Source organism: Sminthopsis crassicaudata, chromosome 3 (genome assembly GCF_048593235.1).
Source record: "Sminthopsis crassicaudata isolate SCR6 chromosome 3, ASM4859323v1, whole genome shotgun sequence".
NCBI classification, from domain to species: domain Eukaryota; kingdom Metazoa; phylum Chordata; class Mammalia; order Dasyuromorphia; family Dasyuridae; genus Sminthopsis; species Sminthopsis crassicaudata.
The window spans coordinates 118,959,321-119,209,756 of NC_133619.1; the positions used below are offsets into that span (position 1 = coordinate 118,959,321).

General features: G+C 34.1%; 1 protein-coding gene across 3 annotated transcripts; it reads right to left on the minus strand.

The window, feature by feature from the left end:
- Window positions 1–28,977: 28,977 nt before the first annotated feature.
- TBC1D4 (TBC1 domain family member 4) lies at window positions 28,978–241,361 on the minus strand. Of its 3 annotated transcripts, none has more exons than XM_074299264.1 (20): window positions 240,037–241,361; window positions 119,730–120,320; window positions 117,990–118,079; window positions 112,277–112,381; window positions 106,339–106,471; window positions 101,628–101,719; window positions 101,136–101,246; window positions 95,465–95,584; window positions 87,313–87,387; window positions 85,744–85,970; window positions 83,686–83,853; window positions 72,753–72,913; window positions 71,441–71,650; window positions 67,707–67,865; window positions 65,170–65,328; window positions 63,240–63,484; window positions 58,470–58,629; window positions 39,651–39,820; window positions 37,212–37,388; window positions 28,978–31,314 (listed from the first exon to the last, which is right to left on the minus strand). In XM_074299264.1, the coding sequence occupies exons 1-20, from the start codon at window positions 240,547–240,549 to the stop codon at window positions 31,081–31,083; spliced, it is 3,900 nt and encodes a 1,299-aa protein (XP_074155365.1). In that variant the 5' UTR covers window positions 240,550–241,361; the 3' UTR covers window positions 28,978–31,080. The 3 variants fall into 3 exon arrangements, with proteins under 3 accessions (XP_074155365.1, XP_074155366.1, XP_074155367.1); XM_074299265.1 differs by lacking the exon at window positions 83,686–83,853 and adding an exon at window positions 79,434–79,460 and having other exon boundaries at window positions 240,037–241,346; XM_074299266.1 differs by lacking the exon at window positions 83,686–83,853 and having other exon boundaries at window positions 240,037–241,339.
- Between the last annotated feature and the right edge of the window lie 9,075 nt (window positions 241,362–250,436).

Below are 250,436 nucleotides of genomic sequence, written 5' to 3' on the forward strand. Positions count from 1 at the left end.
CATCTTTTTTTTTTTAATATTTTACATTTGGCCAATTGAACTTTTAAATGAGTTGTTTTGTTCACTGGATTTTTTTTTCCATTTCACAAATTCTGTTTTTCGATCTGGTTTCTTTTTCAAATCTATTTTGTAAGGAATTGTATGCTTAATAATAATAAAAAAGAAGTTATATGATTTTTCCATTTCATTAAATCTATTTTCTAAGGAATTGTCTTCAGATAATTTCTGGGTTTTCTTTTCCAAACTCTCCTGCAAAGTTCTCATTTCCTTTTCCCATTTTTCTTCTAACTCTCTTTTAAGATCTTTTTTTAAAAGAGAGAGAGCTTTGTGAGATGGGTACCAGCTCATATCACCCTTTGGGGTTTCATCTGGAGCTGATTTTCCTTTAGTGTCCTCAGAGTTTGAGGTCTGTTCTTCTCTATCTCCATAAAAGCTATCTATAGTCAGAATCTTTTTTGCTTTTTTGTTCATTTTTTAGTCTGTTTTTAGGGCAAAGGGGAGCTTTCCTCTATAGCTTTTTCTACAGGAAACAGTTGCACTGGGCTGGTCCTGCTGACTTTCTGTGCTATATGGACATAGCTAAGTCCCATGTTATTCAGAGGTTCAGAGACTCAGTATTTGCATTTTGTATTTGTCTTGGATGTCTCACAGCTAATCTGCTGATCCACTGCCTTCTGAACCAGGACAGAGTAGCCAATGCTAAAGTGTTTTGGCTAAGAGCAGTAGATTCCCCAGCATGTGGACACCACACCGCCCTGGGTCCCTGCACTGAGCCTGCGCTTGGCTACCTCTCTCTTTACTGGATTGAAACACATCTTTTTTTGAAAATCTTCCAAAATATCTCCCTCTGGAAATATATTACACTTTAAATATTTGTGTGTTCTGTCACATCAAAACCAGTTCTGAGGCTTGCTTTGGTGTTGACCTGAGGGACATCAGGGAGAGCTCAGAGAGAGAAATGTCTACTCTCTGTCCATCAGTGTCCCCCCAACTACAAAAGGCATTTTATAGAAGGTGGGATTTGAGCTGAGTCTTAAGGAAGTCAGACAAGGAAGCCAAGAGGTAGAAGGTAAGGAGGAAATTCTTCTTTTTTTTTTTTTTTCCCGCTGAACTAATTGGGGTTAAGTGACTTGCCTAGGAAGTGTTAAGTGTCTGAGACCAGATTTGAACTCAGGTCCTAGTTACTTCAGGGCTGGTGCTCTAACCACTGGGCAACCTAGCTGCCCCAGGAGGAAATTATTCTGTCACAGTCAGCAAAAAGAAGCCGAGGAGAGAGCTGGAGTGACATGGATAAGCAAATAAGCCAGTGTTGTTGAATCAGAGTTTGTGGAGGAAGGTAAAGTGTAAGAAGACTTCAAAGATTGGAAGAACACAGGTTATAAAGGATGCATATATGTAACACATATGATAAGACTCTGCCGTTATCTTCCTATTATCTTTAATAAGTGTCCTCACTTGGGAGAAGAAAAGGAAAACCATAAAAAAGACTATGTGTCCAAAAGAAATTTATTAAAGAATATCCTTTGTAACCAGTAGATACTAAAGTGGAATATTATATAGCTCCAAATCTGGTTCCAGATTGGGGTGGTAGGAGGAATCTCCAGTTTAAGATGGCATAGCATTTCCAAAAAAGATTTCCCAGATTTCCATATTTTACGTATGAAAAAGTCTCATTTCTGATAGGAACTAAGAGACGCCCTCTCCTTTTAGAATTTTGGATAGTGATTGAGAGCAAAATTGGCTATCTAATACTAGATCTGTGATTTGAAATCTTTGAGCTCAACAAATGGTGGAATAGTGTGGGAGGAAAATATTCCCTGATTTACTTAAGGTTAGCTAACCAGAGGAAACTGTGGAGTTGGAGAGGGAGTACTGGGACTTTCTCAATTCAGAGAAGTAGTTTATCTTTGAAGTTATTGAATAAAGGAGGTAAACCTTGTCTGGTTCTGGAACTGAAAACAAAAATAAGGGGTTAACAATGTTTTGTGGAAGGGAGGGAAGCAACAAACATTTATTAGGCATCTACAATGTAAGTTTACAATGTGTAAGCACTTTACAAATTTTATCTCATTTGATCCTCACCTTGTATCCAGGGAGATAGTTACTATCACTATCCCCAATTTACAGTTGGGGAAACTGAGGCAGTGGTTAAATGACTTGCTTTGTGTCACACAGTTATTATCTGAGTCTGGATTTAAATGCAGGTCTTCTTCACTCCAGGCCCTATCCAGATACCAAATGAGCCACTTAGTTGTCCTAGGTCAATTATCTAGCAAGTGACAAGAAAATGACACTGGGTTGTTCCCTGTAGCAAGAGATCCAAGGCTTGACAGAGAAGCTTACATGTTCCTGCCTCCTACCCTTGTTTAAAATGGAGGTTCAATTGTCATAATGAAGAGAGGAATAAATTATCCATTTGGAAAAGAATCTAAAAAGATTGTTCTTACTAATAAGAATTAATTAATATAACTTTATATAAATGTGTATATGAATCTATTTATTTTATAGAAAGTAATAGTAATTCATCTAATTTTCCCTGGGAATAAGGCTAGTACTATCAATTATAAAATACTCAGAAACAAAACCATATCCTTAGTCATGTCTAACTCTTTGTCACTCCATTTGGGGTTTTCTTGACAAAGATACCAGAGTGGTTTGCCACTTGCTTCTTCACTTCATTTTTTACAGATAAGGAAACTGAGGCAAACAAAGTTCAGTGACTTGCCTAGAGTCACACAGCTAATAAGTGTCTGAGGCTGGATTTTAATTCACAAATATGAATCTTCTTGACTTCAGGTCTAGCACGCTATTCACTATGTCACCTAGCTGTCTATATATATATATATATACATATATATATATATACACATATATAAATGATTATGTAATATATATAATATTACTATATATATACTATATATTACTATATATACTATATATATTACTATAATATATATAATATGTACTAATATGTAGTATAACTAATCTTATACTAATAACTAAAATATCTATATTATAATTATGCATATATATATATATATGAAATAAGGAAAAAGTCACAGAAACTAAAGAGACCAGACATTATAGAAAGCATCTACAACATTACATCTTATTGACTGTGTTATAATATCTACAACTGCAAAAATTCATTCTCAGGATTTCTATCTCTGATATGTACTCAGAAAAGATAAAAATGGCAAAAAATGACATCCAGGAAGTCAAAACCCAATAATCTCCCACTCAGGCTTACCTGGCCCACTTGTTATATGTTTTTCCTAGAAGTCAACAGTTAAAAGTAGGGTTGGATCCCCTTTTTGCCCTTCCTCCACATCCCTCCCTTATTGCAATCTGGTCTAAAAGCCAAAGTAGGGAAAGCAAAGAAAAATAAAGAGTAAGCTGTTTCACACCTGATCTTTATAGGCCATAGAGGGGAGATTAGCTCCTCTGAAACAGAGTCTGTTCATCTGAATCTCAATTTTCAATCATCTTGGAAAGAATACAAGTCACTAATGATCAATCATAAAAGCTATGTCCTCTCAGCAAGGACATATGTCTATATTCATGACATGTTTCCTTCCCTTCCTTCAAAAGTTCACACCCTGTAATCTCATCAAGTGGATTATGGAGCTCATCAAACTGATAAGAGCTCTCCTGATTAACTTTCATTACATATATAATATTTTACAATTGAGAAAGTACTTTCAGATACACTAATTTATTTGATCCTTACAATAATACTGTGAATTAAGAGGTCAAGAGTTACAATCTTTGTTATAGCTGATCAAACTTATGTTCAAAGGCTTAAATCAACATTACAGTATCACATATTTAGGGATGGAAAGGACCTAAAATGTTATCAAATCCAATTTACAATTTACAGACCAGGTTCTAAGTGACTTACCCAATGTCATACAATCAGGATATGTATGAGGCAAGATCTGACCCCAAATCTTCTTCCAAAACCAACTCTTATAGTCACTATATGCAGTGGTATGCTGAAAAAATATTTTAACCATTGGATTTCTAGAAAACTGCAATGTACATGTGATCTAGTTTTAAGTTCAATCTATGTTTTTTAAAAAAAGTCTATTTGTTTTCAATCTGAGATAGGTTATACATCTATAACTGTATTATACACATTTCCACATTAATCATGTTGTGAGAAAAAAATCAGAACAAAAGGGAAAAATCAAGAGAAAGAAAAAAAAACAATAAAATGAAAATAGTTTCCATTGATTTGCCATTCAGATTCTTTGATTCTTTCTCTAAATGTGGATAGCATTTTCCATCATGAGTCTTTTGGAATCAATCTACATTTTTAATCTACATTTTTTCCAACATTTTCTTAAATCTAGACAATTGACAAAATAATAAATCAAGCCCTGATTTGTAGATTTCCAAATGCAAATTGAACACAGAAAATTAATAATCAGCTCTCTTGAACCAGTTTGCCTAGCTCCAGCATACTGCTTCTCCATGTTACATGACTAGTACATTGGCAAACCTAATTTCTGATCAAGTTATATAGCAGTAAAAGTGAAAATGGAAAGGGATAAATAATTAGGGAACAAGATTATGACAACAACGGACAAAATTTGGATACAGATTACATGTGGTAGGGGAAGTTTTTGTGTTTGCTTTGCTTAACAGAAATAAAGACATCAGGAAGAATATCTTACTCGGGATGAAAATGGCAAGTTCAATTTTAGATATCCAAATCTCAAGGATAGAAGAAATTGTAAAAGATATAGATAGGTCACTTGTGGTGGGAGGAAAAAAAGAAATGAGAATTAACCCTGAGGTCTGTAAAAAGTTAAAGTGGTAGGTACTATCATACTAGTGTTCCTCCCCATTTTTATTCTGGGTTCACCTTCAGAAAAAAAAAAAGTCCTACATTGTGAGAAGGACAACACCAATAATGAAGAAAATATTATACTGTTTTTCAAAGTTAAAGAAAAAATGGGAAAATAAAAAAAAGGCACAAAGAAAAGGTTTGGTTTTGGAAATGGGATGGAGGGGAGGCAAGATAGAAGGGAAAGGAACAAAGATAATGAAAAGAGAATAAAAAAGGAAATTTTTCTTCAAAATAGGAAAATATAACAATATGTAAATAAATACATTTTAAAGTTTTCTCTTTGTACTTTAATTTTTAAGGTTATATTTCCTTATTTTTACTTCTAAAAATGATCCTAAACTACAAGTAAGGGGGAGGTAGAAAAGAGAGTTTTAAAAATTGCATGCTTCAGGCTCGTGGAAATCTATTGTCTGCCAACATCAGACATGGTATTTACTTCAGGCCATATTCAGTCATGTACAGTATTTCAAAACTGCCACCTAGTAATTTAAAATGACAAGAAAAATAATATAATAGATGCATGTCTGATTTCTTCTTCTCCCATCTCACAATAAAGGTGTGGAGTCTGGACATTTTTGATTATTCCCTCATCAGAAATGGCAAAGACTCTGAAAATGCAAAAGTTTAGTATGATGACAATTCCATAAATGATGTAAGAGATAATTAGAGTTAAAAAATTGCCTATGGAGAGGTAACATGAGACATATTAATTATCCATCCTTCTCCAACCTCAATCTCTTCCTCCCCCTCCTCCTTCAATCCTGTGGCTCCAAGAAAGACAGATCTTCCTGATCATATTCTGACCTTCCCTAACTATGGGATAGTTTGTGCTAATTCTAGAATCTGAAATAACTGCCTTTAAACCCAGCCTCAGACAACTACTAACTATGTAACCTTAGGCAATTCATTTTTGGGCTGTTTGCCTCAGTTTCCTTAACTGTAAAATGGGGATAATAATAGCAGTTACCTTGCAAGGTCGTTGTGAGGATAAAATGAGATAATAATGAACAACACTTAGCAAACCGTCAAAGTTCCATATAAATGCTAACTGTTATTGTTATTGTTGATGATGCTATTATTATTATATCATCTCATTCCTCTTCCTTAACAAACTTTTAGGCAAGTAAGTGTTACAGTGGATAGAGTTTCTGCACCTGAAATCAGGAAAACCTGAGTTAAAATTCCTTCAGATGTGTTAGCTAAATAATCTTGGACATGCTGTTTGCCTCAGTTTCATCATCTGTAAAATGGGAATAATGATGATACCTTCCTCCCAGGATTGTTGCGAAGATATGACTTATAAGTCTTAAAGAACTATACAAATGCTTGCTACTGTAATAATCAGTCTACACTACTTCTCTACTTATTGTCTACTCATTCTCAAAAAAAAAAAAAGAAAAAGAAAAAAAAAAACCTTGCTTCTGACTGACCTGTCTAAATTACAGAGCACTCACTTCAACTAAAAGCTTTCTACATAAGTTCCTACATATATCAGCAAAGGTCCCTCCAAATGAGTGATTATACAGCTACTCAGAATCTGCCCAGGGGGAAAGGAAAAAGACCTGTGTCCACTAAGAGATTTATTAAAGAGCAATGTATCCCCTTTCAAATAAAAAAAAAATACTTGGGAAGAAACAAAGACAGTGAGAGAATTTGAGAAAAAATAACCTTGAGAGAAAAAAATACTGAAAGTAAATATAGCCATTGTCACTTTCCAACAACTAATTTATATGTGACTCTTATGAGATCCTTGAGGTAGATAACTAAGAAACCCTGATATTAATTATCAATATTATAAATCCCAAACTTAGAGGGATTTTTTTTTAACCAAAAGAGCAGTTTATGCAGAAAAGGCAGAAAGGAAGAGAAGATGCTCAAGTAACCTTTGGTACAGATTTTTTCTAAGTCTATCAAGTCCAGAGCTATGAACTGTTTCATGCATGAGGGTTTCCTCATCACAAGCCTTCCTGCTAAGTTTCTATAAATTTGTTCCCATTGTTCCTTCACACATATTATATGTATTGGTGGGAAAGTGTGGCTAGGTAAATTATTTTTGCTTTTTATTCCATTTAGTAAATGCTTCATGATTAAGAGTGAATGGTGTCTTCTTCAATGATTTATGAATGGGAAGCCTACTGGTGGGGACTCAAGATCTGCAGTTATGAGTTGATATGCAGCTTCTTCAAATCTAGGACTCTGAGATTGAGTTGTAGCTTCATGGCCACTCAGTGTGGATACGGGCTAGAGTCAACAGTCCAAAGTGAGAGAAGGAAGAAGTGTTGGATGCTCTGGATGCTCACCCCCAGGCCCAGACCTTATACAGGTTTATTCAGAATAACCAGGGAGGACTTCACCAAAGAGCTGAAGACAAAAGCCAGATTATTCTTGTTTTCTAAATCCACAACTGGATTGAGATGTTAATAGGACAGCTCCAAAGGCGCCTCTCCAGCTTTCTTATCTCTGACATGTTAGAGATGCTTCTGATTTTCAGGGGTTCCAAGATGAGGAATCCAAGTATACGCACTACTTCTTCCAAGATCGATAGTGATCCACCTTGGGGATCTTTGAGCACATTAACTGGGTTGAAGGGGATACAAGGATGAAAATAAAATGTTCCCTGTGAAAAGTCTTAGGGTGTCAAGTGGCATAGGTCTGTCTGATCCCAAATGGACACTTTATTAATGGAGTTATTATTGGGAAAACAAGGTGGTTTCAGAGGCAAAAACCAAAAAAAAAAAAAAAAAAGCATGAACAATTAATACACATAGGAAAGACATCAAATAATATAAGCATAAATCTTTCCAGGGAAATCTGTCCCTTCAGTTATCTGGTAAATGCCAGATAATCTTGACATAGGCTTGATTTATTCTTCCAATTGAGAGCCTTATTGAGGAGCTTGTAGATTTTTTTCCTTAAGATTTTCCACATGAAAAGCTATTAGAGGGAGAATAAATTTCTAAAATATAAAAATCTCAATAAAAATTAGTAAAAGGTTTATTAATTAAGATAGTTATATACGTAAATGTGAATATATATGTAATGATGATTGTTTACATTTCTCAAAATGTACAAAATTCTAAAAGAAAGCAAAATCTTAGACAAATAACAAGCAGATGTCATAGGGACTACAAGTCAACCAATTATTCATGACAGAGTGCATGCAACAAGCCCTGTAATGCTCCCTAAAATGAGGGGAGAATGGGAGTGTCAGACTTATCTTTTTTGTATTTCCCCATTTCTTCCTTATTCTAAGGAGGAATCCCCTTTACTTTCCCAACTCCATCTTCAGCTCCATTTGTTGAAACCCTACTTATCCTTTGAGGCCCAACTCAGATATGTCACCTCATGCATGAAGCATTCCCTGGGTCAACCCTCCTTCCCTGCCAGAAATAATTTCTCTTCAGATCTTTCATAGTATTTTATCTGCACTTCTCTCGCTACTTGTCATATTCAATTTTGAATTACAGTTGTTTACACAAGTACTAGCTTGTAGGTCCTCAAGGGCATGAACTATGTCTTACATACTCATCTCACTAACTCAAACATAATAGGCACTTAATAAATGTTGACCTAAGTGGAATTGAACTGGTGCTGGCTATGTTCCCTTTCTCTTATACCTCCTTTGGGATTGAGTATCCAGGGCTATCTGTGGTACTGTAATCAGGCAAACACCTGGTACACATTCTTGGGGAAAGGGGAAAGAGTTGAGACAAATATCCATTCTCTCATATTTCTCCAGCATCAATCAATCAAAAACTTGATTAAACACCTACTATGTGCCAGACACTATGTGCCAGAGTCTATATGTCAGACATTATGTGCCAGACACTAGGGATAACACAATCACACTCTGTAAATTCCATCTAGTATTTATACAAGCAGAGCATCAGGTTAGAGAAGAAGAAGGTGTTTTATTTTGCTTTGTTTTGTTTTCAAAGGGATTAAATAGGAAAACACTGTGCTGTTGGATGATATTATCTCAGCTATCCTAACTCTCCTTAGGATCCAAAAGGCATTCTTATTCCCATTTTACAGGCAAGCTAATGTAAACATATGCAAAACAGGTGATTTGTAAAAGATTTATGATGAGTAAGAGATTTAGTGATAAAAACTAGAAACTGGCCTTTCTGAATCACAGTTCAAAACTCTTCCCACGGAATAAACCATATGGCATAAAGCATGAAAGATAAAAAGGGCCAAAGAACAGGATAGAGAGAATATTTGATGAGGAGAATGGTGGTTTAATTATGGTGGATAAGGAACAATTTGTTTAGATGTATTTTTTAAACTACTTTTTTAAGAGTCAAAATGTGAAAATAAAAATCACTTGGAGAATAAGGGTCTTAAGTCAAAGATCCCAAATAAGTCTCACTTTTCCTTTGACTGATTTTAAAAAATGTGAATAGTGGAGAAAAATTACAATTGTTTCCTAACCCCAGCATCTCTTGATGTCACCTTGGAAACAATAATTGCATTTAGGGATAAGATATGTCTCTGTAAATAAAGATGCTTGTTATATTATTTGTTCTTTTATTGTTGAATATATGGATTTTGAGTCAGTGCTGGAATCCTTATATGCACATAATAGGAACTTGATATTTATTGGTTTGGTATACAAGAATTTATAATAGCTAACCTTTACCTAGCATTTTTACATGGATCAGTGGATTATGTATATAGACATATGTGTGTATAGGGGTGTGTGTATGTGAATATAACACTTTAAGGTTTGCAAAATACTTTACATGTTTTCTTTTATTTGATCTTCAGTCCTGTGAGAGGTGTTTCCAGTGTTGTTATTCCCATTTTACAGATATAGAAACTGAGAGAGACTAAATGACGTACCTATGGTCACATAACTAACAAGGGCCATAAGCAAGATCTGAACAGCTTTTACTGACTCCAAATCCAAATCTAGCATTTTTTACACCATAGCATGGTATCTTTCTCAATAATAGATCTATTTATGAAACAGGCAAAAGCTCCCAATACTTTTTCATGGATGATCTACATTCACATTTTACAAAAGGAACAGAGATAGACTAGAAATATTAAATGCCATCATTTTTTTAAGTAGAAAGTTCAAATAGAGAAAGAAATCATTCCCATGCTATGCTATACTCTCTGATTTAAAGTAATCTCACTCTTACAAAAGACAAGGAAACGAAAGGATACTTCTTATCTGAGGCTATCATACCATTTACAAGCAGCTAGGTAGCACTGAGTTTGCCATCAGGAGCACTCATACCTTCATAATTCAAATCCAGCCTCAGACATTTACTAGTTGTGTGACTCTGAACAAGTCACTTAACTCTGCCTATTTTCTAATCTAGAAACTGAGCTGGAAAAGGAAACGGCAAACCCAGTCCAGTCTCCTTGCCAAGAAAATGAGTGAAAAACAACTGAACCACCATGACAATATACCATTTCGTACCTCTTACTTCTGTAAAATTTATAACAATGGACTGTATCGTGGTAACACATACTCATTGGTTTAGACAAGTTATCTGTGTAAAACTTTGGGTGACCTTTGCTATAAAAGGCACTTTTCAGTTCTTTCATGTACTTACCCAATCTCCACTAGATATGAGCTGGGGAACAATTGGGCTGCTTTGACAATTCCTGGAAATAAGTCTATTGGAAGGGAGGAAGGTAGTTTTAATAGAGTTATTCAGAATTATTCACTTGAATAGCTCACTATCAAGTGATTGGTTTCTAAAATACTTTCTTTAAAGGTAAATAGATACTATTTCCAATTTCTTAAAGGAAAAGACATCTGGTCCTATTTGAGGTCAGAATGGTACAACAAGATTGGGATGTGGGCTTAATCAGCCTACTGAAAATGATTCCTAAGGAGCCTTAATGGGAGCATAGGGCTGTGTGTAGGGCCTGAAGACTACAGCTGAGAGTACACAAAGGGAGTTAGTCTGAAGGTAAATTCAGTATATATTTCAAATTCTTGAAGGGCCAAAAGCGAGAAACAAGTTCCATTAAACAGGATGACATGCTTAAGGAGTGTTGATCATGTTCAGTCTCTGTTTCCGTAGAGAGAAAATGACACTTCTAGTGTCTTAATCAATCCACTTTGTGGGGTACCTCTCTTTCATCCTCTTTCATAAGACGGTTCCAGTGTTATTGGCTTTTTTCTGCTGATGTAGCCCAATTCTTATACTAGGAGAGCAGGATTTCTGCCTTCCTTTTACCTGCCACCATTCCTTCCTTGCTCTCCCTTGATTGAGGACTCCAATTTGCTATAGTCAGATCAGGGATAATTAGGTAATAATTTTTTCCCTCTCTATGACGCATGTCTTTTTTTTTTTTGCATGGTTCAAATTATATTACCTAACTCTAAAGTTCTATTTAGCAAAAACAAGGAAGAAAAAAGAAGTCCAAATTATTAAAATATAAATCCATTGTTTCTAGCTCTTATAAATCTATAAATCATCTTCAAGAAGATAACTAAATCTAGATATTTAGAAATATGGGACCTACAGGTAGAAAGAACACTTAGATCATCTTAATTTAGTCTCTTCACTTTCTAGCTTAGTAAAATGATATTTAGACTAAAGGGAAGTGATTTGACCAAGATCTCTCTCTCTGTCTCTCCATCTCTCTCTGTTTCCGTTTGTCTGTCTCTCTGTCTGTCTCAGTCTCTCTCTGTCTCTCTCTGTCTCTCTCTCTCTCTCTCTCTTTCTTACTCTCCTTTTTCTTCTTTCTTTCCTATCTTTTCTGTGAGTAAGGAGAAAGGAAGAACAAAACAAAAGTTTGATAACTGCAAATAAAATAATACAATTTTTTAAAAAAAGTCATAATCTATGATCAAATTAATAAAAAAAAGGCTGGTAAGTATGAAGTACAAGGAAACTAAGAACCTAAGTAGAAGCAGTGTTTGGGATTAAAAAAAAAACAAGGTTTTCAAATAGGGATCAATGAAACATAAATGCCAAGCTTGAGCTCAACAACTCAACAAAACCTGAGTTTTGAACAAAGAAAGTTTATATATAACTTTACAAAGAAGAACTGTTTTGCCCAGTTATACAGTTAATTATTAACAGAAGTAGTACTTAACCCCAGGTCTCCTGACTCATAGAAGAGGGCTTCTTAACTACACTATTGCCTCTTGCCCAAAGAGGATATTAATGGGGGCAGCTTACCAACCCAGTTTTCTAAGTGATGACTCCAGTCAAAAGTGAAAAATGATGTTCTTCCTGCTGTTTGTACCTTTGATAATTAAAAATTTCAACTAACTTTTGGCAACCACTATTTCTTGCTGGGCCAGCCAGGCTTCCCAATTCTATTATTATTCAGCATGATTCTCTGTACTTAACAAGCCACAGGAAACAATAAATGTTTGTATATCCATGCTAGAAGAAGAGGGCAAAGGATAATAATAGCTCACATTTCCATAGTACTTAGTCATTTCCACATGTTTTTCTCTATAACTGAGGTGGGTAGCATTGTGGTATCACTGCTCTGATTTGAAGGTGAAATTGGTTTACACATTTGCCCAATGTCTAGTAAATAAGTAAGGCAATACTTAAACATGTATAACTTCCAGTCCAATGCTCCTTCCACAACACTTTAGCATATGTGCACACTCTGGACAAGTGTGAGAAGACAGGATTCTATAGTCCGGCCTTACCAATTCCTCTAACACCCCTAAGTCTTCATTTAGGGATTTCTCTATCTAGCTTTGAAAAAATACAGAAAAGCATCTTCTTTGTGAGATGCTCAACAAATAAAACCACTTTTCTTCGTGTCAAGACAAAATTAAAAGACAATCTTTTCTTTCTTTTCTTTTTTAGTTTTTAAAATTTATTTAGTATTTTTCCAATTATATGTAAAAACCATTTTTAACATTCATTTCTAAAGTTTTGAATTCCCAATTCTTTTCTTTCCTCACTCTCTATGTTTCCTCATTGAGAAGGCAAACAATTCAATACATACATGTGTAGTAATGCAAAACATTTCCATATTAGTCAAAAGAAAGAAAAATAAAGAAAGCTTTTAAAAAGTATGCTTTACTCTGTTTTTGGATAGCATCAGTTCTTTCTCTGGGGATGATAGCATTTTTCATCATAAATCCTTCAGAGCTATCTTGGATCATTGTATTGTTAAGAATAGCTAAGTAATTCACAGCTGATCATCTTAAATATTACTGTTGCTTTGCACACAGTACGTTGCTATAAGACAATTTAAGAAATAAACATAAAGGAAAGGTTTTTCTCCCTTCTTGCCTAGTTATTCTATAAATCCCTTACGACCTAGGAATCAGAGGATCAACTGGCTTATTTTACAGATGAGGAACCTGAAACCTAAGGGACTTGTCAACAGTTTCAAAGTCATCAGAGGTAAAATTTGAAACCAGATATTCCCACTCAAAAGACTAGGTTCCTTCCACTGTATCATAATGATGCTTCACTAGATCAGTAATCTCCAAACTTTTTTGTAGCATAACCTAGCAATTTAAAAAGTGTTGAGTACATATGATAGCTACTTATGTATAAATTACATACATGTACAGTAGGACAGGATTACAAATCAAGAAAATAACTTTGACAACTTTATGGAGGATGGATTAGAATACAGAGACATTTGAGACATGGAAACCAGTTAGGATATTATAGCAATAACTTTGGCAAGAGGACCTGAACCATAGGATGAGGTTAAGTGGGTAATGTTAACAGATAGGACAGGTACAGACATAGAACTGATAACATTTGACAACTGATTGGATAAATGATGTGAAGCAAGTGAGAATTAGAAGATGGCACCTTTATAGCTAGAAAAGGTTCTAAAAAATAATGATGGCTAATTGTATATCTACTGTCTATTGCATTTTATGTCTATTATCTTTGGATTAGGCTAGCTAAGTATGGGAGGCTCATCACCAAGTGATGAATTTTTCACCTCAGAGAGAAGACCATTTCAGAAGATTCTAGAAGACAACCTATTAAGTCCCAGATTGTTTAGTGATTGCTTATGGTGATGATCTTACAAATATTGAAATAAGAATAAAGTGTTTTTAAAAATAAAAATAAAATAAAACTTTAAAAAAGAATAAAGTGTTTTCATGTACATCTTTTAGCTTTGGGAGGGCAAATATTTTTATTCTCATTTCACTGAAGAATCCAAAGATAAGAAAAGTCAAATGGCCTCTCCATGGCAAGCTATAGAGTAACATCCCAAAAGATTAGGAAGTGGAGGAAAGATTGTCTCTTTCTTATTTTTCCTAATTTCAAGATATTTCTTATGATTCCTTTCAGCTTCTCCTCATTTTCCATAGAGATGTTTTAGTGACTTAAAAGCAGGAAGAGAGGCTTCCTGACTTAGGTCTAGACATGCTCACAATCTCAAAAATTACTTGATGGACATTTTCACTCATCGAAATTTACCTGGGCATAATGGCAGCTGCCCACTCAATTCTCCTTTAAAAATTATGAATGTGTGCAATAATTGTACGTCTGCTGGCAGCTCATCCATTTTTACAAAGTGCAGGAATAGTCATCTAAAACCTATAAAGTGTCACAGCCTGTCATCACTGCAAAGATGCTGCCATTATTTAAATTAGTCCATGAGTGATTTTTTTTTTCATCAGCATGACTTTTTAGATGGGATATGCTGCCAGCAAGCCACAATAAACTGGCTTTAAGCATCCTCAACCCATTAGTCCCATCCCTAATTTGGTGCTTTCAGGAAAGCAAACAGATAATAAAAAAAGATGTTCTCTTTGTTTATGTCCACAAGAAGCCCTTGGGGAAACATTTATGCCCTAATTACCTGAATATGAGTTGAGCATTATGGCTTCAGCAGGTAGATGAAATAAATTGTCTTCTTTCATTGTCCAGATCCAAGAATACCCTTGGTCAGAGGTTTTTTGTTTTGTTTTGTTTTGTTTTTTTTTTCCTGAATCAGAAAGACTGATTTTAAATCTTTTCTAACTGGAGGTCTTTATCTGCGGCTGCTTGCACAACATCTACTTATCCAGGCTGAATTTATATTCAGGTATTTCAAAGAGATGTAACATTCAGAGTGAAAGGCCACTTGGAGCTGTGGGGAAAACTAGCAAAAAAGATCCAAGTCAATTCAATTCTACAAACATTTATTAAGTGCCTGCTACATGCAAAGCACTTTGCTAGAGGCTGATGAATAAGATCTGTCTCTATGCTCAGGGTAAAGTGGAAATGGCTAGCAAAATGCAATGCACAGAAATTAAAGCTGCAAAGCACCTTTCAGTCAGTGAGGCAGAACCATCTAGATAGTGGTATCACTAAGGCAGAAAACCCAGAAACCTTTGATTCTCAAATCAGTCCTCCACAGGGAAATTGTACCTTCCATTTCTTCCTTCTCTACAGAGATTATAGCTTTCAGAAGTGCAATTCCCAGGTGTCTTGGTAATTTCAGTTGACCACCCATTCAAATGCTGTCCTTGGTCTCTCCTTAAGAAAGAAATCAAACTGTCAAGCAATTTGGCTCTCCTCTCTCCTCTAACAATCACATTCCTCAAAATCTAGATCCATCCATAACTTAACCCCATCTTGAAAGCAGAGTTCACTTACCAACCCCAAGTTAGCTTAATTAATAATTTTTGTGCTATGTACAACACTTTTAAGAGTTGAATTCCACTGCCAATAATATTGCTAGGACCATGGAGAAGGAAAAAAAGCTGCCAGACAATCTGATAGTAGAATTTAACTCTTAATGTCAGAATTGGTGGAGATCTGTGCATTTCATTGCCTATTATCAACAAAATAAAGCAGAGTAGTATAATTAGACTAATTATCTTTGCTATTGCTTATGCAACTCTATTAAAACCTGATCCAGTACATCACTGTGGTGCAGAGCTGACTATAGGTTGTTAAAGGCAGGCTATAACATCAGAAGATCATAAGTAAATCCAATCAAGCTAGAAAGGCTTTGAATATGGGCCCCACAATGAGCTATATATCTGTCAACCTAAGAACAATCAAGTTAACTGCTGAAGAAGTGCAACACTTGATGGTTGGTCACCAAATGATTTTTTAAAAAATTTTTACATCATAAAGACCCATGAAGACTATCTACTAAGATAATGAGGGAATGCTAAGATACCTAATGGCTGAAATCTGCTGAACTGATGCTTCATATACTTCTTTATGATATTAAAATACTTTATGCAGCTTGTTTGAGGACACAGAAAGTACTTCAATGCAATCAATGCTGTTGATAGTCCTAGAAATTCTTCCAAGACTACAACATGAAAAAATTGTATGTTAGAAATCTAAAGGATCTCAATAAATTGAAAAGAAGTAATAATTACTGCAATAATAAAAACTGACATCTACATACTACTCTGTTGTTAAATATCCTTTACATTCATGGTCTCATTTTAGCTTCTCAAAAATCCTGTGAAGTAATGTATTATGATCCCCATTTTTAAAAACAGGGAAAGAGAGATATGAAAAGTGAAGTAACTTGCCTGAAGCCATACCTAGTTAATAGTGAGCCTGAGACTCAAATTCAGTTTCAATTTTAGTACTCCAATGCCTCCAAGAGTTCATAAATTAAACAGAATAAAGTTCATAAAATCTCATTTTAAAGGTGAAAAGCCATGTATGTATATAGTCCAGTCCTCTCATTTTATAGATCAAGAAATCAAGATGGTTAATCTACTCAAGGTCAGAATGGCAGTAAGTAGCAGTATAAGAATTTGAACCCAGTTCAGTAGGCTCAAAATCAAATGTTCTTTGCCACCCTATCTCTCAATATTCCTGAAAGGCAATAAAGATGAATAAATAATTGACAAGAAAGAACATGAAGAAAAACTAAAAAAAAAAAAATCTAATCCAATTTTGCTATAAGAAGAATTAAATTAAATCTAAGATTTATTTATAAAACACCTAGGATCAGGAAATAAAAATACAAAAAGTAAACTTCTTTTCCTTAAGAAACTTTACATTGCATTGGAGAGGCAACCATAAAACAAATATTGGACAAGAAAAACTGAGAAGGAAAAAAAAACAACATTAAAAACTGAGGCAATCAGGGAAGGCTTCACAGAGAAGGTGGTACCTGAAAAATTCTGAGAGGTGGACATGAGGAGGAAGTCCTTTCAGACATGACAATAGACTGTGTAAATACATTAAATGTAGATCTTCAAATCTGGGGAATGGTTAGTAAACAGTTTAATGGAAGGGTAGTAATACAAAGGAATATGGGAGTCAGATAATACAAGGCCTCAATAGCCAGACAAGGCAGTTATATTTTATCGCAAAGGCAGTGGAGGGAAGTAAAAACATTTTGGAACAAAGGAATGACATGTAGGACCTGGGTCTCAGAAAAGATTATTCTGGCAGCTTTGTGGAGAATGGATCAGAGAAAGAAGTAATTGAAAGTAGAAAGTCCAATTAGGAGACTATTTTAGTAATCTGGGTGAAAGGATTGATAAGGGCCTAAACTAGAGGGCAGAAATACAACTGGGAAAATAATAACTTATAGATAACATAGAATCAAAAGGACTTGTAAACTGATCAGATTGATAGAAGAGAAGAGAATCAGGGATGACTCTGAGATGACAAACCTAGGTGACTGAAAATATGGTGATACTCTCAATACAAATAGAGAAGTTTGCAAGAGTTAGAGGTTTATGGTGGAAGATAATAAATTCTATTCTGGACCTTCTAAGTTTGAAATGTTGAAAGGACATCCAGTAGAAAATATACTGCCGTGGGGGCAGTTGACAATATATGCTTGGAAATCATCAGAGATATTAAGGCTAGATATATAGATTTGGGAATTATTTGCATAGAGATGATTAGACTAATGGGAATCATAATAATATCCAAGAAAGCTTATGAAAAAGGTGAGAGAAGAAGAGATAGCACAAATCAGTGCATTCAAAAATATTCACACTAAGGAGGCAGGAGAGGATTCTGCTAAAGAAATTGGACAGGATTAGTCAGATCAAGAGAAAGCCCTGTCCAAGAAGCCAAGGAAATGCAGAAGGAAAGAGTTGTCAACATCATTAAAGGCTAAAGAGAAGTGGAGGAAATATGAGAAAAGAAAAACAGATTTCACAGTTAAGAACTGATTAGTAATTTGAAGAGATGAGTTTAGTTGAGTGGTGGAACCAGAAGCAAGATTGCAATGGCTGGTAGAATGAGTGGATGGTGAAGGGAAAGGGGAAAAGTTACAAACGATTATTTTTTAATGTTTGTCTATTAAAGAAAGTAAAAACTTAATTATTGAGAGAAAGGCAGGATCAAATGAAGTTTTCAACATTAAGTAGAACTAAGAAAACTTGCAGGAAATGGGTAAAGAACCAGAAAAGAGGGAGAGAATAAAGATAGTAAACGAAGGAGCAGAATGAAGGAAAAATAAGGTAAGCTCGTAGAGGAGATAGATAGAAATAAATGGATGGGATCAGAGGCATAAGTAGAAGGATTGGGCATGGCTAGGAGAAAGGCAACATCTTCCTCAGTATCAAAAAGTTTAAAAAAAACAGATAACAGAAAACAGGCAATTTGTATGATGGGACAGGGAAGAAAAAAGAGCTCTTTTTTGGCTTTTTTTAGGTAAGGACATCTGCTATGGGGAAGGGAAAATAGAAGAAACATTAGAAACTTGAGAAGAGAAGAGGTTTGATGACTGAGGGTAATGTGATAGTCTACAAAGGAAAAATAAAAACTTTTCCATGAAGCTGTGAGGACCCCGTTAAGATGGGACAATATAAATCTATATTTAAACATCTTCTATCAGCACTCAGAAATGAATGGAAAAGGCATATGAGGAAGAAAGGAATCCATGACTGAAGATCTGATTTAGAATATGAAAAAGTCAACAGGGCAAAGAAGGAGGGAAGCCATGTAATTGAATAGTGGAGATGAACTGAGCAACCACAGAGTCAAGACGTTTATGAAGAAACCAAAATCAAATCAGTAGAAGTCTACCTTGATTTCAGCAAAGAATTTGTCTACGAATTTTGTAATATACTTAAATAAAAAGAGTTGGCTGATAGTACATTTAGGTGTATAATGGATTATTATCAACCTCTAAGGAAGTTTTTAGTCCCTTGTCCTCAGTCTTAGTTTTCGGGCCCTATTCTACTTAACACTTCTATCAGTGACTTGTAATGAAGGTATTCACCTGATAATCTAATTAAAATGATTAAATTAGAGTGACTTGAGCTAACGATCAAATTAGTGATGATAAAATTAAATTAGAATTACTTTGTTTCTTCATCTTTCTCTGTGACTAAGGTAACATCAAGCCATAAGTCACTGAAGAAGTTAATAAATTAGGAGGGCATAATTAGGGGCAGCATCTCAAACTTATAAATCCTGAACTCCTTGTATACAGAGAATTCTTAGAGAGGAAATATTAATGGTTCATTGTTTTCTCTGAATTTACTGAAAAGAGAAAGAAAAGTGAGCTCAAACTTCAGTACCAAAGACTTAGATTTAATACAGGGAAAAGTTTCCTAAGAGTGAATCTTGTTAAATTGTAAAGAAGCTAACAACTGATTCTTTCTCCAGAGGCATTTATAAATTGACTAAATTCTCATCTATGTATCACAGTTGAGCTATACTCCTCTGCCGGGAAGCCAAAAATGAACTACAACATCTCTTTAGTGCCATATGATTTTTTATTCTATCATTTCAAAGAAAGACATCATTGACAAATACAAATAAATTGAAACAACAGTGACATCTAGTGTAAGGATTCACAAATAACAACCGACCCTGCCAACACAGAAACTGAATAAATTCCTACACACTTTAGTCAGATTAAAACTAATTAATTTTTTTAAACCTAGATGCAAAGTTGTTACAAGATTCCTCCCCCCCCCCACCATACACATCCGTGTTATGTATACTTAAGGGAAAAGGAATCCCAGAATCATCAAGCTGACTGATCACTGAGCCCACTAGAGGGAACTACAAGATTACAATTTAAGTACTTGGATAGTCACAGTTTAAAGGCTAAAACCCTGCAGAATTAGCAGCTGCTTAATTAAATTTGTAACAGCCGCATTGCTTATGAGTGTCTTAGGTTTTTCAGAAACTGACATTAGGTACAAAGTGCAATAGCCAAGAGAAAGTCCATCAGTTGACCTTGGCAATAAGTTGGATCATTTGAAAAGCAAATAAAGTTTATCTTTGACAGTCTTCCTCCTGGTACCTTGCTCTTTATGCTAGATTCCCAGGCTCCTGAGGTTGAGCATCTCTCTTGTCTCTTTGCACTTTCAAAGAAAGCCAATTATTTGCTCCAGATCTTTCCTAACCTCCATATGCTAGGACAAATTTTACCCAGCCACCGGAGACAAGTGCTTAGTAACTGACTTACTAATCTGATCGAAATTGGTTTTAAAGCATAAAAAGGGTCATTCTTCTCAGACTTGCACTATAACAGGGACCAGATCTTTAATGCCTTCATTAGGAATAAATGATAATAGTGAACATTTCAGGCACCAAAGGAGATGATTGAATTTAAGAAGTCCATTTCGCTACTACTCATAATATGCCATGAAAAATAGTTCAAAGATACGGCTCTTACTTGGGAAGGGTGACTATTTGGAGCTTTATAATTACTTTATTTGGTTCCTAATTAGAGATATGAAAAATCACAGGGCTACTAAATGGCACATTGGTTGGAACATTGGCTTGGAGTTGAAATCAGCTTCAGACACCTAATAGTTATGGGACCCTGGGTAAATCACTTAGTTTGTTTGCCTCATTCTCTTAAACTGTAAAATGGGTATAATATTAGTACCTCCCTCTCCAGATTATTATGACGATCAAATAAGGTAATTATTAATTGCTTAGAACAGTACATAGTACACAGTAAGTGTTCTATAAAAGTTATTGTTAATACAAAAAGCCATGTTATACCACAAAATTAATCAATGTATCAAACCTTTATGAAGTCCTAGGTGAAAATTTTAAATATTATCAAAAGGCCTGAGATTTACAGATTTTAATAAGTGAATATCAGAAAATCCAAACTGAGAGCAAAAAACTCTTGCCAGTGGTCACTGTTCAATGTTTATTTTTTGTTTTTGTTTTTTAGTCACCAATGAATCTCTAATTACCTTATATCTACCTAATAATCCATTTCTCTCTCAACTTCATTCACACTTCTTTTTTAAAGGGCTACTTTTTAAGCTGTCCATGAAATGGTTAAGCAAATTATAGTAATGGAATAAAACTGCCCAAAAAAATAATGAATTTGAAAATTTCAGGGACACATGAAAAAACATATAAAGTGATGCAGAGTAAAATAAACAGAAACACAAAAAATGCACAATGACCACAACAAAGTAAGTGAAAATAAATAAAATTGGACTGAACAGTGTAATTATAATGACTAAGCTTGGTCTCAAAAAGAAATGAGAAAAATGTACCTCACTCCTTTACAGAAGAATATGAAACTTTGCATATCATGAGTCTAAGTTTATGTGAGAACAGTTTATTCTCCTCTGTCATTTTTATTTCTTTAAATAAGAAATGGCTCACTGTGTATCAGAAAGGAAAAATATACTCAGAAATAAAGGAGATATAAAAAAAGAAAAGATATCAATAAAAATTTGAAAATGAAAACAAAAAGATAGCATTTTAGTTAGTGAATATATCATCATCTTTAAAAAAGGCAATCATTAATTCTCCAAATTTATTCAATACTTTCAATTTTCTTTTTAAAAAGGAAATAGAAAATGTATAAATCTGGACCTTCCTTAACAGAAATACTCTTAATTTCTAACATTAATACTTTATTAGCTTATCAGAAAGTCATTGCCCTAACAAAGACTGTATTTAATTGCACATCCAACTGGTACTCTATAAATATCATACTCTCCTAAAGTCATGTTTTACTAAATCTTTTTCAAAAAAAAGAGGCCTACAAATACGCATTTTGAACATCTTTTTGGATTCTCCTGAAAGTACTAATTGGCTTAATATTGACAAACAGCCAAATATTCTTACAAATAAATCACCTTGACTTTAAAAAAAATTAAATGCCTACTATGTACAAGAATTGTTAAGTGATAGTAAATATTTATTTCTGCATACTAATCATAATTATAAGAAGAGATTTTAGCCTCTGCTAGAATGAATACCTTTAGGATGTTTTGGAGTTTTCACCACTTCCTCCCTACAATTCTAAGCTAGATTCCCTTTCCCTGAAGTAAACACATTTCCAACCAGTACTGTGGAGACAGAATTGAGAAATGTCATAGAAAACATGAGGCCCCAAGAATTGAATCACAATATAGTCAATTTTGCAATTCCAAGCAAGTCTATAATAACTTATATAGGAAAGATATGTACAGAAGTACTCCCCTCATTTTTTTTTCAATTTTTATAGCCATTGGGATTAGTTCCCTGGTTAAATTGGATTTATGCCATTTTCAAATAGTCCTTTTGGAAAAATAGCAAACAGTATAAAAAGTTTTATCTAATTATAATCTAGGTCTAATAATTCCTTTGCTCTAATTTTAGAAATTTTTCTGAACTGTATTTCAAGTCAATGGCAGCATTTCCTTTTTCTTTTTCAAAAAATCATGGAACCATGTACAGTAAGTATTCATTAAAAAAAAAAAAAAAAAAAAACCTCTGGCATACTGATTTCTACAAGGTGTAAGTGAAAGCCAGGAATAACATTAAGATAAAGCATTTTGTACTTATAATTACTTTTAATAAAGTTGTAGTTATGACTAGTACACTATATCATTTTGGGAGATGGAAGAGGCCATTTTTCAAGGCAATATTATATAGGAAATAAATAGTATTTAAATATAATTTAAATTTAAAAACTAGAAAGAACTCAAGAGACAATCTAGTCTGATTACTTCTTTATTTTTAAATAGATGTTGAGTTTATGAATCAGAATGGATTGAAATAAGACTAGAAATATAGATTGCAGCCTGTGTCAGGCTTTAACTCCAAACTAAGAAGTTTTTCACTGGCAATAGAAAGCCATTGAAGATTTTTGAAGAAGGGAGCAATATTGTCAGGACTTTGGAATTAAATCCCACCTCAAATACTTTCTACTGTGACTGTAGGCAAACCAGGATATTGATTTCATCTGTAAAAGGAAGATGCTACAAATAAAACTTTCCAAAACTCAAAGGACTTTAAAGATATGAGTGGCCACTAATTGTGCATTAAAGAGTATTCTATCCTATTTTTTTTTACGTTTTCATTTAAAGTTGTAAGTTCCAAATTTCTATTCTTCCCTTCCTTCCCTGCACCCTAAGAGGATAATTAATGATATAGAGACTATATGTATGCAATTATGCAAAATATTTTCATATTGGTCATTTTGTACAAGAAGACTGAAACAAAAAAAAAAACTGAAAGTGCAAAATAGCATGCTTCTGTCTATATTCAATCTATATCGATTCTTTCTCTGGAAACAGATAATATGCTTCAGCATTAGTCATTTAGGATTGTCTTGGATCATTATATTGCTAAGTCTAGCTAAGTCATTCTCAGTTCTTGACTGAACAATATAGCTGTTACTGTGTATAACACTCTCCTAGATCTATTCATTTCACTATGCATCAGTTCATGTAAGTCAAAAAGACTATTTTTGAAGAAGGGTGGCAAGAAGAGCAGTTTGGAATCTATGACAATAACCCAGGTGAGAATCAATAAGGATACAATCAAGGATATTGATAATATGAAAGGTGATGGCAGAAAGTATGGTTTTTAACTCTAATAATAAATCTGCCCATTTGAGGGCTTCAGTTCTTCTTCCCCTTACTCAGATTCTGATGGATCCATCACCTCATCCATATGAGTATTCCTTCCTGGTAAAGACTGATAACGCTATTGTGTGGATTCTAGTCCACAACTTTCCCAAAGTTTTCAATTCATGCCCTGCCTAAAGCCTTGGAGGCCTGAAGCCTTGCCTTTTCCCACCAAAATACAGCAAGAATATCATAGACTTAGAGCTACAAGAGACCTTAGAAATAACCTACTCTAACTTCCTTTTTTTATTTTTACAATAGCTCTTTATTTTTCAAAATACATGCAAAGATAGTTTTCAACATTCACCCCTGCAAAACCTTGTGTTCCATATTTTCCCCTCCTTTCTCTTCTCCTACCTTCCTTGGACAGCAAGTAATTCAATATAGTTAAACATGTGGAATTCTTATAAATATATTTCCACATTTATCATATTGTACAAGAAAAATCAGATCAAAAAGGGAAAAAATGAGAGAGAAAAAATAAGCAAGCAAACAACAATAATAACAAAAAAGTGAAAATATTATGCTTTGATCCACATTCAGTCTCCATATTTCTCTTTCTAAATGTGGATGGCTCTCTCCATCCCAAGTCTATTGGAATTGATCTGAATCATCTCAAGTTGAAAAGAGCCATATCATCAGAATTGATCATCTTATAATTCTGTTGTTTCTGTGTATAATGTTCTTTTGCTTCTGCTCACTTCACTTAGCATCAGTTCATGTAGGTCTCACCAGGCCTCTCTGAAATCAAGCTGCTGACTGTTTCTTACAGAACAATAGTATTGCATAGCATTCATCTACCATAGCTTAATCAGCCATTCCCCAACTTATGGGCATCCACTCAGTTTCCAGTTCTTTTCCATTACAAAAGAGCTGCAACAAACATTTTTGTACATGTGTCCTTTTTTCCTTTTTATTATCTCTTTGGGATACAGACCCAGTGGAGACATTGCTAGGTCAAAGGGTATACACAGTTTGACAGCCCTTTGGGCATAGCAGAAACTTTGTTATTTTTAGCATTTTAATAATATTTAATGGTATTTTATTTTTTCAAATACATGAATTTTCCAAATATATTTACCTTTGCAAAATTTTGTGTTCTAAATTTTATCTCTCCTTCCCAAGATAGTAAGCAATCCTATGTGTTAAATATGTGTGGTCTTTTAGACATATTTCCATATTTCTCATGCTGTGAAAGAAAAATCAGACCAAGAAAGAAAAACTCTTGAGAAAGGGGAAAAAAGCAAACAAACAGCAACATTGGAAAAAAAGTTGAAAATATTCTGCTTTGATCCACATTCAGTCTCCATTGTTCTCTTTCTGGATGCAGATGATGCTTTCCAACACAAGTCTATACCTTGAACCACCTCACTGTTGAAAAGTCCATCACAATGATCATCACATAATCTTGTTGCTCTGTACAAGGTTCTCTTGGTTCTACTCACTTCATTCAGTTCATGTAAGTTTTTCCAAGCTTTTCTGAAATCAGCCAGCTTATCATTTCTTTCTTTTTTTTATCATAGCTTTTTATTTACAAGATATATGCATGGGTAATTTTTCAGCATTAACAATTGCAAAATCTTTTGTTCCAATTTTTCCTTTCCTTCCCCCATCCCCTCTCCCAGATATATGTGTGTGTGTATATAGATAGATAGATAGATAGATAGATAGATAGATAGATAGATAGATAGATAGATAGTTATTTTGCTGCACAAGAAGAATCAGACTTTGAAATAAGGTAAAATTAACCTGAGAAGGAAATCAAAAATTCAAGCGGATAAAAACAGAGGGATTGGAAATGCTATGTAGTAGTTCACACTCATTTCCCAAAGTTCTTTTGCTGCGTGTAGCTGGTTCTATTCATTATTGAACAAATGTAACTGATTTGGTCATCTCATTGTTGAAGAGAATCACATCCATCAGAATTGATCATCATATGGTATTGTTGTTGAAGTATATGATGGTCTCCTGGACCTGCTCATTTCACTCAGCATCAGTTCATATAAGTCTCACCAGGCCTTTCTGAAATCATCCTGCTGGTCATTTCTTACAGAACAATAATATTCCATAATATTCATATAATATAAAACTTATTCAACCATTCTCCAACTGATGGGCATCCACTCAGTTTCCAGTTTCTGGCCATTACAAAGAGGGCTGCCACAAACATTCTTGCACATACATGTCCCTTTCCCTTCTTTAAAATCTCTTTGGGATACAAACCCAGTAGCAGCGCTGCTGGATCAAAGGGTATGCAGTTTGATAACTTTTTGAGAATAGTTCCAAATTGCTCTCCAGAATGGCTGTATATATTCACAATTCCCAATTTTCCCACATCCCTGCCAACATTCAGCATTATTTTTTCCTGTCATCCTACCAATCTGAGAGGTGTGTAGTGGTATCTCAGAGTCATGTTAATTTGCATTTTTCTGATTAATAATGACTTGGAGCATATTTTCATATGCTAGAAAGTTTCAATTTCTTTTTCTGAAAATTGTTCGTATGCTTTGACCATTTATCAATTGCAGAATGGCTTGATTTCTTATAAATTAGAGTCAATTCTCTATATATTTTGGAGATGAGGCCTTTATTAGAACCTTTGACTATAAAAATGTTCTCCCAGTTTATTGTATCCCTTCTAACCTTATCTGCATTAGTTTTGTTTATACAAAAGCTTTTTAATTTGATATAATCAAAATTTTCTATTTTGTGATCAATAATGATCTCTAGTTCTTCTTTGGTCACAAATTCTTTCCTCCTCCACAGGTCTAAGAGGTAAACTATGGTCTAACTTCCTTTTAAAGGTAAGGAAACTGAGGCACAAAGAGATGAAAATGAAATCCTCTCAAAATCACATTTTTAAAAAATCTTCCCCAAATGAACATTTATCAAACCATCTTCTAGTTTTTCATAACTGTGCAGAGATAACTTCTTGCATGGTTCCTTCACTCACACTAAAACAACTCTTTTACATTTGTTTCTGCCTTAATAATATCTTGACTTAAGGTCTAGATAAAGATATATAGATAAAAAGTTAGACATGGTCCTAAGACCTGAAAGGGACCTGAGAGATCACTTATCTTAATTCTATAATTTTACAGGATGAGGAAGGTGAAAGTCAGAGAGATCAAGTGATGTGTCCAGTCACAGATAGTGGTGGATGGAAGACTAGAATCAGTTTTCTGATCTCCAGTTCAATTAAACAAGCATTTGTTAAGCCTGCTACATATCCAGACATCAAAAATATGAAATAGTGTCCTCAAAAAGTTGAGTCTACATTTTTACTATATCGAGTCAATACTTTCAAAATGTATATATACTTATACTATCTTTTTAAAAAGAATCATATGCAAGATATTTGAAGTAAGATTGCCTTTCTCTAAATAATTTCCTAAAAATAAGTAAGGCATTTGGGGAATAAAGTATGGAAAATATTACTTCTTTTAAGCTATTAAAATATCATTTACTGCTCTGTGATATTATATTAAAAGTTGGTGCTTATTATAAATAGAGTTAATGGGACCTCATGAATATTCTAAGCACCTAACTTAGTAATAGCAGTAATTAGGTAGAGATATGCTAGGAGAAACAGTACAAAAATGTGTTGAGAAAATTTAATAATAATGTGCATAAGTCAAAATATAAATTGCCCCTATTTCATTTTGCATAAACCTCTCGAGAGTTCTCCATGAACAGAGTAGAAGTTGTATGTTTAATTGAAATTATATTTCTGAATAACAACATGAATAATATTTATAAATGCACAATTCTTATTAAATCAAAAAGAAAAAACAACATTGGAGTTCATAAAACAAATTTTATATAGGAATGAACAATATTTTGAACAATGTAATCAGAAACATAACTTTTGTGTGTTCACTAAAAATAGCATGAATTTTTAAGACAGGTACCGGACCTGTGACTTCAGCAGTATAGGATGCTCTCTGAATGAAGACATTCCCACTACTCTGTGATTTACAGTTGTCTAAAGGATTAAAAGATTAATTGGTTTGCCATTGGTCACAGAGCCAAAGTATGTCAAAGGTTTTCCTTTCTCTTTATTATGTTATGTTCCCCATGTATTTTTTAAGAAAAGCATTTTAAGTAGTAATTTCAGATCTTTTTCCTATAGAGGCTCTGTTCTAAAAACCAGGAGCACCCAGAACCTATCTGCTCCATTAATTTCAGTACTCAAATAACTTCCCCAAATAACTATATGATTTGTTTAGTTTTGAAATATGATTATCAGCCACAAAACAAGTTGGTTTTGACCCAATTCTGGTTTACCTACCACATAGAAATATAATAGTAGCCGACATTTGTTTATAAATTCTCGGTAAAGCAAAATGCTTTAGGTTAAGTTGATCTTTGAAACTCTGAAGGAATAAAGCTAAGGGTATTATTCTCATTTTAGAGGAGTGAAATGGACCTTAAAGAAATATTAAGGCTTTCCTGAGATCACATAGCCCAAAGGTGTCAGAGTTCTTGAACCCAGATCATCTTATTCTAAATCCACTGTTTTTTTTCTCCAACATATTCCAAGTGCCCGAGTCCAAGAATCTGTTTTTAGAGAAAGAAAAAAAATTATCCTAATTTTTTTATGCTTTCACAAAGAATTTTCAAATTTTCAGAATTAGCAGTCTTCACAGGAAAAATGAAAAGTACATGTCAAATATGTTGGGTTTTGTACATGGTTTAATATATAAGGCTATATACACCAAATGAAATGTTCAGCCTCTAAAACTACCAATAGGAAAAGAAAGGAAGGCTGCCAATTATAAAATAGGTTGGAACAAGAGTCTAAACCAGGTATTGTAACTTCCAGTACAACACATTCCTGGCTGTTATTCAAACTCCCATCATGGGTTTATTCCCACTCCAATTGCTTCATTACTGGATATAATATTACACAGTTAAAAGCCTTTAGTCCCAGAATTAAGTGAAAAGGAATTACACATTTTTATTAAAATGAGGAATATGTTTGATAATTTTCTGAAAGAGACATATTACAAAAACATACTACATATTATTGTTAACAGCAGGCTTTGACATTCAAGTCTTGATTACACAGAAGCTGATTTGAGAATAGTCTTCCCCACCCTGCTCCTTTTCTGCTGCTCTGCAAATTTGATCAATTCATCCTTCTCCTTTGTATCTCAATATAGAGGTTTAGGAAAACTGAAAAAGTTAAGCCTGAACCAGTTCAAGTGGTGACCTTTTAAAACTTTTTTTTTTCTTTTTTGAACTGCTATGCTTCAGCCTGAATTATGATGGATAACCAATAATGAACTATGTTGATTTTAAGTAGCAAATTCCTTTGGAGATTTTCAGAAAGGATTTATTTAATCATGAACTCTGCCATCACAAAATGAAAAACAGATCCACAGGGCATGGAAAGAAACTGCAGCAATGCATTTATTGGAAATTAATCAAACATTACATTAACTTGATGGAGATAAAACAAAAGGCAAAGCACAATTGGTGCAACCTAAACATCACAAACCAAAAAACCATTCATTTTCATAGAATATCTGAGTCACTTTAATCTCTAAACACTATATTGACCGCAGATTCCCAGGACTGTCTCCCTTATGTTAGCTAAAATTGATTTTAAGCAAAACTGCATAGTAGCCTTCTCCTTAGCTAGTTTAGGTGTAAATCAGCAGTCAAAATATGTTCCATGTCTTTACACATTAGATAAATACTGGTATTAGATCATAATAGAAATACATGTAATCTACCAATGCATTTATTGAAATCAAGGTTGGAAGAAAACCTCTCCTGCCAGTGAAATAAAATAAATTTCTGCTCCAATAAAATATTCTATAGGAACCAATCAGTTGGTTGTCCAGATTTCATAAGGTACCTAGACTTTCCATCTAATGAAAGAGAACTTTAACTTATATAACTTTATTAATAAGACTTTTTCTTCAGAAACAAAAACAAGCAACGTAATAAGATTCATGACAATACTGCACAAACAAGTTTCAGAGATGGTTGAGTTTCAGCACTTTTCTCTCAGTATTATTCTACTGTCTGTTGCAAGATAAAATTCTCACTAAAAGAGATAGTTTAGGCAATGAGTTAGCAATTATATAAAAGTACTTTTAAAAATAGGGATGCTAAGTACTGCTGAAAAGCAAAGATGGTTTCATCATTTATTTTATTGAGTCTCCTTTTATAGATGCTATTTAAGAATTTATTTATATGTGGACAAATGTGTGTATTGTAATTGAAGACTAATTTCCTTCCAAACATACTGTATGACTGAAGTTCTAAGTACTTTATATGTTCATGGATAAAATGTTGGGAGTCAATTTAGAACCTGGGTTGGACATGAGGCTGCATTCTCCATTCCCCATCAGGATATTAAAAAAAAAAAAGAAGTCTCTCCTAATTTAGTTCACAGTTCTTAAAATTTACTTGAAAAAGGAAGAAGACCATAGTCTATTTAATTTTGTCAACTACAATAAGAAATATATTATTATAACATGGCACTTGTAGAAAGCCAAAATTTGCTGGCAGAGAAAATCTGAGTTTCTTCTTCTCAGACTTTCTTCAAAGCAATTAGAACAAAAACTGGGATTCTGAAATGTGTTTGGAGAGGAAGAAAGTAAATCCTTATTACTGACTGTGTTTACATAGCACCAAGTAAAGGGGAAGTTCACAATTACTGGGTTACTTTGAGTAACAAATGTAGACAGGCTAGACAGTTAAGGTTCCACAGTGTATGCTATTTTGTGGCCCAAATGATCCAATTTGGATGTTAACACTGGTCCAGTTAACCATGTAATTACAAATTCCTCCCCTTACCTTGGACATTCCAGGCACAGCATCTTTGTATTCTATTTAGCCACATTGTTAAAAAAAAGATGCCTACCCCAAATGAACATGCATGTGGAAGCAACATGCTAAAGATGGCACATAACAGGCTGGGATGGATATGTACCATATTCCCTGAAAAGTCACATGAAAGTGACTGTCAGTCACAGTCATGATCCTCCCATAAACAAGTCAGTAGAATTTATGACAGGCACATTTACACAGATTTTTCAAAAAAAAAAATTGAAACATGCTGTTCTTTGGAGAAAAAAATACATTCATTTCTTCAAGTATTTTTCAATATATAGACACAACATTTTTATTTCACTACAAAGACAAAAAAAATTTCACATGTGTGGTGGGAAGTTTTTTTTTTCTTCCCCTAGATGAAGTTTATGTTTTTTAACATTTGTTCTAAACATATATCTACTAGTCTTATTTGAAAGCATGAAATTTCCTTTTATGTACACAATCAATAACAGCAACAAAAAGTTCAGCATGAATGCTTTTAAATAGTTTGGGATTAAAGGCCCATTTGATATTACTGGAGATTCCAAACTAGTTTTTGATGATTCCATTCCAGTGAGTCTCCCAACACTGTCCAGCAGCATGCATATGACTCCATTCCTTCAGTATCTAAACTGCATTGCCTGTTGAGGTGGCACTTTTAAAATTATGGCTTATTTCCTATTCTTCCTTTATTATTTGGGTTACAGTTTATTTCCCTCAATAGCAGTTCACAGTCAGCCAAGGCATCTGCTGGCAAATGCTTCCTGATTTGTTCCACAGTCTTTTGGTAGGTCAATTTCTCCTGTTCCAGAGATCGGATTAAGGACTTCATTTTGGTCTCTCGAGTCAAAAGATTTTCAAGGCTGGATTCTAAGCTCTGGATCTTAGCATGAGCCACCTGTTTTAAAATTTTTAAAAAATACACATAAATATTATATAATTTTTTTGAAATAGGCACATGGTTTTTTTTTAATTTATATTCTACATGATACTGACACCTGGCATCACAGAAAGCTAAAACTGGAAAAAGATCAACTTTGTAGGATATCTGATGATTCTTATTTTGCAAAAGGGATTTGAACAGTTTGATTTGTCATGCAAACCTTCTGTTGAATGCACTTTGAGATTTCATAAATGATACTTAAAGCTTTTTTTAATTTCATTTTTAATGTAATTGCACCCTTGTGTGGAAGAATCTAACCAGATCCATTTTCAGGGTGCCGATTTTATCATTTTAATTGTACTTGGGTGTAGGACTAATGTATTCATGGATATACTACCTGGGTTACATTATTTACAGAACTGTACAATAACAATTCTAGAAAAGGCAGCACATTTATACTGATGCTTGTCTGGTAATCACTTCTTATAATAGAAGGTTTTGGGTGAAAAATGAAACTTGTGGTGGTTTTGTATGCAAATGAGTACAATTTAGATTAATGTTGTGGTAATATCTGTTTTCAACTATAAATAGTCAACTATGGCACAGAAACAAATTTTAAGACTGTCTTCTTTGTTTCTATTTGAACTAAGTTGACTGGGTCCACTGTAAATTTATGTTAATTACAAATGAGTCAGCACAATTTCAAGGCAATCTTTTTGCTCTTTACTGACATATTTTCTATTATTCTCTCCACAGAAACTGTTCAAAACTTTTTCTTCTCTCCTCTCTTCTTTCAAGCCTCCCACATGACTCTCTTCCTCTCACCTCCACTTCTTTTTTACTGAGAAAACTAAGGCAATCTTGCCACAACTGTTCTACCGCTAGCCATTTTTACCACCTTGATTCCCAAATCACAGAGCATCACCTTTAACCCCATCATCTCCAGAGTTTCTACCTTCTGGCTTCACTGGTGACTACCTACAGGTCAGCCATTTCAGGAAGGTCCCATTTATATTTCCCTCTCTACTCCATGACCATCTTCTCCACACTCAGTACCAGAAACCAAATGCTACCTACAAGACAGGCAAGCCATCCTAAATAGAGCAGCAAGGCAACTGCCAGAGATAGGAAACAATACGTGCCAGGAAGAACAAAGAAAGCACAACCACCAAGACTTTCTCTCAGGTACTGATATAGTTACCCCAGGTCCTTATCAACAGCAGCATCCCTCAGACCACTGTTTTTGCTTCCATTCCAGGCCATCAGTCATCACTGAGGGGAATAATAACTGTAAAAAATAGGTCCCTTGCTTCACCACCACTATATTAACTACTGATCAACTGTCAACACATGACAAGACCAAGAAGCCCAGGAACTACAGAATCTCCAGACTAGTACTCCTGCCTCTAGACAGTCCAATATATTAAAATAATATAAAGCAAATTTCAAGTTGGAACTACTTTTGCAGGATACGCCTTCCCTATAGGAACCACAATTCCAGAAGATACACACAGAAAAAAAAAAGGTTTTGACACAAAAATCTTGGCAATGCAAAATGTTTAAACTTCAGAAGAAGATATATGATAGGATCAAGAGAAATAGCATCAAAAATGCTTTATCATCTATTTGTCTATTACAGCTAAATATCTTCCCATCTGACTTGCAGTTGAAACTTCCTCTATGTTTTCCCCTGAGGAAGCTCCTTGGGGAAGAGACTGTCTTGATTTTTCTATTTGTATGTCCAGTGCTTAGCACAGTGCTTTCTATACCATAAATACTTTTTTTCATTCATCCATTCATTTCTATTTCCATTGCATATGTACCTTTCCAACCACATGCCTTCCCCATCCTCTCCCTCTATTTCTGGAATCATGTTGAAATGAATTTTGATCAATCTCTCTCTGTTCTTAAGCAAGTCTAATTTGTGTTAAAAACTGCTTTGGTATTTAGCACAGTGAGATTCTCTTCATTCCCATTTCTTTTATATTTATTATCTCCCCTGCCATGTGATTTTATTATTATTTTTTCTAATTCTATAGATTCCTTCTTAGGGCAGCTAGGTGGCACAGTGGGTAGGGTGCTTGACCTGGAATTAGAAAGACTCATCATCATGAGTTCAAATCTAGCCTCCAATACTTATTAGCTTTATGACTCTGAGTAAGCCACTTAATCCTGTTTACCTATTCCCTCATCTATAAAATGATAGAAGAGGAAATGGAAAACTATTCCAAGTATCTTTGCCAAGAAAAGCCTAACTGGGGACACAAAGAGTCAGGCATGACTGAAAAACATTTGAACAACAACAAAATTCTGTGGTAGTATAATTGGTTGTGATTTTGAATAAGTAAATTAATTTAGGTAATTTTATTATTTAATGTTATTTTTATTATACTGGCTAACCCTAGCCATGAGTAATTTATATTTTCCCAATTATTTAGGTTTATTACTACTGGGTCATTGCATGTATTTACATATATACATACCTATATATCAATACACATACACATATACACATACATCTCAGAAGGTAGATTCTCAATTATTTAATATATATTTATAAGATTTTAACAGCATTTCTTTTTATTTCTTTTGGGCTTCAACACAGATTATGTGTGTTGCTGATTTTTGTGGATTTATTTCATATCTTGTAAATTTGCAAAGTTATTATTCCAATTAATTTTAGTTGACTCTTAAAAGTTAAGTTTAACAGCTACAAAAGTAGTCAATTTGTTTCTTCTTTTATCTATCTTAGTTGTTTCTTTTTCTTACCCCATTGACTTAGCAAGCATTTTTAGTTCTATGATAAAAAGAAATGATGACAGTGAATATCTTTATTTCACTCCTCATTTAATTGGGAAGTTTATTATATTACATATAATAGTAGCAGATAAAGAATAAGGATGCAAAATGCTGGAGAAGGTAGGAGGTAATAAGATCAAGTATGTATACAAAGGAGTTTGACTTAGCAAGCACAATGGTCATCTCTATGTCAGAGACAGGGGGGAAAAATCTTATCTTTAGGTTTCCATGATATTACTCTTTTTTACCTGCCTGACTCTTCTTTCTCAGTCTCTCTTTTTAGAACTTCATCTAGGACAAGACTCGATATCCAGAGCTTTGTCCTTCGGCCACTATAGTATTTTATTTGGTGATAACCATCTATAATCATGGGCTGAATTATCATCTCTATGCTGATGATTCTCAGTCCAATTATACACCCTTAACCTCTCTTCTAACCTCCAGATTCACTCTCCAATTGCCTAAGAGACATCTAAAAGTGGGATGTCCCATAAGCATCTTAACTCAACATGCCCAGAACTGATCTCATTATCTTTTTCTTCATGAACCATTCCCTCTTTGAAACTTGTTAATTACTGTTGAAGGTACCACCATTCTCTTCATCATTCACATTTGTAACCTAGATGTCATCCTCAACTCCTCAACTCTTGGTTAGCATTTAGAAGAAATGAAGAGAGAGAGATTTCCAGGGAAAATGCCCAGAACTTGGAGATGGGAGTATCTTGTTCAAGGAACTACATGAAAATAAGTATTCCTGGATTGCAGAATACATGAGAAAGGGATCAAGTATGGTAAAGAAGCCTAGAGAGATAAAAAAAAGGTCCAGGCTATAGGAGGCTTTAAAAGACAAGACGATTTTATATCTGATTTGTGTTTTAGGAAGATCAATTTGATAACTGAGGGAAAGGGACTATAGTGGGGAGAGACAAGAGGCAGAGAGACTTATCAGCAAACTACTTGTGAAATAATCTAGGTATAAGATGATGAGGATGTGCATCAGGGGCATACACAGAAGATGAAAAGAAATGATAGGACTTAAACTTATTGAGTATGGGGAGTTAGTGAGGAGATAAGTATGATATCAAGGTTGCAAATCTAGGTGACTATGAATATGATGATACCTTGGATAGTAATAGGGAAGTTAGGAAAGAGATACTTTTTTGGGGGAAATGAATTTAGTTTTAGATATGCTGAGTTTAAGGTGTCTGTAGAACTTCCAGTTTGAGATATCTATCCCCCCCAACCCCGAGGCTGGGGTTAAGTGACTTGCCCAGGGTCACACAGCTAGGAAGTGTTAAGTATCTGAGACCAGATTTGAACTCGGGGTCCTCCTGAATTCAGGGCTGGTGCTCTATCCACTGCACCTTCTAGCTGCCCCCTGAGATATCTATTAACAGTTGTAGATAAGGATACAGAAGTCAGCAAAGAGGCTGGGGCTGGACAAATCTGAGAATCAACTATGCAGGAATCTATGGAAGCTAGTGAGATCCCCAAGGGAAATAGCCTAGCTGAAGAAGAGAAGATAGCTAAGGGCTAATCCCTGAAGGATATGCACAGTTAACAGACATGACCTGGATAAAGATCCAGCAAAAACCAAAAGGAAAGAGATTATCAAGAAGAGACAGTGATCTGCCGTGCCAATAGCTGCAGAGAGGTCAAGAAAGAAGAAGATTGGGGAAAGGCCATTAGATTTGGTGATTAATATATCATTGGTCACTTTGAACAAAGCAGATTCAATTGAACAATGAGGTCATGAGTCAGACTGAAGAGAGTTAAGGGGGAAGAGGAAAAGAAGCAAAGACATCAATTGAGAGCTTTTTTCAAAATTTTTAAAAAGAGAAGGGAGAAAAGATATAGGACAATACCTAGGTGAGAAGACTAGATCAAGTGAGTGTCTTTTGAAGTTGGGGAGACCTAGGAGTGTTTGTAAGCAGTAGAGAAGCAGCCAATAGACCAAGAGAGATTATCTACAGAATAGGAAATCAATATTGAAAGATTTCAGACTTACACGAACTGATGCTGAGGGAAATGAGCAGAACCAGAAGACCATTATATACTTCAACAACAATACTATATGATGATCAATTCTGATGGACATGGCTCTCTTCAACAATGAGATGAACCAAATCAGTTCCAATTGTTCAGTAATGAACTGAACCAGCTACACCCAGTGAAATAAATCTGGGAGAAGACTATGAACCACTACATAGAAATCCCAATCCCTCTATTTTTGTCCACCTGCATTTTTTATTTCCTTCACAGGCTAATTGTACGATATTTCAAAGTCCGATTCTTTTTGTACAGCAAAATAACTGTTTGGGCATGTATACATATGTTGTATTTAATTTATACTTTAACATATTTAACATGTGTTGGTCAACCTGCCATCTGGGGGAAGGGGTGGGGAGAAGGAGGAGAAAAGCTGGAAAACAAACAAACAAATAAATAAATTATCATGGGGAAAAAAAAAAAGATTTCAGGAATCTGATCAATGTGGTGATTAAACGCCCCTCATTCTTTCCCTTTAGCTACATCCTAAGTCATGTTCAACATCTATTTCTTTTCCAAATGTTTTCCAGTCAACATTGAGTTCTACCTCTTCTAAATTCTTATAGTACTTCATGTCATTATTCAAGCTCTTAATCATATATTGCCTTGTAGTCTTATTTAACTGGTATGCCTGGATATACCTTTTTCACTAAAGAGAGATGAGGCCCCCAAAGAACAGAGATCACTTATACCAAAGCTTCTTAAATTGTGGTTTGCAACTCCATATGGGATTGTGTGACTGAATTTGGGGATTGAAAAATTATGATTTATCAGTAAATGCTGATTTGTATACCTATTTTATATACCTATATACTTAGGGTCACATAAAAATTTCTCAAATGAAAAGGAATCGCAAACGGAAAAAGTTTAAGAAGCCCTGATTTATACCTCATTAGCTTCTTTGTATTCTCCAGAATTTAGTTAAGTCCTGAGCACATGAATAGAAGGCACTTAATAAATATTTGTTGAAATGAATTCATTTGTATCTTTCCTAAGTACTCATAGAGCTATGCATAAAGGAGGCTTTAAGTAAATGACTGCTAAATTAATCTTTATCTATTTACCTGTAATTTTTCCAACAAGTCCATGTTCTGTCTCTTCAACTGGTTATTAGCCTTCTCTAGCTTTTCCAGAGGCTCACTCTCATCACAGGAATGGGCGGATTCCTGTAATTCATCTTGCAGCACATGGTACTCAACCTCATATGCATGAAGCTGCTTAGAAATTTCCATCTCAAAAACCTGTGATAAAAATACTGTCATGTTAACATTTGTTGATCGTTATGGACTTCACATAAGGCATAAGATTGAGAGATCATAGTATAAAGTATCTAGGAATCAATCTATCTAGGAACACTCAAGACTTTTAGAAATACAATTACAAATTGCAATTAAAATGTAATTTGTAACTTTCTTTTCAATTACAACTAAAGCAATTAAAATGCAAATGATTGGAGGAACATTAATTGTTCATGATTTGAGCATTTCTAAAATAATTTTAATTTAGTTCTACGCCACTCACATTATCAAAAGGGCAGATTATAGAGTGAAACAAAAAAATAACAAAATTCATTTGGAAGAATAGGACATATGAAATCTCAAAGAGAAATTGACAAAGTCGGAATACAAAGTAGGAATTATCTTCCTCCCAACTGTTAGCTGTCTCAGCCCATGGTTCACTTCTTTTCCAGGACTCTGTTCTTCCATAGCCAGACTATAGTCATAGTGCTGCCATCACCTCATGGTCTTTGTTGACAGGGACTGTCATGATTCCTCCCCTTCTAGAGGAAAACAGTTTTTGCAAGCACTGCCATTGTCAAAACTCATTATCATTTTGTTCCCAGACCCAAAACACAGGAGATCAAGCTTTTTTTTTTTTTTTTTTCCTGTAGAGGAGTTCACCATAATTTAGTTATTAACACTGCTGGATTCCATATTCAGTTAGGGTAACCTATACCTTTCTTCTGTCTAGCTATTCTTTATTTCTAATTGGGTAAACTTTAAGATGTCCTTCCCAAAAGGACCATCCTTCTGCTTTCTTAACCATTTTAACTGGGCCTTATGGTTCAATCTTATGAAGTACATTATGCAAACTAAATATCTGCAGAAAAATTATCCCCATTTTTAACCACAAAATTCTCTAGGTCCCACAAATTAAATTATCATGGTCTTTTAATGCAAATGGGATATATAAAATTCCATATCATGATCTATTAACCTTTAATACAACTATGTATGATCCATTTGCATTTTTTCCTCCAGGATGCAGTCATGGATATTTGGGGCTTCTGAATCCATGAAAGCCAGTCATTTCCTAGAGTTCTCAATGTTGTAGAAAGAGCACTGTATAACTTTAAGAATCATTTCAAGGACCAGGAAATCATTGTGTACTTCAACAACAATACAATATGATGATCAATTCTGATGGACGTGGCCATTTTCAACAATTAGATGAACCAAATCAGTTCCAATAGAGCAGTAAAGAATTGAACCAGCTACATCCAGCGAAAGAACTCTGGGAGATAACTATGAACCACTACATAGAATTCCCAATCCCTCTAATTTTGTCCGCCTGCATTTTGGATTTCCTTCACAGGCTAATTGTACACTATTTCAAAGTCCGATTCTTTTTGTACAGCAAAACAACTGTTTGGTCGTGTATACATATATTGTATTTAATTTATACTTTAACATATTTAACATGTATTGGTCAACCGGCCATCTGGGGGGGGAAGGGGAAAAATTAGAACAAAAGGTTTGGCAATTGTCAATGTTGTAAAATTACCCATGCATATATCTGGTAAATAAAAACTATTAATTAAAAAAAAGAATCATTTCAAGCTCTAAAACTATAGTTCTTTTATAATACAGGTTGAGGAATTCCACTGGACCTGACTTTTCTACCACACTTGCTAAAATCCCTGTAACCAAGTTGATAATTAGGAGAGCTCAAGGGAAAGATTTATAGGGACTGGTGATTGGGAAGGTGGAGGAAGAAAGAGTTCTTCCAAGAATCAACAGTATATTGTTTCAAGAAAAGCAAAAATTCAACAGAATAGTTCTCTTGTGCCTTGAATGGGTAAACACAGATATATGTGCTCCCTAGAATTATTCTGACTTCAGATTAAAGCTTAGACTTGTGATGCAATTATTTTAAGAAGCCTGTTTAAATATTAAATATCTAGGTTCTACAATCTTACATATCATCAACAGGGAACCCTTTATACAAATTACTAACTTGTATTTTTCTAGAGTGAGGAAGACACTTGTTCAAGTGCAATCAGAAACATCCTGCTTATGTGACTCTGGAGAAATCACTTCTATTAACGCTCCAGTCAACTTTTTTAAAGCTCTAAGTTATAAAGGAGTTGCTGATCCATAATGATGCACTGATAATAGGATTAGCTAACTTCCTTATTGGCAGTTTCCAAGATCAATGAAATCACAGGGTCTAATTTAAAAAGAAAATCCTGAAGTCAGTTTAAAAAAAAAATTACATTTTACCTGAGTAATTATTTTCTCCATTTCAGATATATTCATATCTGGTATTGTGTTTTTAAGAAATTCCACTATGTTTTCAAAATTTTCACATTCCATTATAAGGGCTTCTTGGGTGCTTAGGAGACTAAGTGCCACCTTAAATATAACATCAGTTCCCTGAAGAAAAATGATATCTAAAAAAAAGAAAATCATTTAATTAGATCTTTAATGATGATAAGACTAATACTTTCTAGTAAAATACTAATTGATAATTATCATAGCAGATAGGCCAAAGAACACTTCAGAAGTTTGATTTTTTTCAAAATGACTTAAGCTTACTTACTTCTGGAATTAACTCTAGAAACCAAATATTTTCATTTTAATCTGGTCTAGTAAAAACTGCTGATTAAGTCACAATGAAAATCCAAATTATAAACACATTTGCATGTATCTATATCTGTGCCTATACATATTTATTTATAAATTCATTACATATTTCAAAAACATAAATCCCTAAAATCAATGCAATATAAAGGGAAAAAGGAAAAGCACTTACCAACATGTGAAGATATTTTTCCTTCATAGGAGGAAAAGTACAAAGTGATATGACTAGTTACAACTAAACTACTCTCACCATTCTTAATAAATAAATAAATAAAACACACAATTTACTACACTTACATCTCTGTAGGAAATTAAAAATGGAAATTCTCCCTCCTATTAATCAGGATAAAGACACATGCTAAATAGGAAAGTAAAGAAAAGTAAATATCATCTAGTATAATACAGGAAACATAATAAAGGAAAAAACAGCCAGTATATCATTTAATATGGTATTCTTCAATATAACAACTCAAATTCATGCAGTGTTTTAAGATTTACAAAAAGCTTTTTCCACAAAGCCCTAATGTCACAGGCAATACAGACATTATTATTTATGATTTACAAATGAGTCAGTGAAAGTGACTTGCTAAAAAGTCATATAACTAGCTAATGAAAAAGCCAGGATTCTAATTCACTTCACAGTCATAATTTTTCCTTTCATTAACTTATAATTATATTATTATCTCTTAATAATAACTGAGTAAATTTTATACTTGCACCAATCTATAACTCTGCCCTTATGTACAAATCTAACCCATGTCATTACGTTGTTCAAAAAACTTTTCTTTATTGCCTGGAAGATAAAATGCAGTTTTCTTAGCCTAGCATTGAAGAGCTAAGTATAGATGCTCTGGCTCTACTTCCCTTTCTAGTCTTATTTCATATCAGGCTATGTTCCCAGCAAACTAGAGTATTAGCCATCTCCTCCCTGTAAACATTAGGACAAGCTGCCCTCCACACCTAAAATATTTTCCTTCATCTTCACCCTGCAAATTAATTTTCTTCTTTAAAGGATTACTTTGGGTGCTGTATTGTCATTAAAAAAAACCTATACAAGTTTTGGATCTGAAAAATTCCTTAGAAATCATTTAATTCATTTTACAAATAAGAAAAGGGAGACCTAGAGAGAGATAATCTGTCATGCCAGAGATTAAATAGAGTCTCCTCCATTAAGTCCTATTCACCCACTCAACTGAGCTCTCTTTCTCTCCCCTCAAATTGCATGGTTCTTTCCTTTGCACCTATCAAAAGAGCCTGATACATTTTCATCGAATTGAGTGAAAATAACTGAAACTTATATACTATTTAATACTTTGCAAAACTTTGCATAGATCCTCACAAAAATCCTGCAAATTAAGCAGCAAAGTTAACATGTCCATTTTACAATAGAAAAAATCAAGGTAGTACAACTTGAACCTAATGTATTCTGACTCCAAATGCAGTATTCCACTTTACCAAAGAAGATCACCACTTGGGCTGATATAATTAACTTATTCAACATTCCAGAACCCATTATACTTTTTTTTTAATTTTTTTTATTCATTTTTCCAAATTATCCCCTCCCTCCTTCCACTCCCTCCCCCCGATGGCAGGTAATCCCATACATTTTACATGTGTTACAATATAACCTAGATACAATATATGTGTGTAAATACCATTTTCTTATTGCACATTAATTATTAGCTTCCGAAGGTATAAGTAACCTGGGTACATAGACAGTAGTGCTAACAATTTACATTCAATTCCCAGTGTTCCTTCTCTGGGTATAGTTATTTCTGTCCATCATTGATCAACTGGAAGTGAGTTGGATCTTCTTTATGTTGAAGATTTCCACTTCCATCAGAATACATCCTCATACAGTATTGTTGTTGAAGTGTATAGTGATCTTCTGGTTCTGCTCATTTCACTCAGCAACAGTTGATTTAAGTCTCTCCAGGCCTCTCTGTATTCCTCCTTCTGGTCATTTCTTACAGAGCAATAATATTCCATAACCTTCATATACCACAATTTACCCAACCATTCTCCAATTGATGGACATCCATTCAACTTCCAGTTTCTAGCTACAACAAAAAGAGCTGCCACAAACATTTTGGCACAAACAGGTCCCTTTCCACTCTTTAGTATTTCTTTGGGATATAATCCCAATAGCAGCAATGCTGGGTCAAAGGGTATGCACAGTTTGACAACTTTTTGGGCATAGTTCCAAATTGCTCTCCAGAATGGTTGGACTTTCACAACTCCACCAACAATGTATCAGTGTCCCAGTTTTCCCACATCCCCTCCAACATTCATCATTATTTGCAGAACCCATTATACTTTACACATATGTGTGCTGCCACCATCAGTGAAGCTCATAATCCCTCCAATCTTTTAATAGGCTGGGGTCCTTATTAATTTCCTGAGCCAAAAGAAACTTCAACCTTTCAGTAATCATGATCCCTAAATTTACCTGGGCTGTTCCTCAGACAATCGGCACAAAAGTCTCCATTGTTCAATAGTATTTCGAACCTTTCCAGTTTGTAAGGAATAACCCATTAAAACTAATGCTCTGACAAAACTTCCAGGATACTTTCCATGATATAATGAGAATAAGAATTCAATGGAAAATGACTACTAAAAATAGTTACCCTTATATCCAGATCTCTCCATTTAAAACAAGGAATTAAAAACTTCCAGCTAATCTGAAACCTGTATTTGTCAGAGAACTAAAAAGAGTTTTTACACTTTTAAAATTTTATTGCACTTAAAAACATAAAAAATTATTCTTGACTCATAGGCCATATAAAAAAGAGATGGTGAATGTCTGCCCTGGTCTTTGTTCTAAATAAATATGGAAGAGAAGGGAAAGCAGTAAGAAGAAAAAAATTACTCCAGACTTTGATTTTACCTAGGAAATTACCTAGAATCAAAACCTCCTCTAATAATACAGATAAGTAACAATGAGTCAACCAAAAGGCCATAACTTAATATTGCATGACCCAGATTAAGAATTAGAATGTGTCACAAGGAAGACTTGAACTCAGGTTTTCCAGATTCCAAGAATAATTCACTATCTACTATGTGATGTGTTTCTAGATATTTCAATGTTCCATGACAAACCACATAGCCTCAGATAAGAATAAGCAATGACATAATCAGTGGTAACTTCCCATCCTGAGCTCCTACAGCTTATTAGAATTGAAAGAAGGAAAAAGTAACCGATATAAGAAAGCTCACAGAGACATTTATGGCATATGGCAAGAGACCATCTTCCAGACTTTCAAAGCAAGAAGTGATAGAAAGCGTTCTTTGCTAAACTCAGCCTTTTGAGGTGAGCCATAAGACATTTACCCAATGATACATCACCTTGATCTAAGTGAAATCTTTCTGAAATGAGACAGACAAGATTTTCTTTGAGGAAAGGAGAGGTGAAAAATGAAAGAATTCACAGAGAGGAAATTTCTTTAGAGGAAAAGCTATGTCAATGAAAGAAAAAAAAATAAAAATAAAATGTCTTCCAGGAAAGCCTGATTCAGTGATTATCAGCTTGAGTCTATGAATTTTATTTTCTTCTGATGACAATCTCCAGTCTTTGAAAAAGAAAGATAAAAATACTGTCTTTACTAATTACCAATATGAATAACTAAGTATAAGAAAAAAAGTGAGTCTTTTCTGAAACCAGTGAGAAATAATAACTATACTTTAAATTCAGCAAAAATGTATCAAGCACCTCTAGTGTATAAAAACATGAGGAGAAATGAAGAATTTAAGCAAGACAGTCTCTGACTTCACAGAGCTTACAATTTAATAGAAGGAAAAGTTCTGCCCATAAAGAACTATAATTTATAATAATACATGATATATGCATTAAGGAGACTGACAAAGAGCCTGGGAGCAAAAGTTATTGCCAACAGGGAGAATAAGGTGGTGTTTCATGGAGGCAAATATTTCGGAGCAAAAAAAGCCCCTTGGAGTCTTGGAGTTAGAAGACAGCCTTGAGCCCTAGCTCCAACACTGGCTAATTGTGAGGGTCATGGATAGTCACTAGATAACTTGGAGGTTCAGTTTCCTCACGGACAAAATGGAATTAATAATAACCATGCTGCTTATTATCAATAGTTTTTGTGTAGAAAGAACTTGGCTAAATCTGTTATACAGAGATTGGTGAGGTTTGGCTCTAAGTGTATTTAGATGAATTATGGGGAGGCAGCATATTAGAATTCAACAGTAAAATAAAGGGAGGAAAAACATTTAAAGTTCATAATGTTATTTACATATTATTATATCACTTGATCTTCATAAAAATCTTCTCATAAAATCATTATAAGATTTTTTTTGGTAGCCAAAATGGACAATAAAATATAGAAGTCATTGGATGCAGTAACAATATGTCAACAGTTTGGGGAAAACTAAAAGGGTAAATAAACCATATAATCATCCCTGGAAGGGAAACTAGAATATGTATAAATGTGAGTAGTACATTCCTCTTAGCTCACTATTTTTTCTTAGGATTTGGTGTTATATTAAGTATTTGAATATAAAACCATATATGAAATTTCATCTGTGTATTATTTATTAAATAAAGGACTTAAAGTGATTAAATACTTAAAAAGAGAGTGTGCCTACCTCCTCTATTTCTCCCGAAACAGAGAACAACTTCCTCCTCAGAGGGGTGCATCCTGACTCCTGACCTTAGTCCCTTTTGTGACTTTCAACAAGCCATCTTAATCTTCCTGGGCTTCAATGTACTCAAAGGTTTAAAAAAAAAAAAAAAGGTTACTTCCAGTTCTACTCATGATCATAGGATCCTGCCCTTGATCCTTTCCAAAGAAGACAGTACAAGGTGAGCAGTTCTACAAATAAAACAACTCCTTCCATGGAATCCAAATTCACTGTTTGGCTGATTCCATTCAATTCCTTAACTCCAAAGAAATCTAAGGCTAGAATGGAAAAGAAAAGATGAAAAAGCTTTGCTTGAGTTGGATTTTTGAACAGCACTGGCCCTGGAGTCAGAGAACCCAGATTGTTTTTTGTTTTTTTGGCGGGGGGGGGAAGAGGGGGAGCCAAGGCAATTGTACTGAGTGTACCAAGTGTCTGGGGTTACATTTGAACTCCCATCCTCTTGCCTCAAGGGCCCACGCGCTCGCTGTCCACGCCACCTGACTACTCCAGTTTTGACTTTTACTATCTTGGGCAATGTTAGACAAGTCTCTAAACCTTTTCCATCTCAGTTTTTTCATCTATAAATTGATATGTGACCTCTGAGATCTTTCCAACTATAGATCTAAGATATCATGCATGTTTAATTTGTTATATCCAATCTCAAACAGAATTCCAGAAACACGTAAGTACTGAGAATCATCAACCAGACAAAGCTTACCCACATATACACATATATAAATTCATATCTAATTTGTCCAGATCCTCAGAAGACAAAGTGCTATTCTTACTATGCAGTTGATGAAACAACTTTATCAAAGCATAGGAGAAATAAATGTGTTTGCTGACAAGGACAGAAAACAATGAGAGAAAGCCCTGCTTCATGAGGGAGGGAGTAAGGAACTCAGATTCTGACTGATATCCAAAGTCTTGACAATAACCATCTGGATTTCCCCTAAAAATTTTCTTCTCTCCCTGTATTGTGGGAATCCTGTTAAAGGTTCCTCATTCAAAGGCAAATACATTCCTCAGTTCCTTCCTCCCTTGAGCAGCACCCTGGGCCTACCTCTCAGGCAGGCACCTAGCAAATATTGGCTGAATTTGAGAGTTCTGGTTCTCTTAGGCCACTTTTGTTCTCTTTGCATCTGATTAAAACTCTCTGGCTAAAAAGGTGAATCTTGGAAAAGACAAATCTTTTTTTTTTTTTTTTAAATACTGACAAATAATCCAGAGGACAAGTGGTTCTTGGCAACAGACACAAAACAAAATGCTAGTGCTGACCAAATAACATTGAGCTGTAATATGACTCTCTAGGAAGTGGTCTGAGTTGCTTGAAACTGCCACAAACAAATACCTGAATCTCTTCAAAATGACACTTGAAAAATAAGTAACTGGAGAACACCCTGCTCTCAGGTAGGAACTTCGAGACATGAGGAAGTATCTTTTTAACACCCTCCTAGACCAAGGAGACACATGGCCGTTTTAGGGACCCCACCCCTCTTGGGGGTCCCAGGCCACCACTCTCTTTGATCTGTTCTGGGGAGATACCCTGAGAAACTTAAGAGGACATGAGTTTGGGCCCTTCTCCCACTCCCAATGGAGTCTCTAATGGCCAGGCTTGTATCCACGAGAAGAAAGGTCACTCAATTGGGATGAGCTTGGAGATATGTCTCTACCCAGGGCTGCTACTCTCTGAAGGCTGTCTCCTTCAGGTCTTGCTCTCCCAGCAAGATTTGAGGAGCTTGGACAAGCTACTCCACCCTCAAGTTCTTGCATGAGCCCTCACCATTCGGGATGCACTGGGTAAGATAACATCTCTTTCTCCCCCATCTCAGACCTCTCTCATATGGCTTGGCAACCTGCCATTTCAATGTTCCTCTCCTGTCCCCTTCTTGGGGTACTGTACAGTGAGGAGATTGGGGACTCAATCTTAATCTTCTCAAATCTCCAGAAAAGTTTTCCACCAACTCTTAAAGCAAAACTTTGTCGGCAATCTGGATAAGGCCACGCCCCTCCCAGACTTTTTGCCTGGCCCTTAAATGAGCCGCAGCTTCCAGCCCTCAGGAAGCATGCTTGTCCCATACATTTTTTTTTTTAAAATTTTTTATTTTATTTTATAATTATAACATTTTTTGATAGTACATATGCATGGGTAATTTTTTACAACATTATCCCTTACACTTACTTCTATTCAGATTTTTTCCCTTCCTCCCCCAACCCCCTCCCCCAGATGGCAAGCAGTCTTATATATGTTAAATATATTACAGTATAATTTAGATACAATATATGTGTGTAGAACCGAATTTTTTTGTTGCACAGGAAGAATTGGATTCAGAAGGTAAAAATAACAGTTTACATTCATTTCCCAGTGTTCCTTTTCTGGATGTAGCTGGTTCTGTCCATCATTAATCAATTGGAATTGGATTAGCTCTTCTCTATGTTGAAGAAATCCACTTCCATCAGCATACATCCTCGTACAGTATCATTGTTGAAGTGTATAATGATCTTCTGGTTCTGCTCGTTTCACTCAGCATCAGTTGATGTAAGTCTCTCCAAGCCTCTCTGTATTTCTCCTGTTGGTCATTTCTTATAGAACAATAATATTCCATAACATTCATATACCATAGTTTACCCAACCATTCTCCAATTGATGGACATCCATTCATCTTCCAGCTTCTAGCCACTATGAAAAGGGCTGCCACAAACATTTTGGCACATACAGGACCCTTTCCCTTCTCTAGTAGTTCCTTGGGGTATAAGCCCAGTAGTAGTATGGCTGGGTCAAAGGGTATGCACATTTTGATAACTTTTTGGGCATAATTCCAGATTGCTCTCCAGAATGGTTGGATTCTTTCACAACTCCACCAACAATGCATCAGTGTCCCAGTTTTCCCACAGCCCCTCCAACATTCATCGTTATTTGTTCCTGTCATCTTAGCCAATCTGACAGGTGTGTAATGATACCTCAGAGTTGTCTTAATTTGCATTTCTCTGATCAATAGTGATTTGGAACACTCTTTCATATGAGTGGAAATAGTTTTAATTTCATCATCTGAAAATTGTCTGTTCATATCCTTTGACCATTTATCAATTGGAGAATGGCTTGATTTCTTATAAATTAAAGTCAATTCTCTGTATATTTTGGAAATGAGGCCTTTATCAGAACCTTTAACTGTAAAAATTTTTTCCCAATTTGTTACTTCCCTTCTAATCTTGTTTGTATTAGTTTTGTTTGTGCAGAAACTTTTTAATTTGGTGTAATCAAAATGTTCTATTTTGTGATCAATAATGGTCTCTAGTTCTCCCTTGGACACAAACTCCTTCCTCCTCCACAAGTCTGAGAGGTAAACCATCCCCTGTTCCTCCAATTTATTTATGATTTCGTTCTTTATGCCTAAATCTTGGACCCATTTTGATCTAATCTTAGTATGTGGTGTTAAATGTGGGTCCATGCCTAGTTTCTGCCATACTAATTTCCAGTTTTCCCAGCAGTTTTTGTCAAATAATGAATTCTTATCCCAAAATTTGGGATCTTTGGGTTTGTCAAAGATTAGATTGCTATTTTTATTCACTATCTTGTCCTGTGAACCTAACCTATGCCACTGATCAACTAGTCTATTTCTTAGCCAATACCAAATGGTTTTGGTGACTGTTGCTTTATAATATAGCTTTAAATCAGGTACACTTAGACCACCTTCCTCTGACTTTTTTTTCATTAGTTCCCTTGCAATTCTCGACCTTTTATTCTTCCATATGAATTTTGTTGTTATTTTTTCTAGGTCATTAAAATAGTTTCTTGGGAGTCTGATTGGTATAGCACTAAATAAATAGATTAGTTTGGGGAGTATTGTCATCTTTATTATATTCGCTCGGCCTATCCAAGAACATTGAATGTCTTTCCAATTATTTAAATCTGACTTTATTTTTGTGGCAAGTGTTTTATAATTTTGCTCATATAATTCCTGACTCTCCTTTGGTAGATATATTCCCAAATATTTGATACTATCGACTGTTATTTTGAATGGAATTTCTCTTTGTATCTCTTGCTGTTGGATTGTGTTGTTAATGTATAAAAATGCTGAGGATTTATGTGGATTTATTTTGTATCCTGCGACTTTGCTAAAATTCTGAATTATTTCTAATAGCTTTTTAGCAGAGTCATTGGGGTTCTCTAAGTATACCATCATGTCATCTGCGAAAAGTGACAATTTGATTTCTTCATTTCCTACTCTAATTCCTTGGATCTCTTTCTCGGCTCTTATTGCCAAGGCTAGAGTTTCTAGTACTATATTGAATAGTAATGGTGATAGTGGGCAACCTTGTTTCACTCCTGATCTTACAGGGAAAGGTTCTAGTTTATCACCATTACATATGATGTTTACTGAAGGTTTTAAATATATGCTCCTTATTATTTTAAGGAATAGTCCATTTATTCCTATACTCTCAAGCGTTTTTAGTAGGAATGGATGTTGGATTTTATCAAATGCCTTTTCTGCATCTATTGAGATGATCATATGGTTTTTATTAATTTGATTATTAATATGGTCAATTATACTAATAGTTTTCCTAATATTAAACCAGCCCTGCATTCCTGGTATAAATCCCACTTGGTCATAGTGTATTATCCTGGGGATGATTTTCTGAAGTCTATTTGCTAATATCTTATTTAAGATTTTAGCATCAATATTCATTAAGGAAATTGGTCTATAGTTTTCTTTCTCAGTTTTCGATCTACCTGGTTTAGGTATCAGTACCATGTCTGTGTCATAGAAGGAATTTGGTAGGACTCCTTCAATCCCTATTTTTTAAAATAGTTTACATAGCATTGGAGTTAGTTGTTCTTTAAATGTTTGGTAGAATTCACCTGTAAATCCATCTGGTCCTGGGGATTTTTTCTTAGGAAGTTGGTTAATAGCTTGGTCTATTTCTTTTTCTGAGATGGGACTATTTAAACTACTTACTTCTTCCTCTGTTAATCTGGGCAAGCTATATTTTTGAAGGTATTCTTCCATTTCATTTAAGTTATCGAATTTATCGGCATAAAGTTGAGCAAAGTAGCTCCTAACTATTGTTCTAATTTCCTCTTCATTAGTGGTGAGTTCACCCTTTTCATTTTCAAGACTATCAATTTGCTTTTTCTCTTTCCTTTTTTTAATCAGGTTTACTAAGGGTTTGTCTATTTTGTTGGTTTTTTCATAAAACCAACTCTTAGTTTTATTAATTAATTCAATAGTTTTTTTACTTTCAATTTTATTAATCTCACCTTTTATTTTTTGAATTTCAAGTTTTGTGTTTGTCTGGGGGTTTTTAATTTGTTCCTTTTCTAGCAATTTTAGTTGTAAACCCAATTCGTTGGCCCTCTCTTTCTCTATTTTATGCAGGTAGGCCTGTAGAGATATAAAACTTCCCCTAATTACTGCTTTGGCTGTATCCCACACATTTTGGTATGATGTCTCATTGTTGTCATTTTCTTGGGTGAAGTTATTAATTATGTCTATGATTTGCTGTTTTACCCAGTCATTCTTTAGTATAAGATTATTTATTTTCCAATTATTTTTTGGTCTATTTTCCCCTGGCTTTTTATTAAATGTTATTTTGATTGCATTATGGTCTGAAAAGGATGCATTTACTATTTCTGCCTTACTGCATTTGATTTTGAGATTTTTATGCCCTAGTATATGATCAATTTTTGTATAGGTTCCATGAACTGCTGAGAAGAAAGTATATTCCTTTCTGTCTCCATTTAGCTTTCGCCAAAGATCTATCATATCAAACTTTTCTAGTATTCTATTTACCTCTTTGACTTCTTTCTTATTTATTTTGTGGTTTGATTTATCTAATTCTGATAGTGCAAGGTTGAGATCTCCCGCTATTATAGTTTTGCTATCTATTTCCTCTTGCAGCTCTCTTAATTTCTCTTTTAAGAATTTAGATGCTGCACCACTTGGTGCATACATGTTTAATATTGATACTGCTTCACTATTGATGCTTCCCTTTAGCAGGATATAATGCCCTTCCTTATCTCTTTTAATTAGATCAATTTTTGTTTTTGCTTGATCTGAGATGAGGATGGCTACTCCTGCTTTTTTGGTTTTGCCTGAAGCATAATAGATTCTGCTCCACCCTTTTACTTTTAGTTTGAATGTCTCATCCTGTTTCAGGTGTGTTTCCTGTAAACAACATATAGTAGGATTCTGACTTTTAATCCAGTCTGCTAACTGCTTCCTCTTTATGAGGCAGTTTGCCCCATTCACATTTATGGTTAGAAGGACTAATTCTATTTTGCTTGCCATCCTATTAACCCCTGCTTATGCTTTTCCCCTTTCCTTCCCTTTTACCCTCCTATCCAGTATTAAACTGGTAAACACCACTTGCTTTTCACAGCCCTCCCTTTTTAGGATCCCTCCCCCACCTTAAAGATCCTCCCCTTATTTTACCCCTTTTCCTCGAAATTACTGTATTCCCTTCCCCTTAGCTTACTCCTTCCCTTTCACTTTTCAATGAAGTGGAAGAAGTTTCACCATAAATCGAATATGTCTATTGATACACGCTATGTTCATCTCCCTCCTTTCTTTCTCTCAGATATAATAGGTTACCTTTGCCTCTTCATGAGATGTAGTACCACCACTTTATACTTTTTTATGATATAATCTCCTTTCCACCTCTAGTTTCTAAGACAAATTGTACATATGTTCTTTATATATTTTTTTGACAGAAGTATAGTTCTCAAGATTTCTTTTTACCTTTTTTAGAAGTCTCTTGAGTTCTGTATTTGAAGATCAAACCTCTTATGTAGGTCTGGTTTTTTCATCAAAAATAGATGGAATTCATTTATTTCGTTAAATGTCCATCTTCTTCCCTGGAAAACGATGCTCATTCTTGCTGGGTAAGTTATTCTTGGCTGCATACCAAGTTCCTTAGCCTTTCGGAATATCATGTTCCAGGCCCTGCGTTCTTTTAATGTGGACGCTGCTAGATCCTGTGTTATCCTTATTGTGGATCCTCCATATCTGAATTGTTTTTTTCTAGCAGCTTCCAATATCTTTTCCTTTGTCTGATGGTTCTTGAACTTGGCCACTATATTTCTTGGCGTTTTGATTTTAGGGTCCCTTTCAGTAGGTGATCGATGAATTTTCTCAATGTCTATTTTACCCTCTGTTTCCAAAACGTCTGGGCAGTTCTCTTTGATAATTTCCTCGAAAATGGTGTCCAAGCTCTTTTTTTCCTCCCATTTTTCAGGGAGTCCGATTATTCTCAAATTGTCTCTCCTGGATCTGTTTTCCAGGTCTGTTGTCTTTCTGGTAAGGTACTTGACAGTCTTTTCAATTGTTTCATTTCTCTGGTTTTGCTTGACTCCCTCTTGGTTTCTCCTTGAGTCATTCATTTCTACTTGTTCCAGTCTAATTTTCAATGATGTATTTTCTTCACTCACTTTTTTTATATCTCTTTGTAATTGTCCAATTGAGTTTTTATCTTCTATGGAATTTTTTTCCATTTTATCCATTTTATTTTTTAGAGAGCTGATTTCTTTTTCCAGCTCTCTAATCCTGTTTTCCTTGGAGTTGTTTGCCTTTTCCAGCTCACTAATCCTGTTTTCCTTGGAGTTGTTTACCTTTTCCAGCTCACTAATCTTGTTTCTCAATGATTTGATTTCTTTATCCATTCTTTCTTTGAATGCATGTGATGACTTCTCCAGGCTCTCTTGCCAAGCTTCCCTTTCCTTTTCCCATTTCTCTTCCAGCTCTCTTGTGAGAGCCTTTTTGATTTCCTCTATGAGGTTCTTTTGTATTGAGGAGCAGCTTATATCCCTCCCAGGGGATACATCTGGGGACATTCTGTTCCTAGTCTCCTCAGCATTTGAAGTCTGCTCCCTCTCCACACAGAAGCTGTCAATGGTTAGAGCCCTTTTGAATTTTTTGTTCATTTTGTCAGAGTAGGAATCAAAGAAAACAAACTGACAAGAGAAACAATTGGTCTGTTTTGCGGGGGATGGGGCTGGATGGTATTAATGGGCTTCCTCTACAGACTGGGGGTAGGGCAGCAGAGAGCCACTAACAGAACAGCAATGACTGTACTGAGTCTGCGCTCTGAGGCTCTGAGAACGCACCGAGTCAGTCCAGGTGGGGGTTGGGGGTGGCCGGGCTCTAAGAGACACTGGCTTTCTGGGGTTTTAATCTTCACCTCCGGTGTTTACACCCTCTCTGCTGCTCCTGGCTTGCTGCCAAGACGGAGCATCCACACTGGGGCAAAAGCCCTTTCGCAGAAACTGCAGAGATCACACCCCTCCCCCTCCGGTCTGAGCTGTGTGAGCTGCCTGTCTTGCTCTGGCTGTCTGCCCTCAGTCTGCACCCAGTCTGATTGACCCTCCCCCGAACAAACACAGACCTTTTCTGGCGACTCTCAAGGATGTCTTCTCTTGGTGATAATTTGTGGATTTCTTTCTGGGTCAAGCATTAAGTCAGAGGCTTGTCATGAAGTAAGTTCTGAGAGAAAACGAGGAGCTCAAGCAGCTGTCTGCCTCCACGCCGCCATCTTGGCCGGAAGTCGTCCCATACATTTTTTAAAGCTTGTCCCATATATTTTAAAATGGGGCTCGGTTTCCCTGATTTGGCCATCCTGCCTTAGAGCAATGCCTCCCATCACAGCCTTCTAACTGTAGAAGCCTCAAAATTACGCTTTTGCATGCTCATGGGGCTGTCTACAAAGACTGGGGATTCCAAACTGTCTCAGTTTTTTCTTGGTCTCAGGGCACTTAAACCCTTCCTCACCTGCTCCTGGAGAGATAAATACCCTCGCTATCTCCTAAAACCTGGCTATGTCTCTCTCTCACTGTCTCAATTTCCTACCTAACTTTACAGGTGGGAACTTTTTCACTCCTAATTTTCCTCAGTCCTTAAGACCTTTTGCACTTAGCACACTCTCCTATTTTTCTGGATTGGAATTCTATGCCCCTGCCAACAATTAAACGTTTCTTTTCTAAGCTCCAACCCTGGCCAGGTTACAGCTTCAAGATTGGATTGATGGCTGGGGAATAAAATTTCAAATCAGGACAAATTACATTGTTAAGAGAGTAAAGATAGTTTCTTTCTTTCTTTTCTCTTCTCAATTCCTAACTGCAGCAGGAAATGAGAAATTAGAATAAAAGATTGAACCTATAAAACCTTCTTAACCACTTTAGAAGATCACTGTTCTTTGGACTGACATTGGGGAGTGGGAAAGTGGTTGAATTACTGTGAACATTCTAACTGTATCACTGTGTCTAAATAATTTTACTGTTGCCTTTGCAGGCTAGATTTGGTTATATTTGAATGTAAGATCTTAAGAACTTGTTGGGGTGAATTTCTGTTAACTTATTTGAAAGGGGTCACGTATCTCCAATTAGGATTTGACTTTTCTAAAAGCTTCAACACCCCCACCCCCAACCCACTAAAGGTTGGATGGGATAGGGATCTTTTGTCTTAAATTCATCCACTGCTCTCTGCTAGCACCTAGTTATCCTGGGATGAAGGTTAGCTGCCTTCCCTCCCCCTCTGCCTCTTGGGAAATGGAGTGGGGGGGAAAGGGGGTCATGTGGAATTCCCCCACAGGTACTAAGTGGGTTCCAGCCTCCTTTCTGCAGAGGCTTGGCTTTGGCAAAAAATTTCAAGAGATAGGCCCGCCTTTAAGTTAACTGATCTATTTTTAAGATTTGTTAAAACTGTTTAACTATTGCTGTATGTTTGAGGAAAACTTTTAACTATTGCCGTATGTTTGAGGGATTTTAGGAAATTTACTAGTCTGTTATACACACACACACACACACACATACACACACATATATATATATATGAATTTTGATTCATTCTTGGGATTTATATGTGGAATGGTAATCTGATAATTTTTTTCTGTGAAAAAAATGGAGGAAGGAAACTGATTGAAACTGGTCAGGAAAATGGGAAACTGATGTATTATTCTTAGGCACTTCTACTCTGCCCCCTATTTCATTAGTTCAGATTGAATTGGAAATTATTTTATTCCTTGCTTAAAATTTACTGGACATGATTTACTGGGTTATGTTTTAACTTTGAATTTCCTTATTCTGCTAGAACTGCCGTGGCAGACTCAGTTTTTGTGATTATTTAGAAACAACCAGAAATCAGACACCTGTCCTGGGACTGGCAGTCTCTCTGATCTGTTTCTCTACTCTTGTTACCCCAGTTCCTTAATTACTATTTCAGCATTTTGATATCAGGGCTCTAATAGTTTGGGGTGGCCTGTCTTAGTCTAACTGCATAATTTGCTCAGAAATCTGTTTCCTACTAGCAGCTCCTGTTCCAGAGAAAAGGGGACAGGTGGAGCTACTCCAGGCCCCATTTTTTCCCTCTTTTGGAGTCCCTGACAGACATGGGGTGCCCCTCTTAGGGCAGCAGGACTACCTTGAGCACTGCTACTCAGCAGAGGCTGAGTTTAATGCACAAATGACCACAGACCTTATATTGTCCATCTCTGGCTGAGATGCTCCCCAACTGCAGAGGACCTGAACAGGGAGGCCTCTGTGTCTCCCTAAATGAGGAATGCTGTTTGAGGCTAATAATTCTGGAGTAATCAGGGAGAAACTGGTTCTTGCCACAAGTCCTTGCAGTTTTCTAGTTTTAGTTTGGTTTATTTGGCTTATTGTCCTGATGCAATTTCCCTAATTATCCTGACTCAGCCCTGCCTCGTTTTCCCTGCTTCTCAGTTCTGCAAAACCTCCCCTCCCTCTTTATCAGAATACTTGATAAGCATAAAAGATCTTATGTTTTAGAATATCAGAATGCTTCTCCCTATCCCAAGCTATCAGAATGTCAGATACTGTCTTATCAAGATGCCTCTCCCCATGTCTGGGGCACCTCCCCCTGATTATTTAATCCCTCTCTGAAGGCTCACTCCATCCTGTCAGAATCCCGTTCCAGGTCTCAGTACTCTGACTCCGCTGCTTCCTATTTCAGTCTTTCTGATTTTCTGTTCACAAGGTTTTCTTTTTTTAAACCACCACCCCACCCTTTCTATAGCAAGGTGAGACAGCTCAATGTCCGGGACATAGTTAAGGCTGTCTGGAGCTGCTACGCTCAGCAGAGTTATTTCCCATAGAGATGTCTGAGGTGAAAACTCCTGTGAACTTGCCAAAAATTAAAGGTTTTGTCATATCTTTCTCTCTCTTGGGGACACCCAAAGAGAATGAAAAGCTATAGAATTGGGGTGCTTGGGGCCTGTTATACCATCTCTTAATGCAGAGACACACTTGGCTTGAAAAATGCCTCCATCTCACAATTTGAATATTGGAATAGATTAGCTGAATTCCAATCCCTCTCCACCCACCAACTCTCTGGCAAGTCCATTCTTAAAAGCCTTTCTTTTCTCTTCCAACCTTGGGATTTATACTTTACCTCCGCCTTCAGGCAAAAAGCAATTAGTGAAACACCCAGCACACTTGTCTCTTTCAAGGCTAAAAACTCAACCTGATGAGACCTAGGACCCACCCATCTCCCCAACTTTTTTTTCAGGGGTCCAAAGTCAAGCCAAAACTAGAGGAGCTCATCCTGAGCCCTCAATGTTTCTTCCACTCTGCTGCTAGCACCTGTTGGTTTCCCTTTAACTCTCTAACCTGAGACTCTCAGCTCTCTTCTTCTCAGGGCAAGTTCTGCCTCCTGACACTTGAAAGCAGAGATGCCCTGTTAATGCAAATCTCTTCCAGACTTAGGCCTTAGAAGACCGTATTCTCTGTCCTGAATTCTTGCAGGAGGAACTGCCTTCTTACCACCACAGTGAACACCACAAGGATTGACCTGGCACCCCCAGCATCCTGCTCCTTGGAAGGAATTTGAGGTCTGGCCCTGTTTCCTTTCTTATCCTTTTATGCGAACACTGCAAGGGCCGGTAATCTGGGTAGGTACCCTAATACTTGGCACTCCCTCTGACCCCTTTCGCCCCTCCCCATAAAGAGTGGGGGTAGTAGGAGGGAAGGTTCGGGATCTTTGCTTATTTTTCTGGTAAGATTGAGGAACCAACCCTCTATTATTTTAAAAAGCAGCACAGACAATTAAGTTAAACTGAATTCTTATCTTGATCTGCAGCCCTGACAAGCAGGGATACGCCCATCCCTAGACCCTGCCTCACAAAAATATCAGTGGAAATTAGAGTGAAGGGTCTAAACTCTAGGCTACTTAACATCTTTTACTATAGAAAAACAATCTTTTGCTCCTAGCATTTTCTCCTACTTTTCTTTGATAATTAAATAGGCCACCAGCATTCTTACAAGCAGCCCACAGAAGGGACCTGATACATTTCTTGCTCAAGGCCCCATTCCCCCAAATGTCACTATCTCTATCCTAGATGACACCCCACTTTTAATCTGCTCCTCAGATCTGTTTTCTCTAGGCTTCAAACTTTGGATTCTCAACTGCCCTTCAGTCTGGAGAACATGGGACAATTGAATGGGGATGACTGACCGGGACAAACACCCCTTAGATGCCCTGCTGCCATCCCCAAATGCCACACCTCATCCCTAACCTCCTGGCATGAAACCTCCAAAATCTCTTCGACCCTTGCCAGCTCGAAGCAGTTAAGAAGAGATCTTTGCCTCTTTATCCCACATGCATTTGGAGGTGATTGCTTGAAGAGGAAATGACGGGGGTTTTCCTGAAACTCTGAAAATCCCTGAAGAAGAAAATCTCCTTCAACTCTGCCTCAATAAGAGACACTGCCCCAAGTCTTTTTCCTTTAAATGAATTTAAGTTTTACTGCTTGAGGGGGGAATGATGAGGAAACCCCAAAACTCTGAAAAATCCTTAAAGGAGAAAACCTCCTTCTACTCTGCCTCAGGGAGGCGACTCCACCCCAAGCACAAACAGTTTCATCTTTGTTATCTGGGTGGAGTCAGCTCAGTCCAGAAACCCATTGAATTCAATTCAAATTCTAACCCTGGCTGAAACCCAGCCCGGAGCCAACATGGGACTCCACCTACAAGCCCCCTTCAGGTTGTAGCCAAAGCCCCCTATTGTAAGAGCCAGATTGGAACCCTCTCTTTGAAAAGGGTCTAAACATGCCATCACCATGCCTGACACCAAAGACTCTCTGCCCACTGGAATCCTATTTCCAGTGCCCTCTTTTCTCTACTCATCTTTCACTAACCTTACTTCCAAACCCCATAATAAACCTCTTTTATCAATCTAAAAATAAATAAATAAATAGGTAACTGCCCATCCTTCAGGAACACAGGCAGTTCAGCTCAAGTTATGTTCAGTCATATATCTATAACTCAGACATCTAAACACTGTTAACCTGTCCCTTGTCCAAGACAGGGTTTCGGAAAGAGGAACCAATGGTTAATACCACCAAAGGAGAAGCAAGGATAAGTAACAAAAGGAGTACATCATCAGTACAATAACAATAAAAAAGAGATAATTAAAATAAAAATTAGGTATAAAATCTCACTATGTGTGTATCATGTACTGGTACATGTATACTGGGCAAAAGAAAGTCAGATGAAGTCAGATCTAAAGATTACTTGTTTCAGATTCAGGAAAATAAGAAATGATTTATCTTTCAAGAATATAAAAATAATATCTCTCCTGCTAACTATCCAAAGGCAATAGCTCAACTCTTGGTTGGGGTTTCTCATTTCAACTCTTATTTTAGACTCAAAGGTTTCAAATTTTTATCAATATAACCAGATACAAGGATCAGATTCCAATAATAATTTACCACTGTTAACACAAGATGTAAAAAATATGGTTAAGCAGTAGTGTTTTGTCTCTGTAATAAATAAAAATGTTCAATTGACTACAATTTATGGTCTCTTACCAAAAACTCTGGCTACAAATCCTAGTGGAAATTGGGAGGCAAACAATGTGAGGAACCAAGGGGCAGCATAAAGACTGGGGCTGATTTCATTCTCTTCAAGGTGATTGTAGAGATCTCGATGATAGTCATGAAGGAGCCTTGAGAGCTGATACATCTGAATCTAAAGTTAATTTTAAGAGGAAGAATGTTACATTCCTGTTTTGATGTTTCCAAAGTATACAATTTACACTGCATTAGAAATTTTTTTTACTCTTTAAATTTCATTTAAACTTTCTTAAAACAATCCTATTAGTATTATAAATTTAAGGGTGATTCAGATACTTATTTAGATTACAGAAGGCCATTAGAAAACTTATCCATGAATGTCAAACATGTTCCATACCTTTATTTGTATAAAATAAAGTAGGCATTACACAGTTCACCTTCCAAGATAACTACCTGCTTATTTTTATCCATCCTTCAAGGTCAAATACAACTCTTGACATTTCTATTCCTTAAGCAAACTAGATAAGTAAGATATTTTGTCTTGGAATAGAGGTATTATCTGTATATTAATGTGAAATTCATACACACAATTATGAAATCCAATTTATTTTCTTACTGATCATAATTAGTCTTGCAAACAAAAATTTAAACACCAATTTATGAATTTGCTAACTGTTCTGCCCTGCTGAGACTCTCAGCTAGATAGGTGATCTTCAGGTGTAACATACATTTTTTTATTTTTTTGTTTTTTGATACTGAGAATCCCTATCTCATCCAGGTTAGATGTGAAAGGTCACTTGCTAAGCATATCCAGCTGCTGGCATGGGAACTTTGACCTGCTTTATTTCTAACCCAGGCTGGTTCACTCCTCCCTTAGGCAGCCTGGTGGATCTTCCCTCCCCCACTCTTAGGAGCTCACCATATTATTGCCAACATCCAAGAAATTTAGCACAGTGCAGCTAAAGACTACCTAGCCCAATGATAACAGTCTCCGCCTCCCCAGAAGCAAAGATTATAGGCCATTGCCATTGCCAAACTAAAATACACATTCAGAAGCTTGAGCTGCTGCTAATTCTAATTACTTCTTACCACTGTTTGCCATGATCATGTAAAAGTACAGCTATAAAACAAAGGGGCTTATCATGAGTGAAATATAAAAAGTGAAAAGAATTTTAAAGTATTTTGATAAGTCCTACTGAAAAAAAATATTGTTTTTATGTGTATATCAATAGGTAAATTCTAGTTCTAGAAACTGGAAAATCTAGGTTAAAATCAATATAACAATTAATTGGCATAGTAAAGTTTGCAGGAAGCCAACAGGTAAAATTAAAAGAGGTCATATTTAATTGAGTCACTTCGTCCAAAATATTCTGGTGTTCTTATTCAGGAAGAAGTGGTTATAACACAAAAATTACATTTTTATGATGTTTCTACAACTTAAATCAGGAGTTCAAAGAAAATATATATGTCAGGATTGCATAAAGAAATCAAGTACATTTATTTATTTGACAAAAAAAGATTTTAATATACATAATATAGATAGCACTGATCTGGCTAGTGAGGTAAACAATGCAATCCAAGTCAATTCAATAAATATTTTTCAAATGACTCCTAGATCCTCTGCCTATTTGATATTACGTACTAAGTAAACACAGACAAAAAGAAAAACAGTTCCAGCTCTCAAGAAGATTACCTAGAGAAGGATGCAGAATACAATAGTTAACCAATAAAAGAAAATATACAATAATCCAAGAAAGAAAAAAGAACACTAGCATAGATTCACATCCAAGGCTGAGGAGAGGCAATGGTCCCCAGCAAAGAAGGGATGAAGAAAAGGCAAAGATGCAGAAGAGAAAGTGCTGAGCTCAGGGAATAGCACAGAGCACAGTTTAACTATACACAATGCATGAAGAACAATGTGAAATACATCTGCAAGGAAGGGATTTCTATGCCAAGATGAAGAGTTACATGTTTTGTACAAGCACAGGGAACCAATGAAGCTTCTTGAACTTTTTAATCTTCTCTATGTAACAAATGTGGAATGAAGATGGAGAGCATCAGAGATAAGAAAATTGGTAAATTTGGAGGCAATGGTGTTTAATGTACATTGAATTTTTCATATGCTGAAAGGGCTATGGAGGAAGAGAAGACTAAGACAATGTTGAACTCCATGAAAAAAAAAGGAGACAGACCTAAGAGCCTGGAGGTAATTGCAACAACAATCTGGGTAATATAGGGGAGGGTAAAGTGATTGTACCACAAGAAAAGATTAAAGAAGGATATGAGTACCAAGGGAATATATGCCTACTTCCTTTCTTGTTCTATGTACTGGAGAGGCAAGACAGATACTAAACAAGGTGGTCTCCATGCTTAAAAAGTTTATAGTCTATCAAGGAGACCCAAGATCATAGAAGTAGAATTGGAAATCTATTCCAACACCTTCCCTGGATAAATGAGAAAACTGACACACAATGGACTTGTCCAGGGTCACATAGATATAGGGACAAAGCCAAGATGGGAAACCAGATCCCTTAACCCTAAATGAAACACTCTTACAAAAATGAATGTTGAAAAGTATCTTTACATGTATTTGGAAAAATGAAATACTATTGAAAAAAAATTTAAATAGGTAAAAGGACAAGCTCAGCCTGACTTTACTGGTTGTGAGTTGCAGTTGGGCTAAAGTCAATTAAGTACCAATACAGTAAGTTCCCAGAGTAGAAGTTCATAAAGCTGCCTAAGGTAGGATAAAAGAGATCAGATAGGAAAAATGAAGCAAGTTAAGATTTTTGCCAGCGTTTTTTAATTCCTCTCTAAAAATCTGTACTGAGAGTTCTCTGTTCCTGATTTTCAGGGGAGGAAAATTCTAACTTATCATTCTGTTATGTGGGAAATGTCAAGTCTCACTTATTATTCTAGACTTTTGAAGTTCAGTTATAGTTTCACCCATTCAGGTAAAATGGAACCATTTCTTGTTGATTACCTATCAAATTTTGATTCATGTGCATACACACACACATACATTTAACATAGACAACTAGGTGATTTATTTCTAAGTGAAATTTGTATTAGCTATCTTTAACTATAGAAGGAACACCCTTTTAAGGTTGTTAAGTTTTTTTGGAAGAAACTACACCCTATATAAAAAGATGTTAATTTTTATATCTATAGGGAAATCTATTTGTCACATTAACCACATTTCTTCAAATTTTAAGTAGCCCCTATATATATAGATGTTATCTTCAGAACTATTCAATTCAATTGACCTGCCTGGGGCAAAGATATATGAACTTAATGTAAAACAACATTTGAAGAAATTTTCTACAGTCATTTTGATAACAATATGACATTCTATCTACTACCTCCATCTACTTAATGCATTTCTACTCAGATGTCTCTTAGATCTTGAAAATGGCCATACATTCTCATGTATAATCTATATCAGATTTCTTACATATCAGGGAAGGAAAAGGTACAGAATTTAGAACTGAAAACTTTAAAATAATATAAAAATTGTTTTAACATGAACTGGGGGGAAAATAAAAATTATATATATATGTGTGTGTGTGTGTGTGTGTGTGTGTACACACAATATATATATTTATTTATTTTGCTGCGACAATTGGGGTTAAGTGACTTGCTCAGAGTCACACAGCTAGGAAGTCTTAAGTGTCTGAGGCTAGATTTGAACTCAGGTCCTCCAATTTCAGGGCTGGTGTTCTATCCACTGTGCCACATAAACTATATATATATTTATATTTTAAACAGAGGCAAAGCCTACCAAGCTTTAGTACCTCCAAATATAGGCTCAGGGATAAGATGAGGAGGGGAACATTAGAACATTAGTTCTAAAAAGGCTCATCACTACAAGTTTGTCTAAAGACTGTCTGACAAAGTGAGAAAGGTTAGATTCTTTCCATATTTAGGTAAAGGGAAAATCCACATTGATGATATAACAATTCTTTTGAAGTTCCAAGGGACTGAATTCTTACCCAAAGTCAGAGAACATGTGAAAATTCTGGAAATTGTCTCTTCATGTCACTTTTCTAAGGAAAAAAATTCTAACTTACTATTCATTACCACAGTCACATTCTTCAAGAAACAGACAAGGAAAAAATTAAAAGGAGTATCTCTAATTTTATCCCACATTTTCAAAGACTACATAAAAGAAAATAAATTCCCTATCTCAGAGGAAAAATCTGAGAACCATTTTATTTTTGTTTTGTCTTCTTGTGGTTTTCAATGAAGCTTTCATGTTAAGTTCAAAAAAAGATATATGAATATAGAAAATTGCGATTCAATAACCAAGAGAAAAAAAAAAGCTTAAGAAAGGATCTTTAATCCTACCAAAATATTAAGATGGAAGAAAGTAAGAATTTTCTAAAGATAGTTTTTCTCTATCTAGCTTGTACTTGTATTATCATAGATTTAGAATGTGAAAAGACATTAGAAGTCATCTAATACTGTTTTTAAAGTCAAAGTTTAAGTTAATTTTTGGTAGTATAGTGTCTTTCTAAATGCTTAATTACTTCAATATCTTTGTTTAAAAGATATAGTATAAAAATACAATGTTATCTATAATTATTCCTTAAGACTTGGTACATCACCAAATCCTAAGAAAATCTAGGAAAACAATAGGAATAATGCATTTACCTACATTCCAATACTTATTTTCACTCCAAGATTTTTAAAAGATGTCTCTAATTTATTTAAACCTGCATGGAATTATTACCAAAATATTTAATGTCAAGACCCTATTTTGGTTATTACAAAGGACTGACTCACCTGTAGCGACATCATGTCTGGTCTGTACTGTTTCCGGAAGCCAAGGTCATACATGAGGAACTTGAGCATTTCAAAAGCTTGCTCCTCACTCATATGCAGAAGCAGTACTCCAGCCACAAAACTAATCCCCTGGCAGTAACCTACTTCTTTATCCAGCAAAGAATAGGCTTTCAAAAGGTTAAAGAGGGATAGCTGCCCAGATCCTAGCTGTACAGAAAAGTAAGGATGAGTGGGAAAGGTCCTTCCTGTCAGAGTAAGAGAAAAATAAAGAAGCAAACAAATAAATAAGCAAATATATAAAAATACATGTGTGTATGTGTATATACACATATACATATATACACACATACATATACTACAATGTTTAGATGTAAAAGGAAAACACAGCTATCCAATATCTAGCTAATCCAGATCATTCTGTTTCAAGTTTAATATTACATTCACTAAACAAACTTTTTGGTCCCCACCTACCCAATTCATCTCAGCAAAGATATTAAAACAACTTTCTTCTACAGAAAAGCAGATGACTTTTGGGCCAAAAAAAAAAAAAAAAAAAGGACTGGTGTTTTAAAGTGAAGTCTTGACATAAAGAAACTCAAGGATTTATATTTGTTATTAAGTCAAATAATTCTGGCACAGATCATGTTTTAACTTAAAAGAGCATTCTTAAACAATGTTATAATCATCTAATTTGAAGGGGAAATGCAGTCAGTCATGCATATACTTCACATTTAGGAAATCTTTTCTCCCCAGAATTTCCTCTGGGCTCAATGCTTTTATTTTGGGAAGCCCTTAAAATTTCCTCTTTAAGATCATAGAACTTGTGCTTGAATAACTGTCACAATTCTATAATGCTTTTTTTTTTAAAGGAAGAAAGGAAAGAAAATGAAAAAGAAAAATAGTAAAAATTTAAAGAGGTTTCTCTCCAAAAGTCCACTGTGGAGCATGAAATTATGTATGGTGAAGAAACTTTAGCTAGGGAGCAATGTAGTAAGAAATTTCCCAAAGGGTAACAACTAAGTGCTATAACAAATGCATCTCTACCACCAAAAGTGTAACATTGTTGGCAGGACATTTCTTCATTCAAAAGAAAAGGAGGTCTTATGTTAACTTCCCAGATTTTATGCCTTTACTGAATAATTACTCTCTATCGCAGAGATGGCAATCTAAAAAGCATTTTTTCTTTCTTTCCCACATATGTACAAAAGTAGTTTTTTCAGGAATTGGTAATGATAATGATTATGATGATTAATCTATACTGTAACCAACAGAAAGAAGTGAAAAAATAATGTAAAAAAGCTAAAGGAACACAGATGATTGCAATATAAATTTCCCCCTTTTTTAAGGAAAAGTACAATCTCTACTACATTGTTACTTAAGCTAAAAAATAAAATTAACCAAAATTTTTTTAAAAAATTTAAAATTAAAAAAAAAAATCACCTCTACATGCCCTTTTCTCACTAACCTCTAGTCTTCAAAGATTCCTTTGTCATTATTTCTCAATTTTCCCAAAATTTTCTCTCATCACTTTTCACTCAAGTAGACATGGAATCCACTACCTGGAATATTTATCTTACAAAATCCCTCTCAATCTAATTTACAGTCCTACCCACCATTCTTTCTAGATCTGTTCATAGTTTACTAGATTCATTCAACAAATAATTGCAGAATGCCTACCATAGGATTCTCAAAGAAATCTTCTGTTCTGCTAACCCAATGCAATGGAGAAGAAAGATAAATAAGAACTAAGTTAGACAAATATAACTACCTTCAAAAAATTTTGTCAGAGAACTGTCTAAAAACCAAAAAAAGCAGAATAGAAATGGATTTATGAATATCCTTTCTCCCAAACAGAAAGGGCCATTAATAACTTCAACAAAAGGCCAGAATATGTACATTAGTAAGTGATTTGTCAATATGGCAACCATACCTAAATCTACAAGGATAGCATGTTGCTGTGCTGTGAGCTGCTTCAAAAGCTCTTTATAGGAAATGTCAGGAGGTTGCTGTTTACTTGGTAACCGGTGCCTCAGACGATATTGTAAAGCCAAAAACTGCCAAATTTCTCCTCGGCGACTTTTAGGCACCCCTAAGAACAAAGAGAAAAACCAACAAGAGTTTAAATACTTGAATTAATTTGCACAATTGCATTAGTAGTACTGTATGAAATACTGCAGTAGCAATATTAGGCCATGCCACCCAGTAAGATTAAGTAATGAGGGGGCAGCTAGGTGGCGCAGTGGATAGAGCACCAGCCTTGTGAATTCAGGAGTACCCGAGTTCAAATCTGGTCTCAGACACTTAACACTTCCTAGCTATGTGATCCTGGGCAAGTCACTTAACCGCAGCCTCAAGGGGGAGTGGGGGGGGGGAGATTAAGTAATGAATTAAATAATGACAAAGGCAATTTAAGTAAATTTAATCTTGTAGCTGCCTTTATCTTTTGAACAGAAAACATTCCAAGACAAACACTCACTTTAATCCTACAAAGAAATCCTAAAATTTATAATGCAAAGATTGCATTACACATCAATTTATAGTCCACAGTATGAAGGTAACCCATACAACACCTCCACAGTGTATATCACATAAAATATTCATCTACTGGAAGGAAAAAAAAAGTAAGAAAATAAGAAGTGAACTAAGTCACATACAGTGAAAGTACAACTAGGGGGAAAAAACCAACTCGTATTCTTAGGCCAGCTCAAAATAATGGCATTCAGTCATGAGGGGTCAAGGAGAACCAATGGTTAATATTTTAGGAGCTATTCTTCTTATGAAAAATTTTAATTAACATAATGACTGAAAAAAAAAAAACAATCACTGACTTTTCTCTGTGCAGGGACTGGATCTAATTTGTATATTCTATATGGCAAAACAATTCAATATATTTGTCAAAAAAAACTCCCTAAAGGGTCACACACTTATAAACAACTAAAACTACTGAACTACAGCAAGTGTCTAGCACAATGTACTATATACAGTGGGCATGTAATGTTTGCTGGATTGAATTTATTTTGGGTCACCAAAGAAACAATGTAGTTAATATGACTGCTTCCAGTATTTTTGTAAAGAAGGAATAATGAACTTGTAATTGGTTCCTGAACTCATTTCTGCTTAAGTCAATATAAGAAGTTATTTTATTTCAGTTGGGTGTGGTGCCAGGATAATAAATGTCCTATCCCGAGGTAGGATTAAATTAAAATTAAATGTTAAATGAAATCTTGACACTTGGATTTGTTTTTAAAGTAGTTTTGAAAGTTATTTAAAAATGATGTATTTCAAATCTAAATCTCACCTCCATCTTTTTCAACGTAATTTTTCCTTAAACATTTATTCTACTAATTCTTCCTAAGAAGAAGTATTTGTTATTTTCATTAAAACTTGAAATGTATCATTAATGTAGCCAATACACAAAAGCACCAATTTTCATAGAATTCTAAAATACTTTCAGGCTCTTAATGTTTTAGGAATAGTTTAAAGCATTAAATTAATAGACAACCATTCATTTATTTATTAACCACTTTCAAGAGACTACAAAGGTATAGCTACAAATGAGATGCTATAATTCCTTTTGTCTTGAAGTTTATAATCTAATAGGGGAATAACTAAAATATATTACAGGAAAAGTATATATTTTTTCAAAACAAAGTGCTTTAAAAGACTGAATGGAAATATTAAATTGAGGAGGGAAGATAGAATCAGAAAAACGACTGAATGGAAATATTAAATTGAGGAGGGAAGAGAGTAGAATCAGAAAAACTTCATGAAGGAAAGGGCTAAATTTTGAGGAATAACTAAACAGAATTTATTTACTACAAATTCTGTAGTTTAGGTTCAAAATTTTATAATACATTTTTCAAAAGTTCTGAAAATAATTTAATTTATAGAAAAATTTTTCATATCTCAAAGATAAAAAAAGAATCATACAATTAAGGATAGGTTTATTTGTCAACTGTTCTGTCAACTCTTGAGGCCTCTTCCAACTGCAAGATGCTAAGATTCTATGTGTCATGTGACTAAGGAATATTAACATACATATACTCTCACCACAATCTCCTTAAGTAGGGTGATACAGACAGATAAATAGATATGTGTGTATGTATGTACATATACACATCCATCTATAAAATAACATAAAAAGCTATTATGATCAGATGACAATAATTAATTTTCTTCTGTATTTGTAGGATATCCTACCATCCATCATAAGTACAACTTGTATTCTGAGTTGTTTTTATAAACTTCAATTCTTTTTCTCGTGCCAATACCACCTTCTTGGGAACTGTTAGCTGGGAGTGATAGGGAAGTCCATACCAAAGATGACCAACTCATGCAAAGGTCAAATCTGCCACTTTAGCTTTATTCTCATTGTGCTCTTAGCAACTGCAGAAATGGTCAAAGACAGATAAAAGAAAGCATGACAAATATCAAGAACTAAGTGGGATACTCCTTTGTCCTGAATACCTTCTTTGAGAGTAATATGAATATCTTCCAGATCACATCTGATTTTAGTCCTATAGTTTAATAACTTCTTATCCCACGTTAATAAGGTATCCTTTTGGCATATACCAACTTCATCATAGTCTAATTTAACTTTTCTGGACTGGAGTTCATCTCGGCTTGCTAAAAGGAAACAAAGAGAAAAGTTGTAAGACCAAGTTGATGATTCTATTCTGAAATTTTAAAATTACAGTAAAATTATCACAAATGCCATCAAGACATTGGCCACTGAAAATTTCTCAATAGAAAAGTTATTTAAAAAGAAATTTAAAATTATACACACACACACACACACACACACAAACAGACCCTTTGTTGTAAATATCTAATACCAAAAAAATGTTAAGAATTTCCTAAGCATATTTTATTCTTTATCATATAACAACATGGCTACTGGCACAAATAAAGGCAAATTACTATTATTTATTGTTATTATTATTATACAGAATATTCCAATCCCTGAATCAAAGTGACAAGTCATAAGATATACATCTGGCATTCTTAAAAGCTCCAAAAATCTACATAATTTATATGATATATATTAAAAATATCCCCATCTACTCTGCTATTTCTTCTCTAAATTACAAATATTAACATGAATGTGAGAAATATATACAATCTGACATATTCAACAGCTACTAATGGTCCCTTAACTACTTTTAGAAGAGTTACTTTCTATTCTACTGCAATGCCAATACTAAGAGTGAAAAATACCAAACATCAAATTTGTTTCCACTTTTCAGAGAATATATATATACACACACATAAATCTATAAAATGAGAGGATGTTTTTAGTGAAGTTGTAAAGGGGAAAACCCCCTAAAACTTAAATGAATTTTAGATTATTTTAGGTTTTAAAAAGTTTCAACCTCTCATGTTCACCTCATTTCACCTGACTAAAGAGCACTGAACTGGGAGAGAGAAAGGGTAGGCTTTAGAAAAAGAAGTCTTGAGTTCAAATACACTTCTGACACTAAACTCTGTGTCTTGGACAAGTCACCTCATCTATAAAATAAGGGATGTGTGTTAAATAGTCTCTGAAGTCTTGCTAGCTGTAATATTCCTATGAAATACAAATATCTAATTCAAAATAAAAACTTTCCCATTTTTAAAAAATTAAGCAATCTGTAAACTTTTGCCTCTTTCCTGAATAACTGCTTGATTTTTAAAAAGTAAACAGAAAAAACTTTAAGCTAATTCTTGTTTTTATTTATTAAGATCAGCTGGAAAAAAAACGAGGGAAAGGAACAACTCGGGAAAAATCTGGATTCACTCAAGCACATATTACTTAAATAGCCTTACCTTCTGCAAAACAAATCTCTATCAAAAATAAGAGTCCTCGACAGCATAAAAAAAAAACACAAAAAAAAAACAATAGGACATTTTCATGTTATTTTCATGCCAGCATGTTTAAAATAGGAAACAATAATTATATTGATAACACTGCAAAAAGCTTGTGTCTGCCAACCACTAGATGGCTTTAAAACATAGAATGACTCTCACATTGGTTAATCTTATATTCTAGGTTAATTCTAGATACTTTTTTTTTTTTTTTTTTTTTTTTTTTTAAGGTAAAGAGCACTTTTAAAAAACAATTCCAGTAAATAACTTGTCTCAAGTTACCTTTTTCAGGGAAAGCCTTTAAACAGAATTTGTTTATATTTTCTCCACTAAAAAATATATTTAGAAGAATTGTACTTATTTAACATATACTAGATTGCTTGCAGTCTAGGGAAAAGTGTAGGTAGAGAAGGAAGGAGAAAAATTTGGAATACAAGGTTTTTCAAAGATAAATGATGAAAACTTTCTTTGCTTATATTTTGATAAATAAAAAGCTATTATTATAAAAGAAATTTTTAAAAATTTTCTCCACTAAATCCATAGTTCTTATGTTTTGATTTGTTTTTCTCCCTCTCATTTCTCCTTATCTTTACCAGATAAGAATAAATTAGGAGGTGGCACTTTCATTGGCTAGAATTCTTCCATATTCAACTAGAATGCCATCAACCCTACTGTCCTAACAACCTAATAAGGAATCTGTATTTTATGGAATAATAAATACATTTTTCATGTAATAATGACTCTAGTTAGTAAACAAATGGAATAACGAGAAAAGTGTTAGGTTAAGTGTTAAGAAATCTAGACTCTGCCCCTGGTTTCTGTAATGTTGTAATTCACCCCTCCTTCAAAACCTTAATTTCTTTTCTCCTATAAAATGAAGGTATTGCTTTTTGATTCCATAATGAAAAAGACATTATTATCTGAATTTAGAATTGTTAATAATAAATAACAATAAAAATTGGCATTTACATTGCATTCTGAAGTCCTTTATATATTTTAAATCATTTGAAGCTAATGTGAAATACATGCTAAAGCATTATTATTCCCAATTGAAGTAAATTAAGGTGCAGGAAAATTAAGTGACTTTCCTGTAGTCACCCAGTTAAAGGAGTTGAGTCTGGCCACACTACATCACACTGTTCCTGAGGAAATCACCTCTCCTATTGTTGATGGGATACAATTTCATGACTAGTTATTTCAAGAGAGTTCTATCAATTTTCTTGACTTTTCACAGGTTTATGCTAAACCAAAGTATATTCAAGAACTATGACTTAACGTTTTAAAACATATTTATATTATATGTATTTTAAAAAGTTTTTAAATCATCTTAAATCTCTACAGATTACAATAGTTTTCGTATGTTTCTTCATCTACAAAACCTAGGTAACAAAAAATTTTAATATTCATGCCCTAGGATTGTAGAATACTTTGTAAAGTACTTTGTGAAACAAGTTGCTATATAAAGTGAATTATTATTATTGAAGCTATTTTAGAAGGTTCTTAGAAAAGAAAGAGGATCATTATATGGAGGGAGGCTTGTACTTCTATGTCCATAGAGTCAAATAAGAATCACAATAGTATTTATATTCTTCTTTGAGATTTATAAAGCACTTTACTTGTGCTGTCTCATCTGGAATGTAAATGCTAACATGATCCCCATTTTACAGGGGAAGAAAATGAAGCCCAGGAGGCTTTCCTGGGACCCTCCAGACCTCTCAAGAATCTGAGACAGGATCCCAGAATTCTACCAGGATTACACCTCCTAAATGATTCTATCAGTCAAAGCCAACATGGAAAAAGAAGAAAAGAAAACATATATGGTATTAACAAAGGCAAGAGTGACAAATTGCTTTCATGTTGCCTTTTCTTAATAAACAAATTATCACAAATAGTATAAAGAGGGGAATTTCTAATAGATGCTAAGAAGTTAATGCTCTTACATTATACCCCAAAAGGAATCTACTAAAAATACTCAAATTAATCTTATGTAGATTTTTAATAAATCTGATAATGATGAATCATATTTAAATAGCAAAATTTGCCTCAAAATTAAACTTATTTTGCATCACACTTAAAAATTATTAAAAGCTGAGTTACACTCAATAATACATGAATACTACTTTTATTTATCTTTTCATTTTTTTAAAAAGTTCTATACTTAGAACTGATCTCTTATCACAATTTAAACACAAATCAAACTCTTAAATCACCTCAAGCTAGACTTTTCTTATATATTCACTATCCAAAAATAATATATCACTGAAAAAAAGCAGCAAATCTGTTCAAGGTGAATGTGTAAATGACATCCTTAAATTACAGCATTATCATCTCTGATTCTGGTTCTCTGAGTGGCTAACCTTCCAGTTTCTGATTTTCTTTTTCCATTCGAAGCAACAAAATTTGTTGGTGAATAGCTTTTTTCCACAGACTTCGTAGTTCTTCAGATTTTCTTCTCCCATCAACTTTTTCTGGTTCATCCTCATCAGGCAAGAATAAGACAAGAGGATCCTCTTCCATGGTCGGGGCAAGAGGAGACAAAGGAAGAAGTTCGTTTCTGTCAAGTCCATCTACAAAGAATTAAAATAATGATGTGTACTTCTTACTAACAGAGTGCATTACAGATTTTTTTTCTTCAACTATTGGGAATCTCATGTACCACAAGTGGGTGTTTTCAGAAAAGCTGACTTACTTCTCTGGTAACATTTCAGACTGTTATTTGAATCAATGACTTAGGTAAACTGACTGAATTCCCCTGCTATACTTCCTTATTATAATGAAACAAAAGCACACATAATTATACCACTTCCTCTTTATGCACAGTGTCTTTTTTCACAATACTTTAAAGATAGGTGCTTCCAACTAAATTAGTTTTCTCCTGATAATATAACACTTCTGTGATAAATCTATTTATGTTCAAAAATAACACTGAAGTATTTTAGAAATAAATCATCCCTTAAGACTGAAATTAATATTTTTAAATATTATGTAATATTAATTCTTTTTATTAAATCCATACATAGAGATAATCAAGTCAATAATTAATGTCAAATCAGTCCACCAACTATCATAAATTATACATTTAACTATTTGCTAAGTATTGTACTAAATGTTAAGGATACAAAGGTAAAAACATAATTCGCTGATCTCAAGGAATTCACATTCTAATTAAGAAGATGTGTATGTATTATGTACTACAAGATATAAAGAGGTAATTTCAGAGGGCCATCGCTAGAAGTGGTAGAGACCTCCCAGGAGAAGATGGGATTTGGTCTGGGCCTTTAAGAAAGCCAAGGAAGCCAAGAGGCAAAGGTATATAAGCAGAGAGCATTCTAGACATGGGACACAAATAATGGAAAAAAAAACAGCTGAGAGATGGAGCACTGTGTGCAAGACCAGTATTGCTGAATCAAAATATTAAAAAAAAAAAAACTGGATAGATAAGAAGGGAATCAGGTTGTGAAAGCTTTTAAAATCCAAATATATGATCTTATATTTGTTCTTGAAATAACAAGGTGTTCCTATATTTTATATTCCATATTATATTTGCCTATCCATATAGAGCAAGAATAGATTTTAAAGAATACCATAAACTTCTTTCTATATCAGAATTTTCATTTTATACCCTGAAGAATTATACTCAGAGGAGATTTTCATTAATATCATACAAACCTTGATGCTGCATTGCTGAGGGAGATTTGTTCATAGGAGAAGCAACTCGAAGGAAAATGCGCTGCCTCCAAGAGACACGTCGAGGAGTTACAGGGATCCCTCCAATATTTAAGGAGTCACTGCTACAAGTAGATGAAGTTCTTTTCCTTCCCTCCCCATCACTGTGGGAAGAAATATTCAAAGCAGAAAGGTACTTGAAATTGATCATTAAGGACTTTAAACAAAATAGCAGCCCAAGGCATTCACAGTTTGTATGTCAGGCAAACAAAAATCCAGATATACATGAACCACAGGAAAAATGGAGTAATGCATAACCAGGGATTGTCTTCCCTTTGCTCAAGGACCCTGCACCACTGACCAAATAATGAAGAGAACTAACTAGACCTGTGCTAATAAGCTCAATAATAAAAGGTTCATTTCTGTTTCTACTCATTTCACAGAATACATAAACCTCTATTCAATACTCAAAATTAGAAAAAAAAAATTTAGAAATGGCTATTGACTACTGGCCCTGTGAACCTCTAGAACATGGACTACTGTAATTTAGCAAAGCAATGTGCTAATGATATAAATGAATATCTAAATTCCTTTTAAGATTGCCAGTTCAGAGAAGAGCAAGGATAAGTCTACAGGATAAGTTTTTCCCTCTATTCTCTCACTATCTTGTATGAGGGGAATTACAATGATCATAACATTCTTGCCAATGACTGTTAACATCTCCAAATTGTTAGTCTTTTCGAAAAGAAGATAAGCTAAATCATACCAAATAATAATAAAAAGTGTTAATCAACCTTATACATTCCACTGCACAAGAAAGATTGCCCTATTCTCAGTTTTTATCTCTAGCCCACAAAGTATTGATTGATAAAGTTATACATGAGACCCAACAATAAAATCAAACAATAATATAATGTAATAATCACTACTAGGGACAGAAAAAAAATTGCTCAAGCTTTTTTTCCCCAAAAAGCCTTACTCAATATGCCTAAGAAGATGATGAGAAAAAATACCTCAATTTTTTCAATTTCAGTGAGAAATTGAAGAACAGTCCCTCTCTCTGTCTCTCTCGAATCTTCTCTCTGAATCTCTGTTTCTCTCTCTCTCTCTCTCTCTCTCTCTCTCTCTCTCTCTCTCTCTCTCTCTTTCTCACATACATATGCGGATATATGAATACATATGTAAATACATGTATATACACTCCTGCATGTGTACACATACATATACACACACATGCACACACATGAATATAAGCTCTTTGACAGCATGGAATGGTTTTGTCTTTACTTGCATTCCTAATACCTAGAACTGTGTCTGGCAGAATAGACACTTAATAAAAACTTGCTGACTGACTGTCAACATGCCTCCGGTTTACTGATACTGCATATTTCTCCCCCTGGCATACTCTAAAGTCTAGTCAAACTGGCTGCTCAGAATGTAATCTCCTTGAGAGCAGGAATCATTTCAGCTTTGACTTTCTCTAGACCAAGCATTGTTACTATAAAATAGCAAGTACTTGCTAACTGACTGATTTCCCATCCCAGAATGAACTCCCTCACACTTATCATTTAGAATCCTGACCTTATTCCAAAGCTCAGTTCTCCCTCTTTAAATTATCTTGTATTGGGGCAACTAGGTGGCACAGTGGATAGAGCACCAGCCTTGAAGTCTGGAGGACCTGAGTTCAAATCTGGTCTCAGACACTTAGCACTTCCCTAGCTATGTGATTCTGGGCAAGTCACTTAACCCCAATTGCTTCAGAAAAAAAAAAAATCCTGTATTTATCCAAATGTTTCCTGGTACATCTCAAGAGAATAATAAATTCTCTAGGGTGGGGACAACTGGTCTTTTGGGGGTACATATATCCATAGTACCACCATTTTTTTCCTTTGATTTTTTTTTCCTATTACCTATCACAGTGTCTAGCATATAGGAGTTACTTGTAAATATTTGCTGAAGTGAAATGCTAAAATAAACTGAATGATTGTTGTTCTTTTCTCTAAGTTCTACTTCAAAGATGGCTCATGATATGTAAGTAAAGTAGGGTTGTCAAAAAGATTATGCCAGTTGTAAGAAGCTGAAAAGCTTTAAATTGGTAATGACTAACCTTAAATATATTGTAAAAGGCCTATAAGCCTAATTGCTCCTTGGAAAATATGGGGTTTTTTATTTTGTTTTGTTTTTTTGCCACAGGAATTCACAAAACACCCAGGAGTTGTGATATGCGTCACAGGACAGAAGCCTCACACTGATGTAATCATATATTCTTAAATAACTGATGTAAGTATGTTATTCTTCACTTCCTCTTTTGAGAGCACTGGCACCTATATTCTCCTTTTAGGGATTGCTAAAGTTATCCTTAACTAGGCTGCCTGTGATAGGATTTAAACACCCTACTACTCTGCTACTACTATATTATATTCTATACACATTTAACAAAAGTGTCATGAAAACTATTTCCTGAGATTAACAAGTAAAACAAATAAAAAAGGGCCTGCTTATCTTCTCAATGAATGTGAGAGTAGTGATGTATAAATTCTAAGAATTTATAAGTTTTTAGTTTATTATTCAATTCAATAATTATTAATTAAGCTTTATTATATGAAAGCATTGAATACCAGGAAGTTTAGTAATACATAGTTCCTATCTTCATGAACCTTACTAACTAGAAGAAAACACATAAACAGATAAGTAAAATAAAAATAATAATAGAGGATAAATGCACTTGAAGGTAATTATCAACTGAATGAATTAGGGATGGATTCACTGAGAAGATGGCATTTGAATTGGGCCTTAAAAGATGGGTAGAAATTTAATAGGCAAAAAAGGATATGGAATTGTTCTAAGCAAGGTAATAGAATAAGTAAAAGCATGTAGGGGGAAAAGTATAAGGCATGTTTTGGGTATTTCAGTTTAGATACATTTTATAGTGCATAAGGAGGAGGATGTATTATAAGGATGAAAAAATAGGGCACTTTATTCAGCAACTACTACCTCTCTTTGGGCATGAATCTTTCATTTAAGACAATAAGACTGCAAGACCTGTAATGGGACATTAATACAATGGGTACAATACTATATCTTAGTGTACTTATAAGATTGTTGGATGGTTTCTTTCTTAAATTAAAATATTTTAAAAACAAAGATATCTTGTAAGTGCTTAACAAGCAAAAAGAAAAAGTTTCAATTATGTAACAATTTGATAATTAAGCAACAATTTTGATTATAATGCAAAACAAATATAGTAGAAATGTATTCATTTTATGGCCAATAAGCTAGGATAGTTCAATTGAAAGAATAGGCCTCCTAAAAGTTGTTGAATTACTTCTATATAGCTTCAATTCAAATAAAAATCAAGATAAATTAATTCAAAAATTCAATAAAACTTTGGTAATTTAATAATACTTCAAACTTATTTCCAAGTGATCACTAATTTTCTCTTCGTTATTTGAAATACTAATAAAATGACAGGCTAAACTGGAGTGTGTTGATGTCTTTAAATTACATTTATGAAAAAACAAAATCTTCAGAAAAAAATATCATAAAATAGGTAAATGAAGCACATTTTTATTATCCAACATTTAATTATGGCTCATTTCTGAACATAAGTAGCTTAAAGGAAATCACTGAACTAAAAATTTTCTTCTACTTTCAATACAATTTTTACACTGAGGAGCACAAACAAAAGTTTTGATATTTATTAATTAACTAATTAAACCTACACTCAGAAGCTAATACATAAAATGGCTTAAAACACTCTAATTAAAGGATGAATATGCAAAAGATTCAATGACTTTAAATATTTAAAAATTATATTTTGAAATTATTTTATTTTCCAATTGAAAATTTAAAGACTGCAATTACAGAGTAAGACTGATAACATGGTTTCTTTACCATTTTATTATTTAGTAAATTTTTGTGACTTAGTGTAGCAATTTTTTTTCACATTGATACTTTATATTCAGTCTTCAACTATCTGACATCCTTGCTTCTAAAACCAGAAGCACAAAACATCAATCCTAAGAATCAAAACTATTTGAATTACTCTTGATCCAAATGTGGTTATACTTAAATTCCTTCATTCCAACTCATCCAGGAATAGCTTATCATAAAAAGTATTCTTGCCAAGGCATGTAGAAGTAAGGTTGGGGGTAAGGTTGGAAAGTAGTGGATATTTTTCAAACTCTGATAATGGTTTTCATTTCTCTTTTAATTTCATCAAACCATATTAGGAATTAGATATGCAAAATATCTTGTAAAAACAAAAGATAACATGATTTTAGTAAGTTTTGCACTTCATTTAAGAAATCTTGAATACTTAGATTTACAGAAATACAGATTTACAAATAAAAGATGTCTTTTTTCTATAGCCCTCTAGGCCTAGTTAATGTAAATTCTTTGAGTTATTTTATTTCCTGTCATTCCTTTTTTTTTTTTTTTTTTCTTAAATACTGAAAGACTATCAATCATGTTTCCCTTCCTTCTGGAGCAACAGTATTTTAAAAAGTAATCATGTGATTTCTTATAAGAGGATTAATGTGTTAATATGTCAGAAGTTCCATATGAAGTGCTGAATAACCAAAACAACTAATATTCACTGTACACACACATACACACACACACACACACATATATACACACATCAACTTTTCTTCCTCTATCCTATTTTAGTTTCCAAAAATATAAAACATTTCACCCAGTGAACATATCTATGGAAAATATTCTATGCTAACAGTCTTATCTATCAGAAAGAGGAAAACTAATCAACAGAATAAAACATGAGAAATCCTAATTAAAATGGATTGTGATAATATAATAGTTATCTACAAAACACAAATGCAATTCTTTTTCACAGTCATCTAGAAGGGACAAAAAGAATCTCAGATCCCTTTTCCCATTATAGAAGGTGGGGAAAATCCTTCTCTCTACTTGCAATCAACAAAAAGAGGTATTTCATGCTATGAGTGGGATATGAACTAATTAAGTTCAAAAATAACTTTGAATATACAATAGAGTTAAAAAAAAAAAAGCACAAAATCTCCCAATGTGAGCTACTAAATTAACATGATAAATCCCAAACAAAATGTAATAATGCACCCATTAGATTCAAGATATTTTGTAACCACGCACTAGGAATCAATGGTTACAATATCTCCAATTCTGTAAATTGCTAGCACTATTACGCATCACATTAACTCTTTTTTGAATTTAAGGACCAATAACAAAGTAAAATCTTCAGACTATCACAAATCAACACAGACAAGGTAGAAGCTCTGACAGTACATACTGCTAAAACTGGCTTGAAATGTTTTTGTTATTTACTGAAAATAGCTTCATACGCCATTTTTCTAAAAAAATATTTCAATGGATATTAAAGAATATACCCCATCAGAATGAAACATTTATTGTGACAATTTTGGTAGCTAAGAAAAGATTAAATGAAAGCTATGTGTGAAACTAAAACAACTTAAAAAATACAAAAGGCAAAATTAAATCTGCAGAATATGATGAACAAGAAAAGAACTGTTTACAAAAGGAGCAAATTAAATATTTCTCTTTCAAAATATTTTGAAAGGTTTCATAAATATGCTAAAAAAGATACGATCTCTAAAACATGATAAAGCAATTCATTAAATTATACTTCATCTACATGGACTTTTATCTTCATGCAGTTTTGCTATCCTAAAGAAACTTTTACTGACTAAATAAATGCAGATTTGACCTGCTGTATGGATAAACTAATAGAAAGCACAGAGGTTATATTAAGTCGATGGAACAGTGAAAAACATGAATAACACAAATAACCAAAGTAGTGAACTTCCTTTTCTAAAACCCAGACTAAAAAGAGATTTCTCAGTCTGAGTAAGAAAAACAGATAAATTCACAACCTTCTTACAAAGGTCAAAAAGTAGAATAATAAAGTTGAAAAACTGATTTTACTCTGTTTTCAAAGATCATAATATCTACATAAAATCTAGCAAATAATTCTCAACTATAGTTAATATAACCACAACTTACTGACATTTATCCACCAAACTTATATAAGGGTCAAGAGGAAATGAAGATATTTTCTTCTGAGTTATCAAAGATGCAGAGTCAAACTCTTATCTAAGCGTGAATAAGAAACCAAGATCCAAGACCTGGCCTTACTTTTCTATGAAGTTAGCTTAAAGGGATCTGAAAGTCCTTAGCAGGTCCAGCCTGATCCACTGATGAGTACTGAAATAGTCAGAAATACTTTATTCATCTGATAATCATCATAAAATTAATGAAAAAATGTTATATAGGGATTTTTTTTAGGTAACTATAGGATTAAGATCCACAAAGAAGGATTTTATTATTAATATTACCAATCTTGGGATGAAGGCCATAATACTTTTCTGGAAAGGTCAACATAGAAAAGAGTAGAAACAGACTTCTCATAGGATTACTAAGAAAAAAACTTATAAATTTCTTGAGAACAGGGAACACATCCCCTTAATTATAGAACTCCCACAATATCCAAACTAATGTCATGCACCCAACAGATACCCAACAAATGTTTTAAAAATAAGAAAGATAGAAATATTAAATATAAAAAAACAGATGTGTAAGGAAAGAGGATTAAATGACAATAGGAACTAAATGAAATCAATGAGCCTGCTTCCTTCATGACACATTAGCCTACTTAAAACTTCCAATCACCTTGATTCTGAAGCAGAGTCCTTCATTCTAGTGCAATAAAAAAAAAACAAGGAAGGACATTAGCACAACAGTAAAGATATATGTCTAAAATCATGGTAAAGCATTATAATGCTTTGTTTCAAGATCCTATGATGATTTGTAGATATAATTCAAACAACAATGGCACCAAATCAAAGCTTACACTATTTTTATAAATGAATGTGAGGAAATTATTTCAGAACATCTTGACTAAGATATTTCATTTTTCTAGCAGAGAGTAGTAAAGATGAAGATGAATAATTATTTACTTTGTATTCATGAACTTTGATAGTAATAACTATAAAGTTACTATTCCAAGACATTATTCTAGAACTTTTAGATAAAATTTTAAGAAGCATCACAACAAATTAACATAAAATACATTATATAAACTGATTATCATGCCACCATGTTTCATTTTAGAAATAAGATACATGATATTTATTCTCCTTTACTTTTCACTTCCTATACAGAGTACACCACGTACAATAATTTAAATACCCAAGATTCAAAATAACAGTTCTGAAAAAAGTATTATTTCTTACAGTTATTACACTTATTGTGAGCAACAAAAATTCATAAATTCATCTACTTTATTAGAGCACTGTGCATTATTGTCCTATTGCTTAGTATTTGGGTATCTTGTTTGGTCACAGATACTTAGAAACCCATGTAGTATATTAGGAAACTACTTTCAACTAAAATCAAGATCATTTATTAAAATTTCACTTTTTTACAAAATAAGGTAAAGATTAAGATGAAGCAAACTGTTGTTTGGGGTACAAACTTAAGAAACTGTCCAACCCCAGATTTCTGCAAGTCAATTTAAGTAGAAGATGTCCCAAAAGTCTTAAAACAGTTTTAAAACTTATTAAAACTAAAAACTGCAGGGGCAGCTAGGTGTCTTAGTGAATAGAGCACCAGCCCTGAAGTCAGGAAGACCTGAGTTCAAATCAGATCTCAGAAACTTTACACTTAGTACCTATGTGACTCTGGGCAAGTCACTTAACCCCAATTGCCTCAACCAAAAAAAAAAAGCAAAAAAAAAAAAAAAACCACCTTAAAACTGCACTGGGAATTTTAAGACACCTAGTATATATGATTATCACAATAGCTCTTAGAAAGTCTTCCTAGTGTTTGGTTTGAAAGGTTTAGAGTTCTTTGATTTGGGGTAAAATAAAGCAATTTCACAAAAAATTATTCCAAAACTACTAGAGTACTCCACTATAAACATGGCCTTTGAAGTAAGTCAATAAACAGAATTATAATTTCCAATGAAATTTAGTGTGTACCTCTGGATTCTATATTTTCCATATCAAAACCAGTCTAGAGAGAATATGCAAATGTGAATATCAGAAAATAATTCTAAAGAAAAATAAATATGCCCATACTTTAAAATGACATATAGTAACAAATTTTGAAAGGTAAAATAACTTTTTATCCTCTCCATTCCCCCATCCAAATTTGATCTGCAATATTTTTAACAGATTTTCTTATTTGGAGGCATAATATTTTTGCAAAATGGGATTCTCTTTGCTCTTTTTCTCTTTTCTTCCCACCAAAAAATAAACAAAAAAACCCCTGATTTATCCAATACTGTCCTTGGATGCCTCATAGGCTTTATCTCAAGTCTTTCAATCAATGACTAGAAGTAGGGGTAGATGAGAGACAAGGTACTGTACAAATAGCCCTACATGCTTACATTTAATAGCTATGAACACAAAAAAGATTACTCTAAATTCACTGAATACTTTTCAAGGGTTGTTCTGTTTAAATATTTTTGCCACATTAATCTAACCATCTCCATTCCTTCCCCAATCTCTCTCATTACAAATTAATTCTGTCCCTAATGTACAGCAAGTTCAGATTCAAAACTACACAGGTTGAAAATTATCTTTCCATCCAGTGTGGGGAAAATACATTTGAAAAGCAGATACTTGGTGTAGAGATCTCTAAAAATGGAACTATATATAAGAGCTGATGAAATACTTTATTTTTTGTGACATGTAGTTGTAACATGAAACATACCTGACCAAAATGCCACATGGATCCATTTTAAGTATCATGTAAGTTAGCTATTATTCCCTCTCTTCTGATGAACTATAAACATATGTAAATATATGTGTGTGTGTGTGTATATATATATATATGTATATACAGTTGTCATCCTCAAAACTATAATCACCACAGCTTCTTACAGCCAAGTCAACAAAGAGTTACTACTCCTATTCTCCACACGCTAGAAGAACAGAATATGACAGTGCAGTTTTCAAAGTTGTCAACTCCTATACAAAAAGATCTTTGCTCATTATGAATCAGAAGTTCTCAAAAACCACGGTAATTTATGCTATGTAAGTATAAACAAAAAATTTAGATCATGGCCACCAATGCATGTTTCTAGAATGTCTTGGGCCCTCTTCTCTCTCCAAACTATTTCACTTAGTGATAGCATATGATCCCATAGTTTTATTTATCATCTCTTTGTTGAACATTCTCAAATATACTTATTCTGCCCTAACCTCTCCGTGGACTTCTAGTATAATTTCCAATCATCTATTGGATATCCTGACCTAGAGATCTCATAGAAATTTCAAACTGAACTTATTCTCTTCCCATTTCCAATAGTCCTCTTGTTAAAACTTCCTTATTACTATCCAAGGAGCAATCATTCTTCCAATTACCCAGGCTCAAAACTTAGGTATCATCTTCACCTCCTTACTCTCACCTTCCATACCTGATCTTCCCAAGGCCTGTTGATTTCATCTGTTAACCTTGTAACATCTCTCACATACATCCCCCTTCTCTCCTCTGACATTGCTACTCTTACACTTCAGGCCCTCATCACCACATACCCAGACTATTGAAATGCCCTGCTGATCACTCTACCTGTCTTAAATCTTTCTCCGCTCTACTCAGATGTACTTCTAAAACACAGGTCTGACTATGTCACTTCCCCACTCAAAACTGCAGTGACATTCTATTTCCTCTAAGATCAAAAATCAAGTCTTCTGTTTGAATTCATGCCCTTCATAACCTAGCCCCCTCCTATTCTCCTAGTTGTCTTACATCTTACCTCTCACCTTGTACACCTTAATACAGGAGACACTAGCCCCCTTGATCTTCCCAAAACCATACCTTTACCCCCACCAATCTAGTTATTTTCAATGGCTGTCCCCCATGCATGGAATGTTCTCTCTTCTCTTCTCATTTCCTAGTTCTGCAACAACTCCAGCTAAAATCCAAATTTCTTCAAAGGATCGAAATTTCATTGTTTCCCCCACTGTTACTGTCTACTTTCTGAAACTACCTTTCATTTACATTGTATATATCTTGTCTGTGCATAATAATTTGCATGTTCTCTCTCCCATTAAATTGTAAATTCTTTGAAAGAAGTCTTTTTTTTTAATCTTTTTTTTAAGTATCCTACCATTTAGCACAGTACCTGAAACTTAATAGATTAAAAAATGTTTAGTAAGTGAAATTATCATATACATTGCTTTTAAATGGAACTTCATTGTTTACTCTTCTCATGTACTATAAATTGTGACTGACCATCATAATGAATAAACAATTTTTAAAATTCCCTTTTTTAGAATGAAAAATGACCATCAAACCTCTCCCCTACCCCTTTATTCCTATCCATCCATCTAACTGTTATTTAGAATTGTGGGTTCTGGAAGCCCATATCCATTTAAATGCAAAATACTAGGTCCATACCAAAAAAAATTGTTCAGGTAAATAATTAATTCCTTGAAACCATTCAAAAAATGACTAACATGCATCAATCATCTTTCTTAGGCACAGTCATTTATCAGTAGCTTTCAAACTTTGTTCTAAGGAACTATGGAATTTCAAAAGGCAGATCCAGGGATTCATGAGAAAAAATTATTATTTAATATTATCAGCTCTAGGCCTCAAACAACCTACCACCATACCCACGTTTAAGATTCTAAGGTCTGGAGAGAAAATTAAGATAGGGTCCACACTAGAAAAAAGCATGAAAACTACCGATTTTAAATAAATCTTCACTTTGGTTAATTTTCTACTTTTAAAATTCTCATTAGGATACTCAACCCAGAAACAAATCAAATATTTAGGAAAGCAAATTAGAAATTAGCATAAAGCAGTATATATAGATGTCACTCCAAAATTTATTAATTTTTATTAGCACATCAGTATACCAGAAGCACTCTAGAAAAAAATTTTCTTTGCCAACAGAGGCTACTGCTCTCACCTTATTTCATTTTCATACTGTGGGGACAGTCTACCTGAACTCTGGTAAAAGCTTTTCAGGAAAGAGGGGGCAGAGAAGGAAGGGGCAGAGAAGGAAGTATGAAGACTTGGAAGACTGGAAGAAGAAGATTTACTCTCCTTGTGAATGCGTCGACCTGATAGAAGAATGCTAAGCACAGAAAATACAGCAAATTTGTTTTAATTTATGGTACAACAGTTAAGAATTTTGTTCACTAAAAAGATATATTAAATAGCCTCTTGATATCAATTAATTATCTAAGAAAAGAAAGTATGGAATTGGACCTGACAGAGAAAGCTAACACTCTCTATGTGCAATACCATTGCTTCATAATCTAATGCTATGCTTCCTAATTTATGCCATATCTCTTATATCATGCCTTAGTCTTTAATGCATTCTAAAAAAATTTAGGATAAATTGTTGTTTGTTTTCATATGTAAGCGAAATTTCATGGGAAATAATCACAGGAAATAAATTCCACAAGGAAAAGCAGGTTATCAGTACTTCAAAGGCCTGATTATTTTAAATTAAATAGTAATAAGCTTTTCTGAAAATAAAGGACTAACATTTTTTTTTTTTTTGCTTTTGGAAATTAGCATGTAAATTTCAGTTTACTGTAATACCAATTTCCATTTTCTTTGATTTTGTTTTGTTCATCCAAGGTACTTAATAGATGTAGTCCATGCAGCACTGGAAAAAATTAAATCTGCTAAACTGTACTGCATTGCTATAAACAGCTTAACTCAAAATGTTCCCTTAATCTCATAGTTTTAAAAATATAAGTTGATAATTATTTTAACTGACATTCTGAAGGATATTTTGTCTGATTGTTTGGTAACTAAAGATCCCATTTAGTAGAAGTGTTCCTACTGAATTTTAAATTCCTGAATCCTGGGAAAGAAGAGATTGACTGTCTCAGAATACAAATGTAATTCCTGTTTTATTTTTGTTCATAATATATTTTATATATTAATATTAAAATAATATCATTTATATTTTATAAAAATATTATAAAATATGATGCAAAGAGCTATCTTTACATAGGAAGAAATGGAGGTTTTGCCTTATTTTACTTAATATCCTATAGCATTTCTTTAAAACATTTTTTGCCAACTTTATGTCCTAATGATTTCTGGAAATTAACACTAGAAAAGTTGTTCTATGTGATCAATATGAGATTTAAGAGTCATTATAATGCCTATATCACATATAGTATCTACCATATCATCTAAATGACTTCTCACATATAATGAAGAGAAAAGATATGAGTTCTAGGAAACAAATTTTTATTTCAGTTACATAGTGAGAAGAGAAGAAGATATTAAGTGTGTACATTATTGTAGAAATCCAATACATAATTTTAACACATAGTTTAACACAGTTGAGATAATAAAATAAATTCCGAAATAACATATCACAAATTCTTAGAGTAGCTTTTTCAGGTTGCTATATTTCCTGTCAACTATGGTATGCCTTGCCTTTATTATTAAGGAAAATTATTTTATTCTAGAAGGAAATCCAAAAGAATCATCTCTTATATGTTATTTTGCACTTAACAAAAAGATTATCCCAACTTTAAAATTAATCTAGTATATGCTTTTATCTAATCATGTGATTTTGTGTGAACAGGAAGTTCTAGTAATTAGCTATTTTAAAACTTGCTGACTTCATTTCTTTATAGTTATCTAGAAACCATTGACTAATTTGTGCAGTCAGCAAAATTTCAGTCAAAATAACTGCATGATAACCCCCTTCAATCTTTTCCCTTTATTAAACATAAATAGTTTGTTGATATGTGTTAAACCTCTGCTTAGAGATTTTCTGTTAACTGCGGGGGTTTTGTGATTTCTTCCAAATAATATGCATAATGCATAATTTAGACTACCATCATTTAACATATTGATAGGTCTATAGAGTGCCTTTCTCCTCCCTCTACAGAAAATAGGACATGATTTTTAGTGTAACAGCATTTCCCTCCTAGCACAACTCTCACCAAAATCAACAATGTCAAGTCTAATAGGAAAGAAAGTTCAGACTCACCTGCACTGTTCAATGGAACTCTGTCTCAGGAGAGGAGACTGAACACCCTGAGATCGCCCATCCTGTAAAGCGATCTTTCTCTTTGTACTTGAGGGGGGATGGCTGAAAGTGTGTGCCCGCCTTCGGAACTGAGGGGAGTCCGAGTCCTCTTCAGGGAAGGTCTGCCAGGCCGGGTACAGCGGAGAGGCTGGCGGGGTGCCTGGCGGAGAGTCACCTGGTGAGCAGTCCTGAGAAGAGATCAAAGGGGAGTGAGGCCTTGCCTTCCCACAGAAAGCATGGAAGGCCTGACAAGAGAGAGCTCACAGGAGAGAAGAGGTCTCTTCTTTATCCTTTATCCATGCTGCACGCTAATCAGGAAGAGCATGACCAACTTCTTTGGAGAAGCTTGCTCTGGGACAAAAGCATCCGCAAAAACAGACCAAAAGGAGAAAGTGGGGGTAAGACAAGGTATTCTTTCCTCTGACACTTTGTGGCAATAAAATGCTGTAGTTACTGTACTTCTGCTGTTGGCAGAAAGATGAAAAGGAATCATGACCAAAAGTGGGTGGGGTTTGTGTATATGTATCTGCTAATTTCCTTGACATATCAGTCACATATTTCCTGTAATGTCAAAACAACATACAGTCTGATTGACCAGCTTTAACAGCAGCAGCATCAGGATAATAATAAAATCTGTTAGGCATCCTTGTCCCCTGGGTAGGCTATTGTCCAACTACATGTTGCCTGAGGTAAACTGAAAAACATGAAAAACAGGAAATAAATGAAAAGTGAGCTATGCTGGTATGTGTCTCATATTGCATGGACAAGTCTAATAAATCTTCCAATTCAGATGGGTACATTGTTTATGTGTCACTATATGTTTTTTAAACTCCTAAGACCAATAAAATTTGAAATAAATTCTTAGCTATGGAAACTCCACAAATAAAAAGTTTATTGAAACTAATTTTTATAGGTTTAAAAAGAAATTAGTTTAATAGGCTTCAAATTGTGACATATTTTAAAGAAATTTGCATGAATATCCTTCAATTTTCAGGATTATCAAGAATCAGGAGAAAAAATGAAAAGGATATTTTCTAAAATAAAAATATGAGTATGATGTTGAAATTAAGAAAAAAAGTAAGAGGAAAGAGAAAAAAATCAAAATTAGTTCTAACATTCAGCAAAACTATATATATATATATATATATATATACACATATATATATATATATAAAACAACATTTCATTATTATATGAATTTGTATTACTAAGAATAAAATTGCATCACCAAGAAGAAAAACTCTACATAGCAAAAAATCTTATTGTAACCCAACTAACCAAATAAAAAGAGAAGATATCTATTATCCCAAACATAAATGGAGTCCAAACTGAACTCTTCAAGATCAGTAGTACATGAACATGTTATCAATCCAGTCAACTTTAATAATGTTAAATATATGCTGAAATGTAAAAAACATGATGAAAATTCAAATAGTAATATGTATCTTGTACTTAATGCCACACAAGACACATTATATTAGCTTATATATTACTAAAAACTGAAATAAATATTTAGCCTTCATTTGGTACCTTCTCTGAAGCAAGACTGTTAGACCTTTCAAAGCTGTCCATGCTTCCTAGACGACCTCTCATTCTGTTTGCTCCCTGTGGGAAGAGAAGAATTAAATATTTTACTTGATTCTGTATCTCACTCTAGAATCCTAAAAGCTAGTTTGGGAATGTTATCTTATGCTGCTGCTGAGCTGACAACCTTACATCCATACACCATAAAGACACTTTTGTTGGAAACATTTTTTGTTAGAAATAAAATAGGAATCCATCAATTGGGAGCCATATAAACAAAATGTTTTGATAAATAGATGTAAGCAAATATTGTTGAGTGGTAAAAAAAAAAATGAATATGAAGAATTGAGAGAATCACAGGAAGACTTTATTGAACTGATACCAAGAGAAGCAGGCATGATAAAGAAAACAATATATACAATGACTATAACAGTATATAAAATAAAACCTGATATTATGCCATTATAGTGACCAAGAATGAATCCAAAAGTAGGAAGCTATTGGTATGGAATAATACACATATCATCAAAGAGGTTTGATTAGCTTTGCTAACCTACTTTTTATTTTTTCATTTATCTTGAGATGTGTATGGTATGGAATAATACACATATCATCAAAGAGGTTTGATTAGCTTTGCTAACCTACTTTTTATTTTTTCATTTATCTTGAGATATGTATAGTATGGAATAATACACATATCATCAAAGAGGTTTGATTAGCTTTACTAACCTACTTTTTATTTTTTCATTTATCTTGAGATCATTTGAAAGATAATAAATAAATTTGATTTAACAGAAAAATATATATGATAATAATTTTTCATTGTTGAAACTGGCATGGATGGAATTCTGGGACTGGAGTCAGGAAGTCCTAAGTTCAAAGCTGGCCTCAGACTATTACTAGCTGTTTGACCCTAAGAAAATAGCTTAACTCTGTCTGCCTCAGTTCCCTCAACTTTAAAATAGAAATTATACTTTACAAGGTTGTTGTGAAAACCAAAGAAATAATATGTGTAAAGTTCTTAGCCCATTGCTTGACTCATAGTAGGTACTTAATCAATGCTTGTTCCCTTGATCATCCCTGATTCTATAGGAAAACTTATGTAGTCATTGCTTATCCAACTGGGGTTAAACCCTGGTTCTCTATTTCCCATACTTCAATATTCTTTCTACTTTACCATAATACCTCTATACAAGATGGAAATAAGATGACAATAGAAGAAATTTGGCTTTTGATTTTTTCTCAGAAAGAATAAATATGGATGAGGACAAACAAGACTATCCCAAGAAATCATCTTAGACCAATTCAAATCCTTCCCACTCTGTGGAAAGCATGGCAGGAGGCAGAGAATGAACTCTGAAGCTCTTTGGTAAATTTATGGATGATTTCTACACCCTATACTATGTTAGAATCTTAGGATTTAGAGTTATAAAGAGTCTTAGGGATCATCTAGCTCAATAATCCAATCATATAGATGAGAAAACCAAAGGCCAAATGGGTTAAGAAATCTTGTCCAAGGTCATATAGGCAGCAAGTGGCAAAGGTTTTAATCTATTACCTCCACTCCCAGATTTATGCTTCAAAGTCTTTGGACATTATAATTTGTTGAAAAGAAAAATTGGAAGATAAAAGAGGCATATGAAAAGCCTGGCTCACCCACGGCTCTTAGTGATAGAGGCCTGCTCTTTGGACCTGGTGGGCTGTGAGAAATTTTCTCAGAGCCCAGAAGCTCATCCCTTACACATTAACTCATAGTGGGCCTCCTGTCAAAACAATGAACAAAGGTGCCATTCATTTAGTTTGTACTGATCTGAATTTCTAATTAAACTCCACTCTCCTGGGACAGTATCCAGAATATAAAGCATGCTATAAGTATGATAAATAGGTTAATACTAACTGAGGGCATTCTGCTCTATACTTCATAGAATGAGGTACCAGTTTAGTCTGGAGAAGAAAAGATGCCCTGGGGATAAGTTAGCTGTCTTCAAGTATTGGAAGAGTGGTCCTAGAGGAGAGATTAGATTTGTTCTGTGTGTTCCCTAAGGGTAGAACCAATAAAAATGGAAAGGAATTTCATTATTTAGGCTTGGTGTCAGAGAAAACTTCTTAATAGTTAAAACTGTCCAAATTGGCATGGACTGCCTCCTGAGGTAATGAGGTTTTTCAGCAGAGACTAGAATACTTAAGAGTTATGTTATAGTGCATTCATTTATAGTTTCTATTATATGCCCATTGAGGTCCCTTCTAATTCAGAAATTCTGTGATTATTCATACAAAGCTTCACAAGAGCATATTTAGAATTGATAGAAGGGAAAACATCCTAACAATTAGTATTGCTTCAAAATGGAATAACTTGACCCAGAGGTAGCTAGTTCCCCACCAATGACATCTTCAAGCAGGAATTGGACAGTCACCTTTTTTAGATGATATAGAAGGCATTCTTATTAAATTAGGACTTGAAAAAGGTTGTGTAAGGTCCATTCTAAATCTAAGGTTAGGAATGTTAGTATTTCAAGGAATTAAGAGTAGGAATTAGAGGCAATAATATGGTATGGTAGATGAGACACTGACTCGGATTCAGGAAGACAAATTCAAATCTAGCTCAAATAATCATTAGCTGTGTGACACTGGGCAAGTGTGCTTCAGTTTCTTCATTTGTAAAATGAATATAACAATAACCACCCATCTCCCAGGATTGTTCTGTGGACCAAATGGGTTACATACTATATAAATTTTAGTTGCTATTTGCTAGTCTCCATAACAAGGGTGGTTGTCAACATCTACAAAGAAGAAGTAAAAGCTTGAAATATAGACAACAGAAGTAAAAAATTATTCTAGGAAGTATACGAAAAGTTTTTATAAGCACATATCTGTAATATATATTTTTCAGGGGGCTTCCCATTTTTATCAGTGTGAGGAATTCTCGGTATTTCTCATCCAAGATACTGTCTTCCTTCTCTATGTTTTTTCCCTGGCTCTCTCCATGCTGAGAGACTAACATTCCCTCTCTTCATGTCTACTTCCTTGGCGTCCTTCAAGATTCAACTCAAATTCTAACTTCTGTAAAAGGTCTTTTTGTGATCTCCTCAGTGGTTGGTACCATTCCTTCTGAAATTACCTTTGATCTACAAAGTATAAATCTACTATGTACCTACTTATATGTACCTTGTCTCATTAGAATATAAGATCCTTGAGGGAATTGGGCTGTTTTTCCCTTTCTCTTTATTTCTAGTGCTTATACAGTGCCTAGGACTTAATAAGTACTTTAAAAATGTTTATAGAGCAGCAATTTTTGGCAACGGAGAATCTTAGAGAGTGCCTAGGGCACTGAACTTTTAAGTGACTTAACTCAGGATAACACAGCAAATGGATTTCAGAGACAGGACTTAAACCCAGGACTTTCTATCAAAATAGTACAGTGGATGGAATATCAGGCCAGGAGTCAAAAAGACTCATATTTATGAGTGCAAATCCCACCTCAAAGACAAGTCATTTACCCTGTTTACCTCAGTTTCCTCATTTGTAAAAAGAGCTAGAGAAGGAAACAACAAACTACTACAGTATTTTTACCAAGAAAACCCCAAATGGGGTCACAAAGAGTTGGACATAACTAAAAATAACCCAATACAACTTTCCATCTCTTAGACTGTTGTTTTCACAAATATATAGGCACAAAAATGTAAAATAAACACATATATACATATGTGTATATACATATACACATATGTATATATATACACATATGTATATATATATATATACACATGTGTGTCTAAACATTTTCTTCAAAAAGAGTAGAGTTAATGTTTTCTCCAAGAAAATGAAGAATAAACTCTACATAAATCAAATGTTTAAGTTCCCCAATCTCATGCCCCTACCTTGGGGGTTGGAGGGAAGGAAAGGAAAGAAATAAATATTTATTAAGCACCTAGGATACTGTGTGCTTTTGTTAAGTGCCTAGGCACTGTGATAAGAGCTTTACAAATATTATTATCCTCATTTGGCAGATAAGGAAACTGAGGCAGGCAGAGATTAAATGCCTTGTTCAGGGTCACAAAACTAATAATAGTGTCTGAGCCTGCATATGAACTGAAATCTTTCTGACTCTAAACTTAAAGCTCTACCCATTATATAAGATTGTTTAATTTGAAAAAAAAAATAAAATTACAAACTCTTCTCAACTAAGTTAGGAATGGGTAGGCAGAAAATATAACACTTCCCAAATTCTAAGTACCTATTTCCAATTAGAAAATCCTCAGCAATTTTGCTTTATTGGCAAGTATGTGTATACATATTTATGCATGTGTGTGTGTGTATGTGTGTGTGTGTGTGTGTACACACACACACACACACACACACACACACACACACACACACACACACACTGTCCCCAAATTCAAATGGGACCTTGAATTGGTTAAGGGAAGAAAAGAAAAAAAAGCAACCTTGCACATTTGGGTAAGATTTCTATTTTTTCCTGAATTAGCAATTACCATGTTGTAGTTAAAAATACAAGGATTATACTGGAATGTAACTGAGAAGCAGAGCACATGTGAAATATTGCATCTTCCAATATGCTTATAGCCCTGGGAGGGCCCTTATGAGAATAGTAGAAAATTCACAATTAGAAGGAGTATCAATGAACCTAAACGGGATCCAAAAGAGAGACATGAAGTTGAATAAAGACTAGGCAGATAAAACTTTAATGAAAAGTTTCACTCTTATTTAATTTTATAGCATAACAATGAATGCTTATTACCAAATATATATTTTATTATCCCTAATTCACAGATGAGGAAAATGAATTTCAGAAGAAATGAATGACTTGTTCAAGGTCATATCAAGAAAGCACCATAATCAGGATCCAAATTAGCCTCCTGACTGCTTAGGCAGCACTCTTCCTATTACTAGGTGGTGAAGTAGATAGATCAATGAGCCTAGAGTAGGGAAGATTTAAATTCAAATCCAGCCTCAGACACATTTACTAACTGTGGGACCCTAGGCAAGTCACTGGACCTCTGTCTATCTAAATTTCCTCCACTGTAAAACGAGGATGATAATGTCTATGTTGCAGGGTTCTTGTAAGGGTCAAATGAGATATTATTTGTAAGGTGTTTAGCATAATATCAGGCACCTAGAAGACATTTGATTGTTTATTTTCTTCCTTTCTTCTTTTGTTTATTTTTTTCTTTTCTTTCTTCTTTCCTTTCTTCCTTTCAAGCAATACAACACATAATTATCATCACTACCAGAGAAAAAATAAGCAAAGAGCTTGTTTTCACTGACAGTGGCCTAGCATATTCATGGTTTTTCATGTAATAAAAACTAAAACATTTATTTTCCAATTCTAATTGGACCTGCCCATGAAGCTATCTGTTTTAAGCAGATGAAGTCAATCTTGATACACTAAGGAAAGATATACTTGGAAACCTGCTTTTTTCATTAGATCCTTACTCTGAAATATGCTTATAACTGGATAACTGGAATATACCAAATTACTAATTTGGTAATACATGTATCAATGTTTTCCTTGCCTCATTTTAAATGGCTTGTAAGCTTCTCCACATATATAACAGTGATCCTATTTCACAAATAGCTATAGTTAGCTATACAGTATGTCTTGACATCTAAAAATGGCAGTGATTGTAGGCTAAACCATATGACTAAAACATCAGTGTTATACTAACTACATAACCCAGAGAAGGAAAACTGGCAAGTCTAGATGTTTAAAAAAAAAAAAACAACAACAAACTCTCTTTCACTAAATAAACTAAATACTACACAAACTATTTCCAAATAACAACACAAAAAAAAATCCTATTCTTTTTTGCATGATTTAAGAACTTGTTTAGACTCATAATTTGAAATACCTTGGAACACCATCTTGACCAAAACGAGTCTGCTGTTCTATTACTGGGAATGGTTTATAGGCTATGTCAGTCTTACCAATGGAAGCATGGGAACTGGCGGGATAAAAAGGAAAGATTCAAACCCACTTGAGCATCAAATAAAAGAATATAAAACTATCAAAAGAGCACAGAACACTGGAACTACAAAGGACCTCAGAGAGCATGTAGTCATTTTGCTCTCTATAAAAAGAGTAAGTTGAATAAAGTGCCTCCAAGGTCTCTTCTAGCTCCTTGATCCTCTGATCCTAATGTAATTCTCAAATGAAACATAAAACTACTTCATAATACTCCAGGATAAGTAACTATCTAGTCTAAAGTACCATATACCAATATAAAAAATTAATTATTACCTACAAATGGAATTCCTTTTTTTCTATCACTATTTTCTCCATAGTTCATTAAATTAGGGTGTTTGAATATAAAGAGGACCAGTAAATTTTGCTTAAAATCAATATAATTAGTTTAGAAATGTAACACGAGTATAAATTAGACAGAAGTCTTTATGATATAGTGAAATAAAAGCTTAGCAGGCAATTTCTTTTTGATGAAATACAGAGTTTCTTGATACCAAAAAGTAATAATAATAAATTCCATGTATGATAATATGGAATAAATATAATTTCAAATCATTAAATATTTGATGCTTTGGGGTTTTTTGGAGGAACAATGTAATATGAGTGTACACACACACACACACACACACACACACACACACACACACACACACACACACACTTTCTTGTCCTACCATTAAGGAGTTCTACAAATTACTGAGCAATAAAAATAATTGGCATTTTATGAGAGCATCTCAGTTTAATTCAAACATCATTTGTTTCATTCCACTCTCCTACCAGATACTTTCAAGCCATACCTTTGTCTTTCAGTCTTTTCTAAAGTGGAACTTCTGAGATTCACAGAACACACATTACCACATGCAATAAGGATGGACCTTGAGGAAGGTCACTGAATAGTTTAATTTCCTGCATTCCTCATAAGATCTCTTTAATCATTGACACTCTTCAAGGACTTATTCAAAATATAATTCTCCCACACCATCATACTCTCTTCCTTTAAATGATTATGAATTCCCAGCCATCACTGTACCAAACACCATTCCCTACTACCTGACCTCTTACCCTCACACTCCCTTCAAGTCTACTTTCCAAATAACCCCACTTTGGATTTGCTTACTAATTCTACTATGCTCTCTGAAATTCTATAACAAATTTATTTTCATCTTAAATCTCTCCTTTACCACTCTTTCCATCTTCTAGAAATCTGGCTCTCTTCTGCAACCCTGTTTCCAATACTAACTGACTTCATCAAATTCTCTCCTCTTCCTAACTTTCCTATTATTGTCGAGGGTACCACCATTGTCCTGGTCCTCAGACTTGAAACTTTAGTGTCATCTTTACTCACTAACACTCATACTTCATACCCAATCTATTGTCATGTCTTTTACCTTTATAACACGTCTGATATTTTTCCTTCTCTCCACTCACATAACTACAAGCTCTAAAACACTTAATGTTTGTGGATTCCAATAGACTTGGGATAGAAAATGCCATCCACATCCAGAGAGAGAATCATGAAGTCTAAATATAGATCAAAATATAATATTTTCATTTTTATTTGTTAGTTTTTCTCTTTATCATGGTTTCCCCTTTTGATCTGTTTTTTTTTTTTTTTGCACAACATAATAAATAGGGAAAAATGTTTAAAAGAATTGAGTTGATTTGTTCTAATTAGATATTTAGCCTAATATAACAAATAAAAACAAAAACATGATCACATTGTTGAGTTCTTTATTTTTACTATTAATACTAAAGTATATATAATATTCTAATAAATTTGTTTCTCACAATATGTACTTCTTGACTTTTAAGATTTTCCCTAAGATTCCAGACAAGTACAAAAGAGGAGTTTTATAACAATTTTTTTTTGTAGTAAAATGCACTGAGTTCTTCAAGGATTAAAATTTTAAATATCCTGTTTCCATTTTTTAATGCCTGTGTCTTCATTACTCGAACTCTACAGATAATTCAGGTATGAGAATCAGCATAATAACACCAGACATAAATATTATGTTTGCAATTTTCTTTAAACTAGAGTTTATGTAAAGAAAAGTATTAATTTTGATAATGACAAATAAAGAGTCTGTTTGCCTATTTAGAAAAAAATGAAATGGTGTATATTGATTTACAGTCAATATCACATAGAAAAGTACTTGAGTAGCTTGTAAAACTTACCCTTGAAAAGATATTTTCTAGAGAGCTGGTCAAGGATCTCTTAGCTTTGTTTTTCAAAATGTCAAGTTTGAACCTGCCACTGCTGCCCACATTTTCAGGAACTGCATTATTAGAAAGAGTCTACAAAAGAACAAAAATGAATTTTGATTTTGAAATAGAATCACAGAAACAAATGAAAGACACCTTAGGAGGCCTCTACCCTTGATCCCTTCCTCACCTCTACCCCTGCCACCTGATCCTAACACGATACTAAAATGTGAAATGGTGAAGCAATCAGTGCCAGATAACTTCAAGTAAGGAAGAAATGGGCTTAGAGGCTTGGTGTCCTAACTCTCAACACTTCTTTTCACTACATCATACTATCATATGTAATCATGCTTGCCTGCTTTGGGCTTATTGTACATCTTAGGCAACCTAAAAACCCTGCCATAGCTGAAGAAAGGATATGTTTCAGTAGCACAAATTATTTACAAGTAATATATAAAGAATACAGATTCAAGTGTTCATTGTAAAAATAAAGAAGGCAGTAAGAGAAAACGCTCAAGTTTTTATGGTGCATTTCTTTTAAAGATCATGAGAAATAATTACATTTGATAGGACAAGAGTAACTACAATATGTCATTTTTAATAAACTGCATAATTTTATACCAAGTAAGCAGAGGAAAACAGCAGTAGGACATTCCAATGGACAAAGTACCACTTGGAGAATAAGTAGAGTTATATTCTATTTCTAAAAGTCTTGCACAGGTACATTGAAAGCACACAATTAAAGCATTTAATCAGTCAATTGAATTATCCATGGGAAAGTCCCTTAACCTTCCTATGCATAGGTTTCCTAATCTGTAAACTCTTTAAAATGAAGCTATTGGATGTAATTTCTCAGTTTCTTCATCCACAAAAAGAAGGAACTGAGCACTTCTACCCATACAATAAGAATACCAGCTATGTACAAGATACAATCTATCCTTAATAGTTCAGCCTGTAACTTTTGTGACTTCAAACATTCCTGTGATTTCATTACACAAATAACTTCATTTTCATGTTCATGTTGGCAACCATGCATATTCCTGGCTAGATATCACAGAAAAAAAGAGAGAGAGAGAGAGAGAGAGAGAGAGAGAGAGAGAGAGAGAGAGAGAGAGAGAGAGAGAGAGAGAGAGAGAGAGAGAGAGAGAGAAGTCCAATGAGTATTAGTTTATACCCCAAAAAAGAAGAAAATTATTCATAAAAGAGTTTTTGAAGCTGTCTAGAAATACTAAATTAACTTTTTAAGTACAAAATGTTGGAAATGAAAAAGAAGGTGGTCACCTTGCTTTCCTGTGAATACTAATGTGTCCTGCCTCCTACCCCTGCCTGGGTTGCTCTAAGGGTACAACTCAGAGGAATCGGCCAGACTTCTAAAGGAGTTCTCCCCAAAGCTTGTGCTTTTGATGGAGAACAGTTCAGCCACAGAACAAAAAGGAGATTAGATACATAGGTTGCCTCTTTCCCTTTTTCACCTCCAAGTTCTTCTGACATCACATTGCCCCAGTCCCTCACCCCCTGTCCAGCACTGTCTCTCCTCTCCCCTGTATGTTATGAGATTGTTTTTCATGGTTGCTGTGTTAAGAAAATTAATTAAATTAAATATTTTTTTAAAATAATGCTTTGTTATAAGAAATTGTATGCATAAAAATGTATCTTCAGCCATCTTTAGCAAAAGACCATAATTTTTGGTGACCACATAAGCCCTTTTCCTAAAAGTTCAAATAATCAACAAGCATATTTTTTACTTTCACAATATTTTCTAGGAATATTACCTCCTTAAAAATTGACAATTGACTAATACAGACTATGATACAAAGAGATATAAACTATCTCTTTGCATATTTTACTGGAAGAACTTATAGTTTCACTGGGGAGTTGTGAAATATAGATAAAAAGGCAAAGAGTGGTATAGATCAGTGGTGTCAAACTCACATGAAATAGATTCCTATAGGCCATATATTAAAGCAGAAACTAAGGGCTAACAAGCTTAGCACTTCTGTTATAAGCAATCAATCAAATAACAAGCATTTGTTAACCACCTACTATGCAGCACACATTCTGCTAAGCAGTAGAGATATAACAGAGGCTAAATAGTTCTTGCCCTCAAAAAACTAATTCTAAGAATGCTAAGTCAGAAAAGCATTCATGGAAAACAAGAAAATTAAGGGGTGTCAAAGGATGGATAGAACTCGAAAAGCAAGAGGAAAAAACAGAAAGACAGAAGATATGATCTAAGCTTTAGAAGATACGATCTAAGTTTAAACATGAAAGGAAAGAATGTGCAAAGTATATCCAAAATACAGAAAAAAGATCAGTCTGCCAGAAGATGAACACACAGAAAAGTAAAGAAAAAGACAAGATAAGGGCAGACTACAGAAGATCTCAAGTGCCAAAGAGTTTAGGTTCTACCCTGTAATTGATAAAGAGTCTCTGTAAAAGTTTATATGTCAGAGAATATTATGAAAGGAATGTTCTGGAAAAAAATAATTTTCAGGACAGAAAGGAAAAGATATAAGTAAGGGAGATCAGTTAAGGTGGTTATTGTATGAATCCAGATATCAATCAGCCAAAAAACATTTATTAAATGCCAAACAATATGCTAAGCAGTCCTTTCCCAATCGGAAACCAATCAGTTGTTCCATGTTCAATTCTGTTGCTTCTTGACCTGAATACTGATTCCTTAAGAGACAAGAAAAATGATCTAGTATTTCCATCTTTTTGAGGACTTGTCGGTAGAGAACCAGAACTCTGGAGAAGCATACTTGAAACAAGGAGTTAACTCAGAGGAATTGATAAGATAAAGGTTATCTAGTTTAGCATGGTGATTAATAGTTCTCTAGTTCAGTACATGTACTTAGTACTTAAAATAGTTCTACAAGATTGACTGACACCTAGGGTAATGTAATTATAATAGAGTATATAAGAGCCAACAGGACTGGAAGAGAGACATTCACTCCATCTCCCCTCACCCCCACCCCTGGTGGCTGGCCTGTCCCCCTTCATTTCTTCATTGAGACCAAGGCCCGTCTGAAAGGCCTCCAGAAAGCTAGCCTAAGCTAGCCAGGCAAGGAGACAGGCTGTGAAAGAGACAATAAAGAATTTGGACTTTAGCCCTTTTATTCCTGGCTATTCTCGTGAAGATTACTCAACTAAAAGGAAGGCTGATCCAAAGACCTCCAGAAAGCTGACCAGAACATTACATTTGTCACATTTTGTTGTGATCCACATAGTCAAAGGCTTTAATGTAGTCAATGAAGCAAAAGATCTTTTTCTAGAACAACCTGGCTTTCCCCATAATCTGGCAAACATTGACAAACAGGTAACTAATTCTTCTGCCTCTTCAAAAACCAGTCTGCTCTTCTGGTAATTCTTAGTTCACATACTGCTAAAATCTATTTTGCAAAATCTTAAGCATATTTTTGCTGCCATTAGAAATTAGTGCAACTGTTTAGCAATTTGAACATTCCTTGTCTCTGTCCTTCTTTTATATTAAGTGGAAATTGATCTTTTCCAATCTAGTGGTCAGCACTAAATTTTCCAAATATGCAGGTTTAAGACTGGAAAAGGATTACAACATACTTATAGGTTGTTGTTTTATTTATGCAACTTACATATAAAGTACATCATGGGAAATATTGGTCCAGGAAAACCAAAAGCTGGAATTAAAGTAACAGGGAGAAGTAACAACAATCTCAGATACATAGGCAATACCACTCTGATGGCAGAAAGTGAACAATTATAAAAAGTATCTTGTTAAGAATGAAAGAGAAGAGTGTGAAACCTGGTTTGAAGTTTAACATCAAAAGACTAAGATCTTGGCAAAAGGTCCCATCACTTCCTGGCAAACAAAGAAGAAGAAATGAAAGCAGTATCAGATGATACATTCTTGGGCACAAAATGCAGACAGAAACTACAGCCATGAAAGTAAACAACACTTGCTCCTTGAAAGGAAACCTATGGCACATGTGGATATCATACTAAAAGGGAGAGACATCACCTTACCAACAAAGGTTTATATAATCAAAACTATAAATTTTCCAGAAGTAATATATGGCTATGAGATTTAGAGTATAAAATTGGCCACAGAAGAACCAACAGATTTGAAATGTGATGCTAGGAGAGAATTTTGAGAGTTCCTTGGACATCAAGATCATATCAGTCAATACTTGAAAAAATTAATTCAGACTAATCATCTGAATGTCAATACTGGAGCTCAAACTTAAATACTTGGGCTACATAATGAGAAAACAGAACTCTCTGGAAAAGACCCTGATGTTGGGAAGATTCAAGGGGCTGAAATGCTGTGAACCATGGAAGTCGCAAAAAAAACTCAACACACTTGAATGATTCAACAATAACAACAATGCTAAGCATTGAGAATGCAAAGAAAGACAAAAGAAAGTCCATGCCCTCAAGAAGCTAACCATCTAATTGAGGAGACAAATAAGTATGTACAAACAAGCTATATATAGGAACAAAAAGAAATATTTAACAGAGGGAATTTACTAGAATTAAGGACTGGAAAAGGCTTCTTATGGAGATGAGGAGAGGCGGCATTATATGCATGGGGGACAGCCAAAGAAAATACAAAGTGATAAAGAACTCAGGAAGAAACATAAAAATATCATGATAAAAGAATAAATAGAACCTGGTAACAGAGTAGGAACCATTGATGAAAAAAAAAATTGAACTTAGATTACTGGAATACTGATAATACCATTGGCAGAAATAAAAATGTCAAGAGGGAAAGCTATTTTGGGCATAAATGATAAATTCTGTTAATCCCAATTTAGCTTCTTTCCTACTTCCCTTCAATACAACAATATATTAACAAATTAAGAAATCCTTTGTATTGTAAATTAAGAAAGCATCTATATTTACTTTGCATTTTTTATAACATAGTTTTGTTTAAAGATTATAATATGGCTGTCACTCTCCACCTGAATGAATAAAGTTAAAAGGGCTAAATTGTAATTTAGTTTGTGGCAGAAATTTTCATATATGTAGTACCATATCTCTACTTCCTATCCTGCTGCTTCTGATCAGGGCCCCTAAAATTTTGTTCAAATAACATTAAGAGTACACAATTGTACCTACATGTCAATTTTTAAAAGTTTCCTCATCACAAAACTATGAGATAGCCAGTATAATTTTACAGATAAGATAAAGAAGGCTCAAAAAGATTAAGGGACTTGCTTAAGGTCACAAAGTTACTAATGGACGGACAGAGGGCTTAGACCTAGGATCTATGACTCCAAATCCAGTGATCTTATCACTCTATTAGTCTCCATTAATTTAATCAGAAAACAAAATAATACACCTAAAAGCTCTAGTATCCTTTATTAATTATATGTGATCTACTAATCATATTCCAAAAACATCTTAGTATTTTTTCAATCAATAAAAACAATGTTCTTTAAAATATTTCTTATGCAATTATAATTTCCTTACAATATACAAAAGTATATATAGTTCTTAGGATTTTATTCCAAAGGAATACTAGAATTTAAAGCAAAATAAAATTTCTTTTATCCCTTCTGTTATTTTGGTGAAATCTGAGCAATTTTCAAAAAATCCTTCAACATTACAGTGACAAACTTTATTTAGACACAGACCATCTAAGAAGGGGAAAAAAAATTTTTACCGACTGAGTTTCTCCGATATGAATATGGGTCTTTTGTTTGGTTTCACACAACTGCCTCAAATGCAAAATCACAAGTTCATTTTCTTCTTGGTCATTTACTGGCTTCATTTTCTGATTAAAAAACAAAACAAAACAGAACAAAACAAAACAAAACAAAACAAAACAAAACAAAACAAAACAAAACAAAACAAAACAAAACAGAACAAAAGAAACAAAAAATTATTTTTTGCAATGTAGCTTCTATTATTTCAGCTATCCTCACTCTTAATTTGTCTAGAAAAGGAAATAACAGTAATACTAAACTATTTTTACCAGTAAAATCAAAGTAAAAACTTTAGATATGACTTACTAAGTAATGAGAACTATCCATACATCTATAACTTTAGTTACAGGAGTAAGAGTAAAATAATATTATAAACACAGGGTCAGGTCCTGTCACTTACTATATATAGTGCATATTTCCAACTTTTAATTTTTTTTGGAACTTGTTACCTGAACACGTTCAAAAATGTCAGCCTGTTCATTATCTGTCAATGATGAGAGATGTCTTTGTATTACAAGTTTGGCTCTTGGTGGATAAAGACCTAAAAAATTAGAAGAAATATGAAATATGTCATAGAACAAATTTAATTCCACAAAATTCACTACTACCCATCCTCACAACTATAAATTCAAAATAGTTCTTCTCCACAGGTTAGATAAAACTGCTAATCATGCTTTGATCTGATTCATGAACCTTATTAAGGAAAACAGTGAAAAGTACTAGACCAAAGACAAATCCCTCAGGCATATTCCAATTGGAGCTCTTGCTCAAGGAAAACATCAATTTATTAATTTTATAATTAATATTGTATTATTATGTAATAGTATATAATAACACATGCTATTATCACATTATATTATATGTTAATAATAATTAATATAATAAAATTAATGATGTTTTATACCCACTTATCCAATCAATTCTAAAATCCATTCAATCTACTTCATCCATAAAAATGTTGTGAAAAATCTATCAAACGTCTCACTAAAATCTTTAGCTATATTAAAAAAAGAAATGAGGTTATTTGGAATAAGCTGTTCTTACTCCAAATGTTAACAAACTATCTATTTATTGATTTATTCTAAAAGTTTACCAGGAACCAAAGTCAAGTTCACTAGTTTATGGTGTCAAGATTTCACCCACTTCCTTTTCTTGTTTTTGAGAATTTTTTGGGTCGGGGGTGAGGCACAAGACTAGCTCATCTACCTGTCTTTACTCTTTCCTTTTCTAGAGGACTATTCAACAGACAGGAACTCTTTTTCAATACTCTTAAGATATAGTACTTGTCTAGTTCTGGTAACATAAACTCATTTGGGGGCAGTTATTCTCAACAATCTACTCATTTATTTTAGGTCTCAACTCCTTGTAAGCCAACAATCTGGTACTATATAAAAAAACCTGTGCTCTCCTGAAATGACTTTTGAGAAGGCAAAATCACCTCCAAGCCACAATGAGACTGCCCTTGCATGAGGTAGTCTAGTACACTGCTCCTACAACCGATATTCTCCAGAAAAAACTGAAGGTAAAATCAACTATTCCTTTGAGTCAGCTAATGATTCTAGCTAATTAAGCTAGATTGCACTAAACATTATAATTCTCTTTATTTGTTCCATACCACTAGCAACAAGTCTATCTGTGACCTTGACTACCAAACACCCATGCTGCAGAAGATGAAGGCAGCCTTGTAACACTATGGGCTCTCAGTCTATATCACTATACCCCACAAACTTACCACCTCAGGTTAAAGTCTCCAACCTTAGTCTCAATTATACAACTCCCTGTACTCTCTCCAACAACAAGGAGTCTAACAAATTAGACATTCACCTACTCAAACACATAGTTCTTAATTATGTTTGTGACCATGGACAAATCATTTAGTCTCTCTAAGCCCATTTCCTCCTTTAGAAACTGAAGTGGACAAAATTATCTCAAAAATCCCTTTCATCTTTAAATCTATCACTCTATGACACTCAATCCAACCACTAATTCTCTTGCTTCCCTGCTCCTGAATTCAGTGTCTATGGTAGTTTCCAGTTACCTTAAAGCCATATTTACCTGAACTCTGGCTGGTTCTTGATGCCACTAAACAGTTTCTTCAAAATTACCTTCTCCTCATCTGAGCAAAAAACACTAGTCTCTGTCTTCTGTCTCAAAGAATTTCAAATTCCTGACATTGTGTTATTATTCTTTGATCCTGAGAATATTTTTTCTGGGAATTCTAGGATTTTGTTCTACATATTACCCTTACTTTCTTTCTCTTCAATTATTCCCTCCATTGACTATTTCCTTTTGCCTACAAACATGCTAAAGCCTCTTCTACACCATTTTAAAAAACCGAAAGACTCCCTTTTGATTCTTTGGCCCAGTTACATCTTACCATAGAATTAAAGTATCATATTAAAGTAAATTATATTGGAAATATTCACAGTAGAATTATAGGCTAATGTAGATATTGGTAATGAAGATCTAAAGGAAGTCCCTCACTCTACAAATATCCTCCTCACTAAATAAGCTGTTTAAAATGGAGTTAGGTACAAGAGTGTTTGTACCTGGGATGTGCCTGTCTCAGTCTAGGCCTTTGGTAGTTTAGATCTGAAGATGAAATAAAATGAGACACAAAAAGAGAGACACAAGCCTTAGCAGAAGAAAATCATTAAGCGAGGATGGGCAGTGAGGTCATTGAACACTGACTCAGTCAATCACAGACCCTCTCCCTCTGAATTGCCTATCATCATCAGTCCTGCAAACAGCCCAGAGGGGTTGTGGCGTCTCCACTATGTGTACTCAAGTGACAAGAAAGTGATGTCAACAGCTTGAGCTTTTAGTTCCATGAACCAGTGAATTCTCTAGGACAGTTTCAATAACTTTTGAAGGAAACTTCATATTGAGGGGGAAGGATTTAGGATATTGCTCCCAGTAAAGGATGCCATATATACACTGAATCGGAATCTGAAAGGAGACTGTTCCCCTGCTCTCTGGCCTTTATCCTGGTGTAGTTCATTTCTGCCTCCAGTTGCTTATCTTTTTTCTAGGACAAGAATTCTTAAAATTGCTTCAGTTTTTATCTGTTTACACTATCTCCTATAAATCAACTTCAAGCTGGCTAATAACTATGATCACAGAGTGATGAAAAAATCTTTTGAGCCTCCAGGTGAGAAAGCATTTCTTATTATCTCTCTCAAATGCCTTTTGGTAAAGGATGGCTGCATCTCTCAACTTCCCCAAACTGACCAATATCCCCAGTTTCTATCTACAATGCTAGCATGGATTATGCAATCAGGATTGGTGACCACTAATTTCATTTATATAATGGAGGATGAAGAAAAGAGAGGGAAGGAAGAAGGGAAGAAGGGAAGAAGGGAGGAAAGGAAGGGAGGGAGGGAGGGAGGGAGGGAGGGAGGGAGGAAGGGAGGGAGGGAGGGAGGGAGTGAGGAAGGAAGGAGGGAGGGAGGGAGGAAGGAAGGAGGGAGGGAGGGAGGAAGGAAGGAGGGAGGGAGGGAGGGAGGGAGGGAGGAAAGAAAGGGAGGGAGGAAGGGAGGAAAGGAAGGAAGGAAGGAAGGAAGGAAGGAAGGAAGGAAGGAAGGAAGGAAGGAAGGAAGGAAGGAAGGAAGGAAGGAAGGAAGGAAGGAAGGAAGGAAGGAAGGAAGGAAGGAAGGAAGGAAGGATCAGAGGGAAGGCAGGTATTTATTAAGTACCTTTTCTGTGCCAGGTACTATGCTAAGAGCTTTAGAAATATCTCATCTGATCTTCACAACAACCCTAGAAAGTGCAATTGTTATTCTCATTTTACAGTTGAGGAAACTTGAGGCAGACTAAAATAAATCACTGCACTGTGTCATACTGCTAATAGGTGTAAGAGGCTTGATTCAAATTCAGTTCTTCCTGACTTTAGGCCTAGCCCTCTATCCAATGCTACACCTAGCTAAAAGAAAGGAAGGGGGGGGGACTATCTTTAATTCTGCAGTTCTGCAATAATCCCTTGCCAATTATCCTTATTAGCAGAGCAAATACCCTCACTGGCCTTCAATACTGCAGTTCATATTGCCTTACTGAAGAGAAAAAGGAAGAGGGGAACACGTAGGCCCAACTTGTTCCCTTATTTCACCAAGATGAATGACATTTCCTGAGCTATGAATCTCCTTACTCTCTTCTTTCTGGTACTGTTACCCTAGAATTCTTTGAAAGCCATCTCAGCAATCCCATTTCCAAGACATCACTAGCTGATGGACATTGGAGGGTATCTCCATGGCAACAAAAAGTCTACATATTTTTAACCCAATTCCAACCCATATACCCCAATCAACCTCATCTTTGAATAAGATCTTTAAATACCTTCTAACTAAACTTTATTTGCTAAATCACAAAATCTTATTGTAACACTGTTTGGTCAAGTCATCCACTGATTAAAAGAACTATCTCTATGAAACTCCCCCATCCACTTAACCTGTAATTTTTTGTGTTAAGAATGCTTTACACTTAAATTTTTATTTCCCTTCCCTAAACAGCAGTCCAAATCAACAAGTGATTTAGGAATGTAGTCTGTGAAACCATGACCTTATGAAAGATCAAGTAATTCAAATTTGAATGGTTTTTAACTTGTACCAGGAATCCAACCTTAATCAACAAATGCCTTTAAGAAATTTCACCATATTCAAAGTTACATGAGATAAGAATGTAATCATCTTCAAAAATTAAAGCTTATTCTATATACAAAGATGAGCTACTGAATTTTCATAAAAATCACTTTTCTTTCTTTTCCTCAAACCCTGGCCATGCTTTCTCCCCTAGAGAATGCTTTATCAGTCATTCTTAAAAGTTCTAAATTTTTATTCAGAAAAATAAACATATCAGTAACAAAAATGAAATCATTGACCAGTAACAATATTTTATGATATGAGATTTTAAACAAATATTTGCTCATATTTGGAGCACAGAACTTTGCTAAAAGAAGCTTTCTATATCCTCTTTCTATATCCTCTACCTGAACCTTCAGGGAATACAACATATATTTCAATCAGAAACAAAGAGTCATTAATAAAAGTAGAAATGGTTTTTTTCTGGTTTAGCAAATACAAGTCAAGTCAATGAGTCTTTATTGAATATCTCCTATGTGCCAGGAAGAAATCACACTTCTTTTGTGGAGATCAAGTCAATACATACCTTCAATTCTTTCACAGAGTTTGTGCAAAGAGTGCATTGGACAGGCCTCACACAATTTAATCTGGGTTTTGGCACTCTGAAGGGCAGCTGCTGTGCTGAAGGCTTGTTTCAGGGTGAGCATTACCTCATCAACCTACAAGAGGAAACAAAATGCAAGCCTATAAAAGGTTGTTCATGTGGAACTGAATGAAAAACTTATCCAGCAACATAAGACTGTTCATGAATAGACAAAGCATTGGGAATTTGAGATGAGGATTGATTACTGGTTGCCTGGATGTAGTTTTCTAGTCAGTCTGATTCATCCTTTTTAAACTAAATATTTTTGATAGAAATCTCTGAAAGTTAAAAAGATCATTTGCAACATCCATCAGGAGCAGCTTACTTGCTGGCTATATGTTGTTATGAACAGCTATCAATTGTGGTAGTATCTACTCATGTCATTTTATTTTTAATATAGTTTTGTTGGTGAGAGGGAAGGAATGACTAGGAAATCTGGTCAATTCAGATTAAAAAAAAAATTCTATGGTCAATGGTTTCTCCTCAGAGTATTTAAAACAGTTTCATTCTACTTTTGACCCATGTCAGGTACTGAGGAAGCTCTGGATCCCACCACTGATTTGGGAGCATCTCAGACCAATTCATTTCTTTCTTGTTCTTTCATTTAATAGGATCAAGAGATTTGAATGCAGCCTTCTAAATTTCCTGGCTGCTATTCTTAGGGGCCAAGTAACAGCTCATCTGCAGGCATTGTTCACTTGTTTAGCCTGAGCCCTTGCCTTCTCTGTGACACAACCACAAATACAGAAGTGTGGTTTTCCCACACTCCACCGAAATGAAAAAGGTCATACTTTATAGTTTTCCTGCAGGCAAGTTAGAATAATAACTCCTCACCAGAAGCACTTCATATATTCAAAACTAGAATCATGCTTAGAACACAATATTTGTATTAAAATCTCTCCCCTTTGACCTCTACTCTTTGACCTAATTTAAGGATAAGGTGTTATTTAAAGTAGCAAGTCAACTTCCATATTTGTATGTACATGGCACTGAAAATATAGATTAGATTAAAAGTCAAATTCATTATTTTTGCCACAATGGATCCTTGGGAGAACTTCATGTAAAATGGATTTTACTGATAAACCTTTGGGGTCACATACTTAAGGATATATTTAAAAAAAAAAAACACACACACACACACAATCAAGGGCTCTGAAACTTGTAAAGAGAAAGTGTGATTCACATCCTCTTAAGTTTGTTTTTACTGTGTACTTTTTCAAAAAAACTATTCTGAATGAGTCCTCACTATTATGGGTGTGTTTGGGGAAGGAACTATCTTTTTACTAAATGCACTTAAGGATTAGTCTCCTGATTGATAGTAGTAGCTTCAAAATGCATTTAACTTGTTCAGTTTATTTAGTCTTAATATAAAAAAGATTTGAAGAATTTACTGTACTAAATAAATAGATCTAAGTATAAAATATTCTTAGTCATTTTTATAGTAAACAAAAATAGAACCCTTTCAAAGGGCTCTCAAATTTATTTGAATATTTTTACCAAATTCCAACAAAATATACTGTTTGATTGAAATTATTTTATAATTTTAATCATACTGTTTTATTTTAAATCTACCATAAGGTTCTTTACCTCCCATAAGTGCCAGGCATTGTGCTAAGCACTTAACAATTATTATTTCATTTCATCTTAACAACAATCCTAGGTGCTATTATTATCCCTATTTCCTGATACAAACTTGTTAAATGGCTTATCCAGAGTCATACAGTATTTGAGGCCAAATTTGAATTCAGGTCTTCTTGACTCTACCTCCAGAGTTCTATGCACTACACCATCCAGCTTTTTTAAAGAAATAATTCAGTCTCATTGGGCATAAAAGGATCTCAAGATGTTATTTGGTTCCATCTCTTGCCTTATGCAGTAGGACATATATGTGAGATGAATGGTTATCAATCCCAAATTTATACAACAGGAACAAAATGGCAGTCTTTTTCACTGATTCATTACCATAAGAGTCAAAAATCTTTGAAGGCAAAGGCCTCTGCAGCATTTATCTTTATATCCCAATAGCTAGCACTGTATAAATGCTCCTAGATCAGTAATGGGATTCAGATCAGCACTGTCCTACACACTCTAGGTACTTAACAAATGCCTTTCAAATGAATAAATTGAAGGATGCTTTCTTTTATTTCTTGGAGAGACACAGGAAGAAATGAAAAAAGACCTACTGGATGAAATCCTTGAATCCCCAAATGGTCTAATGACCTAGTTGTATGGCTCTAGTTTGCTGCGTACTAAATCCATTTGCCTTATATGCTTAACAAATCCCTGTAACTATCCTTATTAAGTCATGCCTTTCTCATCTCTTCTTCTAGGCTATATAATCATAGATTTTTACATTTTTCTTGCAATATACTACTGTTACATTCCTTCAAATCAATACAATAAATATTTACCTCTTACCTCCTGAGTGCAAGGCACTAAACTTCATATTAAAAAAAAACACACACACACACACACACACACACACACACACAACAGCAGTGCAGTCTCTGCCTACAAGGAGCCTACATTCTACTCTTGGAGATGAGGAAAGGAAGAGGAAGAGAAGAATCATTTACGAGGAAGTACATTAATAGGCAGGGAAAATAACTAGAGCAAAAGAAAAATAGCTTTAAAAAAACACTATTTCTATCATTTCTCCCCTAGACAGTCACTGGTTTTTCCAAATTTTTAAATATGCAGATCCAAATGAATATAAGATTTTAATCAAGGATCTAACCAATGCTCAGTATAAAAGAATAAGTATCCAAACTTCATATATTGTTGTCCTGTCAATCCCATTTCCAAATTATATTTGCTCAAGTGGTTCATGGTCATATGACCCATTGTGCCCAAATTTCTGTTTCTAAGTAGTTTACCTTTTATTGTCTATCCATTCTATAACCTCTAACTACTCTAATACAATCAGCTGGAAGAAGCTGTAGTGAGGCATTAAGAGACAACATAAGTAAAATTTCCTCCAAAACTAGAACTGTTTAAAAGCAGAAATAGCTGTTTGGGAGACAGTAGAGTCCCTGAGGGTTTTCAATCAGAACATGGATTACCACTTGTGAACAATGTTGGAAAAGCCCTTTTTATTCACATTCAGGAGAAGAATTAGATGCTTCTGAGATCCCTTTTAATTCTGAGGTTCTCTGTGAATTTCATTCACCTTTAGGTAAGGAACATCTGTCAAAAATTTCAGTTACTTTGAATTCTATGGTTTGGCTCATTCAGCTTGTTCTAATCCAGAAGTAAGTCATTGTTGTTTTCTGATAAATACTTTTTTAAATTCAAAGAAATTTCACTGAATGAACTGCATTATGCTGCATAGGAGCAGAAAAAAATGCTTCCTATATTCTTTGTAATGAAGAAAGATAAGACCTCAGATGTAATTATGTAATGTGCTATCTTACACACTGCCAAAGTCATATTCATAAGACTGTCACTTGAAACCATACTATTTAAATGACTTTGTTTTTGATCCTTGTGACAGCTGTTTTGGTTATCCCTCATTATGTGGATAATTTATATGTAACTGTTCTTCTATCTTATAGTTTTGATGCCTCCCCATTTTGTATTGTATTTTATTAATATAATTATGGTAACTAGAATTTCTGATTTCTGGAATTTTCTTGTTCTAAATTCAATCATGCAGAAACTGAGACTCCAGTATATTCTCAATACAATGGTCAGACATTCACAGCCAGTCCAGTCTGTTTCCTTAGTCACAGCATTTCTGGGATATTAATGCTGGAGATACTCAAAGCTTCTTTCTTATACTGATTTCCCTCCACCAAAATTATCATATATCTGAGAATTGACCAAAGCTATAGAAATATTTAATATCATTTAAAATCATAAAAATACACTAAAATAACAGACTGACCCTATAGGGTAACTTCTTTTTAGTTCGGGTTGGTCAAAAACTTCCTTTATTCCTTCCTCATAACAACTATCCCCCAAAAAGTATGAAGTACAGATAGAAATAATTAAGGAAAGTGAACCTAATTAGCATATCCTTCCCTTTAGTACAGTCATAAAAATTAAGAGTTTTGCCAGCACCTAAAAACTGATTGAGATCATATAGGACATAAGAAAAAGACCCTTAGCTATGGACAGTCTTCATTGTCTTTGGTAAAAGACAGAAATTTCAAACCAAACACTGTCATCCCCTACAATGAAAATGACATTAGGAAATAGACACTCCCATCCCTTATCCCTCTACTTCTCCATTCAATCTCTCACTGCCAAGTGAAAAGGAACAAAAGCTGCAGTGAAATTGCTGGGATGAGATGGGATTGAGGGAAGTGTTGAATAAGGTGGTATATGTATAGCTTTTAAGGATGTGTATATTCATGGAGATTATGTCTAAGTTTTCTGTGTTGTGTGCTTCTAAGTGATACTTGTAATGTTCCATAGCTACTATATTTGGGCAATAGTATATAGTACTTAAAGGTGAGGAGAAATGAGAGAATTGGCATTAAAAACATATAACAGTGATGACTTGAATGGGGAACAAGTAAAAAAGTATGGATAACTAAAAATATCTAAGTACTTTTTAAAACTCTTATCTAAGCCTAATTTACTCATTTGATTCCATATCTTAATCAACAAAACTGATTGTTTTGACCTGGAAATAAATAAGAGAGAAGGGGGAGAGGGAAAGAAACACAGATCAGAAAACAAGACAATGTTAAAAAAGAAAAATCTGTTCTTTAAAGCTCCCTTCCCCCCCAAAAATAAACAAAGATTAAAGATAAGAAGATAAAGATCAACGTAAAGCATGACTTAAGAAACTGAAGAGAAAAGGAGGAAAAAAAAAAAAAAAGACTGATTTTTTCCCCCAGTCTCTCACTGGTTTTTGTTGTCTTACTTTGAAAGCAAATATTAGAAGGAAATAAGGAACCAAGCCTCTTCCCCTCTCTTATGTGAATAAGAAAAAAGAAAAGTAGCATATTCTTGTATCCCTACTATTAACACACATACACACTCCACTTAAAAGTTCATCAAAATGCATAAACTTAGAAAAGTGAACATGCCTGCAATCTGGTTTTGGTAACTATTCTCTGATATTTTTACAAGATTTGAAACTCTTTGAGGTGAAAGTGATCTTGCCCTTGTCAAACTGCCCACAAAATTTTGCTAGAATATCTCTTTTGTATTTATTCCACTGTCTCTTACATTAAAGCTATTTACGTCATCCAGGCAACAAGCATGTATTAAGCACCTGATATGTGCCACTGTGCTAAATCCTAGCACTTCAAAGAAAGGTACAAGACAATCCCTCCCCCAAGGAGCTCACAACCTGGTGGGGGAAATAACATGCAAACAGCAATGTAAAAACAAGCAATAGAGCACTAGTTGGAAGATTCTTGTGTTTTGTCCCCTTTAGATTCCAAGTTCCTTAACAGCAGGATCTATATCAGATCTGTCCTTTTACTTCCAGAGCCTAGCATATATATCTTATTGTGGATCTAAACCTGTGATTTCACTGGAATTCCCTATGGGGAAACTCTTCCATCCATGTTGTTGAGTCACTCCTCTGTAATTTGTAGTCTTAGTAAGACAGTCTTTCTAAGGACATAGAAAAGTTAAGTTATTTCCTCATGGTCAAACAGTCAGTGTCAAAAACAGGAACTGAAGGCAGGCTGGCCTGAAATGAAAGGTCAGTTTTCCATCCACAATCCCTACATTACCTTTCACATAACAGTAAGTACTTAGTAAATGTTTAGGACATTTTTGGAGTTCAAACATTTCCTCCATTTTCTCTCTATTTTTCTTATTGCTTCTTTAATTCAATTTAGGAGAAAAAAAATAAAAAAGAAAGCACATTTTTTAATAATTTATTCTTACAATATGAGGACTAAATAATGTCACTTACCAAAGACTCACTTGCACATTGGAACACATAACAAATATACTGACTCAATCCAGGTTCTGGAGATTCCCGACAGATAAATCCAAAGTGATCAACATGCTTTATACCCTGGAAAGGGAAAAAAAAAAAAAAAGTGGAAGATCCTTAGAAATGAATATATACACTCTATGTACATGTACACATACCCTTTAAGAAGTCACGAAAGTCCAATATTAGAGCACAAGGAATATATATGTTTGTATATATGTACTACTTCCAGTGGGATAAAAGTTTTGTAAGATTCCTAGGGATATAACTAACTTCTTGATAATTTATAGCAAAAAAATCTGGCTTCCAAGTTGGTTTCCAGAAAAAAGAAGGAAATTTCATTCACTCAACAACTATTTGTAAAGAGTCAACAATATACAAAAGTATTTTGCTAGGAACTGGCAAAAACACAAAAATCATTAAGACAAGATCTTGACCTTGAGGAGATTACAATATATTAATTGGATAATGGAGGCATAGAAAAGGAACCGCTATGATAGATATAAATATGCAAAGTTATACAAGCTACAGGGCAGAAAAGAATACAAATGGTATAAAGTTAGGAGATGGAAAAAATAATGATATTTCCCGAGAGGCTGCAAGCAGAGGTTTAAAAGTCATTAGCTTAAAGGTAAGAATCAAAGCCATGAGCCTGTATTCCAAAGAGATCATAAAAAAAGGGAAAAGAACCCACATGTGCAAAATGTTTGTGGCAGCCCTTTTTGTAGTGGCAAGGAACTGAATGGATGCCCATTAGTTGGGGAATGGCTGAATAAATTACAGTATATGAATGTTATAGAATATTATTCTTCTATATGAAATAATCAGGATGATTTCAGAAAGGCCTGGAGAAACTTACATGAACTGATGCTAAGTGAAATGACCAGAACTAGGAGATCACTGTACACAGCAACAAGAAAATTATGTGATGATCAACTATGATGGACATGACTCTTATCAATGATGACATGATTCAGGCCAGTTCCAATAGTCTTGTGATAAAGAGAGCCATCTGCACCAGAGAGAGGTCGGGACTGAGTATGGATCACAACATAGCATTTTCACTTTTGCTACTGCTGTTGTTTACTTGCATTTTGTTTTCTTACTCATTTTTTTCCCTTTTTGATCTGATTTTTCTTATGTAGCATGATAATTGTGGAAATATCTATAAAAGAATTACACATGTTTAATATATATTGGATTACTTGCCATCTGAGAGGAAGGGAGGAAGAGAAAAAAATTTGGAACACAAGGTTTTATGGGGGTGAATGTTGGAAACTATCTAAGCATGTGTTTTGAAAATAAAAAGCTTTGTAGAATTAGGAGAAAAAAAAAAGAATCTAAGCCATGGCAATGGATAAGCTTCCCAAAACAAAATATAAAAAAATGTCAGAGAAAAGAACCTTGGGTATATATCCCTCATAAGGACCAGGAAGAGAAAGAATGATCAAACAGATCAACAGAAAAAGAATGATCAAAAAGAAGGAAAATAATGATAGTGTGTTCTTACAAAAATCAAGAGGCAAGAGTAACAATGAAATGAGAAGAGGAGCAGGAGAATGGTAGCACAAGAGATTAGCAAGTCAAATACTACAGAGTAGTCAAAAAAGGAGAAATAATGAGAAGAGGTTATTGGAAATGGCCATGAAGAAACTGTTAGTGACCTCTGAAGGAATGCTTTCTTATAGTGACAGAAATAGAAGCCAAATTGTCAGAGCATCATAGGATTTAGAAATGTTTTTATCTAATCTCTAATCTCAAAGAGAAATAAATTGAAACCCAAGAGGTGCTGTGATTATATGGCACTGCATATAAACTACTTTTTCAAAAAAACAAAACAATACCAAACACACACACTGAATAAGTAGGTTTTAGTGAAGGATATAGTGAAGGATTTGAGCAGGTTCACAGTTCAGAGGAGAAGTAAAGAAAAGAAAGAGAGAAACTGAAGATATGTGGGAAGGGAATTATTTCAATGAGCAAGATCTAGAAAAGGCAGAGGAGATGAATTTAAGGGCATACAAAGTGTCATGGTAAAAGCCAGGAGAGAGTAAGTAGGCCACAGCAGATAAAAATGCTAGGCCTGGACTCAGGAAGACCTTGATGTCAATTTCTACTTTAGGTATCTACTAACCATAAAAAAGTCACTTGTAATTTCTCTCACCTTTTGCTTCTTTATAAAATGGAGATATACTACCTGCTCTATTATTATTACCAACTTTGCAGGGTTGTTAGAATAACAATAAATAATATCTATTATTATTGTTATTGTTGTTATATGCTTATTACATTTTGCCAAGTATCTCACATATAAACTGAAAAAGGAACAGAATTTTAGAACTGAAAAGAGATTTTTCCTTTTAATTTCATTAAAAAAAAAACCTGAGACTGCAAATAGTTGTTCCTATAATTAGAAATTATTTGTCCAGTCACACAGCTAGCTGATTGATGGCATAACTCCACTCTTCACCTTCCCTCTCTCAAAAAAAGAAAACAAAACCCAGATCTCCTCTCACATACTTCTGAGCTCTTTTTTGCATGTCTTTCATTTTAAGCTGAAAAATATGCCTCAAAATTTTTTCTTCAAAAATATACATGTAAGATTGAATTTATACATTGGTTATAAAGCAGTAAACATTATCAGTTAATAAAAGCACGGCTTAAAATTTTATTTTCCCTTAATTATGAATAATTTGGCATCTTTTACAATGAATTTCAATAAAAAAGAAAAAATAAAACACAAAAAAATGTGTCAAGGCATGGAAAGTAAAATACTACCTGTACACATATTTGTGATTTATTCACATCTATATGGAATCTATAGTCACTTGCTCTACTCTGGTCCTACTTTTGGCATTTTAAGTTAATTGACACAAGGACACACATTAGTAGGAAACCCATTAGAGTAACTGTTTAGGTCTTTTTTTTTAGAGTTGGAAAAGTAACAATATTAGGGGTAGAAACTAAGTTCTTGCCACTTCTCACCATAGTATTCTTTCCACAAAATCATGCAATCTCTGAGGCATGGAATGTAAAATTACGGATGTGGGTCTAAAGTGCAATTTAAAAATGGCTAAGAAAGACAATCCATTCTAACCAGCCTTCCCTATTTATCTAAGCTTAATAATGTTGCCAAGAAAACTCTCTACTCTGTCACTTTTTATCTTTTATCTATAAACAAGATGTTTATCTCCAGGAAAAATGGGTATAATGATATAAAATAAAATTTTAAAAGCCCTCATAAAATGACTTTGGTATCTAATGAAATCAAGTCTGAGATCACCCAAGCGCTTTGTAGCAAATGTTATTTTTATTTATTTATTTATTTATTTTTTAACAAATGCTTTGATTAAAGACTTCAGGAAAAGAAGTATCAATGGCATCAAGCCACCAAACCATGTGATACATTATAGATATTTCACTTCTTATTACTGAGTTTTTTCTCTATTGTCATTAAATGGCATATTGAACACGGATGAAAATTATTCGAATACTATACAAATATAATTAGTTAAGTCTAGAGTTAACATAAAGTAGTTCTTTTTTTTTATATAGAAGAACTTCACAGGCTCCAGATTTAGAGTTAGAAGAAACCTCAGAGACATCATCACAACTAGTATTTATATAGCAATTTAATATGTTATCTCATTTAATTTTCACAACAGTTTGAAATAGATACTATAACTTTAAGCATGTTACAGTTGAAAAAACTGAGACTGAGAATCACTGACTTGCCCACTCAGCTAGTAAGAATCTGAAAGCAGTATTCAAATGCAGGTCTTCCTACCTAAGTCTAATACTTTAACCCAGTAAGTCCATTTTACAGATAAGGAAAATGAAGTTTGGAGAGATATGTATCTTGCTCAGGATTATACAGTTTCCAAGGCAGGAAATGACCCTGTTTTCTTGTCTCTGAGTTTACAATATCTACTACACCAGCGTTATCAAATTAAACAGAAACAGGGACCACGAAACTGTATATTAGAATCTTTCTAGGCCACATACTGACTCAGAAAACTTCCTACTAACATTCTCTTTGTTTTTTGGGGGTTTTTTTACTGTATTTTTATTTACTCTGTTAAGTGTTTTCCAAGTACATTTTCATCTGTTTTAGATTGTATCATACTCAGGAGGTGTTGAAGACTACAAAGTGGCTGGCTCGGGTGTCTGCCATCTCTGCACTACTTCCCACTGCCTGCTCAGTTATCTTTAAAATGCACTGTTGGTGTAAATATATCACAAACATTCTAGGGACTACCCAACAATTGCAGAGTGACATGAAACTTCCTTTCCCCAGTAACTGTACAGCCTTTTTCATTCATTTGCTTACCACAGTTCCTATACATCTACAATCCAATCACCACATTTCCTCAAATTAAGCTTGGATTCCAGTCTCCTCCAGTCAGCCAGGACTTTCAGCCATGCAGCAACTGGCTATAAGGGCTCTCTATTTTGAAACCGTGTGTGTGGTGACTAGCATGAAAATAGGGATGGGCTTAAACTCAACCTACAAATACCTATTGTGATTCCTAAAATGCTAAAGTTAGCCCAAAAGCTGCTGGAACTGATGCCAGGGCCAGAGGCAATTCCACAACTGAGAGTTAGGTCAAAGAACCACCAAGTGAAAGTAATCTGAATCTGACACACTTCATTAGTGACTAAAAGAAAATCTTTCATTAGCCCCATAATGAGTGGAGAGAAAAACACACACACAACTTCCATAATGAGTGGAGAGAAAAACACACACACAACTTCCAAATTCAGAGAACCTCATTAGCTCAGTAGGACTTGAAACACTGACATGATGTTTTCAGTAAAGAAAGTAGCCTTCTTTCCTGAAAGTAAGAAAGCAGTCCTTCTCTTTCAAAAAGGATCCTCACATTCTCTTCCTAAAGGCTGCTTGCTGTCTTCAACCAGATGGAGCCTAAAGGTAGCTAGAAAAGAGGGCTGAGTGAAAGAACTTAAAAGCAAGCCATTCAATCAGACAAGGAAAATGAAACAGACATGACAATATTTGTCCAGATGGAGCCACTTACTGAGAAGTATCGACATGCTTTGTTTAAAATAGTTTCAAATTAAAAAGAAAAGTAAAATCAACAACTAATATATTTGAATAAGTCAGATTTTTTGTTTTTTAGTGATTGAATGGTAGGCATGAAGAGGGAAATGTTTACAGGAGGTAGTAAAAGAATGGGAATTATGAGAGAATTAGTTAAGAATACTACTTTTCTTTTTTTTCTATCAGTTTCAGTTCAAAAGAATAAGCATGACCACATCATACCCATAGTCCTCACTACTTAAGATTCTGAGAAATGTTATTTATTTAGGGAGGAGGGTGGGATAAGGTAGACAGGTGATAATATAAGGTTACCATATATATAAAATTTATTATATATGAAATAATACAAATATACTTGCATGTTATATATTATAGCATATATTGTATTATATTATTATATATCATAATATACATCATATATAATGTAAACATAATTAAATGATTATATATAATTTACATATATATATATATATATATATATATATATATATTTACACACACACTTAAAACAGCCTAAAGTATATGAAACTAAAACCTAGCTTTTTTGGATCTGGTTATTTTCAGGTCTATTTACATGCATTCATTACATGGACTATTTGTTTAAATATTAACATTTCCTATAATACATACCTGAGAACAAGAAGATATATCTTTAAAATTCTTTTCTAGAACAACTGACTTGGAATCTGGGCTGATTAGATTAATTTCAAATCTCCCAACCTTAAAAATAAAGACATACAAATTATTTTTAATACATAAGTACTTAAAATTTTACATTATCAAAAAAAATCAATTATGGATATATACTGGATTGGCCTGTCCCGAATGTACCAACCATTACCAATCCATCTTTTAGCAATGAAATTACAGTTCTCCAAAAAAATTTCCCTACTTCTGAAAAAAATTATAAATTTAACAATGTTAGCTTCTTGTGAGACAATGAGTTCACAGCAGATCTGTTTTAAATCTGAATTGAAAAAAGCTGTTAGTATCAAGTTTTCTGACAATAATATAGTTAATTTAAGAATTTATAATGCATATCTAGACTGATCCTAAAGGGAAAAACATCTTATTAAATCTTATTAAAAGTTATATGTTTTATATTGGATTACTTGCTGTCTAGGGGAGGAGGTAAGGCAAAGAGAGGAAGGAAAATTTTGAATACAAGGTTCTACAAGAATGAATGTTGAAAACTATCTTAGCATATATTTTGAAAATAAAAAGCTATTAATTAAAAAAAGCTGTCAAGACAAATATAATTTATATGTTCCCTTGGTATCATCATCCTTATGAAAACTGACCCATGTATGCTGATTGAAATGATTGTTAAAACACATGAATGAGTCACTAAAGAAAAATCTGACATTTCCTCAATAAAGATCCTTAAAATTAAACAAATGTTCTCATGTGTATGTTGATAATTGAGAACTATTCCTAAAGTGCTGGGAGTTAACTACATGACCCCTCAGGTCCTACACATAAGGAACTTCAGGATCTCTTTATTTTATAACCGTTAAGTTGCTTTATTTTTGGTAAGGGATGGAGTGAGAGTTGAGTGGAATAGTAGAAAAGATACTATCTCTAATGCCTGCAGTATACTTTTCCTCCCGAATTCTTCTGATGACAAATATTCAATGATTGAATCATCTGTTTCTTCAGAATTCTTTCTTGATTACCTGAATCTCTCTCTCTCTCTCTACATATATTTATTATGTACATGAAGATATCATATATATACATGTGTGCATATAGATAGATAGATAGATAGATAAATAGAGAGAGAGAGATACAGATATCTCCTATGCATCTATCTCTTCTGAAAACTCTGATGATTATCTAGACTTTCTTTTTTTTTCAGTAGGAAATTTTCTTTACTTATCCCATCCTTGTTTCCCTTAAATATGCTACTCCACACACCAAATCCCTTCAGGTGACTTATTTGCAGATCTAGGTTAACAATATTCATCTGTGGATAGATATCATGCAGTTTATTGGTAGAAAAGACAGAAAGCCACATGTTACCTTTTTCCCTTTAAATTAATTCCACTTTGCTGTTTTTAGTGTACTCTTTTCATATTTGTCTCTTTCTTATATCCCATGTCCTCCCTTCCCAATTTCCTCAAATCTAAAAAATCATCTAGTCCAACATTAAAGTCCCAAGAGGGGCTTTGACCCAAACTCTGGCTCAAAAGCAGATCCTCTCTAACTCCAAACCTGGGGCACTTTTTTTCTCTTTTCCTTTGTTTTCTGCCTTATCTCTACTCTTCCTGGTCTGAATTAAATTCCACTTGGGCCCTGCCTGCCTTCATGCTGCAATATTAGCTGTCCCAATCTGCAGAACAAAGCTCTCACAGAACGCCCAGCAAGTACCTGGAACAGCATCGTTCTATTCTTCTCTGAGTCAGAGGGCTGAACATGACTCGGGGCACTCGCGTGTCTTCTTCGTGGCTGTACTTTTAGGGCACCATCATGCACTTTCTTCTGTGACACTGCAGTCACACTACTGCATCGAGACCGAAATTCTTGCTGTTCATCAAAACCGGAATCTTCCAAAATCCTTTCAGGGAAGACAATTCGAGAGCCAGGCAAACTTGTCTGCCCCACCACCATGGTTAGGCCAGAGGCAGGAGAAGTTGTCTCATCAAGTTCCTCAAATTGGCCATCTACTGGTGAAATGGGTACTTCTGACTCAAAGACCATAAGGTCATTGCTGGAATCAGAATTATTCCGCTGCTCACTCAGGAGCCGGAGACGCTGACGTTCATGTAGGCTGAATTTTTCAATACAGTCATCAATGAGGGTTGATGGGGCCTTCTTATGGGTCACAGTTACCTTTCCACAATAAAGCACTTCAAATTTCTGAGAATTGTAAAAGGCATCCTCATTATCTTTATTAGGTTTGGCATCTTCTTTCAGAGCTGCTTTAGATACTTGCCTTATACTACTAATAACATCAGGAACCTGCAGGGGGAAAAAAAACAAAAGCAAAAACCTCATTTCAGTTGGAAAGTTGGAAACTATTTTTATTTCACCTATAATTAATATATAGAATATCTAAATGACAGATAAATTATAAAATAATCAAAGGCTAACCTAAATAAATCGGAAAAGTGAAATAATTAAGTGATTGATATGTTAAATTTTATTCAGGTAAAATCCAAATTATTACATGGATATCATTCTTATGGATTCATAAAAATGAAAGTTATATCTATGTTGCTATAACAGACAATCGTAAAATTTCTATGGAGCTGACATTCAATAGGTACAAAACTGGATTCCGAATCAGAAAGATGTGTTCAAATCCAACTTGAGATACTGCCTATGTGATCCTAGGCCAGCACCCCCTAACCTTTCTGTGATTCAGTTTCTTCCTCTATAAAATAAAAGAGAGGGTTTCTAAGGTCCCTTTCTTATATCTAAATTCATTATTCTTATAATATTGCTTTTAAAGATGTTATGAGTTTCCCCAAAAAAGTAATTATAGTCCTCTAAACTTCCCAGTGATGAATATAAAAACTAGTTAGAGGCTGAACCAAAGCCCAGAAAATGCTTTTGAAAGGTCATATTTATTATGTTGTCACCTCCATTAGACTATAAGCTCCTTATGGGCAGGGATTGTCTTTTTTACTTCTTTTTTGCTAAGCCCAGTGTCTGGCACATAGTAGTACTTAATTGTTTATTAATTAATTAATATAGTGAATCTCTAAGCTAAAATAGAAACCTGATTGTTAGATTTTAGGTATCTATGGTATTTCTTCAAACCAGTTCTTTTCCCTTCTACAAAATTATTTATTATGAATAACCAAGAATGTTTAATGTCCTTAAACTTAAGAATTCTATTTTAACTAATATTAGATAAAACCAGGTATTAGCCACAAAGTAATACATTCATATCCATCATTTCCTTTTGAAGAGTAATGGAAAGACTATGTAATGTCTTTGAGATAAGGAACTCTACACATGACACAGCTTATGAAAGAAGTCAGGTGTTACAGTCAACAGATTACCAAGTATCCTTATCAATTCAGTACTACTGGTTCTCAAGTCACTAAGAATGAACTTCACAGATTCTCAAATAATGGTGCTGGCTGGCAAAAGCACCAAGAGTTTTAAAATGCAATGATTTCTTTTCATCAAGTATCTCTGCTGAGGGGTTAATATCTAAGCTTTTTAGGGAATTAACAGAAATAAATAAGAATAAGAGCCATTTCCCAATGGAAAGTCACAGGATATGAAAAAAATTTCTCCAAAAAGTTGCATGCTGTAAACTTTATAGTAAAGAAAAATGCAAATCAAAATAACCTTGAAGTTTCACCTCACATTTCTGCTAATCAGCAAAGATAAGAAAATACTGGAATAGTCAATGTCAAAGAGGTTTTTTAAAGACAGCCATGCTAAAACACTATTAGTGGAGAATAACTTGATCCAACCACTGTAAGAAGCAAGTTGAAATTATGTTTAAAAATTAATAAAATGACCATATTCTTTTACCCAGATATTTCATTGACAGATACATACTAAAAAAAATAGAGAGAACAAACAAACCTTCATATACCCCAAAATATTTGTAGCAGAACTTTTTTTCATAGCAAAAACAAAAATGGAAATTAAACAAATATCTATTAACTGGGAGGTTAATAAAAATGACATACATAGTGCAAGAATGTTTGTGGCAGCCCTCTTTGTAGTGGCCAGAAACTGGAAACTAAGTGGATGCCCATCAATTGGAGAATGGCTGAATAAATTGTGGTATATCAATATTATGGAATATTATTGTTCTGTAAGAAATGACCAGCAGGATGATTTCAGAAAGGCCTGGAGAGACTTACATGAACTGATGCTTAGTGAAATGAGCAGAACCAGGAGATCATTATACATTTCAACAGCAATACTATATGATGATCAATTTTGATGGATATGTCCATCTTCAACAATGAAATGAACCAAATCAGTTCCAATAGAGCAGTAATGAACTGAACCAGCTACACCCAGAGAAAGAACTCTGGGAGTTGACTATAAACCACTACATAGAATTCCCACTCTCTCTATTTTTGGCCGCCGAATTTTGAACTTCCTTCACAAGCTGATTGTACACTATTTCAAAGCCCGATTCTTTTTGTACAGCAAAACAATTGTTTGGACATGTATACATATATTGTATTTAATTTATATTTTAACATATTTAACATGTATTGGTCAACCTGCCATGGGGGGGGGGGAAGGAGGGGGAAAATTAGAACAAAAGGTTTGGCAATTGTCAATGCTGTAAAATTACCCATGCATATATCTGGTAAATAAAAACTATTTTAAAAAATGACATACATAAAAGTAATGAATTACTCTGTACTTAACTATAAGAAACTATGAATAAACAATATTGAAAAGACTAATATGAACTTAGGTAAATAAAATCAGCAAAACCAACATACACCATGTTATAAATTGCAACGATCAGAAAATACTGCACATGCCATACTTGGTTTGGTTTTGCTAAATTTCTCATATTCACTCTCATTTGTCTGTCTCTGTCCCCCTCCCTCTATCTCTCTCTCTCCCTCTCCCGTCTCTCTCTCTCTCTCTCTCTCAATCTCTCTCTCTCTCTCCCTGGTCTTTTTTGTAACTTGTCTTCCTTGTCATAAAGTAAGCTCTTTGAACAAAAGGAAAGTCAAAAAGATTTTTGGATGAGCAGATCATCCTTGAACGGTTTATGTTGAAAAAGAAAAGATAACGCTATGTAATAGAGATTTTCAGCTTTATTAAAATCTCCTTTATTCTCTTCTATTATTCATGTGGAAATATACATTTTATTTAGTATTTGTTAAGGTCTGTCTTTATATGTGCATACCCAGTGTGCAGTACATAGTAAGTATTTTATATATGACTTTTTCATTAATTCATTCATTCTTTGTAACAGGGAATAGCTCCCTGGATGAGAAGTTAGAGAAGAGCATTTTTAGAAATAAAAGTAATAATACAAACCCAAAAAAACTAATATAAAAGTTTTTTAAAAATAATTCTTCTTGATCACAAATCACTTTATCAAATATTAGTCATCTAGTTCAGTAAACTAGGTGCTCCTCAACTTACAAATACAATTCTAGAAATTGGGGGGAAATGCTTTAATTCATGTATTTTGGGTATAAAATTTGGGACTCTCTTTTATGGGATTTTCAACTTTTATATTCTCCTACACAGACAATGTGATTTTAGGTACAGCATCAGATTAGAAGGATAGATTGACAGGGACACTCATTTGGTTGGGGGTGGGAGGAGGGTGCTTTAAAGAGAATGGAAAGTAAAAAAGAATAGCATGGTTTATCATGGTCTATTTATGTGGCATCCCATGTCACAGAAACAGGGAAATTAAGGGACTGAATATGAGCTAAGTCACTTGCCTTCTAAAGTTCTCATCATAAGTTCAATTTTTTACATGATTACTTAAAGGTAACAATGGGTTTTCTATGTAAAAATAACTGAAAGATAATTTTGACCAGCTCTGTCACTGGGCAAATCACTTAAATCCAATCTGTTTCTTTTCACTAAATAACTTTTAAAGTATTTACTAGCTCTGAAATTCTCCAGGCAATTACCTTAACAAAACAAACAAACACACAAACCCATTTAATGTGGCATTTGGTATTGACTATTAAGGCATAATTTTTTTTGTTTTCTTAGTATAAGAATACAGTTAATTCACAAAAGATAATTTAGAACCAACATAATATATTGAACCACCTACAAAAAACTACTATCAAAATTCAAAGTACAATTGTGAGCCAGTTAGAATGTTAAAAGATGGCTTTTACCTATGTTAAATGTTAATGGGAGACGTTTTATATTTTAAATAACAGTAAAAAAATTTTCAAACAAACTAGCATATTTGTAAGTTCTGAACGCTACAAAGATAGGAACGGCAAATCATTACAGAGAATTTTAAAAGGAATAGTCCACATAGAAAGTGTAAAATATGATTTCTAATATTTAATCTAAAACATTTTGATAAACATCCATTTTCTCAAACATAGAAAGACCAAAAAAATTCATGCATATTAAAATGACAAAAAGAATATGCCTTAAACAGCTTTAACTTTCAGGACTCTCACACTATTGAGGAACATCACAATATTGCCAAGAAGCAGAGGAGTAAGCTTTTGGGGTTAGTATTTTCTTGTTATTGCCTCAATACCTTTACTAAGGGATTCAGCTTATCTAAATAAACAATCACAGATATCAAAAGCCATTTCTTCCCATAAGAACTGTTATGTTAGAGCACTGTGCTATCAATTTTATTTAATTAGTAATTATTTAATTAGTAATAATTAAATGAGCAAGTACCAAAAAAAACCTGGTAGTGTTAAGCACATTAATCCTTTTAATTTTAAGAATAAAATTCTAAATCTAAGACTGACTTGTGACCTGAGATTAGTTTATCATGCAAAAGAAAATTCAAGAAAAAAAAATACTAATTACATTAAAAGCTACCTTTTCATCAGGAATCCAGCTGAAGAGGGGAGCCATTCCCAAGGAACACTAAATTTGATAAGTGAATATATCCTTAGTAAGAATCTTTTGCCACATTTACCAGGAAGCTTTCTCTCTTAATGAGCAATATTTCTCAAAGTTTATGTTAATGTACTGTTGCCAGTTAAAAGATCTCTCCTAGTAGTAACCGTTACTGCTTACAAAGTCAAGCATTTCCTGACCCTGAATACAGGAAATACATGAATTGTTTGGGATTTGAAAGTCAAAGAAAGCCTCTGATTTCTTTCAAAAGGAATGCTCTGATTTCAATGACCTCTCTTTGCTGTTTAAAATTAACTGAGAATAAGAGTTTGACACTTATTAATTAGGTAGATACCACAGTATTAGTCATAGTTTAAAGAAATATCTAGACGATAATTATTTTCCCAGTGTTCCCTGTAATTTGACTATATTTCAGTAAACATCTGGAGAAGGAATTAAGATGAACAGGCTAACTATCCATAAAAATGGAGCACCAGAAGCAAAAGAGATAACAATTTTTATACCTGGCTTCAGAAGGAAATATTTTACATTTTTAATGAGTTTTCCTTTCCTAAATGGATTTTGCTTCGGCTGACAGTAAGGTCAATATGCATTTCCTTAAAAAAAAAAAAATAGTAACTTCCAAAGGTTACAAAGAAAGAAGCTACAAAGTAAGCTCAGAATGATTTAAGAGGCTCAAGACATTTGGATTCACAGTGACATAACCAGGATTCAAATTCAGGTTCTTTGATAGAAGAAAGATAAAATGTTCTCCTGCCTTCAAGTAGCTTATATTCTAACATGAAAGTCAGTGTGCATATATATAGTTTTATATAAAATTATGTAAACCCTCAAATAGTTCATTTTCAGGAATTGTTAAAATGAGAATCAAAATCAGGAAAATTTTCCCAGCATATCTTATTTAGTCAAAACTCTTCTCATTCTCTACTGTTCTCTATTGTTCCAATAATGTAAGGCCAAAATTCTTTAATCAGATCAACCACTCTTGAAGCTTTCTATTTTGCATCTCTAAATCTTTTTCGAACTTTTCAAACTGTTTGATTAAGCCTTAATTTTTTAAAACAATTTCAACATCCCAATATGTATGTATCCTTGTTCATTCCTTTATTTCCCCTCCTCTAACCCTGAGACTTTCAAAAGTATGATATTGCTTCCCCTATAAAGGGTTCACTCATGGTGCAGATCTTTGTTAACTCCTTTTCAGGACTAAGCCTGCTATGAAGTACTCTCTCACCCACCTTATAGGATCTTCCCTTTAATGGCTTCTTCTTTTTGGTTAATTGTGAGTTCTACTAAGGAACTTGTCTTTCATTTTGTTCATTATTAAAACTCCTTTCCTTGTTAACTCCTGTGTGCTATTCACCTAATAAATAGCAAAACTTTATAACCTATGATGGCTGTCTTGCCATGGCTGCTTTTACATAATATTGGTGAACTGTTACATAATATTCTTTTTACAATCTATTGCTTTCCCAAATCTATTTCTATTTACCACTCCTAGTGCCTATTTTACCTCTTGACTAAAGAGCAGATAAAAGAAACAAGGTAACTTTAAGGGAGTTAAAGCTGTGTAAGGTCTTAGGCTTTTTGTCATTTAAAATGAATGAATTGATCTTTTTATGTTTAAGAAAACGGTGCTCATCAAAATGTTCCAAATTAAATATTAGAAATTAGTGTTATATCTTTTATATCTATAGTTTTTTATGTCTTCTATGTAGGAACAAAGGGAGATGAGGAATGGTTTCATGTGGAAAAGACAGCATTCGAACTGAATTTTGAAGAAAAATAGAAATTTCAAAAGGATGTAGGAAGAGAATACATTTCAGTCACAAAAGACAACTATTTAACAACAGTAAGAAAGAATATAGTATGTCCTATTCAAGGAACGATAAAAAGAAGACAAGTTTGATTATATGACTTTTAAGATGCTAGATGAAACTACCTAATCTACCAATTATAACTGCCCATTCTCCCAAACTACCTTGTATTTAACTACTTTTATTTGTTCTTTTTTCTTCACTAAATCTTTATCTGTATATACTTAGCTATGTACTAATTGCCTTCCTTACTACACTGTAAGACTAATTGTGAATCTGGATTGCACCTAGCACAGTGCCAGGTGCATTACACATATTAAAGGCTTACATAAATACTTGTTTAGTGACCCATCTGAATGACTGGCAGGTGGAGGAGGATAATGTAGTGTTATACAATATTATTGTTATACAATCATACAAACTGGAAAGGTAGGATGAGACCCCAATTACATAATAAAAGCAATAGGGAGCCACTGGGATTTATTGTGAGAAAAGAGGCATAGAAGGAGAGAATATGAACAGATCTGTCCTAAAGGAAAACCATTTACAACGTGTATTTGAATTACTAAGAGAAAGGGACTATGAAACCAATTACCATCTTAGAGAACAGGTAAATAGAATAACGTCCTATTCTCTTTTCTCTTCTAGCTATATCTTCTGAGTACTCCTTAACCACTTATAGCTGTTTAGATCTTCTGCCTATGAACAGAACCCCTGAAATACACCATTTAATAGTAAAGTAATACATTGTACCCATAAATTGAATATCACTGTTTCAAGGAACAGAAGCCTTTTGAAAAGAATTAAATAAATCAGGACTTGAATAGTATCAATTCTTACAATGTGAAGACTTCAATTTCTACCATAATTAAAACATTTTTAAGGTTTTTTTTAAACTATTAAAAGTTCCCCTTTAAGAGACAGCTAAAGACTAACAATGAGCATTTCAAGTTATAACTAGTTCAAAACAAAGGATTTCTTATTACAATTCTTTTGCACCTCTTAACTAATTTCATTCTGTCTAAGTCAATTTGCAAGATTATCAAGAACATTATTCTATATTCAAGCTTTTATCCATTCTTGCCATATCATACCACTCCATGAGAAATATCTTGTTCCATGTTATCAGACTTACTGTCATTTTTCACTGAGATGGAACTCAAGAAGATAAATATGTGCTAAGTGAATACAAAGAAGACATGTGCATTTTGATTCTCACATAATCATATGCTCTTTGTGTATATGACTATGGTAAATACTGAAGATTAAAAATAGGCAAACTCAATTACTGTACATCAAGAGTAATTCAATATCTTAGAAATCAGTACTCTGATGCCAAAAACCACTAGAGAAACTTAAGATATGTAATTCTAGCCTAAGTGGAGCAAGGGTAACTTCTTCATTTTTCTGTGACTATGAAGGACACTGTAGAAATAATCAAATAACAAAACTTTATATTACTAAGGTTTTAAAAAATTAAAATATTGAGTCCTAACAACCTTTTAAAATTTACTCTACAAAGAAGAAAGATTTTTAAAAATTTACATGGTTCATTCAACAATTCAAGGATCTGGAATTTCATCAGAATGGACATTCTCTACTGAGGCATATACCAACGCTTTTATAATTCAGTAGATGGTTTAAGAGTCACTGTGGCTAAAAAAAAATTCACCAGTGTGAAGCCAACCAGGTGATAAATGCACTTCTCCAAAGTCAGCTTGCCGATCCTTAAACAACAACATACCCCTAAGACCCCATTCCATCTCAGTAGGACTCTCCTGCTCTTTTAATCTTCTGGAATAACCTCTTCAGGATCATCTCTATGCAAGAATAGGACTTTTAAAAAGGATTTTTAGGCATAATTTTTAAATAGTTGCCATTTAAAAAAAAAAGAAATGAAAAGAGCTCCTTGAATCCCAAAGATACCAAAAGAGAAAATCATTTGCCAAAAAGAAAAACAATTCTTTACAACCAAAGATTACTGAAGTTAATATTACGTTTTCTAAACATGAAAGCCATGACACTATGTGGGAGACTATGACAAGTTGAACTGTGTGTGTGTAAGACAGAGAGAGAATGAAAAACAGAGACAGAAAGGGGGGAGGGGAGAGAGAAAAAAAGGCAAAGGGGAGAAGTAAGGGAGAGAGGGAGAGAAATACACATTTTATCCAGTAAGCACTAGGGGGAGCTTTACTCCCTAAGCTTTTTTCAGCTAGTTAAATAAAGCAATAAGACTTCTACTATACATCACTATAGAAATTCCACTATAAAGAACTTGAAGTACTATTGTTATTTTAGGCCAAAAGACCAACAGAAAGTTAACTGACTTTTAAAGACAGTTAACCAAGTTCAGCAGTAAAAATTATCAAGTTAGGGAAATGAAAGAATCAGAATTTGTGACATTTTAATCTCCTAAGGCTCACATATTTTCCATATAAGACACTAAGACATATACTAAGTACCAAATTATTCAGATAAATCCAACAAACTCTAAAGTTAGTTATTAACAAGAAGCTTAAATAACTTAAATAATTGTTTCATTATATGAACTTATATTTGTCCTAATAACTGATATCAGATGATCAAACTGCATGAACAAAGTTAAGATATGCAATGATGTCCCTGAAAAAATTACAAGAGAATGAAAGGTGAATCCTGGAAAAAAAAGTGATATAGCAAGGAACATAAAGCTCCAAGACCAACAGATATTTCCAATATTAACAATGCTACAAAATACTCAGAAACCTGTTATCTCTCTTGCACTTCTAGAATACTTAATATTTATGCACAAAACATTTTTTCATTTTGAGCAAATTGAGCTTTCAATTTTTATTCAGACACATCATACACTTGCAAATATTTTTTCACATTTGCAAGTATTCTTCCTATCTGATTCTGCCTCCCCTCTTAGATGAAGAGAAGTACTATGTTATATAGATGACAAAAGGATTACTGAGAAAAATCACTATTATTTCATCCTTCCCAGTCTATGACTATATAAAAGAGAAAATTAACCATCCAGAAGTTAATTTCTACTCCATACTTATGGTTTCTAAGATAATATAAAAATACATCCATCTTTGGGAACTTGTAAAACACCTACAGCAAGTAAATATTTCCCCAGTAGCTCTAGGATACCCTTTACTTATATTAGTAATATAAAGTTTAATGAAATAGTAAACATAAAACAATGGAGGTTTAATTGTGTGATTAGACCACAAAATGCAATACTTAGTAAGCAGAACATTCTGAGAACCTTGGTGCCCCATCCCTCTGCTGGCTCCATACTGGAGCAAGTCTCATCTGGCACAGAAGCAGCTCAGATTTTCTTCATCATTCCTCAAAGATCAAAGTCATCCTTTTCTCTGGTGTGAATTGTGTGTACACTTACACATACATCTTGTCTTCCTACTTAGAAGATAGAGATTGTTTAATTTTTTGTGCTTAAAGCACCAACAACTAATATTAGTATCACAAAGTAGATACTTAATAAGTATTTGCTAATTGATTAGCAGAAAGAGTAACAGGTGCCCTGAAGGGACTAAAGGGCTAAGGGTTCAGCAGATGGTAGTAGAAATCATCACTACATATTCAGAGGGTATGTAAAGAGTGTAAGATATCCTAGCCATAGAAGTCCCTACATATGAATATTTCCATGAATATTGTCTAAAGCTACTGGTTCTCCTTCCATTTAACAAGAAATGTGATAAACCTGTATGAAGAGACATTCTACATATGCATGGAAGGATCATTTCTTATTATTTTATTTATGCTATTGATTGTATGTCTTACTTAGAAAAATTTTCTCTGGCTGGCAAAAGTAAACAAATTGTTAAAATTTGTGAGTTATACTTTTCAATAGATACTGACCTAAAGAATATCTCAAGAGAGGATCCATTATGATATCATAATGGAAGATTAAAAATGAAGAAAGGCCAAGAAAATAGATTAATAAAATTGTGAAGGGCTCTAAATTCTTTACAAAAAAGTATATTTTGTCCTTTAGGAACAATGTCCTAATCATGAGTTCTCAATGTCTTTTACATGTGGATTGCTTTATAGGAAGAAAAATAAAGATCAATATCAATAGCAAAATTATAAAGTCATAGTTCTGCATGAGACAATTCTATGAGATATAGAATTTAGTGGCATCAAGATACATTATATTATTAAAAATGTGTCAATTTGCTTGCCAAATCTGTGAATAGAAACAAAATGTCTAAAGAAAGCTAGAAAAGGAAACTAACTAGAGAAAATGAATGTAAAACAAAATTTTCAGGATCTATAGTATTGCAAAACGAGTCCTGGGTTTGAAATCAGAAGACCCAGGGACAAACCCCATTCCATCTGTACTACCTTTACAATTTGGAAAGTTCTTAACTACTCTCTGAGCTTGATCATCATCTAGAAGGAAAAAAAATTAACAAAAAAAATTAAATAACCCACAGCATATGAAACTGCCTACTTAACATGATTGTTTTGAAAATTAATCACCAAGCATTGTTAGGACCTATACAATGTGCCAGGCAATGTGCTAAGCATTTCAGATAGTAACAAAAAAGAAAGTCCCTACCTCAAAGAGCTTATAGTCTATCAAATATTTAATAACTTCAAAAATATTTAATAAGACATGAAAATAAGGTACAATAAGTCTGTTAACTGTGAAACACTATAAAATGTCATTACTGTATAAAAAAGAGAAGCCTAAGTACTTTGCTTTGAAATTTATTAAGCTATCAAAAGAATGTGAACTTTGATAAAATAATAAAAATTCTTTGAGTTTCAAAAATAACCAAAAATGACAAGACAGAAAACCACAACTATTAAAGATAACCAAAAAAGTAAGGCTTTTGTGCACCTAAAGGTAGCCTCTGTAATCTATACAAATATCATTAAAATGATTTTTATAAAATACTTTTCAGGTGATTTTGAAAGAGTCAATATTTAAATAAATGTCCTATTTCAATCTAGATAGCAAGAAGATACATTATAGCAGAGCCAATGAATGAATTACACAAATCTAACCCTCTATATTTCAATCTGAAAATATAATTCTGTTCTACTAGTGAGGCCTCAGTATAAAGGCGTTAATTACCACATCAGCAGCAAGTTACATAACCTAAAAAATTTTAGTAAAATATAAGTCAACATAGTCACTATAGATAATATAAATAGGATCTCTTATAGTTCTCATAGTTTAAATTGCTTCTCACAGCACTGCATTTTTTAAAATGAAATACCATCCCTGGGACATTCAGTTAATTTGGCTAATAATGACACAAATCCAGTAAATAAGCCCAGTGTTCTGTCCATCAAACCTTACTACTACCTGCAGCAAAGGGGTCTATACTGCTATCCTACTTCCTGTCAAATCTCTTTAAATCTACACCCCCTCTCATAATGCTTTAGAGCCCACTCCACAGCCAAAGACCACTTTGAGAAAATCCTTGTTAAATGCCCAAAGTAGACAAAGATAAAATAGAAATCAAACATAAAAGGCTGGTCTGTGGCAAAGCAAGAAGACCTAGAACCATATAAGACATCCAGCAAGCCACAAGTCTACTTTATGGCAAAAGAATCCATATTCTTACATCTCTGGGTTACTGTAAGAATCAAATAGGATCACATATATACAACATTCTGAGTGTCAGAGATAAATGAACAGCTATTATATAAAAATAAAGAACCATCTATATTGAGCACAACTATTGGAATTTGGTTATTCATCCACTCATAAATACTAATCCCTACTTTACTTCTACTTTTTTTTTTCTTTGAAATCTTATATAACAACACATATGCTCATTTGTAGACCAGAATTTCAATGAAACTAGATGCAAAGTACAGAGAAACACAGAGGGGGAGGGGAAGGAGGGAGGGAGATGTGTGACAGGAAGTAGTCTTAGCAGAGGAATAAACATTTCCCAAAAGAAGAATAGCATAAACTACATGAAATATTGCTCCAAATCACTGTAATAAGAGAAATCTAATTCAAAGCAACTCTGAGGTTCATCTCACAATCAGTAAACTGGCAGACATCAAAAGATGGAAATTGTCAATGTTGGAGGGATTTGGTCAGATTGATATTTGAGAAAGCTCTGATTTAATCCAATCATTCTGGAAAGTAATGTGTAACTATGTTAAAAAAAAATGACTATTATGCCAAACCTCTGACCCATAGATATTACTTCAAGGCTTTTGTTGCAGAATAAAAATGCTTAACTGTTAACAATTAGTAATCACATTTTATATCTCTTAATACATAGGAAATTTACAAGCATGATAAAATATGTAAATAATACTGGAAGGATTATGAGAAGACAGGCACCACAAGATATAATTGATGAAATTGTGAATTAGGCCAGCAATTCCAGAAAAATAATTTTAAATTATTCAAGAAAGGACTGAATCTATTTGTTTTGACCCAGAGATTCCACTTTTGTGTATGTATCCCAAAGAAGTAAAAGACAGAGGGAAAATGGTACCATGCGTACCAAAATATTCATAGCAGCACCAAAAACAAAATTAGAAATAATGGGAGTGCCATGGACTTGGAGGGTGGGAGGAGGGAAGGAGGGAAATGGCTAAACAAACTGGTTTATCAATATAATGGAATGCTAGTTATTGTGCTGTAAAAATAAGAAATATAATAAATTCAAAGAAATGTGGGGAGAACTATATGAACTTATATCAAATTAAGTGAACAGAGTAGAATTATATTTGTATTATGTAAGACTGCCATGTCAATTTTATTTAATCATTTCTCTTTATTTAAGAAGGAATTCAGTAAGATAGGAGTATTTAGCTGTCGAAGAGGTGAAATGACTTGCATAAAAATGAAATCCGTCACTCCCTTGGGGATAAAAGATTTGTAAGAAGCCTAAAATAGATTGAAATTAATCAAAATTAGGCCCTATCCTACTAATATAGCATATAATTAATATAATTCAAATAATAAACTGTATTGACACAAAAACACCTTCATAGAAAACACACACACTTTCACAGTTTACTTGTACAGACGTCTATGAATTATTAGAAATGATGAACAAACAATGGAAGTACAGTTCCAAGTTTATGAAGGTCACCAATCATAAATGGAAATATATGCAGCCTTGGTATGTGTTCCAGCTCCTTAATAGTCTATTTCTGTGTTACCTCCATTTTTACTGTCTGATTTTTTTTCCTTATTTATATGGTATATTAGGTTGTTCTTGTACTTCTAAGGCTGGGACTTCAACTAACTTTATACAGTATCTGGTTTGTTTCATAGGTCCAAGGATCAATGCTATCAATACCTTCAAGAAAATGTTAGTAGGGTATGGCATTGACTCACACTTAACACTGCACACCAAGATAAGGTCAAAATGGATTCATGACCCATACAAAATGAGATTATAAATAAATTAGAATACAGGATAGTTTACCTCTCAGACCTGTAGAAGAGGAAGGAATTTATGACAAAAGAAGAACTAGAGACCATTACTGATCACAAAATAGAAAATTTTGATTATATCAAATTGAAAAGTTTTTGTACAAACAAAACTAATGCAGACAAAATTAGAAGGGAAACAATAAACTAGGAAAAACATTTTTATAGTCAAAGCCTCTGATAAAGGCCTCATTTCCAAAATATATAGAGAACTGACTCTAATTTATAAGAAAACAAGCCATTCTCCAATTGATAGTCAAAGGATATGAACAGACAATTCTCAGACGAAGAAATTGAAACTATTTCTAGCCATATGAAAAGATGCGCCAAGTCATTATTCATCAGAGAAATGCAAATTAAGACAATTCTGAGATACCACTATACATCTATCATATTGGCTAGAATGACAGGGAAAGATAATGCAGAATGTTGGAGGAAATGTGGGAAAACTGGGACACTGATTCATTGTTGGTGGAATTGTGAATATATCCAGCCATTCTGAAGAGCAATTTGGAACTATGCTCAAAAAGTTATCAAACTGTGCATACTCTTTGATACAGCAGTGTTACTACTGGGCTTATATTCCAAAGAGATTTTAAAGAAGGGAAAGGGACCTGTATGTGCAAGAATGTTTGTGGCAGCCCTCTTTGTGGTGGCCAGAAACTGGAAATAGAATAGATGCCCATCAATTGGAGAATGGCTGAATAAATTGTGGTATATGAATATTATGGAATATTATTTTTCAGTAAGAAATGATCAGCAGGATGAATACAGAGAGGCCTGGAGACTTACATGAACTGATGCTGAGTGAAATAAGCAGGACCAGGAAATGGTTGTATACTTCAACAATAATACTATATGATGATCAATTCTGATGGATATGTCCATCTTCAACAATGAGATGAACCAAACCAGTTCCAAAAGAGCAGTAATGAACTGAACCAGCTACACCCAGAGAAAGAACTCTGGGAGATGACTATGAACCACTACATAGAATTCCCAACCCCTCTATTTTTGTCTGCCTGCATTTTTTGATTTCCTTCACAGGCTAAATGTACACTATTTCAAAGTCTGATTCTTTTTGTACAGCAAAATAACTGTTTGGACATGTATACATATATTGTATTTAACTTGCACTTTCACATATTTAACATACATTGGTCAACCTGCCATCTCTGGGAAGGGGTGGGGAGAAGGAGGGGAAAAGTTGGAACAAAAGGTTTTGCAATTGTCAATGCTAAAAAATTACCTATGCATATATCTTGTAAATAAAAAGCTATAATAAAAAAAAATGTTAGTAGGTCTGTTCCATTTGCCTTATAATTTCTCCAAAGCAAGACTTTTATTTCAATTTCTTCCTTCAAAAATAAGCAAAAGGGGAGAGGGAGAGAATGGCAGAGGAAAGGGGTACAGACAGGAACAAGGGCGAACAAGAACAAAAAAACAAGTTATTCCACAGAGCCACCCACCTAGTTCATTTTTGTAGGTCAGAACAATAAAGGCCCTTTTCCTCCACAAACCAATGTATTTTACAATGTCCACATCTTTGAAATTCTTGTTTCCATGAAGGGAAAAGGAAACTAATTGAAAAAATTGCTGTGTATCACTTCCTAATGAGCTTCCCAAAGAATATATTATGCCATATATTTATCTGTATGCAAAAATACTATTTTTAGATTTTATTTTCAGCAGCCTATTTCTTTAATAAAGTGATTTTTAAAACCACTAAAAGCATTTTATATGTAATGTGTTCAGTCTTTCAACTAAATTCACATATAGACACAAATAATTTTCAAATAAGAAAATTAAGAGATCTGACAATATACCATAAAAATAAAGAAACAGCTATAGAAAGGTTAAAAAGAAATTGTTGAAATATAATATTATATATTCTGTAAAACAGACCTATTCATTTGATTCCAAATAACTAAGTACTAAGAAAGACCATTTGGGCAAAACTGCATGAATTTATCATCTACTTTAACTAATCATTAATAATAGCTAGCAAATAGCTAACTGGTAACAACTGACAAATCATCAATGACCACTAATTAGAGCCCTAGCCAATACCAGTTTCTGACAATTTGTAAATCTGGCAAATGTATGAGTATTTTAACATGACTTTGAAGTCAAAACTCCTAAATTATTCTTGTTTTTCATGGTTTCTTTCCTTTCTCTACTTCTGTAGCCAGTTTCTCTAAAAGCTTCAAATATTTCACATGGCAGTCATGGGAATGTGGGGAGAGAGTAGGATGGGGTTTACAGTCGTTATCATTAATAATGTATGAGTCATACGGAGGTCAAGTGCTTAAACTTCAGGAACTGCTTACATAGCTAATTTTTAATTAGTAAATAATTATAAAGGACTTTGACATTTGCAGGTAACTAATAAGCTACCACTTAAATTATATATGTGTTGATTATGACTACAAAAATAGTCATCTCAGTTTGCAAAGAAACGTATTGATTGATATTAGGAGTTATTCAGGAGAGGAAAAATTCAGAACAGTACTCAATAAGAAATCCTCTTTTTAGTAATAATTAGCAGAACATACAAATTAATATACTTTATTGTAAAGGTCAGAACTTTGGAAAAGTATACCTGACACAAGGTGTTAACTCAGTGGAATTGATGATATAATGGTTCTCTAGTTCATATATATACTTAATACTTAGTATGATGATGTAATGGTTCTCTAAGTTCACACATAATCAGTATGCTGTAATGATGTAATTACAATATGGTATAGAAGGGCTAAGAAGGACTGGAAGGTAGATATTCTATCTTTGACTAGCCTCATAGTGGCTCTCATGCCTCCTGTACTAAGATTGGGCTAGAATAAAGAATCTAGCCTCTATTCTTGATCATTTTCATGGTTTCTATCCTGCTGAGACTAAGGCCTGTCCAAAGTACTTCCAGAAAGCTAGCCCAAACAGTTTACCTTCTTAAGACTATGCAAAGAAACATATTGACTGATATTAGTTCTTCAGGTGAGAAAAAAATTCAAAATAATACTCAATAAGAAACCCTTTTCTAGTAATAATTAGCAGGACATACAAATCAATATATATAGTTTACCTTTTTAAGACTATCAATATATAATTGCCAAATCATGCTAATTTTTTGTTTTGCACCAAAATTTATTTCAATAAAATACTAATCTCAAGACTTTGATGCTCAGCCTTCTTCCATCTATAAAAAACATTTTTACTCTCTAAATCAGTCTTCTGAAATCTAACTATTTATGGAATGATGTCTCTATTATAACAAATGCTCCTATACATGATTTTTCAAATCCTTTCATATAATAATTATAAATTGAAAGAAAAGATTAATTTAAGGCCCATTTCAAAAGAATATATTATGCCATATATTTATCTGTATGCAAAAATACTATTTTTAGATTTTATTTTCAGCAGCCTATTCCTTTAATAAAGTGATTTTTAAAACCACTAAAAGCATTTTATATATAATGTGTATGTGGAGAGATAGCAAAGAACAAGAAAGGTCATTTAGAATTCCTAAGCATATAGAGAGATAAGAAATGGAGCAAATTATTTCTACATTCTGCTCTCAATAATCAAGAGAATCACATTCACTGAATGAAATCCTACTAGAAGCACTTTTCCTACAACTACAGAAGGTAGTAAATGCAAGTGTTGTTAAATCCTTTTTTAAAATTAAAAAAATGTAGGCTTAGAGAGGACTACCTCAAGTCACAGAACTTGGATATGAAAGTGCCAGGATTCCAATGCACATTTCTGGCCTTTAAATCTATCACTCTTTTCCCTGTAGCAAGAAGCTAGAGCTGACTACAAAAGACTAAATATTGTACAAATTAGCTAAGAAGCACTAAGCTACTAACTGCAGTAAAATAGAAGTGATGAAATCAATTCAATCACTAAGATCAACAGGAAAAGTCCATGGCCATGGGAGAAAGTGGAGAACAGTCCAACACAGGCCTCAGAGCAAGCCCCCAGTCCCAGTACAGGGCAAAGACTCAATCAACAGCAGCAGCAGGGGCTCCTTTGAGAACTCTCAGCACACAGAAGGAACAACTAACAATCAAAAGGAGATTCCAAGAGTCTCTTAGCTAGGCTGGACTCTGTTTCTTCACCAATATCCAAATCCTGATTGTGGTCTGGATGGCAGCCCCCAAGAAGAGGAGGAGCTCTAGCACAGCAGACTTTGCAGCCACAGTGAAATGGGAATCCTTCTCACAGTTCTAGGGCTTATGGTCCCTCACAGACCAGAGCATGGGCCAGGAGAGTAATGAACTCACCTCTCCTTAGAGCATCCCACTATGGAAGAATTGAAAACTTACAGGTATCAAGGAGGATCTCTGCAATCAGCTGCACAAAAAACATGAAGCTTGGGATAGTGCATCCTCCAGAACAAAAACAGAGCCCTAATTTAGCAAAGAATTAAAAGTCAAGAAATAGGTAGGGAAAATGAGCAAACAACAGAAAAAATTTCTGACCACTACCGTGGTCAGTCACTACAGTGACAGGAAAAAGCAAAATATACTCAGAAGATAATAAAGTCAAAGCTCCTACATCCTACATTCCAAGAAAAATATGAATTGGTCTTAGGAGAAGGAAGAGCTCAAAAAGGATCTTGAAAATCAAGTGAGAGAGATAGAGGAAAAATTTGGACGAGAAAGGAGAGTGATGCAAGAAAAGCAATGACTTAGTAAAGAAGACACACACACACACACACACACATAAAAAAATAGTGAAGAAAATAATAACTTAAAAAACAGACTAAGCCAAATGATAAAGTAGGTATAAAAAGCCAAGATGAGAAAAATGCCTTAAAAGCAGAATTGGGACAAATGGAAAGAGAGGATAAAAAAACTACTTAGAGAGTAGAACTGGCCTGGATGGGGGGGGAATCCACTGGGGGGGGAAAAAACTCCTTTAAAAGCATATTTGGAAAAATGGAAAATGAGGTATAAAGGCTTACTAAAAATAATTCCTTAAAAATTAGAATTGAGCAAAATATAAGTTAATGATTTCATGAGCTATCAAGAGACAATAAAACAAAATAAAAAATATTAGATAATATAGCATCTCATTAGAAAAACAACTTTCTTGATCCAGGAAAAATAATCTAAAAAAAATCACTGAAGTACCTGAAAGCCTTAATCAAAAAAAAAAAAAAAGCCTAGATATATTATCTTTCAAGAAATTATCAAGGAAAACTTCCCTGATATTCTAGAACCAGAGGGTAAAAGAGAAATAGAAATGAAAGAATTCACTGATCAACTCCTGAAGGAGTTCCCACAACAAAAACTCATTATTACAAGCAGCCAGAAAGAAACTATCATGGAGTCACTATCATGGAGTCATAGTAAGGATAATACAAATAAATAAATTCGCTTCTACAATAAAGGATCAGAGGTCTTAGAATTGGATATTCCAGAGGGTAAAGAAGCTAGGATTACAATCAAGAATCACCTACTCAGCAAAATTGAGTAAAATTCTTCAGGAAGAAAAAGTGGGTATTTAATGAAATGAAAGACTTTCAGATATTCTTGATGAAAGAAAAAAAAAAACATGAGCTTTCCCATGTTGCAATTCCACTACTAAGTCTAAATCCCAAAAGAGATTTTTTTTTAAAAAGGAAAATGTCCTATATGTATGAAAAATATTGATATAAGTTCTTTTGTTCTGGCAAAGATTTGGAAATTGAGGGGATCCCCATCAATTGGGGAATAGCTGAATAAATTGTGGTTATGATGAGTAAAAATGTGCTTATGAGGGAATATTATAGTGCTTTAAGATATGATGAGTAAAATGCTCTCAGAAAAACCTGGAAAGAATTCCATGAGTTGATGCAAATTGAAATGTACTATGTACAAAATAACAGCAATATAAGATGACAATATTATAAGATGTGTATGGCAGGTATTCTCAGCAATCCAACAATCAAAGACAACTCCAAAGGATTTATGATGACAAATGCTGCCATCTCCAAAGAAAGAATTGATGGTGCCTGAATACAAGCTGGAGCATACTTTTTCCCCCCTATTTTGCTTTTCTTGAAGTTTCTTTTTTTGGGGGGGAGGGGGCATGTTTTCTTTCACAACATCACTATTTTGAAAATATTTTACATGACTATACATGCTTAATCTATATGGAATTGCTTGGGAGGTAGGAAAAAAGAGAATCTGAAGCGCAAAGTTTTAAAAACAAATATTTAAAATTGTCTTTACCATAGTGGAGCCAAGATGGCAAAGAAGACACAAACTTCATTCTGAGCTCCTCTACTACCCTCAAACTCTTTACGAAATTCAGCCTCTGTATTAGTGCTGGACTGACAGAACCCATAAATACTGGGAATGTAATACATTACCAATAAAAGATAATCTTGAAGATTTCCAGAAAAAGTCTGCTTTGGTCAGGCACAGGCACGGGAGGAGGCCCAGTGCAGGCACAGGTAAGTAAGCAGGCAAAGTGTGGAGGACAGCTCACACTGAACAAACCAGGGGAGGGGGATGATGAGAACTCTACCACAATGTCGGCTACTCTGCCCTGGCAGCAAGCCAACAGATCAGCAAAGAAGCTATCAAACTTCCAACATATACACAGAGGGTAAAGAGTGAGCCCAGAGCCTCAGACTCTCACAGGACCTGGCCACATCCACCTAGCACCAGGAGTAATTCAGCCTCTGCTTCCACTGCTGTTTCACTGACACTTCCTGTTGTCTGTTGAGGAAGCTTGGTAAGCTGTCATTGCCCCAAAAGCAGACTGTAGCATTTTTTATTTTTTGTTTTTGTTTTTGTTTTTCTTAATGAGTAAAAAGGCAAAGTGGGCTCTAACTATAGATAGCTTCTATAGTGAAAGAGAACAGATTTCAAACTCTGAGGAGACTAAAAACAGATTGCCTCGAGATGAAACCCCAAAGGGGGATATGACCTGGTCCCTATCACACAAGGCTCTCATAGAAGAAATGTAAAGGGATCTTAAAAGAGAACTACAAGAAGAATGGGGAAAGGAAAGGAAAACCTTGCAAGAGGGTCTATATAAGGCATATAACTCATTAAAAGATAGAGTAGAAAAAGAAATCAACTACCTGAAAAACAGAATTTGTGAACTGGAAAAGGTAAAAAAAACTCCCAGGAAAACAGAATTTGTAAATTGGAAAAAGGAAATAACTCCTTAAAAAAATTGGCGAAATGGAAAAAAAAATCCATAGAACAAAACAACTCATTTAAAAACTCAATCGGACAAATACAAAAAGAAATAAAAAATTAAATGAAGAAAATAATTCATTAAAAATCAGAATTGAACAAATGGAAATGAATGACTTGAGACATCAAGAATCAGTCAAAAAAAATAGATAAAAGTTAAATACCTACTTGGGAAAGCAACAAACCTGGAAAAAGAGATTTAGGAGAGATTAATATAAGGATTATTGGACACCTTGAAAATCATGATGAAAAAAAAAAAACAGAGCCTAGACACTATTTTTCAGGAAATCATCAAAGAGAATTGCCTAGATGCCCTAGAATCAGAAGGTAAAATAGCCATTAAAAGAATGCATCAATCACCTACTGAAAGAGACCCCAAAATTAAAACTCCAAGGAATATTGTAGCTAAATTCCAGAACTATTGGACCAAGTAAATACTACAAGCAGTTAGAAAAAAAAAATAATTCAAATACCAAGGAGTAACAATAAGGATTACTCAGGATCTAGCAGCATCCACATTAAAGAATCGAAAGGCCTAAAATCTGATTTCTGAAAGGCAAAGAAACTTGGAATGCAGCCAAGAATAATGCACCCAGCTAAACTGAGCATTTTCTTCCAGAAAAGAAGAAGGACATTCAATGAAATAGGTGAATTCCATTTACTTCTGATGAAAAACCAAAAAAATAACAAAATGTAGCGAGCTGTCGTCTCTAGAAGCTGCCGGATCACTCTCTGGGAAGAGATCTGCTGTGTCTTCTACTCAAATCTCTCCGACAGATTCTTCTTCCTGTAACGAACCGTTGTCTCCAGGCAGTTGCTGTTAACTCTTGTCCAGAGAAGTGACTTCCCTTCCTGCAGAGAGCCCCGTCAAGCCTGATGCAATGCAGAGTCTCTCTTCTTGAATCCTGGCTCTGAATCTCCTCCAGCTCTTATCCTTCTCCAGGCCGATCTGCTCTCTGGGCCCAGTGCTGTCTCTTTTATCCTCCCAGAGAATGGGCGTGGGATAATGCAAGGGCTTCTGGGAAGAACCACCCCAGCCAATGAGCTTGCCCCCTCTATCAAGTCAACCTGAGTTCTCACCTTGTAATTGTCCAGAAAACCTGAATTCTCACCTTGTCACTGTCCAGACAACCTGAGTTCTCACTTAGTAATCCTAACAACAAAATAGATAAACTTTTCATAAATTTGATTAGAAAAAAGAAAGAGGAAAATCAAATTGTTAGTCTTAAAAATGAAAAGGGAAAACTTTCCACCAATGAAGAGGAAATTAGAGCAATAATTAGGAATTACTTTGCCAACTTTATGCCAATACATTTGATAATCTAAATGGAATAAATGACTATCTTCAAAATTATAGGTTGCCAGATTAACAGAAAAAGTAGTAAATTGCTTAAACAGTCCCATTTTAGAAAAAGAAATAGAACAAGCTATTAATCAACTCCCTAAGAAAAAATTCCCAGGACTAAATAGATTTACATGTGAATTCTATTTTAATTTAAAGAACAATTAACTCTAATGCTAGATAAACTATTTGAAAAAATAGGGATTGAAGGAGTCCTACTAAATTCCTTTTATGACACAGACATGGTACTGATACCTAAACCAGGCAGGTTGAAAACAGAGAAAGAAAATTATACACCAATCTCCCTAATGAATATTGATGCCAAAATCTTAAATGAAATATTAGCAAAAAGATTGTAGAAAATCATCCCCAGGATAATACACCATGACCAAGTAGGATTTATACCAGGAATGCAGGGCTAGTTCAATATTAGGAAAACTATTAGCATAATTGACTATATCAATAACCAAATTAACAAAAACCATATGATCATCTCAATAGATGGAGAAAAAGCATTTGATAAAATCCAACACCCATTCCTATTAAAAACACTAGAGTATAGAAAAAAATGGACTTTTCCTTAAAATAGTCAGTAGCATCTATTTAAAACCATCAGTAAGCATCATATGTAATGGGGATAAACTGGAACCATTCCCCATAAGATCAGGAGTGAAACAAGGTTGCCCACTATCACCATAACTATTCAACATTATATTAGAAATGCTAGCTTCACACCCAGAGAAGGAACACTGGGAAATGAGTGTAAACTGTTAGCATTTTTTGTTTTTCTCCCCAGGTTATTTTTACCTTCCGAACCCAATTCTTCCTTTGCAACAACAACAACAACAACAACAACAACAACAACAACAACAACAACAACAACAACAACAACAAAAATTCGGTTCTGCACATATATTGTACCTAGGATATACTATAACATATTTAATATGTATGGGAATGCCAGCCATCTAGGGGAGGGAGTGGAGGGAAGGAGGGGAAAAATTCGAAACAGAAGGGAGTACAAGGGCTAATGTTGTAAAAAATTATCTATAGTACATATGCATAGATAATTTTTTACAACATTACCCCTTGTACTTGTAAAAAATGTTATAATTATAAAATTAATAAAATAAAATAAATTTAAAAAAAAGAAATGCTAGCTTTGGCAATAAGAGATGAAAAAGAGAGTAGCTAATGAGGAAACCAAACTATTACTCTTTGCAGATGATATGATAGTATACTTAGAGAACTCCAGAGATTCTACTAAAAAGCTATTAGAAATAATCCACAACTTTAGAAAAGTTGCAGGATACAAAATAAATCCACATAAATCCTCAGCATTTTTATACATCACTAACAAAATCCAAAAGCAAGAGATACAAAGAGAAATTCCAATGAAAGTAACTGCCGATAGTATAAAATATTTGGAAATCTATCTGTCAAGGGAAAGTCAGGAACTATATGAGCAAAATAACAAAATACTTTCCATACAAATAAAGTCAGATTTAAACAATTGGAAAAATATTAAGTGCTCTTGGATACATCGAGCAAATATCATAAAGATAACAATACTACCTAAATTAATGTAGTTATTTAGTGTTATTCCAATCAGACTCCCAAGAAACTATTTTAATGACCTAGAAAAAAATAACAAAATTCATCTAGAAGAACAAAATGTCAAGAATTTCAAGAGAACTAATGAAAAAAAAATCAAATGAAGGTGGCCTAGCTGTACCAGATCCAAAACTTTATTATAAAGCAGCAGTCACTAAAACCATTTGGTATTGGCTAAGACATAGACTAGTTGATGAGTAGAATAGTAGAATTAAGTTCACAGCACAAAATAGTCAATAACTTTAATAATCTAGTGTTTGACAAACCCAAAGACCCCAGTTTTTGGGATAAGAATTCACTTTGACAAAAACTGCTGGGAAAATTGGAAATTATTATGGCAGAAACTAGTCACTGACTCACACTTAGCACCATACACCAAGATAAGGTCAAAATAGGGTCATGATCTAGGCATAAAAAATGAGATTATAAACAAATTAAAAGAACATGGGATAGTTTACCTCTCAGTCCTGTGGAAGAGGAAGGAATTTGTGACCAAAGAAGAACTAGAGATCATTATTGATCACAAAATAAAAAATTTTGATTATATTAAGTTAAAAAGTTTTTGTACAAACAAAACTAATGCAGACAAGATTAGAAGGGAAGCAATAAACTGGGAAAACATTTTTACAGTCAAAGGCTCTGATAAAGGCCTCGTTTCCAAAATATAGAGAGAATTGACTCTAATTTATAAGAAAACAAGCCATTCTCCAATTGATAAATAGTCAAAGGGTATGAACAGACAACTCTGATGAAAAAATTAAAACTATTTCTAGCCATATTAAAAGATGCGCCAAGTCATCATTCATCAGAGAAATGCAAATTAAGACAACTCTGAGATACCACTACACACCTGTCAGATTAGCTAGAATGACAGAGAAAGATAATGCACTATGTTGGAGGGGATGTGGGAAAACTGGGACACTGATACATTGTTGGTGGAATTGTGAATACATCCAGCCATTCTGGAGAGCAATTTGGTACTATGCTCAAAAAGTTATGAAACTGCAAATACCCTTTGATCCAGCAGTGTTACTACTGGGCTTTTATCCTAAAAAGATTTAAAGGGAAAGGGACCTGTATGTGCAAAAATGTTTGTGGCAACTCTTTTTGTAGTGGCTAGAAACTGGAAATTGAATGGATACCTATCAATTGGAGAATGGCTGAATAAATTATGGCATATGAATGTTATGGAATATTATTGTTCTATAAGAAATGGCCAGCAGGATGAATACAGAGAGACCTGGAGAGACTTACATGAACTAATGCTGAGTGAAATGAGCAGGACCAGAAGATCATTATGTACTTCAACAACAGTATTATATGATGGTCAATTCTGATAGATGTGGCTCTCTTCAACAATGAGATGATCTAAATCAGTTCCAATTGTTCAGTAATGAAGAGAACCAGCTACATCCAGTGAAAGAACTGAGTGTGGGACCATAATAGAGCATTTTCCACTCTTTCTGTTATTGTCTGCTTGCATTTTTGTTTTCCTTCTCAGGTTATTTTCACCTTCTTTCTAAATCCAGTTTTTCTTGTGCAGCAAGATAACTGTATAAATATGTATACACATGAAAGAGGGCATGTCAACCCCCTGCCAGCCTTGGACATCGCACAAGACACAGCTCGAGTAATCTGAGGGTAGCGTTATAAGGGTGAACAAGTTAGCTCTGGGAGACAGGGGGTTCCATCCAAAGGAGAAATGTGGACATTCCCAGGAGAAGCATGCCAAACCTTAGAAAGGAATACCTTGAATATCCTTATTAGGAAAGGAATGCACACAAGATATCTACATGTAGTTTCCTGTAGAGAATCACATATCTGTCAGAATGTGATTATGTATGAAGTAGTAAAGAGCACTAAGATGATAAAAGGAATTGCAGTCTTTGTAATACACGGAGTTTCACATAACCCTGGCTCTCGCCCCTTATTACTTACAGTCTTCGCCATTTTAGGTGGACAGGCAGTGCTAGTCACATATGACATGTTCCACTCTGGAGTTGGGGCCATGAACCCTAATAAAGTACATGTATTGGATTATCTGCCATCTAGGGGCAGGGGTGGGGGGAAGGAGAGGAAAAGGTGGAACAGATTTTGCAAGAGTCAATGTTGAAAAATTACCCATGCATATGTTTTGTAAATAAAAAGCTATAATAAAATAAAATAAAATTGTCTTTACATACCTGGTGGAAAAAAAATACTAAAAAAAAAAAAAAAAAAAAAAAAAAAAAAAAAAAAAAAACCTAAATGCCAAAAAAAGGGGAGGGGAGGTCAAACAGAACAATATTATAGACTGAAGGAAGAAATTATCTTTTCTAATAGTGTAGGGTGAATGGAGGGAGAGTAAGAAGGGGAAGGATTTCTGAATTGGCAAGTAACTTTTTACATAGCGTTTTAGTAATAACCACTATGTCTAACAAATACACCAATATCAACATTCTCCTCCATTCATCCTCCAGCCATATAGGATTTAGGGGACCAAAAGACATCAAAATTTTAATTTAGAATAATTGTTATAGTTATGTGGCACAATTGGACTTGGGAGACAAAAAGGACTAGTTTTACATACTACCTCAGATTCTTAATAGCTACTAGACTCTGGATTGTCTGCTTCAGGTTTTTTTTTTCCCCTCTATAAAAGGGAGACAAGAACAGCACTGAGGTGCTAAAGTTGTTGTGAAGATAAAATATGATATTTGTAAAACATTTTGCAAAACTTAAAACACTATATAAATGTTTATTACTATTATTATTATTATCACTTTCACTTATGCTCCACTCTCTGTTGTTTGAAATAGAAAATAAACAACCAGATTTAGTTTTTGTCTTTCTAGTCCCAGTAAGTACAGAATGGAACTTAGCATGCACTATATACATGTTTGTTGAAATGACTATTTCCCATTGACAATAATCCACTGAAATCTTAGAAACTAAAATCCAAGTCATAGGAACATGATCACAAAGTTAGCATTGGAAGAGATCTTATAAATTATTTAAACCGCTACCTCATGGCCAGCAGCAGTAATAAGCAAACTAGCATTTGATGCCAGGTTGTTTGAGTTCAAATGCATTGTTTTTTTCATTACATCATACTGTCTCCCTAAAAAGCTTACAGAATAAAGAAGGTAGGGGAGAAACACTTTCTTACAAGTTATTCAACATTTTCGTGGTTATTCGTGGATACCTCAAAAATAGATTTTCTTGACAATGCAAATTGTTTACCAGGGATTTTTCCCCCCTTCTCTTTCCTACCTACAATAAAGAAGAAAGAAGGAATAAAGAAGGAAAGTGCTTATTAACTGAAAACAATCAAGGTTAATTTTTTAAAAATAGTTATTCTAAGCATATTTCAAGAGAAGATGTTCTAACAATATTTATTATTAAATTTTTTTCCACTCATGACCCCTTTTTGCCCATGAAATTTTAATATGACCTTGGTTATATAGATAAATAAAAAAGTTATACAAATCAAAGATTTACTGATAATATATCATAATTTTGCAACCATCCTATTCAGTTATGACATGCATATTAAACCCACAGTTTAATAAGCTGAGTGTTATAGAACTTAGTTTAACAATATCATAATTTCAGCTTTTTCAACAAACTTGTCATTAATAATATAGTCTTCCAAATTTTGCTTTGTAGGCAAAATTATTTTTATAAAATATTTCTAAAATATATACATTATAAATTTATAAATATATGTAATACATTTCATAATACATTAATGTTATGTATAATTTATAAAATGTTATAAATTTATAAATTATTCAGTCCAATTTCCCTATCCTACTTTAAGATCTTAAAGCTGGATAATAATACTTAAGATATCCTCAAAGAAAATTTTGCAATTAGAGGTGATGAATTCCAGAAGAAGAACATGTCCAAGAAGCTATAGCAATGGAAATTTTCTCATTTGATATCCTTACTCATTCTAACTTTTAGACACACTGGAACATCTAGTCCCTATTATCAACGACTATGAGACCAGTGTAAATGTTGCTAAAAGACTTCTTAGAGTTTTTTCCTACCATGTAGGCAAAAAATTAGAAAGAAGGAAAACTACATTGGGAACAAAAAGGCAACTCCTCCTGACATTCCTCTCTCACAATTGATGGCATAATTTAATCACAGATCTAATGATCTAATGATATCTAATGGGATATTATTAATGGCATATATAAAAGACAAGAAATTAGGCTTGAGAAAGGCCCACATACATAAGAAATCATGTCAACAATCATACATACTAATAAATTATTGCCTATATATAACTGAGAAACAATTGAGTTAACAGCTAATACTTATTTAGTGCTATGGTGGATCTTTGCTATCAACAGTGTGTTTAATACTTTTACTATAAGTGCAGTCTGCAGTTCTTCTACAATCTCTCATCCTGTGTCATTCTTGTTCAGTTTTTCCCTAAATTCTCCAAAAAGAGTCTGCTCAGTGCACCAAAGAGGCCTTCCTTTTTAATACTCTTGTCAATATTTATGCAGCAATCAGGCTGTCCCTGTGTTATCTCTTACTATCCCTATATAATCAGCCTCCATTCTTTTGTAGGTATCTAGATGATATCATTTATAGCTCTTTTTCATGTAGATCTTTACAAATGATATGGTATAACTTCTGGGGATAGAAACCCATTAGATCTTTCCTCTATTTCTTTGAATCAGCTGCAGTTTTGATTTTTCCAAAACTGTGTGATCATATGAATTATAAATAAATAGCATTAAAGGTTTAAACAGAAAAAATAGGCTTTCATTTCTAAAATATAGAGAGAATTGACCCAAATTTATAAGAATATAAGCCATTCTCCAATAGACAAATGGTCAAAGGATATGAACAGACAATTTTCAAATGAAGAAATTAAAGACATTTCTAGTCATAAGAAATTACTGATTAGAGAATCTATTGATTAGAAAAATGCAAATTAAGAGAACTCTGAGGTATCACTTCATACCTCCACGAAAAGATAATGATGAATATTGGAGGGGATGTGGGAAAACTGGGATACTAATACATGGTTGGTGAAGTGCAACCATCCTGGAGTGCAATTTGGAATATGCCCCAAAGGCTATCAAACTGTGCATATCCTTTGATCCAACAGTATCCTTAATGGATCTGTATCCCAAAGAGATCATAAAAAAGGGAAAAGGGCCCACATGTGCAAAAATGTTTGTAGCAGCCTTTTTCATAGAGGCAAGAAAGTGGAAACTGAATGGATGCCCATCACTTGGAGAAAGGCTAATAAATAAGTTATGGTATATGTATGTTATGAAATATTATTGTTCTATAAGAAAGAATTAGTAGGATGGTTTCAGAAAGGTGTGGAGAGATTTACATAAACTGATGCTAAGTGAAGTGAGTAGAATCAAGAAAACATTGTACACAGCAACAGATTAACTATGATGAACTTGGCTTTTTTTCAACAATGAGGTGATTCAGGCCAATTCCAAGAGAGAGAGCCATCTGTATCTAGAGAGAAGATTATGGAGATTGAACATAGATCACAACAAAATATTTCCACCTTTTTGTTGTTGTTTGCTTGCTTTTTTCTCATTTTTGCTCTGATTTTTCTTCTGTAGCATGATAAATGTGGAAATATGTTTAGAAGAATTGCACACACCTAACCTATACTGGATTACTTGCTGTGAGGGAAGAGGGAAGATTTTGTAAGGGTGAATGATGAACATTATGTTTGCATGTATTTTGAAAAATAAAACGCTATTATAAAAAAGGAAAAAAACATAGGTTTTTGTCATAGCAAATCATCAAATAAAAACGTATTATGAATAAAATCTCAACTATAGCATAAGATTACAATTGTAGCTTGCACACATTTAAAATGATTAGATATTTTTCACAGAAATGTTATGCTCATTTTTATTGGAAATAATACTTAAAAATAGTCTCTTTGTATTCTTTTATCCTGATACTGTAACTATTTTTAAAAAATCACTCTTGACAAGTTGTAACATCTGCCAGAAAATTTTTCACCCATAATCAAATTTATTCACTTATAGCTTTCAAACAGCTGCACCATATAAAAGCATCCAACTGTGAAGGTTATATGTATGACTGCATGCTTCTTTGCTCTTTTAACAAGCTGATTTAATCCACACAACCAACTTAATATTTATCACCTCCACAGGAGGTAGTATTAATAAATTATCACTAAGTATGACAGTCAAAAGACCAAACCAGAATGTTAGCACTTCAAAAGTTTAAGATGAATTAGATCATCAAGGTTATAAGGTTTTTTTCTAATTATTTTTTAAATGTAAAAATTGTATTTCATTCTGAACGTCACTAGATATCACAAATAAAGCACTTGGAGAATCAGAAAGGTTCAATGCCCCTCCTCCTAAAATTTATTTTTGTAAACCCAAGCCAGCCATGTCTTTACCCTCTAGATTCCCCCTGACTCTTCAAACTTCTTCAACCAAGCCAAGAAGCCTCCTCATCCTATGTCATACCATCCCGTGGCCCATTCCTATCAAAGTACTTTTACCTTTAATTGAGTGGTTCATCCTAAACCTTCCATTTTAAGGAAAATACCCAGGCCAATGATGTCTTCATGTACATTCTCTACTCCTGTCTTGGGGCTTGCATGTCCCTACTCAAGGGACTTCTCTCACCACTCTATTACCACCTTTTTTATCTTTCTTTTATGTGTTTTCTTCTGCCATTAAACTATAAGATTCTAGTGGCAGGGACTGTATTTCTTTCTGCTTAAGTTTCTATTCCTGGCACAGAATGAATGCTTAATAATAAATTATTTTTGACTTTACTTTCATAGTCCCACTAATGCTCACTTTTTTGGCTTAAGTCACTGAGGTACCTTGTTAAAATAAAAATATTATCTAGGAAAGATTACCTAAAAGCTATGAAATCCTGAATAAATCAAAGCTTCTTTAGATTCCCCATCTGGATTCCACAACCATTCCATACTTCCTTTATCGAGGACTCTACATATCACTGCAGTCAGCCAAATTCATGAACTTGACATCTGTTATCTCGGACTCTTCCCTCTCTCTCTTCTCACATATCTAATCAGTTACCAAGTCTTGCTGATCCAGTCTTCACACTATCCCTCATGTTTGTAGCTTCTCTCCTCACATGGTTACCACCCTAGTACAGCCACTCATCTGCCTAAAGTATCCTACAACTTCCTAACTGGTCTCCCGGTGTCAAGTCTCTCCCCTCTCCTATCCATCACCTACACAGTTACCAAAATAATTTTCCTAAAGAGTAGGTCTAACCATATCAATCCCCTACTCAAATTCCAGCAGTTTCTTAGTAACACAAGGATCAAATCCATTAAACTCCTTATTTGGCATGGAAAGCTCTTCACAACCTGGCTCCTAAAGACTTTATGTTTGTGAACTGGCCCTCTGTCTGGAATATATTCACCTCTCTCCTCTGCTTAATTAATTTCCAAGTTTCCGTCAGCACTAAATCAGACACTCCCTTCTATGTGAAGTATTTCTTCAACCTATCATCCTGACAAGTAACCTAGTATTTATTTTGTATAGATTTTCTGCAAACTTATCTATGGTATATTTCCCTTAATAGGATGTAATCCCCTTGACAACATGACTGACTTCTTAAAATTAGAACTATCTAAGAAAATCTGGTATATACAATCAGAGGATACTGCAAAGGACAATCAGCAATCAGCAAAAAAGTATGAAAATACACCAAAAAGGGATATGGGAGAAAAGAAATAAGCAAATGACTATGGAGTTTCAGGACCTATGTTTCAATCTTAGCTCTTACCATCTATTATCTGTGTGAACTTAGGCAAATCACTTAGCCTCTAAGGACCTCAGTTTCCTGGTTCATAAAATGAAGGGGTTAAACAAAATAATCTCAAAGGTCCATTCCAGGCCTAGATCTATGATGCTATCTATAAGGATATAAGAAAATATTGTTGTTTGTTATTGTTTTGTTGGTGAAACAAACAAGAATTCTGCATGAGGTATCTATAGACAGACTTCCAGATCTGGTGATGAGTTAATTTTGTTATACACAAGCAAGAAAAGAACTCTTGATAGGAAAGAAGATAGCAGTAAAACAAGATCAAGCTATTTTCTACTATTAGGAAACAAAGAAAACCTCAAAGAGAATGATATGGAATTTGGTTGGTTCAAACTGTTTCCCAAAATTTCAGATACGTTTTGATTGTGGCAAAGGCTGGGAGCAACAGGAAAAGGACAGCAGATGCCAAACTCAAAATAGCTCTAGAGAAAGACCAGCAGTAGAAATCTACTAATGAAAAACCTTAAGCAGGCTAAATATGGGGCATGGCTTCAAAAACTGGTCTCATTTTTATTGGGGTTGTTTCTTTATTTTAAATTTTGAGAGCAAGAAATAGTAAGTATTTAAAATAAATTTCAGCTCTCCCACAATTTTCCTAACATGTAGCAAAATATGAATATATGCAAAAGAACTATGAGCCAGACCTTACTCTCAAGAAGAATCTATTTTTTAAGAATCTCTTTTTTTTTTAATATTTCACACTATTTATTATGGTGATATTTCTTTTCTTTTTAAAATTTATTTTATTTAGAGAAACAGAATAAGAAAAAAGAAAACTAGAAAAGCATTACAAAATAAAATGAAATAAAACAAGAGACCTTTATCGTATGCCCAACAGAACATCAGGGAGGATTCAAAATATATAACAAATACCAGTTCAAGAAAGTACATATATTAGCAGAAGAAATTTTATTCATGATCGTCCATCTTTTCTTTACTTACCTTAAAAATTGTCCTTTCGTTCTCTGAGCGCACCTTTTTTACTTTATTCTTTTTTGTCCCCTTTAATCTTCCCATCTCCCCCAAGCAAGCTATAGTTAAGAAAGGATATATTTATATATACATATGTAGATACATACATACATATACAAACACACACGTCTTTCCTATTCCTGTTGACTGTTTCATTAAGTTCTACTCCATAACTTGGCTTACTATTACTTAACCTTCCCCTACCCAGCAATCTCTCCCTTGTATTCTTCCCTCATCTTTTGCTTCCACATCTACCCATTCGTTCCCCCCTTTTTTCTTTATAGATTTTGGAGGGTGCTGTAACCTTCATAGAATATATGTAGTATTGTCTATTTAATCTATTTCCGATGTAAGTTGTCAGAACTATGAATCCTTCTCCCCCCTCTAATGTCTGTGTCTATTCTTCCTCTACACCTCATTTGTATGATGTAATTAGTATTTTTATCTTAACTCTGCCCCAATCTTTCTTTTGAACTGCCCTATTGTTGCTGTCAATCTTAAACATATGCTATATTTTTGCCATGTTAAAAAAACATAATTTGTCCATGTTGAGTTCCCTGAAATTAATCTTTGAAACTGGCTCTTATATGTTAAATTTTCTATTAATTTCAGGTTTGGTTGATTAAAAAGTTCTGAAAATATGAAAGTTCATTGAATAACCATTTTTTTCTCATTCAAATTTATGGATAATTTTGGTGGGTATGATATTTTTGGCCACAGGCCTAGTTCTTTGGATTGTCAGTAGATATTATTCTAGGATCTGCAGTTTTTTATTGTGGTTGCTGATAGATCCTGTACAATTACAACTGTAGCTCCAGTATATTTGATGTGTTTCTTGAAAAATTTTCTCTTTGATCTGGGGGTTTCAAAATTTGGCAATAATGTTCCTATGTGTTTTCCATAAAGGATCTCCTTGTGGTGATTAGTGGATTTTTTTCAATTTCTACTTTCCCCTCATGTTCTATCACTCCAGGACAATTTTCTTGGATTATTTCTTGCACTATTGTGTCAAGATTCTTTTTTTGGTCACAACTTTCAGGCAGTCCAATTATTCTTATATTTTCTCTTCTTGATCTCTTCTGCAGATCTGTCATTTTTCTTTAACATATGTTTTCATTCCTTCTAATATGTTTTGCTAATTCTTAGTCTCTCACAGCTTCACTGGCTTCCCCTTGCCCAATTCTTATTTTCCTCACTGAAACTCTATCTCCTTTTCTAGTTGGTTAACTTTTTTTCATAATCTTGTTTTTCTTGGATGACTTTTATTTTAGTTTAGTTTTTTAGTTTTTTTCTCAATGTCTCTCATTTGATTTTTAAATTCTTTTTTGAGTTCTTTCATAAATTCCCTCTGGGCAGGGAGTCATTTCACCTTACTCTTTGGGTTATTTGCTTTTTTTTTTTTTTTTTACCTCAGTGTCCTCCTCTCAAGATGAACTACAATCTTCCCTGTTCTCATAGTATATTTCAAAGATAGGGTTCTTGCTTCTTTGCCAATTCATTGTTTTTTTAATGAGAGGTATTAGTGTAAGCACTTCTAATCGTGGGAGGGGGGGAATGGTGCCGCAAGCTTCCCTAGCTCTTCACTCTGACCAAGAATTCCAAACCAAGAGCTCCAGCAAATACTCACAGCCAACAGCGTTCCTGCCCCAGCTGCTTCTGCACTCAACAGGTGCTAGGTCCTTCTCACCCAGAGCTGTGCTTAGCTGCCCAGCTGGGCTTGATATTCCTAATTACTGAGGTCCCCCCAGTCTTCCCAGACTCAGACCCCAATTCCATAAGTTCTCTGAGAGGTGAAAGTCTCTGTGGGTCCCCCTGAGGTGCCAGTCACACCCAGCTAGCCCCAAGGCTCCCTACTAGTAGCTAGCGAGAGGTGTTTGCACTTCACAAAGATTAATCCTGAGGTCCGACTTTCTTCAGATCTTCTCCAGTCTTTCTTTAAATCTTGTCCGGTTGTATCAGGAGGACCCCCTGTTCTCCCCCAAATCTTCTTGATTTTACACCAATCTACATTCACCCTGAGGTGCAAATTTTTTCTGTTTGTGGGAGAAATCAGGAGAGTTTAAAATTTACCAACCTACTCTGCCATCTTCCTGCCGTCTCTCCCAAGAAGAACCTAATTCAGAAGCCATACTCAGTAAGAAAGTTAACAATTTTAACACTCAGTAAGAAAGTTAAAAGTTAATTTTAACCAATTATCTAAGTTTATTAATTGCTATGTCCAAATGTCAAAAAATCTTCATTCTTCTGTTGAGGAATCTTGTCAATGAATTTAGATCTCACTTATCTATAGCAGTTTCCAAGATCAAAGAATTTTATCAAGAAGTTTAAAAGTTCCAACAAACTCTAAGGGCAGCTAGATGGTTCTATGAAACAGAATTTTGGGCTTGGAGGAAGGAAACCCTGAGTTCTCATTTGACCTCAGAGTCTTATTACCTGTACAATCCTGGGCAAGTCACTTAAGAAATGTTAATTGCTTGTTGTTTTAATCTATATTCATAAATTCAAGGTCTCCCTCTAATACATATGAGTAAACTTTTACAAAGACCAGGTGCTGGTCCTTATCAATGAAGAGAATTTTCATGATGAAAAAATCACAGACCTGCTCATCTCCACACATAAACACACAAACAAAAAAATTTTTGGATGTTAAAAAAACTTTTGAATCTAAGGTACATTAATTCTATCAAACTAAAAGTAGCTACTGAATTGCTCTGATTCATGATAGTTACAAGAAAGGCTATTAACTTTAGAAAAAAAGGTATCTTCATTGTTGGTGGAATTGTTAACAAGTCCAACCATTCTAGAGAGCAATTTGGAACTGTGCTCAAAAAGTTAGCAAACTGTGCAGAAGTTTGATCCAGCAGTGTTTCTACTGGGTTTATATCCCAAAGAAATCTTTAAAAAGAGAAAGGGCCCCACATATGCAAAAATATTTGTGGCAATCCTTTATGATTGGCTGGAAACTGGAAAATGAATGAATGCCCATCAACTGAAAAATGCCTGAGTAAATTGTGGTATATGAATGTTATGGAATATTATTGTTATGTAAGAAAATACCAACAGGGTGATTTCAGAGAAGCCTGAAGAGACTTATATGAACTGATGCTGAGTGAAATGAGCAGAACCAGAGATCATTACACATGGCAACAACAAGATAATATGATGATCAACTCTGATGGATGTGGCTCTCTTCAACAATGAGATGATTCAAACCAGTTCCAATTGTTCAGTAAAGAAGAGAATCTGCTACACCCAGAGAGAGAACTATGGGAAATGAGTGTGGACCACAACATACTAGCATTCCACTCTTTCTGTTATTGTTTGCTTGCATTTTTGTTTTCCTTCTCAGGTTTTTTTCTTTCTTTCTAAATTCGATTTTTCTTGTGCAGGAAGATAACTGTATAAATATACTGGATTTAACATATACTTTATATATTTACTTTACATATACTTTAACATATTTAACATGTATTAGACTACCTGCCATCTTGCCATTTAGGGGAGAGGGTGGAGAGACAAAGGGAAAAAAAGTAGGAACAGAAGATTTTTCAAGGGTCAATGTTGAAAAATTACCCATACATATGTTTGTAAAAAGCTATAATAATAAAATAAAATAAAAAAGAAAGAGAGAGGGGGGCAGGAGAGAGAGAGAGATAAAGAGGGAGAGGGAGGGAAGGAAAGGAAGGAAAGGAAGGAAAGGAAGGAAAGGAAGGAAAGGAAGGAAAGGAAGGAAAGGAAGGAAGGAAAGGAAGGAAAGGAAGGAAGGAAAGGAAGGAAAGGAAGGAAAGGAAGGAAAGGAAGGAAAGGAAGGAAAGGAAGGAAGGAAAGGAAGGAAAGGAAGGAAGGAAAGGAAGGAAAGGAAGGAAAGGAAGGAAGGAAGGAAGGAAGGAAGGAAGGAAGGAAGGAAGGAAGGAAGGAAGGAAGGAAGGAAGGAAGGAAGGAAGGAAGGAAGGAAGGAAGGAAGGAAGGAAAGGAAGGAAGGAAGGAAGGAAGGAAGGAAGGAAGGAAGGAAGGAAGGAAGGAAGGAAAGGAAGGAAAGGAAGGAAGGAAAGGAAGGAAAGGAAGGAAGGAAAGGAAGGAAAGGAAGGAAAGGAAGGAAGGAAGGAAGGAAGGAAGGAAGGAAGGAAGGAAGGAAGGAAGGAAGGAAGGAAGGAAGGAAGGAAGGAAGGAAGGAAGGAAGGAAGGAAGGAAGGAAGGAAGGAAGGAAGGAAGGAAGGAAGGAAGGAAGGAAGGAAGGAAGGAAGGAAGGAATCTTACTGGTTTAACATCTGGAGTAGCCATCTAGCAGTACGATGAAAAGTATTCTGATAAATCATTTTTAAGAGACTTATAGGTGATATATAGGTGATAAAAGCTTTTGTTTTAGTTTTCATTAAGAAGAAAGGATTTTATTTCATTCCAAATATTCTCTTCGCTAAGATTTTACAATTTAATTGATAATCAATATTTTGTTGTTTTATTGCATTAACTATGAAGGGGCTCCAGCCAAAATTTAAGGCAACTGAAATATCTGCTTTGGGTCTGAACATTTTCTTGTTAGACTTTGCTTAACATAAAACGTCCTTAATATTAATTATGCGATTGAATAAGAGAAATGTTGAGGGTCTAAGAACAAATGTACAGCTGTGTTTAATAGACATAATGTGTCTTTTCCTTTTCTACAATTAAATAGAAGAAGTTGAATTAAATGGAATAAGGTTGCTTAATTTCTTCCAGCCTCTTCAGTAGAATCCAACTACAATAATTACTTAATAAAGAAAAAAAAATCTTATCTGTGATACCTTGTGGTAACCCCCAGTACCCTTTTTAAGGTTGGACTATTTGCTGGTCTTTCTGGCACACTGCACTACCTTAGGAACAATTTCCAAATATTCATATAACTCTTTCCTGAGTCATGAAGGACAAAATCAATTTCCCATTTTAGTTGTAAAACTTAAATCTTTTATCCTTAAATATAACTTAACTGACAATGTGAACAAATAAAACAGCCTTTAAGGAAACTAGGGCTTAGGTTAAACAGGGACAACTTGTATAAAATTTAGCATCATCTTGTATTTATGAGCTAAGTAACTAGTAACTAATGAAGGCTGGAGGTCACAAGTATAAATACATTCTACAAATGATAGATGTACTAAGGAAAACAGGGCATGGCATGCCTCAACAACTAAAGTCTCAGTGTAGTCTGCATGACAGTTATTTATACTCTCAAGAGAAAATAAGCACCTGTCTTTTTTTCAAAGTGATGCAATTTAGAAGTTAAAAGTCAAGACACTAAGCTGGAAACACACATTATAGAGGAAAGGTCACAGTCCACATTCCAGGCACAGATAAAATGCTAAAGCAAAACAGATATCATAAAGATCACTATAAGTTAGCTCTTATTAACTTACTAATTCCAGGACATACATAAAAAATGAATATTTACAGAAAAAAAGATGTGGGTTTTTTTTAAGTTGCAACTACATAAAATATGAACTTCACTAAATCAAATTTTAGTAGGTATACAGGATACACAAATGTAGCAAGTTAATTATGTATATGATTCCAGTCTATAGATAGCTTATTAAAATTCTACTTTTTGTTTATTAACACTGTCAGAATTCTGAACAATTAACCCCTAAGTTGTAAGGGGACAGGAAATAACGGTTATGGATATCGGTGGATTTTTTTTTTTTTTGGTGAGGAAAATAAAAGAGTACTCAGATTTATTTTTATTTGGGGATGAGGGTAGAAGTATCAGATTTCTAACTATACTATACTGATTATCCTTACTAATGTCTAGCATAGTAAATATGTAAAAAAAAAAAAAGAAAAGAAAAGAAAAGAAAACAAAACAAAACAAAAGAAGAGAAAAGAAAGGAAAAGATTTCCATTTTATTGAACAGATCTCATTTGAAAAATAAAGTTATCTGGAGCACTAACAAAGCCAACAGAGTAGGAGGAAGCAACATAGCCCAATTCCACCCACTACTATTCCAACAAAGATCTAAGAAAAGCATGAGACAAAGAAGTAATTAGAAAATCTAAGGAGAAACTACAGTGGGTCATTTTTCCAGTCCAAGATCATAAATTTGGACCACATGCAAGTAATAAAGGCAATAACTGTGGAGCAGAGTTAGACCAGCAATTACCTCCCTGACTCAACCCAGGATTAAGCAAGCAGTGCATGTCAATCTCCGGGAACTCAAAATCAATCCCCAAAGGTTAGACCAGCAGGCAGTTAACTCTGAACAGAAAATAGACCGCAGTTAAAAGCCCAGACAGAGACCAAGACAAGATCAGAAGCATTGTCTCTCTTACTTAAGAGTGCTCAAAAATTCACTAAACCATATATGCCCTTTCACCCAACTAAGACTATCACCCAGAGAAATCAAAGAAAGAAGAAAAGAACTTATATATACAAAAACATTTATAAAAAGTCTTCTGTGGTGGCAAAAACCTGGAAACTAAAGGGATGTCCATCAACTGGGAAAATGACATAGTATATGAGAATAATAAAATTTAATTGTGCTGTAAGAAATGAAGAAAGAGATGTTTTTAGAGAAACTTTGTAAAATTTCTATGAACTGTTGCTGAACAAAATGAGCAGAACCAAGAGAAGTTTATAAAATAACAATATTATGAGAACTTTGGGAGATTTAAGAACTCTGATCAACGCAATGATCAACCACAATCCCAAATAATTGATATTGCAGAATGTTACCCATTTCTTGACAAAGATATGATTGACTAAATTTGCAAAATAACAGTTTTGAACATGATTAACATAGGAATTTGTTTAGCTCGAGTATGCACATTTATCATAAAAATCTTTTTTTGTCCCAAGGTAGAAGACGGTAAATTTTGTTGCTGTTCAGTCATTCAATGGGCCATACTATGTCAGTCCCTTCTATCCTCTACCACCTCCCCATGACACTTAGTCCCATCTTCCAACCTTCCTTTTTCCTTTTGTCTTCATTCTTTCCCAACATTAGGATCTTTTTCAATGATTCCTGTACTTTCATTATGTGACCAAATGGTATTCCATATTCAGATTCAATATTTGACCTTCCAGTGAATAGCCTGAATTAATTTTAAGTTTTAATTGGTTTGATCTCCTTGACCTCCAAAGGACTCTCAAAAACCTTCTCCTACACCTCAATTCAAGAGTATTAATTCTTGAATGTAAACTGTTAGCACTAGTCTCTCTACCCAGGTTACTTATACCTTCGGAATCCAATACTTAACGTGCAACAAGAAAATTGGATTTACACACATATATTGTATTTAGGTTATACTGTAACACATGTAAAATGTATGGGATTGCCTGTCATCTAGGGGAGGGAGTAGAGGGAGGGAGGGGAAAATTTGGAAAGATGAATACAAGGGATAATGTTATAAAAAAATTACTCATGCATATATACTGTCAAAAACATTTTACAATTATAAAATTAACTTTTAAAAAATTAAAAATAAATTATTTTTTTTTTAAAAAAAGCATATCAATTCTGTGATGCTCAGCTTTCCCTATATTCCAACTCTTATACTGTTACTGACTATACTGACCTCTGTAACAAAGTGATGTTTGCTTATTAATATGATGTACAAATTTGCCAGAGCTTTCCTTCCAATAAGCAAAACTCTTTTAATTTCATGGCTGCAGGAGACATTTGCAGTGATCTTTGAATCCAATAATTTAAAATCTAATACTGTTATCATTTCTCCTTTCTCTATTTGCCAGGAAGTGATGGGATCAAGGTCTTAGTTTCCAAGATCTTAGATTCTTTGATGTTAAGCTTCAAGTCAGCTTTCATTCATCAATAGGCTTTTCATTTCTTCACTTTCTGCTATCACGGTGGTATTGCAAATCTGAGGTTGTTGATATTTCTCCCATTAAACTTAATTCCAATTTTTTAATTGTCCAGCCTGGCATTTCATGTGATGTCCTCTGCATATAAGTTAAATAAATAATATACAGCCTTTTCTTTTTATTTATTTATTTTTTTATTAATTTTATAATTATAAAATTTTTTGAGTACATATGCATGAGTAATTTTTTTATAACATTATCCCTTGTATTCATTTTTCCAAATTTTCCCCTCCCTCCCTCTACTCCCTCCCCTAGGTTACAGTATAACCTAGATACAATATATGTGTGTAAATCCAATTTTCTTGTTGCACGTTAAGAATTGGATTCTGAAGATATAAGTAACCTGGGTAAAAGACAGTAGTGCTAACAGTTTACATTCAATTCCCAGTGTTCCTTCTCTGGGTGTAGTTGTTTCTGTCCATCGATCAACTGAAATGAGTTGGATCTTCTTTATGTTGAAGATATCCACTTCCATCATAATACATCTTCATACAGTGTTGTTGTTGAAGTGATATACAGCCTTTTCATACTGCATTTCCCATTTTAAACCAATTAATTGCTCCATGTCTGAGGCTAACTATAGATTCTTGGCCAGCAAGCAGGTTCTTGAGAGACAAATAAGATAATCTGGTACCCCCATCCCTTTGAGGGTTTGCTGCAGTTTATTGTGATTCACATAACCAAAAACTTTAGTGTGGTCAGTAAAACAGAAGGAGTTGTTTTTCTGTAACACTCTTTCATTCTTCATACTCCAGCAAATATTAGCAATTTGGTCTCTCTTCAAAAAAAACATCCTGCATTTAGGGTAATTTTTAATTCATATACTGCTGAAACACAGGTGGCAGAATCTTAATTATAACCTTGCTGGCATGAGAAATGAGAGCAAATATTTAGTAAGTTGAACAATAAATGCTGCCCTTTTTTAGGACTGGGATGTAAGCTGATCTTTTCCAATCCAGTGGCCACTGTTAAATTTTCCATATTTGTTGCCATTATGAGTGCAACATTTAATAGCATCATCTTTTAATGTTTAAATAGCTTAGCCAGGATTCCATCACTTCCACCATCCTTACTCTTAGCAATGTTCCTAAGTCCCATTTTTCTTTATTCTTTAGTATATTTTGCTGTACATCAGTAACTACACCATTATGGTTAACACAATGATATTAATATGTTTCTTATACAATTCTTTATATTCTTGCTACTTCTTAATTTCTTCTCCCACTGTTAGATCCCTACCATTTTTGTCTTTAATCATGCCCATTTTTAATAATATTTTATTTTCCCCCAATTATTTATTAAAACAATGTTTAATTTTTTTAAAAGATTTTAAGTTCTAAATTCTATTCCTACCTCCCTGAGATAAGCAATCTGATAAAGGTTATATGTGTGCAATCATATAAAACACTTCCATATTCGTCATTCTGCATATGAAGAAAAAGGAATGGAAGGAATGAAGGAAGGGAGGGAAGGAGGAAGATAGAGAAGAAGAAAGCAAAGTTTCAGTCTATTTTCAAATAATATGTTTTTCACTGATGGCATGTTTCATCATGAAGCCTTTGGGATTGTCTTTATATTGCTGAGAATAGTTAAATCATTTCATGGTTCTTCATGTGCACAACATTCTCCTGGCTATTCTCACTTCATTTTGAATGAGTTTATATATGTTTTTCCATGTTTTTCTGAAATCATCCTACTTGTCATTTCTTATATCAATAAAATTCCTTCACAATCATACCTCATGATTTGTTCAGTCACTCCCCAACTGATAACATTCCCTCTATTTCCAATTCTTGGCACCACGAAAAGAGTTGCTATAAGTGTTTTTGTACAAGTAGGTCCTTTTTCTTTTTTTGATTTGTTTAGGACAGGGGTTCTCAAACTATGGCCTGTGGGCCAGATGCAGCCCCCTTAGAGCATTTATGCAGCCTGTCCAGTTATGGCAAATGGGGCGGAGACAGTGTGAGTTTTGTTTTTACTATAGTCCAGCCCTCCAACAGTCTGAGGGACAGTGAACTGGCCCGCTATTTAAAAAGTTTGAGGACCATTGGTTTAGGATATAGACCTAGCAGTGGTATCAAAGGGTATTCAGTTTTATAGTCTTTTGAGCAAAGTTCCAAATTCCTCTCCAAAATGGTTGGATTGGTTCACAACTCCAGATATAGTGCACTAATGTCTCAATTTTTCTACATGTTCTCTAATATATGTCATATTTTTCTGTAATATTTGCCAATCTGATAAATGGGAAGTGATATCTCAGATTTGTTTAATTAGAATTCTATTATCAATCATCATTTAGGGCACTTTTATATAATTATAGGTAGCTTTGATTTCTTTTTCTGAAAATTGCCTGTCCATATCCTTTGACAATCAACTGGGAAATGGTTCTTATTCTTGTAAATTTGATTCAGTTCTCTAAAAAAGAGCAGTCTTTATCATAAAAACTGACTATAATAATTTTTCCCCAAGTTTCCTGGGGAATGTCTTCTAATTTTGGCTGCTTTGTATTTGTTTGTACAAAACTTTTTAAAATTTATATAATCAAAATTATCCACTTTATATTCTACAATATTCTCTACCTACTATATGATTATAAATTCTTCCCTTATTCATAGATCTAAAAGGTAAAATATTCTATGTCCCCCAAATTGTTTATGATATCATTCTTGATGTTTAAATTGTATAGTCATTTTGACCTTAAGTTGTTATACAGTGTGAGATGTTGGCCTATACCTACTTTCTCCCAAACTTCTTTCCAATTTCTCCAGCAATTTTTGTCAAATAATTTTTGCCCCCAAAATTTAGATTTTTATACATTTAAATTATTTTGAATTAGATTAGTATGGTGATTTAATAGTTGGTATTATATACCAAATTTATTCCATTGATCCATCACTCTTATTTCTTAGGCCATGCCATACTGTTTTAGTAATTACTGCTTATAATACAGTTTGAGATTTGATACTGCTAGGCTACCTTTCTTCAGAATTTTGTTGTTTTTTCATTGAGTCTCTTCATATTCTTGAACTTTTGTTTTTCCAGATGAATTTTTAAAATTATTTTTCTAGTTTTAGTAAATAATTTTTGGTAGTTTGTTAGGATGGCTCTAAATAAGTAAACTGATTTAGGTAGAATAATTATTTTCATTATATTGGCTCAGTCTAACCATGAACAATTAATATTTCTCCAATTGCTCAGATATTATTTTATTTTTGTGAAAAATGTTTTCTAATTGTTTTCAAATAGCTCCTAGATTTGTCTTGCCAGGAGACTCCAAATATTTCATATTGTCTGTGGTTATTTAAACAGAATTTCTATCTCTTGCTGACAGGACTTTGTTGATAACATATAGAAAGGCTGACAGTTTTGTTATTGTTGAATTGTCATTTCTGACTTTCCATATTTGTTGACATTATGAGTACATTTGGATTTTTCCTTGGCAAAGACACTGGAATGGTTTGTAATTTCATTCTCCAGCTCATTTTACAAATGAGGAAACTGAGACAAACAGGGTTTAGTGACTTGCCCAGGATCACAATGTCTGAGGCCAAATTTCTACTCAAGAAGATGAGTTTTCCTGACTCCTGGCCTGGTGCTGTATCTACCATACCACCTAGTCGCCCTAGATGTGGATAACTGAGTTTATTTTATATCCTGCAATTTTGCCGAAGCTGTTAAGTATATCAATTAAGTTTTTTAATTGATTCTCTAGGTATACCATCATATAATCTACAAGGAGTTATAGTTTTGTTTCCTCATTTTCTAGTCTAATTTCAATTTTTTTCTTCATTGCTATAGTCAGCATTTCTTTTTTTAAAATTTTTTATTAACTTTTATAATTATAACATTTTCTTTGACAGTACATATGCATAGGTAATTTTTTTTTTTTTACAACATTATCCCTTGTACTCCCTTCTGTTCCGAGTTTTTCCCCTCCTTTCCTCCACCCCCTCCCCTAGATGGCAGGCATTCCCATACATATTAAATATCTTATAGTATATCCTACGTACAAAATATATGTGCAGAACCAAATTTTGTTGTTGTTGTTGCTGTAAAGGAAGGATTGTATTTGGAAGCATTTCTAATATAATATTGAATAACAGTAGAGAAAATGGGCATTCTTGCTTCAACATAGTCTTACTGAGAAGGCTTCCAGTTTATCCTCATTACAAACAATGCTTGTTGGTGATTCTAAATGTGTAATACTTATCATTTTAAGAAAAGCTTCATTTATTCCTATGCTTCCTAGTGTTTTAATAGGATTGAGTGGTATAATTTGTTGAAAACTTTTTCTGCATCTATTGAAATAATCACATAATATTTGGTGTTATTGAAATGGTCAATTAAGCTGATAGTTTTCCTAATATTGAACCAGCCCTACAGTCCTTAGCATAAATCACAACTAGTCAGATTGTATGATTTCTGTGTTATACTGCTATAATCTCCTTGCTAGTATTTTATTTAAAAACTTTGCATTAATATTCATTAGGAAAACTTGGCAATAATTTCCTTTCTGTATTTTTGCTTTTCCTGATTTAGGTATCAGCCCCATATTAATGTTATAAAAGGAATTTGGTAGCACTTTTTTTTAATTTATTTTTCAAAATAGTTTATATAGTATTGGAATTAACTTCTCTTTAAATGTTTGGTAGAATTTATTTGTGAATTCATCTGATCCTGAGGATTTTTTTAAGAAGTTCATTTATGATTTGTTCAATTTCATTTCCTATGATAGACTATTTAAGCATTCTATTTCCTCTTCTGTTAATCTAGGCACTTTATATTTTTGTAAATATTGATTCATTTTATTTAATCACTAGATTTATTGGCATGTAATAAGGTAAGATAAATCCCAACAGTTATTTAAATTTTATCTTCATTTGTTGGCAAATTCGCCTATTTCATTTTTGACAATAGAAATGTTTTTTCTTTTTTTAAAATCAAACTAATCAATGGTTTGTCTATTCTATTTTTTAAAAAACCATCCCTTAGTTTTATCAGTTCAATTATTTCCTTACTTTCAATTTCATCAGTCGCATGTTACACTAATACAGCAATTATAATACGAATTTTTTTAATACCTAATACATTCTAGAAATACTCATTAGAGCTAGGTAGATGAAGACATAAAAATCAATGTAAACCCTCAAGGCTGCAGCCTGTGCACAGATAAATAAAGCGAAAATAAACTAAGGGAAAGAGCACTAATAAAGGAACGATGAACTGGAAAGTCTTTACAAAGGTAGGAGGGCACCTTAGGTCAGCTTTACAGAAAGCATGGGGAATGGTTTGTGCAGTGTCAGAGATAGACTGTCAAATTCCAGGAGCAGCTAGAAGCCGAAATTGGCAAAAATACAGAATTCATAAAGAGGAGTAACATGAAATATGGCTCTAGAAATAGAGTGAAGTCAAACTGTAGATAGCCTTAAATGCTCAAGCAATTTTCCCTATGGGAACTATGGAGACACTCAAATTTTTTGAAACATGGAGTGATTACGATCAGACCTATGCCATAAATTTATTAACTTGGAAGCTCTGTAGAGGATGGATTAGTAAGGAAAAAGGCTAACAGGAAAGAGACCAATTAGGAGGCTATTATAAGAGTACAGTTTAAAAGTGAAAAAAGTCTGTACTAGAATAGTAGATCTATGAATGAGGTAGGGGTGAGGGGGACAGAGGGTAGAGGTAAGAAATGCTAGAGGAGGAGTAGAGGCAGAATAACAGAATTTGGGAAATGGTAAGAGATGGGTGGTATTGAAAAAAGAGTCAAGGATAACAGAAACATGGAAATGTGAAGGGCAGGATTGTTGAAAAAAGCCTTTTTCCATTTCAAACATATTGAGTAGAGATATTCAATAGACAGCTAGCAATACCAGTCTATATTTCAGCAAAGATATTATGATAACATAGCCATGTGATTATATAAAATTTTGGTAAGTGCTGGCTGCCTATAACTGTGTCACAACTCCAAAATACTTAATTTTTTCAGGGGTACTATATATATATATAACCTCTGAGAGCTTTAAAGTTTCATTTGTGAAATGTAAAATGATAGCAATCAGTACTCACAGGCTTGTTGTGAGGCTCAAATGAGGTGATTGTACTTCAAAAAACTGCAAAGGGCTGATATAAATACATGGTATTATCATTACTACAGACTACTATGTAAAAGTATGGAAATACTAATTTCAATCAAGTTTTAATATGACCTTTAGTTAAATGCCTTCATTCCGATGAATCCATTTTATATTCCCTGAGGTAATTGCTTACTTAAGAAAACTCTGCCCAAGATTAATTTGCCTCTCAAATTCTGTTGCAATGTAATATTTTTAAGCAATTATCTGGCCTACATACAGATCTGCTCTCTTCCTATTCCATTCCTGGGAAAACAAAACACTGAAATCTTACACAATATCCCTAAAGCCAATTTCTTGGGTAACTGCCTAAAAATGCATGCACCCAGTTAGGAAGTTAGAATTTACTGATTTCTATGTTAACACTTTCTTTTCCAAGTTTCAGGAGAAAAACTAGGAGGAAAACAGAAGCTAGAGAACTCTTAGCTCTGATTACTAATACTCCCAAATTACAAGTTAAAGTCTATTAGCAAAAGACACAGCATTTTGAAATGTTTAGTCCTTTACCAAAGAGAGATACTGACAGGAATAAAGGAAGTTGCTTTTCCCAAAGGTATATAGTCATAAATCCCCACCTTTACATCTTATTATTGGCTATCTGGCCATTATCTTTAGATAATGCCATTATATACTAGGGAATGGATACTCCCAGGGAAGCTCCTACTGCAAAAGTAGATCAGTCATTTCACTTTCACATGACTGAAATTGTGAAATAAGTTTTAAAGGTAGAAAATTAATTTAATTAATTTAAATTAATTTAATTAATTAATGAAAAGATACAGACTTAGCTTTAGAGTCAGTAAAACCTATGTTTCAAGTCCCATTTCTACCACTAAATGCCAGGCTTAAAACCTGGGAAAATCAATTAACCATAAGTGCCCCTCAGGCAACTCTAACACTAAAAACAACAGATCAATATTGGAAGAGAGGATTTCCTCACAGGAATCCCCACAACCATGACAGTACATGTTCAGACTTTTAAAAAAGTGTCAAGCATGTGGTTTAATTCTATTTCATGAAGTTTTAGTAAAACCAACTTTTAGATTTTTAATGAACTTCATTATATAGGTTCTTGGCTATAGAAAAATATAATATGCTAAGAAACAGACTAAGAAAATCCCTAAAGGAAAACATAAATGATCCTGAAGAGAAGCAGCTAGTTATATGGCAGATGCAGAATGAAAGTAAAGGGTCTACTTTACAGAGTCAAGTCCAAAAGCTATATTTAAAACGTCAATCAATTGATCTGCAAACATTTATTAAACACTTTACATGCTTGGCATTTTAAATGCTGAGGATACAAAAAATAAATAAATAAAGGCAGTCTTTTTCCTCAAAGGTATCACATTTTCATGGAGGAGACAAATATGAAAATAACTATATTATATCATATCAGACATGTACAAAACAAACACTAAGGTAATCTCACTAGCAGCACAAATCAAATTTTATATATAGTTATTTTAAAATAATTTATCAAGTCCACTTAAAAACTTTTTGTCAGTCAATAATTCTTTCATCAATGCACTAAAAAAATGCAAGCTCCATTCAACATTTTTGGAAGCATTATTATGAAAAACTGGATGCTAATATGCTATGATAATAATAACCAAGATAATTTCATGTCCTGATGGCATTCAAATATATCTTGATTTTTAAAAATACTCTACTGTATCTCAATCTTCAATCATTCATTTAACAAATACTTAACACAATGTGTACTATATTCAGAAGAGAACTAGAGACTGAGAAATACAAAGCTTGGATAGGTCATATCCTCTTCCTTCAAGAAGCCTGCAGTCTAGCAGAGTATTGATATATGGAAAGAATAGGAATAGGAATGGAAAGAGAATAAGTATTCATATAGTATTTATACATTTTAAGCATTATGCACTTTACAAATATTATCTCATTTAGTCTTAACAATAACTCTTGAAGGTAGGTGATGTTATTATCCCGATTTTACAGTAAAAGAAACTGGAGTAAACAGATTAAGTAAATTGCCCAGGGTCATACAATGAGGTATCTAAGGCTAATTTCTACTCAGGTCCCCTTGGCTCCAAAGCCTGGGACTCGATCCAGTACACCTCCTGTTTCCATAAATAACTATAATAAACAAAATTGCATTATAAATCTATTACAGAAATATAAAACAAAAATTCATTATTTAAGGGAAAGGAGTGAAATAAGAAGGAAGGGGAAAGGAATAAAAGACTAGGTCCACTTCATGTTTAGCACCTACCATTTATTATAAAATCAAAACTTTGATTTCATTGATTCAATCAGGCCCACATGTAAATTGATCAAAATCAATGTATTCTGTAAAAATGCTAACTTTAAAAAATAAAATATTCAGTCCCAAATCAATAATACTTAGGACATTTCTTCACATATAAAGTTAAGTAAAGTTAAATAGACAACTGAAATATATATTCCTATAATTTAGATTTATGCTAGTAGTTTTTGTTTAGGGTCTGTTTTGTTTTGCTTTGTTTTTGGTTTTCTGAATTTGGATTTTGTTTTATTTTGGGTTTTTTGTGAACCTAAACCTCAAAGATCTAATGAGAAATATCAAGTGGCTTTTTTAAACATCTATTAAAACCTATCAACAGTAACAAAAAACAATAAGAACTAAAACAAGAAATCACCAAGCTACTTGTAGTTTGCAAATGTAAAATATACATATGCAATTTTCGACAAAATAATCACAATATTATCTCTTTTTCAGCTGTGTATCTGATGTAATTTCCAGATAACTAGAGTCACGGTCTGTATGGCTGCTCCCATTTCTACTCTCTTCCTTCTGTCAACAATAGCAAACAAGTATTTGAGCACTTACCATGCACCCAGGCACTGTGCTAAATGCTGGGAATACAAAGAAAAGCAAAAAAGAAAGTCACTACTTTTACAAAACTTTCCAATTTCTTTGTATTCTTTTTCATCAGGTATTTTATGATTCAATAAATTTTTTGTCTTTTTTTTTTTTTTTTTTGTAAGTTGTCAGAAGAATTGGGGAAATGGTTTAAAGTTCAAAACTTTAGGAATTCCACATTCTGTGGCATGGTTTTAATTATTTACTTGGTTCAAAAACAGTGTATCAACACAACTTAAAGGCTAGTTTTCTTTATACACAGAAAAAATTGACAATTCCTCGAAAATGATATTAGAAAGTAGTTTCTATTAATTTCAGTTTTCCATGGGAAATACTTCTTTAACCTTTAAAATTATGAAGAACAAAAAAGATGCATCAAATTATTTTTAAATATTTCATCACTTGCTGAAATTCTCTGGTTCCCTATTTGTATTGTTTAATTTGCCACTTAAGTTTTCAAAGAAATCAGTTTTTCTCTACATCAAAACCGATTTCCAACACAATTTCAACATTCTAGCTGCTAAAATATTTCTGATTGTGTTATCCAATGTTTAGCTATTCTCTCAAGTTTTGCAAAATTGATAATGATGCAAACCAAAACTTGTATTATTATTAAAAACTTTAAACAATAGAGCCAGGACATTCAAGAGAAATTCAATACATACTCCCTTCTAAGTTCATTTGTGCCTATTTTTTTACTGGCTACTCAACTAATTCTGAATCTACCTGACTATATAGTTATCCAGTCCACATCACTTCAGCTTATCTGTAGAGGTAGAATGTCAAAATCCAACTATATCTAGAACATTCCCCTGATTTAATCTAATACCTCTGTTGGAGGTCTAGTACAACCTGTTCTTAATAAAGAACGGCTGGTTCCCATTTCCCTTTCTAGACATTCACTAACCATCTCTTTAACAATACATTCTAGAATTTAAACCATGAATCAAAGTACTTAATTGGCCTATAGCTTAAAGAATAAGCTTTTTCTTTCCCTTTTTTTGAAAAATCAGTATATGGTATGTTCCACGCAGCATTTTGCCTGTTTCTCCATCTTTCAAAGATTATTGACAATAACTCACAATTGCATCCTTCAGTTGTTTCAGTGCCTTGGGGTGTAGTTTATTTGGGCCTGGTGACTTGAAATCATCAAGGGCAGCTAGGTACCTTCTCACTATCTCCCTAGATATCTTGGGTTTCAACTCCCTATGAGCCATGTTTGTCATATCCTTTCCAATTCAAAGATCATGCTACCTGGCAGAGAAAAGAGAGGCAAAATAAGATAAAAGTAATTTCACTTTGTCTCCACTGTCCCAGCAACCACAAACATCTGTTCTATTCCTTCTTTGATATCTTCTCCCTGCCCCCACATAGATTTAAAAAAAAAAAAACTTTTCATCCTTAACTTTTCCTCAATATCTGACTTATTTTGAGTTTTAGTAATCCTTATGCTATGCTTATAGGATCAATACATACTTTCATATTTATTTTCCATTACCTGTTCTTCTTTGTATTATCTACCTTCTATCAACTTGTTATTATTTATATTCTATCAGCATGTCTTCTTAACATTGATCATCTCTTCAGTTTCCCCTTTTCCTCTCTGTCTAAATTGTTTCTTTGTGTCCTCAATATTTCATTCTTAAAAGCTTCCCATACCTATTGAGCTGACTTTTTTCTAAAGCCTAGCTTAAGAAGCTAACTTCCCAACTTGCCAAACTCTGGATGGCAACCCCAACTGAATGTGGGGTTCACAAAATTTATTATCAGTAAATGTTTGATTTATATTTTATACACCTATATACCTGGGGTCATATAAAAATTTCTTGAGTAAAAAGAAGTCATGAGCGGAAAAAGTTTAAGAAGCCCTGTTCTACAGAATTTTATGCCATGAGCTCTTACTTAACTCTTTCTCTCAATTAGTACCCCATAATACAAAGATACAGTTATGGTTACCCATATACATTCATTATAGCCAGCACAAAGCTGGTCAGAAAGCAGACACTGCCTAAAAATTGTCTTAGTCAATAACAAGATTTATATAATTTCTACCAAATAATGGCATAAATTCTAGTTATTTAACATCTATACTTTTTTTTCCTAATAATCACTTTCTGTGTTAGTCTATCCATATATCTCTAAAATATAATTTGTTTAGTACAGGTTAACAGCCTCTGTATACCTGTACCCTTCTCTCTACCTGAGGGATTCTTGAGTACTATGCCAAGCTGTTCATATACTCACTAAGATGAAGGGGGCAAAGGTTTGAATATGTTAAAGGGAGAAGAGTATGGAGACTTCTCTTCCAATTTCTTTCACAAAGGAATGGTCACTCTTCTAAGGAAATTAGAAACAGAGTGAAAGTGGTGGCCTCAGAAGAGATGAGAAGTCAAAGTCAGGAGGGACTCCAAATCCTTTGCACCTCGAAGTTTTAAGACAGAAGAGAGTGAAGGAATGGTGCAAGATGTAGGTTGAGGGGAGTGGCCAAGAGGAAAGAGATCCTGACTTGCACTAAGCAGGAACACAAAGGAAGCTATTGATAGCTATATTGAAAAAATACTCCAAAACACTAACAATTAGAGAAATACATGTTAAAGCAACACTGAGGCTTTACTCAAACTCATCAGAGTGGCAAAGTTGACAAAAAAGAAAATGATAAATGTTGGAGGGGCTATGGGAAAACAGGAACACTGATACACTCTTGAGGCAAACTCATTCTGGAAAGCAATTTGGAATTGTGCTTAAAAGTCACTAAACTAGTATTTCATTTATTTGATTCAGTGGTAATAATACTAGGCAAAACCCAAGCAAGAGGAAAAGGATTATGTGTAATATATATATATATATATATATATATATATATATATATATATATATATATATATATATATATATATATATCCACACACATACCCATCCAGATTCACAGAGATACATATGTATCTATGTTGGGAATAGATTATTAATCTATTAATTAATGGTTGGAAATAGATTATGAGTACATAGAATACTACTGCACCATAAGAAATAATGAAAAGGCTATTTTAAAGAAAACTTGGAAAACCTATATGACCTGATGGAGAAAAAGATAAGCACAACTGGAAGAAAATGTATACTTTGACAACTCATAAATACAAACAACCTTGAACGATTTGGGAACTTAGTTCAACAAAATGATCAACTATGATTCTAAAGGTCTAAGAAGGAAGAAGCATGTTACTTACTAATAAAGTCGTGCTGGACAAAGATGCAGAAGATATATAGCTAGATATAGATGCAGATATATAATTAAGGAGCATGGATGCAGGAATTTGTTTTGTTTAACTGAATTTGTTACATGAATTTTGTTTGTCTTTTGTTCAAAAGATAAAAGGACATCAGAAGGAGATAAAATAGATTTTTGTAATTTTTTAAAGTTTCCTTTAAAAGTAAAAAAAAAGTTTCTGAGAAGTTTTAGATAGCTAGATAGCAACATGAAATATGAGAGCTTTGGAGACCTATAAAGGAAAGAAGAAAATGAGACAGAGTTAAAAGGCCATAGAACAGTGATACAAAAGAATACTTGGATCCAAATTTTAAATTCTCTTAACTGTGTAGAGAGATAAAGAAATTGGTGTTTAAAGGCATGTTAGTTTATCCCCAGTCAAGTATCAATTCAACTCAGGAGAAATGTTGGTTTTGAATACTATTTGCAGTACTCACAGCCCTTAACTGGTCAATAGCACTCTCATGCAAATTCTCTAAATGCCTCATGTGGCTCATCTTCCAATCCTAGCAGCACTAGCCTCTACAAGTTGCACCAATCAGTGAGGATCTGAATAAAATAACCTACTAAGAAAACAGCAACCATCATATTCAAACATGGCTTTATTGCTAAACCAATCTGCAGCTTGTCTTTCTAACAAGGAAGCATATGGGAGAGAATAGAAATTCAACAGAAATTAATGACTATTTTTTCAGGCCCTCAATATGTATTTTCTGAATTAGAGAGATCAAAGTGGTAGGAATACCCATCCATTTCACATTTTTAGAATTCTACATGCATTGTGATCCCGAGCTCACAGAGCATAAGAAAAGCACAGTAGCAATTTTTTAGTTTTTCCCCTTCCATAAAAAAGGGAAAAAAGTTCATCCATTGTAACATTTATCTTTAGTATAAATGTCACTTCTGACACAAATATGGATAAGTATGCATATTTTTGCTATCTCATCACTGTTAAAGATAACTTACTTATGGACTGTTTGAATATTTGCAAAATGTATTTTTTTTAACTTTGAGAGAGATGGAGAAAGAAAAACATACCAGTTAGATGGTTCTTTGAAGAAAGAATTTTTAAAAAAACATCTAAAGTAATTGATTTGCACTTAATACTAGGTTTTTCTAAAAGAAACACACATGAAGCAATTTGGAACCATGCCCAAAGGGCTATAAAACTTTGATTTGCACTTAATACTAGGATTTTCTAAAAGAAACACACATGAAGCAATTTGGAACCATGCCCAAAGGGCTATATAACTCTGCTTAGCCTTTGACTTAGCAATATCCCTACTAAGTCTGTACCACAGAGATTAAAAAAAAAAAAATGAAAAGGATATATATGTACAAATATTTGTAGCAGCTCTATTTGTAATGGGTAAGAATTGGAAATTAAAGTTATAGTAGATTATAGTAGAATACTATTGCACTGTTTTTAAGAAACGACAAACAGGATATGCTTTCAGAAAAACCTAGAAAGACTTACATGAACTGATACAAGAAAAGTGAGCAAAACCGGAACATGGTAACAATACTGTACTATGATCAACTGATTAACTGATTAGCTATTTAGTGACTTAGCAATACAATTTCAAGGCAATTCCAAAGGACTGAGAATGAAAAATGTTATCCCGCTTTTAGAGAACAAACTGATAAGAGTCTGAATACAGATTGAAACATACTTTTTTTTATTTTATATTTCTTGGTTGATTTTTTTTGGTCTGTTTTCTTTCACAACATGACTAAAATGAAATATGTTTTGCCTAAGCTATATGAAAGTATTGCTCTCTCAATGATGAGGGAAAGGAGGTAGAAAAGGAGAGAATTTGGAATTCAATTTTTTTATTATTTTTATTAAAACTTTATTTTCAAAACATATGCATAGATAATTTTCAACATTCACCTTTGCAAAACCTTGTGTTCCAAAAATTTTTCCTTCTCTTCCCCCCACCCCTTCCCCAAGATGGAAAGTAATCCAATATATATTAAATATATGAGATTTTTCTATACATATTTCCACAATTATCTTGCTGCACAAGAAAAATTAGTTCAAAAAGGAAAAAAATAAGAAAGAAAAAGAAATGTAAGCAGACACAAAAAGAGTGAAAATGCTATGTTGTTATCCAGACTCAGTTCCCATAATCCTCTGATGGCTCTCTTCATCACAAGATCATTGGAACTGGCCTCAATCATCTCATTGTTGAAGAGTCATGTCCATTAGAATTGATCTATATAATATTGTTGTTTCTATGTACAACAATCTCCTGGTTCTGCTCATTCACTTAGCATCAGTTCATGTAAGTCTCTCCAGGACTCTCTGAAATTATCCTGCTGATCATTTCTTATAAAATAATAATATTCCATAACATTCATATACCGTAATTTATTCAGCCATTCTCCAATTGATGAGCATCCACTCAGTTTCCAGTTTCTTGCCACTACAAAAAGGGCTGCCACAAACATTTCTTTGTACATGTGGATCCCTTTCCCTCCTTTATAAGCTCTTTGGTATACTGACCCAGTAGAGGCACTGTTGGATCAAAGCCCTTTGGGCATAGTGAAGTCATTTTTAAATGACTGTTAAATTGTGTCTAATGTAATTGGAAAAATAAAATATTAATTTAAAAATCCACAAAAGTAATTTGGAATTATAAACAAAACATCCTTTGCCTCAGCAATACAAATACTAGCAAAGAAATTAAGAAAAAAGGAAAATGACCTATACATACAAAAAAATTTATAGCAGTTCTCTTTGTGGTAGTGAAGAATTGAAAATTGAGGGGATGCTCATCAATTGACAAATGGCTGAACAAGTTATAGGGCATCATGATGATGATGAAATACTATCATTCTATTAGAAATGCCAAGAAAAACTTGGGAAGACTTAGATGAACTAATGCAATATAAAGTTGCAGAACCAGAACAATGTTGTACACAGTAACAGCAATACAATATAATTAACTACAAAAAATGACTTCTGCTTAATACAATGATCTGAGACAATTCTGAAGAACTTATGAAAAATGCTATCCATCTTTTAAGAAAGAACTGGAGTTTGAATATAGACTGAAGTATAACTTTTTTACTTTTTTTCCTTGATATTTTTGCAATATGGAGAATGTGAAAATGTTTTGCATAATTTTACATGCATAATTTATATCATATTTCTTGCCTTCACAATGGGTGGGAAATAGGTGATGGGAAGGGAGAGAATTCAGAATTCAAAAATTTTTAAATGAAGATTAAACAAGATAATTTCAAATACAAAATTTCATTTTGAGTTTGTTTTTTTTTTTTTTAATGTAATGGACGAGACCTTGGAGTTTTATAAGAATTGCAAAGCTATTATCTCCAACTATGAAATCTGATGACAAACTATAGGAAAGTAAATATAATTTACATATGGAATAAATTTTAAAAGGTATTTCCAGCAAAACACTTCATGATACTTTCTCTGTCTTGAACCTATTTTGAAAAGGCTTTATGTATAATGCATAAAGGATAATATACACAGGATTTTCTCTTGCATAACAGGAAATAATTCTAAAATTCTTTTCAGAAAAGAATGGATGAAAGAGAAGAAAATAAAATGCCTTCCATTCTTCATCACTGACTTTTTATGACCCAGAATTATGATTTCTGAGGGAGGTAACTCATTTCACCCTGACCTATTGTTTCTTCCTTTGTAAAATGAAGGACTGGATCATTTCCAAGACCCTATCCAGCTCTAGCATATACAACTTTATAATGAGTCTCAGAGCCAGTGATGATGAAAGTAGAATAGATATTTCAATGATCAAACCTTCTCTACCTATATAATTCAGGCAACCTCAAGAATTTAAAAGACTAACTATAAAATAGTCATTATGGTATTTATAATCCACTTTCACCAAGTTTTTATAGATATCAATTTTCAGCCAATTGCCAAATGTCCTTTTTAAAAGGACATTTGGAATCCAAGTTATCTATCAGGAGATCCTGTGACAGACTACAAACAATACTGGATTTAGAGACACAACTTCTGGATCCAAAACTTGCTCTTCTTCTTACTGGCCGAGATGATTTAGGACAAGTAATTTAACGTTAACCTCATCTATAATACTGGGCTAATAATACCTTTCCTGTCTCCCCCATTCCCTATAGGGTCGCTGTGTGAAACATGAGATAATACATATAAATTTTTTTGTCAAGTTACAAGTGCCATGTAATTCCCTAGATCAAAGAATTATTACTAGTACCTTGTGGGAACCTATTAAATTCTGACAATTATAATTATTTGGAAGTGGTTCTGACCTGAAATATAAGAACCTTATCTAACTTTACACAATACAAAGACAAGATTGACTCCTTTTATTCTATCAAGATGCTATTCACAACTTTTTGGTGCCAACACATACTCCAGGAGCATATTAACAAACTTACTTTTGTCGGAGAGGGAGAACTATACAGATATACAAATAAATACTTGCCCCCCCTAAAATTAGCATAATTTACTTTTGGATGATTTTAAAATCATCCAAAGATATAAAGATCTCTCAAAGAACAAATTAGCAAAACTCACTTTTGGATGAGTTTAGATAGATATAGTGGGTGTGTGTATCTACATATGCATACATATATGTGTGTGTGTATGTACAACCACCCAACAAATTAAGAAAACTTATTTTGATAAGATTTACACAGGCATGTTTGCATAGTTTATGCAGACATTGAATAAATGACATAGATAAGATATATAGATTATAAAGCTATTATCAAAGAACAAATTAAGAAAACTTGTTCTGGATGCATTTAAATATAGACTGCACTATACATCTGCGAGGTGTGGATATGGATACAACTATGGATAGGTAGGCCAAAGATTTCCCGTGCACACCTGCACAAATAAGCATACCGGTATGTCCACAGGCACGTGTGCACCGCACTTATCTCTCCGAGCATAATGTTCGCTTAACTAAGCGGCCCACAGAGCCACCCCAGCCAGCCACGTGTCTTCAGGCATCTGGGCCCGCCTATAGGCACGTGGGCACGCCCCCCCCTCCCCGGCGGGTGCGGTCGCAAACAGAAAGAAGTTAATGTATGCAGAGTACAAAAACGCCCAAGGCCTTTTGCGCAGCCGAAGGTCGAGCCGGTGCCTCGCTGCCTCCTCGGCCAGGCTGGCCCCAGTCCCGTGCTGACCTCTGCGGGGCGGGGAGGCAGCTTCTCACCATAGCCTCACCAGACTTCTCGTCCATTGGAGAGACAGCCCGGAGAGGGCACCTCGCCCCGCCGAGGGTCTCGTTTCTACGTCTGAGGCCACTCGGGGGGAAAGAAACAGGCTCCGGGAGACAATGGGAGGGAAGAGGAGTTCAGAGAACAACCCCCAGAGCACCTAGCTCTGCTAAGGGGAAAGGCACAAGCCAACGAGAAGAGCTGCAGCCTGCCCTGCGGGGAGTCTGCGGACCCAGTGCAGCGCCCCCTCGAGGGCGGAGGCCGGTAGCTCTTGGTCTTTAAAAGGGAAGAGGAAGGAAAAGATGGATTAGTGAAAGGGAGGAAAGGAGGAAGAGAAAGAAAACATGGGAGAAAAGATGGAAGACAGGAAAAATGGATGGAAGGAAGGGTGAATGGCAGAAAGGAAGGGTGGAAGGATAAATGGAAAGATGAAAGAAAAGATGGATGGTAAGAAGGAAGGAAAAGATGGATGGAAGGAAGAAAAAGTTAGAAAGAAGAAAGGAAGGAAAGATAGCAAGAAGGAAGAAAAAGATGGATGAGAGAAAGGAAAGGTAGATGGAAAGAAGGATGGATGATAGGAAGGAGTGGAAAGATGGATGGAAGAAAAAATTGGAAGGAAGAAAGAATGGATAGTAGGAAGGAAGAAAAAGAGGGAAGGAATGAAAGAAAAGATGGATGGAGGGAAGAGTAGATGGTAGGAAGGAAGGAAAAGATGGAAGAAGGGAGGGAGGATAGGTGAAAAAAGGAAGTATTAATGGATGGAAAGAAGGGAGGAAAAGATGAAGGAAGGAAAAGAAAAAATGAATATAGGGCAACTAGCTAGCATAGTGGATAGAGCACTGGCCCTGTGTTCAAATACAGCTCAAACAGTTAAAGCTTATTAGCAATGTGACCTTGAGCAAGTTACTTAACCCCAATTGCTCTACAAAAAGAAAGAATAGAAAAGATGGATTATTAATTTATTAAATATCTAGTGTAAGCCAGGCACTATGCTATGAGTGCTTTACAGCTCTGACACCTAATATAGAGGAGCCAAGGCTTGATTGCCTGGGGATAAGAAAGTCCAATAGAAAGTAGAGAAATGATGCAACAGGAGATACTGGAAGCTTCACTGTGATGGAGCCTGAATTGCCCCTCTAAGCGTATGTCCTGGACATCACCTGTGTATAGATAGCTTTATGAACTTTGTGAATCTGTTCTTCCCAATGATGAGTTTTATGAGAAAAAGGTCAAGTTTTTTTCCTTTTCTTCCTTTGCCATTTTACTAAATATTTTGCTCTGAACTTAATGTATCCTCTTACTGATAGAATTAAGTATCAGTGAAGGCTCATGAGCCCTGATGTAGAGAGAATTATTGCCCATAAAGAATCTAGAATATGAAGTAACTTTCTGGAGGCTCATAAAGAAGGGACTCCCTGGATATCATAGTTAAAAAACAAAAACAAACAAAAACAACCAGGATTTGAAACTAAGAAGACCAAGGATTATGCCCCCTAATTTTACTACTTACTATTTTTGTGACCATCAGCAAAACACAACTTCTCTAGATTTCATTCCTCATCTGTAAAGTAAGGAAGTTGAACTAATTTTACTTCAGAGATCCTTCCAAAATCTAAATCTATTATTATAAATATATGGATATGACTAAAGACTGAGGTGTAGTCAATACTCCTTTACAATATATTGTACAAAAACTATTCTTTGTTTTACAATTTTCACTTCAAGAGCTTTTTTGACATTTGCAAAGAGGATATGTTTCTTAAAATCTGTTGAATTGATGCTTTTATATAAAAAGAAACATTTCAGATCAATAGGAAGTCTTTTCTTCCTAAGTCCAAATTCTGTTTTACCCTGGCCCTTCTTGGTTCAGGGTATACTTTTTTTCTTAGTCATCTTATTATAATGAAAAATCAGTTCCAATCTGCTACCAAGCCAGGTGGAATGTTTTCCACCATTTAGCCTAATTTAAGGAATAGGGAAAGGAATTGCACCTGGATTTCATCAGTAGAGGGGACAATTAGAGAAGGAAATTCTTTCTAACAAAGCAGATAAATATCTTTCAGAGTCTCAAAGAAGTGTCTAAATCATTGGGAAGTTGTAACTTACAGAGTATAGATGGAAAGCAGGTTTTGAAACTAGATTTTCCTAGATTCAAGAACAGCTTTCAAGTCAGTAATGACAAATGATAAATTTATCTAGTGTTTTAAGTTTTACAAAGATCTTCACATCTCTGGGAGATATTTACTCTTATTATTCCCATTTTACAGGGAAGGAAATTGATATAGACAAGAAGTTAAATGACTTACTCAGGATCACTATAGCAAGTATAGACCTCATTTAAAACTCAAGTTTTCCTCATTCCAGATCCACTGTTCCCTCCACTATACTATCTAACTGCCATTGTCCCATGCTACCTCATCAAGTAAAATAATAACAATAACAACTTAGTGATTTCTATTAAGGGAAATCCATTCTCAGAGTCCCCCAGGTCACTAGTCTAGGAATCCTAACCTTCCCTCTGCCCACAATCAGTTACCAAATCATGGCACTTTTACCTCCACATCTCTCATCTGCCTTGTCTCTACTCACAGAACTTATGTCAGGTGGAAGGCAGATTGTCAGGGTTCCGTAGAATAGAATGGCTGGGGCAGGGAAGATAAGAAAACCACTACTCCATAGGGGAAGTGATCCATAAAAAAATTCCGTAATAATACAGTCCATATTCTGAAAAACAGATATAAAATATTACTGTTTATTAAATTAAAAACCCATAAAACGAATGTTCATACAACAAAAAATAAATGTACAGTGTTCAGAGTAGGGAAATAAACAGTCCCTTTGTACCATGTTCCTTCCCAATCCCATCCAGTCTCTTTTGCTTTTTAACAGAAGGAAAAATTATAAACTGAAGCAAGTCTAAAAAAAAAATGACTCTATACTCTAACCTACCTGACCCTATTTGTTGTTTCTCAACCATAAACACCACTCTCCCATCTCTGTGAATTTGTACAAACTATCCCACATGCCTAAAATGCACTCCCTCCCTCTTCATCTCTTCCTCTCAGAATTACAAGTTTCTTTTAAATCTCAAATTGGGCCAGTCTGTGCATGAAGCCTCTTGATAATCCTTGCAAACAACAGTGTTTCCTCCCCTCACCTCTTTAGTGAAAGAAACCTCTATATATTTCAAGACAAAGAAAAATATTTTAATTATTCAGAATATTATAAAATAGTCTAACATATTAAGTAAAATCAGAGTTACAGAATAGTTTTGAAGAACACTAATAAAATGAATATTATTTTAGATTAAGGTGTTTGCAATTTATTTACTTAACAAATGATTCAAAATACTTTAATTCCAACATAAAACAGATAGTGAAAATAATGGGTTGATCCTACCAACATAATATACTGGTTGATTTAAAGTTGTTGGGTTTTTTGTTAGATTGTTTTCCCCTTTCTAACTCTGGAAAGGTTTAAGCAGAATAATTTCAGCAAGACCTTTTGCAAGCATAATATTGAACATTAAAAAAAAATGAGGCAGCTTGATTTCAGATAAGTATTTATGGCCCTATTAAAAATATGTTCCCTACTGAATCTGCATATAGATAAAATGTAGTTCACTATGGGTTTATTCTATAATCTATTATCTCTACAGAGAGAAATACATACAATTCCATTTTAAAGTTAGAAAATATATTCTTTTTCTCATTCAGTGTTAAGGGCTGCTAATTTTCTACTTCAGTAATGGGGAAAATTTGCTTAGCATTTTAGTAAGTTCTGTTTTGTTTCTAAGTAAATGAATTAGTATTCGTCAAAATCACAAATCAAATATTCTGAATGTCAAAGAACTCCCTCCCCTAGATCCAATCTAATGAAATAAGAAGATTCTCTATGTCTCCCTCATGAAGAGCTGGTAGCTCAAGAACCAAATGGCCTCCAGTGCACTCAAATTAAGACTTTAGCTCTTGAGTAGATTCTAGTACTTAAATAAACAATTAGAAACCCTGATTTTTAAGCCTTTTTAGTCTTTGAATTACTGCTGAGGAAGAGAGGAGGCATGTATCTTCAAACCACTCTACAGGAATTAGCAATATTTCTATCATGAAGGACATCACATCACCATCCTCCCAATCACTCAGACTCAAAAATCACCCTTAGCTTCCTTCTCAATTTTATGAGACTATCCAATCTTTTGTCGTCTTGTCATTTCTACCATTGAAATATTTCCTGCATTTGACCCTTTGTCTCCACTCACTCTGTAATGCTAGATCACAAGTTAGCTGGTGGGTCCCCCTCCCTCAAGCCTTTCTCCATTCCAGTCCATCTTCCATTGAAGCTGACATTGAAACTTACACTGAAGCTGTATCTTCCTAAAATTGAGTAAGTAGGTTACCCCCTACTACTTAAAATCCACTGACTCCCTAATGCTACTAGGAACAAATATCAAATTCTCACAGGCTTTAAAATCCTCCTCCCTCCTACCTTGTTAGTCTTCTTACACTTTTGTTGTTGTCATTTCAGTCATGTCCAACTATTTCTGACCCCATTTGGAATTTTCTTGGCAAAGATATTGGAATGGTAATCCATTCTCCAGCTAATCTTACAGATGAGGAAATTGAGGCAAACTGGGGTAAATTACCTATCTAGGGTCACACAGCTAATAAGTATCTAAAGCTAAATTTGAAATCGATCCTCCTAAATAAAGTCTAATTGGATTATTACTTTATTGAAGTTATATTTGCTTGTGACAGGAATGCATAGAAAGGGTTGCAATACATTATTTTTGTTAATAAAAGTTGTATTACATATATTTTTATTAATAAAATTGTTTCATGGTTTTGTTTGTATACATAGTCTTTATTCTCTGAAGGATGTAGCTCAATGAATTAATATTCCAAATTAGTTTCTAGTCCTAAGAGACTAGAAATCCCTTAACACCAGAGCCACAAATTGCATACAGACTAATTGTCTCAAAGGGACTCAGGGGTGCCTGAACTCACATAAAGGAGAAAATTACTCATTCACAGAGCGTGAGGATTGAGGTCTACCAATAGGACAAGAGTAGCTAATCTTGAATGTTAGTGTTCAAGCTCTAAATATTTCAAGGATTCAGTAAAAAGACATAGAAAATTGGCACTTTTCATAAGCAATGATTTTCTTTAGAAAATAAATCAAGTGTTAAAGTTTTTTCTTTTAAGGACAATTCTTTACATTATTATAATTTTTTTAAACTCCGTTTCATGATTCAGAAAACAATTGATTCTTGTGGACTTGAGTTAAAATTAAGATAACTAAGCTTTGATTTTATATTTGAGATCTTTTTATCTTTAAAACTGTTTGCTTAAGAAAATACTTTAAGCACCTATCTGCATGTGGTCCTGTACCAAAGATTCTTCTTCCCAAGAACAGTTTAGGGAAACAAGCAACAATGAAAATCACATGAATAAAATAGTATAGAACTATTATATATAATTATTAGATACTTTCAGTATTTTCGCAAACAAAGGTAAGTAAAATGCATTACATGTACAATATCTCAAACAGCATACTAGCTGTATTATTTCACTTGTATCTATCAAACTCTTTGTGACCCTATTTAGGATTTTCTTGAAAAAGACACTGAACTGGTTTGCCATTTTCTTCTCCATCTCATTTTACAGATGAGAAAACTGAGGCAAATAGAATTAAGTGACATAGGTAGTAAATGTCTGAGGCTAAATTTGAGCTCAGGAAGAGGAGTCTTCCTGATTCTAAATCTAATGTTTATCCACTGTACCACCTACCTGCCCCTGTATACTATTTATACTTCCATAAATATACCTTAAAGTTAGTCAGTATTCTACATATATTAATCTATTTTTAATGCTTATTATCTTAAGTATGTAATACAATGAATGAGGTATTGGGACTGAAGTTAGGAAGATGTGAATTCAAATCTGGCCTCAGAAACTTATTAGCAGTATGACCCTGGTGGTCAAGTTATATAAATCCTATTTGCCTCAGTTCCTCATCTGTAAAATGGGGACACACTGGAGATGGAAATGTCAAATTATTCCAGAGTCTTTGCCAAGTAAACCCCATGGAAAACATCTATATGTTCATGTAGAGTCTGAATAACACAATTTTATATAAAAGGTTTAACTTCCTACAAATTACCACTTTAAACCAAATGCTACCACTATTTCATTTGAGCCACCTCAACTCCCAGGGGTACCACTGGGCTCCAGTTTTCCTTGAATGTAACCTGGCCAATATAGAAAAGGGACGAAGAAGGACAAGGAGAGTGGACTCACTATTTTTCTTTCCCATCCTTTTATGGCACTACTATGCTCCCATATTGCTAACTGCCCACCAAAGCAATTCCCAACACAGAAACCCACAGAAGACATCAGCCTAGCTTGTTTTTCCTATCCACAGGGTGAAAACATTGCTTATAAGTCCCATAATTAAACTAATGAAATCTATATTAAATATTATATTATTAATATTAATATATAATTATATATATATATATTAAAAGAACCTGCTGAGAAACTAAAGTTTTCTTAACCACCTGTTAAGTATCATACATGATAGTTACATCATAGTTTCATTTATTTATTTAGATTTGGGGGAGGGAGGTTAGGTGAAAGAGAATATTCTTTGCCTCAACTGCTCCCTAGCCCTGAATGGGTGCAGCCTCAGTCAAACTAAAATCTGTTGAAGACCTTAACTTAAAAAGCCTGAGGACCCCATTGCATCCAGGAACATCTCCAGTCATCCTGATCTATATCTGGCCACTAGACCCAGAGGGCACTAGAGGGGAAAGTGAGGCAGGGGACCTTGCACAGCCTTCCCTCAAATTCCCTTCCAAGTCATGTACAGTACCTCCCTGATGTCAAGACCCACTTCAAGAAAGGACAAACAATAACGCGGTGTTACATATCTAATGTCAAATCCGAAAAACTGCATATCACCAACTAAATCTTCTAGGCATTAGGTTAATTAAGACTTAAAATATATAAAATTAATCCAAATAAGGTGGGGGAGGGGCAAAATGCTTTTGTATCTTAAGTGTGAAAAAGTTCAGAACCTTTCCATACACCAACACTACTTGTTGACATGCTTTCTCAAGGATATTTCATTATGACAGAATCTGGGGATGGGGTGAAAATATAGAAAATAAGAAGATAGCAATGGCAAAAATACTCTAATTATAATACCCTAAAAACAGAGATCTAGAGCTGGAAAGATAATCTGGTCCAACCTTTTACTTCACAGATGAGGTAATTAAGAACCAGAGAAACTATGTCCAAGGTTACATTTTTTTTTTTCTATCAAGCACAAAAACAAAACAAACTTCACATCAATGACAATTTAGCAACATTTTAAAATGCTAGAGATGGAGTGATTTTCCCCCATATACGTTTTTTACCATGAGTGAATAAAATCATACTTTAACAAAGTTGCCTAAATGGATCTTTATCATTGTTTTTTGTTGTTGTTGTTGTTGTTCATTCTTCCATGACTTCCAAGACTCTATTTGGGGTTTGTTTGTTTGTTTGTTTTAAGCAAAGATAATGGAATGGTTTACCATTTCTTTCTTCACCTCACTTTATAGATGAGGAAATTGTGACAAAGAAGGTGAAGTGACTTTCCCAGGTTCTCTCAGCTAGTAAATGTCTGAGGTCATATTTGAACTCAGATCTTCATGATTCCTAGCTTTCACTCTATTTACTGCAGCAATTAATTGCTCCAAAATAAAAGAATACTTAAATACAGAAATGCCAATTGCAGGAGATTATAGGAAAGGAAGGCAAGCAATGATTCAAGTGAGTACAATCAGCAGAGCAAGCCATTTAACCTCATTCTACCTATGGGACCAATGAAGAAATTAAGAAAAATATCTGAAAAAGAAAATATTTTAGAAGAATAAGATATTACTTCACCTATTTAAGCAGGCTTACATAAAAGAGCGATTGAATCTGCTTAGCTTCAAAAGTCATAACAAAGGTAGAAGTCATGGAGAAACAGATTTGGGATCAGGAGATCACAGGATCAGAGATTTCAAGTTAGATGGAACTTCAGAGATCATCCAGCCCAAACTTTTCATTTTACATTGGTTTGTTCATACTTAAACAAGTAGGGAGTATCCAAGTCAAGATTTGAACTGCAAATCTATCATTCTTTCAGTTTTACCAAAGGATTAAGGAACTAAGAACCAAAAGAAAAAAAGGCTTATCAACAATTAGAATTGTCCCAAAATAGGATGGTCTGTCTCAAAAGCTAATGGATTTCTCCTACCTGGAGATCTTGGAACACAAGTTGGATGGACACAGGTTAAGGATATAAAAGGAGAATTTCCTATACAGATAATTTAAGCATGTATTGCTTATATTTTGGGACTGAGATTTTTTTCTGTGGCAGAACTATGGCTATTTTTTGTGGTATGCTAAGAAAATACTGTTAAGCTAAAGTAACACTAAAATCATAATGGATCTGGTTTAAACATGCTACCAAGATTAGCACCTACAGCAATCCTTTCTGTACTAGAACAAATGTACTAAATTGCCAGGATGATCATACAACTTTAAATAATAAAGTACCTCAATCATGTAGTTACACTTAGGTCATAGTGCCATTAATAATATCTGAAAAATAATGGCATACTGTATAAAATTGTACAATATTGATAATGGGATTGAAAATGGGAATAGGAATGAAAATTTATCTTCTCAAACACAGAATAATCACAAAATTATATAATCAGAGTTAGTAGTGATCTCAAATATCATCTGACCTTACTGTCCTTCTTATATTAAATCCATTCAATAATATCTCTAAAAATTAGGCTCCAAGTTTCTACTTAATTCTTTTTAATGATAAAGAAGCTTACTATATTATAAGGAAGCCTATCCCACTGCAGGACAGTTTTAGTTAATATAAAAAAGATTCTTTATGTTGAAATGAAATCCATCTACCTATAACTTCTACCTACTGATCTTAGTTTTGCTTTGTGGGGTAATTAATATAAAATAAGATTATTCCTTCTTTTTGAAGAAAGCACCTCAAATAAAAAGGTAGCTTCTGTATCATCCTCACATTCCTTCTCTTATCCTCCCCCAAACTTTTCTTCAGACTGTTATTTTTTCATTTGATAAGATTTCTAGAATACTCGCCTGTCTGTCCTCCTATACAAAATGTCAGATTTTTCACTGCCCTTTTAAAATGCAGAACTCAGCTAAAAAGATAAGCTATTAGGGTTAGAAGATGACACATTACTAGTATTTTTTTTTTTAAGTCCTGAAATTACTTTTATGTGGCTACATAGCAATGCTTAGATTTCTTCAGACTGCCAAAACTCAAGGGAACACTTTGATAAAGGCTGCTCACACAGAAAATCCTATGAATTTGTGTGTGAGAAAGTAGAATTTTAAAGAAAAAAAATTTCAGAAATGTATGATCTCCAAAATTAGTTTTATTATCTCACAGCTAGAAGCAACTTTATATTTCTAGGAGACAAGCTATTATATTCCTGGCATCCAAGATAAGTGCTGATTTGAGCTACTTCTTTAGTAAAAACTTGAATGTGTTAAGTTAAATTTCTAATTTGAACTCCCTTTGCCAAAACCTCATTTAACATATGTCTACATAGAGAATGATAACATAAACACAATCAGAGGCATGTGGGTAAAACTTGCATTGTGTTCTATAGTAGTTTTTTCAACAATCGAAGTGTTTCTTACTTAACTTGATTCTTTAATAACAAATTCATCAATTTATAAATCAAAGATATGTAAGAATAGCACAAGGTTTGTTACTACTGGAAAATAAGATTTTCAAACCTATCTGGTCACTTCTATCCTAAAGTGACCAGACAGGATTTACGAAATGAAATAGTAGATCTCATTAATCTGGATCCAAGAAGACCATGATTTGTGATAATTCAGTAGCCTGAGCCAAACTTTGCCTTTGATCTTAAAAGAAAGACCTTGCTTAATACTACATAATAAATGTTGTAAAGAAGATTTCAGAGAAAGTATTTTAACCATTTAAAGAAAAAAAAATCTTACTCTATTTGCAAAAATAAAAGGTAGGTTTAGGATTATCTGTTATTTAAATTCACAAGTAAAAATTAGTTGTAATGATAATGCTTTGGTGGCTATTCAAAATTCTATATGTATTTAAAAATTTTAGAATAGATCTTATAAATACTTCAGATTCAAACTTTTCACCTATTCAATAGGTGAAAAGTAGGTGAGTGTCTCATCTCACTCACACAGGATTAAGATAAATTTGTATGGTTCCACTTTCCCTTACTTCTCAAATGACCTACATTAGAAGAAACTAGAGTTAGCAATCCACCCACTCTCTAGTCTCCTGGGGATTACTTATTCCTTAAATATAGGAACAGCTTCTGGCTTCAAACCCTTCAGGGAAAGGATTTCCACATACAAACACCATTTATCATCCCAATTAAACTAGATTTTCCATTAGACAACCAGCCCATTAAACTAAATAAACTAAATCTAGAGTAAAAGTATATATTACTAACTTGTAAATATAGGTGGACCAACTTATTTTATGCATCCACATTACTAATTTATTAAAAACTTCCCATAAAACAGAAATATTTTATAATCATGGAAAACTAGTTTAGACCTTACAGTTTAGATTGTACCAATTATTTATACCTAAATGAAATATCTATCAGGAAAATGAAGAACTTGATAAAAGCAATAAACAATGTAATTCAAATTAACAAAGTACCTACTTAGGAACAATACATTTACAGATAAATGAATCCAAACAAAAGTAAATGCAAAGTAAAAACAAAATGTAAAAACAACAGTAGTAATAACACTTCAGGTACCCAAGAAACTTCCACTTTACCCCATTGCAATTCAATTCAAAAGAAATTATTCCCAAGAGTCAGTTATTCACAATTAATGAAGAGCAGCAGGTTGGGAAGTGTTTAGCTCTTATAAGGCTTTATAATTATTAAATAAATTATAAATATATTATATATATACACATTTATTATATTATATATTTATAAATATGTTATATATTTTATTTATTGATTGACAATATATTATTTAATATTTTATATTGCTAATATATTATAAAAATAAATTTAACATATTATATATTTATACATATAAATATATAAATAAATTTATAATTATTAAATAAATTATTACTTTAATATATTCCAACTACATCCTTGAACCCAGGGAATTACTTACTGGGAATGGTTTGTTCACTAGTAATGTTTAATAGATATTGGCTTGCTAAAAGTGGGAAAACTCTAGCTCTCAGACTTTGCCAGTGAGAAATCAATTAATACTAGAAATCAAATAATACTACTTATTTTATATCCCCTGAAGATTAATTAATGCTCTGAAGACTGACTGAAATTCAACAAGCAATCAATTCCCTATTCCATAGACATAGTTACTTCTGTCTATGGGCCTGAACCTGGCCTCTAAGTGAATGGACAGATCTTAAACAAAGCAAGGCAGAGAGATCAAGCAAGTTTAATTTCAAAGTCAGGAAAAAACTTGCAAGTGGAAGTTCTTCTGGGTTCCTTTTGGAAGTGGTAGGTTAATTTTAAGCATGAAAACACAAAAAGGCAAGACCCAAAACAGTCATTTTTAGTCTTGAGTAAACAATGCCCTAGATTGACATTTTGGGGGACAATAAAGGTATGCTTAGGCCCTGTGGAACAGTCTCTAAGTTTTTAAAATCGCTGAGCCTTTTGTCTTAAGTGGTAGGGTCATTAAGCCTTGTGACCATTCAGAGGGTATAAAACCAGTTAGTGTGGTAGAAACAGGGGTGCAGCACCTAATTCAGTTCCCTTAGCAGTTACAAGCACAGGTATAGTTTGAAGTATCAGGAGAGGTGATCAATCATTTTCTGCTGCAGGATGTCAGCTCTCAGACCAGGAAAATCTAAATCATTACACATATCATATAAAATCACAAATCCCTTAACAGCATTTGTCAGAAGGTGAGATCATCCAAAGGATAAAGGCAAAGAATTATTGTTAAGCCAAGCACAAACCACAATCTATTTGCTGAGCTTTAGCTGTAAAAATTAGTATGTCTTCTAATATCTCAACACTTACTATACTTTAAAAAGTTTTTTTAGTAACATCTTTCCCATCTAAAAGTATTAGGCCCAATATGATATTAGTGTGATTAAGTCCTTCTCAGAAAAATTTATTTAAATTCATAAAATAAAATCCATAGGAGTACAAGGGATACAACTTTATAATAATACAACTATTAGAAAAAAATTTTGGAAAAATTTGATAAATAGGAGAAGCTAGATGGCACAATGGATAGAGCACTGGCCCTGGGTTCTGAAGGACCTGAGTTCAAATCTGTTCTTAGTCATTTAACACATGTAGCTGTGTGAACCTGAGCAAATCACTTAACTCCAATTGCCTCAAGGAAGAAAAAAGATAAATACATTATCAGTTATCTAGTAACTATTCATTTAAAAAAAAAAATTCATGTATCCCAGATCAAACCCCACCTCCCCCCCAATCTAAATGGGTGTTTCTTTTCTCCAGTGCCAGGAATTGAGCACTTTGCAAAAATTCCCTTTCATTTTTCATATAATTGCATTTTTGTCATAACTAGAAAAATCCATTTTTAAAACCAATAGTCACAAAATGTAGATCATCACATAGTACACACTTTTCATTCACATTTATGCTAATTTTTAAGATTTTAAAATTAAAATAATTAAAACTCTGCTATTGTAATTTTGATAAAATTGCCATTATTTCACTTAAATGCTCTTATTACATTAAGTTTTGAATGTGCTTCTAAGTTTGACATTTAATATCTTAACTATATTTCTCCAAATCAAATCATATTGCTTGTTCTCAAATATTCAGTTTGTATTAAATAGCTTCCCCCTTTAAGAAACTCTCAACAGCTGATTTATTTTCAAATTTCAGTCTAATTTACCTTTGTTTTCTTGGAACTCAATCATTATAAACAAATACTTTTTGACTTATTATTTTTATCCTTATTAATGTTTGGTTTGTATTCAAGAACACTGATTTCTTTCATTGGAATTTTGTCTACAAATATAAGTTGTTAAATGCATTGTAACTTGTTAAAGAAAATATTGAATTACTAAATACTAGCAACATACAACATCATTTAGAGAAAAATTATATTACATTTGAAATATACAGAAAAAGCTAAATACATTGAATCTTGAATATCTTCTGATGAGAAAGTCATCTTTATCTAGCAGGTTTTATCTAGCATGCTTCATAAATGGGTGCATAAATTGGAAGAGTTGTTCATTGTCAATTAACGTCAATGAACATCTTAGATTAAGACTATAAAGTCACAATATGTAACAGTGAAATTTTCTCTGGATCTAAAGTTAGAAAACCTAAATTTAAATCTCAGCTCAGCTAATTTCCACCTGTGTAAAATGAAGCAAATCATATAATCTCTGGGACCGTTTCTTCACCATAAATTAAGGAAGTTGGACTAAATGATTTCCAAGTTTTCTTGTAATAACTCATTTATGTACCTATATAGAACAGCATCTTTAGGTAAAACAGGCCTCCTTTCCAAAAAAAACTCTGTATTTGCATGTGACATCTTCCATCTATCTTACCAATCTATCTTTCATCCCATAGTCATAATAATTTATGTCATAATTTTTTAATCTTCATACATTCTTTAAAAGTTTAATTCATATTTTTGTGCTATTTTTCCTGTTTCAAATAATCAAAATACAAATCAATCTTAAAATATGAATATGTAATATAAAAATCAGATGAACAGAATAATTACATTTGCATTTAAATGTAGTCTAGACATCATGACTAAATCTTATATGTAGTTTGAATATGAAATTCTGATATACTAAAATATCTATAATTTTAAAATTATGAAAAGTAGCTTGAAATACTTTGGGCTTAAGCTTCCTGTGTTTTCTGAATAAAACAAGAACCTCATAGATTAAGGGTCATATCTTAAGAGACATTATTAAAATTTTAAGCCTTTGGTAGCTGCTCAGAAAGGGTTACAACGCTTTCTAAGTTCAATTCAACAAACATCTATTAATGTTTGTTATGTGCAATTGGAATGGGGTCTGAATGACAATGATGGTTCATATACTTGTTTTCATTTTATCAGAAACTCCTTTATACATAACTGAAAGGCAAAGGAGTACCTTACATTATCACTGCTAATGCCCATCCAGGAGTAGTGTTCTCCTGTAGTTTAAATTATATAATTTTTAATATTGCAGTTGTGTTTTATACACTTTTATGTTCATATAGAAAAGTGTAGATAATCTTCGGGAAATCTTATTTTCAACTTCTTGATTACATCATTAAGAAGAAATATTATAAAGAAATCTGCTGATAATATATATTAGTTACCATTTATCATTATTCTGTCAATTAAACTGTATCTATTAGGAAGCTTGTCTTTAAACCAAAATCTAAAATGAACATTCTTTCTTTAGCTTGTAGGCACATCTTTCTTATTTTTATACCTTTGATAAGTACTATATCCTATTCTACCACATCCCTTAGCTAGATGGTCAGTTCTATAGAAGAGGGAATTTAAAGTCTTCCATAGTAGGATTAACTTGTTATAGCAACAACTTATCAATAATAAGCTACTTGATAAGATAATAACAATATAGCAATAACTTTTAATAATACAAAAGGAACACAGAGTCATCAATTTAGAGCTGAAATGACGTTAGAAGTCTTAGAAGTGTTAGAAGCCAGGGTCAAAATCATCAAAAAAGATGAACCATTGTTACTGAGACAAGAAAAGCTAGTAATGAGATGTACTAGAAAGGCCAATCAAAATCATAGACAGTGGGAGGAGACTCAAAGGACATCTAATTCAATCAATAACTCATAATGGAAATTAGTTAATCAACTGTGCTAGATCTTTAATGGGAAAGAATACATTTTCTCCTAAAATAACTCATTCCATTTCTATATAAAAATTGCTGGAAAGTTTTTCCTTACACGGAACCTAATTTTTATCTCTGCAACTTGTCAACATTACAACTAGTTTTGCTTTCTAAAGCCTAGAAAAACAAATCCCTTTTCTATAGAGCAGCCTTTCAAATATGCAAATATATATAATATAAATATACAAAGCTATCATGTTTCCCCAAATCTGTGCCTCTTCAGGTTTCAAATCCAAAGGTTTCTCCAACCAATGCCAAGAGTGATTTCAAAGCCCCCATCCAAGTTGCTCTATTCTAAACATTCTCCAATTATTCTATGAGTTTTTCTTTTAATATGGTGTCCATGGAATATCATTGTAAAGAAAGAAATGATGAGCAGGCAGCTTACAAAAAAACCTGGAAAAAGTTGTATTAACTGACACAAGTGAAATGAGCATAACCAAGAAAACACTGTACGTGGTATAAGTAACGATGTTTGATTGAAGACAAGTACAAAGGACTCACGATGGAAAATGCTATCCACATCCAGATAGAGAACTGATAGACTCAAAGCAGATCAAAGCATACTTTTTGCACTTAATTTTTTCTTTTGATTTCTTTCTTTCTTTACAACTATGACTTCTAAAGAAATGTTTTATATAATTGCAAATATATACTTATATCAAATTGCCTACCATTTTAGATAGTGGGAAGGGGAGAGGGGACAAAATCTGCAACTCAAAATACTGTAAAAATGAATGCTAAAAATTATGCTGACATAATGAGGGGGAATACAGTGCCATTAAAAATTTTTAAAGAACCAAAAAAAAATTAAAACGGTGCCCAAAATGGAAGACAACTAATTCAGGTTGAATCGGTCAAGACCGATCACAATGGAACTACCACCTCTCAAATTCCAAATATATGCAACCTAAGACTGCATGGGCTTTTATTGTCCACCATATCTATTGACTCAAACTGAATTTATAGTCCACAAGCATACTAGAATTGGTACTAGATAATCTAAATTCAAACTCCATTTCTTCTACTTACTCCCTGTGTAGTCCTAGGCAATCCATTTCACTAGTCTGGATCTCAGATATTCATATATAAAATGAGAGCATTGTATTAGAAGACCTCTGAAATACCTCCTCCCAACAGCTCATAATACAGTGCTATGATCTTTGATTCCTCTCCCCACATCCAATAAGTGACTAAGTTCTGCAAATTCCATTTCTAAAATCTCCTCCTCCATCACTATCTCTTTTCTATTGACAGCAATACTCTCTTGTTTGGACCCTTCCATCTTCCCTCCATTGTCTTCCCCTTTTTATCATACATGACCAAATGAATCTTCCCTAATGTTCAACTACATTGTCTTTAAGTCATCAGTTTTTATTATTTCCCATCATGTTAATATTATATTCTTATATTACAGCTTACATTTGGGGAAAAAAAATTAGTTGCAGGACCAAAAGTTTTAAATTTCTCTTTTCATTTGTTGGGTTTTAGAATAGCTTTTCTGGACACTAGATGGCACTGCTATTTGAAGTAAGAGTAGACTCAATCTGAATTTCCCTCTACATCTGAGGTCTTTACCTTACCTAATTAGGTCATTTATTTATTTATTTAAACTCAGATAGATAGATAGATAGATAGATAGATAGATAGATAGATAGATAGATAGATAGATAGATAGATATAGATATATATATGTATATATATAATACTTCATTTCAATGAAAATGAAAATCCTAAGCATTTTTGTGCAATATATGGAAGGCAAAAGGAAGAGAAAAATCAAAGCAAGCATCTTCTGAGGATAAATATTCACAGAAATGAATTTTCTATGTAAGAAAATCTCTTTAAATACCAAAACTTTCATTTATTTTAATCAAATCTGATGGGAATCTTTCTTAGCTTTTTAAGAATTTTGCTCTACAGGACCAGGAGATCATTATATACTTCAACAACAATACTATATGATAATCAATTCTGATGGATGTGGCCATTTCCAACAATGAGATGAACCAAATCAGTCCCAATAGAGCAGTAATGAATTGAACCAACTACACCCAGCGAAAGAACTCTGAGAGATAGCTATGAACCACTACATAGAATTCCCAATCCCTCTATTTTTGTCCATCTGCATTTTTGATTTCCTTCACAGGCTAATTGTACACTATTTCAAAGTCCAATTCTTTTTGTACAGCAAAATAACTATATGGACATGTATACATATATTGTATTTAACTTATACTTTAACATATTTAATATGTATTGGTCAACTTGCCATCTGGGGGAGGGAGTAGGGGGAAGGAGGGGAAAAGTTGTAATAAAAGGTTTTGTAACTGTCAATGCTGAAAAATTACCCATGGATATATCTTATAAATAAAAAGCTATAATAAAAAAAAAGAATTTTGCTCTAGACCTATGATATGAGCTCTTTGTCAAATCTCTTGTGAGGAAATTCCACCTACCAATGAAGACCAGCAATTGTTTCACATTAATAATCTTAAAAAGTTCTCTGAGAACCTACAGATTAAGTGGGTTGCTAACAGTAATCAATCAATATCTATCCGAAGAAAAACAGCAACCCAGGTCTTCCTATCTTCAAAGTCCTTCTCTATCCCACTATATCAGAGATATCAAATGCATGTACTATGTGGAATAATACTAAAATGTAATTAGAAATTATTTAATGAGCATAAAATAAAACACAGATAATGTTAATTTGTGATTTTCTGGGTCAACAGGAAGCCAACAAGAATTGTTTATGTACTGTTTAATGGTTCCTAAATAAATTGAACACTATTGCCAGAGGAGCACTACTGCCACTGTAGCTCTTAAGAATATATTTTAAAATAATTTTATCTTTTCCTGCTTGCATAGTCTTCTTTGTGGAAAAAAAATCACTTTTAAAAAATCACTGAAAAAATCTAATGTAATGCATTGAAAGGCCAAAGGGGAAGTTTTTCCCATATGGCCCAATGCTACCATGTCTTTTTTAATCCTTATGCCTGTTTTTTGCACCATACTGGGTAGTATAATGGATAGAGTAACCAGACTAGAGTCAGGAAGTCCTTTCTTTGTGAATTCAAATCTAGCCTCAGACACTTATGAGCTGAGTCACTCTGGGCCATTCTAATTCTTTTTTGCCTCAGTTTCTCATCTATAAAATGAGCCAGAAAAGGAAATGGTAAACTACTCCAGTGTCATTGCCAAGAAAACCCCAAATGGGGTCACAAAGAGTCAGACATGACTGAAGTTTTTTAATCATATATTTCCTTCATGTATACATACATTGTATTTAATTTATACTTTAACATATTTAACATGTAGTGGTCAACCTGCCATCTGGATGGGGGGAAGGAGGGGAAAAATTGGAACAAAAGGTTTGGCAATGGTCAGTGCTGTAAAATTGCCCATGCACATATCTGGTAAATAAAAACTATAATTAATTTTTAAAAACTTCCTATATCCTTATAAAAAATCATATATTTCCTTTCTCCTCTTCACTGTCAGCCATTACTCCTTCCTAATACTATACCCATCTATATATCAACCTACCCCTCCCTGTAAAGGTTGCAATCTACACTGCCTAAGAAACAAGTGATTTGGTTTAAAATTCTGATAAATAAGTTTATTAAGAACTCTCCTATGGAAAAATAAGGACCTGTTCAACAACTATTTTGACTTTCTTTGCGTGATTCCCTTGTTACATTAAGATAACTAAAACAAAAACTATGTTCTACTGAGTTGTTATCAAGTATTTATTTTAGACCTTTCCTTACATTTTAAGAGTAAATACCTTCTTACATTATCAGGTAAGCAAAGAAACTTTTTGAAGTTTCTTTCCCCTGAAGAAACCTCTTCTTCCTCAATGTTTCAACTTATCCTTAAGTACCTGGTAGCAGCATTTCCTAAATGAGCTATCCCTATTCAGACAGAATGCTGAAATTACTAGCCTCCTCAAGGTCTAAAATAGCAGTTATACTGAATCCCCACTGCTCTGAGCCCCAAGGCTCTGCTGTGGCAGTAAATTAGCAATGGACTAGCCACCAAAAGTACATGATGACTCGTGTAGCCCCTGTGTTGTAGTCCTGCTCCCCCCACACAGCTGCTGAGCCTTTGAGACAGCAAAGTTTTACTTTCCTCTCTGTTCAAGCAAGTCAGGATTGGTTTTAAATAAGCCCTCAAATTCATTTGCTGTTTTCTTTCTTCCTGCTGTCTGCAGTGTTAAAACAAATAGCCTTATCAGCAACCATGTCCTTTGCAGCTGCCAGGCAAAGGCTAAAATGAAGAACTGGGAAATTTCTAATAAATAATAAAATGTATCATCAAAACTCTGAACTTCATTAGTACAACTTGTTTCCCTGAAGTTTTTAAAAATCCCATAAGAGATCTTAAAAGGGCACGAAACACATTTTATACCTTAATTCACAGCTTGATTTCTAGATGAAAAGAATGCAAACAGAAACACTGATAGTTCTATTAGTATAGTAACACTGATAGTATTACTAGCCTACATGCTTTTAGTTTGCTATAATCTGTAAAACATTCTTAAATCTACAGATTGCCCTCTGAGATTACTCTCCATCTATTCTTTATAAGTTTTTTTATGCATTGTCTCCACTGAAATATTAACTCCTTAAGAGCAATCTTTTTTTTTCCCCAATCTTTATCTCCATTGATTAGCACAGTATCTGCCACATAGCAAACATTTAAAAAATTCCTGTTGATTTACTGAGTGACTAATGATGTTGTCAATTATATCACTTACTAATCTTTTCTCAGTGGGAAATACTGAATGAGATATAGAATGTCTCAGTGTAATCATTTCAGTTTAGCTTCTCCTTGGGAACTGCTAATATGCCCAGAAACTATCATCTAATGACATTTGTTAAGCAATTAACTACACATGGCACTGTATTTGATAATTATCTCAGAGGACTTATTCAGATCCATTTCTGTGTTCTACAAGTTGGGACTACACTGATGCCAACGCACAAGAGAATGGAAGCAAAATCTAAATAAAAACTTAATACAGAAGTGAAAGATTAAATCAGAACAGTAGATTTATAGGGGTAGGAGTTCAGAATCAAGGGTTGAATTTCAGTTTTCCTACTTCAGAGATCATCAGCAAGTATTCACTATGTTGTTCTACCAAAAAAAAAAAAATCAAGCATAATAAGACCTATTTGATTTGTCACTTTGTAAGTCCCCTGATCAAAATCATCAGGGACTCCCCAAATTAACATAGAAATTCCTTTATCTGGCATTCAAGACTTTCCACAATTTCTTTTGATTTCATCCCATTCCACCTCTAAGCTCTACTCAATCGTGCTGACAAAACATTTTCCTCATAACCCTGTGGCACATGTCATCATGCTAGGATTACTGTATTTATTTTTATAGACAGAAACTAAAGTCCAGAGAATTTTTTAAATTTGCCCAAGATCACACAGGTAGTAACTAGCAAAGCCTGAGCTCAAACTCAGATATTCCAATCCAAAGGACAAAAGCTCTTTCCACAACACTTCTGCAACAAGGCAAACATTTCAAAAAAGAAGCATGATTCAAATCTCCTGACATCTCATTCAATGCTCTTTCTACATTACTGCGCAGCTGTATCTGAAGTTTGTTCCTTTTTTCTTAAATTGTTTCCTCTTTTCCCCAAAACCAAAAAATGCAGCACTTTCCACTGATACTGGATAATATTTTAATAATGACAATATTTTAAGAAATAAGCATATACAATCATTGAAACAATTTAAGTATTTTTTCTTCAAACATGATCAAAGTATGACCTCCAATTCATGTTATTTTCATTGTATATTTATATTATTTTCCCTTCAAACAAATTTCATTTGGATTTTTACAGTCTTTACTCAATGGTAGTATTATTATATGGAAGGGCAGTTAGATGGCATAGTGGATAGTGCCAGTGGAGTCAGGGAGACTCATCTTTGTGAGTTCAAATTCAGACACTTACTAGCTGTGTGACACTGAGCAAGTCATTTAATCCTGTTTGATTCAGTTTCCTCATCTTAAAGTGAACTGGAGAAGGAAATGGTAAAACAAGAAAATTGCCAAGAAAATTCTATATGAAAAATTGGACATGACTGAAATAAATGAAAAGTAAAAATGAAAATTATATATGGACCAATATAATATCAACTAAATAATAAATAATAGTTCATAGAACAGAAATTGAGATAAGACATTTATATTAAGTGAAATATTTTTTCTAGTCACTTTAAAGACAATGCTAAATTCACTACCCTAAAAAGGCTTTTTATAATTTAATTAGTCATTTTCATAAAGCCAAAAGAATTTTGTCACAAAGTATCAAAAATACATTAATCTACCTAAATTTTTAATATTTTGCCCTCCTCAAGAAAGACACTGGAAATAAATTAATGAAATTCAATTTTTTCCCCTCAGGTCAAGAGAAGAGTTGATAAATGATTTCCAAACTTAGTCAGTTGTAAAATACCGTTTATTATTTAACCCTGATTAGTCACTTCATTTGTGAAAGGCCTGGTGTTACTCAGTATTTTACATTGCCAGTCTTTCCTAACTCCTAGGGCATCAGACAACCTCTGGCCACTGACCTTTGCAGTGTTGACTAATTATACCTGGCTGCCTCCTCTGAGGCCTTCAGAGGTATTTGGCTACTATTTCTTGAATTGCAGTTTAATAAACGATAGCGTGCTCAAGAACAGCCATGTGCAAACTTCAAGTCTTCATTATACTTGCTCACATAATCCCTGACCTGTTAATTCCCGAGTGAACACCTGGTCTGCAAGAGACCCACATGTTCATTACCAAGCTCCTTACCTCTCTCGGCTATCCATGCACTTGGCTCAGCTACCCCAGGATAAAGAGAGCGACCTCCTGCAGCAAGGGGCTTAAAAAGGGTCTGCAAGGTCACACAATCAATCAGAGAGGGAGCCGTCTCTGTTAAGAAGCTATCTCAATATGGCTGGGAACCCGCCCATGGGGCAGTCCCTAGCCACAGAAATTACTTTCTGGACACTCAAACCTCCTGTTGAGTTGTGCCAGCCCTTACATTTAAAGGACCCTTACAATTCCTTTCTCTGTAATGCGGGGAACCTCTCATCTCATCAAGCTAAGCTTTTAGCATCAGCTATAGTTCACTTGATCCATGAGATGACAGAGTGTTATGCCCAAGGAGGTACAAAGCAGCAGATCAGTAAACAGAAGTATGACAATGAGAACTAGGCTCAACAGTGGTCAACTGTTCAACCCATTCATTAAAGTCATACTCAAGGAGGTGATATGCCAAAGAGGTGGGATGCCAACGAGGTAGGATGTCAATAATGAGGCAGGATATCAGCAAGATAGGATATCAACAAGGTAAAATATCAATGAGGTAGAGTTACAATTATATTGCACTTGTCACAATTCTAATTAGGGTGTCACAATTCTAGTTACAATTGTCACTTGTCACAATTCTAATTACACTTGTATACATCTTTTGAACACAGAGAAAAGTGCAAAACACAGAGAAAGGTGCACACAAGCAAAGTCATGTCCTATAACATTGCCTCAGAAACTTTGGCAGGTGGGTGGGTTGGTTTTTTACTCAGTAATTTAAAAGCATAGTCCTTAAATAGAAAGCATAGAGCAAAGCCTCTCCCCAGGCCACCATATGGCAAATAGCCATGGGAGAAGCACACAGGACCATTGTCCATTTACAGTCTGTTTATATTGCACATCACCCAAAACAGTCCATTTCAGCTGCTACACTGGAGCCGCATCTGCTGTCTCTGGAGTCACGGTCAAAAGGGACATGGCTGCCATCCACGTCTGAAGGGCTAGTCCCTCTGGACTGTTGTCTGGTCCTTCTCTTGCATCCCCAGGTCACGAATGGCTCTGGTGGGGATCCACTCTTCTGCTGCTGGATCTGAATCTAGAATAAATAGAATGTACCCAGGGCCCCAAACCCTGCCCCAATTTGGGCCTTTCCAGGTACTCTCCAGGCCAGGTCTATCTATATCACTGTGGAAAGAAAGTTCTTATCTTTGTCAGTCAGTCTGTCAGTTAGCTGCACTTTCTGTGTGTGCCAGAAGTGCATTGCTAGGGTAAAATCCAAAGAATTTAAAAATGTAAAATCAAAAGAATTTACAAATTGCAAGCAATCACATGTATGTATTTATTGATACATCTTGTGCATATCCCAAAATTCCCTTCTCTTGTTTGAATGAGAACATTTTGAGGGTATAAATAGTCTGTCCAGTAACAACTGGGCTAGTAGGATTATAAGAAATGCCAATGGAATGGGCAAAGTCGAATTCAATGTAAAAAAACCTAAAGGCAGAAAATGTATAATCCAATGCATTACCTGTTTTAAATGCATGTGAGATTCCTACAATGGAGAGATAGTTGGAATGAAGCCATAAAGAATTGAGAATGTATATCCACAATTAATTGATGATCTGCTTCTTAAAGTGAGGAATGTCTATTGGTCTTAAAACATTAAATTTCAAACCATAAGGATTTTGTCCTACAGGGCATAGGAGAGTGAAAAGAAAGGCAAGCGGTACACCTTTTGCTATGCTCCTAGCTTCCTTTTTAGTTATCACAATTTGCAAATATAAGGCTCTATCAGCCTGATTATAAAAATATTATTTGAAAGTCTATTTTGAAAATAGATATGTAGGATATAATATTCATCAATGCTCTCTTACTCGCTCTCAAAGTTCTTTAAAGAGCTGATAATATATATTAAAAACTACAAATTTTATTGGAGCTGTGGCAATTCTTTGTACTACATCTACTGTTATTATTGTTTTAAATATCATGGATTTAAGGATCTAACCATATAGAATTTTCAATATTGCTTTATGAATATTTGAAAACTGGTAATGCTTTGAGAAAATACTTATTGAAACTAGAAGGCCTATTTCCCAGTTGAAAAGAGGTCAAGGGATATGAACAGTCAGTTTCTAAATAAAGAGTGACCAATTTTAAGAAAATGAAAATTAATTCTGAGGCTCCATCATCAGATTAACAAGCATTACATAAGAATTGATGGAAAGAAGAATTACTAGAAAAATTTTTTCTTTTCTTAACAGGATTACTCATGTAGTAGGTAGGTGTAGTATGTGCATAGAAGTTATCCAGATTTTTAGCAAAGTTTTTGATAAAGAATTTCATACTATTTTTGTGAAAAAGATGGAGATAAGGATTAGACAATACATATCATCAACGTAACACAGAGGAAGGCAGGCAAATACAGCCCAACATGATAATAAAGCTTAAACAGACTCATAGGACCAAGCTATGATAACTGTCTTCAAGTATATGATGGGTTCTTATGTCAAGGAGACATAAGGTTTATTCAGTTTGGCTCAAAGGGGAGAACCAGAATACCAGAGGAGCAAAACATAAAAAATGCAAAGAAGCAATTTTATTGTCTTGAGATGTAATATTTTCTCTTTCTTGGCAGTCTGAACAACTGCATCATAGGAACAGATTTCCTGTTGTGCCGCTGTTCAGTTACTTGGGCCCAACTTTTCACTAACCCCATTTAGGTTGTTTTTGTTTTTGTTTTTGTTTTTTGCAAAGGTCCTGGAATGTTTTGCCATTTCCTCCTCTAGCTCATTTTACAGAGAAGGAAACTGAGGTATACTGTGGCTTGTCTACTGCTAGTAAGTATCAGAGGCCATATCTGAACTCACAAAGTTGAAGTTTTCTGATTCCAAGTCCAATACTGTGCCTGCCACCTATGGGTTGAACTACATAATCTCTAAAGTGCTTTTTAGATCTCAAATTCTGTGGTTTGGTATCAGCTATTAGTAGTAAAGGAGTTTCTAATCAGGGAATTTATTATTATGAATAGTGTTTTCCTATTTAGCACATGATTGTTAACCCATATAATTTGATGTTTCTATAGTCATTCAGGGAGTTAAAAAGAAAAAAAGATCATTTATGGAATAATAACAACATTCTTATCATGACATGATGTTACAGACTCAATTCCTTTTTTTTTTTTTTTACCTTTCCTTGACCTGAAGGACAAGTTTCTCTTTCAAGTAAGTAATTTTCTGTCAATAAAAATTCCCTATACTGGGGTACCCACTTGACATTCATAGTCCATTATGTCGTTGGCAATGCTTTAATCGAAGTTGTGGATCTTATACTCCTTCAGCAAGTTTCTTTATAGAAGAAAATTTTAAAATAGAACCTCCAACATTCTGTACTTCTGTTAACCCTCCCCTGGAATTCCCTATACCAATGAAGTTATAGATCTTGTTTTTCAAAGTTCAAATCAAAACATACAATAAAGATTCATACAAATTTAAGGCTACACTGGAAATTTATATATGTGTATGGATAGGGACAAGTGTATTCTAAATAAATTGAAATCTGAGAAATTACATTTGAATTTTCCACCAAGACTATTTCAAATTCCACATTGCTACATATACCCCCTGCTTAATTCACTGTAGTTCCAAGGTGATCAGGTATAACCATTCTTACTCTCCATGCCTTATATGTTCCTGTTCTGATATTCTTTCAATTTTTTTCTTCCAAAATTATCAAAATAAAACTGAGATTGATATGGATCATGGCCAGATGATAGTAAAGGTTCCACTCTGAACATTTTATAGCATCAATGCAGCACTAAGTATATGACAAGGGGTTTAAAAAGCATATAATATTCTCTGCATCCCAACTTTGATGCCTAGAGTAAAATAATTTATTCCTGCTGTCATGAGTTCAATTTTTTCCTCCCAAAATTATCCAAATAAAACTGAGATTGAGATGGATCATGGCCAGATTATAGTAAAGGTTCCACTCTGTTTAAATTTTATAGCATCAATGTAACACTAAGGATATGGCAAGGGGTTTAAAAAAAGCATATAATATTCTCTGCATCCCAACTTTGATTTCTAGGGTAAAAAATTAATTTCCACTCTTATTTGTTCAATTAGGGCCTCTATCTTAATCAGAGGTATAAAGACTATGAAAATATTTACCAAGCCTACCTCACTGATGGGAAATATAAGGCATGCACCCTGGACACTCTAATGGAAATACAAACACACTTTCATTTACTAATCCATATAAACAAGGTAGAAATATCAATGGCATGAATCATGTGCTCCCCTGGTATCCCTGTAATGTGAAAAAAAAACAACAAAAGAAGGTTCACAGAACATTAACTATATGTCATAGCAAACTTATTGGAGTATGACAAATAGAAGAATCACCCAAGATAAGCAGGAGCAAATATGTTGTATTCTGCATCATTGGAAAGAATACCAAAACTAATAAGATCACAAATCCATTTGAGTTTTTACTTTTTCTTGATGTGAGCAATAATTATAATTTGATCTTTGGCTATATATATATATATATAAAAATTATAAAATAAAGCCATCAGCAAAAACATACATAATAGAATTAGGGATGGTATTTGAGAACAACTTTGTTCATTTAGACTAAAAAGTGTAGCATTTTCTGCTACAGTAGAATGGATATGGTTGTTAGCAGGTGTTAGTAATAAGTATGCAGGATCATACTTAAGGGTATGTAAGTAGGTAGGGCTGAGATGAGGTGTTCTTGCTGGCTAATTAAAGAGGAGCTGGGTAAGTGCTTGATCAAGCAAGCGGAAGGTTGATACAAAGTGTTCTAAGCCAAGGTTAGGAATAAGATGGGCCATGGATAAAGATAGTGAACAAAATGGCTAACTGGAGCAGGTCTTCCAGAAGGGAAGTCACAGATATAAATCAAGGTTGGCAGACAAGACAAATATTTTGTAAGTAGCCCAGGTCAAAATTGCAGAAGCTGAGAATGGCACAGCAATGCTAGGCCAAGGACTAAAGCAACAAATGTTCTCTCTCCCAAAGGGGTGAATTATGATCACAAAGACTTCCTATTAACTGCTACCTTTTAATAGGGAAATTGGGGGCTTTCCAGACAATTTCATTATGTTAGAGTATAGTCTACCCAAACCTTAAAGTAACATTGACAAGTTAAAATAGACCCATTAAAGTAAATGTTTTTATTTTATCATTCTTGAAATTTCCCCCATCAAATGCAGGAAACAGTATTTTGTTTTGTCCCTCACCCAAGACAGATGAAAGGTTCATCCCAAAACCAGAATGAAGGTCACAATTCTTCTGCATTGTGTACTTCAAATAATATATGTATAAGCTATCACCTAGCAGAGTTTGTTAAACTCTTCCCCTGAGTTCCCTATGCTAATTTAGTTATAGATCCAAAGTCCAACTCAAAACACACAATAAAAATTCATACAACTTTAAGACTATGCTAGAAATTTGTATACCTGTATGGATCAGGACATAATTTCTTGAAAAAACACTTTTAAATAATGAAGCTCACATACTAAAAATACTTCCAAAGAAATTACTCAAATATATAGTTAAATTAGGTAACTCTTCTACTCTCATCTGTCAAATAGGTATAATAATGTCTTCTCAGTCTTAACTCAAAGAGCTGTTATGAAGATAGAAAGATAATGAATGAAATAAGCTTTAGATATATAAGTGGAGTAGTCCTTATAATGCCTTCATCAAACTGTAGATTCTGTATATGACATTTAAAGCTGTGAAGAATGGTTACTTTTTTGCAAGAAATCCTTTTCAATAGTCTAATAAATTTCTCTAAAATTTTAGTTTCATGAGAGATCTTATCATGGAAGATATTTCAGAAAAATAGAATTTCATGTCATCTGTTCAGAGCTCCATGTTTTCTTCAAGATTGAATAAGAGCCTGTGAGTGCAGGAATCCTAAGAATCAGGTGAATGTATCTCATATAAAGTGCCCAGAAGTACCTCTTTTAAACACAGCTGAGCAGGGGAGTGAACTATATGATCCATCTGAGATTTTTTCAGCTCTAAAATTATAAGCCTTTGAGATTTTCTAATTTGGAATCATATTCCCCAAAGGCACTAAACTATGCATACCCTTTAATCCAGAGAAAACACTATTAGGCCTATACCCAAAGATACCAAAGCAAGAAGAAAAGGCCATATAAGCAAATATTTAAAGCAGCATTTTTTTGAAGTGACAAAGAACTGGAAACTAAGGAAGTACCTAAACAAATGGCAAAACAAATTATGGAATATGAACACAGTGGGATATTATGATGCCATAAGACATGAAGAAAAGTATGACTTCAGAGAAACTTGGGAAAACTTTTTTGACTGATACATAGTGAATAAAGCAGAAGCAGAAGAAAAACTTATAAATCAGCAACAACATTGGAAAGACAAGCAACTCTGAGAATGTCTTAAGAACTCTGATCAATGTAATGGAACAACCATTATTCCAAAATGCAGAAATGCAAAAATCATTTTAGGACATAGCAATTGGTTTTGCTTGACCATGCCTATACAAGGATTTTGTTTTTCTTTTCTCTTCAATGGAAAGGGAGAAACTGAAACAAAAATTAAACTTTAGAAATAAAAAATAATATTTTTCCATTCAAGTCCCAGTCAGTAGGATGATAAACAATAATCATTAAGAGATCATTTGTAGTGAAACTAAGGTCAGTATATTTTTTGAATAATATTAGATTTGTCTGCTGACTTCTTAAAATCAGAAATGTATTTTTAAAAATTATCTACAGATAGGAACTTGAGTATGGATCACAACATAGTATTTTCACTCTTTTTGTTGTTTTATTGCATTTTGTTCCCTTTCTCATTTTTTTCCTATGTGATTTGATTTTTCTTGTGTAGCATGATATTTGTGCAAATATGTATAGAAGAATTACACATTTAACGTAGATTACTTGCCACCTAGGGAAGGGAGTGGTGGGAAGGGAGAGAAAAAAATTGGAACACATGGTTTTGCAAGGGTGAATGTTGAAAATTATCCATGCATACATTTTGAAAATAAAAAGCTTTAATAAAATAAAAAGCAAAAAAAAAATGTACAGAATTCCTATCCTGCACTTGTGAATGTACCTTATTCTCACCTACCTCTTCCCCATCATAGCAAAATACATGTCTAAAGTTGAAAGTCATTTTAAAGGGTATCATATCCAATCTCTTTTTTTATAAGAATGCTGAGGACCATTAAACTTAAGTGACAGGTTCCCACAGATAGGTAAAATAAGAGACCAAGCCATGATTTCAACCTTAGACTTCAGATTATATAATCAATCCTTCCACTGGCTCATGGCAGCTCACCGAGTAGAACCCAGAATATCTGCCTAGAAAAACAACTGAAGAGCCATACATTAAAATATAGGGACCAAGATCACTGACATAAAACAATTTAATCGAACTTATCTTATATCCTTCTGCCTTTTTAATGTTAGATCCTCAACACCAAGCAATATATCATTGGATGTATGCTTTTCATTCTTCCCTCCCCTAAAAATACTTTTTAACAACCATTCCCATACTACAAATGCATCCTTCAAAATATAATGAAGTATCCCATTCCCAGAATTTTAAGGATGACTGTGCTGGCTAAGTTCTCAACATATCTCCAACTTTTAATAAAATGTTGGGAAAATCTAGAGCCCTCAAATAAATTATACTCTACTGCCTAACTGATTTACATAGAATTCTTCCCAGGAATTTCATCATTTCTTTCAGCATGGTAATATTCCAGAGTTTTCATCTACAACAATATGTTCAGTTATTCCTCAGTAGATGGGCATCTGCTTAGTTTTTAGTTTCTTGCAAACACAAAAAAGTGATTATAAATATTTAAGCATATATTAAACCACCACCACCTGGTTGTTGTTAAAAGATTGTTGTTATACTATAACAACTGCTGTCTTCTTACTCCCAGAAAACTTTTAATAGCACATATTTTAATGTTCATAATACCTCAATGTTAATAGTAGACAACTCTAGCATCTCCTTCTTTCTACTCTAAATGAATGAAAAAGCATTTATTATGTTCTTATTTGTACCAGGCTCCATATAAAGCAAAAGTAATAATACTTAACTTTTTTCTGTTAGAATCTTAGTATTCTGCAAGTATATGGTCTGAAATTTTCCATAGAGTCATACGGCAGGCAAGGACATGATGAGGTTGACTAGCCCATTCCTTTTGGCCTTGTAATAGGTTCATACTTAAAACCTCTGGCAACAGGATAACATACTATTTTTGAAGCAATCAATGATCAAGTTCCCAAAGTTTCTAAAATTCCTATACTATTTCAACAACTTTAACTCTGGTGATTTTCTGTATCTCATTAAAATTCCTTCTAAAACACATATAATTCAGCAGACTTTGGTTTCTTTGTTGACCATTCCCCTATTCTGAACTGCCTGGAACCTAATCCTGTGCTACTGGTATTACCCTCCTTGTCAAATCTCCCCATCCCAATATTTTTTCCACTTAATAATATTTTCCCCCAATTACATGAAAGCGCAGTTCTCAACATCCATTTTTGTAAGATTTTGTTTTCCACATTTTTCTCTCTTCTCTCTTTACCTCCTTCCTCCCCAAACAGGAAGACTACAAGCAATCCAAGACAGTACGTACAATCATTTTACATTTTAAACATATTTCTATATTAGTCATGTTGTGAAAGAAGAATCAAAGCAAAAGGGAAAAAACACAAGAAAAAAAAAAAAAACAAATTTTTTAAAAGTGAAAAGAGTCTGCTTCAATCTGCATTCAAACTCCCTATCTCTTTATCTGGATGTGAATGGCATTTTCCATCACCAGTCTTTTGGAATTGTCTCGCATCACTGAATTGCTGGGACAATATTGCTCATCACACAATCCTGTTGTAACTGTGTACAACGTTCTTCTGGTTCTGTTCACCTCACTCAGCATCAGTTTATGTAAATCTTTCCAGGTTTTTCCTTCATCCCCATCTTGATGGCTAGAATTCCCATTTAACTCAGACCCTCAGGCCCACTCCCCCCTTCCCCATAGGAAGGCATAGTTGAGCAGGCATTTTGGGGGAAATAGAGAGTTAACATCTACAACATTAAGAAAGATGAAGGGCTTCCATCCTCACTTGTGCAAGATCCTTTGGTCAACAATCCCTAATCTCAGCTCCTGCCATTAGACTTGTTAATCACATCTAAGGACAGCTGGGGTTTGCCATATATCCCACTACTGAATCCTTAGGATGTCCAGAACTTTCATCCATCCCATAGTAGAATTATCTGTATTGGATATTATAGTTGAAGTGTAGTAAGTTCCTTGAGAGCAAAGATTATATCACTTTTTTGTTGGTATCTCCATTGTTTAGCACAGTACTACACACATGGTAAATGTTTAATAAATGATATTTTTTCATTTATTCCCCGGCAAAAAACAACCAAAGTTTTGGGAAAATATCTACAGTAGAACACAATAATTTTGCATTAAATCTGATTTTATTTACTGCAATTAAGAATGAGTTTAAATTTATTTTTTTTTATTTAGAGGTAATGAAAATTAATTATATAAATTAAATTACAGAAGGAATGTGTAAAACATTCTTTAGTTAGCTGGAGAAACTATGTTCCTAGGGGAGAAAATCTTTGTTTATAATAACTAAAGGTGAAGGAGAGGGATCTTTGATATATTCATTCAACACAATCTGGTCTTAATTATTTGCATCTCAACTAAGATGTCTTATAAGTACTATAAGAGCCTGTACTCTATTTTCTCTTAGAAAAGTGAAGGGCTACTTTATTTCTGTTTTAATGTGAACTGGCAGTTTATTAATCCTAGGATTTTCAGTCCATATTTGAAGGCTTGTTTTGGGTACAGGATAATTCAACCTGGAGGGACTCCAAGAAAAGTTTATGATATTTTCATTCTGATCAGCACTTTTCAAAACCCAGTGTCCTTAGATGCTTAGGTAACACTTAATAGATATTACATTCTATTAATCTAAACATGCATATATTTTAAGCCACTTAAGCCACTGAGTCTTTTGCTACAGAAATGTAGCCAATTCAAATAATACACAGTCAATAGCCACAAGTGGCAAGACCAGTATTTCTGGGTTTTAACTGTGCTATAAACTATAACGTCAAACTGCAGAACAGAATAAACCATATCTTTTGGTTTTGTTTGAATCAATGACACATATATAGTCAGAGATTGCATTTACAATTGGAGAAATAAGTATCACAAGTTAGGGGTTTGGGAAGAAGGTAGTCTTGTTTAGAGAAACATTAATAGTATTATCCTTTTTCTCCTTCCCAAAAGAAAACTGATTTTGGAAATTAAAATAGTTTGAGGTTAAATAGAAATGTCAAACCATATCAAAATGATAACAAAATTAGTTGATTTTCAGATTCCAGATGGTTGCATTTCAACACAAACTATTTAAACAGAGTAAAACAAGAAAACAAGTACTTTTAGATTAAATTATTAAACAATGTAAAAATTAAACAAGATCTGTTCATTTTTGTTGGATCTTGTTTTGTTTTTATTCAGTCATTTGTGCACTTAACATGTTAAACCTCAACTTCATGGATACCATTGAAAAGCCAGAGACTTTCTAACTTGTTTACATTTATAGTCCATTTGAAGCACAGTAACACTTCTATGCAATAAATATATCACAAATATCACAAGATCCATTTTATGTATGAATCAGAACATAGTTTTAGGTAAAAATGTCTTTTTTTATTTAACCAGTTTCCTAAAAGTCTTGGTACAGTTTTAAGCTTTAATAAATTAAAACTTTATATATAACAACTTTTTGTGTACAAATTCAATTCTATATAAAACAGCATTTATATATGCTATGAAGTTTTAAGTTCTACAGTATTCTCAAATAATGCTTCAGTGCTGGTGTTTTTATTTAAACCAGAAAATAACTCATCTGTTAAATAATAACTTATCTATTAAGTAATAATATCTAATAGTATGAAGTACCTACTATGTACCAGGTAATTTACAATTATTATCTCATATGATCTTCATAATATTCCTGGGAGGTAGATGCTATTATAATCCCCATTTTATAGACAAGGAAATTGAAGTAGACATAAGTCAATTGGCTTGCTTACGGTCACACAAGTCATAAATATCTGAGGCCAAATTTGAATTCAAGTTTTCCTGATCCCAGGACCAGTGCTCTATGAACTGCTCCACCTAACCATAAATGTGTAGGAACAGAAGGCAACACATACATTTTTTTTATTCAATCAATCAATAAACATATAAACATATATACATATATATGTATATGTATATATGTATATGTATATGTGTATGTGTATATGTATATGTATATATACAAAATCATCTTGAAACTAATCTGACGACAAGACTTTAAATGTACTTGGCTAATCCTCAGAAGACATACTTGCTCATCAGAGATCTGTAATAAAAGTGGTTCAGCTTGGTAGAATTTACACTTTGATAGAACCAGGTGAACCCAGAGTCACTTCCAGTCCTTGATGATACACAAATCAGGCCTATATATAAAGCATTTTTTTAAACAACAAAAAATATATATTTAAAACTAGCAGGACAACTGTATACATATAAATATCCCTCATTCTCTGCTCTTTTCCCCAAGCTTTTGACACTGGTCTTACTAAGGCCAACATTCTACATATGCCTTTGCTCTCCTTCCCTCCAACTCTCTCCATCAGATAGCAACCTCAATCATCCCATCCTGCCTTCCTATTCCTATCTAATGGCTTCACCCCTCTACTTTGAAAAATACCTGTCTTTCCCATTTTAAAAAAATCTTTACTAGTTCTTATTATTCCCTCAAGTTATCATCTCGTAAGCTCTTCTTTTTTTCAGCCAAATTCTAGAAAAAGCTAGTTATACACTTCATTAACTTCCTCTTCTTTCACTCAGTCCTCAAGCATTTGTGATCTAACTTCTGATCTCATCCCTGAATTAAAATTTGCTCTCTACAAAGTTAGCAAAACTATGCTAAAATTTCCAGGTAAAATTTTTCTCAATCTCCAGCCTTTTCAACCTATCTGCTGCATTTCACATCAAAATAAAGGATAAAATATTATTAGTAGTACTATTAATAATAATAGATTATGTTTACATAATACTTTAAGGTTTGTAAATCACTTTACAATATATTACCTCATTTGATGTCACAAATGTCTTTAATGATAGTTACTATTACTTTACATTTGAGGAAACTAAGGCTCAAAAAAAGTTAAATATTTGATCAAGGAAGAAGGTGAATAAGGAGTATATTCTAGGAATATATTTCTTGCCTTTATACAGAGGCTAAAGAATATATTTTTGAAAACATCAAAAAGGCCAAAGAACAAGAAGTAGGTCCGTTTTAGCTAAAAGATAAAATAAAAAATATGAAAGGGAGCAATATGAAGTAATCTAGAAAGAAAGGTTTTAAATGATAAAATGATGCTTTCTATTGTATTATTGAGGCAAGAAGGAACCACTAAAGACTCTTGAGTAGGGAAGTGTCATCATCAAAGCAGTGCTTTAGAAAGAGTATTTTGGCAATTATGTGGGGGATAGATTAGAAAGGGAAAGAATCAGAAATCTGGGAAACGAATCAGTTATCTGATAGTTTAGACTATTGCAATGAGGTTTTTAGCTGGTATTACAAGATCAAGGAACAGTATGAGCACAGTTACAGAGCCAATACTTCATAGGATCTTAGATGGTATGCAAAGATGAGAAGAGAAGATAAATCCCAGATTATTTTTTTTCTTTTTGGTAGCTATAGGAGAAAGCTTGTTGGAACCAGCTAATACTAAATAATAACCTAAAGTTGTCTGTCTGGATTTTAATTAACATATTGCCTCTAGTTATACTTTCACTGATAAGTGAATTATAAATGGCTTCCTCATAAAAGGTATTTTGTATTGTTGTTCAGGCATTTCCATAGTGTCTGACTCTTCTTGAACCCATTTGAGTTTTTCTTGGCAAAGATGCTGGAGTAGTTTGCCATTTTCTTCTATAGCTCATTTTACAGATGAGGAAACTGAGACAAACAGAGTTAAATGACTTGCTTAGGGTCACCCAGCTAATGTCTGAGGCCAGATTTAAATTTGAGATGAGTTTTCCTGACTCCAGAACCAGCACTCTATCCACTGTATCACCTACCTGCAAGTGTTAATGATTATGTTTGTAAGCCAATGAAACCAATGAAAACAATTTTTAACTTGATTAAGCTAAGTAATTGCCATATTCATTACTGAAAAGAGCAAGTCTGTTGAGTTTTCCATCTAACGCATTCAGCTACTTAAATTACCTTGAAAAAAACTCAGCTAACCAACCAGTGTAATATTTAAATCAAAATGGAAACCCTGGAGGAAACTGAAAGGTTAATTATTTATTTATTCTTCCCTAGTCCCCTAAACTAGGCCCTAAAATTTTTAATACTTATTTTGGAGGGAAAAACTACTGCCCAAAATAAAACTTTTTAAAAAGAAGAAAAGAAACTGTTACTCACACCACAACATGTGACATTCTCTTCTCAGAACCTTCAATAACTGTTATTAGACCTCAGCATCTTAAATTGTGGCTCAAAATCCCATATAGAGTCTCATAACTGAATGTGGTGGTCATAAATTTATGATTTATTATCAATAAATACTTGATTTGTATACCTATTTTCCATGCTTAGATACTCAGAATCATATATTATTTGTCACATAAAATTTTCTTGGGTTACAAGTGGAAGAAGTTTAAGTACTGAATTAGACCACTCCTCTGCATATAAGCATATGCTGACTTTTATTGATAATACTAATCATTCACATTAATAACAATTTAGTGTACAAAGCACTCCATTCAATTTATATAGTAGATAGTACAACTATTATTATTTTATATAAAGGAAACTAAGACTAAGTAAAATTTTGACTTCACGACAGTCTCAGCGTTATTAAATGTCAGAACAAAAGTTCAAACACAAGGGTTTTTTTTTCTTAAATTTATATTATTTTCAATTCATGGAACAAAGCAAGCATTTCCATAACCCAGCACAATAAAAATGATGATTGCAACAAGAAAACTGCAAACCTAAGTCTCTGACGCCAAGTCTCATGTCTCTTTTCACAACATCTTGTTATTTATCTTTCAGTATCTATTTTTTTATCTTTTTAACTCAAATGTAAGCAATTATAACTCTGAATGGCGTCTTCAAACATGATACAAATTCTTCAGCTACTAGAGGAATATCCATTTGGATGCATCTGGTTGGACAATTCGACCCAAAGAGCCAAGCAAAGACCAAGCCAATTTCCAAACTCATGAAATGAGAGAATCCCAACTTGGGAGTGGAATGTTATGGAAATATTTCATAGGATCACAGAAGCAAAAGATCACAAATATAGAACTGAAAGGGACTTTATAGGCCATCTAGTATATCTCTGAGCCCTATGCTGTTCTCAATAATTTCATAACACAGAAAAGAATATTAATCCAATTTGTAGATGATATAAAGCTTGAAGGAATTGCTAATACATTGGGTGAGAGGTTCTTGACAAGGGGCTAAAATAAAAGGGTGAGTTGAACAAGATGAAATTTAATTGTAATAAATGTAAAGTTCTATATTAGAATTTTAAAATAAGCTTCAAAAATACAAGTTGGAGGATTGTGATGAGGTAACGTTTCTGTAAAAAAAAGATTTGTAAGCAGATTGCTTTAGGCAGTGTCAGACAGTCACTGCATTGTTTTTGCTAAATGTTCTGGTTAAAAGAAAGGTTTTACCGGGAGAGGAGATAAGGAAGAGGAGATATTTCCAGTAATGGCTGTGATGTAAAAACAAAGGATAGTAATAAAACTTATTATTGAAATAGATTCTTTCTCAAAGACCAGAGTGTTTTATTGAAATAATGCAAGTTCATTATGAATCAAGAGTAGCAAAAGAAGCTAATGGATAGTATCTAGGATCTTAGAGATAATATTCCAATTTACTCTGTTCTGGCCAAGTCACATCGGTTAGTCTGTGTTCTATTTTGGACACCATAGTTTTGAGGAAAAATAAACATGGTAGTACTAGGGTGTCTAGAAAAGGAAGACTAGGATGGTCAGAGGCAGAATTACAGAACTGAATGCAGACGAGCTGATGGAACAAGAGATGTATGGACCAGTAAAACAAAGGATGTCTAGATCAAAAGAAAATGTAAAGTAAGGTAATTTTGTCTTGCAGTAACTGAATGGTTATTAAGTAGAAAAAGTTAGACTCCATCTAATTGGCCTTAGAAAGTGAAGCAAGAAGCAAAGGGAGGTCATGGCAGAGAAGCAAATTTGTTTCATGTAAAGAAAAACTTCCTAACAAGTTATTTAAAAAGGCAATGGGCTGCCTTGGGAGGTAATGGATTACCCAGATACCTAGGTAGCATGGTCAATAGAGTGCCCAATTTCTGAGTTCAAATCCAACCTCAGGTACTTACTAGTTGTGTGATTCTAGCCATTTAATCTTTGTCACTCAATTTTCGTTTGCTAAATTTTAAAAGTGAAGGATAATAACAACCTACATCTCAGGTTTATTGTAAGGATCAAATGAGATATTTGGAAACAGCACTAAAATAGTTAACTCTTTTAATTAAAATAGAATTTTAGTTTAACTAAATTTTAACTAAAATAATTACTTTAGTTAAAATAGAAACTAACAAAACTAATTAGTTGCTATTAAATCATTTCAATTGGGTCTGACTCTTCATAGGGTTTTTTTGGTTTAAAACAAACAAACAAACAAACAAACAATGCTTTCCCACTTTTTTCTCTAGCTTATTTTACAAATGAGGAAACCAAGGCAAACAGGATTAAGTGCCTTACCTAGGGTCATACAGCTATATCTGTCAAAGACAAGATTTGGACTCAGGGATATGAGTCTTCCTGACTCTAGGTTTGGTGTTCTAGCCTCTGTACCACTTAGTACACACATAGTAAGTGCTTTATAAATCTTTATTCTCTCTACCTAGCAGATTTCCTCTCACTATGGATTATTCCTTACTGAAAGTTTTCAAGTAGAGTCAAGTCAACAAGAATTTATTAAATATTTACTATATAATAGGGGCTAGGCTAAGCACTAACCACTGGGATTACAAAGAAAGTCAAAAGCAGTGTCTGCTCTTAGAGTTCACATACTATAATAAGAGAGGCAATATGCAAAAAAAAATAGTTGCAAACAAAATATACATAGATTGATAAATTGGAAATAATCTTTAAAAGAAGTCACAGAAATTTTAGGAGACCTAGGGAAATGGCTGAAATTTGAAGGAAGCCAGGGCAACCAGTAAGCAGAGGTGAGGAGGTGAGTCCCAAGCCAGAAGTTCACTTGTCCTTGGTCAGTATGGATTAGACAAGGTGATCTCTAAGGTCCCTTCTAGCTCTTAGAGTCTGTGATTCTCATAGCCATCACTATGCTTGTCATCATTCCCCAAGGCAAAGAAAAATGTATCTCAATGATTTCTGTTTTATATTTCTGTTTTTCTCAAAGTCCTAAATCCATCTTAATTTGCATATAACACCTCTTTAAAAAAAAAAAAGAAGAAGAAGAATATAAATGAGCCTGTTTATTCTAATATCACTAAGCAAGAAATCACAATCGCTCCAAAAAAGTAATGGAATAGAATAAATCCATCTTATACATTCATATACAGGGTGTCCCAAAAGTCTTATTTCAGTTAGAAACCTCTATACCTTAAAACTAAAAACTCACAAAGACTTTTTTGAATACTTTCCACATCCACATGTCTGACCATTTAGAGAGGCCAAAATAAGGGCCTAACATTTATTAAGCACCAACCATGTTCTAGGCATTCTGCTCAAAACTGGTAATGCAAAAGGCAGCAAAAGACAGTTTTTGTTCTTAATCAGTTTACAAACTAACTGCCTACCTTATATATCAGGCTTAGTATATTGTGGATTAAATTAATCAATCAGTAAGCACTTATTAAGCACCTACTACATACCAAGTACTGTGCTAGGGACTAACTGTGTGGACAAATTTTCCTCTTTTGTCATTCATATATCTAGTGAGGCAGAGAATAGGCCAGATGAATACAAGTTAAAGAAAAGATTAAAAAATGGAGTTGAGTCTTGGGCAACATTATCCTAAACTGAGCATTGAACAAAGTGCACCTAAGCAGCTAATACAGTCCCACATGATACCAGATGGAGAAGCTTTAATTAGAGTAATTTATTTCTGAAATGCTTCTAACTAATTTGTAGCCTTTTCTCTTAGCCTTGGAGCCAGCACCTCTTCTGCCTCATTTCCTTCTCCCATAATTTCACTTTGTCATTGTGTCCCCTTCACTAAAGTACTATTCCAGGGCTTTATCATGGCATAGAGGTGACCCTGGACTCCTGAAGGCTGTGCCAGCAGAACACAAGTTTTGGCAGATCTTACCAAGCTGGAAAGGCTTCAAGGATAGTCTGGTGTCAGAGAATGTATCTGTAGACTGCAGACTGGCCTAGCTAAAGCCAGAAAGGCTCATGCCGAGTGGTCTATCCACTAAGTGATAACTGGGAGAGGGGGAGGGAAAGAATCAAAAATGCTACAGCAGTTCATGAGACTATCTACCAGGTGTGTTCTGATGAAACAGTTCTTTTGAAGGATTGAATTAAACACTGATGTCAGCAACTGCTTTTTTCCAAGCCAATAATGTTGAAGAACCAATGTTTTTAATTAATTTCTTTATATTTTTATTTACTTGTTTTATACGTATTTATATCTTTATATTTTTAGCCATTTCTTTTTGAGAGACTCCTTCCTTTCATCTGATACCTACTTTAGAAACCTGGTATCATGTCTTTTCCAGGATAGAAAAACTACAATGAAATGTAGATCTTAAATGAAATGACAGATCCAAAACTTCATTACTGAAGACAAACAGATGCCTATTGTAATAGGGAGTTGACTGGTTATAGAAATTGATATTTTAAATAACAAATACTAATTCTACTGCCAAAAACAATCCAGCCACCAGTAGGACATAATTGAGCAAGAACTATAGCTGGGCAAGTCATGGCCTAAAATAACAGGTAAATTTCCACAGAGATTAAGTTTATATAAGGTAATAATTGAATTCCCCTTTTATCATTCATATATCTAGTGGGACAGAGATCAGACCAGAAAGAATAGAAGTTAAAGGAAAGATGAAAGAATGGAATTGAGTACTGGGCAACATTATTCTACACTGAGAGAATCAATAATTTAGTGGTCAAGTTTGTGGCATACTAAATATTCCAAAAAATATATTATACCTGATCAAAAAGTCCTTTATATATTTTCAATATGTGACATGCAGAAAAATGTATGTATTTGCTTTATATTTGTTTGCTTGCCTATATTTGTGACCGCATCCATATGTCGATCCATTTCGACCACATTACTAGATCCAGAAATGTCAAGACTTAACAATGTAAGTCTGGAAAATTAGAAGAGATTATATTGTGAAATCAATTTGGAGGAACTATATCTTCAGAATACTAATAAGGCAAAGATAGGTCAAGATGATCAATTATTTTCAGCCATGTCTTAACTCTTGGTGAACCCATGTAGAATTTTCTTGACAAAGATATTGGAATGGTTTGCCATTTCCTTTTCCAGTTTATTTTGCAAAAAGGGAAATTGAGACAAACAGGGTTAAGTGTCTTGCCTTGGGCCACACACCTAGTAGTAGCCAAGGTCAGGTTTGAACATAAAAAGAATCTGGGTCCAGCATCACCTAGCCATGGAGGATCAAAAGTAAAGCATAAACGAATAGGTTCTCCTAGTCATAGCATCATGGCTGTAGAGCAGGAAGAAAATCCACCCCATCATTTTACATAAGAGGGAATTGAGCACCAGATAGTCTCCTAGGTCACACAAGCAAAATATATGGCAGAGTCAGGATTCAAAACCAGGTCCTCTAGTCACAATTGAGTTCCTGTTTCTATTGTATCATTTAGTTCTTTCTTCCTTTTGAGAAAATACCACATATTTTTATGTTCTAAATATTTAGCTTGTGTTTATTATTTTTAAGAGAAGGCAGTTGGAAATTGTGTTCTGCCTTTTTTAGTTTATTTACCAATCTCCTCCCCCATGGGATGCACCAGCCAACAGTGGCAAAACAATTCAATGAAGCAGGGCAAATGAGGAGAGATATTTGAGCCTTAATAATTACTTTATGACTAAATATTTTGAGACAATGATGTTATTACTTTTTAAAGAAAGAGATGATCTGAATCAAGGGTGGATTTATGCTAATGAGAACAGAAACAATGACAACTAATATTTATATACTGTATATGATGTATCTCACAGCCTCCTTAAGCTATTAACCTTGTAATACAGTAGGAATGGACTGGGATTTGGAATCAGAGGACCTCATTTTGAATTCTGGTTCTAGCACTTATTGCCTGTGATCTAGGACAACTCTCTAAGGACACAGTTGCTTCTATAGAAAAGGAAGACTAGATAACCATTATGGTTACCTTCTCCTCTAAACTGCTGACCCTAAGAAGATCTTTCCTCACAATAACTCTATGAAATGGGATACAAATATTATTTTCCACATTTTTTTTTACAAAGGAAGGAAGAAGAGTACTTTACCAGTGAATCCCACTTATAAAAAAATGTTTTTCACTGGATTATGAATTCGTGAAGAAAGACAACAAGTATTTATTTATTTAGCACCTACTGTGTGTCAAACACTATGTAATAAATGTTTGATAAATACAGCTCTGATCAACTCCTATGGAATGAATCAGCTTCTCTATGTTGATGATGCTCAAATCTACCAATCCTGCCCTAATCTCTCTGCTGAACCCCTTGCCTCATATCTCCAAATGCCTTTAAAACATTTTGAACTGGAAGTACAGTAGAAATTATAAACTCAACATTTCCAAAATGGAATTAATTATCTTTCCCTCCCTCCAAACTTCCCTATTACCTATTGAGGGCAATATTATCTTACCAAATTCTGGACTTTTCAGCAATTATCACCTTACTCCCCTGTAAACCAACAACAATAGCCATCACTTCCAGAGTCAAATACAAAATACTATTTGGAATTCAAATTCTTAATAACCAACTGTACTCTACCCCATCTTTCCACTCTTTTTACACCTTACAGGGACTTACACTGGCCAATTTACTTTTCCATAAACAGAACATTGTCTCAGCTCTAGACATTTTCTCTAGCTATTTCCCTCTCATCTCTACCTACTAGCTTTCCTGGCTTCCTTCCAGTCTCAGCTAAAACCCCATTATCTACAGGAAGTCTTCCCCTATTTTTCTTAAATCCTAGTACCTTCTCTCTGTTAATTATTTGCTATTTATCCTACATTTACTTTCTTTGAACATATTTATCTACTTGTCTCCTCCATTAAACTGTTAAAACAAACAAAAAATAAAAAAAAAACAAAAAAACTTGAGGATCTGAACTGTTCATTAATTCTTTTGTATGCCCAGCAATTAGCAAAATGAATGGCATACAGTAGGCACTTAATAAATGCTCATTAACTGTATACTATTATTAATATCCTTATTTTACACTTGATGAAACTGTGACAGAGATTAAGAGATCAGGATCAAAAAGATAGACTCTCTGGTCATATTTAAAGTTATATTCCCGACTTGGTTCAGAGCTCTACTGCACAAGCTAGCTGCCTAAGACAACAATAACTATAATAACTCACATTTATATACTACTTTATAATCTATAAAGCATTTTGTAATGGCCTTATATCCTGATCATACAGGGACACATACACAGAGAACATAAAATAAAACTGTATAGAATTTCACCATGACATCTTTAAGAAGACAGTTTCAACCCAAAGCCTTATATTTTCCTTATTTCCTGCAAAGATGAAAATGGTTCCTAGAAATTGTTATATGATTTATGTTACATACATCATATAAGTATGTAAAAGTATGTATAATAATATATGTATTTATAAACTTTCTAGAAATGAGACTTTTTTGAAAAAATGTACATGCAAAAATTATCTACAAAAAGTTACATCTACAATTGTCTTATCCAGAGAGCATTTCTCATTGTCAAGGTCAAACACTTCAAATCTTATTTGATTTGACACTTCTGTACATATGGCAATCTAGATTAGATGGCAAGATTTTACAAGTTTGCTCTAGGAAGGAAAATAATGGCAAATAAGATTTTCAAGGAAACTATCTATTCAATCACATGTATGCAATAACTAGTTACCCTGGGCATTTTCTGAGTGAATTGGGCAATTTTTTACTGCCCCACATCCAATGCTTACACATATGAACTCTAATAAATAATATTCACATTACTTCCTGTCCCCTTACATAATAAGTAACTTATAAGCACATTTCCCATTTTGGGGAAGGGTGTCAAAAAAAAAAGCTTAGTACATCTGCAACTGAATAAATATGATACGAAACTGCCCAATGTCATTTTTAGCTTTTCTCTCTGTAAGTTACTTATTTCCTACCTTAAACAATACAGTGCCAATTGTGACTAGGTCATTAACCAAAGAGCCTCACTGGTAGAAAGCAGATAAAAATAACTGTTCAAACAAGAAAAAACAAAGAAATAAAGTACAAATATAAAACACAATTTTCCTCCTCTTATCAGTCAAAGTAAAAAGGGGCACTGAGATCCACTGGCCTATGTAAAGATATAAACAAAAGCAAAGAGTAAAAAATAAGAAGGCCTAATTGTTTTTTGAGCTGTCCTGAGAGAGAATTACTTTTTATATATGCATATCCTTTGTTTTAAATGGCCCTATCACTGTAAATCCTTTCCAACAAGAATTTTTTTAAGAGAAGTAAAATGGTTTTTATTTTTTATTAGTTTATTAATAGTAGGATTTGATATATGTGAATTTGAGAATATCATGCCTTAGTCTTAGACTATTTATGCTACAATAGCCACTAAAATAAATTATCTACTAACAAGCCTTAGTTCAAATTACATATATATATATATATATATATTATGTATATATACATATATGTGTGTATGTGTGTGTATATATATATATGTGTGTGTACATATATATATATATATATATATATATATAATATTAAGAGCAGTAGCTGTTCAATCTCAAGGATAAGTTGTTTTGTTTTGTTTTTTCAAAAATGAACTCGAGTAAAATCCATTAGTCCTTTCACCAATCATCATTCAGCATTGGACCTTAACTACTTAATAATATTTGAGCTTTTTCACCCCACCAGGCCACTAATAAGTGGAAGGTGTCACATGAACTTGTCCAGATTCACATGACAAAGAAAGCTCTGCTAAAGTAAGTGAATGTGTCATTTTTAGGAACTGCCTAAATATAATTTTGTTACATAAGTCCCCATAAGACTAAACTGTAATAGTTAAGATAGTGCTATCTACCTGAGAACAATAAACATTCTATTATGATGTTGATAACTGAAGATAATAAACACAGAGCCCATATTTATTAATTCATTCTGCATAGTGAAGGCATAGATGAGGGTTTTAAGGATAAGAGAATATTAATTCTTTCTGAGAATAACAATACTAAGAAATATTATAACTACCTAAGACTCAAAACAGGTAAGAATACGTTTACTGTTCCAAAACTATTGGGTAGCCCATAACATTGCAAAATATAATGATCTAATTTTAAACCTGGAGGAGGAAGAAAAATTAATATAGTACTATGATCCATAGTTATTAAAAAAAAAAAAAAGGATCCATTGTATAAAATAAAAGACTAGGAGAACTGGTTTCCTATTGTTTTGCTATTTGCAATATTATATTGCCCCAACTTCTTTCCTTAGCCCAAGTCCCATGTATAATGGCTTCTGGTTTTGAATATGTAAAGTGTTTAAGAATGGAAAGCACTTCTTTGAGGAAACATTTTGAGAGGTTTCTTAGAAATAATCAAAGCAAAAATCTTTCCTACTTTACAAATATAATAACAGCATGTTATTTTCTATGGAAAACCAAGTACTATAAGATTAGATGTGACATGCCGAAATATAAAATATAGAGAAAGTTGGGTTATTGCGTTAGATCAATTACCATGGAACTAATCATCTGTTTAATGGAACCTTCAACATAGATTACAATAATCTTAAATTTTACTGAATTTCTTTCATCTTAAGTATATTAAAAGATATATGGTATACTAATGAAAAAATGTATTTAAAATAAATTATTGATTCTCTAATTTTGCTAAAAGTTAATTACATTATAGCATATTTTATATTCTTCATGTATTAAAATCAAAATTTGTTCCATCATTTCAGCTGTGTCTGATTTTTTGTGTCTCATTTGGAGTGTTCTTGGAAAAGACACTGGAATGATTTGCCATTTCCTTCTCCAGATCATTTTACAAATGAGGAAACTGAAGCAAAGAGGGTTACAAGACTTGCCTAGGATGACCCAAATTTGAACTGAGGAAAATAAGATTTCCTGATTTCAAACCTAGTATTCTACACAATTAAATTTAAAGAGGTTATATGTTTAACATAATATTACAGAAAAAATTATCAAAGACAATTAAATTCCAAATACCTGTCTTTGAAATATAGATTTTTTCAGACATTATTTAAAATATTCCTATATATGTAAATATTTGGTACATTTTATTAGCACATGGTGATTAGTAAATTTTCAAAATGCAATGCTCCTTTTTCAAAACATGATGACAGATTCTGCTATGTTAAGTAGGCAGTCAACAAAAGTTTAGTGTTTGTTTTTTTTTTCCTTAGCTGATAAAAGATTTGATGAATAGTAGGAAAATTTTATTTATTAGCAAAAACTTGTCTGTCTGCAGTCTCACCCCTCTTCCATGTTTGGACTACCTCTTCCAAGAAGTTTCAAATCTGTACTATTATGCAAAATGACCTTTTATTGAGAGTATAGATTCTTTTTGTTTTTTTATCCCCTAGTCCCTAGCACATACCTGGCACTTAACAAATGAATGTTGATTATCAAGAGATTTTAATTAAAGAATTCAAACAGGTCAGAGCCTGCTGGTCTGAGGACAAGAGTGGTCAGTGTGTTGGATATAGATTCTGAGTAACATACATTGGAGACAGTGTCTGGCTTCTACTTTGTGATTGTAGGCTACCATGATAATCCAGTAGGCCATCGTAATAACCCACTTTTTGAAAGTGAATTTTTATCAGCTAGAATTGGGTCATATCTTAAGCAGCCCTTGACCTACCAAATGATAATATGTGGTTGTCTAACTGTGTGTCTGAATACTTCAAACAAATTCAAGAATGGCACTTTTGCTTTTGTTTCTGCAGTCTGTATGAAATTTATTTTTTATGATGTTAGACAAAAAAAGATGGAATAAAGAATTTCATTAATGATATCTATGATTTATATGTAGTTTACAATAAACCCATTTCATGAACCAAATTCACCAATTTGATCAAGTGCATTTGATAGAAATATTCTTAAATATGTAACATCGAAATGAAGTATCTTCAGGAGTGTATCCACCGTAACTAACAGTCAATGAAGTCTACTATATCTAGTTTCATTCTTTAGGCCTCCACAAATTAACCTCCTTTCTAGTTAACAAGACAATAGGACATATTTTATTGTCATTAATTGCAAGAAAGCTAATGAAAGTAGTATAGAGAATAGGACTCAGGATAGGAATGTGTGAGACATGTATGCTTGGAAGACATGACCTACTTGAGCTACAGCAAAGGAGACTGAGCAGAAATCAAATAGTTAGAACTCACAGAGAATGGTTTCTCAATAATCTACAGAAAAGAGAATTATCAAAGAGAAGAAGATGATTAACAGAGTCAAAGGCTGCAGAGAGGTCAAGAATGAGGGTTAAGAAATAGGATAGGGTAGTTAAAAGATTATTGGTAATAAAAAGGACTGCTTTCAAAAAATAAAAGTACCTATAATTAGCAGAAGATCCTTTTTTATTATTAAAGTTTTCTATTTTCAAAACATATGCATGATTAATTTTTCAACAATGACCCTTACAAAACCTTGTGCTTCAAATTTCCCCCCTTCCCCTCATTTCATCCCCTAGATGGCAAGTAATCCAATATATGTTAAACATGTTTTTAAAAAATCAATATATATATATATATATATATATACATATATATATATGTGTGTGTGTGTGTGTGTGTGTATATATATACACACTTATACAATTATCTTGCTGCACAAGAAAAAATCAGATCAAAAAGGAAAAAAATATGAAAGAAAATAAAATGCAAATGAACAACCACAAAAAGAGTGAAAATGCTACGTAGTGATCCACACTTCTCTCTTTGGAGAGAAATCATTGGAATTTGGGTCAATCATTTTATTGTTGAACAAAGCCCCCTCCATCAGAATTGATCTCTGTATAATCTTTGACTCCCTCAAAACCCAAGTTTATCACCTCCAGAAAAGAGATAGACTATCATCTGCTCATCTCCTCTCTTCTTCAGAAGTAGCAACCTACAGTAGGAGACTAGATCTTTATAAAGACAATAAACTAAGTCAGACATCCCAGGTTCAAGTTGGAACTATGCAAATACGTGTCTGAAAAGAAAGGCAGACTCAGCCTTGAGTTTCAAAGTCTCAAAGATTTCTTTTTATGTAATTGTAAGTACTTCCTCCAACTAAAATATGAAATATTTCTTTAGCATATGGAAGATCTTCACTTTTATATTAAATGTCTCTGTCCTTACCATCTCCAATCTTACTTAAGTGTATACAATGTACAATCTTACATAAACAAGACAGGAAGTGGAACCAGAGGCAGGAATGACGGGGAAATGGATTTTCCTCTGTCTTTGTCAGGAAAGTTTTGGCAAGAATTTAATAACAAAGAAGATGAAAACTACCTCCTCTGAGGGTCCCAACAACACATAGAGCCTTAACTAAATTGTGGATGGAATTCCCAGAATGCCATAGGAGGATTCCAAAGACTATTGACAGGGAGTGATTAAGAACACAATTTTTAAATGTAGCTAGTGTTAGACTTTCCCATTAGTGCTATCTTCCAAGGTCTTTAAAGGTCTCAACAATGCTGCTTCTCTTCTGTAATTTTTAATGTCTATTGCTGTTCCCAAGTGTCAAAAGCTTCCCTATAATTATTGTCTACAACTCTCCTTCCTGAAATTCCCCTCAGCTTTTAAAGAGAGTAGACCTCTTCAGTCATTTCACTTGTCCTTCATAATCTACCTACATGTCTTCCTTCTTGAAGCTCTCTTTTGCTGCCCTTCTTGCCACTTCCCTTTATTAAAAAATGTTTTATAAAAACTTTTTCAACCAATAAGCACTTTTTTGCTCTTTCTCAATTCCTTCAACACTTAAAAATAAAAACAAAACCAAAAAATTTTATAAATGCGCATAGTCAAGCAAAACAAATTCTTACATTAGCTATGTCTGAAAATATATGACTTATTCTGCGTTAGTCCATCACCTCTCTGACAAGAAGTAAATAATATTATTCATCATCAATCTTTTGTAATCTTAGTTGGATCACAGATCAGTCTTTCAAAGTTATTCATCTTTACAATATTGGTGCTTTGGCCTAAATTATTCTCCCAGTAAATTGCCCTGCTCATTTCTCTTTGCAGTGGTTCATAGAATCTTCTAAGTTTTCTCTAAAAGTCAGTCCCTGACAACCATTTTGTCACCAACATGTTCAGTGTCTTCCACAGTTCTGGCATTCTTCTCATTCCCCAGCAAAATGTACTAGCTACCTTTCTAGGAAACTAACTCCCAAGAAATTTGTAAGGGAAACAAGTCAGGTATGCTGACAGACTTAAAAACATCACATACTTAGACAAGTCTGAACTTGATACACATTAGAAATCTCTCTGGAGCTAGGTGCAAAAATTATTAACTTTTTTTGTAAAGGTTTTATAAAAAAATTTTATAATCATTGTTTACTTTGGAAGTCTAGTCATTTAGGATGACAAAATATGTTGAAATAAAGATGCAATTTTTTCCCATTTCAGTTCACAAACCTCCAGAAATATGTCCACTGATCCATTAGGAACCCATGAACCTAAGTTTAGGAACCTTCAGACTATTAGAATACTCTCCTCATACCTCATAAGCAGGTTCCTCTTTCCTATTTCAAGTAAATTTAAAAATGCTACTTCCCTATCTAGATATCTAGACATGTCTAGATATCTAGAAAAAGGAATGAAGGGGAAAAGGCACTAAAGAAATAAATAGAAATGATGAAATCATTCCTACTCAGAATGAGGTTTTAAATGGTGAAGAAAATATATTGAAAAATATATAAAGCATATAGAGTGAATAAATACTTATGTACACACATACACACATGCATAATATAGTTGCATACATAGTTTGGGAGGTATGGCATTAGCACATGGAGGATCAAAAAAGGTTTTATGCATAAGATGTTGTCCAAACTACTTATTATAGAAAGGAAGGAATTTCATAAGGAAGATTTGAAGAAAAAATTAATAGGATGTTCTTTGAGAAAAAATTAAAAAAAGAAGCCCATCAGGCTCGACTATAGAATGAAGAAGGGGGGGGAGCCTGAAAAAATTAGGGCCAAGCTGTATAGGAGTACACTACCTGGAGGTAACAGGATGCCACCAGAATTATTTGGGTAAGAAAGAATACTATTTTGAACTACAGTATAGGAAAGCCTTGAATAGTAAGAGACTTGAAGTGGCAAGCAAAATCAGGAGGTTGTCTGCAATATCTGAGTAAAAGGAGGATGGAAACCTAAATTAATGTCATACCTGGGAGAGAGGAGAGAAGTATTCTAATGACTTTTGAGATGAAAACAATGAGAGAAGAAACAGCTGTTATCAAATGATATCAATATTTTCATTGAAGGAAGAGGCAAGATCCCTGGAGACCATGAAGAAGAGGGAAGACTAGGTGATATTGGGCCTTCTGAAGGGAAAAGAAGGTTTAAATTGCTTCTATGAAGAGTCAATTGGGGGAAAAGGACTGTTTTGTTGCAGTGAGAACCCAGTAGAGGATGGATGACATGAATTTGTAATGTAATTTATAACAATGAGCAAAACATGAAATGAGTCTTTTTTGCCACGTGGTTGAAACTTTTCCCATAGCTGCCTAATAGTATAAGTTATTTACTAGTCTGTTCTGGTAAAATTACAATCCATGCTTCTTTGGCAGAGCAAATAGGATACTGATGTTTAGTGAAAGAACAAACAGAAGACTTTTCAAATCATATTTTCCCTGAGTGTTTATTAACTGATTTTTGCCTTGATCATAACTCTTGACAAATGAAAGTGTATTGTATTTCGAGAGTATACTTTAATTCTTTATTCAAATTTGTCACTGTATTGGTGATCTCATCATTTTGGATGTTCCCTCCAAATATGCAAATCACAGCCCAATCATTCCTCCTCTATTTGTCCTCATCTTCCCATAAGTTCACCACGGAGGGTCCAACCAAACATACTGGTCTTTGATAACTTCTCCTGACCTGTCCACTTATCCTTTTTTTCTTTGCACATAACCAATCCATTGCATCTCATTTATTATATGTTACATTCTGCTCTCACTATGCATTTCTCCACAGCCCTTATATTCTACACCAAGAAGAGGCTCCAATATTTCCTGAAAACACCCTTGGCTTTAGTTTTCATCACTAAAAAAGCTTCTTAAGTAATCTCTTTGACTCTGTGTCCATCTCTTTTAATCCATCCTAAATTCATTTATTCCTCCTATGTCCTAAAACACTAATTTTATTTTGCAAAAATCCCAATTTCAACATCACTCCAATGACTACCCAGTGTCTATAAGGGAAAGTCCAAAATTCAAGTTCCTCCAGTCTGGTTTTCAATTTAATTTAACTTAATATATTATTATTAAATTATTTTATTTGGCAATAAATTAAATTAATTATTTATATTAATAATATAAAAATAAGTTAAATTTTAAAATTTTAAAATAAAAAATTGACTTTATCTGTTATGATGGTCAAACAAAAACCCTTAGCACTAATTGAGATTTTCCTTATTCTAGGTTACTAACCCTCCTCCCTCTTTTCCTTCTCACTTAAGGTTCACCTATCTAAATCCCACAACAAAAGCCTTACTTCTTTCAAGACTGCTACATTGTTTGTAAAACTTGCATGTAACAATACTTAATGATACATAACTGCATAAATAAAATACATACATAAAATGCAGTGGTATGAATTAATTTTAGTGACCTGTGATCCATACATTTCAAAGTAGGCTACTTTAATGAGTAGACATTTCTAAGGAAGTGATTGGGAAGGGAAAAGAAATTGAGGCAAAGATTATTTGACTCTTTAATTAGCTCACAACTAAAAATCACTTTATATGAATAACTCGTATGGCTAAGAATAAAATACTCATGAGTGTTTATTTTCTAAAGTGCATTTCTTGACATGGATCTTATACAAGAAACAATAATAGTCGATGTTTCATATTATAATGAATATATGGAAATATTAAGCATTTGGATTTGTATCTAAAAAATGAACAAACACAAAACTAAACTCATAAAACTAAGAAAAGAAGAACACTGCTTGAATAATACACCAAATAATATTCCTTAGGTATGCATATTTCTATTTATATGTCAAGGAGGCTCACATGATATGGACATTCCCTAATTGCACAGACTACAACAAGAAACTTATCAATAAAATTCATTCACTTATTCATGCATTTATCCAAAAAATTCCTTTCTATATTCCTTTGGTAAAACTATAAACTTAAAATTTAAAAACCCATAATTAAGTAGCCAACTAAATTTTTGTAGTCTCATATATGATTTATCAAGATTATATAAAGTAAAATATTATAGTTTAAACAATTTAAATGGTGAATAGAGAGGGGGAATGTATAGAAACCCAAACTGTTAACCAATATTCTTCAGGTTCCCACTATTACTCATCTCCATCAAAGCAAAGTGACAGCATTATTTTAAGAGATGCTTGTTTTCTTCTTAAACAAAAACTTAAGGTTTTTGTATACTTGAAGAGATAAAAAGCATAATTTTCTTTTAGCAGATGGTTTAACAATAGCTTTTTATTTTCAAAATACATACAAAGATAGTTTTCAACATTCGCTCTTGAAAACCTTGTGTTCCAAATTTTTCTCTCTTCCTTCTCACCACACTGCATCCCCTAGACAGCAAGTAATTCAATGTATGTCAAACATGTGCAATTTTTAAAAATATATTTCTACATTTATCATGCTGTATAAGAAAAATCGAATCAAAAAGGAAAAATTAAGAAAGAAGAAAAACAGCAAGCAAACAACAAGAAAAAAAGTGAAAATAATATGTTCTGATCCACATTCAGTCCCTATAGTCCTTTTTCTGGATGCAGATGGCTCTCTCTCTATCACAAGTCTATTGGAACTGGCCTAGCAGATGGTTTTAAAAGTTTAATTTAAAATAATTTTAGCTAACTCATGGATATTATAAAAGCAATGTTTTTAATAAAATATTTTCATTGCTTATATTTCTACCAATACTCTTTGATCATACTTTTGTTAATGCTCCAAAAGAATGTTTTCAAAGATAAACTGCAAATAGCACTTAGGAAACACAACAAAAAATAGACATCTTGCTGCTAAAGTTAATAACATAACTATATCTTTAAAAAAAAAAAAAAAAGTGATTACAAGAAGAACGAAAAAAGCCACAAAACAACAAAACTACCAATGACCAGTCACAAAGGCATTCTAAGTCAACTGCATACCTGGAAGATTTTTAAATGAATAACTAACTTCCAAAGTTAGTTTAATAGTTTTCGAATGAAGTTTGAATTACTACATTCCAGCATGAAAGTAAACAATAGCCCACATGCCAATAATATCCCAAGAGGACTCCTACTCCCAAAGTAGCTGCATCTAAATCAATATTTTCTGAAGACCACATTTGAAACAAAGAAATTCCATTAACAATTTTGAATGCTCTACTAAAATAAATTTTGAGTTAAAGAAGGTAAGCTGCACACATAGACCAAATGAAATGAAAATTTCTGGTGATTATTCTGCTTTAGTCATTTAGAGAGTGAAAAAGACTGGGAAAATGGATGTAAAAATATATTGCCTATATTATTCAGATGATCTATTTGTATTTATATGATTATCAAACAACTATTTAACTTTGCTCATTTTCCTTAAGTTTGTCAAAATAACCATGGGTTTTATTGTTGGTTTTGTTGTTGCTATTGTGTATATGTATATGTGAGACAGAGAGAGAGAAAGAGAGGGTGGGGAGGGAAAGAGGGAGAGAGAGAGAGAAAGAGGGAGAGGGAGTAATGAAAGGTCTTTTGTAAATAGAGAAATAACAATGATGCAGTAGGGAAAATACTGGAAGAAGAGACAGAGAATCTAGGTTCCAGTCCTATTACCCAGAAAGATTTTTAAATGAGTAACTAACTTCCAAAGCTAGTTTAATAGATTTCAAATGAAGTGTGAGTTACTACATTACAGAATGAAAGTAAACAATAGCCAAAAAGATTTCTTTGAACTTTGAACAAGTTGTTATTTTTCACCTATAAATTGGGGTGTCTTCAATGTACTCTAAGGCCCCTTTTGATCTAAATCTATGACCACATGAACACATTAGACAATCCCAACAACATGTTGCAAGAAGAAGAAAGAGGATTGCCAATTTGGCCCATGAAGCTGAAGAAGTGGAGGAAGAGCCAGGAGACTTGGACTTTGGCAACCCATTCCGCCATTGTCTTGAGATGCTAAGACAATGCATGTCAGATATAAAGAGATATTTTACTTGTTCCTCAGTTCCCAAATGTCTGCTTATCTTCTAAGAAGAGTCTGATGAATTACATTAGCATGCCTTTTATATTTCTGTATCTGTTCTTGAGCTCTGTTGAGCTATGCATTTTCTGAGAAGTAAAATAATGACTGTCAAATATATAATATGCATATGGTATACTAAATGGTTGTGCAGGATTTCAAGATCCTGCTACTTCAATGACGAAAACCAGATATAAATTATACCTAAAAGTATTCTGGGGGCTTTATCCCATAAAACTCCAAATTATTTCTTTTAGTCAGGTTCCAAATAAGTCCAGAGTTTTTGTAGAAGGCCTCGTATCACCAGTTACCTTACTATATACTTTGCAATTGCTTGTCTGTATATATCATAACCCTCAAAGGTAAGCAACAATTAGGGGTTTTTTTTGTCTTTGGATTCTCATATACATATAAGAGAAAGAGAGAGAGAAAAAAAATCCACTAGTTTAAAAATTGTAACTATAATCTAGAAAATGAATTATATTCACAGGGCAAATAAAGTTGGCCCATCAGTTTTGCCTAGTAAGGTCAATAATGGATTGTCACTGATTAATAGACATGTATAAAAATTATACAAAATAAGAAAGCAAAGCTAAATTGTAATGTGTACCCCTGCAGGGAATAACCACATCAGTGAGAACATGAATTTAAGTTCTTAAATAATGTCATTAATGCATTGTAACCAAATCCTTCAAATAAGATCCAAAATTTTCACTATAAAAAAGCCAATTCCTCAGATGAAAGGCTTACCCCATACCCCACCTCCCACCCCCAAGTCTAGTTTGTTTTTAATACTGAGACAATTAAAGAATTGTTTTGAGAGAGAGCTAGCAAGATGGAAAAACCAGTGAAAGAGAACCAAGCCAGTATCAACCGACCCCCATAGCCCAAATAACAGAGGGCTTATATAAGATGGTTCATCTCATCTACCATGTGAAAAAAGAAAAAAAAAATAACCCTGAGTCATGAAAGCAACAGAAAAGTTATGGAGAAGGAGGAATTTTTGCCATCACAATAATGAAAATACAAAGACAGGGAGAAATAGAGAATACAAGGAGAAATAAGGGTGACAACTAATGTCATAATAGACATACTATCAACTAAAATTCACTTTTGAGTGTAAATAGTTGCAAACATATGTTTAATTGATTTTGGTTTTTTAACTAATTGCATTTTAGTCAATATTATATTTTTTCAGGTCAAGGTAAAGACAACTTTTGCTTTTTATAGCCTGAATTTTGATCCCCGAGGAGCTTATCTTACATTTATAATATTGCATTGTAAAATAAAGTATTTTTCATAATGCTTTTTTATCCGACTTGTTTTTACAATATCATTTAATGAAGTTGAGTGGAGATATGACTATATTCATTCCCCAAACAGGATTTGAAAAATTTTGATATAAAAGTAATATATTTGCATTTCACAGTGGAATGCTCAAGGGACAAAAGCAAAGTACATGTGATTGAAATGGAAGAATACTTCTGTAATGAAGCACTTTTCTTTTCACTCAGATTGAACTCTAAACACTGGTAGAAACTGTAAATTTAACCAAGCGAACAAGAACAGTCTATAGGGTATTGGCCAATGGAGCACAAAATAACTGAGTGTGATCAAAACGAGACATTGAGCAATCTTATCTCATCCTTCACTATAATGCTCACAGCTGGGCAGAGGAAGAACATGTGAACATATGCTCTGACACTTCCCTCAGGATAGAGCAGCAGCTGTAGACTTCAATACTTCTTACTCTGCTCCTGCTGCTGCCTCAATCTGCCTGAGAGGCAAAAAGACTGAGAGTAGAAAGTTTTCTTCCCCTTTCCCGAAGCTTCAGAAATCTCAAAATGGCTATGTACTCTCAATGTGTAATCCTAGAATAAAGAGATGCACGGTGGTAAATTTTGATTCCCCACATAGCAATAGGGAAATTTCAGCTAATTCTACAGTTGAGGAAGAGAACTAAAGAATCTGCTAGTACATTAAGGAACTCTAAACTCTTCCTCAATGGCAAGCAAACTGTCCAAGATAGCTATCACAGCAGGGAGAGTAAAACTAAGGTTTTTTTTTTTTTTAATATGATTAGGATTCATCATGAAATTAATCTGAAGAATTTGGGTATGAAAGAGATAAAGGTAGCCAGAAAGGATGAGACAGCTAAAAGATAAGAAAGGAAGAAATCATTAAAGGAAAACCATGCAGTATAATATATCTAGTCATAATAGTTTAAAGTTGATATTAAATATCTTAGAAGTCAGCCAGATGAATGTGGGTTGTCATTTGGCCTAAGTTTCTCTGATTTTCTGAATAACATATCCTACTTATCATCAAAAAAAGGAGGAGGGAGAAGAACTGAGAAACTCTAGTTTTGGAATATTTGTCCAAAAGTAACTTAAAAGTTTATATCTTGGTTGAAACAGTGAAAACAGTTTAATCTTTTAAAGAAAGCAATAGATACCAATTTTATTGTTGAATTTTCACAGCATCACTTGCAGTTTATCTTTGAAAGCAATTATCAAGGAGTATTCAAAAAATACATATATAAGTGTAATCAATAAAAATATTTTATGATAACCATTTGTCTTCTAAATGTCTAGTCGTCCCAGTTAATTTTTTTAAAAGTAAGTAGTTCAAAGAAAATTATATTTCTATTCCTCCCAAAAAAACCTTTAAAACTTTGAATATCTATTTAAAAGAAAAAATAACATTTTTTTAAAATTTCATTGGTCTTTAATAAAATAAGGCTTTCTCTTACACAATTTTCCACTTTTCAGATATAGTGCCCTAAATGGGTTAAAAAAATTAAATAGTTTCAATCAATCAAATAAAATGAATTACTGCTGTCTGTGAAAAAGAGCTTGACAATGCTTATCTAGGTTGGCAGGATGAAATGAGTCATTGTGGTATAAGGAAAAGGGTGCTAGATTTGGAATTAGAAGATCATGATTTGATTCCCAGGTATTTCTGTATGACCCTGGAAAAACAAAAATTTCTTAAAATAATACTATGATTCCCCTTATATAGAGGTCTGCCGACTCTCTTGCTATTCCCAGAGAACACATTACTATGGCAATTTTGTCGTAATGTTCTGAGATATAAGTGTTTCTTCTATCCCAAAGGTCACATTTGCACAAAAGAAAAAAAAAAATTGAATAGAATAGGTTATTTCTGCACATACCACTACCACTTCCTATAGACAAGCTTTAGCAGTCTGGTTCTCCTGCTATGAGGAAAGACAGCTGCATTAAAGTTCGCCTGAGGCCTAGCTTCTCTCTGATATTTTTCTTAATAGTTGTGAAGCCCACTATATGGGAAGAATCACATGTCTTTGAGATGGTTGGCAACATATAAAAAGCACAAAACTCCTTGAATAAATAATAATAGAATCATAAGAGCACCCCATTTCTACAGGCTTTGCATAAAATTGCCTCATAAAAACTCTATGAAAAAGGAAAAAAAGCAGAATGTAAGCTATTTGAGGGCAGAGACAGTTTCTTTTTTCCATCATATTCTAAATTCAAGGAGAAAACACAAGAGGGAGGCACAGGTCCAAAGGGAGGCTCTTTAGTCCAAAAGATCTGTATCGTTACAACTTCAACGTTTGTTATCATTTTTTCAGATGTTGCACATTTTAATCAACAAATTATATCTGTGAACTACATATTAATAAATGTAGCGTTTGTTTATAATAATTTTAGAATAATTTCAATTCTTTCTTCGCTTACCTTAACTCTTAACATACATCATCAAAATAGAAATGTTTTCTCTTTTTATGGAGACCACCACTCCACACATTAGAAGAGTCTGTTTTGTTATTCTAAATAATAAAATCCCTGTTGAAATGAGTCTCATTTGCTATCTAGTCCAATCCCCACTCCACTCCACTAAATTATGAATCAATCTATGACCATCTCTGACAAGTCCTCATTTGGCCTGAATTTTCTGAACGAATCCAAGCTGGAAGAAATCTCACATACTCTTTAGTTCAATCCATACAATCTCCAAGCCTCCCTACCTTCCCAGAAGGCAGTCAATATTAATGTCCTTTTGTCTTAACTATAAATAAAAACCACCCCAAATAAAAATCAATAAAACCTAGCCCTTAGAAGGGACCTTTACAGATGAGTCAACTAGAGTTTAAAGAGATTGTACCTAGCCCAAAGCTCAAAATGATTTTCTTTTAGTCAATCAACAAATATTAAGTATTTTTTGATGTAAAAGGCATTGTACTAAATACAAGAAAATTTGAAAAAAGAGTTCATTCTCTTAATCTAGAATACCAGAGTGAGTAAGGAATTTATTAATTGTCTAGTCTAATCTCAACCAAAAATATGAACTCTCACCTACACAATGGCCATGACAAATGATTATCTCTATCCATTATTGGAACACTTCTGTAATGGGAAACTCATTATCTCACTAGAGAGCCCATTCCATTTTTAGATAACTCTGTAAGTAGATCCTTCCTAACAAATACAGCTCCTGTAACTACTACACATTGGCCCTATTTATGCCCTCAGAAGACATAGAGAATAAATATAGTCCTTCCATATGACAGCCCTTAATTATTTTTATGACATTTATTACATAAGTCTTCTCTTCCCCAGGATGAACAGCAAAACAAAGCAGAGAAAGAAAACTACAGATGAATATTTCTAATCAATAATAATTCAAAAAATTTACACAAACTATTAGCAAGTAGTCTACAACAACATATTAGAAAGACCATATATGATGACTAGTGTAGATTTATATGAGGAATAAAAGACTGCTTTAACGTAATGAAAAATAATTGACCATCGTGTCACTGAAAAGTTAGTGGAACAGAACCTAAGCAGTCATAACTCATAGTAAAAAGTAACTTTTAATTGTTACTGCAAATAGCACTGCTATATTAGATGTCATATTTTAGTTTGATAATTTCTAAGAGTAAACACAAAAAATAAAAAAGTCACATTAAATTAACAAATAAACCAGTCATAAACTTGGTAATAACTACAGAATATTCATCTGCAAAAAGTTACTCTGCTCATGTTGATTTGAAAATTCTATACACAGAATGTTTTAACATATTCTGTGCCTCTCTCTAATGTGCTTATCCCAAAATACTATATACTATGAATATTTGATGATATGTTTGTGTCTTAACTTGTACTTGACTATATACTCCATAGGAAAGTCAACCTAAAGAAAAACCTGAGTCAACAAGAGCTAGGTTCAGTAATCCTAATCATAAATTATTACCTCTCTCAGACTCGAATCCTAATCTTTAAAACAAGGAATATGGTACCTTTGTCACCTCTTAGATTCATTATCTGGCTAGAACTGAAAATATAAATAAAATACTACCTAAAGATCAATTATTATAATAAAGGCAGGGAATCTCATCTTATCAAAATATTCCAACTACCAGTCCCTAGCTCCTCCATACCTAGGTTAATACTCTGAAAACAGAAGGCACTTAATAAATGTCTGCCAAAAAAATGAAGGCAAAGTTTTTTCTTTTAAACCTAATTAACTTTTTTTGTTTATACACACACACACACACACACACACACACACACACACACACACACACATGCACACTTTTATGGAAAGTTTTATAACCTAAGAAGTCTTCAATAGGGGCATTAAATCAGAATGAAACAAAGAGCCTTACTTAAAAGAAGATGCTCTCATTTCAGAACTAACCAAACAGTGAAACTGCTTGTTTTATTTATTTATTTGTATTGATTGATTTGTTTGCATATTTACATGTGAATAACACTTTAGATTCAAAGAACCCAAAGCACTTTCCTGGTATTGAAAAACTGATCGTTTTTAAATTTTGTATTCAGTCCTTGCCTTGTGTGAACTTGTTACACATTTATGATCATGTTTTAGCAAAAATAATGGCCATTCAACCCTCTTTGTAGTGGCCAGAAACTGGAAACTGAGTGGATGTCCCTCAATTGGAGAATGGCTGAATAAATTTTGATACATGAAAATTTTGGAATGTTATTGTTCTATAAGAAATGACCAGCAGGATGATTTCAGAGAGGCCAGGAGAGACTTACATGAACTGATGCTGAGTGAAATTGAGCAGGACCAGGAGTTCATTGTTTACTTCAACAACAATACTGTATGATGATGAATTCTGATGGACATGGCCCTCTTCAACAATGAGATGAACCAAATCAGTTCCAATAGAGCAGTAATGAACTGAACCAGCTGCACCCAGCGAAGAACTCTGGGAGATGACTATGAACCACTACATAGAAATCCCAATCCCTCTGTTTTTGGCTGCCTGCATTATTGATTCAGGCTAATTGTACACTATTTCAAAGTCCGATTCTTTTTGTACAGCAAAACAACTGTTTGGATATGTATACATATATTGTATTTAATTTATACTTTAATATATTTAACATGTATAGATCAACCTGCCATCTTGGGGGGGAATTAGAACAAAAGGTTTGGCAATTGTCAATGTTGTAAAATTATCCATGCATGTATCGGGTAAATAAAAACTGTTAAAAAGAAATAATGGCCATTGTGAGAAGTACCTTTGGGAAAGTGAATTAGAGCAAACTTTGAAATGTGAAGATCAGATCCAACTGTGCATCTGACACATGCTGGTTATGGCCTACAGCAAAATCTCTAAACTTTGGCAGCAGATGATGCACAATGCATAAAGCCCTAGGCCTGGAGTCAGGAAGACCTGAGTTCAAATGCTGCTTCGGACACTAATAATAACTGTAACTCTGGGAAAGTCAACCTACATTAGCTTCAGTTTTCTTAACTGCAAAATGTAAAAAAATAATACCTACCTGATAAGAGTTGCTGTAACAGAGTACCTGGCCCAGAGTAGGTGCTGTATAAATCCTTTCCCTGAACCACTCAACCACTATACCCAAGACAATTCTCTTAAGCTAATAAGCAGAAGAATTGTAGATCTGACTCAGGGAGTTTCCACACTGAAAGTTTTCTATATATTTTAGGCCCAGATCAAAAAAAGAAAAGTTGCCTTATAAAAATTTTATTGCAGGGTCTCATCATAATGAGACCTGTCTCCAAACTTCGTTCTTAATTCTTGTCATTCTTTAACTTAGAAATAGTTGAAATTATTCACTATGGGGCATTAAATTTAATTTAATTAACAATAATAATAAACAATACGTACTTGGACAAATTTCGGCTCCACTCACTGGTAATATTGCCAACTCAATAATAACTAAAAGTGTGTTACAATTTGCCAAAAGCTTGCATCCATAAGATCTCACAGATTCTTAAATATCCCTCAAAATTAAGTAAAGAATGTCATTCCTCCTACTCATACACTCTCCTACCCAGTTTTTTAATAGCTGAAACATTCAATGATTTGCCTAAAAAAGGTGCACAGTCACCTCCCAGGTAGATAACTGAATAACAGTGATTTCACTTTGGCCAAGTAGGCAAGATCCCGCCTAACTCAATGCAACTTTCCCTTCAATGCATAACTTTTCTGCAAAGTGATCGGAACTTGCTGCCGGACTGCTCAGGACGGCCTCGACAGGCCTAGAAATAAAATAAATAAATAAAAAACCACGGAAGGTGCTGCCCAAAAGGCTGCCGTCCCTCTCCAAGCCACTCCTTTTAAGCATAAAGCAAGCTGCACGTGACCCGTTTTAAATTCCACCTTCGGATCCCGCCAATCCCTACAGGACTTCTCCCAGCGGACTATCGCTCAGTCAGTCACCAAGGGCCTTAGGAGTGGAGGACAGAGGGAGGGGGATCCTTGTCTCAAGCAGAGGGAGCCCATCCCTAGGCCCAAGCTACTTCTTCCCCCCCCTCCGAGAGCCGTCTTTTTCCCCGCCCCCTTCCTTGTCTGAAAAGCTTCTTTCTTTCCCACTTCTCTGCCACCGACAGGGTCGTACCCACCTCCCCAAGAGCAGAACTGACAGCTGCGAAAACAAATTCCCCAGTGCCTCGGTTAGCGTTCCCTCGGACGTAGCGGCGCGACCCCGAGAAGCCCTGGCGAGCTGCGCGCCCCCCTCCGAGCGCGAGCCGCGCCCGCCCCGGGCGGAGGGACACTTGCCTGATTGGGGTCGGTGGCCCGAAAAACGTGACAGGCCATCTGAGATTCGGGGTTATCTGGCTGGGCTTTGATCAGATAGGCGAAGTAGGTGAGGTCGTGGCTGTTGTGAATGAAGCGGGAGATGTGCTGCGCCTTGTGCTCAAAGATGAACACGGACGGGTTGGGCAGCGGCCCGGGGGCTGCCGGGCTGCCCCCCGGGCTCCCGCCGCCGCCCGAGGGGGCGGGGACGCAGCGGAGGTACGGGGCGTTGAGGAGCAGGAGCACCTCGCGGGCCGAGCCGGGTTCGGGCTTCTGGCTCCGACGTCGGATCTCCGCCATCAGCCAGGGCAGCATGGGCAGCGTGGTCCTCCGGTCCAGGCACGACCAGCCCACGTACCACAGCCTGAAGCGCTTCTCGCCGGGCTTGCCCTGCCCGGGCTGGACGGGGCCCGCCTCAGGCGCTGGCTCGGGCTCAGGATCGGGTCCTAGGGGGTGCGCGAAAGGCTCGTCCTGGATGCAGCTCGGAGCTTCCATAGCTCTTTCCCCAAGTCAGAACTCCAGGGAAAGATTTGGCCGCGCCCGGCCGCGCCGAGCGAGCTCCGAGAAAGGAAGGGGCGCCGCGGGTGGAACTGCGCCAACCCGCGCCCACAACTTCGGCCGGGGCTGGCCCTCGGGTCACAGCCCAGTCCCAAACTCAGGCAGCTGCAGTGCTCCCTCCCCAGTGCCCGAGCCCTCTTCGCTGGCAGCGTCTCGGTGCCAGATGCCGCGGGCCGTCTTTGGCGAGGCGAAAGCTTCGACTGACAGCGGCAGGAGAGTGCGCGCGCCCGATGGCTGGACTGGCACGCAGGGTCAACACGACATCTCTCCCTCGCGCCCTGGTTCGGGAGCCTTCTCTTCGCTTTTGCTCAGCTGTACCGTCAGAAAACCATTGCCCCCCGGAACCCAAGGACTCGTCCCCTCGGTTACGATCGCCGCCGGCCGGGGGGCACCTCGTGGTGCTAGATGCCCTGCTGCCGCTGCTGCGGCTGCTGCTGCTGCGCGTCGCTGCCTGAGGCTGCTGCCTCTGCTCCTGCTCCTGCTCCCGCCGCCGCCGCCGCCGCCTCCACCGCGCTCTCTCCGCGTCCAAACACGCTAGCCCGGAGAGGGAGGCTGGACGGGGGCGGGGGCGGGGGCGGAGTTGTGTGAGGAGGACTGGGCCGCCTCCTCCGAGGTGACCCGCTGTCACCTGAAGAGATCGGGGGCCGGGCTAGACTAGGCTGACTGCGGCGCTGACCGGACTTCCAGCCGAGACCGAGGAAACTACTCCTATGGAAAATAACAAAACAAAACGTGGCTGCTCCGCGGCTGCCGCCCCTGCCATCGCCGCACCCCCTCCAGCCTCTGCAGCTCCTCCTCCTGCTGTGCGCTGCCCCTCCTTCCTAGCCTCGGTCTTCGGGGTGGCTCCCTTCACCCGGAGCTGGGAGGTTCTCTGACAAATGCGGATATACTGAAATCGTCTTCTCACCTTTGCTTCCTCCTCCAGCCACCGCCGCACTGTTTGCATCCCCTTCCCCAGACTACGTTCCTCCTTTAGTGCCCAGCTGGCCCCGCCGCTATCAGATCTTCCCCGCGGATACCTTCTTGTTCTCGAACAGTCCCTTCTGCTGCCTCCCAGAGAGGGGCCGTTCCAGAAGTTCGCTGAGAATGGTTAAAACGGGCTTTAAAAACCTTGCATACTAGTCTGCTTGTGGTCCATTCCAGAAGTTCAGTGGGTATTTTTTATACTGCCTTTAAAACCTAGGCTATAAGTCGTTTGCTGATTATTTAACCTTTCCTAAATAGCCTCGGACATTTTTTTTTTTAAATATAGACATAGCTATTTGTATTAACTAACAAAGAACAGGGGAAAAAGGTAAAGGTCCATTGGTTAAGAAAATCAGAATAAAAGATTGTGTTGGAACATTACTTACTGCTCCATAAAACACAAGGAAGATGCAGAATTCAAAAAAAAGAAAAACTTGCATCGAACTGAGATAAAGTAACCGAGTGAGCAGAACCATGGAAACAACACTGTAAATGGGGGGAGGGAAAAGAAGGGAGGAGAAATTAAGCTGAGTCCTGTGTAATTTTAATTTGGGTCCCAAGAAATGATGGAACATGCACCTTCTGCTTTGAGCACCGGGTAGTCTACTAGTGATATGGAATCAGTTAGTCAACAAGTACTTACGAAGTGCTTATGAGCTATCAGGCACTTTGCTAAAGATAGAAAGGGATAGAAAGAAAGAAAAACTGCATATAGCTCAATATTCAATTGATGTGTCCGTTTAACTATGATGAACTGCTTTTTTATTCTTTGCTACAAGAGATGGCTTTCTGGGAAAGGAACATATGAACATATTTGTAAATTACATACATATACATAGCCTCCAATACTTTTTTTTTTTTTTTGATGAAGCAATTGGACGTGCCCAGATCACATAGCTAGAAAGTGTTAAGTATCTGAGGTCACAGTTGAACTCAGGTTCTCCTAACTCCAGGGCCTATATGCCATCCATTGCACTATCTGGCTGCCCCTCCAGTGCAACTTTTTGCCCCCCCCCCTTTTGGTTTTTACAATATCACCTGCTGTTCCCAGCCTGTGGAACCAACAGTTCCACAATTAATACCTTAACCATAAGTGCCAGCATGCAAAATGACATCACAATTCATGCCATCTTATCTATAGTTCTTACTATTTCAAAATTCAAAGAACTATAAAGACTTAATACAATTGTTTTCAAAATAGTCCATTAGGCCATAAGAAAAAAATTTTTCTAAGTGAGGAAATTCCAGGATACCAACACTTTTGTAGTGTTTTCACTTTATATGTTCACTGTGGGGGGGAGGGGGGGAAACACAAGAAAAGCAAATGGCAATACCTACCTTCAAGGAGCTTATAATCTAATGAAGAAAATAACTAACACATATGTACAAACAGGTTATATATAAGATATATGGGAAATGATGACTAGGAAAGGCAGTAGAATTAAGAATTGGAAAAAGCTTCCTGTAGAGACAGGATTTTAGTTGGGACTTGAAAGGATAACAAATGCTATTGGAGACTGACATAGATATATCAACTCCCAAAACTAGGCAGTCAAAAGATATAGACAGTTTTTAAAATAAGAATTTGCAAACTACTGACAACCATCTGAAATATTGCTCTTAATCATTCATAAGAGAAATGTAATTTAGAATAACTTTTAAGGTTTTACCTCACACCCAGCAAATTGGCAAAGATGACAAAAGACAGAAATAACTGGAAGGGTTTGGGAAAAAATACAACAATATTGATGAATTAGTCTAACTGATTTAGAAAATAATTTAGAATTATGTGAGAAAAGTCACTTAATTATTGTGTTAGTATCATCTTCATTTTACAGAGAAAGAAACTTGGGTAAACAGATATTTAATTGACTTCCCCAAATAAAATAAATGTCAGAAATGAGACCTGAATTTAGAGCTTGCTCTAGGACCAAAGTTCTATCCATTAAGCCACCTATCTGGCAAGAATAGAAGGAACTGATTCAGAATGTAGTAGCAAAAACTGGAACAATACATACAGTGACTAAATAAGATAAACAAATGAACATCCCAATATCTAGTAGAATTGTGTAATGCTTCTTATATTGTCAGGTACAATTCTTATACTTATTCATCTTGCTTAATTGGGATGTTATTTGTTGTGGGTCTTTTAATCATTAAGGGTTAAGTAATTTGATAAGAGTTAAGTCACACAGCTAGTAAATATCTGAGGCCATATTTGAATTCAGGTCCTCTTGACCTCAAGGCCAATACTGTATTCATTGAGCCACCTAACTGTCCCATTCCTGTTTCTTTTCCTTAGGAAAGGTCCAGATGTACAATATCTTGAAATGGCTTCTATGTAAAATAAATAGTACAATAAAGTTCATTTTAAATGTTTAGAACTAGAAGTGCTTTGAAAAAACACTTATATACATAACTTGAGTTGAATCTCACAAAACTCTAATAAGTCAGTATTACAGGTCTTACATTCTCATTTTAAAAGATAAAAAAACTGAAGCTGAGAGAGGTTCTGACCTGGCTATGATCACCTAGTTAGTATCAGAAGTAGGTTCTGAACCCAAAGAAAGTTGTCAGTGCACAAGCTTCAAAACCTAATTGCTGGGCATCCCCCTGGAATAAGCACAGTTGGTTTGAATCCAGAGTATTCCATGCAAGGCTGGATTACAGTTTATACATGTTGGCCTATTTGTCTACACATTGTGCCAGTCCTAACCATACAAAAAAGTAAGGCAATACTAATCGCAATACTAATATTGTCTCACCCATAATAATTCTAAGATATTAATTTGACTATGTAACATTTTATTTTTGTATTTAATGAAACAATCTAACAAAAATTATAGAGTTTTAATTGAAGGTGTTAATTTTTAAATAAATTTACAATCTTGTTAATGACTCATTTAAACTGCTTCTTACTCCTCCCTAAGAATTATTTAATTCTTTATAAGTAATCTTGAAGCTAAGTTATTAGACCGCTTGTTCCCATAAACAATATTGGTCAGAAAATTAATAAAGGAAAATTAAATAAATCACATAATGTAGGAAATATAAAGACTTCTATACATATTTTCTAATATATAATTAATAGTTAAATTGTATTAAACTATGTTTTAAATGAGGTTATGAAAGACTGCATATTACTTTATTTGGATTTGTTTAAGCATAGTGCTATGTCAGAACAAAAAATTAATGGATTAGTTAATTTTTACTGAGAATTAAAATCAGTGATGATAGAAAAGATACCTAACCCTTCACTTGACCTGATTATTCCATTTGGCCTATTTGTATTGGACAAATGAAAACACTAGAATTACTAAATATTGTTCTTGCCTACAATTTGAGTGAAAGTAGATACAAAACATTATAGGCAGATATGAGAGAGAATTGACATTTTTTCCCTCTCTAACCCCTTTTTTATATTCTATAGTTGTTTAGACAAAGAAAAATTTTAGGCAAGTAAATCAAAGTAATATCAAAGATAGGAACTTGTCATATAAATAAATGACCTTTTTCTTGACTGACAAGACCCAGGATGGTCAGCCATATGTTTATATATAGAAATGAGTGTGCTGATTAAGCCTCCTAATATTGAGAAGAAATATATTTCCTTGAAGATAATTTAAACTTTTTGCAAATAGTAGAAAAGAGGAATAAGTGTTTATATTGTACCCACTATGTGTCAGTTATTTGTTAAGTGCTTTTAATAAATGTTATCTCATTTGATCCTCACAATAACCTTTCAAGGTAGGTGCTGTTATTATTCTTACTTTGCAGGTGAGGAAGCTGAGGCAAGCATCAGTTAAGTGACTTGCTTAAGATCATATAATTCTCCACTGTCTGAAGCTCAATTTAAACTCATCTATTCCTGACTCTAGGTTAAGCACTGTATCACTACCTGCCTCACTAGTAGTGGTAGTAGTAGTAGTAGTAGTAGTAGTAGTAGTAGTAGTAGTAGTAGTAGTGATAGCAATAGTGGTGGTGGTAGTAATTGTAGTAGTAGTAGTGGTGGTAGTAGTGGGTAGTGGTAGTTATGGTAGTGGTAGTTGTGGTAGTGGTGATAGCTTTAGTAATAGGAGTAGTAGTGGTGGTGGTGGTAGTAGTAGTAAGTATAGAAGAAGAATACTGTGCTTATTAAGATAACAACATTGATAAATTTTTTTTCTAAAAGTTGGTTGTTTTCTTCCAGAATGCTTTATTGGACTCAATTCTTCCTTCCTATCTTTCTAAAATCAAGAGGACTGAAGTTCCTGACACACTAATTTCATCCCCTTCCCCAGTTCTCTCATTCCTCTCCACTTCACTGATTCCTCTTGAGAATGTCCCAGAGCACCACACTTCCTAACCACAATGACTCTGTGCAGAGAACTATCAGTTCTATGGATATGTAACTCCAGGGAGTGTTTACAGAATTGTTAAGAAAAATACCCTTATATCTCTAAGCTTTATGGAAAGCCATATTGCCTTTAAGCCACACAACCCAGACTATATGTGGAGAGAGCAAGCATGCACAGAACAGCTCATTATGCAATGGGAAACAACTCTCCCTATGCTTTTGTACCTACACATATCCACTAGCCCACATTCCTTCTTACACAGGTTGAGTACTAACTCATTTCTTTGTATCCTTGGGTGGCAGAAAATTGGTAAATATTATTTGTGTTTTGCAGATAAGAAACCTGAAACACAAAAAAGAAGCTGAGCTACCAAGCACTAAAACTAATGGTCCAAGGAATTGATTAGAACCTAGAAGTTTCCAGAGGAGTAAATCAGTCTTGGGGGAGGGGGGTTGGGGAGAATGATCAGAAGTCTGTATGGGAATAATTTGGAATGTTTTCCCCTTAAAGGATGGTGACACGTCATTGATCTCTAGTTTACAGTCCTGAATAACACAAAGGAATGTATTTTTGATAACAGTGGAAGATCACACATAAATATGAACCTAGGCTAGAGGACCTCCTTGTCCTGAAATGACTATTCTATGGGGCATTAGTTGGTGCAATGGATAAAGCATCAGCCCTGAAGTCAGAAGGACCTGAGTTCAAATTTGACCTCAGACACTTAATATTTCCTAGCTGTGTGACCCCGGGCAAAGTCACTTAACTCCAATTGCCTCAGAAAAAATAAAAATAAAATGACTGTTATGACTGGAAGTAACCAGCTTCAGTCTTTTAATTAGGACCCAATGCTTTGGACCAAGACAATCCCTAAGTCATTTGAGACATAGCTATCTGTGACTGCAAAATTATAATGATAATAGTCAAATAAGCCTGAAATTATGCAAAAGCACTAAGCAATCTTTACAATACTATGTAAATGGCAATTGTTGTGCATTTTGGGGGGCCTTTGGCCCATCTCACCCTACTTTAAAGCATGCTCAGTCAGCATTCCAGAGAAGTTCAATAATAGCTAGGGTTGGATCTGCTTCCAGACAGGCCTGATGGAGTTCTGCCCCTCCCCTAGTTAAGAGCAGGTGCAGATATCTTCCAACTGTTTCCTATTGGCCATGAGATCTAAAAGGCTTAGCCCTGGGTACTTTGTGAGCCCTGAGGAAGTTGGCGAGCTTCAACTCTCTGGAAAGACTTTAGGACAGTCCCCAACACTCTGGCCTCTTGTTCCCACTTGCCTTGAGGGCGAAAGTGACTGAATTTTCTGGAGTCTAGGATTAGGGGGGAGAGGAGTGAGCTTCCAGGCAGTGAATCACTTATTAGACTAGCCAGGAGTTTCTCTTGATCTCCCTGCCTCCTCTTTGTGCATTCTTTCCTTTGGTATCAGGTCTATGAGATTTTGGAAGGCAGTTGGCTTGTTCCCCTTCAGAGGCACTCAAGTACCCAAGGAGCAGCTGGGATGAAAATAGCAACAGAAGCAAACTGGCTGAAAGGGAAAGCGAGGTGGGGGAGGGGAGAGAGACAGACTCAAAAACTGACATGAGACAGAGAGAAGAGGCAAAAGGAGTCAGATTCAGAAACACTGAGAGAGAGGGGCTCAGAGAAACCGATTTACAATCCAAAATGGGTCAAAATATGGTAAGTTAAATTAGGATGGCTAATTAGCACGAATTGGAAAAGAAACTTTTCAAGTGTTTCAAGGAGCCTCTTATCTATTGTAATTATTTCGTGACTTAAAAAAAATCCCTCAAAACATTTTTCATATTAGCCATGTTGCAAAATAAAACACATATACACAATAGAAGTGAAAAAATATGCTTCAATCTGCGCTCAAATTTTATCAATTCTCTGTCTGGAGGTAGATAGCATTTTTCATCATGGGTCCTTAAGTGTCGTCATGAATCATTGTATTGATCAGAGTAACTATATTTTTTCATACTTGATCATTATTACAATAATCTTGTTACATTCTCACTCGTCTGCATTTTATTTTCTTATTCATTTTCTTTCCTTCTTGATCTGATATTTCTTGTGCAGCAAGATAATTGTATAAATATGTTTACATATATTGGATTTAACATATATTTTAACATATACAACATATATGGGACTACCTGCATCTAGGGGAGGGGGTTGGGAGGAGGGAGGAGAAAAGCTGAAACACAAGGCTATGCAAGGATCAATGTTGAAAAATTATACCTAAACCAGGTAGATCGAAAACTGAGAAAGAAAACTATAAACCAATTTCCTTAATGAATATTGATGCTAAAATCTTAAATAAGATATTAGCAAAAAGACTTCGGAAAATCATCCCCAGGATAATACACTATGACCAAGTGGGATTTATACCAGGAATACAGGGCTGGTTTAATATTAGGAAAACTATTAGTATAATTGACCATATTAATAATCAAATTGATAAAAACCATGATCACATCTCAATAGATGCAGAAAAAGCATTTGATAAAATCCAACATCCATTCCTACTAAAAACGCTTGAGAGTATAGGAATAAATGGACTATTCCTTAAAATAATAAGGAGCATATATTTAAAACCTTCAGTAAACATCATATGTAATGGTGATAAACTAGAACCTTTCCCTATAAGATCAGGAGTGAAACAAGGTTGCCCACTATCACCATTACTTTTCAATATAGTACTAGAAACTCTAGCCTCGGCAATAAGAGCCAAGAAAGAAATTCAAGGAATTAGAGTAGGAAATGAGGAAATCAAATTATCACTTTTCACAGATGACATGATGGTATACTTAGAGAACCCCAAAGACTCTGCTAAAAAGCTATTAGAAATAATTCAGAATTTTAGCAAAGTGGCAGGATACAAAATAAATCCACATAAATCCTCAGCATTTTTATACATTAACAACACAATCCAACAGCAAGAGATACAAAGAGAAATTCCATTCAAAATAACGTTCGATAGTATAAAATATTTGGGAATATATCTACCAAAGGAGAGTCAGGAATTATATGAGCAAAATCACAAAACACTTGCCACAAAAATAAAGTCAGATTTAAATAATTGGAAAGACATTCAGTGCTCTTGGATAGGCCGAGCGAATATAATTAAGATGACAATACTCCCTAAATTAATCTATTTATTTAGTGCTATACCAATCAGACTTCCAAGAAACTATTTTAATAACCTAGAAAAAATAACAACAGAATTCATATGGAACAACAAAAGGTCGAGAATTTCAAGGGAAGTAATGGAAAAAAAATTTAAGTGAAGGTGGTCTAGCTGTACCTGATGTAGAACTATATTATAAAGCAACAGTCCCCAAACTATTTGGTATTGGCTAAGAAATAGACTAGTTGATCAGTGGCATAGGTTAGGTTCACAGGGCAAGATAGTGAATAAAAATAGCAATCTAGTGTTTGACAAACCCAAAGATCCCAAATTTTGGGATAAGAATTCATTATTTGACAAAAACTGCTGGGAAAACTGGAAATTAGTATGGCAGAAACTAGGCATGGACCCACATTTAACACCACATACTAAGATTAGATCAAAATGGGTCCAAGATTTAGGCATAAAGAACGAAATCATAAATAAATTGGAGGAACATGGGATGGTTTACCTCTCAGACTTGTGGAGGAGGAAGGAGTTTGTGTCCAAGGGAGAACTAGAGACCATTATTGATCACAAAATAGAAAATTTTGATTACACCAAATTAACAAGTTTCTGCACAAACAAAACTAATGCAAACAAGATTAGAAGGGAAGTAACAAATTGGGAAAACATTTTCACAGTTAAAGGTTCTGATAAAGGCCTCATTCCAAAATATACAGAGAATTGACTTTAATTTATAAGAAATCAAGCCATTCTCCAATTGATAAATGGTCAAAGGATATGAACAGACAATTTTCAGATGATGAAATTAAAACTATTTCCGCTCATATGAAAGAGTGTTCCAAATCACTACTGATCAGAGAAATGCAAATTAAGACAACTCTGAGATACCACTACACACCTGTCAGATTGGCTAAGATGACAGGAACAAATAAGGATGAATGTTGGAGGGGATGTGGGAAAACTGGGACACTGATGCATTGTTGGTGGAGTTGTGAAAGAATCCAACCATTCTGGAGAGCAATCTGGAATTATGCCCAAAAAGTTATCAAAATGTGCATACCCTTTGACCCAGCCATACTACTACTGGGCTTATATCCCAAGGAACTACTAAAGAAGGGAAAGGGACCTGTATGTGCCAAAATGTTTGTGGCAGCCCTTTTTATAGTGGCTAGAAGCTGGAAGATGAATGGATGTCCATCAACTGGAGAATGGTTGGGTAAATTATGGTATATGAAGGTTATGGAATATTATTGTTCTGTAAGAAATGACCAGCAGGAGGAATACAGAGAGGCTTGGAGAGACTTACATCAACTGATGCTAAGCAGAACCAGAAGATCATTATACACTTCAACAATGATCTGTACGAGGATGTATGC

Excerpts from the sequence above, each read along its gene's own strand:
- TBC1D4 (XM_074299264.1), bottom strand. The coding sequence starts at position 240,549 with ATGGAAGCTCCGAGCTGCATCCAGGACGAGCCTTTCGCGCACCCCCTA. Across the intron at positions 87,388-95,464 it reads TAGAAAATATCTTTTCAAGG|GGAGCAAACAGAATGAGAGG; the intron begins GTAAGTTTTACA and ends CTCTTCCCACAG. Across the intron at positions 71,651-72,752 it reads CTCAGCAATGCAGCATCAAG|ATGGACTTGACAGAAACGAA; the intron begins GTTTGTATGATA and ends AATTCTTTGTAG.